At 40.3% G+C, this 239038-nt stretch overlaps 11 protein-coding genes and 2 long non-coding RNA genes across 30 annotated transcripts; 4 read left to right on the top strand and 9 right to left on the bottom strand.

The window, feature by feature from the left end:
- The first annotated feature begins 2545 nt into the window (after positions 1-2545).
- Positions 2546-11678, top strand: si:ch211-167b20.8 (protein phosphatase 1 regulatory subunit 3A). 2 transcript variants are annotated; one of them, XM_057830406.1, is made up of 3 exons: positions 2546-3903; positions 6952-7001; positions 10831-11678. In XM_057830406.1, the coding sequence occupies exons 1-3, from the start codon at positions 3047-3049 to the stop codon at positions 10983-10985; spliced, it is 1062 nt and encodes a 353-aa protein (XP_057686389.1). In that variant the 5' UTR covers positions 2546-3046; the 3' UTR covers positions 10986-11678. The 2 variants fall into 2 exon arrangements, with proteins under 2 accessions (XP_057686389.1, XP_057686390.1); XM_057830407.1 differs by having other exon boundaries at positions 2589-3903; positions 6952-6986.
- Positions 11679-14613: 2935 nt separating this feature from the next.
- On the bottom strand, positions 14614-33223 carry zgc:56699 (uncharacterized protein LOC405758 homolog). Of its 2 annotated transcripts, XM_057830404.1 has the most exons (8): positions 33075-33206; positions 20546-20600; positions 20301-20387; positions 20121-20224; positions 15557-15683; positions 15406-15492; positions 14956-15019; positions 14617-14853 (listed from the first exon to the last, which is right to left on the bottom strand). In XM_057830404.1, exons 3-8 carry the CDS (start codon positions 20380-20382, stop codon positions 14787-14789), a joined length of 531 nt encoding a protein of 176 aa, XP_057686387.1. In that variant the 5' UTR covers positions 20383-20387; positions 20546-20600; positions 33075-33206; the 3' UTR covers positions 14617-14786. The 2 variants fall into 2 exon arrangements, with proteins under 2 accessions (XP_057686388.1, XP_057686387.1); XM_057830405.1 differs by lacking the exon at positions 20546-20600 and having other exon boundaries at positions 14614-14853; positions 33075-33223.
- A 949-nt stretch (positions 33224-34172) lies between these two features.
- On the bottom strand, positions 34173-53055 carry LOC130929827 (uncharacterized). Its single transcript, XM_057857388.1, has 9 exons — positions 52199-53055; positions 50730-50954; positions 50490-50648; positions 46512-46583; positions 42043-43104; positions 41814-41924; positions 40419-40468; positions 36873-37989; positions 34173-36091 (listed from the first exon to the last, which is right to left on the bottom strand). Exons 1-9 carry the CDS (start codon positions 52817-52819, stop codon positions 35957-35959), a joined length of 3552 nt encoding a protein of 1183 aa, XP_057713371.1. The 5' UTR covers positions 52820-53055; the 3' UTR covers positions 34173-35956.
- Positions 53056-63054: 9999 nt separating this feature from the next.
- On the bottom strand, positions 63055-79343 carry LOC130912307 (uncharacterized). Its single transcript, XR_009062591.1, has 3 exons — positions 79093-79343; positions 71986-72052; positions 63055-71903 (listed from the first exon to the last, which is right to left on the bottom strand). It is a non-coding gene; the product is annotated as an uncharacterized LOC130912307 (long non-coding RNA).
- On the top strand, positions 63882-76478 carry LOC130912284 (oxysterol-binding protein-related protein 2-like). Its single transcript, XM_057830260.1, has 14 exons — positions 63882-64001; positions 64222-64361; positions 65700-65814; positions 66042-66117; positions 66423-66557; positions 66860-66957; positions 68679-68861; positions 70149-70256; positions 70339-70428; positions 70499-70625; positions 71609-71713; positions 71784-71907; positions 71990-72080; positions 75252-76478. The coding sequence occupies exons 2-14, from the start codon at positions 64325-64327 to the stop codon at positions 75352-75354; spliced, it is 1392 nt and encodes a 463-aa protein (XP_057686243.1). The 5' UTR covers positions 63882-64001; positions 64222-64324; the 3' UTR covers positions 75355-76478.
- Positions 78639-95727, top strand: adrm1 (ADRM1 26S proteasome ubiquitin receptor). Of its 4 annotated transcripts, none has more exons than XM_057830268.1 (10): positions 78639-78784; positions 79100-79337; positions 81854-81970; positions 82051-82174; positions 92047-92133; positions 92212-92314; positions 92408-92649; positions 93537-93694; positions 93776-93878; positions 95539-95727. In XM_057830268.1, the coding sequence occupies exons 2-10, from the start codon at positions 79128-79130 to the stop codon at positions 95640-95642; spliced, it is 1248 nt and encodes a 415-aa protein (XP_057686251.1). In that variant the 5' UTR covers positions 78639-78784; positions 79100-79127; the 3' UTR covers positions 95643-95727. The 4 variants fall into 4 exon arrangements, with proteins under 4 accessions (XP_057686251.1, XP_057686249.1, XP_057686248.1 ...); XM_057830266.1 differs by having other exon boundaries at positions 78714-78782; positions 92209-92314; XM_057830265.1 differs by lacking the exon at positions 78639-78784 and adding an exon at positions 78800-78955 and having other exon boundaries at positions 92209-92314.
- On the bottom strand, positions 94045-119641 carry cables2a (Cdk5 and Abl enzyme substrate 2a). 2 transcript variants are annotated; one of them, XM_057830244.1, is made up of 9 exons: positions 118868-119641; positions 112078-112170; positions 110978-111055; positions 110731-110827; positions 107191-107359; positions 107029-107126; positions 106842-106948; positions 98414-98618; positions 94045-98341 (listed from the first exon to the last, which is right to left on the bottom strand). In XM_057830244.1, the coding sequence occupies exons 1-9, from the start codon at positions 119419-119421 to the stop codon at positions 98201-98203; spliced, it is 1542 nt and encodes a 513-aa protein (XP_057686227.1). In that variant the 5' UTR covers positions 119422-119641; the 3' UTR covers positions 94045-98200. The 2 variants fall into 2 exon arrangements, with proteins under 2 accessions (XP_057686227.1, XP_057686228.1); XM_057830245.1 differs by lacking the exon at positions 110978-111055 and having other exon boundaries at positions 118868-119638.
- A 2630-nt stretch (positions 119642-122271) lies between these two features.
- LOC130912276 (XK-related protein 7-like) lies at positions 122272-135248 on the bottom strand. Of its 2 annotated transcripts, XM_057830248.1 has the most exons (4): positions 135077-135248; positions 134444-135041; positions 127986-128185; positions 122272-124768 (listed from the first exon to the last, which is right to left on the bottom strand). In XM_057830248.1, exons 1-4 carry the CDS (start codon positions 135192-135194, stop codon positions 123831-123833), a joined length of 1854 nt encoding a protein of 617 aa, XP_057686231.1. In that variant the 5' UTR covers positions 135195-135248; the 3' UTR covers positions 122272-123830. The 2 variants fall into 2 exon arrangements, with proteins under 2 accessions (XP_057686231.1, XP_057686230.1); XM_057830247.1 differs by having other exon boundaries at positions 122274-124768; positions 134444-135248.
- A 1079-nt stretch (positions 135249-136327) lies between these two features.
- Positions 136328-158303, bottom strand: rap1aa (RAP1A, member of RAS oncogene family a). 7 transcript variants are annotated; one of them, XM_057830288.1, is made up of 10 exons: positions 158089-158106; positions 157671-157790; positions 157094-157201; positions 145289-145376; positions 141406-141474; positions 141272-141328; positions 141061-141201; positions 137367-137510; positions 137147-137281; positions 136328-136878 (listed from the first exon to the last, which is right to left on the bottom strand). In XM_057830288.1, the coding sequence occupies exons 4-9, from the start codon at positions 145343-145345 to the stop codon at positions 137195-137197; spliced, it is 555 nt and encodes a 184-aa protein (XP_057686271.1). In that variant the 5' UTR covers positions 145346-145376; positions 157094-157201; positions 157671-157790; positions 158089-158106; the 3' UTR covers positions 136328-136878; positions 137147-137194. The 7 variants fall into 7 exon arrangements, with proteins under 7 accessions (XP_057686271.1, XP_057686268.1, XP_057686272.1 ...); XM_057830285.1 differs by lacking the exons at positions 157671-157790; positions 158089-158106 and adding an exon at positions 158236-158303 and having other exon boundaries at positions 157094-157218; XM_057830289.1 differs by lacking the exons at positions 157671-157790; positions 158089-158106 and adding an exon at positions 158236-158303 and having other exon boundaries at positions 136328-136875; positions 157094-157218.
- Positions 158304-167925: 9622 nt separating this feature from the next.
- On the bottom strand, positions 167926-188482 carry kdm5bb (lysine demethylase 5Bb). Of its 2 annotated transcripts, XM_057830224.1 has the most exons (28): positions 188128-188482; positions 186845-186922; positions 186348-186470; positions 185606-185776; positions 185252-185308; positions 181819-181974; positions 181063-181156; positions 180871-180989; positions 180372-180530; positions 180177-180296; positions 179943-180101; positions 179664-179845; positions 179385-179547; positions 179190-179309; positions 178899-179093; positions 178631-178812; positions 177993-178117; positions 177289-177439; positions 174971-175085; positions 174271-174626; positions 173546-173684; positions 173287-173466; positions 173043-173204; positions 170903-171388; positions 170716-170800; positions 170431-170633; positions 168959-169219; positions 167926-168790 (listed from the first exon to the last, which is right to left on the bottom strand). In XM_057830224.1, exons 1-28 carry the CDS (start codon positions 188278-188280, stop codon positions 168653-168655), a joined length of 4632 nt encoding a protein of 1543 aa, XP_057686207.1. In that variant the 5' UTR covers positions 188281-188482; the 3' UTR covers positions 167926-168652. The 2 variants fall into 2 exon arrangements, with proteins under 2 accessions (XP_057686207.1, XP_057686208.1); XM_057830225.1 differs by lacking the exon at positions 185252-185308 and having other exon boundaries at positions 167928-168790; positions 188128-188480.
- Positions 188483-190374: 1892 nt separating this feature from the next.
- Positions 190375-195634, bottom strand: klhl12 (kelch-like family member 12). 2 transcript variants are annotated; one of them, XM_057830242.1, is made up of 12 exons: positions 195249-195436; positions 194659-194885; positions 194444-194597; positions 194156-194373; positions 193889-194038; positions 193700-193814; positions 193523-193629; positions 193140-193335; positions 192907-193065; positions 192731-192829; positions 192482-192668; positions 190375-191599 (listed from the first exon to the last, which is right to left on the bottom strand). In XM_057830242.1, the coding sequence occupies exons 1-12, from the start codon at positions 195304-195306 to the stop codon at positions 191473-191475; spliced, it is 1797 nt and encodes a 598-aa protein (XP_057686225.1). In that variant the 5' UTR covers positions 195307-195436; the 3' UTR covers positions 190375-191472. The 2 variants fall into 2 exon arrangements, with proteins under 2 accessions (XP_057686225.1, XP_057686226.1); XM_057830243.1 differs by lacking the exon at positions 195249-195436 and adding an exon at positions 195448-195634 and having other exon boundaries at positions 190377-191599.
- A 5371-nt stretch (positions 195635-201005) lies between these two features.
- Positions 201006-203521, bottom strand: LOC130912306 (uncharacterized). Its single transcript, XR_009062590.1, has 3 exons — positions 202582-203521; positions 202466-202516; positions 201006-202068 (listed from the first exon to the last, which is right to left on the bottom strand). It is a non-coding gene; the product is annotated as an uncharacterized LOC130912306 (long non-coding RNA).
- Positions 203522-203531: 10 nt separating this feature from the next.
- On the top strand, positions 203532-216911 carry ptpn1 (protein tyrosine phosphatase non-receptor type 1). 3 transcript variants are annotated; one of them, XM_057830263.1, is made up of 10 exons: positions 203532-203645; positions 203958-204093; positions 205014-205104; positions 205175-205275; positions 209535-209633; positions 209707-209844; positions 209938-210147; positions 210801-210962; positions 211053-211177; positions 214009-216911. In XM_057830263.1, exons 2-10 carry the CDS (start codon positions 204037-204039, stop codon positions 214283-214285), a joined length of 1260 nt encoding a protein of 419 aa, XP_057686246.1. In that variant the 5' UTR covers positions 203532-203645; positions 203958-204036; the 3' UTR covers positions 214286-216911. The 3 variants fall into 3 exon arrangements, with proteins under 3 accessions (XP_057686246.1, XP_057686244.1, XP_057686245.1); XM_057830261.1 differs by having other exon boundaries at positions 209707-210147; XM_057830262.1 differs by lacking the exon at positions 203532-203645 and adding an exon at positions 203652-203834 and having other exon boundaries at positions 209707-210147.
- Positions 216912-239038: the final 22127 nt, after the last annotated feature.

Here is a 239038-nt window from a genome sequence, read left to right as displayed (position 1 = left end):
TGCGCTGTATGTTTACATAAATATATTTTCATGTTAAATGCAGAAAATGCACAAATTGGTGTGTAAAGATTCACCAGAATGCACGAAATTACGTAGTTGATACTGTAAATGTGTCTGTGTGTCCCGGCACTGGTGGCGGGGCCCAAAGTGATATCTTTGCATGGGGACCAAAATGCCTGGCAGCGCCCCTGGGTGTAGGGTCAGCCAGAAAACGGGAACGTTTTGACAATTCGATAAAACCAAGAGTGATGGAAGAAAAATATTTTATTCATAGTAATTGAAATCTCAAAACATGCTGTTTATGAAACATTTATGGAATTTTAATTAAAAAAAAAAAAAGAAACGTGCTCCTGTACGAATGCATTCTTGAAATCTGTTGAGGTACTTCATGGACCATGCAAAACATCTTGGTTGGGATACGGATACTGTGAATGTCATTCTGAATAACACTATGGTTACCAATATTGCAGTGTTTACTTGCTCAAGTCGCGAGAGAGACAAGGAGAACACTAGTGCTATGCTAACGCTCCGAGCCATATCATCATTATCATCATCACATTTGCAATGGCGTCACCACCCCTTTTGCTCCTCCCGCTCTGCTCTATCCAGATTCCAGCCAGCTGTAAAAATCGGACTACTCTCCTTTCATTCAACCAAATTTTCGGGGGGAAAAAAGCAGGAACGAGCCCCTTCACATCCTCAGTAAAAGCAACAGCATTGCAAAGATGGGACAAATAATTTATTAGATTACTGACTACTGGGGGGGGGGGGGGGGGGGGGGCGTTAGAAACGCCATTATCATTATACTCTAACACAGGGGTGCCCAATCCCGGTCCTCGAGAGCCCCTATCCAACTTGTTTTCCATGTCTCCCTCCTCTAACACACCTGAATCAACTAATCAGGACCGTTATCAGGCTGCTGCAGTGCTTGCTAATAAGCTGATCATATGATTCAGGTGTGTTCAAGAAGGGAGAGACGGAAAACAAGCTGGATAGGAGGTCTCAAGGACCGGGATTGGACACCCCTGCTCTAACGCCTGCCCGGTACAGATTGCGAGCAAGGGCACAGGAAAAACACGGAGTGAATTTTCAGTGATGTAGGCATTTTCTATATGAACAAGTGCAATGGACTGGATGACAAACTGATGAGGCTTTCTATACCTCACTTTATGAAGTGAGGGAAAACTGACAGATTTATGATCATATTTAAGTTAATAATGATAGGTTAGGCCAGTGCTTCTCAATTATTTTCTGTTACGCCCCCCCCCAAGCAAGACGTAAATGTTTCGCGCCCCCCAAACTCTCTGCCGCCACTGTAAATAGTATTATTTGTCTATAAAATTATTATTGTAAATACGCATCTGCCTAACATTGTGTCCTTTTTTTCTAATAAAGAAAAAAAGTAACATAGATCAACTTTTAATAAAGTATAACTTTATTAACATTGTTTTGTTTGTAACAGAGAAGACTTGACGTGCATCAATTTGCCTGAATTAAAAAAAAAAAAAAAAACATTCAAACTGTAAAAATACACTCAAGGTACATTTTTGACCATTTGATGCAGAAAAATAAAATGTAATAAAATCCGTAAATCATAACAAATTCAAATTGATTAGAAAGATTCACTCATGAGGACAATATGCCAAACAATTTGACCGAAAAAACAAAAATGAATAAAGGAAAAAAAGAGTGTCCTTGGACAAAAGGACAGTTTTTAATTTTGCTGCTCACAATCAGTATTACCTCCTTTGCAATGGTGTGGAGTCATTTTGCAATGAGCATGCTAACAATGCTCACTGGTTTACTGATATAACACTGACAAAGCAGGACGATTGTTGGCAATATTCGGCACGTTTTCGCTGAAAAACAATCAAGCGGTTTATCAATGAGATTGGGGTCGAATGTCTTTAAGTGGCGTCTAAATTGATTTGGCTTCTGGCAGTCCGCTATAATTATTTTTAGACACAGTAAACTGTTTTTTCTTCATCTCCCATTGTATTAAAAGTCAAAGCTAAAAGGCAAACGGCATGAAAAAAACGCATTCTCGGCGGCCGAGGTAGAACCGTAGGTGAGGGCGGTCGTCGTGACGATCCCAAGCCGAAAATGGCACTTCTCGGGCGGCGACGTGAGAACCGGACAAGACAGTGGGTCGCTGCGTGAGTGAGTCCGGTCGGAAAACGGCGGCGGCGCACTGCTCTTCATATCTGTTTTCTGTGTGCTGAGTGCTCTTCCTTAGTTCAAAAATACTGCACGCACTCTGAAAATGAGAGCGCCACTGCTACCCACTGAGTAGATGTGCAAGTACACTTTATTCCAGTCCGGCAAAAAGAAAAAAGAAAAAAAGCATGTTCCCCGAGGACACATGCGCCCCCAGGGGGGCGCGCCCCACTATTTGAGAAGTACTGGGTTAGGCTATATGATTACTCATTTAAACGAATGGCAATGGCATGTTTTGTAATGTTTTTTTTTTTTTTTTTTCTCAAATAAAACAATAAATTATTTAGGGGGGGCTTGAGAATATTAGGGTGCTAATTTGTCACTTGCCGCCACTGGAATTGGTGTCGACATTACTATTTGGATCGATCTGTTGTCCTTTGTATGCAAACAAACTGCAAAAAGCCCTTCATGTTTACAGGGAAAATACTAGTCAGTGCGTCAGTGTCCTAAACCGTTTTTAATGAGCTGCAATGATATTTGGGGTAATTGATTTATTGCCTCTCGGGAATGCATCCCATAATATCACATCTCAATCGTCGGCGTCTAGCCAGCTCGAACCAAACGCAACCGGGGGTGGGAGAACGAGGTCATACCAACTCCAAGACACATTCGAAGCATGGAGAGCCCGGTAGGTCAGGTCTAATATTAGAGCGGGCAGAGTGTGATGGGGATACACGATCACAAGGGCTGGCAGGACAAGTTTCCCATGCGTGACATTTAACGGCACACGTTAACCGAGGAGATTGCATGACTGCAGGAGCGTAATGCACCGTCAGTGCTGCTTGTTCTCGGGGGCTGTCGTCCGCTCGTTCACCGGCACAGCGCAGAAATGTCTTTCCTAACCATCCCGAGTCAAGAGGGTCTTTTCACGCCCATCAAAATCGGCAGGTCACCTGGCGAGGCGGACGGCCGCTCGGTGGATGACGACGACGACGAGGACGACGAAGATGACGAGGGAAGCGAGAACGTGCGCCTGATCCCGAGATGCTCCCCGGTGCCCAGGAGGCGAGGCGCGTCCATCCACGACGAGACCGCCGAATACATGCGCATCCATGCGGCGCTCTCCCACGGAAAGCGAGTGTCGTTCGCCGACACGACAGGCGGAGACCTAGTGGACGTCCGCGAGTTCGTCGCCTTCGACTCGGACGACGAAGATGACCTGGCAAGGTGGGACGAAGAGCGGGCCAAGTACGGCCAAGCGGAGCGAGAGCCGGTGTTCCACGTGCACCCGGATTTCGTGCCCCCCGGCGGAGGGGCTCTCCTGGAGACCGTGCGCGCACGGAAAGTGTGCGTGGAGCACGTCGGTCCCGTGGAGCAGGAGCCTCTCGCCTTTAGCGGTGTCGTGCGGGTGCTCAATATCTCCTTCCACAAAGCTGTTTACATCCGGTCCACCATGGACAACTGGGAGACATACTTCGACCACCCCGCGGAATACATCCTTGGATCCCACGATGGAGACACGGACAAGTTCTCCTTCAAGCTGTCCTTCGCACCCCCATACGTCACCAACGGCTCCCGCATTGAATTTGTCGTTCGCTATGAAACCACCGACGGGGATCACTGGGACAATAATTCGCATATGAACTACGTGGTGTCTCTGCTTCTGTCCTATGAAGACGAATCGCAGGAGACAGACGGTGGACGGCAACAAGTGAGAGGGATCATGAGACCCCCCAAAGACTACAGGTAAATGGGTTTCATTCCACTATTTTCCACTGTGAAATTACTGACACCTCTTAAATTTGGCTAAAGAAGAAAAATGAAAAGTATTTAACCGAGGCTTGCACTCAGCAAAGAGGACACGAGAGGCAGAAGCTTGTTGATGGCAAACCAGGAAAATCATGTACTAACATGACAATCACGCAAGGGCGTAGGTTTGCATCGGGACGTGAGGGACATAACACTACCAACTTTTCAGGATGCTCAAATTATCCCCACCAACTTTTAAGCAACCTTATTTGCATTATATAATGACTTCAGTTATATAGGTCACTTAGATTTTCTTCCTATGTGTTGTAAGGATAGAATTGATCCTACCATTATTAAGTGAATTACAGTACTTTCACTATGTTCAGACTTACACTGACCCCTTTTCACTCGTTGAATGTGCCAGTCAATTTTTTTCCCACAAACGCACATTTGATTAGCTGATGACTTGAACCCCCCCCCCAAACACACCCACACCCACACACCCATTCACAGCCCGACAGAAATACAACATGCCGCCTTCCCCGCCCCGTTCAAAGACGAGGGATATTAGAAGTTTTTTTTCCACAAGCAGCAGCCACTGTAAGTAATGTAAAAAGACGTCAATGCTGTGGAGGTGGGGAACACTGCTAATTTTGCTAATGCTACAGTGCTTCAGATTTCTTGAAGAGATTTCTTGAAATAAGCTTATTTCCAGCTAGCTGTTTTTCCTTAACAGACTTATTATAAGCAAAAGTTTGTATATGTAACGGGTACACGCAGGTCCGTTGTGGAGCGTGGAAACCTCCCTGCCGATTCCTTCATGTAAGGACGCTAGCGGCTGTGCCGTTGGCTCGAGCTTATTTATTGGTGCAGTGGTTACCGATCTTGCCTGCCGTGTGGAAGCGTCGTGGCGCGCGGGTTCGCGTCCCGGCCTGGTCAGAGGTGAGAGCGGAACGCGGGGCGGCGCTGACACGCCGGTTACATATACTTAATCTTAAAAGAAAAATGTGTTTGTCGGAGATGTTCTTAATTCAAGATTATTGTTCAAAACATTATTTGAAAGAATTTTTTTCCAGATTTATGTGAAAAATGACCAATTTTAGATGTATGGGCTCAATCCGAACAAATAGTAATATTAAAATGGAAGAATCTGACGCATTAATCTGTTAACTAGCCTTTAACACACAAAAAAAGATGGAGAAAATTATTTGACTAGATTTTAAAAAAATATATCAGATTAAGATTTTATAAATTTGCCATGTAAAAGTTAATATAGGTCAATACAGATTTATTTTGCATTCATCATTTAGCCTATCAATTAATTAGGTTCATATTGGTGAGAAATGTAGCCCTGACCCACATTCACCAAATATGTTTGGTCTTATTAATGTCCCGTCCCCAGCAAAAAGTGTACATGCAGGTTTTGCTGTTATATCGTCCCTACCAATATAAAGACCAAACCTACGCCCTTGCAATCACGTGATTTATATCCTGAACCAACAACCTCCGCCTCTGTCGGCAGCAGTTGTAATTATTTTTACCAGGCGACTCAAAACGGCCCATTTATCCCTTAAACATCGTGTTCATGTTTGACCGGCGTCCAGTCATTATGCACTGTTGAGCCCACTCTGCACACAAGGGTTTGTCTGAGTTGTGTAGCCAAATGGCACGCCCCCGAAAATGCCAGTCAACTAGTGGTGAGAGAGGACAGTCAAAACAGGCAAAGGGCAGGTGTCACTTTCAGACCCAGCGTTCCCATTTTGCTAAATTTCACCTCTGACCTTCTCCACTTGCCAGCTGTCTTTCAAGGATATCGATGTGAGGAGAGCATGGAGAACACTGCTCACAAAAAGTATGGAGAGAATCTTCTTGATTCATTCCAATGGTAAAAGTCCTTTGAGTTGTGAGCTGTTCTCAAAGAATGAATTCCACCTATAAGCATGGGCGTAGGTTTGCATAGGGACAGTAGGACAAAACATTACCAACTTTTCAGGATGCTCAAATTGTCCCCAACAACTTTTAAGCAACCTTATTTGAGTTATATAACTTCAGTTATATAGGCCATTTAGATTGTTTCCCCACATGTTTTAATTGTTGTAACTAACACCACCTTTAATTTTTGTATTATTAGAAGTTTTTTTCAGCCAGCAGCAGCCACTGTAAGAAATGTAAAAAGACTTCAATGTTGTGGATGTGGGGAACACACCACTAATTTTGCAACTGAAAGTCCAACCTGCATCAGTTAGCATAAAATTAAACTGTGTGAACTTGCTAACCTGCAAAACTCTGTGTCCTCCTTTATGTGTTTTCCACTGCTGACGTGAAATAAACTGTGGGAAATGTATGTGGTCTTAAAGCAGCCCACAGGAGCTTTCATGTTTTTGTTGAGTTTGGCTGTGCTTGTGGACAAAAGCAGTAGTGTTTTACCTGAATGACAGCTCCTTTATTTATTTTTTGTTATTCCCTGACAAAGAAGATATATTATTATATTTATTTTCTTTAATTAGACAATGTTGATTGGTCTTAAGACAATTGTTTTTTTTTTTTCATTCCTGGTAAGTTAAGAGATGATTAACAAGCTTTTATTTATTGGGTATGTTAATGTTATTTTAGTGATGTTCCAATAATGCAATTTAAATTTGCTCATAAAATCCGGACATTTTTTCTGGCAGTTTTCAAAATGTTTCTTTTCGTCAAGTCAATACAGATTTATTTTGCATTGATAATTACGAATGTCCCACCCCCAGCAAAAAGTCTAGGTGCAGGTTACGCCATATCGTCCCCACCAATGTTGAGCCCAAACCTACGCCCTTGCCTATTAGGGACAAAAGTATTAGATTTTTGTTTTAACCTGTAATTTTAACCCAAATTCCCTACTTTTTTAGTTTATTCATCAACTCAAGTTCTCCGAGCTCCATTCTGCAAAACATACATGGTCAATTTTTCTGTGTTTTTAGGCAAAAGCCAAGAATAAATAACCAAGCAATGTGTATGATCTTGTATTGTAAAGCCCTTGCTGCATTTAATTTCCATTTTATCTTGCAGAACATGCATCGATTTGGACACAGCCAATGATGAAGGTAGAACTGCAAATGGTATTTACAGTGCCATCAGTTGTTTGCCCTCTTCTCAAATGTTAATACATTACATACTCATCAAATGTAAATATCGCACAAAAATAACTCAAGTAATCATACAATGCATGTTTGCAACGATTTCATGTTTTAAGAGAACAAAATCTATTGAAAGCTACCTTTGCCCTGCATGCAAAAGTAATTATCCCAGCTGAAACAACTTGTGAGCTTTTTAAATTCTTTATTCAATGAAATACAGATCTCGACTTGACAAGTACAAATTTTTTATTTTGTATCGTTTTCCAAAGCCATGCATAAATTGACTTGCATGTGAGTTTTTTGGGTGACTGGGTAGCTTAAGGATTCAAGACTGATTAAGAGCAGAATTCATGTTGTTAACATGAACAGAAAGTTGTCCGAGTCCTGAATAAGCAAAGCAGCCACAAACTGTCACAGTTACTATCATGTTTCACTATTGCTATGGTGATCTTTTCCTGAAAAACCATTTCAACGTCACAAGATGCAAAACGTGAATTTTTATCATGTCAATTAATAGACTATTGCTTTTACCAGGAATCATTAAATAAAATGCATTATTATTATTATTTATTATTATTATTATTATCATCCGTACCATCTTCCTCTCAAGGGTTGTAAGGGTGCTGGAGCCTATCCAAGCCAACTACGGGTGTGAGGTGGGGTACACCGTGAACTGGTTGCCTGCCAAATCGCAGGGTACATTTAGACGACCTTTAACACTCACAATCACACCTATGGAGGATGGTGCGTGTCCAATCAGCGTAACATGCATGTTTTAGGGATATGGGAGGAAATCAAAGTACCCTGAGAAAACCCACGCAGGCACAGGAAGAACATGCAAACTCCACACAGGAAGGCCAGAGCCCGGGATAGAAGCCTTGATCCATAAGTGGATTTTAAGGTGGGACCAGGCCCCCCTGGTGGCCGAAAGTGTCATTGCATGTAATTGACTTTCCTATACATATATATACACATATAAAAGTTGTAAAGCAATAAAACTGTATCAAAAATTAATGAAATGAACAAAAAAAATTATATATATATATATATATATATATATATATATATATAATGGGACAAAATTATTTTTCGAGCACCTTAGATATTCATTTGCTTTGCATATAATTTAAAGTATACATAGAGAGAAATTATATTTTTGTTAAATGATTTTTTTTCTTTGATTGAAAATTTTTTTTTTGATTGAAGCAACTTTTTTGGGGATTGAATGATTTAGACACAAATGTCTTAATCATAATATGGCCTAAACACAAAAAGGATTGCTTCACTCAAAGTGTTCAAATGCAAATTTTTCAATCTCAACTATTTCTTCGCATTCAAAAACTTTTTTCTATGATTGAAATTTTCCTTTTTTTGATTGAAGTGGTTTTTCTTTTTGAAAATCTATATTTTTTTAAGCAACTTATTTTTTGATTAAATAATAGAGAAAAATATCCTAGCCAAAATGTGACCCAAACACAAATCAACATTACCTCAATCAAAAAAGTTGTTTCAATTAAAAAAAAAAAAAAAAAAAAAAAAATTTAAAGAAAAACAGCTTTCACATGAAGCAACTTTTTTTTTTGATTGAATAATAAATACACAAATCTACCTCCATATGGCTCCGCCCAGAGGATACAATTTTTGATTGGGGTAACTACAGTGGCACGACACCGGCGGGCGTACCAAATTCAATGGATGACAATCTTGGTGAAAAATATTGCCTAAGTAGCCTGATTTAGAATTCCCCTCAAGAATGATGGGAAACCAATAACGCTCATTGTCCACTTATTATTATCAATATTCTTGTAAATCAATTTTATTGCTGACGGTGCGTTTTGGGGTCATCAACATGTTGTGCCCCCCCTGCCCCAAAAGTCAAACTCCACCTATGCCTTGATCACAGAACTGTGAGGCAGACGGCCAACAATTCTACCACCATGCTGCCTACAGTGCCTTGCAAAAGTATTCGGCCCCCTTGAACCTTGCAACCTTTCGCCACATTTCAGGCTTCAAACATAAGGATATAAAATTTTAATTTTTTGTCAAGAATCAACAACAAGTGGGACACAATCGTGAAGTGGAACAACATTTACTGGATAATTTAAACTTTTTTAACAAATAAAAAACTGAAAAGTGGGGCGTGCAATATTATTCGGCCCCCTTGCGTTAATACTTTGTAGCGCCACCTTTTGCTCCAATTACAGCTGCAAGTCGCTTGGGGTATGTTTCTATCAGTTTTGCCCATCGAGAGACTGACATTCTTGCCCATTCTTCCTTGCAAAACAGCTCGAGCTCAGTGAGGTTGGATGGAGAGTGTTTGTGAACAGCAGTCTTCAGCTCTTTCCACAGATTCTCAATTGGATTCAGGTCTGGACTTTGACTTGGCCATTCTAACACCTGGATACATTTATTTTTGAACCATTCCATTGTAGATTTGGCTTTATGTTTTGGATCATTGTCCTGTTGGAAGATAAATCTCCGTCCCAGTCTCAGGTCTTGTGCAGATACCAACAGGTTTTCTTCCAGAATGTTCCTGTATTTGGCTGCATCCATCTTCCCGTCAATTTTAACCATCTTCCCTGTCCCTGCTGAAGAAAAGCAGGCCAAAACCATGATGCTGCCACCACCACGTTTGACAGTGGGGATGGTGTGTTCAGGGTGATGAGCTGTGTTGCTTTTACGCCAAACATATCGTTTTGCATTGTGGCCAAAAAGTTCAATTTTGGTTTCATCTGACCAGAGCACCTTCTTCCACATGTTTGGTGTGTCTCCCAGGTGGCTTGTGGCAAACTTTAAACGAGACTTTTTATCGATATCTTTGAGAAATGGCTTTCTTCTTGCCACTCTTCCATAAAGGCCAGATTTGTGCAGTGTACGACTAATTGTTGTCCTATGGACAGACTCTCCCACCTCAGCTGTAGAGCTCTGCAGTTCATCCAGAGTGATCATGGGCCTCTTGGCTGCATCTCTGATCAGTTTTCTCCTTGTTTGAGAAGAAAGTTTGGAAGGACGGCCGGGTCTTGGTAGATTTGCAGTGGTCTGATGCTCCTTCCATTTCAATATGATGGCTTGCACAGTGCTCCTTGAGATGTTTAAAGCTTGGGAAATCTTTTTGTATCCAAATCCGGCTTTAAACTTCTCCACAACAGTATCTCGGACCTGCCTGGTGTGTTCCTTGGTTTTCATAATGCTCTCTGCACTTTAAACAGAACCCTGAGACTATCACAGAGCAGGTGCATTTATACGGAGACTTGATTACACACAGGTGGATTCTATTTATCATCATCGGTCATTTAGGACAACATTGGATCATTCAGAGATCCTCACTGAACTTCTGGAGTGAGTTTGCTGCACTGAAAGTAAAGGGGCCGAATAATATTGCACGCCCCACTTTTCAGTTTTTGTTAAAAAAGTTTAAATTATCCAATAAATGTTGTTCCACTTCACGATTGTGTCCCACTTGTTGTTGATTCTTGACAAAAAAATTAAATTTCATATCTTTATGTTTGAAGCCTGAAATGTGGCGAAAGGTTGCCGAATACTTTTGCAAGGCACTGTACATCAAATGTTTTCCTTGATATATCTAGTCGTTGGAAAGAGTATTTTATGATCACTTGTGTCATCTTTACATTTGTTTGATGATATTGAATATGAAAATGTGGACACTATACAGAAGAATTTGAGAAGCGGGCAAATACCTTATCTCATGTCACAGTAAAAGACTGATACATCTGTTAAGTACTAGTTATACACAAAACTGATGTGATCTATAATGTCTGATTGTTTTATTCATTACTTTTCGGTCAAACAGATGAAAGCGAGACCTTCAGGTCAGGAAGTGAGGCTAATGGAGGCCCGTGTTCAGTCCTCACACAGCCAGAGATCTACAGGGAAGGAAAAACAATGTTGGAAGAACTGGACGGGAAGACGCAGATTTTGCAGTTACCGCAAGAAATCCTTAACTAAGAGTTACCGTCCTTCTGCTTTAGTAGGAAAATAGTGCATCGCAGACAGTGTTCAGATTATGTTGAAATGAGCTTTATTTGCACCCACATGTTCAAACAGGCATTCAAGTGTACAGTAGAAGCGGTTTTATTAAGCATCCTGTGCATTATACAGTTGTGTGTAATCTTGAGATACTTGTTTTAACCTGTTGAGTTTGCATCCAATTTACATTCAACTAATTCAAGACTTGGTTTTTAAGGGATTAATAATTTCATATGGAGTAAAAGTGTTTTTGCTGACTGGTTGTTGGGTTAGCAGTTAAAATATGATTACTCCTTGCTTTTGTCAAAGTCAATTAACACCCATCGAATGCTGTACATGAAACTAGGGGTTGTCATCTTCGTAAAAAAATTAGATCTTTCATTTTAACTGAGCCACATGCAATCCTGGTTGCTGTTTAGCACTATTGAACACCAATGTCCAGCTCATTCAACATGATTTCAGTCGGATTTTGGCCAAACAAACATGCGGTCAAATGTGGACTGTTATGGCTGACGCCTCGTGAACACGTTGTAGGAAGATCTCGCGTGTCAATCAGTTTCTGCTTGTTATGTTGCATAGTGTGACACATCCCACGTGTTCTGACAATTTGTTTCTGAATATTGTTCAAGAGTGTAACTTTGTGACCAGGAGCACTGTCTTGCACGCTGTTTTTTTTTTAAATTTATATATTTTTTAAAATATAAAACATGGTAGCATGTATGACACATACGTACACTGCCTTAGGCCATGGACACCCTGACAAAATAAAAAGCAAATCTCATTAACACTTCCTGTTTACAGTACATGTGTTAAAAAATCTGGTCACCTCAAATCATGTTTAGAGGATATATTGTTATCCAGCGTTGTCGATAACAGCGTTGAGTATAACGGCATTTTTAATGGCGTTATTTTTTTTCTGTAGTGAGTAATATAATTACTTTTCCCATTTTTTGCAACGCTGTTACTGTGATTGAAGATGTGAAAGGCTCGTTACTACAATTTGGTTGAATGAAGCGCGAGCTGTCTGATTTTGTCACACATCAGCTGGGAGGGAGCAGAGCGGGAAGGGGCCAGAGGGAAGGGAGTGGTGACGCTGTTACAAACGCGATAATTGGCTAGGTGGGTGGCTTATGCCTTGCTTCTCTGCACGCTCTGACAAACACATCAATAGAGCGATAATGGCGATGGGCCAGGGAATTTCAAAGGTAGCGTTTTCAAACTTGAATTATTTTCAATCTTTGTTAATTTGCAAAATATTTAAGGATAGTGTTCTGCTTATTGTGCAGTAGGCCTGACAGATTTGCACTGGTTAATGGTCAGTTTACATTTGTGTTTTGTTAACAAGCTAATAGATTTCATTCAAATAAATACCAAATGTTCTAAACTACAGTATGTAGAGTTTCTATTCAATTAGTTAATATAAACATCTTTGATGTGAAAGATGTTATAGAATGTGTAATGTAATAATATGTAGATTATTGGCATATGCCGGTATGAGATTGACGGTATAACCTTAAATTAAAATTTAAAAATATATTCTAAATGAAAAATGCAGTCCTTTAGATGGGCGTAAACCCACAGCCACATCTTAAAACTATAATCAGAACAAAAATTGAATCATTTTCAATGAAAAGCACGTATGACTCGTATCATGTTTACATTAGACACGCACTCTCTTTCCCAACACAGACAGCTGCCAGAGAGAAGAAAAAGTTTTATCAGCGCTAAACATTATATTAAACACCCTGGAGTTTACTCTCGTAGCTGGTGGGAAACATTTATGATAGTGTTTACAAACCTTTAATTTTGTATAAATGCGAACTCATATTAGAGTTATTACCTCTTAGGCAGCCACCCTCCGCAAATGTTTTACATATCGGTTGGCCCTCCATTCTTTAAGCCACGGCTGTCTAACTTTTCTGTAGTCGAAGTATTCCCATACCAGCGATTTCGTTTTCTTCGATGGGGGTGGGGGTCAGGTGTTTCATCTCCTCCAGCCGTCGTGTAGCATATCTGATTCACTGACACTGAGCAACAACCGGTGGCGGAGGGTTGAGCCTTGCAGCTGTAAGAAAGGAATTTCTACCTGCATTTAATGCACATAAAAAGTAGCTAATATCTTAGGGGCGGTATGGCAAAAATGTTGAGGTTTTCAAACCGTGACGTTTCCATACCACGAAATACCTTGAAACCGGTTATCGGCACATGCCTAGTGTAGAACAGTGCTTCAATCATTTTCTGTTACACCCCCCCCCCCCCAGGAAGACGGAAATATTTCACACCCTCCTCCAAACTCTCTGCCACCACTGTAGTTGGTACCATTTGTCATTCAAATTATAAGTACACCTCTGCATAACATTGTACCCTTTTTAATATAAAAACGTAATATAGAACAAAGTATTTGTAACAGAAAAGACTTGATGTGCATCATTTTGCATAAATTAAAAAGCCACATGCAAACTGTAGAAATGCTCACAGGGTGCATTTTTGACCTTTTGATACTGAAAAATAATAATAAATTCTAATTGATTAGCAACATTACACAATGAGGACAATATGCCAAACTATTTGACCGAAAAAACAAAAATAGATTAAAAAAAAAAAAAAAAAAAAAAAAAAAAAAAAAAAACGATAGAGGGACAGTTTTTATTTTTGCTGAAGGCAGTATCAACTCCTTTGCTATGCTGTGGGGGTTACTTTGCACCGAGCTTGGAATGCCATCTTATATCATGCTAACAGTGCTCGCTGGTTTACTGATGTAACTCTGTGAAACAAAGCAGAAAATTGTTGACAATATTCGGCATGTTTTCGCTGAAAAATAAAAAAATCAAGTGGCTGATCAATGTGATTGCAGTCTAATGTCTTTAAGTGACGTCTTAATTGATTTGGCTTCCTGCTGTCCACTGCAAACATTTTTAGACACAGTTAACAGACTGGTCTTTTCTTGTCTCCACCTATATTAAAAGTCAAGGCCAAAAAACCAAACGCTACATCCGCTTTGTCGTATTTCCTCGTCTTAGCTTTTCATATATCCAGTGCTCTTTGCTGTGTGCTCGTTTGGTTAAAAAAATACTACTCACTCTGACGGATGTGGATGTGCAATTACACTTCATTCTAGTACTGCAAAAATGTTCTCCGATGTCACATGCGCCAACCCCGGCATTGGTCTGTGCCCCCCTATTTGAAGAGCATGGTGTAAAACATGAAAAGTAACATGTACTTTGCAGATTAACTAGTTACTCTTACAATGAGGTAACTGAGTTACCAACTCAATTACTTTTTGGGAGAAGTAATTTGTAACTACCAATTACTTTTTTAAAGTAAGATTAACAACACTTATCTCACTGCCATGCAGGAGAACAAGTACTTGGGGGGGCATGTTCAAGCAAAGAACCGTCACCATTATGATACAGAGTGCCTCCCTCCCCATGACTGATTGGCAGCTGCTTGTCTTGCCTCCTGAGGACGTCAGCTGTCGGACCGCGCTCCTTGCTGCAGCATGCGATGATTGCCCTGATTTTGTAGTCTTATCACTTGTCAGTTTCAAAACATCACGACTTCACTTCACCACATCTTGTAATCTGACACATCATAGGGAACGACCCAAAACGATCATATAGTCGAAGTAACTTTTATTTATTGGGCCTGAATTACAGTATTTAAGTGTCATGCTAAACATTTGAAGAATAAACTAATTACTAATGATGGTGTAAAACACTAAACAATTTAAAACATGGTCAGAAAATCAGGCAACAATTGAAAACAAAGTTTCTTGAACAGCTACCATGGGAGAGAACTGGGTCCACGCAGGTTTGCTCCTAAACTACTGGGGGCCTCAAATTGTGGTCTGTTGTAGAATGACAAAAAAATAAATTAAAAAAAACATTATTTTTGTAAAAAATTACAAACATGCTAATCTCAAGACTGGTTTAGTTGAGGCTTAACATACCCCTGTTGTGTGAAGGCCCCTAGTTCTGCACTCCAAATAAACGGAACGGCTGCCTTGTCGATCTCTGTATAACAAGCATGATTAACTCATTGACTGCCATTGATGGGGATAGACGTCCAATCCAATTGAACTGGGAGGACCGTCAGCAATCATTTGGTGCCAGTCTCCTAGTTCAAACAGATTGGACGTCTAGCACCGTCAAAGATAATAAAACATGGTCATTCACTGCCATCAAGGCATCTAAAGAATTTGAAATCTTGATTTGAATAGCCGACAATGTAAAAAAAAAAAAATCAAAGCTATGCATTTATTATTATTATAGTAGCAGAAGCTAGATACTACAGAACTTGCACATGGATCCATCTTTCCTGAAGCTAATGGGCTGGCACAAATCAAAATCTAGATGTCAGCCTCTATTGTGCCAATGTTGGAAATTATTTTCAATCTTACCCTTTTCCCAGTCTTCGCTCATGTCTGCATTGAACTGAGCCTGAGACATGACCGGAACATCCCTTTTTCCCCATTTGTCATTTCCATCTGCCAACAGAAGAGCCATCAACTCAAGACTGACATGTTAAGATGGACAAAGCTGGCATCTTACCCTCCTTTGTGAACAGTGCAGTTCTGTTGGGACAGGTTTTAGTGTGTTGGGCCAGCTCGTGCTTTGGGACCAAATGGCAAGCATTGAAGGGGCAAGTTTTCAACTCCTTGGCAAGTTGCGGATGGTTCTGCATCAGGAACAATTAAATGAGTCTTGTACATGTGTACATATTTTACAAGCATCAAAAATGCACATAGGCTCACAGCAGTGTTTTCCTCTCTCACTTGCTCGCTCGGATGCTATCTACAGAGGCAACGCCTGTATGTATAGTCTTTTGTATTGTTGTTGTGTGTTTCCACTCGCGATCGAACACTTAAAGCCAGTTGTGTAGTTGTTTGGATGATGTGTGGACCCAAGCGAACGCATGCTAACCATTTGTGAAAGTAATAACTGTATTAGCAGCTAATCATCGCAGATTTACGTTGTTGCGAACATGTTTGTTACTGAGGACGAAGTCGATTGTTTCATTTCTATTTTTAATTTCATTCTTCAAGTGATAACGTTAGGATCAATGGCAAAATAAAGACAAAAAATTATACCGATGTCCTGCATCATCATTTGGGAGTATACAGCGAGCTAAACTCCCAAATGATCATCCAAACAAAGACACAACTGGCTGTAAGTGTCCGATCGCGAGTGGAAACACACAACAACAATTCAAAAGACAATACATACAGGGCTTGCCTCTGTAGATATTTTACAAGAATCAAAAATGCACGTAGGCTCACAGCTGTTTTCCTTTCTCACTAGCTCACTCACTCGCTCGGATGCTTCGTATCTGCGCTTCTTCTGGCGTGTAAGCACGTTCCTCTTCGCGTGAGTAAGTGGCAGTGCGCCCCCACTTAGAATAGAATAGCCCTTTAATGTCATTATACAGTTGTACAATGAAATTGCGGAGCATCTCTCTTTACAGTGCAGAATAAGTTAAAATTTCAAAAGGGACTTGCAAGTATAAAATTTAAATATTAAAAAATATAAAATGTGTATGATGAGAGGTGTATAATAGAGGGAAAGGATGCTGTGATCAATTATTATTAATTATTATTATTTGTCACCCATACCAGGTATGCCATAAAAATTCAACTGGATTAACCTTGTACTAGTCTATTTCCTGTTTCACAAAGGTAAGCAGCAGGCTGACAAAGCCATGATAGCAATGATTTCATATCCAAGTATGTCGCTCTTCATATAAACGCATATATGTATGTATACAGTGTATCACAAAAGTGAGTACACCCCTTGCATTTCTGCAGATATTTATCTTTACATGGGACAAAATGAGTTTGACACAATGAAAAGTAGTCTGTGTGCAGCGTATATAATAGAATTAATTTATTTCCCCCTCAAAATTACTTAAAATATAGCCATTAATTTCTAAACCCCCGGAAACAAAAGTGAGTACACCACTTAGAAACTACATCCCTAAATGTCCAAATTGAGTAGTGCTAGTCATTTTCCTTCTAAAATGTCATGTGACTCGTTAGTGTTACTAGGTCCAGGTGTGCAAAGGGAGCAGGTGTGTTCAAATTTGTAGTGCAGTTCTCACACTTTCTCATACTGGTCACTGAAAGTTCCAACATAGCACGGCATGGCAAAGAACTAAGGATCTTAAAGGGCAACTGAAGACCTTTCCGGATTTTGGTGTTAATTTTATGAATATAAACTTTGGACAACTTCGTCAAAACAACCATGACATTATCAACACGTAATTGTACTGTATATATGACTAGTTTATGATTTCATGTCATCAAAATTTGCTACATTTATTTCTCCTAAGTCATCGTCATCTGATGTCGCAGACGGAAGAAATTCAGCATCTGGCAGGCCTCATAGGATCTCTTCAGTCGTCATCGCTGGACACCGCATCACTTGGGTCATCATATGACTCGACCCACTCTCTCTTGATTTTGGGAAACTGGGTGGCAACTGACTTGCAACGCTTTTTTCATCGTGTAGAGGGTTTCTGCCACTTAATTTTCTATGTTTGGCTTCCTGGAGAAGGAAAAAAAAAAAAAAAATCACAGCAGCATGAAAATATTGGATGAATCCTAATTTTAATTTAATAATAATTTCTTGGTGATCAAATAATAATGCCCCAGTCATAGCAGCATCTATTTGATGCTATTGTTCCCTTTTCAAATAGGCAGACCTTGATGTTGAAGTATAAAAAACAACGAGCCAAGGACCTATTTGGTGCTGGGGACATTTGAATTTACATAACATCTATTGATATAGTAATAAAATCACATGAGTAGACGACATGTCAGCCAACCTATCTACTTGTGACAGGTCAACAGCAAAAAACAGTCGCACTTCAACAAACAGGCAGTAGGAGTCCCCCTCGTTTATCAAAAAAAAAGCCATTAATGTTCTACTTACGTCTTTGTAAAACCAAGGTTGCATTGTTGTAGGTTTTCAAAGCTGTCGTGGCTGAAATGATGAAAACAATGAGCCGATTGGGGACCTGTATGCATGCTAACAAAAACGGTCCAGACCTTTGCAGGAGAAGTTTTTTTTGGACCACTCCTAGAGTCTCGAGTCTTCCTGTGAGTAATTCATCGCTACACATCGAGATGGCATGACGAATCCCGCGAGTAAAACCCACAAAATGTTTGCAATATATGGCGAGGATAGCGTGGTGCTATATTTCCGTGTTCAGAGTGGTGGCGAGGCTTCCTGGAAGTTACGTCATGAGGTAGGGGTCGGCAGGACGGCGCGTCCCTCGTTGCTATGGTGTTGCTATGGCCATAACTCAAAAACTACGCAGTCAATTATTATTTTTTTAATGTGACTTTTTGAGAGAGCGAATGACGCATTTAATACAATTCAACTGAGTAAAACACTTAAGAGCGAAATCTGAAAAGCTCTTCAGTTGCCCTTTAAAAGACGTATTGTTGCGCTACATCACAGGTGTCAAACCGATTCCAGAAAGGGCCAAGTGGGTGCTGGATTTTGTTCCAACCGATAACGCGCAGAGAGTTTAACCAATGAACTTCCTGCTGAAACAAGCAGCACCTGACAAAGTTTAACTGATTACGCATGTAAAAGATCTAATTGGTGAAAAGGTGACCTCTTCATTGGTTGGAAAGCAAACCTGCACCCACTTGGCCCTTTCTGGAATCTGTTTGACACCTGTGCGCTACATAAGGATGACCAAGGCTACAAGAAGATTGCAAACACCCTGAAACTGAGCTGCAGCACAGTGGCTAGGATCATCCAGCGTTTTAAAAGAGCAGGGTCCACTCAGAAAAGGCCTCGGGTTGGTCGTCCAAAGCTGAGCGCACATGCTGAACGTCGGCTTTCTTTGAAAGATCGCCGCAGGAGTACTGTCAGCATTGCTGCATAGATTGAAGAGGTGGGGGGTTAACCTGTTAGTGCTCAGACCACACGCCACACTCTATATCAAATTGGTGTGCATGGCTGTCACCCTTAGGAGGAAGCCTCTTCTGAAGACGGTACACAAGAAAGCCCGTGAACAGTTTGCTGAAGACATGTCAACAAAGCACATGGATTGTTGGAACCATGCACTATGGTCTGATGAGACGAAGATTAATTTGTTTGGTTCCGGTGGTCTCAAGCATGTGTGGCGGCGACCAGGTGACGAGTACAAAATGTGTGTCATCCCTACAGTCAAGGATGGTGGTCGGAATGTCATGGTCTAGGCAGGGCTGCATGAGTGCTGCAGGTGTTGGAGACTTACATTCCATTGAGGGGAAACATGAACTCCAACATGTACTGTGAAATACTGCAGCAGAGCATGATCCCCCTCCCTCAAGAAACTGGGTCGCAGGGCAGTATTACAGCATGACAATAACCCCAAACACACCTCCAAGATGACCACTGCTTTACTGAAGAGCCTGAGGGTAAACGTAATGGACTGGCCAAGCATCTCTCCAGGCTTGAACCCAATAGAACATCTTTGGGGGATCCTCAAGCGGAAGGTGGAGGTGCGCAAAGTCTCAAATATCTGGCAGCTCTGCAACGTCGTCATGGAGGAGTGGAAGAGCATTCCAGTAGGAACCTGTGAAGCTCTGTTCAACTCTATGCCCAGGAGAGTAAAGGCAGTTTTGGATAATACCACACAAAATACTGACAGTTGACATGTTGAATGTTAATATTGACAACTTTTACTAAGGGATGTACTCACTTTTGTTGCCTGGGGTTTAGGTATTAAAGACTGTATTTTGAGTTATTTTGAGGGAAAAATAAATTAACTATTATATAAGCTGCACACAGACTACTTTTCATTGTGTCAAAGTGTCATTTTGTCAGTGTTGTCCCATGAAAAGATATAAATATCTGCTGAAATACGAGGGGTGTACTCACTTTTGTGATACACTGTATACACACACACACACACACACACACACACACACACACACACACACACACACACACATTATATATTTCCCCAAACGGAGTGGTATTGGCCGATATTGCACAGCCAGGTATCGGTGCCAAAAATTGGTATCGGTGCAACACTACTATTCATTTTGGGTGCAATTCCTCTGTCGAATGGTAGTCAACAAACAAAGCAGTGTTAATCTGTAAAGAGAGACCTTACCTTCTTGCATTTCATAAGGTGGTAAGAGAGGCGACAAACTCTAATCTGGTGGCTCTTGTCAAACGGACACTGGACAAGTTTATCTGGATCACAGTTGTTGATCTCTTGACAATGAGAAAAAGGATATTAAATTACTGCTTGCTTCAAATGACCATGTCAATGTTTCCCTGTGTTACTAACCAGGTTCTTCATCAAATGTTCCCACATCAGTTCCACCCTGACGACAAGATCCAATGCTGCTCCCAAACTTAATTGTAGTCATATTCTCTGGAATAAATTAAATTAGTTCACTTATTTTTCAGTGATTTACTTAAAAGGCACTGTCCATTCCAAGTCAAAATTCATAAAAATTGTATGTCTGGGGGGAAAAAAAAAATAGACCGTTGTTAAAATAAGGGATAGAGCTTAGAGGTGTGTGGTCGCACCTGGTCTTCTATGGCAGGGGTCGGAAAACCTTTTTGACCAAGTGAGCCAAAACACCTAAAATATTTTAAAATATGATTCCATGAGAGCAATATAGTGTATGTCATATATATATATATATATATATATATATACACATACATACGTTCTGTTGCCAGCTTGTCAGTCTGTTTTGTGAGCACTTTTTTTTTTTTTTAATGAATGCATCACGCGGGAGCGAGAGTGACGGCACGCTCGGCTTTTACGAGCAGTCGTAGAGTTGTGATTGAAATAAATCTTCAGATAACGACAACAAAGGCCTGACATTGTTACTTGAGATGTTACAATAGTTGCTCAGTTGCCCACTCACCACTTGGAAAACAACAAATAGAAATATGGGGTACCACGCAGTTCACTTTCTTGGTTTAATTGTCCCCTATGCATGTTTTTTTTAGTATACTCCAGTTCAGGCATGTGCGGTCCATAGGGCGGGCAAGAAAAATGGTAGTAGCGTCGCAGTGTCCAAAAGTAGTAGTGGGGCGTGAAGAGAAAAAAATATATATTAGTGATGCACGATAATACATTTTTCAACCAATACCGATAACTGATCACTTCCTCCTCATTCCTACCGATAACCGATAATGTCAAGCCGATAATTCTATTAAAAGATTTATGTAAAATTTTAAACAAAAGAAAATATTACTATGCAAAAATATAATTTATTGCTCTTTTTTTTCAGCATAAAATATGAACAAGTCGTCAATTCCAACATCTAAATAATGACATTGTCTGACATTGTGTAATGGTAAACTTTTGGCAACAATTACTTACAGAGTAAATACCTAAGTTGCACAAAAATGCCTTTAAAAGTAAGCCATTCCTAACATAACATTAATACACTGCAAAACACACTTCCTTAAAACTAGACAGTTTTAAGTGTAAATCTATTGGAAATAAGTGAAATTATCTGCCAGTGCTTCAGGTGTATTTCTCTCAGATTTCTTGGAAGAAAAATAGCTAGCTGAAAATAATATTAACAGCCTTATTTTAAGCAATACATTATTATACTTAATTCTAAAAAAAACTTGGAAGAAGAAAAGATTTTGAATATTTGTGGCTACAGAATATTTGTTATTTCATTACAACAGGAATGTGCATATTTAAATTAATAATTGTTAATAAGTGCCAATAAGTTTAGATTATCTACTGTGACTGTAATTGAGCAGACAAATAAGTTAAATTAATTTGAAAAGTGATTGCTAATGTTATATGCTTTGTTGCACACTGTGAAAATGATTAACTCAAAAGAGCGAGATGTCATGTACCCAATCTGCAGCGCTTTGTTTACATTTGCGGCACTCACGAGTCGCGACATTCGCTTTACAGCAGCTAAACTGATAAACGGCAGTACTATTTGGATGCAGTTGGCGCTCGCATCTCCGTGCGTATTGTTTTGTGCCTGAGTTTTGTTAAGCCGAAAATAAAGGCAGCATTACAAAGTCATCTGACCGCTCGTCATTTTACATACTGAATGCATTATTGACGGGCTGACTTCGTTTTCTCCATGTTTAAATTATCATCTAACCACTGTGCCGTCATGATAAGCTTGCTTACTGGACATCACTTTTCCAAATGTAGTGGTGAAAATGTGATTGGCATGTTTTTCATGAAGAATGGTGGTCGTATAAACTGCATTATTTTTTTATCCAGGGCTTTGGCTCTTGGGTCATTTCGGTAAAAAAAAAAAAATCGTGTCTCGTCTCGGCGCCGGCTACGTTCGTACCGGATAATCCGCCCGCACCGGCCGGTTTGCCGCGGCGTATTCGGGGCCTGGCTCTGCTCAAACGCCGTGAGGGAACGCTCGAGAAACCGGGGTGTTCGCCGGAGGTCCTGAAGCCGGGGAATCGGGCTCTGCCCGCCCCGCCGATGGCGAGGCGGCGGCGGCCTGCCGGACCGGCCAGAGCGGCGGGCTCCGTCGGAAGACGGCTACTTGCCGACTATCGGTCTCCAGTCGTGCCGGTGTTTAGCCTTAGATGCGAGTTTACCACCCGCCTTGGGCTGCTTTCCCAAACAACCCGACTCTGTATCGTCACAAGCCCCTAGTTTAACTTAGTGTTTACAATAGCTTTAGCATTCCCGCTAGCAGCAGCAGCCTGGTATTCGTTCCAAAAATCTTTGTGATACAGTTTTAAATGGATGCTGGGTTAGTGGTTTTGAATGAGGACGCTTTCTTTCGGCCTCGTGGAACTTCTGCGGTACATGTTTCGCAAATGGCGAGAGCGTCGTTTTTTTAGTAACAGCCGCCATAATATTCAACTATTTCTTGTCGTGTAACTCCGCCTCCTCAACCCCTCCTCCCTCAGGGGCTTCAGAGAGGGGAGGGGTTGAGGAGGCGGCGTGCTGAATTCTTCCGTTGTGCACATTTTGAGGCTAAATCAAGTATATAATTATCGGATTGCATTATCGGTTGAATTTTTTATTATCTGGATTATCTGTGTGACGTCATAATTGCCATTATCGGCCGATAATTATCGGCCACCGATATTATCGTGTATCTTTAATATATATATAATATTTGGTGATAACAGTATTTAAATATATATATATATATATATATATATACAGTATATAATTAAAAAAACATTACATATAGTGTAAATGGCCTCGCTTCCGCTATCCAAACAGCTAAACACGAAAAGGCTCACACTCTGGATGTTTTCTGAAATCCTTTATGTGTCTCTCTTTTCTTTTTTGTGAAATTAAAACAATAAAAAATACATGCAATCAGCATCAATGCTGGAAGTAACAAAAATGTCATCCATATATGCAAATACAATTGGCCTGTATGAAATAGTGCTTAATTAGTAATATAAACACATTCAGTCTCAAATATGCAACCAAAACACAATATGCTGAGTGTAACTCTCAATTTGACCACAAAATACTTATAGACGTTGCTCTAACAAACACAAATGCCACAGAAGTTGTGAGCGTGAAGCTGCCATGTAACACACTGAATCACGTTTGGAGAACTTCCTATAGACCCTACCCACCGACGTCACAAAACCACGTGCTCGCTGTGTGGTTCCGCCCACTTGTCCGTCATTTTGTCTCTGTATTAGCATTGTTTTCAATTGATCGAGGAATTTAAAATGCATTTCATGGAAGACCCGGTGCTTTCTGATGCCGTAAACTCACTGGATGTGTTGCATAAAAGGCGTTATGTGGAAAAGCTTCGTTCTATACAGTCACCAGATCCATATTTGATGCCCAAATCGATGTTTTTCGACCCACTGTCTTCGCCCTGTCTGCCTGACATCTGCTACGCTGATATTTACAATTATCTTGTCCACACATATTTGTCAGCCCCGTAGACGAGGCCAGTTTCTTTCACTTGGTACCAGCTAAATATTATTCAAAAAATAACGATGGTGGAAGAAAGGGAAGTCACAAACATCTTGAATTTGAAACTATGTCGTACTACGTCGTATGTTGTCGGCGATTAGCCTCACAATGATGTTAATTGTGGTTATTTGTCAGCCCCGTAGACGAGGCCAGTTTCTTTCACTTGGTACCAGCTAAATATTATTCAAAAAATAACGATGGTGGAAGAAAGGGAAGTCACAAACATCTTGAATTTGAAACTATGTCGTACTACGTCGTATGTTGTCGGCGATTAGCCTCGCAATGATCTTAATTGTGGTTATTTGTCAGCCCAAAACCCTCTAAGTATATTTTAAATGCATCTTACCGGATATAAAATGACTACTACATAGTCTGTGGTGATTTTTTGGTGCCCAGTTTTCACGTCGAATTGCAGCCGTCCATTTCGCTCTCTTTGGATCCCTCGGAATATGGTAAAACTTCAAGTCTCTCCTTCCATCTTCTCTGTTACTGCAACCAACAGCCACACACGCCTTCACCATTTTGATTATTAATGTTAAGGAGCAGGAAAAACACGCCGTAAATAGGAGAAATGTACGTAGCCGTAACAGGTTAACACTATGTTTTGACGGACAAGTGGGCTGTACCATTCAGGAGAGCGGAGTTGTGACGTCACGTGGGTAGGGTCTATTTGCATTCTTCTTCTACTGTTTTGGTGGAAACAATAATTAAACCGGCCACAAGATGGGGCGCTTTAGCAACTGATAAAGATGGTACAATATAGGAAACATAACATATAGTAATATATCTTTAAATTGCAATGAAATTATTTTTGTAATGTGCCTTCCGCCCATTTCACTGTTTTCTGCGATGTGGTAATTTCACCAAAATCCCAAATCTCACTCACCCTTGCAGGCCATAAAGCTACCTGAAGGTGTTATTTTTACCCTGCAAACCTCCACAATTGAGGTGAGGGACACATTATCATGAAAAGACAAAAACCATCGCCATCGCATTTCAGGGGAGAGAAAAAAAAAAGTAAAAACGTAAAAATAAAGTTATGTTGTGATAAAAAAAAAAAAACAACGTTTAATTGCATAAGCACTTAGGTACTTAGCGCAATTGCAAGATAGCGGTAATTTACATAGGAGTTTAGATTATATGCCAAGGCTAAATTATATCATTAGCCAGCCCTATTGTTTTAGAGGGGCACGTTGAGGTGGCGTGGAGATTGTAAACCCGCTATGGTCGTTTTTGAGCATGTTTAGATGAAAACATAGCGATGAACCTCCCTGTGCCATGCGCAACACTTGGGCTGTCCCAGAAGCACTAAATACGGGCAAAAAGACAGAGGATCAGGGTGGATTCCCCATGTAAGACACCACATAACTATGGCTGTTTTACCCCAAATTGTGGCATTCCGAGGCGAAATATGACATTCAACAAATGGACCTGAATGGGTGCCAATTGTTTGTGCTACTTTTGCGCTAGTTGTTGGGACGCACTCCATTATTAAGTGAGTTGGTACGCTCCATAAACCGCGGGTTTTGAATACGGAAACGCTGCGAGTGACGTCATTACTTGAAATTAATATCTCAAACGATAGCAGCATGAACAAAATTTTTTACAGCACAAACGAGCACAAATGTAGCATAAACTAATGGCACCATTCAGGTCCATTTTTCAATAAATGGGGGGCAGCATGACGTAATCACTCGAAATTAATATCTCAAGATCTCCAAAACGATAGCAGCACAAACAAAGCATAAACCATTGACACCATTTTTAATCAAAATAGGGGGCTGGTTGACCTCAGATTGACCAATAAAATAATTGTAAATATCTAAAAAACAACAGCAGCACAAACAAAACTTTTTACAACACAAACATAGCACAAACAATTGATATCATTATCTAAATTTGCGTCTGATGGAGGGGAAGGGGGGGTCAACTTCACAGAGGTAAACTCCACATAGGACCTGTGCTTTGAACCTTTGATCACAGAACTGTGAGCGGCCATGGGGAAAAAAATATGTTTAGCTTATCTTTACAAGTGTAAAATTCTAATGAGGCTAAAATTTAAATATGTAACGTAAGCATATTGTAAATACACCTATTAGCACAGTAGTTGACCAATCTCAAATATATCATTTTTACTAGTGATGCACGATAATACATTTTTCAACCGATACCGATAACCGATAATTTCCTCCTCATTCCAACCGATAACCGATAATGTCAAGCCGATAATTCTATTAAAAGATTTATGTAAAATTTTAAGGTATACACAAAAGAAAATATTACTGTGCAAAAATATAATTTATTGCTCTTTTTTTCAACATAACATATGAACAAGTCGTCAATTCAAACATCTAAATAATGACAGATTGTCTGACATTGTGTAATGGTAAACCTTTGGCAACAATTACTTACAGAGTAAATACCTAAATTGCACAAAAATGCCTTTAAAAGTAAGCCATTCCTAACATATATAAAATTAATACACTGCAAAACACACCTCCTTAAAACTAGTCAGTTTTAAATGTAAATCTATTGGCAATAAGTGAAATTATCTGCCATCGCTTCAAGTGTATTTCTCTCAGATTTTTCGGAAGAAAAATAGCTAGCTGAAAATAATAACAGCCTTGTTTTAAGCAAAACTTTATTATACTTAATCCTAAAAAAAAAAAAAAAAAAAAAAAAAAAAAAAAAAAAAAAAAAACTTGGAAGAAGGAAAGATTTTGAATAATATTTGTGGCTACAGAATATTGATTTAAGAATTTGATTATCTACTGTGACTGTAATTGAGCAGAGAAATAAGTTAAATAATTTGAAAAGTGATTGCTAATGTTATATGCTTTGTTGCACACTGTGAAAATGATTAACTCAAAAGAGCGAGATGTCATGTACCCATTCTGCAGCGCTTTGTTTACATTTGCGGCTTTTACGACATTTGCTTTACAGCAGCTAAACTGCTACACGGCAGTACTATTTGGAAGGAGTTGGAGCTCGCATCCACGTGCGTGTTGTTTTGTGCCTGAGTTTTGTTAAGCCGAAAATAAAGGCAGCGTTACAAAGTCATCTGACCGCTCGTCATTTTACATACTGAATGCATTATTGACTGGCTGACTTAGTTTTCTCCATGTTTAAATTATCATCTAACCACTGTGCCGTCATGATAAGCTTGCTTACTGGACATCACTTTTTCATGAAGAATGGTGGTCGTATAAACTGCATTTTTTTTAAAATCCAGGGCTTTGGTTCTCGGGTCATTTAGGTAAAAAAAATAAATAATGTGTCTCGTCTCGGCAGCAGCTACGTTCGTACCGGATAATCCGCCCGCCCCGGTGTTGTGCCGAAAAATAGCCGCCCCCCACGTGAAATGTCCCTCCTGACGGGAACGCTTATTTATAACGCTTCATTGAGCGTTTATTTGATTTATTTGTTTATTTATTTTATTATTGAGCGCCCACACGTCACTCGTACAGCTTTTTCTTACCAATCGATGGACTTGGAAACGACTTTTTGTAACGTGAATATATGTATTATTTTACCCTGCTTGAACTAATAAATGTCATACCTGTGTGATTGTCATTGAGATATGGTCGTGAAAACCTGTAGACTAATACATTTCTGTTCAAAGATGGGTTATGTGGCCCAGTCCACGATTTGTCACTAAAATAAAGTACTAGTATTTTGTCTAATTTATTTATTTAAAACTGATTTTACAGTCCTAAATCCATTGCTGTAATGCGTCCATGAAAACATTTGTTGATGTTTTCACCTCAATAAAGCGTTATAAATTAGCGTTCCCGTCAGGTGGGACATTTCACGCGGGGCGGCTATTTTTCGGCACAACACCGGCCGGTTCGCCGCGGCGTATTCGGGTCCTGGCTCTGCTCGCACGCCGTGGGAGAACGCTCGAGAAACCGGGGTGTTCACCGGAGGTCGCGAGGCGGCGGCCTGCCGGACCGGCCAGAGCGGCGGGCTCCGTCGGAAGACGGCTACTTGCCGACTATCAGTCTCCAGTCGTGCCGGTGTTTAGCCTTACATGCGAATTTACCACCCGCCTTGGGCTACATTCCCAAACAGCCCGACTCAGTATCGTCACAAGCCCTGTAGTTTAACTTAGTTAGTGTTTACAATAGCTTTAGCATTCCCGCTAGCAGCAGCCTCGTATTCGTTCCAAAAATCTTTGTGATGCAGTTTTAAATGTCTGCTGGGTTAGTGGTTTTGAATGAGGACGCTTTCTTTCTGCCTCGTGGAACTTCTACGGTACATGTTTCGCAGATGGCGAGAGCGTCGTTTTTTTTTTTTTAGTAACAGCCGCCATAATATTCAACTACTTCTTGTCGTGTAACTCCGCCTCCTCAACCCCTCCTCCCTCAGGGGCTTCAGAGAGGGGAGGGGTTGAGGAGGCGGCGTGCTGAATTCTTCGGTTGCGCACATTTGGAGGCTAAATCAAGTATATAATTATCGGATTGCATTATCGGTTGAATTTTTTTATTATCTGGATTATCTGTGTGACGTCATAATTGCCATTATCGGCCGATAATTATCGGTGACCGATATTATCGTGTATCTTTAATTTTTACATTAAAAAAAAAAAAAAAAAAAAAAAGTATTTGGAAAAAAAAAAAAAAAAAAAAAAAGATTAATTACGAGTAGGTTTGGGCATCGAGCATCGATGGGATCCAGGATAACACTCTGGTTCTACCGGAACCGTTCGAATAGATGAGCTTTGAGCAACAAAAACAAAGTGGCTAATTTAGCTTAGCACAAAAAAAACGTGTTGCTTCGCTTCACATAAATGACAACAAATTAACAGAATAAACACACCGAAATAATATCAGACTCTCTGATAAAACTTGCTTACAGATCTTGTTTTATCCAGGGTTCCCAACGATGTGTAGTGCAGGGGAGGTGTGTAGAGTCTGTACACCTCAAGGATACTTTTCCAACTAAAGTATTAAGTTCTTTTTGCCTGCTGCTTCCATTACGTCACCACTAGGGGAAGCCAACCGCACACAGCAAAACCCCCCCAAAAAACTGTCCGGAGTTACAATAGTGACATCTTGTGGACGGATGAACAATATATCAGTTTAGAAAGAAACTTTAAAAAGTAGTCTACTTAAGATCAAGGGACAGAACATTCCCCGCCTGACATGTCAGCCCTTAACCAACTTGTAGAAATACCACGTAAAACAAACGATGCAATACAATAAATGCCTGCAGCATAAGACACTCTAAAATATAGGCAAAATAATATGTGTAAATGTTTTCTTTGTGAGCTTTTGAAAAATATATTTATGAAAGTGCATTCCTGTGGGAAGAAACTATCAGATATTTATATACAAGTTGAAAATAGCCCTGTAAGAAATTCATAGCAAAGTTAATTGAAAGTTATATAATTCAAAAAATAATTGAGAAGAAATTAATATATCTATACGTCATATAATTATTTATATTAATATTTTTTTTACCCCGCCTATTAAAAGAATCTGAGTCAAGAATCGTTTGGAACAGGAATCGAAAACGTGGAATCGGAACCGTTCAAACGATGCCCAACTCTAATCATGCGATAACTATGGACTGCATGAGAATGACCTTTTAACTAGAGCTGTCCCGACTAGTCGACATAGTCGACGTCATCGATGACGTAAATCCGTCGACGAGCACAACATCCCGTCGACGGTTAATGAAGGGTTAAAAAAAAAATGCGCGGAAAGTTCAGAATGTCGGATGTTCTGTATGCAAGCGGGGAAAGCGGCACAAAGCCAAAAAAGCGCACCAGAGTGTCCAAAACATTGACTTATTTCAAAGAAATAAAGGAGGGTACACTCTTGTGTCCTGTCTCTTCACTGCCAAGCTTGGCTGCACGTCGGCCGTGAATAAACACCTCAAGCGCCGTCACCGTTTGTAAAAAAAAAAAAAAAAAAAAAAAATTTTTCATTTTTTGTACACCAGAGGGTGCTGTCGCTTTACTAAATAATAATGTTTCATTGACAATGGGCCTGTAAGTGTTATTAGTATTGCCAACTGAAAGGTTTATTTCATGTTATGGTTTATTTTATGGTATAGAAAATTATATAACGTTAAAAGGTCATAAATATATACAGTATATACAGTGATTGCACTCAAGGAAGAGATTGTCAATGATAAGGTAATAAATTAAGGTAAAGGCAATTCATATAGGCAATTCATTGATATATAAATAAGGTTTAAAAGGAAAAAGGTGAAAAGTTTTCATTAATTTCTAATTGTGTTGTTTTATTTGTGTGCACCGTAGCTCTTACAGTGTGATTACATCAAGGATGGAATAAAAGTTGTAAACCATCAGTTTAAGAGACCATCTTTTCAATCGGGATGCTACACTAGTTAATTCTATCAGCATTTGAAGTCATTGTTTATTTGTGATTTATTATTATTATTTACGTGTTTATTTGTACTTTAGTAAATAATTTAAGTGTTCCAATATGTTTTTTGTGAATTGATAAGCGTCAACAAAAATTTCATTGCTAAATTAGTAAACAAAAACAAAAAATATTTTTTAAAATTATTAGATTAGTCGACTAATCGTAAAAATAGTCGGCTGACTAATCGGGAGAAAATTAGTCGTTTGGGACAGCCCTACTTTTAACCAATTGATGGCATTAGTATTAATATTTGAAAAAATAGGACAGAAATCAAGGACTGTATATAATCTGTTTTGACCATAGTATGTAGTAAGAACAAAAATGCCGATGACCATACCTGCTATTTCTGTTGAATTATCAAATATAAAACTATTCAGTCTCATTTTTTTCTGTTGACTGTTTATCCTAACAAGTAGAATAAATATTATCAAGCTTCAAAACGTTTCTTTGAGCATGTATAGTTGTCAATGAGACATCAATATTACTAATTTTGACAAAAAATATATTGGTAAATGGTGTTACACTTGTATAGACCCCACTCACATGACGTCACAACCACGCCTCCGCGCCATATTGTCCGTCAGCTCGTCGTGTTTACGCATTACCGCTACGTAAATTCCTCCTATTATGGAGTGTTTTTCTGCTCGTTAACATTAATAATCACAATGGTGAAGGCGTGTGTGGCGGTTGGTTGCAGTAACAGAGAAGATAGACGGAGAGACTTGAAGTTCTACCGTATTCCGAGAGACCCGGAGAGGAGAGCGAGATGGACTGCTGCAATTCGACGAGAAAACTGGGCACCAAACGATCACCACAGACTATGTAGTAGTCATTTTATACCTGGTAAGATGCATTTAATATATATTTAGAGGGTTTTGGACTGACAACCACAATTAAGATAATTGCGAGGCTAATCGCCGACAACATACAGTTTCAAATTCAAGATATTTATTTCTTCCGCCATCATTATTTTTTGAATAATATTTAGATGGTACCAAGTGAAAGAAGCTGGCTTCGTCTACGGATCATCAGTTAAACAGGGGTGTCCAAACTTTTTGCAAAGGGGGCCAGATTTGGTGTGGTAAAAATGTGGGGGCTACCTTGGCTGATTTACGTAGAACAATATATTTAAACAATTTTTAGCAAGCCCTTCTGTGTGTCACATTTGCTTTATTATTATTTTTTAAAATTCGTAATTTCAACAATCTCGCCTTTGTGGCGTTCTCTTTCGACACTCGAGCTGTTGCGAAATACTGCTGCTGTGAAATTAAACTAGCTTCAAGTTGCTATAATTTCTCGCTGCGTATCTTCCTTGTAATGTTGTCGTACATGTCAGCGTGTCTTGTTTGGTAATATCTCGTCACATCTAACTCTTTGAAAACAGCGACTGCCTCTTTGCAAATGAGGCAGACACAGTTGTTTCGTATTGTATTGAAGAAATAGTCCAATATCCACCTATCCTTGAAGCGTCGGCCATCGCAGTCAACTTTTTTTTTTTTTTTTATCGATTGTCGCCATTTTAGAAAATTGAAAGTCAAGAGTCACACGGGGTAATGTTGCTTAGAGTGCTGCTCAAGTGACGTTGAAACAACTTTGTTCTATGGCATGTCAGGCGATGATGGTTGGGTTAACATTGTTTTAAAGTTCATGAACTAATGTTGACAAATATTTGATTTATGATTGATGAATTATGGATGAGCGGTCATTTTGGTCGAAAACATAAGATTGTTTCAGTGTTCCAATATTATTAATGATCGAAATGACGTTTAGGTTTTGTATGGATTTCAACGTTGAAACAACATTAATTTAGGGGGCAAAAGTGATGTTGATTTAACAATACAAGATCGACAGCGGAATGTTGATACAACATCTTTTCAACATCAGTCTGCTCTCTGGGTATCTTGCTCAAAGATACTTTGACGATTTCATCGGGGCGAGAATCTACACCACCACTGAGCCACACCATCCACCATTGGAAGTTTTTTTTTTTTTTTTTTTGTCTTTTAGGGTCCAAAATGTTGATTATAATAGGTCTGATTGGTCAGTGAAGAAAACAACCGTTTGGACATGAAGGTTATGGTGTCCTGAAAAAATGGATCCAACCAGGCCAGTTAGAACATTTTTACCTTTGAAATATAAAAGGCGACATCAAAGGGAGGCAAATTCGAACAAAATAGCCTCGTGCGTTAAAGGAAAAAACGACAAATTTACAACAAAATTACATTAAAGAACCGAAAGTCAAAAAGTACACTCAGCTGTGATTGGACGAATCTACCAGAAACAATAGGTACTGATAAACTAGGAAGTTATTCCGCTTCTGGCGTGAGATTTGAAAATGAGCATGACCAATAACACGAACGTGGCTTCCGATAGAGGGATTGGGGAATTGAGTGGGTAAAACTAACATGAGGACACAATTATGGAGCACAGAGTGGATTTTTCTTTGGCTCAAAATATTTTTCTGTGCTCAAAATCAATTAAGATGCTCGTCCACAATATTTAATTGCTCGTCTAATACATTTTTCTGTGCTCAAAATCTATCATTGCTCGCTCAGAATTGTGGCGCAAGTAGGCGAAGAGCCAGATGTACTCATCAAAAGAGCCAGATATGGCTGGCGAGACGTAAGTTCCCGAGTCCCGACTCCTCCCTTTGGAGCTCCTTAAGAACGTGGCGTCAAGTTTTTTTTTTTTTTTACCCTTGCTGACCTTTAAAAGGTTGTTGTATGGGTCAAGTAATTTATATTATACTTACCGTTTGAGTCAAGGAAGTGGTTCCTGAATAAAGGTCTGCGTTGGGAGAGGATGCAGATCGATTCTGGAAGAATTTGTTGTGTTGCTAATAAAACATGTGCAATTGGCGCATCTTCTTTGATCTCTTTATGTCGTTTTTTGTCAAGAACAGTAAAGGTGCATTACTGCCACCTTCTGGTATGGAGTGTAAAGGTATGCCGAATAAACTATTAATGGGCAGGCGTAACCCCCCTCCCCCAAAAAAATATTATTAATACAATTTTAATTTTAAATGACTCATCTCTATGTAAAATATCGATATGTTATAAACTTAACTATTTTTCAGTTTTTGTACTACCTCCATTCTTGATGTTGTTGAGATCCCATTAACTGTTTTGTCCAAAGTCTGGCCTGGGGGCCAAATGCGGCCCGTGGTCAAATTTCATCCGGCCCCCAGCCTTTGTCATAAAATCAATAACATCTGGCCCGCACACAGACTTAATATATTGTTAAGCAGTACTGCTACCAACATATGAAGTAGCTTACACACTAAATGCTGCTCCTTATTTACCCACTAAAAGGCAGCAGCACTCTAAGCAACACTACCCCATGTGACCCTTTACTTCCAATTTTCTAAAATGGCGACAATCAACAACAACAAAAAGTTGACTGCGACGGCCGATACTTCAAGGATAGGTGGAAATTGGACTATTTCTTCACTAAAATATGCAACTGTGTCTGCCTCATTTGCAAAAAGTCGCTGTTTTTAAAGAGTTCAATGTGAGCTGATATTACCAAACAAGACACGCTGACATGTACGACAAGATTACAGGGTAGATACGCAGCGAGAAATTGAAACAACTTGAAGCTAGTTTAATTTCACAGCAGCAGTATTTCGCAACAGCCCGAGAGTCGAAAGAGAACGCCACAAAGGCTAGTTGTGAGATTGTTGAAATTATTAATAAAAAAAAAAAAGCAAACGTGACACACAGAATGGCTTGCTAAAATTTGACTAAATATATTGTCCTTCGTAAAGGACGTCAGCCAAGGTCGTCCCCCCACATTTTTACCACACCAAATCTGGCCCCCTTTGCAAAAAGTTTGGACACCCCTGGTTTAGTGAGTACATTTTTCTTTATTTAACGTCACACAACAAACTCGTGGAAAGTAAGCTGGTGATTGTCAAGCATATACAATTCAAATATCACATTTGATCAGAAGTTTATTCAACAAAACAAGTCTTCACTTCTCTACGAAAACAAAAATACAAACAAAATCACAGTGTCAATCAGTAGTGCACTTTTTGTATCTCAAGTTAAGATCAAACACCATCAAATTAAAATACTTCACAGGACACTGCTGGTTAAACCTTATTGAAGCATTTGAAGTATCATTTGATGAGTTCACTGTTTTTTGATGAATGTCAGCAGAAAACAAAGAGGTAGATAGAAGCAGAGGAATATTTAAAACTGTAGTGACAATTTAGCAAAGGAATATTGTATTTGCAATTGGAGTGACAACTTCTTCAAATATCTCTGTCAATGTGTTAGGGCCTTTGTCACTCCCTCCTGAGACCTGGCCCACCTCCAGCAGGTGTGCGTTTTTTTATTGGTTGCAGGTTGGACGACAGACAGGTGGAACGGCCACATGTGCTGGCAAAGCCAATCAACCATCCTTAAAAGTCAGTGGGTGTCACCACTTCATCGACAGATCAACTTGTTTGGGTCCACCGTCAGTTGTTTTTCGCATTCGTTTGATACTTCTCTCTGATTACCGGCTCACGATTCGTTTTTGCTCTTGCCCCAGGACCTGTTTTATGTGCGCCCCTTGTCGGATTCCATGCCCGCCTTCTTCCAAGCTTCCTCGTCTCATGCCGGCCCAGCTATCCCGAGCAGAGCGATCTACGCCTGTCTTGTACTCCCTCCTTTGGACACTGACATATATCACTTGTCGCAACCCTAGTTTGTCTGTTCTGGGATCCCCTCCTTCCCACGCACCCCTAACACAATGTCAACATGTTAATCAGCAGCAGCAGTCAATGCAATCTTACCCCTTTTAAATAATTCAAATAAAATTGCTGTATGGCGTCCTCTTGGAGCACGTCAACAATCAAAAGAAAATGATCTCCAGACAAAGAATATGAGGGTCCAAAGGTAGACATTCACTTTATTTTATCAATCATGTTCAAAAAACATGCTTTACTACGCAATGCCTCATTCTTACTTTGTCTTGACCTCAGAATTGATATTGGGTTCATTTGCGCTTGGTTTTGATGGGGAAAAAAAGTTGCATTGATGCACCTTTCTGATTTATATTTTTTTTATTATAGGTATTAAAATGTTGAAATGATTACTTATCAAATCATTCTGACTCATTGGGCCTCAAACAAAAAGTACATCGACAAATTTGTTTTTAAATGAAACGTTCGAATGTTGGACACAAAATTCAAATTCAAGTTCTTAAATCTATGTCTAATTAAATGAACCCGTGAACACATTTATAATCTCCTCAGACCACAATTTGTACAAACTAATCAGTTTTAGAAAAAACATGAAAAACAACTACTCATGAAGCACAACTTATTCAAATTTCCGAAATATACGATAAAAATCATAATGAGCACAATTTCCTCAAATGTAAAATGTCTTCTTTCATTTCTTTGCCCATCTCTTGCAATGTCAAACCACCACTTTTTTCGATACATTACACAGATGTTCTATTATCTTTATACATTAAAATTGTGCGCAAAGACAGCCCATTTCTATGCATTAGGCCATGAATGAGGCCCACTGTCAACGAAACGTAATCAGTAGGAGAAAAAATAATGAATTGCATCATCTAATGCAGTCCACCTTATTCAAAATATTTCAACAACTTTGTGTCCTCTAAGGCTCTAATTGGCCTTCACTCACAGTTAGACTTTGCAGTTTGGCATCTTGTGGCTTTGATTTGGTTGGACGTTTGCCTCTGTGTGGATCGAAACGGACGAGTGAAGCAGAAGGTCAGGGTATTGCTGGAACTGCAGTCATAGTTTCCATCCTGGTAGGAGATTAAAAAAAAAAAAAAACAACTTGACAATATCGTATATTGCATCTTATTTTCTCAAATATTTTTACTTTTTTGAGAGATGAGACCAAGACCATAAAAATGTGATTTAAAAATGAGACATGGTTGAAAAGTTAAAAAGATCTCTCAGTTAAACTCCTTAAATACTAAGCATGTATTATTACAGTTACTCCTGGGGACATATTTTTACATATTTTAATTTTTTGCTGGAGGAATAGTGCAATGATATCTGGAGCTGCTCTTGAGACAATGTCAAGCTGTTAGTTAAGGTGAATGAGCCCATAACACCAGCAGAGAACAGGAAAGGACAATTACTTTTACTCAATTGCCCTGCAGGTAGCGTCTTTTCCTTACTTCCACAAGTTACATGGATGAATAATCAATACTCACTGGAAGCAGACAGAGAGTTGGAGAATTTAAAGCATTTTACACTCAAATAGCTTAAGTGCGTGTACAGATTTAGTGTACTAGGTGCTTTTATAAACAATAGACATATGAGTCACAACACTGCAAAGGTTGCAGACATTACGTCAGAGACCGTCCACTGAGACAAGATCAAAACTTTTGGAAGTCGAGACCTTTAAAATGAGGTCTCAATACCACGAAGCCCGAAGTCTATTAGGCACCAAGCCAAGTTGCTAGATATAAAGGGTGAGTTTTGACAATTTAAATATTGTCTATTTCAGCGCGAGATGAAATCTGTTTTACAGGCACTCAGTAAAGGAGTTGTAGAGTAAGGTTAAAATCAACTCACCTCCGCCATGGAGGATCTCAGGCCATACGTGGCTCTCTTACCCCCATTCGCCCGTTTCTCCTCCATTTGGGCTGGACTGAGATCCTCTCTCTGCCTCATGAATCTGTGGTTGACGATCCCGGTCACACTGTCGCTCCTCGGCAACAAGGATGCAGTAGCCCTCACGGGAATGCGCTCAGGGCTGCTCTTCATCTTCTGGACCGAGCCAGGTACCGGTCTTTCTGCTCGACCGCTCACTCGGCGAAGAAACTCAGTGACCAGACCACCCGCGGATTTGTTGGGGGGCTTGAGACTGTGGTCTGGTCGGTCATTAAGAAGAGGACTAAGATTCTGTCCTGCTGCAGATCTGTGACTCAGTTGGCCAGAGTGGCTTTGATGATTCCACAGCGTTCGACTGCGAGTATTAGACGAGGCACCAGATGCTGATTGACTTCGATACAATTTAGGGGATGAGGTAGAAAGCCTGGACCTCTCTGATCTACTTGTCAGTCTGTCCAGTGAAGTGGAGACACAGCGAGAGCGGGATGACACCAGAGAAGAGTCTGCTGCCCGAGAAGGGCTGTTTCTCACCTGGGGTCCTTCCGTCTGCATGCCGACACTCACCATCAGCGGCCTCAAGTGAGTCTGCGTGCCAGAGCAGGCCATGTCCACCCCCCGGGTCGCTGATCTTGCTCTGTTCACCTTTGCGCCACCATAAGCCACCTGCCTCCAGCTGGCCGCCATCTCCTTCATGTCATCGCTCAGGTTGGCTGAAGAGCCCCCGCAAGGGGTTGAGAAGGAAGTCGGCGGCGTGCACCATGGAGACTGCGTGTCTACAGATTCTCTGTCATTTTCGGGGCTTTGTTTGAGCTGAGCTAGCTGTACTCGACGCTTGGATGGGGGACTGTAGTAAATGCGCAGAGATGATTTGTCTGGTGCAGTGTGGCTTCTCGACATGAACATCTGCTCAAAGTCGAGGTCAGGGAAGCTAAGCGGCATGATGAGATGGTCCCACGTCTTAACAGGCTGCTCTTGGTCCAGCAGAGAGGCTTTCAGGCTTAAATAACACCAGTTTTTCCTCTTGTAAGCGTGTGGAGAAAGCTGCCGCTTAAGTTTCTGCCTTATGGAGCTGTATGTTCTGCAAACACAGCAAGGGCCAGAAGTAAGCCACAACCAGAGAGACCTTAGCCATAATGTGTGAAAATGTGCGGCGTGCTCCAACAACCCCGACACATAACACCATACATGTAAAGATTCTGATCCATATTGTATACATTTTCAGAATAAATATATCAACACTTACTTTACTTAGCCTATCATCACATACACTGATGGATTAGCTTTAGTTTAAAGCAGGGGTGTCCATACTTATTGCAAAGGGGGCCAGATTTGCTGTGGTAAAAATGTGGGGGGCCGACCTTGGCTGACGTCCTTCACGTAGAACATTATTTTTAAGCACATTTTAGCCAGCCATTCTGTGTGTCACATTTGCTTTATTATTTTTTTAAATTAATAATTTCAACAATCTCACAAATAGCCTTTGTGGTGTTCTCTTTCGACTCTCAGGCTCTTGCGAAATACCGCTGCTGTGAAATTAAACTAGCTTCAAGTTGCTTCAATTTCTTGCTGCGTTTCTTCCCTGTAATCTTGTCGTACATGTCAGCGTGTCTTGTTTGGTAATATCGCCTTACATTGAACTCTTTAAAAACAGCGACTGTCTCTTTGCAAATGAGGCAGACACAGTTGTTGCGTATTTTAGTAAAGAAATAGTCCAATATCCACCTAACCTTCAGGCGTCGGCCGTCGTAGTCAACTTTTTTGTTGTTGATTGTCGCCATTTTAGAAAATTGGAAGTAAAGGGTCACACGGGGTAATGTTGCTTAGAGTGCTGCTGCCTTTTAGTGGGTAAATGAGGAGCAGCATGTAGTGTGTAAGCTACTTCATATGCTGGTAGCAGTACTGCTGACCAATTTATTAAGTCTGTGTGCGGGCCAGACCTTATTGATTTTATGACAGAGGCTGGGGGCCGGATGAAATTTGACTACGGGCCGCATTTGGCCCCCAGGCCGGACTTTGGACATGTCTGGTTTAAAGGGAAAGACAAGGTTTTGATCGAGTCTTTCTCAGCATTGTCATGTTTATGTGCTTCTCAGTTCTTTTCTTTCCATTCCAGCACATGATTCAGCTGGATGGGCGAGGCTGTGCCACACACCTGTGGCGCATTTGGAGCACTCGTTATTTAAAGACTGCTGTCACAGTGTATGAGTGTCGGACTATTACTTTCTACTTGCTTGCTTACCGCTGTGTGCATAGTCTGGAGATCACTTGCCTGTTACAGCTGTATCCTTTTGCTATTACGTTGCCGTTAGTAAATTTTTTGTTGGACTTTGCTGCTATTTGATTCAGCTTTTTCTGGCCATTGTCGCCTTCCCCTTAGTTCTCTCGGCGGCTCGGTTCGTGCCCTTTTTGCTTTGCATTTTTCTCTCGTGTGCTTTGGTGTGCTCCCTTTGTTCTCGCTTTTTGTAATAAATACTCCTAATTTCAAAGTCTGTGTTTGGGTCCATATTATACGCCTCCCCGTATCTTAACAAGTATGATCTTTATAATCATAATCTTTAAGAACTTGAAAAGAAAAATATTTCATTTTTATGATGTGTAATTGTGTAGAAAAATGTCAATTAAAAGCCACTATTTCCTGGAAGTAGACAAAATTGCTGTCATTAGACATTTTTAAATGCCAGAACTGTTTTCGCCAGTCAAATACAAGTATTTCACATAGTGGCTCATGACATCAGTTACATTTATAATTTCCTAGTCTACTGCGATGGCAATGTTGTTTGGAAATGAGAGAAAAAAACGTCACACCAGAACAGGGTTATTAACTTTGAAGATATGCACCTATTTTATTTTTGCATCTTCGTAACTGTGTTTTCTGTTGTGCTGTGCACTAAAGTGCCTGCTAACGTACCTTATTGCAAAGAGTGCACAAACATCAGAGTATTTGTCATTGATATGTATCAATGTGTAATAGAAGTATAAAAGTATGATAAACGATTCATCCCCACATTGATTTCTACGTCGCTTTATTCTGATTGACGTGCAGATTCTTTTCACAATGAAGACGTTAAAGCCAATATCAATGTCAAATTTGTTAGCCTGTAGCACGTGGCTTTCCAGCAAATAAGTTGAAAAAGACTCATTGCTTGAACTATCTGAGTTACGAACTTCATCTGACACCTCATCATTTTGCCTTCTCTGGCATTGGACACATCTTGGCTGACAGTCTATAAGTTAGAGCCAGCAAGACCGAGTGTGGGTATAACTGACGGCACATTTGTCCTCAAATGGCGGTGCCGATGAGCTGTCATTTTCTGTGTTAAAACATTATTTTCTCCGTAATCAAAGTTATAAGAAATTTGTGATTTGCATATTTATATTATTTCAGCAAACATTTTCACATGAAGGCTATTTATACCAAACCGTGTCTTTCAGCATTTCAAATGGAACCTTTGAAACCCCTGGAAAAAAAGTTTGAACACTCTTAATTTTAATGTAACAATCACTAACCTGTCGTGATCAGAGTTTCCTCCGTCAGTGACGACACCACAGGCAGCACGCTGGACATGAAAGGGGGAAAAAAAGACATTTTTTAAATCATGCTTTATCCGAGACAAGTGGATTTTCACAAAGCAGGACCGGCCAATACAGTTGAGAGTTCTCCTGCTACGTTGGCTCAGTTTACAGCAGCAAAACATACAGTAATGCAAACAACGAAAGGATTCGTAATTGTTAATGATATCAAATTCACCAAAATTTCAATAGACTTGTGCAACTAATTGAGCCTTTTCAGAGGCCATATCCCAAGGTTTCACATTTTAATTTACAAGTTATATGTTTTAATATGGCAAGTTTCGTGTTTTAATCATGATCATTTTCACATTTTAAAGCGATAAAAGTTAATTGTCACTTTTTAAGCCTCTAAGTTTTATGATAAAGCATGAAAATCACTTTTTAATATTTTAAGTTTCTTGTTTCAATATGAGTTTCATGTATTTATGTGATTGGTTTCACCATTTAACATGATAAAGTTTAACATTTTATTACGATAAGTTTCACGTTAAAGTGTTAAAATGATTGTTTTATTATTATGAATTCCGTGTTGTAATGTGATACGATTCATGTTGACATTTTAAAATGATTTTTTTTAAAAAAAAGCATTTTAACATGTTAATTTGCAATTTAATATGATTGCTTTCACATTAAAATGTGATAAACTGCAAGTTGGAACATACATATTGTCATAATTCTTTAAACCTTTACTTCCACAGGCTGCGCTTGAGTCTCAGATACCGTACAAAACAGATTGCTATACTAAACACAGCACATACACAAGTCATTATCTCGAATGTCCTGCAATGGTGCTCTAACAAATTACCCATCAACCTTTGTGGGTGGAACAGACCAATAAGAGCAGTCTCAATGAGGCAGAGTGTTAATCAATTATACATGACTGAAAAACATACTTACATACGAAGGACATTGAACTTATATACATATTAAGTTAAGTTAAATTTATCACATTAATGGAGGTTCTTTTTTTCTGGTTTGGTTTTTCTCGTTTCTGGGCGCAGGTGAAAAAAGTAAGCCATAAGTGAATTAATCTATTTAATGCCAAATACATCTAGATAGTTGTGCTTGCATCTACTCAAATGTGTTGTTTTCTAGCTTACATTGACACTTGGAAAAGATGTCTCGAGGAGTAGGTTTGAACCTTAGCAGGATGATTTCAGTGTGTTTCCATACAGCAGATTGTATTTGAACCCTTGGCCTGTTTGGCTGCAGCCTGTGTAGGAGATTAGCCCCAATACTTTGGCGCGGGTCTGCTTGAGGCGCAGCCAAGCAGGCACAGAGCCAGTGAGACGGATCACTGGTGGGAAGACCCGCCACATTCCCTGTCCTCACCTCAGCTTCCTTGTTCTGGACACCGAACTGGTCTTCGAGTGCTTCCTCCTGGAGGTCAGCGCCGATGCTTTGTAACAATCCTTGCAACACGGTCACACGTTTGGCCTTTGCCTAAATCAGATAAATTCACAGAATTTATATGTGACACAATGTTTTGACATCCTGGGTTTAGTTTTTGTCAAATGGGGAAGTTTATATTGCAAAAGCTAGCCAAAAAACCTTTGATCACCTCTTTTGATTCTTGTACCGATTCTTGACACCAATGATGGAGGATCCACAGAATTTTGATGGCTACTTGCATTTTAAGGTCCCATTTCAGGGGCAAAGTTTGCGTTATTTGTTTTGCTCGCTCCTCCTCATCAAACTGGAGAACTTGATTACATTCCTGCTTTCTCTCTTCAACGACTAGATTAACGGCACAATCTCCACTAGTAGAGGGGAACAAGTAGGAATCCCAAACGTCCTGCTGAGGGCAATTTTGACCATTCAGACACGCCTCCATCCTCACAATGAAAGCCTGCAGCATGGCCTGCAGAATCTCCAGTGCCTCACTCAAAGGCCCCGGGAAGACTAACGACAGCGGTGAGCTAGGGCCATTTTGGGGTTGAGTTTTCATGAGCTGGATAGCAGAACTCAAAATGCAGGAATGATCCCGGAGAGCAGCAAGAGTTGTGTAATCTGCGGCAGGCATCACTGTCAGGCTGCCGTCGGGTGGCTTGTTGGCAACGCTCTCCAACGGGTCCCACTCTCCCCCAACAGGTCCTTCTCTTGTGATGTGACAGGAAAGGGGCTGCTCTTCAGTCTGTGCTTGGCTCCACACTGATGTTGTTTCAACTGCAGTCTTTTCATCATGTGCAGCACTTGCCATTTTTGAACTCTGACCTCTTTCCTTTCGGTTCTTCCTCAAAGTGGAAGGTGATAGACGTTCATCAAAAACATTCTTCATGTCCTCCTCCTCCGTTGCTCTTCCACCATCTCTCTCTGTTAAGTCGTTCATTTCCGCTCGCAGCCCACGGTTCTCCACCTCCAGCTCGACAATGCGTCGGCTCAGGAGCATGGCTTCCTCTTCCACCAGTTTTAAGTGAACTTTGACCTCCGCCTCCCTGGCATAGGGGGATTTTTGTTTCTCCTCAGGCAACTGGGAGGCGTCCACATCCCCGTAAGCTGAGCGGTACCTGAGCAGCTGCTCGTGCATGACCTCATTCTCTGACACCAACTTTGTGAGCTTCTTGCACATGAGAGCCAATTCTTCTTTGGCAAAGTGGAGCTGGCACCTGACATCGTTGTCATCCTGAAGTGACAAAAGGACCAGTATGAGAACATAGAGTCAAAAGACCAAGGCAAGGCAAAGCAAGGCAAGGCAAATTTATTTATTTAGCACAATTCAACACAAGGCAATTCAAAGTGCTTTACATCACATGAAGATCATAAAAATCACATTAAAATCAATAGATCGTAAAAACAAAGACAATCGAAATAGGAAGTAAAATTAACATAAAAATTGCATTTAATCACGAATAGAATTTAAAGAAATAAAACAAATACTACTACTACTACTGCTAATATTTGAAATCAGCACTGGAGATAAGCACAAGAGGAATAGAAAGCAAATAGATTGAAATATATAGACAGTTATGAATATGCAGTGCTAAACAAAAGCGTTTTTAGCCCTGATTTAAAGGAACTAACAGTTTGAGCATACTTCAGACCTTCAGGTAACTTGTTCCAGAGGTGAGGAGCATAATAACTACCGGTAAATGCTGCCTCACCCTGCTTGGTTCTTGTTCTTCAAACATACAGGAGACCGGTTCCAGAGGACCTTAGGGGTCTAGATGTTTCATACGAATCTAAGAAATCAAGCATTTATTTTGGTCCAAGCCCATTAAGTGTTTTGTAGACGAGCAGTAGTATTTTATTGTCTGTCCTTTGACTCACTGGAAGCCAGTGTAACGATTTCAAAACCAGTGTAATGTGGTCCAGTTTCCTTGTATTTGTGAGGACTCTGGCTGCAGCATTCTGTACTGGCTGCAGCTTCCTGACTGATTTTTTATTAAGACCTGTAAATAAACCGTTGCAATAGTCCAATCTGCTGAAAATTAATGCATGCATAAGTTTTTCCATGTCTTATTGAGTCAGAAGCTATATTTTAAGCAGATTTATTGACGGACTTTAGATGGCTATCAAATTTTAGGTCTGAGTCAATAATTACGCCAAGGTTTCTGACTTGATTTGTAGCTGTAAGTGACATTGTGCTAAGGTGCCTGCTTATCTTTGACCTTTCCTTTTTCAGCCCAAAAAAATGATCACTTCTGTCTTCTCCACATTTAACTGCAGAAAATTCTGGCACATCCATTCATTGATTTAATGAATGCATTTACTCAGGGAGACAAAGGGCCAAACAGAATGGGTAAATGCCGGTCAGGGCTACAATGCTCACGAATATGAACCTAATTAAATGAAAGGCTAAATGATCAATGGAAAATTATTCTATGCATTAATTCTATATTGACTTATACTAACTTTCATACAGTATGCATTGGTTCAGATGATACACCGTTCGATTCAAACCTTTGTTTTCAAAAACTACGAAATAAACATTTTGAAAACTTCCCGAAGAAATGTATGGATTTTATTAGCAAATTTGAATTGCAATATTTGAACATAAATTATATTAGCATACACAATAAATACAAACATATTAATAATCTCTTAACTATCGAAGAATGCAAAAAATAAACATTTGTCTTATGACCACTCAACATTCTGTCTAAATAAAGAAATTAAATATAACTAAAAAATCTTATTAGTCAGGGAATAACAAAAATAAATAAAATTGGACCTTTCCTTCAGATAAAACTCTACTGCTTTTGTCCATAAGCACAGCCATAAAAAAAAAAAAAAAAGAAAGAAAGCTCATTTGAGCTTCAAGACCATATAAATAAAATAAAAATGAAAATTGGGTAGAAGGGGGTAAACCTCGGGTCACTACATTTCTCACAGTTTGATTAACGTACTAACAGTAGATAACACATAAAGGATCCTTCCTACTTGAGTTTTGCATGTTAGCAAATTCACACAGTTTAATGTTATGCTAACTCTGATGTAGGTCGGACTTTCAGTAGTAAAATTAGTGGTGTGTCTCCCACCTCCACTACATTGATGTCATTTTACATTACTTACAGTGGCTGCTGCTGCTGCTGCTGCTAGCCGGGGGGAAAAAAACCTTCTAATATCCTTCCATGTTGTATTTCTGTAGGGGCTGTGAGTGCTTGTTTGTGTGTTTGGTGGAGGTGTGTGTGGGGGGGGTGTCAAGTCAATGTTGCTAATCTTACTTTAAAAAAGTAATTAGTTATAGTTACAAATTACTTCTCCCAAAAAGAAATTGAGTTAGTAACTCAGTTACCTCAATGTAAAAGTAATTAGTTACTCGGTAAAGCAGCTGACGTTACTTTTCATGTTTTACACGTTATTACATGATCCATTCTATAATGTCTTTCACATCAAATGTGCCTCTTGTAATGTTGCTAATGAGCACTTTAGCAGACTAAGACACTCTGGACCACTCCCGCATACTAGTGCATTTATTGCAGCATCGTATGAAGCCATTCGATGGGAATAGCCTTGCCCGACATCATTAACATCATGGAAATGCACCTTACGCCAATTCTTATGAATCAGCGGCTATCCGATATATTTTTATTGCCAGACACGACACCGCCAGACAAGCAGCTTACAGCAGCCTGCAGCCATGCACAAAAACAAGCATCAGTGCCAAAGCAAAACAGACCCAGAATGCAATTCTGCTGTATTTGACACTGATAAGATAAGAAAAATGACATGAGACGAAGACTATTGGGAAAAAATAAATAAATTGTATTCAAACACAATGTTTTCAAGGTTGTATTGCATTCGTAATTACAATGACTTATTTTGCCCAAATAGATAAATTCACATGTACTGTTTATTTGATATATTTTCCCTCTCGCTTTTTTTATTTACTGTAAATGATCAGTTTATTTTGTACTGGTGGTTTTGTGTATAATTTAGTAATCTACTGGTTAACATTAGGCAATAAATATTAGTTCGCCAAAATGTTTCACTTGTATTAAAAGATGGTGGGTGTTGTAAATATGAACTAAGAAAGAATTTGACTTTACCACTTGGTAGAAAAAAACATTTAATGAAGATTTTAAAATGACCAGTCACCTTTAAGAAAATACTTTTACTTGAAAAATTTGTTGACACATTTAAATGAAAAATATTATTATTAAAAATAATAATTAAAATTTTAAAAATATTATTTTGGCCCTTGAAAACTGAGGGCAAATGGAAATTGTTAAACTAAGGGCTGAGGGATAATGGGAAGAAATGGGATTGGCCCTAAACCCGCTATTAATTAATAATATAATTGATTAGCCTTGAGATATAAAAATAAAAAAATCTGTCTCTGAGGATCAATGTGTATACATCCTTTGAGAACATACCTACAAAATTTGAATGAATGAGTAGCATTTCTAGTTTCCGCCCCAAGAAGAAGAAAAAGGACAACAATAACCCTTCCTTCGGGTGGTCTAAAATTTTTACCCGACTCTTAATCATGTTTAAATAACAGAGCTGCCTGTATGTGGCCATACTTTGCCCGCCGCTGTTTTATAACTGTGTTTGAGTTATTTTCACAAGACAAGAACAAAAACAAACCTCAATCTGTTGAGAAAGCCTCCGCTCGGTTTTACCGGCTGTTGATCTGGCACTTCGCTTCTTTATAAAACTCTGCCAAATAAAACAATACGAGATAGTGACTTCAGTGAGATCATTTCATGAATGAATTTAATAAAAATAAGGTACCTTTTTTTTTGTTTCACTTTTAAAACTCTGTAATCCAGGTCACACAAAACCTTTCTTGGTGACGCAATTCCTAGCACATTACCAACACTATAAGCTTTTCTTTTTCTAGCAACATTTCACTATTTTTGCACAGCGGGAACGCCGCTTTGCGATCTACTTTCCCATCATCTTAACTACCAAAGTTTGACTCTGTCGAAATCCAATTCGGCTTACGATGATTGATAAATTGGCCCACTCGCGAAGCTGGAATGTAGCTAGCACCCCACTTTGGTCCTATCAAATGCACGTAAATCTGAACAGTCTTGATAAAACTTTGACATGCACAGCAGGATAAACAAATAAAACCACTTTACTCATCATTAAATTAGGGCTGTCAAAATTATCGCGTTAACGGGCGTTAATTATTTTTTTTAATTAATCACGTTAAAATATTTGACGCAATTAACGCAGATGTCCCGCTCAGACAAATTTAAATGACTGTTCAGTGAAAAGCTCACTTGTTGTTATGGAGTTATGCCGCCCTCTGCTGGCGCTTGGGTGAATGACCATCTCGCATATTGCCTCAAACAGATTATACAATGAGGCCGTTTATGGACATTAAGAGTGAAGAGAATGCCACCGCCCGCCTGGGGGCAGCGCTGTTCCATACTCATGTTATTTCTTCAAAACGTGGGAGAATTAGTAGTTGTGAGACGTTTATGCTGTATTCACAATGCAACGCAAATTCCTATTTGTGCTCCACACATATTTCGGTAAGTTTTTTTTCTTTTAGTGGCAATTATGTGTCTCTTGTTGTATTTTGGGTAAGATATGTACAGATATATTTAATACAGTAAAGGCGAGTGGACACAGGCGTTCTTTGGACCGCGCCGTTTATTGGCAACTCCTTCACAACAAACATACAGTGGGGAGAACAAGTATTTGATACACTGCCAATGGGAAAACCCATTGGCAGTGTATCAAATACTTGCTCTCCCCAATGTAAGTATCGTTTAGTGAAAGCACAACAAAAATAATATTCCTATCTCTCCAAAAAAAAAAAAAAAAAAAAATTTTCAGAAAAAGAAAAGCACTTCAGTCTATAGTAATGAGGCCCTATTCTTAAACAACAATGCAAAATGAACTGGCATTCCATATCAAAATAGCTATGCAAAATACACGTAAAACTTTGGTCACTCTATTTTTATTATTGTTATTTTTATTCTTATTATATTAACTCTACTTTTGATTTTTTTTTTTTTTTTTTTTTTAAACCTGTCCTTTTCAGCTGTTTGACACAGAGAATGGAAGTCTAAGTGCCCGGATTCTGAACAGTTTTAATGTTTCACATTGAGAGTCTGACATACTCCCATTGTGATCATTCAAAATACCTTTTTATTATGACAAAGCAGCGAACAGGAAGGGATTATGGGGGGAAAGAAGAAAAGAAATACAAGAGAAGAAAGAAAAGAAACACATACACAAACAACAACAAGAAATACATTGAACATCTAAATTAGTTACTAATATGCTGGTGCTATCGTCAGCGAGATGTATTTCCGGTTTACACCATGTGGGGGCCTATTGGCCAGTGAAAGAAGAGGATGGGGGTGGGGGTGTCTATAAGACTATAAGCTAAGTGATTGAAAGGGGGTAGAGTGTACACAAATCACAATCGGGGGCGGGGGGCCATGCGCAGCTCTACTTTTGATTGAAAATTTTACAAATTTTATTAAAACCAAAACATGAAGAGAGTTTTAATTAGGGCTGTCAAAATTATCGCGTTAACGCGCGGTAATTAATTTTTTAAATTAATCACGTTAAAATATTTGACGCAATTAACGCACATGTCCCGCTCAGACAGTATTCTGCCTTTTGGTAAGTTTTACAGCAAGGCTTTTTGTGCTGCAGCACAACAGCGAACTCTTGTGGTCGCTTTGCGACATGGTTTTTTTTTCTTCTTGCCAGTTCATATGGCTGCACGACGTCTCGGGCTGAAGCCTACGTTGTAATGTTGTGCTTATATGATCCTTGGACAAGATTTGTCCGTAAGTATGGTTGTTGTAAAGAATGTACATATTATGTTAGTAAGCGAAATGTTCTATTTTTTGTGTGATACGCTTTTTGTTTATGTTTAGTGAACCTGTATAGCGTGCTAAGCTAACGTTGTTGCTAATGCAATGCTTGTGTACTTTTTTTTTTTGTAGTTTTATGACAGTCTAAAGAGGACAATGGTTTGAGGCTATTTTATTAATAAATCAGATGAAAAAGGAAGAAGTCTGATTATTAAGGCGTCGTTCACTAGCTGTCTAGCTTTGGAAAAAGTAGACGCTTCGGAGTGAGGACAGCATAGACAGATTTAAATGACAGTAGAGTGAAATGCCCACTACAGTCCTTATGTACCGTATGTTGAATGTACAGTGGGGAGAACAAGTATTTGATACACAGCCAATGGATTTTCCCATTGGCAGTGTATCAAATACTTGTTCTCCCCACTGTATATATCCATCTTGTGTCTTATCTTTCCATTCCAACAATGTATTTTACAGAATATGTATAATTTACAGAAAAATATGGCATATTTTATAGATGGTTTGAATTGCGATTAATTGCGATTAATTACGATTAATTAATTTTTAAGCTGTAATTAACTCGATTAAAAATTTAAATTGTTTGACAGCCCTAGTTTTAATATAAAATTACTATAACTTGTAACTATAACATTTATCGTTTAAAAACTACAAGTCTTTCTATCCGTGGATCACTTTAACAGAAAGAATGTTAATGCCATTTGTTGATTTATTGTTACAATAAACATATACAGTACTTATGTACAGTATGTTGTATGTATATATCCGTCGTGTGTCTTATCTTTCCATTCCAACAATAATTTACATAAAAACATGGCATATTTTAGAGATGGTTTGAATTGCGATTAATTACGATTAATTAATTTTTAAGCTGTAATTAACTCGATTAAAAATTTTAATCGTTTGACAGCCCTACATTAAATACTATTAATCCTGCTGTCTATAATTACAGTACATGTATTTTAAAATATTTTTATTATGACATTTTATTTTTCTCTTATTCAAAATGACACAGCTGAGTGGTGAGGTGTTTCAGCTGAGCAGAAATAGTGCAAAACATTAGTTCCTTTTAGGACTGTTCATTGTCAGAGTCTCAGACAATGAGTCCAGATGTAGTGTGAGAGTTGCCAATGCTCAAAGTGGGTTTTGGGCTCCTGGATGAGGTAATCTAAGTGGATTTTCCCTGCAAGCAGCTGTCTCAGACTGAGCTCAGGCCAAAGTAGAGAATCCTGGATTAAAGTAGGCACGTGCAACAAGTGAAGAATGCCTGTTGGCCTCAAGGGTAAATACAAGGTGGAAACACAGACACTCCAAGTGTGTAAGCGTTACCTATCAGTAAAAGCAAATTTATTGATGACCGTACTGTAGGTCACATGCTGGCACGCCAAAGCCCGCCTTGCCGGATGCCATAATACATGCTGATCCCGAATTAGCCGGACTTAATAGAAGCAGAAAAGCTAGGGTCTATTTTGGTAATCTCTCGCTTGCACCCTCTACTCCTTTTTCTTCTCAATCAAGGATGTCAGCTGCGCTCAAAGGTCAGACTTCAGCATACCCAGCCGCCACACCCTCCACGGCACCGGGCAGCTGCTGGCCCAACCCCTGCACTTATATCCCGGTGTCCTTCGGATGAGGGAGGGGTGGCTGTCTGCACTTGGCGCAGCTGTGAGGGCTCACCATGGGGTTCTTAGCAGCAGCTCTTTTAGAATTTGACAACATATTTGCACCTAATGCAATACTTTAGTTGTGTAAAACGTCTTACCTCTCTGACTTTCTCCAACTCAGCCTGAAAGACATGCTTGGCCACCTCCAGTTCCTGTGTCCTCTCGCGAAGCATCTCGTTCTCCCATTCCAACTGGCCATTCTTCTTCTGCACAACCTCTAGCTCATTGTACAATCGCAAGGACACGCTCTTTGCAACCTGTGTGAAAAGCCATTATAGCGACATAATCAGGAAATTGTGATCTCAGGGATTCCCTCTCATTTTTACTACGACACTGACTTTAATATCATGTTCAAGATTCCTGACCAGCTCCCCATCCACCTGCCCCGTCTGGGCCACTCTGATGCTGCGCCGCTCAGCCTTACGGAGACGGTACTGGAGGATGCGACAAGTCTTGTTGGCCTGATCCAGTTGCTGGCGCAGATCCTGTAGCTGGCGCGTCTCCTCCTCCTGGAACATGTCGCGCATCTCCAACATCTCGCAGCGCAGCTCCTCCACCTCATCCTGTTTCAATAATATTTTTAACTGAATTTCATGTACCATACATTACAAAGAATCAGTGTTCAAATACCTTTTCAGGAAAAAAAAAACTCATTTCAAGTATGGTTTTAATGTATAATTTGTGGCTTACAATACAGTAAAGATGAGCTTCACCGCAGTCCAATTTTTGCAATTTTTAAAATAAGTGTTATTGACCAGGTATTAACCAAGAGTGTATTTCTATTTTTATCCATTTTAATTACATTAATTTAAATGTTATTAGCATTGTATTGATTTATAAAACGTTGTATGAATAATAATTACTAAAATTTAGAGTTTTTATATGGCCAAAAATAGTCACTTTCCCTTTAAAAGTTAAAGGTGCTGTGAAATGGTGACCATGTCACACACACAAAAAATGAAAACTAAAAAAAAAAAAAATGGCACTCAAATGTGGCTTTTTTTTTTTTTTTTTTTTTTTTTTTTTAAACAATTGTACAATTATTCCATCCAGAGCAATCAATCAGGGAACATCCACCAGTTCTGGTTGTGACATCAAAACTAGAATTGACGTCCTGCTTTCTGGTAAAGCTAGTGCATGTTAACAGAACGGTCATAATGCAAAAAGAGAAAAGACAGCCTATGGATAGCAAGCAAGCAGACAGCAAAAATCTGCAGCTTATTCTGTGTGTGACATCATGTTCTGTTTGGAGATTTTTTTTGTAATGCAAGCCGAAGTCAGCTGAGAAAGAAGGACAAGTTTTGATCTAATTTCATTATTAAGCCTTTGATGATACTTTTTTGGGAGGATTTGTGTCCAGAATATCGTCTGCTATCATTTTAAAGTCACTTGCTGTAGTATTTATTATCCAATGTTTATCATGTCAAATTTTGAAGAGCTATCCACTGTAGTGACAACTGCCTGTGGAAGGGTTAAAAACATTGTCACTTATTGGGAGGCTGGAACCAATGGGATTGGGGTGGGGTTACCACCTACTATTAAATACTGAAAACTTATCAAAAATATTACATGAATAAAACAATAAATATTATATGTACACTTGGGCCTACTACGCTATTGTCATGTTGATTTTTATCATGGTACTTTGGTAGCTTAATTTGGTAGATTGGTGATTTATTATTGTCAGTTGCACTAAAACAGGATCATCAACTGACAACTATCCCTGTTGAAATCAATTTGACGTCTATCGCAGTCAATGGCGGCGAATGAGTTCATGACTATAGTAAATGGAATTAAAGGATCTTACCCTCAAATACTCATTCTCTGACCTTACATCTTCCACCTCCCTGACCAGGTCATCGGTGGTCTCCGCCATGATGAGATCCATAAATGCCCCCGTGGACTTCCACAAAGTGAGTGCTCCTCCGGCAGCATCCAGCGTAGGAGAGTTGGCGGTCCCCGCAGCTTGAACGCGCCCTTTGCCGTCGTCTTTGACTCTACTGACCGGTCCCTTGTAAAATCCCCCGTCAGTCGAGCTTAATTCCTCGTCGCTGACGGGACAGTCGCGCTTGTAGCCCTCCCACGTCCAATCGGATATTTCCGAGCTGCTGTCGGAGGAGGGTTTCCCCGACAAGTAGCCGGAGTCTTTGCTCAGGTCCTCGGAGGTGTTGCTCGCGTCGGAGAGTTTCCTCCCGGCACCGGGGCTTCCTTTTCCACATGGTGTGACGGCGCTGCCTGGACATTTTGTCATTGACTTCACCGAGTCAACATGACTTGCCGATGATCCACTTGGCTCACTACCGCTTAGGCTGTCTTTAGACGTGGACTCTTTCTTCTTTTTCAGGACGGTTACCTGTCGGGACACCTTATTAGTTGTCTTCTGGCTCCGGGGCGCACTCTTTACGCATCTATCTCCTCCTCTGTTCATCGTGTGGCGACAATTTTCCTCTTTTATAATATTATACCAGGAAGAGCAAACAAGTTACGCTTCTTCACTTCGAGTGGCAATGACGTGTTTATTAATGTGAGTGTTGAACTAAGGCACTCTGCATGTGGTCAGTCACAGCTGGCAGTTCACCCTCCACACTCTACACGAACTGGTTCATGACGTTTCCGGTCATAAATTCAAAATAAAAAAAATATTGTCGAATTTTGCGTACAACTCCAGAAATTTTTACAGAGTAATCGCAACTATAAAATATGCATTTTACTTTTTCTTCCCTGTTTTATGGCAGTTTTCCCCCATAGTGACGTTGGGCATATTTTTTGTAACGAGTGCTTTTGTTCCATTAAGCTGTTTGCGGTTTTTCTCGCTTGCTAAATTGGACTACAAACTTGACAGCGTCGTAACTACCCAAATACAGTCATTAAAGTGAAGTCGTTAAGGTTCCGTTAAGGGATTTTTTTTTTCACACAAAAATACACACGGTCCCAGGCTTCAACTGGGACCGTGTGCTTTGGTCAGATGAGACCAAGATTGAGCAAAATTTTTGGCAACAAACACTCTAAGTGGGTCTGGCGTGCCACGAAAGATGCGCATGCTGAAAAGCACCTCATACCCACTGTGAAGTGATGCTGTGGGGCTGTTTCGCTTCCAAAGGCCCTGGGAACCTTGTTAGGGTGCACGGCATCATGAATGCTTTGAAATACCAGGGCATTTTAAATCAAAATCTGTTGCCCTCTGCCCGAAAGCTGAAGATGGGTCGTCACTGGGTCTTTCAGCAAGACAATGACCCTAAACATATGGCCAAATCTACACAGAAATGATTCACCAGACACAAAATAAAGCTCCTCCCATGGTCATCTCAGTCCCTAGACCTTTTTTTTTTTTTGTTGGCAAAAGGAGGTTGCACAAAGTATTAACACCAGGGGTGCTAATAATTGTGACACACATTATTTGATGTAAAATAATTTTTTTCTTTATGTGGGATTTTTTCCCCACTGAATGAATGCACTTGTATTAAAGGTTGGATTCCCCTCTTTTTTCCATTAAGGTCCCATATTATTTAAATTTAAAAAATATATTAGAAGCTAAAAAACACATCTTTTTCAGGGGTGTCAATAATTATGGAGGGCACTGTATATACCTGTCAAATGTACACTTTGAACAGTCCGTTTTTTGTTTTTTGTTTTTTTTTTTGTTTTTTTTTGTGTGTGAAGAAAGCATAGATTGGTAGCAGTTTAACTTCAGTTCAACGCATATAAATATTGAGTATTTCTTTCGAGAGGAAAGGAAATATATTACACATTTTAGCTCGTCTCTCACTATAAGATATCAATCGTATGATGTAACACAGGGGTCCCCAAACTTTTTCCTGTGAGGGCCACATAACTTTTCCCTTCTCTGATAAGGGGCCGAGGTCAGTTTGTAATAGAAAAGGTGTGACGATTGCAGGACTGCCTAAATGTAAAAATTTATCGTTTTTCAGAAAGCCACAATCAAATAATCCTTTCTGGATTCTTCACGGAACAAAAGTAAATAAAATAAGGATATAATATAATATAATAACAACACCATTAATTAAATAGATAATAACCAAATAACCCTCTCTGGGTTCTTCACAGAAAAAAGCCAGGAAATAAATAACACTATTGAGGAGGGGAAAAAAATTAAAAATTTGTTCAGCGGGCCGGACCAAATGTGGATGCGGGCCGAATGGGCCGTAGTTTAGGGACCCCTGATGTAACGTTTCTATTTAAGAAATAACGCATTTTGTAAATGTATCTCACGATGCTGTTGCAATTATGGGCCAAAAGATGGCGGCCTGAGCTAAATAATGTAGTTCTGAACCACTCGGGCCCATATTAAATCATATGTTTTTGGGGGTTTTTTTCTTGGGGGTCAAAAATATTAACTCCCAACGGCATACGTACAGTTCAATACAAAACTTTTTAAAATGTTGTTTAATTCGTAATTTACTTTACAGCCATATGCTTCGTGTTGTGGTTGCACGTTTGCAGCGCGGGGAAACTACAATACCTTTTTTTGGGGGGGGGGGGGTTTACAAACTGCTATTGCTTTACTATTTTTCTTTACTGTATAAACAACAAAGTGTCTTGCAGCGAAACAAGAATAGCAAATCTGCTTAGACGTGATCATGACGTGGGGCATTAAAGGCGTATACTGTACGCTTATTCAAAATATAGGAATACGTTTAAAATTATCGTGCCCACCTTCATTATTTCATTATTTCAAACCCCTAAGACTAACATCTGGTGACGGCCCTGGCCAGTCCATACCAACCACAACGCAACAACATACCAACGTCAGAAACAAAGAGATTTTAATATTTAATTTATCTTGAAATAATCTTCTAATACGATGCCATGAAAAAGTATATGTTCTGTTCTAAAAATTCTCTTTGATATTCAAGATCGGCAAACAAATGTACAGTAAATATGAAAAATGCATATAATGCAGTATGTTTCTCTCTTTTTTTTGTGAGGGAATAGTTTTTTAAGCTACTGAGCCATGTGTAGAAAAAGTTAGTTACCCCTTGTTAAATCATGAATTAACATTTCTTCTTCCACTGACCAAGCCTGATTACCTCTAAACCTGTTCAATCAAAACCGATAACTGAGAATCAACAGCAAAGTAACTAATAGTAACTTTCTAGGAATAAAAAAATTGAGAGGACTATAATTTGCTCTTGTCAAATATAGTTTAAGAGCTCTGTGACGTGTAAAACAGAGCATAACAACACTCACCAAAAGCCTGTGGAACTTGAGTGTCCTCTGCAGTATCTTTGCTGTTCCTAGGACTGCGCTGTTCTGGACAGAGATGTCTGATGTTTCACCAGGTATCTGCTGGAGCCACTTCTCCAGTGTGGGGGACAAGGCCCCCAGTGCTCGTAAGACCACAGGCACTTCTGTTGCTTTCACCTTCCAAGCTCTTGCCAGCTCTTCTTTGAACCATTCTCTAGTTTCTTGTGTTCCTTTTTCCTGATATTGCCATCGTTGGGGACGTCTACATCGATCACAATGGCTGTCCTCTGCTGCTTTTCCATGATCACGATGTCAGGTTGGTTGGCCACAACCATCTTGTCAATCTGTATCCGGAAGTCCCACAGGATCTTAGCCCTCTCATTTTTCATCACCTTGGGAGGTGTCTCCCATTGTTATCTAGGGGTCTACAGTCCATACTCTACACCGAGGTTTTTGTACACCATAACGGCTACTTGGTTATGGCGTGCCATGTATCTATTCCTGTCAGTACCTTTTACCCTGCTATTATGTGTTGGACTGTTTCAAGGGCCTCTTTGCACAGCCTGGATCCTGCCTGGCGTGGTATATCTGGGCCTTTATTGCTCTGGTCCTCAAGGCCTGCTCCTGTGCTGCCATGATTAACGCCCGTCTGTGCTGTCTTTCCAGCCAGCCCTCGTGAACCATTGGTAGGACTTGTTCATAGATCCCACTTCAGTTGTCTGACTGTTCCAGTCTCCAGTGCTTGAGACATTCACTAAGTGCTTCATCGCTTGGGGCCATCTTCATATTTGTGGAGCTTGGATGTTTCGTCTTGGACAGTGGTGCTGATGCTCACTAACCCTCGGCCTCCCTCCTTGTGCTTAGCGTGTAGCCTCTGGTTACTGGAGTTGGGGTGGAACCTTCTGTGCATGGTGAGCAATTTCCGTGTTTCCCATTCTGTAGTCGGTATCCAAATGTAACCGGTCTGAATGGAGCCGCGACGCACGACGCGATCCGTCCCCCTCGTCTAGGTCAGGACTCGTACCTGCATCATATAGCGCGTCCAGCATGGCAGGCGAACGCGCTTACCACCAAGTCAAAAGCCCAGGCTAGCTGTTATAGCTGCCAGCACGCCCTCTTGAAGGCATCGGGAGGGACGTTTCTATGCACCGCACACAACAGCACTGCGTGCACCCGTTACACATATCCAGTCTTATTGATCAATTGGATGAGGGGGTTCAGGCCTATGCAGAACAGCAGTGGGGATAGGGCATATCCTTGGTATATGCGATATCTGATGGAGACTTGCGCAATTGGCTCGAAATTGGCATCAAGTGTGGTCTGCCACAACCTTGTTCAGTTTTTAACGAAGGCTCTTAGTGTGGTGTTGACCTTGTACAGCTTCAGGTATTCCAGGATCCATGTGTGCGGCATAGAATCATAGGCTTTCTGGTAATCAAACCAAGCAGTGCACAGGTTTGTCCGTCTAGTTTTGCAGTCTTGGGCGACAGTTCTGTTAACCAGTAATTGGTGTTTGGCTCCTTTTGTGTTTCTACCAATGCCTTTCTGTGTCTCTGTCATTTACTGGATCCATTTACCCACTTATCTTACCTGCTATGATGCCTGACAGACCGCTTCCATGTTGTAAAAAGATAGGATATCTGCAGATCGTTGGATGGGAGTGGTCCCTTCTGGGGGTCTTTTTGGATCAGGACCATTTGTCCCTTGGTCAACCAATCAGGTCCTATTCTATAGAAGTTGGTTCATTTGTGCTGCTAGGCACTCATGGAGTGAATTTAGCTTCTTTAACCATTAGCTGTGAATCATGTCTGGGCTAGTTCTTCATACCTGAGATTTTTTGTTGGATGTCTGCCACTGTGATGGTTACTGGGCCTTGGTCAGGGAGGTGCTGTGGTCTGCGCTTAGATCTTTTAACCACTGTGCTTCGCTGTTAAGCAGGGGCACTGGAAATCTCTCACAGCAGGGGGTGCTGAGGATATTTTTTTAGTTTTTCCCGTCCCAAAACAGCCGTTTCAGTCCAAATTTGTCATGCTCTTGCGTTTTCTCCATACAAGGCGTGCACAATGGCAGTACACATGCATGCTGGATAGTTTACGTATTACTACTAGGCTACTACAAATATAGCATTCCATTTCAGCTACAGTGTGTGTTGGAGTTTATGTCATGTCTCGGAAGTCATGTTAGTGTTTTGTTTGTTTGTGCAGAATTTCCTGCTTTTATTCTGGTAGTGGCATTCAGCCTGATTTCCAACTTTATTTCCTGCTCTTCCCAATCATAGTCTGCATCTAACCTTGCCCTGTATCGGTTCGTCTTGTACCCTGCCATGTTTCATGTTACCAGCTCATGTAAGCTCTTTCTTGACTAACATTTATGTTTGAATCAAATGTCTTTTTGTTACTTTGTTGACTTTGCTCAGTTTTTTTGGTATCCAGCAAGTGCTGTGATTTTTTGTTGTTTCTTTTTGAACTCGTATGGACTGATTAATAAACCTTTTTGTTTAAACGGAACATTCGAGCATTTGGGTCCTTTAGTGAATCCTTGTGAGTTTATGTATTGGAAATAAAAGCGCTCTTGTATTATGATGTAAATCCCCGCAGCTAGATGGTGCAATGACACATGAAAACATTTGAAAACTAAAAGGGCCAATAAGCCTCTGTTTAACACACCGTTTTCACAACACCAAAAAAAAAATGCACATGAATATCCAACAGCGCTCTGCAAAGCGGAAGCTCAACAGCAACAACAAACAACAATATGGTGACAATGCAAGTATGTCTTACCTTTTAGAAGACACTAAAGGTGGATAGAACAAGCATCGTAATCATCTTGGTATTCGACCTCGAAGTTTTGAAAACTGCTGTTTTTTGAAAGAAATCGCTAATTTGTTTTTGTGCCACGTTAACGCCTGCTCTGTCCACAGTTTATGTTTCCATTCCAATAGCGCCTTATTCAACGTAACTTGGGAGCAAGCAAGGTGTCAGGTGTTGTTATTGACCCCCCCCCCCAAAAAAACCTTTGAAACATATATATTTAATCCCCGAAGTTAAATGCGCTATTGTTTCAATAAGTTTTATTTATTTTTAACCCCAAAAAAGTGGCTGGTGAGAGGGAAGTCTAGGGTTTCCCTGCTAAAGCTGCTGTTGGATGGATGGATGAAAAAAAATATACCAAAACACTTTTTTTTCTCACCAACACCAGTGGGTTCTGCAGCACTCCAGCACCCCACTTCCCACGCCACTGCTGTTATGTGATGCGCTCCCTCTCCCGTCTGCCTTTCCATATGCTCAAGTCTCCAGCCTACAGCCTTGGTGGGTGAGTTCTTGTTATATTGACCTGCCACTGAGAATACACTCTAGCTGGGTTAGTGAAGAACAGCTGGTTTATTATCCTGGCTTGTATATCTCTTGTCTAGCTCCTCATATGTATATAAATATATATACAGTGGGGGCAAATAAGTATTTAGTCAACCACCAATTGTGCAAGTTTTCCTACTTGAAAAGATTAGAGAGGCCTGTAATTGTCAACATGGGTAAACCTCAACCATGAGAGACGGAATGTGGGGAAAAAAAACAGAAAATCACATTGTTTGATTTTTAAAGAATTTATTTCCAAATTAGAGTGGAAAATAAGTATTTGGTCACCTACAAACAAGCAAGTTTTCTGGCTGTCAAAGAGGTTTAACTTCTTCTAACGAGGTCTAACGAGGTCTAACGAGGCTCCACTTGTTACCTGTATTAATGACACCTGTTTTAACTCATTATCGGTATAAAAGACACCTGTCCACAAACTCAGTCAGTCACACTCCAAACTCCACTATGGCCAAGACCAAAGAGCTGTCGAAGGACACCAGAGACAAAATTGTAGACCTGCACCAGGCTGGGAAGACTGAATCTGCAATAGGTAAAACGCTTGGTGTAAAGAAATCAACTGTGGTAGCAATTATTAGAAAATGGAAGACATACAAGACCACTGATAATCTCCCTCGATCTGGGGCTCCATGCAAGATCTCACCCCATAGCGTCAAAATGATAACAAGAACGGTGAGCAAAAATCCCAGAACCACACGGGGGGACCTAGTGAATGACCTATAGAGAGCTGGGACCACAGTAACAAAGGCTACTATCAGCAACACAATGCGCCGCCAGGGACTCAAATCCTGCACTGCCAGACGTGTCCCCCTGCTGAAGAAAGTACACGTCCAGGCCCAACTGCGGTTTGCTAGAGAGCATTTGGATGATCCAGAAGAGGACTGGGAGAATGTGTTATGGTCAGATGAAACCAAAATAGAACTTTTGGGTAGAAACACAGGTTCTCATGTTCGGAGGAGAAAGAATACTGAATTGCATCCGAAGAACACCATACCCACTGTGAAGCATGGGGGTGGAAACATCATACTTTGGGGCTGTTTTTCTGCAAAGGGACCAGGACGACTGATCTGTGTAAAGGAAAGAACGAATGGGGCCATGTATCGAGAGATTTTGAGTGAAAACCTCCTTCCATCAGCAAGGGCATTGAAGATTAGACGTGGCTGGGTCTTTCAGCATGACAATGATCCCAAACACGCTGCCAGGGCAACAAAGGAGTGGCTTCGTAAGAAACATTTCAAGGTCCTGGAGTGGCCTAGCTAGTCTCCAGATCTCAACCCCATAGAAAATCTGTGGAGGGAGTTGAAAGTCCGTGTTGCCCAACAACAGCCCCAAAACATCACTGTTCTAGAGGAGATCTGCATGGAGGAATGGGCCAAAATACCAACAACAGTGTGTGTAAAGCTTGTGAAGAGTTACAGAAAACGTTTGGCCTCCGTTATTGCCAACAAAGGGTACATAACAAAGTATTGAGATGACCTATTGGTACTGACCAAATACTTATTTTCCACCATGATTTGCAAATAAATTCTTTAAAAATCAAACAATGTGATTTTCTGTTGTTTTTTTTTTTTCCCGCATTCCGTCTCTCATGGTTGAGGTTAACCCATGTTGACAATTACAGGCCTCTCCAATATTTTCAAGTGGGAGAACTTGCACAATTATTGGTTGACTAAATACTTATTTGCCCCACTGTATATGTCTTGGACGAGCACTCACTCAGACATTTGATTGTGTTGAACAAACTCTGATAAAAAGCTTAAAAAAATAATGAATTGGTTGAAAAGTGCAACTCCTTGACATTCAGAAACACTAAAAGAAATGAATAAAAAACATTGTGGTGGTCAGTAAATGTTATAGAGCAAGTGCAGGGGAAAAAATTTAGAATCACTCCATTTAGAAGAAACAAAATTGGAATCACTCCATTTTGAATAGAAAATACAGACACACCCTGTCAATTTCCTTTCCTTAATTGGGTCCCTGCCTCAGATTAGATCTGCTCGTTTGTCAGCAGTTGAAAAACAGTGCAGTTATCACACCTTGAGGGGGCTGCTGGACCAAGTGGATTCACAAGAATCATGGCTCCAACAAGAGAGATTTCTGAGACCAAGGAGAGATTATAAAACTTCTTGAACAAGGTAACGCTACACGTATGGTTGCCAAAAATGTGGGCTGTTCACAGTCAGCTGTATTAAAAATCTGGTCCAAGTACAAACAGCATGGCAAGGTTGTTAAAGTTAAGCGTACTGGTAGACCAAGGGAAACATCCAAACGTAATGACAAATCACTAAAGGCCCTATATCTTCAAAACAGAAGATGTAAAACAAGACAAATGAAAAAAATGGGAGGAAGCTGGAGTGAAGGTATGTGACAGAACTGTGCAAAATTGCCTAGAGGAAACGGATTTTCATACAGGAAAGCTAAAAGGAAACCATCATTGACACTTAAACAGAAAAGAACAAGACTCCAATGAGCTAAGGAAAGGCAATCATGGACTGTGAATGACTGTATGAAGGTTATTTTCAGTGATGAGTCAAGATTCTGCATTGGACAAGGTGATGATGCTGGAACTTTTGTTTGGTGCCATTCCAGTGAGATTTACAAAGATGACTGCCTGAAGAAAACACCAAAATTCCCTCAGTCCTTCATGATATGGGGCTGCATATCAGGCAAAGGCACTGGGGAGATGGCTGTGATTAAATCTTGAATAAATGCACAAATTTACATTTAAATTTTAGACAGCTTTCTTATCATTTATTTCAATTCCTTTATTTCAAGTTCTTTATTGTCATTGCAAGCCGAGCAAACAACGAAATTGGAAAGCTACCCTGTGGTACCATAAAACAGAAGACAGTAAAATAACACACAGCTTAAACATACTACTTCATAAAAGAGAATGATAAATTATTGTGCAAAAGTCGCTACATGGCAGCATCATGAACATTTAGTGCAGTTCAGTGTTGAGAACGCAGATGGCCCTGGGAAAAAAACTATGTCCGAGTCTGGTTGTACGTGTTCTCATCGCCCTATATCTCCTGCCAGAGGGCAATAGTTCAAAGAAGTGATGACCAGGGTGGGAAGAGTCTTTAATAATGTTCTTAGCTCTTTTAAGGTGTCGCGCAGCAGCAATGTCCTCCAGTGGTGGCAGAGAGGAGCCAATAATTTTCTCAGCCACTTTCACCACCCTCTGCAGTGATTTTTTTGTCCGCTACCAAGCAGTACGATACCTTGTTGAGATGTACTAGGTGAGGATGGACTCAATAGCTACTCGGTAGAAGGTAATCATCAGTCCCTTGCCGGTGTTGTTCCTCCTGAGGCCCCTCAGAAAGTGGAGTCTCTGGCGAGCTTTCCTCACCATGGCCGAGGAGTTAGCTGACCAGCAGAGGTCTGATGACCTGAAATTCAAAGAAAACTGTTTAGGTCAGTTATTTCTGTAACACATACAAAAACAAATTTTCAATCAAAATTGTATTTTTTCAATTATTTGCAAAATAAAAGTTAACAAAAACAGCTATAACCCCAACCTCAATCTCCTAATTTTTATTTTCCCTCATTTCCTCACATACTAAATGCCAAATCTCAATTTTAACTACTTAAGAACATAGGATGTATATTAAAATTGAAGATAATGTAAATATTTACTTTTTGTTTTTTTTTTTAATATTAAAGATATAACTAACATACATTCAGAAAAATAAGTACGAATTACTTATATTCAATTTCACTCTGCATTACATATTTTAAAGATCGCGCAAACATTGACTTTTTTAAATCATAAGTAAATGAATAAGTAGCCTAACATAAATGAACAAATATAAGTCCAAAGTGCACATTGACAGCTAAGATGTTCTGAACCTCACCATCAGAGCAAATAAAACAAACTATGATAAATAAGCCACCTTAACTCTTTCCTTGCTTTTTTTTTTTTTTTTTTTTTTTTTTTTTTTTTTTTGCTGTTTCAGAAAACATGCACATTTGAACCAATCAGAGCTAACTATCTCTGGTGATCACATGTCTGTATGTCAGCCAATTGAACGGATAAATGAGTCCAGGCATTTTGCTTTGCTGTGTGCATTCGCACATTGACGTGACTCGTCATCGTCAGACTCAGATAACTGCAACAGCTGGGGAAACCTCCATGCCGTGGAATAAAACAAATAATAAATATCGGTGGAAACGGATTATGCTACACAAGCACTTTATTATGCTTGTTGTTAACACTTGTGAATGTAAATGATGTTGGTAGATTGTTTTCTTCTTCTTTTTTTTTTACATAGCGTTTTGACAGTTGCGATCATATTTTCGGAATCAAAGCACCATATACCGGAACAGCGTTCTGGCCTTGAATCTTATACCGGAACTATACGTTCCGACCCTGAATCTGAGTTCCTGACCGTTCCCGCCCACTTTCACCCCTGGTCGCAATTATTGAAAAAAAATAGTCCACAGCAAGGCTCCGACCTGCAAGGATGATCTGGCAACTGCAATCAAAGAGAGTTGGCACCAAATTGATGAAGAATACTGTTTGTCACTCATCAAGTCCATGCGTCAGAGACTGCAAGCTGTCATAAAAGCCAGAGGTGGTGCAACTAAATTCTAGAGATGTGTTTTAATTGTTATTTCTTTGTTTGTTTCTCATAATTCCATATATTTAATGGAGTGATTCTATATTTATTTCCCTGCACTTGCTCTATAAAAGTAATATTTACTGACCACCACAATGTTTTTTATTCATTTCTTTTAGTGTTTCTCAGTGCTAAAGAGTTGCACTTTTTAAATAATTCATGATTTTTTTCAAGCTTTTTATCTGAGTTTGTTCTGCATAATAAAATGTCTGAGTGAGTACTCGTCCGAGACTAGTGATTCCATACTTTTTGCTAAGTGTTGTACTAGTATTATATAAAATGCCCAAACTTTGTTTTGACTGGATGATGCTGACGTCAGTCATAATGTCCTTGCCGCCTACTTCCGCCCATCGGAAAGGCTGAATTGAACTGTCCTCGACTGTTTACGTTTGTAGCTCCCTCATTCGAACCACAGGTATTTTTAAGTAACCTCGATTTGCTTTCACGTGAGAGTAACCCTGCTGGTCTTCACTTATTTGAAAGTGCGCTGCTATCGTTAGCTCATGTCTCGGTGGACGTTTTGAATCAGCACCGTAGCTAAGGGCTAGTTAGCCATTTAAACGTGCTCATTTGCAGGCAGCTGTCACCCGCCCGCTGTAACCAAACCGCCCGGTCGTCCTTCCGTGTTTCTCCAGACGCTGTGTTTCAGGTGTCAGCGATGTTCCGAGGGAGTCCAGGCAGGGGGCTCGCTAGTTACTTTCAACATGACTTGTGACTGACTGTGTCTTCTCGACCACTATGAACAGCGAAGAGGAGTTTTACGACGCCGAGACAGGTGAGGACGGCTGACAAGACAGCTGTCAAGTCGAGTGCGGTCGTTGCATCTTTATCTTTTCATTTCTGGCATTTGGATAACACACAACGTAAATTTTACGCGTAAAATGTACATTTCAATAAAGGGCACACGTTATATATTCTACTTGGGATATACTATATGAATAACACCCTTTTCTTCAAAACTAATAGTCGGCTGCTATTGATAGCGATAGACGTCCAATCAATTTGTACAGATCGCTGCGAGTTCAGTTCAAACAGGTTGGACGGTTGTCGCCGTCAATGGCACTGAAACACGATCATTCACTGCTAGTCCCACGAGTTCAAATGTTTTGGACGTCTATGGCAACACTTTGATGTTATGATTGCAAATTTTCTACTAGAGAACTTGACAACTAATTCCAACAGTCACATGACACTGAACACAACTTGAATTTGAAAAACAGGAACTGAATTGTGTAATAAAATAAAACAGGAACTCGGGAATATTAAATCACATGCAGTTTTTAAATGTAAAAAATAAAACAAATGCAAAAAATATATCATGACACCTTTTATTCATAATACACAATTTTTATAATCTCTGATTTTCATTCAATTTCAATATTTTTGTAATACCTGTGTAATTGAACAATCACAATTTGCGTGATCATCACCAAAACATATTAATTATTCTGTTTTGATTCACTTGTTAGACTGACAAATTGTATGACTTTTACTGTCTTTATTAACTGGTCATTATGCATTTTTCTACTTATACTGATAATTGATCGAAATTTGCATCACCATTACTAAAACACATTTGAAACTTGTTAGCAAATGTTTGTGGATCTATCGCCATTAATTGGTCAAAAATCTTTTTCCTACTTTTAATGCAAGCTGATGCATCACCAACAATGCTTAATTCTGAATGACACTGTCACAGAGCTAATCATTGAACAAGATGTGTCTTAAGCTGTTGCATATTTGGGTATGAGTGTACAGTTTCAATGATTTATTGAACGCTAATATTCTTCTTTGTATTGTTATTATTAACTATGTTGTTGTTCCTGACAATTGTATGTTCCGTACTTCAGCCTAGTTGTTGGCGATAACGATAACAAATGAGCTGGTTTGGCAAGTGACATTCTTTTACTTTCAGGTCTTAATCTCATCTTTTTTTCCCCACTGTAGACCTCAATGGATTTTTCATTCTTTATGAATGGTGGTTTACAAATAAACATGCTCTGCCCTGCCTTGGTTGACAGCAATTACTCTGTATAATGCGCTGTAGTCCTGCAGACATTAGCTAGTGTCTATTGCTTGTTGTGTATAAATGAAAGTAGTCGTCTCCTTTTAGGGCTGGAGTCGGATGATTCCTTGGAGGTCAGTTTCAAGGATGCTCTGGTGTTTGAAAGCAGCAAGCATGTCAACGATGGCTCTGCTGCAAAGTACGATGCGGCCTTTCAGCGGAGGTGAGGAATCCCACATGATAGCCATCTTGTTTCACTCACCTTATGCTCACAGAATCTGTAGTGAGCCTACCCTTACAATTGAATCTCTTCATTACTTTCCTTATGTTTAACGGTTATTCTGTCTGATGATTTGGTATAGTTATTATTTTTCTTTTGATAGAAATGAATGACTTGTCGTGACTTCCACTTTAACAAATTAACTTTGTTGTTGTTTTTTTTTTACCCAGGAAAACCCTGCCTGCCGAAACAATTACCAGACCTAATTTCAGTGTGACAAGCATACTGAGGAAATGTATCGGAATGGTGAGTCATACCAAGCTTTAAAAAGCCAAAAAAATGCTTTAGTTATGGTTTGACATGCATATAATTCTTTTGTTGAAAGTAGCCTTATAAACTGACATCGACAAACATGCATTTATTATTGCACCTTTCATGATTCCTCCTAATTATGTTGCTGCAACTGAACCCTTGGTTCTTCTATATTTGGTTTGGCAATCACGTTTTTAGATCATCAGAAGGCCCAAAATAGCTTAAGCAACATTACACTGGATCAAAAATGCACTTTTTTCCTCCGCTGTAGTGTCAATGTTAATGTTTTGTTGCCGCAGGAGCTGTCCAAAATAGCCATGCCAATTGTGTTTAATGAGCCACTCAGCTTCCTCCAGAGACTCTCGGAGTACATGGAACACACACACCTCATCCACAGAGCCTGCAGTCTGCCTGACTCGATAGATCGCATGCAGGTAAGATCAACTAATGAGTCTGGTGAGTGTTAATAATATTAGCAGTGCTTTTTAAAAAACACAATTATTAGCTCATTGGCTGTCATTGAGTTAAAGAATGTTCCAGTAATAGTTGTAAATATTGTTTCCATTCATTTGAATGTGAAAAGATTTCAGACTCTAGTCTTTGAGTTGCGATTGTGGTCATAGACCAAATTGTACATGGATCACAAGGCACGCCTGTTCATTTTAACTTGTCCGTCAGATGTCAATTCATTCATTTGGAATCTACCTCTTTTCTGTGTTGCATATTATCACAACAGGTTGTTGCTGCTTTTGCTGTTTCAGCTGTAGCATCTCAATCAGAACGGACTGGGAAACCATTTAATCCTTTACTGGGGGAGACTTTTGAGCTCACGAGGTATTGGTGCAGGCTTGTGCATCCACAAAAAAAGTACATTTGGATTAGGGATGGCAATTTTGACTAATTTCCCTGCCGACTAGTCTCAGATTTTATTTGTGACAAGTCTATAAGCAAGAAAACTCGCAATTGGCATCGGCAAATTGATTTTGTTCTGTTTCCAGTTTAATTTTGCTAGCTTCTCAGTTTGCCATGTTGATAATTGCGATGTTTGTTTGTTTGTTTGTTTGTTTGTTTGTTTACTACATATTTTTGTCTTACTACGAAGAAAGAGGAAATGACGATCGGCCCGCCATGATATTTACATCATCAGCTTTTGTGCTGTGACCGGGGAACTAACCAACTGCTTTCATGCATGCTGTGTCCCGGTGTTCTGCCAAAATCTCCTACATCGGTGAAACGTGCTACATTAGTCGAATTTGACACCCAAAGTACAACCGTGCGCTCTAAACCTGTTTTGTTTATATTAGGGCTGTCAAAATTATCGCGTTAACAGGAGTTAATTAATTTTTTAATTAATCACGTTAAAATATTTGACGCAATTAACGCACATGCCCCGCTCAAACAGATTAAAATGACAGCAGTGTAATGTCCGCTTGTTACCTGTTTTTTTGGTGTTTGGCGCCCTCTGCTGGCGCTTGGGTCCAAATGATTTTATGGGTTTAAGCACAATGAGTGAGCATGGTGTAATTATTGACATCAACAATGGGGAGCTACTAGTTTGTTTTTTGATTGAAAATTTTACAAATTTTAATAAAACGAAAACATTAAGAGGGGTTTTCATATAAAATTTCTATAACTTGTACTAACATTTATCTTTTAAGTACTACAAGTCTTTCTATTCATGGATCGCTTTAAGAGAATATTAATAATGTTATTGCCATCTTGTTGATTTATTGTTATAATAAACAAATACAGTACTTATGTACCGTATGTTGAATGTATATATCCGTCTTGTCTTATCTTTTCATTCCAACAATAATTTACAGAAAAATATGGCATATTTTATAGATGGTTTGAATTGCGATTAATTACGATTAATTCATTTTTAAGCTGTAAATGGTGTTATACTTATATAGCGCTTTTCAATTAACTCGATTAAAAATTTTAATCGTTTGACAGCCCTAGTTTATATGCATACAGGCAGAACGTACTAAAAAATGCCTTAAGAAAATACTTAAATGTAGTTATATCAAATAAGGACTGTTTAAATATGCTACGTGACTAATGTGGTCAACTGCTTCAAAACTAACACAAAAAAACAATGGTTAAAAGTATTAGAGGGTAAAACAATCAAAAAGTATCTTTGAGGCAATGAAAAGGTTATAAAAACAAAAACAGTGAGTACTCGCCACTTCTAACCGATGTGCGCATGCCTGCGGATGCTTGCGCAAGCGCGCTGAGCATTGTGTAGGACGTTTCGCCACGTAGTAAGGAATGGCCGAACACCGGACATTATACTAGGACGTGACCCGGCTAATGTCAGTGTCAGTCGACCCGGGAAATTGCTTTTAGACATAAGGGGCACCTGTTTAAATCCCAGGACTTAACCAGAGTTCACAGTATGTCTGAAAGTGGCTCAAGATGCATGACGCTGCGTTTAACCGACTAGTAAAATACGAAATTTTTAATTATGTGTAGGCGGTTAAACGATTAAATAACTAGTCGCGCACATTCCTAATTTGGTTGGTATCTTATTTCATTTTCTTGTTCTAATTAAGGGAGGAAGAAGGCTACAGATTGATCTCAGAGCAGGTGAGCCATCACCCACCTGTCAGTGCCTTCCACGCAGAGTCTCTGAAGCAAGAATTTGCATTCCATGGATCGGTTCACCCCAAACTCAAATTCTGGGGTAAAAGTGTGGAGGCCGAGCCCAAGGGCACCATGACACTGGAGTTACTAAAGTGAGAACTTGTTTGTATTCATTTGGAAAGCTTTTAGAAATGTTTTGGAAAATTTGCATATGAGGATGCTTTGAGTGTTCTTTGCTGTCTTTTGGCCCTGAAGTAAGCATGCTTGAAATTTACGGCATGTTGTCTCGCTTGTCCTCGCCCGACTGAGCTTTTTAGGATTCTTACCAACAAGTCATTATCCCCTTCATGGCCTCACAGACGCTCGGAAATTACAGGATTCTAATAACGGTTCATGTAACACAACTGAAGGGTCGCTACAGCTATCCTCTCATAGTTTTTGTCTTAACTTAAATATTCTCAATAAATAAATCTTGGATTTATTATTGCTAAATTCATATAGTAATTCACGCTGAATTGGTAAATGACAACGGTATTCCACCAGACGCTGCACTTGAGTTTTTTGATCCATTTTTAATGTGTACACAATACTGTAAATTATTATGGCAATATAAAGCTGTATCATAGACTTCATAACCCAGGTAATGAAGTCTATGGCTGTATTTTTCAAATTGTCAAGATAGAAATTGCATTAAAAACAATTATGATTCAGTTCTTGGTTTGGTATGAGAGATCAATAAAAAGATTTGCCAAAATGCGAATTATTGTTTTCCACAGTTGGATTAAACCTAAAGGAAGTATAGCTAAATGGAGGATGATAGAAATCAGAAAATAAGAGGCTGAAATTGCAAGCATTTGGACAATTTCAAGTTAGACAAGATGTCCAAATGAGTATTCGATTGTTGAAAAAATTGTAACTGATAAATTCAATAATCCTTTAGTTAATGAGTACTTCTACAAGTAACCTTCCACATTAATCGATGGAGCGCATGAAAGACATTTGAATTTCAATCCCATTATTCATTAACTACACGTTATTTCAAATTGGTGATTCATTTAGTAGTTTGGCCCAAACACATCTAAAAATTTTCTCATATGTGAGTACACGTAGAGGTTTTGATTAGAGATGAGGCTAATTAGTAAGTTTTTCTAATCTACAACAGAGGTCTGAGAAGAGGCTGAAATTCTGAGGATTACGACAATTTTATGTTAAACAATGACTCAGTAGTTACAAAAAATAGATATCAATTAATTTGGTAATGTATTATCTATCAATTATTTCGCTGCTACTCAAACGTAAAAGTATTCATAACTGTACTATGAAAAAGTGATATCTATTCGGGATCATATTTTATTGGTTGAAGACAACACTTTTGCGGTTTCCCCTCATACTAATCAAATGGTCAAAGCAGTGTTGAAAAGGCTGTGACTTACTTTCAGACATAAAGAATCATACACGTGGACCAACCCAATGTGCTGCATTCATAACGTCATCATAGGAAAGCTTTGGATCGAGCAGTACGGAACGGTGGAGATAGTTAACCACAGGTACAGTGAGAGAGGATTCTTCAGTAAAACTAGAACTATTTTAAAATATCTGGCTATTGATCTTGTTTTTTTGGTAATTCAGCACGGGAGAAAAGTGTGTGTTGAACTTCAAACCGTGCGGAATGTTCGGGAAAGAGATGCACAAAGTGGAGGGTTACATACAAGACAGAAGGTAAGAGGCGCAACTTGACTGTGCCAGAAGTCGTTTATGCCATCTGGTTTGTCTCTGCTCCTTGGGCCAGTAAGAAGAAACGGTGCATGATTTACGGCAAGTGGACCGAGTGCATGTACAGCGTGGAGCCCAGGGTTTATGAAGCATACAAGAAGTCTGACAAAAAAGCGGGAGCAGACGCAAAGAAACAGAAGCAGGTGAACGGCAGATGGAATTGTTTCTGCTAAATGGAAGTCAAAGTGGCTCGGGCCATGCGTGGTGATGTGAAGCTAGTTTTTACAAGATGCCGAGTGTCAGGAACTAGTTTGGCTGCAACACTGGAATCAGTCTAAACCTGTCGCAGATGTACAGGTCAATGTGAATACACAGGGTTGACTTACTGGCCACTATTAGTGGCGATAGAGGTCCAATGTATTCAAATAATAGCAACAGACCCTACCAGTCAAACTGAATTGGCTGTCTGTTTTGTTAATGGCAGTGAAGGAGGGAATGCTAGTACATAACAGGAAATACCAATTGCACACAATACTCAAATATATCGATTGACTGTCATACTGAGAAGCTGAGACCACCTCTATGTACAATCGATCCCTATTTCTGTCTTATACTGTCTCCAGATGCCCAAGGTGTGCACACTTCAGCTAAAGTATGATACATAGCGTCTTAAAATGTAGTTTCCCAACACGAACAACAGGGATGGCATCTGTTTTCAGTCACAATCTGTGGCATCAGAGTTGGACTTCACTTGATCAAAAATATATTAAAAAACTAAACCGTAAGTTAATAGGTCCATACTGAATTTTAGCAGACGAAAGAAGATTGTTCCCATGTTTGACTTGTTTTTTTTCCCAGTCCTACTCTGGATTCTGTGAATTCATTTTTCTTTTCTTTCACAATAACATACAGTGGCATGACTAAGCAGGTAAGATAACGACATTGTATTTGGTATCTGTACTGTGCTGCCGCTGTTATGTCAGAAATGTACTGTATGAGTAGCTCATTGCCAGCACTAACCCATAATGCCTTGCAATGATATGCACTGTTGCTTGAGAAATGTGTATAATGTGTGCAAGTGTATATCTGTGACTCTGCTATTTGTAATAAGTACAGTACTTCTACATAGAGTATGATAGTTTTAGTAACTACGGTATTCTGTTTGGGTGTGTGTGTGTGTGTGCAGGAAAATAACTGTGAAGATGAGAATGCGGTTCAAGAGACTGTGACTGTAATACCAGGAAGTGCCTTACTCTGGAGGATTTCGCCACGTCCCGCTCACTCGGCAAAGGTCGACATCAAACATCCGGTCAAAAACCGGAGATTTAGTGACTCACACCAAGTCTCTTCATCTCGTTCAGATGTACAACTTTTCCAGCTTTGCAGTGACACTCAACGAGCTGGAGCCCGGTATGGAGCGACTCTTGGCGCCAACCGACTGCCGGCAGAGGCCCGACATCCGAGCCATGGAGAGCGGGGACCTAGGTATCGGCAGTCGTCATCATTGGGACGATTGCAACTTTTTTGGGATTTGCTTCTGCCATCCTAACTCGGTGTACTTACGTAGACACGGCAAGTGCGGAGAAGGAACGCCTGGAGGAGAAACAGAGGGCTGCACGCAAAGAGCGATCTAAGGAAGAAGAAGAGTGGTCGACTAGGTATCAAAAATCTCAAGAATGAAGCTTCTTTTATACTCAATGGGAATGGCAGCAATTATTCTTAAGTAGTTTGATATATTTTTAAACATAAAACATTGTCTCAAAAAATAATTTCCTTTGGAATAAAAATATACTGCGAAAGTACACGCAGTATACGAACATGTGATGAAGACTCTTTCAGTCTTCCACTAAAAACCAGGCGTGAAAGTGGCTAGAATTTCTTGCCGGAACCCCTCCAAAATAAAGGTCACCACGGAGCCAGATTTTGTTTTTTTTGGGGGGGGGAGGGGGTCAAACCTCCTAAAACCACTAAAAGGCAAAGAAAACTGCTTTTGGCATTTGTGGTTATAACCAGAGGTGGGTAGTAACGTGTTACATATACTCCGTTACATTTACTTGAGTAACCTTATGAGAAAAATGTACTTCTAAGAGTAGTTTTACTAAGCTATACTTTTTACGTGAGTAGATTTGTGATGAAAAAAAACACTATTCTTACTCTGCTACTTTGGGCTAAAGAAGAGTCCTTACATTTTTCCTCTTTATTTTACATACTAGATTTATTATTTGTTTTGCCAGCAATGCTAAGAGTAAAGACGTGCCTGGTGTATTGCTGGGGTAGCTCTACCGATTTCACCAATGAGACGTCGCAAAAATAATCGCACGACTCCATTATACCAGTCATACCCAAGCTTGCCGTTCTGTCTTCACGTCAGCCTGTTCAATCATGTGGTGCCTTTAAAGCACCGTAAAAAAATGAAGTATTTGATATAGAGCGCTGCCCTCGACATGACTCGAAAGCACAGATTTTCACATCTCTCCCAGTTTTTATTTGGCACCGTTTGACCACGGAAAACCGGAGATACGATCTTTTTAATTTCAAAATAGTAAATATGAAGGAGCGCTTCACCATTCAAACTTGGAACTATTTTCTCCACCAAAAACCAGTCATGCTCTTTGGACAAATAATGCTTCATTTATTAAATGGGTTTTTTTCTCTCTTCGGAATCAATGATTTTTATTTTTTTGTATTTCCTTGGCTTAATGTGGTTATGTAATGGGTTATTATACAGTATCATTATAGCAATAGTCCATATAGATAACTTTGTGCTCAGGAAAAAAAAAAAATACCATTGTTTAAAAAAAAAAAAAAAAAAAAGTAAAGCTACTCTTATTTGAGTAAAATTTTTGGGGCTACTCTACCCACCTCTGCTTATAACGCACAATAAAACACCGCAGGTTATGCACATGCAAGGCATACTATACATGAGAAACTGATTTTCATTCAAAATGGTATTTTTTTTCAATGATGTGCAAAATAAGTTAACAAAAACACAATTACAAATGACTTACATTATGCACAGTGAAATGGAATATATTTAAGATAATGCAAACATTTACTTTTTTTATATTATAAGGAAATACATAAGTAGCCTAACATAGGTAAATGAACAAAAATAAGTTCAAAGTGCACATTAACTATATTGCCAAATGTATCACATTTGAGACAAGCATTTGTGGACCTCATTACAGTACAAAAAAATTGTTTAAAACCTTATTGTGTTCCATCTCACTTTAGTTATATTTGTTTACTACGAGAACTGCATCTAATGTTTCAAGTATCATTTATGATACAAATTGGAGAACATATATACAAATTTTAAAAAATTAAGAATTCTATTATGTTTAAGGGCAACAGCTTTCAAATTTAAAGTATTCTCTTCATTATTTCTGGGGTCAGGCATCATAACATAGAAGATGTTCTGAACCTCCCCATCAGAGAACATAAAATAAGCCTTTTCAACTGTTTCCTTTCTCTACAAGATCTGATCAATTTTCCATTGCATTGCCCATGTTTTTCTCGCATTAATTCAGCAAGCTTATTCTTTTTTTCCCCCTTTTTTTGTCCCAGAAACATGTGCATTTGAACCAATCAGAGTTAACTATCCATGCTGATCAAATGTCCGTATGTCAGCCAATTGAACGGACAACTGGAGTCCAGACAGGGTGGTTTTCATGCGCACATTGACGCGAGTCGACTGTCTCATCGGACTCAGATACGTACACATGCTGGGAAAACTCAGTGGAACAAATAAATAATAAATATTGGTGAAAATGGATAATGCTACACAAGCACTTTATCAGGCTTGTTGTGAACACTTATGTAAATCTGATGTTAGTAGATTGTTTTCTTCTTGGAGATGTGGTGTGGGAACCTGCCAGTTTTCTTTGAACATGGAGGTATGACAGTTGCTGTCATATTTTCGGGATCAAAGCACCGTTCCGCCCCCGAATTTTATAGCTGAACGGCATTCCGAACTGTTCCGGCCCACTTTCACCCCTGCTTATAACCAAGACAAAACCTCGCTCCTCCTTGACATCTAAAGCTTGTCTCTCAGTGAATATGTATCACTTCGACATACTTCACTGGCACCATCTTTTGGAGACTTTCCTAATTAGACAGGGCTTTGGCGACATTTTGTTAGTGTTTTAGAAAGCACACAGAAACTTGCCTGGCACAGCCAGAGTATTCTCCCTTTATTTTTAAACACTGTGAGAAATAGTCTGGGACCCAGCCCATTAACGGCCTCTCGAGCAAGGTACAAAATCAATCGTTTAATTGCGTGACGTGTTCTTAACGAATAACGTCACTCTTGCGCGCCGAAAGTCGTGTCTACAACAACACAGATGGCGAACGGGAGAGCCGAGAATATGTCCGTTCCAATCCGCGATAAAACCAGTTTTAAATGACCAAAAACACATCGAAACAAGAAATTGACAACAGTCAACATGGCTCGCGCTAGCCATGTTGAATAAACTTCTCCATTCTCCGCTCACGCTAATTACTTGTCGCTTTAACAACGTCACGTCTGCCCGTCGCTGATTGGTCCACTCCGCTGTCTATTTGCTCCGCCCTCGGAATTTGATCCGCCGGACGGTCGCCAGACTCAATCGCTGGAACAGCGGTGAGTCTGGTATACCAGGCAACACCGAAACTGCTGATGTTAGTTTTTCAATGACAACTTCCACAGAAAAATGGGAATTGGTGAAACCGTGTTATGTTATTGTTGCTTTCAATGCAAACCTGTTAATAAAGCTAGTATGTGTAGACTGACACATGATACAAAATTCATTCCCAAATTAAAAACAATTTTTTTTGCTTATACCTTTTAGGTGGTTTCGGCTGGGAACCAACCCTCACACTGGTGCTGAAGATTGGCTGTACAAAGGTGGATACTTTGACAGGAACTTTGCTGACTGTCCCAACATTTACTGATAATGGAAGATGTTTTCAATTGATTTCTCTCAGCATCTTAAGATAGGTGTGAAGTATGGGGCGGTTCTGTGGTAGTGTTTGACCTGATCATATCCGTGATGGTGAATACCACCCACGGGAAAGGTTCTAGAAAGTTTACCTATCGTAGAATTTATGCCCATTATTGTTACCGTTGATATCCTCTACTAATCATAGTCCAAATAGAGTAAAAGTTACACTGCTGTCAGGATTTTAAACAACCCATGTGGGCTCTGCAGGGACATATGTCCAGCCCGTTTAAGTTCAAGTGCTAAACGTCAATGTTTCACACCACCAATGTATAAAAAGTTTTGTGAAATATCAGGGTTTATTTAAACAACACACAAGGTTTTTGCGATGTTATTAGAACATAAAATGCTGAGCAACCCGCTCTCAACACTTTTTCTCTACAAGTAGGAAACCTACAAAAGAAAGCTGCTTCCCCCCAATTTGCTTGCACAGCAAAATGTTATTGTTGCAGCATTCTGTTGTCTGTTATAGCTGATGTGTAGGATTTTAGGGTTAAGCCAAAAAGTGTCTCTGGCACTGAGGGGCATTTCATATCAAACTTAAAAGCAAAGGGATCAGGGGCATTTTTAGTTCAACCGAAAGCTGTGACTATGTAATTTATTTTGACTTTTTATCTTTTACAAAAATACCAATAATCCAGATTTATACAGGTATAAATCGTTTTCTTCTGACAACCAAGCTCCTGTGTAAGGAAAAAGGCCTGAATCTATGCAAAACATGAAAAATATAAACATTTAATTCCAACTTGTGATCACAACTGTGGGAGTGTCTATTGTATGCCATGCAAGACACCTATTGGAAAATGTTCATTTTTGTTACAGAGCATTAATATTGCCTAAAACTGCACAGTTCTATGCACGTATTGTTTGGTGAACTATCGATTTCCAAGCACTTTCAACCTCGCAGACACTAAAGGCGCAGGTTCATATGCTTCCTGACTAGGATGTTGATATATTTAAGAGTTTACATACTGTATGTTCAGTGATTATCCCTCTGTCTCAAAACACATCCACACCCAAACCAGGTATACTAAATACATTAAAATATGGACTATGAAAAAGAACAGTTCCTGTCTTCTTTGTTTTATAATATATATATTATATTATAAGCAGTGTTGTCAGTAACGCATTACTGTAATCTGATTACTTTCTTCAGTAACGAGTAATCTAACGCGTTCATTTTTCCAAGTCAGTAATCCGATTAAAGTTAGTTTCCCTAGTGCCTGTGCGTTACTGTTTTGTTTTTCCTGTGCGTTACTGTTTTGTTTTTGCCTCATAATGTATGTAGAATGAAGAATACTGTAGTCATGTACGAAGCGCATTTCTCATCGGGGGGGGGTGTCACGTGTGTTACGATGCTGTTTGAGGCTGTCCGCCACGGCGGTCAATAATATAGCATTCTGACGAGGCAGCGAGGCTAACAGTGAAAGGCAGGATATATACCGCAAATGGATGCCTTCGCTCACTGGAAATACAGTACAGCCATTACTTCACATTTCTGTCCAGTAAAGATGACAAAAATATCTCCGTGCGTTGCAAACCTTGCGCTGGCTGTAAAAGACTGTCGGCCGCTAAAAACTACATTCAATTCAACAAGGAAGCACTTGGAATTACAGGACAACGTGGAATTACAAGACAATGCGACAAAACTCGAAACAAAGTCTGTAACCAGCCTTTATGCACATTTTATTGTCAGTGTTTGTAACTATAGGCGGAGTTTTACTTTTGTGGGGCTGGGGGCAAAGTATGTTGATGACTGAAACAAAAGTCAAAAGTTTGGACACACCTAAACATTTTTACGTTTTATATATTTTCACTACTATTGTCAATCCTCTCTGAATACATCAAAACTATGAACGAACATGTGGAATGGCAAAAAAAAAAGTGAAATAACTGAAAACGGGTTTTATATTGTACATTCTTCAAAGTATCCACCTTTGAGGTGTCGCCAAACTTTTGGCCAATACTGTATATATACATATATATAAAACTGTTCAAGCTCAGTTGTTGTTGGTTGCATTTGAAAGCTTAGGTTTACAGATATTCTAAATACCCCTCTTGCCTCCAACATGTGTAGTTTTGGCTTTGCAAAGCAAAAGCTAGTGTCTTAGGTGCTAGTCACATGATCTGCTCGGAAAATGATTTTGACCCATTATGAAATACGTTGTAGGATTCTTGTTCATTTCATTAATTTTTGTTGTTTGTTTTATTGCTTTACAACTTTTATAGACAATATTTTAACAGCTGGGTCTTTATTTTAAAGGGGAAGTTCAGAAATTTTGACATTAGGCTTTATCTTGGAGTTAGCGGGGGTTTATTTAGTCGTTGGAGTTGATTTGAACACATTCCGTGCAGTTTGTCAGTTATTTGTTAGCTTCAGGGCTCCGGGGTGGCTAGGCTAGCGCGAGTCAATGGTGGTTGAAATCAACTCCATTGACTAATTAGACCCCCGCTAACTCAAAGATTAAGCCTTATGTGAAAAATTCAATTACATGCGATGACATTTTTTTGTTGTCATTTTTATGTTGAGGCAGCAAAAGGATAAAAATTGGTAAAAAAAAAAAAAAAAAAGTAACTGACAAGTTACTTTTAAAGTAACTTACTTTGATAATAAAGTAATCGGTGAAGTAACTAGATTACTTTTTAGCGGTGTAATCAGTAATTACTTTAAGTAATCTGTGACAACACTGATTATAACTACCAGAGCCAAATGAGATACAGTACTTCTATCACTGAAAGTCAACATTGTTAGCAACTCTTTTAAGTTTTCACTTAACCATTTCATGCACGAATGATGGTTTTTTTCCCCCCTTCAATGTTTTATCCCTCATATTATGGCAGGGGTCTCAAACGTGCAGCCTAGTGGCCAATTACAGCCCACGGGACAATAGTTTGCTGCTCTTGTTACCGTAGTTTGTTGCTCTTCTAATCTTGTTACCTCGCGTTGCTTATGTCTTTGGCTGCCATTGATGGCAAAACACGTCCAATGCCTTTTAAAAGTAAAAGGAATTGGACGTCAGTTTTCAATATCAAGTACGCGTGGTCAGTGGTGTAGGATTGGTTTTATAAAATACGTTATTATAAATTCCTACATTTTTTTTTAAGAATATGCAGCTGTCACCTGAACGGAATTTATTTTTAAAATAAAAAGGATTGATGTTTCGGCAGCAGCAGTTATCACTGTGTTCTCTACCAAACCTGAAACGACATATCTCGGCCAATCACAATGAACCACGTGATCATGTACTCCAATAACAGTCGTTGAACTGCAAGGCCCGTGACTCATCGAGACCAATCACGTCTATTCACGTGACCATGTAACCCAATCATCATCCACCTGAAGGACGTCAGCTATTCTTCCGTTTCGATAACACAAGGACTGTGTAAGTAAAAAACCTCTTGCTTTTTTTTTTTTTTAATAACATTTTGTCGTTAGTGTTACAGTAATATATCGCGTACTTCCTTGTCTAAAGTGTAACACGTGTACAATTTGGAAACTTTACAATTTGAAAACCGAGAAAAGGCGTCTGGCTTCAAAGACGCACAGTCACCCTGTGAGTGAAGAGCAGTAGAAAATTAGCTAGACTGTTTAAAACCAAACTAGGCCATACGCGGTACAGACATACAAAATCACATTTTTGTTATTTCAAATGTTGTTTCTCCCTAATAGCTGTGTTTTTGTCCCATGTACCTCGCAGAATTTGTCTTCTCTTGAACATCCTCATCATGGCTTCAGGAGCTTTGTTCCCTAGTATGGTGTCTGGCTCCCGAGGTTCCTCCAGTAAGTACCTGGTGGAGTTTCGGGCTGGCAAGATGACTATGAAAGGCAGCACGGTGACGCCCGACAAGCGTAAAGGTCAAGTCTACATCCAGCAGACGGACGACTCCCTCATCCATTTCTGTTGGAAGGATCGCACAACTGGAAATGTGGACGATGTACGTAGGTGGTATTCATTCAGCGAGAACATGACTTTTCATTTTGACGTCATGATATATAGTAGGAGTGGGAACCTCTTGGTACCTCACGATACGATACGATTTGCGATATAAAGCTCACGATAACGATGATCTGACGATATAGCGATACAATGATTATCAATACAGTGGTACCTCTACATACGAAGTTAATCCGTTCCAGGACCTTGTTTGTAAGTCGAAATGGTCGTATGTCGAGCAGGATTTTCCCATAGGAATACATTATAATTCCATTAATTCGTTCCACAGCCCAAAAACCTTCACTAAATCCTTAAAAAATACTGCTGATAGTATTACAAATGGCAATTACACATAGCAAAACAAATAAATTATAAATCAAAATCGGAATAATAATAATAATAATTCCTGTATTAATGTAACGAATCGGGTTCTAATGTGGTGGACGTTTTTTGCTGACCCTGAACGCACCGCGGGGCTGACGTGCCAGAGACAGACCGGTGAGCTTGAGTTTCACTTTCACTTTGAATGTTTTCTTGAGAACACTGTCAATTGCGGCAGACAGAAGGTGTTTTTGTTTTGAATAAGTTGTGAAATAAATTATAAAAACGCGGCGAAGTTGGCGATTTCTCTGGAGATGTTACCACAATAAGAATTGTCAGCTTAACTTATAAAGACTGGCGAACGATGGTCGGAGGAGGACCGTGGAGATGTATTGTTGAGCCATTTCACGGATGCACACCCTACGCTCATATTTTTCTGTCATTTGCATCTTCATTTAGAAGGTAAGCGTCAACTTTTTCCTTGTTTCACCACCTGTACCAACCTTTTCTGAAACCAGTGTTGATTTGTCACACAAGAAAATCCGCCGTGCATTCGTCTGCGGTGCTGCCATTGTCGTCGTATTTCGAGCATGTCGTCGGATGTAGAAACAAATGGCGAGTCAAATTTTACGTCGGATGTTGAAAAGTCCGTGTGTCGAAGCGATCGTATGTAGAGGTACCACTGTACATTTGTCAGGAAATCATTCTAGGATATTCTACAAAAAACTAATAAACATAATAACAAGCTTCTGCTGTGAATTGGAATGAGTTTATCACGAGTAGACGTCCAATCAATTTGAACTGGGATGTTCATTCACTGCCATCCCTCCCACTTTAAACGGATTGAACGTCTATGGCCGGTAGTGGCAGGCAATGTCAGGCAATGAGGTAATTTTGGGCCATTTAAGGTCATTTACCTGTTCATTTTCAGTGACTTCCTGTTGATTTGGGGGTATTTTATGAGTCTCTTCCTGTTTATTTTGAGTTACACAACAGTAAATGACCTGGGAATCACCCAAATGGATAGGCAGTGACGCAAACTATACAGAAAATGACCTGTAAATGCCTTAAAATGAAGCAAGTGACCTGTAAATGCCCTGAAAATCGGACAGAATGACTGTGAATGCTCTGATTTCGAATGAACGAAGTCAACGAACATTCCCAGTCTAAATGGATTGGGCGTCGAGCACCGTCAATGCAGTCTTAGATTTAACTGAGACACTATTATGGTGGATGATTTTGGTAGCAACTTGTTGGTTCATTTTTATTTATTTTTTTGACATTGACACCTTTTCAAAACGATATCTCAGTTCTTGGCAGGAGCTTATCGATAACCTTTTGGGATACAAAGTATCACAATATATCACCATTTTTGATATTTTGTCACACCCCTAATATATAGTACTTTTAAAAATCAGTTGTCATGTTTCCCTTGCCATTGATGGTGATGGACGGTCAATCCTTTTTTACAGGGCCATTTTATATCTTGATAATTAAAAAATGTACTTTGAAATAATATTATGCGATGATGAGGTATTAATAATATTCATTTGTCTTCTGTACCGCTCACCCTCACGAGGGTGGCAGGGGTGCTGGAGCCTATCCCAGCTAATATCAATAATAATTAATATTGATAATGTTATAAATTGGGCTGATGATTCTGTGTGTGTTTTAGGTCTTGCTCTGATTTGTTGAACACTGCTGTTTTCAATTGTTTTGAATGCATTACTCACCGCTAGGGTTGTTAGTTGGTAGGGGGAGTGGGGCTGTTTGCGCTGACCAAGATGGAATTGATGATGGAATTACCATCATATCTTTCAGTGTCCTTTTAAAACGTTATTAGTTATATCTGGATTGTTTTTGTTTGAAGCCAATTCTCTGTGTGCAGTGTAGCTATAATGGCTGTGTGTTCACCACCTCATATTTAATTTTCATGAGCTGTTAGTTTCATTTATGCACCACATGTTTGTGTCGTACGTTGATTAATCACAGCACGGTTTGTCTCAGTCGGGACATTTAGTGGCTGTTCCATGTTATTATAAGTATCCACATCAGCGCATTGAATACAGATCATTTACAATTTTTTTTAAAAAAAACCATGGAAGGAATTGATCACAGGTCATACTAATGTTTTGGCGATGTTGTATGTTGCGCTACTGTTCATTGTAGCAATGATGCACATGTGATCAAATGCAGGACCTGATAATCTTCCCTGATGACTGCGAGTTCAAACGGGTCAGCCAGTGCACAACCGGCCGTGTCTACGTCCTCAAATTCAAAGCCGGCTCCAAGAGGCTTTTTTTCTGGATGCAGGTATCCTGCCCGCTGATCAGCTTTTCATTCGCACATCATGCTATTTCACACATTTTGCGTACAATTCTGCTTGACTCCAGGAGGCCAAGACCGATAAGGATGAGGAGTATTGTCGCAAAGTTAACGAGTATCTGAACAACCCGCCCATGCCTGGCGCTCTTGGGAGTGGCAGCAGTGGAGGACATGATTTGTCTGCTCTAGGAGGTAATGCACACTCATACACACACAATGCATGGATGCAACGTTTGATAGTCGACTGATTAGATCATGTGGAAATCACTATTTTGGACATTACCGGGAGAAAGAAAAAAATCTGACAAAACTAAAGAGACTTAGGGAACGCTTACATGGTGACTCTCCGAGAAGACGAAAAATGTCATGCAGGCCTGTCTCGATAACAAATTTTATTGTGCGATAATTTATCTCATAAATTATTGAGATATGCGATATTATTGCGCCCCCAATTTAAAAAAAAAAAAAAAACAATTTACAATAACACAGTGAGAATACAGTATATACAGTGGGGAGAACAAGTATTTGATTCACTGCCGATTTTGCTGGTTTTCCCTCTTGTAAAGCATGTAGAGGTCTGTAATTTTTATCATAAGTTCTCCAACTGTGAGGGACGGAATCTAATACAAAAAAACCGAAAATCACGTTGTATGAATTTTAAATAATTTGCATTTAATTGCATGAAATAAGTATTTGATACATCACAAAAATCGAACTTAATATTTGGTACAGAAATCTTTGTTGGCTATTACAGATACCAAACGTTTCCTGTAGTCCTTGACAAGGTTTGCACACACTGCAGCAGGAGTTTTGGCCCACTCCTCCATGCAGATCTTCTCCAGAGCCTTCAGGTTTCGGGGCTGCTGCCGGGCAACACGGACTTTCAGCTCCCTCCATAGATTTTCTATCGGGTTCAGATCTGGTTACTGGCTCGGCCACTCCAGGACCTTAAGATGCTTCTTACGGAGCCACGCTTCAGTTGCCTTGGCTGTGTGCTTTGGGTCGTTGTCATGCTGGAAGACCCAGCCACGACCCATCTTCAGTGCTTTCACTGAAGGAAGGAGGTTGTCAGCCAAGATCTGGCGATACATAGCCCCATCCATCCTCCCCTCAATACGGTGCAGTCGTCCTGTACCCTTTCCTCCTCCATGTTTTACGGTTGGGATGGTATTTTTGGGGTTGTACTCATCCTTCTTTTTCCTCCAAACACGACGAGCCGAGTTTAGACCAAAAAGTTCAATTTTGGTCTCATCCGACCACATGCCCTTCGCCCATTGCTCCTCTGGATCATCCATATGGTCAGTGGCAAACTTCAGACGTGTCTGGACATGCACTGGCTTCAGCAGCGGGACCTTGCGTGCGCTGTAGGATTTTAATCCATGACGGCGTAATGTGTTTCCGATGGTTTTCTTCGAGACTGTGGTTCCAGCTCTCTTCAGGTCATTGACCAGGTCCTGCCATGTAGTTCTGGGCTGATCCCTCACCTTCCTCATGATCAGTGAGGTCTTGCATGGAGCCCCAGAACGAGGCAGATTCACCGTCAATTTGAACTTCTTCCATTTTCTAATAATCGCTCCAACACTTGTTACCTTCTCACCAAGCTGCTTGCTTATTTTCCTGTAGCCCATCCCAGCCTTGTGCAGGTCTATTATTTTATCCCTGATGTCCTTACACAGCTCTTGGCCATTGTGGACAGGTTGAAGTTAGTTTGTTTGAGCATGTGAACAGGTGTCTTTTATACAGGTAACAAGTTCAAACAGGTGCAGTTACTTCCGGTAATGAGTGGAGAACAGGAGGGGTTCTTAAAAAAGAACTAAGAGCCGAAATATTTACTAGTTGGTAATGTATCAAATACTTATTTCATGCAGTTATACAAATTTATTATTTAAAAACTATACAATGTGATTTTCTGGATTTTTGTATTAGATTCCGTCCCTCACAGTTGAAGAGAACTTATAATACAAATTACAGACCTCTACATGGCTTGCAAGTGGGAAAACCAGCAAAATCGGCAGTGTATCAAATACTTGTTCTCCCCACTGTATTAATAGATCACGTACACCCATTTAAACGCGTTAAATATTGACTCTTAAATTCAAAAATACTTTTTAAGAAATCACAACTAAAAACAATAGACCATGCCTCTCAAGTAAAAGACAACAATATTAATACTGCACAGAAACACAGAATAAATTAAATGTGTTTTTCAAGAAAAATAAATAAAATTGCACTTAATAACTTAAGCATTTAGGCAAATGAAAAACGTTTCCCCTCATAGCTTCTGCTATGGTGTTCCATACGGATGCAACGATACAGTTAAGTTACGGTTCGGTATGATTTTCGATACAGGGGACACGATTTTCGATTCGATTCAATACATGTAATGCTCTGAAAAGAGAATAACAATTGTATTTTTTGTTTCGGGTTTTTTTTTTTTTTTTTTTTTTCCATGAACGAGCAAAAATTAAATTGCCGTCATAAAAACGTGCATTTTATTGCATAATATTTATGTGCTTCTTACTGATCTGAAGAAATTTTGTATAAAAGTGCTGAGAACAATCATTACTGTTTTTAAAGTGAGGCGGGGCACACTGTTGATTGCTACAGCTCTCTTAGCAGCTAGGTTTACTACATGAGCAAGACATCCTATTTGTGGTCCGAATCCATCTGTGTCACGTACTGAATTAACAATATTTGCAGCATTATCTATAGTCACTGGTATGGATTGATTTGGCCTTCTTAACTTCCATTCAGTCATGGCGGTTTATAAATCATAGATGTAGTATATGGACTACGTGTCCCATAATCACTCTGGGCTCACGTAGCTAATGGCATGGGACGTAGCACATCTAGTTTGCTATTTCATGATATTTACTGTGTGCGCACATTTAAAAAGTTAGCAAACGCCACAGAAGTCACGTCTGCTCATTACTGCACAACACTAGCATATGACAATTGACTTTCATAAACAGGACGAGTTTGAAGCAGAGCTCTTAATTTGCCACTCAATGTTCATCATGTCCGTTGTCAAAACGAGGTTGTTCGTAGCAGCCAAGTCGGTAACAATGTTTTGGCGGATTTCGTTGTAAATATCCGGTGTTGTGCCGAAAAATAGCCGCCCCGCGTGAAATGTCACCCCTGACTGGAGCTCCCACACGTCAACAGCACCGGCACGCCGGAGATGGTCCACAGTCAATCCGGAGCACTGACGCGGCCGGTATACGTTGAACAATAGGATATAATGGGAACGATTGGCTCCGGCGCTATTTTTTGCCGGACCTGGAACGAAGATGCATTTTGCGCAGTTGGTAACAAGGAATCCGAACTTTTAACAGTATGTCTGCCGCACGCACGCATGTGAGGGGATAAATCGCAGCGGGAAAATTACCGCCTTCATTTTCATTTATCTTGCGATAAATGGAATTATTGCATATTGCGACAGGCTTAATGTCATGTTTGTATCTATATGGTTCTGTCTCCATTCGACCAATGTCGCATTTCCGAATCAATACGATTTAGTATTCATGCCAGGCCGTAAGGGGCAGTGCAGATTTACAAGGCGACAGCAAATGTTGCACTTTGACCCCAACAACCTCCTCAGCCCATAAGACAACATGTCCGCCCACTCCAAGCAATGGTATTTTTCTTTTGCTCCAAAAGGCACAAAAATGGAAACATTCAACATATTTGAATTAAAAATACTATAAAAACAGTAAATTAAAGCTGACGTTCTGCCATATTTGCTGTTTTTAATGTTTAGTAGCACCGCTGATTAAGCCCAATGTGACATGTACGAGTGCTGACGTTATCGGCGCTGGAGCTTTTAATATGCATGCGGAGCAGGCCCTCGTCAAGCCCCCGCAATTGAATCCTTCTACTTTGGAGGCAGGATTCCAAGGGTTGCGTCTTTGCCTTCTGTCTTCGCCGACACCATATCAACGTGAAGCTACTCCGTAACACAGTCATTGCGTCTTGGTGTCGCAGAGTTGCCATGTAAACTGCCCCTTAGGATATCAACAGCAACAATCTTTAGACAATAATCTTAATAATTATAATGGCAATAATAATAAGAATAATAGTAATAATAATTGGTCTTTGCATTTTAGCTAGAAAAAAAACTATTCCCCTAGATAGAATGGACTCAAAATATTATTGAACTATGTAACTATCATTTATACCTAAGCAAAGGCAGTTGTTTGCAAATATCTTGGTTTGATTCATTATAATCATCTGCTTTCAAATAGTACCACAGAAATTAGAGCGTACAGTGGTACCTCTACCTACACATTTAATTAGTTCCGGGACCTGGTTTGTCAGTCAAAATGGTCGTATGTTGAGCGGAATTTTACATTTAGAATACATTAAAATTTGATTAATTCGTTCCAAAAACTTATGTTAAATCCTTAATAAATATTGGTGGTTCAATTACAAATAAGAATTACACATAGCAAAACAAAAAAATTATAAATACAAATCGTAATAATAATAATACAATGAATTGGGTTCTTATGTGGTGGTTGTGTTTTGCATGCTGTTCCTGAACAAACTGTGACTGAGAGAGAGAAAGACATCCGGCAGAGTGTGAAGTTTTTATTTTTTTTTTCATGTTGTTTTTGGTGGTGGACAGTAGCCGTGTTGTGTTGCACAAGTTCTGAAATAAATGATTAAAAACCTGACGAAGTTGGCGACTTCCTTGCCGATGTTACAATAATCGTAGCTTAACTTTTAAAGACCGGCAAACGGAGGTCAAGGGAGGACCGTCAAGATCGTAGACATATTCTGAGCCAGTTCACTGTCGCACACAACACGCTCATATTTTTCTATCATTTCCATCTTTCTTCCAGTGATCAGCGGTAGAGGCGTGCGAAATTTCCGATTCTTAGATTATTCGCGATTCGGCCGTGGAAGATTCGAGAACGATTCACAAACATCCAAATTCCGATGATTTAATCATAGCAGGTAAAGCGGAAATAAAACACAGTCTGCGCTGTCTTCAGGACGCAATGAGGAACGGACCGAGAGTAAATATCATGTTTAACTAATGCCGCTAGATAAAAAAAAAAAAAAAAAAAAACAATACCTGACTGCAGCCGTCACCCGCTACAAACAGCGCCCAGTTGTTAGTTACTACAAACATACGGCAACATACAGCTATGGTAGATATCACATATATCTAGAACTAGATGTGAAATGACAGACGACGGCCATGTTAGATGATATACCTAGAACTAGATGCGAAATGACATTTGACATTTGAAAGGACTTTCCCGCGCTAGTAAACAAGCGCCATCTTAAAGCAGTAGACTTCTCTAGAAGGCTCTGTAGTAGCAAACCTAATTACTTTTTATCTAAAAACAAAAAAACCCAAATCGGCAAAATCTTGACTTGAATCTATCTTTAAATGATGAAACAGTTTAAAACTTTCACGTCGAAAGTAGACAGAAGGGAAATTATGGAATAACGGGAGCAATTTTAAAAACTTTAACGGTTGATTTACAACATTAAATTAATTGAATGTAGTTTAAAGCTGCCCATACAGAATGGGGACTTGAGTATTTTGGACTACTGAAACTCCCACCCCATTTGAGATTGCCGAACTCATCCGGAAATCCAGTCCATCCACCTGCCATCTGGACCCCATGCCCACTAAACTAGTTAAACTCTGCTCACCCTCCCTGGTCCCGCTCATCTCTGCTATCATCCACTCATCCCTCACCTCTGGAATTGTACCCGCTTCTTTTAAAACTGCAGCCGTTACGCCAATCCTCAAGAAACCTGGTGCCGACCACTCCGACTTCAATAACTTCCGCCCCATATCCAACCTCCCTTTCATTTCCAAAAGCCTCGAAAGAACAGTCGCCTCACAACTCCACTCACTTATCCCAGAATAACCTTTATGAACCGTTTCAATCTGGTTTCCGCCCGCTACACAGCACTGAAACAGCACTCGTTAAAATAACCAACAACCTCCTCATGGCAGCTGATTCTGGCCTGCTCTCCATCCTCATCCTCCTAGACCAGGGGTCATGAATTAAAAATCCTCTGGGTCCGAAATTAAAAAATTACAACAATCTCGGGTCCGGAAATATTTTTAATGCTTCTTTTTTTCCAAAAAATACAAACGTATCTTTTCGTGGCCATGCTTATAATTACAACATTAAAAAATGTAAATATAAAAAATGAATTTATAGTAAGTAATAAATAATATTTAATAATAATTAATTAGTAATAAATAATAAAGCGATCATATTGAGCCCTTAATTCTGCTATTTTTTGAGAACAGATGGCAGAGTTCATAGGGAAACTTTGTGAAAAAGCTGCGTGCTTCGTTTCATAGTGCATTTTCAAATGGCTGCTTTTTACAAGCGCTTCCGTTGTTCGGCCATTCCTTACTACGAGGCGAAACGTCTACAAAAGACGGTTGCAAGCATCCGCACGCATGCGCACATCGGTTAGAAGCGGCGAGTACTCACTATTTTTGTTTTTATTTAGTTTTTTAGAACCTTTTCATTGCCAGAAAAATACTTTTTGCATGTATTACCCTCTCATACTTTTAACCATTGTGGCTTTTTGTGTTAGCTTTGAAGCAGTTGACCACATTAGTCACGTAACGTATTTTAACCGTCCTTATTTGGTATAACTGCATTAAAGTATTTTTTTTTAGGCATTTTTTAGTACGTTCTGCCTGTATGCATCCAAACAAAACAAGGTTAGCGCGCACGGTAGTACTTTGGGTGTCAAATTCGACTAATGTAGGACGTTTCGCCAATGTAGCAGATTTTGTCTCTGAATAGATGAGGATAGCGGGCTTGTGCTGCCGCCAGGTAAAATGAACAAAAATGTATTGGTCTACTCCTCCTTAAACACTGTTTTCTGCATCAATTTTGCGTAGTTTTGAGTACGCCATTTGCCGTACCTTTTCGCCCTTTCCTCCAACTTCATTCGGCTCAGTTTTTGGCTGTACATCCGCGGAGTCTGGAAAGCGAGTGTGAGACATGCTGTTCTAAAAGTAACTTTCAAATGCTTCACTCCCATTGGCTGGCTCACGCACGTCACCGCTAAGGTTTTTGTTTGTTGCCCATTCCGCGCTCTGCAAACCCGGAGAAAAAAACGATTTTTGTTGTTGCAACGTGTATTAGTTCGGACAGCTTGAGATCCAGTCCAGACGGCTTGGGGGTCCGGAACCGGACCGAGGTCCGTGGTTCCGTGACCTCTGTCCTAGACCTATCTGCAGCCTTTGATACAATTAGTCACACCACACTCCTCCACCGGCTTTCCACTATTGGCATCACCTGCACCCAGTTGAACTGGTTTCCTTCCTATCTTTCTGAGCGCAGTCAATATATCCAACTAAAGTCATTTAAATCCACACCCTCCCCTGTTACCTCCGGTGTGCCTCAGGGCTCTTTCCTGGGGCCCCTACTCTTCATCATATACCTACTTCCCCTTGGCAATATTTTTCGTAAATTCAACATCCACTTTCATTGCTATGCCGAGGACACCCAACTCTACCTCACTTCTGAACCCTCCTCTCTCCCGCCCTCATCTCTGACTGACTGTATCACTGAAATGAAATTCTGGTTTACCCACAATTTCCTAAAACTTAACAGTAATAAAACTGAGGTGCTCCTCGTTGGCTCTAAATTCACCATCTCGAAAAACCATAACATATCCATTACCATTGAAAACGCCACTGTTTCACCCTCCCCCCAAGTCAAGAGCCTAGGAGTAATCCTCGACAACACACTTTCCTTTCAATTGCACATCAATAACAATACCCGGATTGCCCACTATCACCTACGCACCATCGCCTCCGCCCTTCCCTCACACCACATTCTGCTGCAATCCTGGTTCACAGCCTTGTCACTTCCCGTCTGGACTACTGCAACTCCCTCCTCTTCGGCCTCTCTCGTAAAACTCTCCATAAACTCCAACTGGTCCAGAATTCAGCTGCCTGCATCATAACCCGTACCCCGTCCATCCACCACATCACTCCAGTCCTCCAACAGCTTCACTGGCTCCCGGTCCACTTTCGAATACAGTTCAAAGTTCTCCTCCTCACATTCAGGGCCATCCATGACTTCTCCCCTCCATACCTGTCCGATCTCATTCATGTTACTACTCCCTCCTGTGCCCTTAGATCCTCCTCCTCCATACAACTGTCTGCCCCCCCCCCCCCCCCCCCCGCTCGCCTTAGCACCAAACGCTCGGCTCCCCGACTTTGGAATTCACTCCCACCCGATCTCAGGAACAGAGATTCCCTCACCCTTTTTCAAACAAAACTCAAAACTCACCTGTTTAGACTAGCCTATACACAATAGTCTCTTAGTTCTGGTCTTATTAACTGCACGTATATCTGTTTTAGTATTTTAAATTTCCTTATACGTTATATACTTTCATTTTCTCACTTTTAATATTTTTAAATGATTGAACGGCGACCTTGAGTGCCAGAAAGGCGCCTTTAAATAAAATGTACAGTGGTACCTCTACATACGAAGTTAATCCGTTCCAGGACCTTGTTTGTCAGTCGAAATGGTCGTATGTCGAGCAGGATTTTCCCATAGGAATACATTATAATTCCATTAATTCGTTCCACAGCCCAAAAACCTTCACTAAATCCTTAAAAAATACTGCTGGTACTATTACAAATGGCAATTACACATAGCAAAACAAATAAATTATAAATCAAAATCGGAATAATAATAATAATAATAATAATAATAATTCCTGTATTAATGTAACGAATCGGGTTCTAATGTGGCGGACGTTTTTTGCTGACCCTGAACGCACCGCGGGGCTGACGTGCCAGAGACAGACCGGTGAGCTTGAGTTTCACTTTCACTTTGAATGTTTTCTTGAGAACACCGTCAATTGCGGCAGACAGAAGGTGTTTTTGTTTTGAATAAGGTGTGAAATAAATGATAAAAACGTGGCGAAGTTGGCGATTTCTCTGGAGATGTTACCACAATAAGAATTGTCAGCTTAACTTATAAAGACTGGCGAACGATGGTCGGAGGAGGACCGTGGAGATGTATTGTTGAGCCATTTCACGGATGCCCACCCTACGCTCATATTTTTCTGTCATTTGCATCTTCATTTAGAAGGTAAGCGTCAACTTTTTCCTTGTTTCACCACCTGTACCAACCTTTTCTGAAACCAGTGTTGATTTGTCACACAAGAAAATCCGCCGTGCATTCGTCTGCGGTGCTGCCATTGTCGTCGTATTTCGAGCATGTCGTCGGATGTAGAAACAAATGGCGAGTCAAATTTTACGTCGGATGTCGAAAAGTTCGTGTGTCGAAGCGATCGTATGTAGAGGTACCACTGTTATTATTATTATTATTTTATTTACTGTTTTTAACGGTTAACTTGATACTGAAATAGTAGTTTGTTTAGCCTGAGAGGATTTTTGAACAATTTTGGAACTAGTGTTCAAAAAATTTAAAGCGGGGATGGGGGGGGGGGGGGGGGGGGTTGTGGTGCATCAATAATCGATTTGTCATAGAATCGGAGCCTCTGAATCGTAATCGAATCGTTAGGTGCCCAAAGATTCCCACCTCTAATAAGCGGCACCTTTTTTTCCTTTTTTCACCACCTGCACTAACATTCTTGGAACTCATGTTGAGTTGGCTCACAAGAAAATCCGCCGTGCATCCGTCTGGTGGGAAAACAAAGAAACTGTGGCGCTGTCATAAATCATCATATTTCGAGCATGTCGTCAGATGTCCAGACAAATGACTAGTCAAATTTTACGTCTGATGTCGACATACGAACACCACGACATAAGGTTGAGGTACCACTGTATTTAGTTTTTTTTTTTCCTTTTTTAAGATATGAGTATTTTTAATTCAAAGCATGTTTTAAAAAAAAAAAAATCATTTTTTGATGTTAACCCCTATTTTTTTTAAAATCAATTTAAAATGTATTAATAAACAAATTATTAAATAATAAGAGGGTAAAAATAATCGTGGCAGGCCTAATAGGAACTATTTTGTCTGTTTCAGTTCAATGGCACTTAAACATGATCATTCACTGCTACAATATATATATGCTGTCTTGCACAGGTGAGGGTGGCCTCCAGAGCCTTCTGGGTAACATGAGCCACAACCAGCTCATGCAGCTGATCGGGCCAGCTGGACTCGGTGGTATCGGTAGGCATAAACTCATTTACTCCCTGTCTGGATTTGTTGATATCGGGTGACGGATGGTGCTGTCGGTCCCGCTAGCAGGCGGTTTGGGCGCACTCGCCGGTCCGGGCTTAGCCAACCTCTTGGGGAGCAGCAGCAGCAGTAGCAGCAGCAGCGTTCCTGCTGCCAGTAGCTCGTCCACGAGGTGGCCACAGACACACACTTTACAATACCAATTCAAAATTGTTTTAAGCTGCCAAAAAAAAAAATGTCTTATGAGTCCTCCCTCTCCTTTTAGCCCGTCTACTGTGGTCACGCCCACCTCGACTTCTTCCGCCAGTCGCCTCGGTGCATCCCAGGCGTCCGCCGCGCCCGTCAATACGTCCACCACCTCGGCGGCTTCCCCGCCTGCCAGCACTCCGCCCACTCCCACGCCAGCAGCGGTGGGAGCCGCGGCAAGCACCCCGACGCAGCCCATCCAGCTGAGAGACCTGCAGAGTATCCTGGCAACCATGAACGTGCCCGCTAGCGGCACAGGAGGTGAGGATATGCTCCAATTGAAAAGAAACGAAAGGCTCATTTCAAGCTTTTACCAATTTTCTTTAATGGAAAAATTATGCATGAAAATCAACCTTTTCTGGCCAAGTATGTTGGATAAAAGCAAGGAATTCTTTCTCAGTTTAAACCTGCCCAAGGAACACAAAAAAAAAGACCGTGACACATACAGGGGAAGAACTGATGAGTTGCCATGAGGCAGCCCAATTACTTAGAGCAGTGGTCCCCAACCTTTTTAGCACCACAGGTCGGTGTGATGTAAGCGTTATTTTTCCACGGACCGGCAATGTGTGGCAGAAAAATACAGTAAATATAAGATAACACAACTGGGCTAAAAACGAACGTCAAGTGCAGGGAAAATGTAACTCACCAGACGCTTAATCGACCTTTTTTAACAGTGGCCTTTCCTAAAACATTACAGCAAATATCCTTGGTCCCGGGCATAATGAGTTGTTTTCCAAGCGTGAAAGGTTGCTTGGCTTTAGCATTACGGTTCACCACGAGTTATGATGCTCTCAGTGTATTTGTTTTTGTTGATGTGGACATCGTTACTATTTACATAGACTGACGCTGGGCTGCTACTGAGGTGTGTAAACACCCAAGTAATGGTCACCCTATGTTCACACTGCAGGTCGATTCCGATTTCTTTGCCCTTATGTGCCACTTGATTTATTTCTGTGCTGCGTGAATAGTCCAATTGCGATTTTTTTCGTTTTTTTATAAATTCGTCCTCGGCTCATTTGTATGTGGATAAAAATCTGACGTCTATCCGACACTCCTGCAGTGTGAACGTTACCATTAATCGATGGTGGACGAAGGCGCGGAAAATACCTTTTCCTTCTTGACTAAAAGCCTGTTTTTCCCCCAAACAGTGGATCTGGCCAGCGCCCTGACACCGGAGGTGATGGCACCCATCCTGGCCAATCCAGACGTGCAGCAGAGGCTGATGCCTTTCCTGCCCAGCGGGGAGTCCCTGCTGCAGAGCACCGACGAGCTCCAGAACACGCTCAGCTCACCACAGTTCCAGCAGGCGAGGCTTTTCGTGGATTCGAACTCCTCTCCAGTTCCAGTGAGCTTTTTTAAATATCCACTTGTGCGTCTTTGTTCGCAGGCTATGAGCATGTTCAGCAGCGCTCTAGCGTCAGGGCAGCTGGGACCACTCATGAACCAGTTCGGCTTGCCTACGGAGGCAGTGGATGCTGCAAACAATGGAGGTTGGTAGCTTTGCACACATCTCACTGTACCTTTTTATTTTTCATTTGTTGTTCATTTTGACTTAAGTTCCACCCCCCCCCCCCCCCACACACACACACACTCAAAAAAGTTCTATATCATCACTTTAACCAGTTAATGCAAAAATGATGATCTTTTTTTCCCTCATTTGAAATCCTTGTAGGGCACTCATTTAACTTATTGGCTACCATTGATGGCGCTAGAGATCCAATCCATTTTGACTGGGAGTCGTTCACTCGCCCCTCCCAGTCGGGCAGTGAAAAAATAAGCATTCACAGGCAGTCTTCCCGGTTTAAATGAATTGGATGTCTTCTCGCCATAAAAGGCATGCAATGAGTTGAATACTATGAAAAAATAAATAAACCTAGGTGTGCTGCTTGAGCCGATAAACAGTGTATTTGTATTTATTCATTTTCCTTTAGTTTTTATTAACATTGTATTTATCTATAAATGTATGTGGCGGAAAACACTCAGGTGACTTGAAGTTCCGGTCTGACACCCCCAATATGGCCAAATCTCAGAATTGTCCTATATACATGTGTGATACATCATTGGAAAGCTTAAAATATCATTTTTCTGGGGGGAGAAATTTTTGAACAGGGGGCTATTAAAAAATAAATAAATAAATAACAGCAAAACCCTAACTGGAGGTGAGAGCACGCAAGAGCATTATTAACGACGCCATGATTTTAAAGAGATATTATCGCGTGCCTACATCTTTTCGATCCAAAAACTCCATGTAACCTGTATCACCGAGTGTCGATTTATTTATAAGATTTATAAGATATTTTTGGGGGATTTTATGGGTGAAACATAGTAATATAACAAGGGTCGCGATGAAGAAATCGCAGACATCAAGGAATAATGGAGATTTTCATTTATTTACCCTTTAATTTTTTTTTTTTTAATTTTTCTTAGTTTGGATCGATTATTTATCATCTAACATATTGGGGAAAATGCAACAGTAAGGAAAAAAATACAATTACGCGTCATGAGGTAGATATCCATGACTTTGTTTACAGACGCTAATTTTTTCATTGTGACGTAATTTGTTTAAAAGTTTAAAATATGCGAGTGAATAATTTTTTAAAGTCTTTTTTTTTTTAACTACCGGTAAATATTAGACATTAATGATTCTAAGCTAAAAATGACAGACATTTCCAATAATAAGATTACTTACCTTCTTTTTATGGCTAGGTTGAAACAAAAGCGGTTGCACGACGTCTGTAAACAGGGGTTTCCAGGGTAAAACGGACAAATTAAAAATAGTTCGGGGGCTTATTGCGCCATGAATCTGCTATGGCAGCATATAGACATATTGTCCTATCAAACACAACAGTTCTTTTGGCTTAAAATACAGCAGTTTATTTTAAAGAGGGCTGAAAAATCAGAAACTGCTTTTTCAGCCTTGTCTGTGTTTTCCGCCATGTGCCATATTAAAATACAATAATGATTAATAATTAAAAATGACTGCTAATATTGTTTTTAATTGATTAAAAATAAGTGTCAACTTTGGAATAGCTGTCCACTTTCCCTGAAAAGGTTCAATCATTTCTCGTTTTTGTTAACGATTCATCTTTATCTGTCAAGCAAATACAACGTGACGATTTTTAAGAATTGTTGTTTGCACCTTATGTGCAGACCTGGAGGCTTTCGCAAAGGCAATGGAGACGGACACAAAGTCTGATCAGGACGGCGACTCCAAAGACAAAAAGGATGATGATGAGGACATGAGCTTGGACTAAAAACAGCTGTCAATGATCTGAATGTGTTTATTTAGTTGACAGGTTTGTCTATCACTACGTTTGAATAATAAAGATCTTACAATGACTTCAGTGTTCTTCTTGTTCTGCTTTTTACATTGTACACGCCAGTGTTGTTAATAGCGGCGTTACTTTTTTCATTAATGAGTAATCTACTTTTCTCATCTTTACCGTTACTGAGGATGTAAAGGTGTGCGTTACTATGTGTTACTACGTTGATTGAATGACGTGAGAAAAGTGGGAGAGGTGGATTCGCAGAGAAAGCAGAGTGGGGAGGAGGAAATGGAGTTGTGACGCTGTTGCAAACGCGATGATCATGGTGGCTCCAATAAAACCTGACTAGCCTACAAACTACGCAAACATTATGCTACGATTGATATCACATGTATAGAGAAATAGATGGGAAATGACACTCGTAGTAAAAAGCCGCCATCTTAAAGCAGTAGACGTCTCAGGAAGGCTCTGTTGTAGGGAACCTTCCTAGCGAACCTAAGAAACTTTTTACATAAATTACTTATAAATCGGCAAAATCTTGAATCTTCAAATGATGAAACAGTTTTAACACCTCCACGTGTCGAAAGTAGAAGGGAATTAATGCAATAACTGGAGCAATTTTAACAACTTTAACAGTTGATTCACAACATTAAATAACTTCCAAACATAGCAAAGGTTACTATCTACGGTAGTTATCGCTATATCTGCAGTCCCTCTGTGTCTGGTTAAGTTTAAAGAATTGGGCTAGGGCCAAAAACCCTTTGAACTTCATATAGTGTGACCTGTTTTTTTTTTTTTGAATGAATGAAAAAAAAAAAATTGAAAACACCAGTTACTTTGCCAACTTATCTTACAAATTACTTCTCCCAAAAAGTAATTTAGGAACAATTTTTTAAGAATAACACTGGTACACACAGAGAAGCTTCAAAAGAAACATGAAGTTTGATGAAGTAGTAGTCAGTTTCTGCAACATTTAAATAATATGTAAATTTAATTCTTTCAGTGCTAAAGGTCACCAAAATGGAAGTCAAGTTTTTAATGCAAGCATAGACTATGATGCAAGTTATATTAATTCATAAGAATGGAATTACAGGGTGTAACGTGTAAATCAAATTTTATGACAATACTATCCATTATCAGAACTATATGATAGTTGGCTAATATTGGTGTGCTATGAAAATTTCGCCTACATTAAAAAATACAAAGCAATTTTGACAATTGTGTTGAAACATTTTTGAAATTTGAATGAAAACCTTTTCTAACTAAACTGGATATCTAAAAAATGTTTTTTGCTTTACAATCAATTTGATTGCATTGTTGCTTCAACTATTGATGTACTGTTACACTCCTAATTGACATCAGGTTCAGATCGCTGGATTCCAAATTAAAATACTTTCGGGGAAGTATTTGATAGACCATTGTCCTGAATCAACGTATTGCTTTTTCTTTTGCTGAATGAGGAAGTCAAAGCTGGGAAAACATACTGTTTCTATTATGTAATATTTAAACTTTTTTTTTTTTTTTTTTTTTTTACTGTGGCAGCGAAAACAGGAAAAATCACATGTACCCCAAGTTTTAACCAGCAGATCAAGCAATCAAGAAATACTTAATAAATTGAATAGTGAAGTCAGTAAGCATCCCGCCTAATGCGATCATGTCCATAAATGGAGTTGTTTTTCCACAGAAAACCGCTGACAATTAGTTTTGCCTCAGATAATCATGGACTTTTAACTGCCAATAAGCAAGACTCATGACCTAATCACCAAAAAGACACACCTCCTTATGCATATAAGCAACGCCGAGCTGTCTGTTCAGAATGCATTTCTCTACACAGCTTTTGTTCTGTCATCGAATGCACCCAGAAATTTCTGAAATTAAAAATGCGCAGTAACAATCTCTTGCCTCCAGTCTTTTATTTAGCAATCCAGTCTAGCCGTCTCACCTGAATTGAAAACGAACACGCGGAGGATCTGAAAGACTGCCTCCAACAATAGCAAGCAAATGCAATGCTTTATCTGTGTAACAGGTGAAGTTCAGCAGTGTACAGGTGGAGTAATTTGCACTTCGCGAGAGAAAAAAATTCTCCCCACAAAGCTGCATTCATACATTTATTTACCGTATTCACAAATTTCACAATACAAAACAAACTGTTTCATCAACATTCAAGAACATTTTCAGTAGTTAAGACATTTAGAGAATTCACAGCACCAACATGACAATGAAATACAGTTAAACTCGCTGAAGGCACTTAAAAGTTTGCACATTCACATCTGAAAACACAAACACGCTTTGTGACAGCTAAGATGCCACAAATTCCTGAGAACTAAAACAGTCAGTGAAGCACACACATACAATCCAGTGCACAGTAATAAACATTACACAGAGCTGCCATGAAATACATTGAACACCACACACTTTTCACGAGCTACGGTTCAATGCGGAGTCAAAGGGTTAAAATGAAGTCGGTGTGACAGCGAGCATGACTCACTGATCATCTACTTTTAGATCGTCCACTTTGTCTGCAGCCATCAAAGGCACCGAAACATCTATCCCTGTTGCACGAGTCGTCGGTAGTGTGGCATGACCTTGCTGTCGGGCAGGTAGAGTCCCATCTCCAAGGCGACCATCACGGGGAACTCCAGTGGAAGCAACTCACGCCTGTTGATGCGGAAACGCTCTTCCAGTTTCTGATGGGCAACAACAAGATGACGAGTTCAGAGAAGGTGTGCAATTGGCTTTTTCGCTTGTCACACACGTACGTCGATGAGTTGTTTAACTTCGGGCTTCCTCAGGTCGCTGCTGATCTTGGCGGCCAGCAGCACGCACGTTGCCGCCACCAACTTCCTGTTAGGCTTGTTGAGGCGCCCCCGCAGAACAAGCTTCTCAAAGTAGACAAACGCCATCGCTACGCTGACCGGCTGCAGCCCGCATTCCTCGCTCACTGCGCGCATCTCCCTCTTAAGGCTGGGAGACAGGGAGAAGGAAGGTTTAAAGTGCCTGTGACACGAAAAAACATGTTTATTGCATAATACATCCGGTATTTTATGCTCCTGAATGATATGGACCGCTTGGATGTGTGTGGAAGCGATCGCTAGCTTTAGTTTTTATAATCCAGCGCCATGAAAATGAGTGACTTCCGGCAACAGTCTCGAGTTGAGAAAGAGGGCACTGTGATGTGTACGGAGGAAGGAGTCCTCTTCACTATTCAGCCGTACTGTTGTATGAGAAGGACTAAGGATTCAGCCGATTTTGCGGATTAATACGTTTATTTTTCGCATCACGCCAGCCAAACGGCTGCAGAAAAATCTTGCTGTATGAGGGAGAGGTGTGTGCGCCTTTTTGGAGTTTCAAAAGGTTCCCATTCACCAGTGGATATTGGCCAAAACAAGCCCTACTACTGTGAGACCATGGGACTTACGAGGAAGTGAGTAAACATCGTGTTTTGTACTATGTCAAATACTGGGATCATTTTTATACGGAGGTGGCTTGCATTTTATGGCTGACAACCGGCAGCTTGTCGCATATCTCCCGGCCGGGCGAGCACTATACTCTGCTTTTACACTCTTCGTGTGCCCGTTGTTCTGTCAAATTTTCCACCCGATCAGAAATGGCAACTTTGTGTTAAAAATAGCCGCGAATACAGCAATTACAAAGTAAACACTACAAACTTTCTTTAAATAAAGGACTACTTACGTTTGATCATTAATAGGCATGTAAAAAGCTCTCCTCATGCACATTAGCTGCACAACAACTGCAGCCGCCCTCCTCCGGGGAACGAGCTGTAAATTGCTCCCCGCTGGGCGGTTTGCCAATCGGCGAAGACAATCGACAACCCAGTCGTCACGTCAAATGATCCGGGCTAGTTATGTTTGATTTTCCGCTTCGAAGACTTTGAAACATCACTCGGTTCGGGTTAGCATGTCGGCTAGCTGTCACGCCTCTTGGTTTGTTTACATTCTCCAAAGCCGGGGAAGAGAAATGACATAAGCCCGATTTAGGTGTCATAAAATAACGTTCGGGAGGTGCGACAGTAAAGGTGAAGTCGACAGTTTTGACCATTATGGAGTAATTTTGCCACGTCGTCCTGAATAAGTGCATTTTTATTATTTCATCTTCCATTGAGCACAAGACTGTTATTTGTCATGACCATGCCATTTATTTAGCATTTGCAGACAAATAAAAAGGATATCCTGTAAAAATATTGAAGTAGAGAGACAGAAACAAGGACATTTTGCAGCTGTCTGTCGTTGCGTTTTCCTCGTTTTGAATAATTCCCCCTTGACGGGCTGACTGGTCCTTCTCAAGCCATTTATTTAGCTATTGGGGAAAAATACTTGGATAAAAAGAATATCCTGTAAAAATATTGGAGTAGAGAGACTGAAACAATGACATTTTGCGGCTCTCTTCGTCGCGTTTTCCTCGTTGTGAATAATTCCTCCTCAATGGGCTGCATACTAAAATCAGATGAAATCGTCACTCTGCTGACGTCATCCACCTGCTGGGGACGCTAGAGCCCTATAATGGTAGGCATGGCTAACCGGCAGATTAAAAGACTAATTTCTCGTCATCTACGCTTTGCTAAATTGTTGTATATAGTTGAATCGTCTCAAAATATGACTCTAATTCACATAATAATCCTATTTAAGACTTTTTTTCTCAGGTCGTACGCACTTCAATGCTATATTCTGCGTATAGAAGCGGATGAGATTTGTACAATCGGATTTTTAAAAATAAAAAAATAGCTGGACGAAAGAGGATTTAAGGGGACACATTTGTACCTTCTGCAGTGGGGCAAATATGATTTTTAAAAAGAAAAAAATAGCTGGACGGAAGAGGATTTAAGGCGACACATTTGTACCTTCTGCAGTGGGGCAAATAAGTATTTAGTCAACCACCAACTGTGCAAGTTCTCCTACTTGAAAAGATTAGAGAGGCCTGTAATTGTCAACATGGGTAAACCTCAACCATGAGACAGAATCTGGAAGAAAAAAAAACAGAAAATCACATTATTTGATTTTAAAAGAATTTATTTCCAAATTAGAGTGGAAAATAAGTATTTGGTCACCTACAAACAAGAAAGATTTCTGGCTGTCAAAGAGGTCTAACTTCTTCTAACGAGGTCTAATGAGGCTCCCCTCGTTACCTTTATTAATGGCGCCTGCTTTAACTCATTATCGGTATAAAAGACACCTGTCCACAAACTTAGTCACACTCCAAACTCCACTATGGCCAAGACCAAAGAGCTGCCGAAGAACATCAGAGACAAAATTGTAGACCTGCACCAGGCTGGGAAAACTGAATCTGCAATAGGTAAAACACTTGGTGTAAAGAAATCAACTGTGGGAGCAATTGTTAAAAAATGGGAGACATACAAGACCACTAATAATCTCCCTCGATCTGGGGCTCCATGCAAAATCTCACCCCGTGGCGTCAAAATGATAACAAGAACGGTGAGCAAAAATCCCAGAACCACACGGAGGGACCTAGTGAATGACCTACAGAGAGCTGGGACAACAGTAACAAAGGTTACTATCAGTAACACAATGCGCCGCCAGGCCCAACCACTCAAATCCTGCACTGCCGGACGTGTCGCCCTGCTGAAGCCAGTACACGTCCAGGCCCGTCTGCAGTTCGCTACAGAGCATTTGGATGATCCAGAAGAGGACTAAGAGAATGTGTTACGGTCAATTGAAACCAAATTACTTTTTGGTAGAAACACAGGTTCTCGTGTTTGGAGGAGAAAGAATACTGAATTGCATCCGAAGAACACCATACCCACCTCCGTTATTGCCAACAAAGGGTATATAACAAAGTATTGAGATGAACTTTTGGTATTGACCAAATACTTATTTTCCACCATGTTTTGAAAATAAATTCTTTGAAAATCAAACGATGTGATTTTCTGGGTTTTTTCCCCCACATTCTGTCTCTCATGGTTGAGGTTTACCCATGATGACAATTACAGGCCTCTCCAATATTTTCAAGTGGGAGAACTTGCTCAATTAGTGGTTGACTAAATACTTATTTGCCCCACTGTATATTGAAGGTAAACGAAGCTGGGCAGAATGGGGTTTAAGGGGACAAACAGAATAAGAAAAAACATTTCTCAGGCCAATCATTTTAGCAATTCTTGATTAAATAGCCTCAAATTTTAACAATGTAAAACGTTACAATTATTATTACTAGGGGTGTAACAATACATGTGATATATCGTGATACTTTGTATCTAGGCATGTGCCGGTATGAGATTTTGACGGTACGATAACCGTGAGCAAAAATACCGCGGTTTCACGGTATCACGGTATTGCAATTATAGCTCCAAAATTTTGAGATGTATGGGTTTAAAAAAAAAAAAAAAAAAAAAAAAACTTTTTTCCATTGAACAGGTTTTTTTTTTCCAGAACATATTTGCAAATTGGAACATGAATATAATGTGAAAATAAATTAATGTGAAAATAAATAAATTAACAAAAAATAACAAATATTTTATATAAAATTAAAATAAATAGAACCTAGACTATACCCACAGCCAGAGCTCAGGTTGCTCAATAATAGAGCAAGAACAAAATAATTGCTATAAAAAAGTAAGAACACTTCTAAATAAAATTAAAAATATATACTGTATGACATTTTTTGAGGGGGAGAAGCTGAGGTTTCGCCATTTTCAGCCACTGTGTCAACTCTCATCTACATGTCATGCCTTTGTGTTAAAAAGAACAAAGAATTCATAAGTTAATAAGTTAGTTAAAAATGTATAAGTTAGTTTTATAAGTTAGTTAAAATGTAAATATTGTTGAGGTTTCAAGGTTTCATCTAAAACAAAAAGTGAGGAGTGAGACCTCCTTTCGCAATTAGCGATCTTTGACGCGATCCTTTTTTTTTCTCCCCCCTTCATTCAAGCTTGTTTCTCACTCAGCGGCTGTGAGACATAAAACGTCGACCAAGCTGCTCTCCCAGCTTAGCCTAGGCTAACATTCGTCTTTGTAAGTTTTAGTTAGTTTGTATATTGAATTTGAAAGGAAAATGTATGTTTTGTTTTTGGCGACCTTTTTCATGGTGCTACTGCTATCCTGTTGAACCTACTCACATGTGGAAAAATACAATTGTATAACGTTTTAAATGTATTCATTTGTATATTTCACCACGATTTGAGAGCTCAATAAATTGAAGAAAAGTACGCCTTGTGTTTCGAGGGTTGGTTTTGGGGTTTGCTAGCAGAATAGCGTTACTGACACTCACGGCAACAAACGGGAAGGGACCTCCGTGAAGTTGGCCCCCCATCAGACGCAAATTTATATAAAAATTATGTCGGGAAGGGTGAGCGCTGCCGCACCAAGCCACTTCGGCTGCATTTTGGCACATGAAAAATAGCGAATACCGTACTAAGGTATGACGGAAAATTTTAGTGGTTTTGAAACCGCGACGTTTTCACACCACGGTAAACCGTGAAACCGGTAACCGGCACATGTCTATTTGTATCCCAAAAGGTTATCGATATGCTCCTGCCAAGAATCGAGATGTCATTTTAAAAAGGTGTCACTGTTTAAAAAAAAAAAAATTTAAAAAAGGGAACCAACAAGTTAATTACCATAATCTACCACCATAATAGTGTCTCAGTTAAATATAAGGCTGAATTGATGGTGCTCTACGGCCAATCATTTAGAGTGGGAATGTTGGTTCATTCGAAACCAGAGCATTTGCAGTTATTCTGTCCGATTTTCAGGGCATTTACAGGTCACTTGCTGTTCATTTTAGTGCATTTACAGGTCATTTCCTGTTGAGTTTGAGTCACTGCCTATTCATTTGGGTGATTCCCAGGTCACTTCCTGTTCTGTAACTCAAAATAAACAGGAAGTGACCCATAAAATGCCCCAAAATCAACAGGAAATAACTGAAAATCAACTGGTAAATGGCCTTAAATGGCCCAAAAATACCTCATTGCCTGGCATTGGCTGTCACTGACGGCCATCGACGTTTAATCTGTTTGAAATGGGAGGGATGGCGGTGAATGAACATTCGCTGCCACCTTCCCACTTCAAATGTATTGGATGTTTACAAGTGATAAACTCATTCCAATTCACAGCAGAAACTTGTTTTTTTGTTCATTAGTTGTTTGTAAAATATCCTAGAATGATTTCCTGACCAATGTATCAAAAATCGTTGTATCGCCATATCGTCAGATCATCGTTATCGTGAGCTCTGTATTGCAAATCGTATTGTATCGTGAGGTACCAAGAGGTTCTCACTCTTAATATATTTCATAGTTTTTTCATGTTGAGAAATGCCATTAAGTGTATTGCATGTTTTCAATGCGGAATTTGAAAAAATTTCACCAACGAGCCAACAAATTTAGCCTCGTGCCAAAAATCGAAAGAGGCAAGTACTTGACTACCGACTTGACGAATCATATTACAGGCTGTGCACATATTAACAACTTGTGAAAATGTTCAAAGAGTTTTCCACATCTTTGAATTTCTTTTTCAAATTTTCATGATGAAAACACCTGAAAGTTTCCTTGAGCCAGCTTCAATAATTTTTATTTTTTATTTTTAATTAAGGAATTTACTTTTAAAATGATGTCAATTTTTTGGGCACAACCTGTATGTGATCGCTAACTGTAAGTAGGCCTGTCGCGATAACAAATTTTGGTGGGCGTTAAATTCTCTCATAAATTATTGCGATATGTGATATTATTGCGCTCCCCCCCAAAAAAATGTTTTAAACCAATTTACAATAACACAGTAAGAATACAGTATATATGAATAATTCTAAGTAATATTAAGTACACCCATTTAAACGCAATAAACGTTTACTCTTGAATTCAAAAATACTTTTTAAGAAATCCCAACTAAAAACAATTAACTATGCCTCTTTTAAGTAAAAGACAATATCAATACCGCACAGAAACACAGAATAAATAAAATGTCTGTTTCAAGGAAAGATAAAATTGCACTTCAATAACTTAAGCATTTAGGCACAGAGGTATAAAGTTGTAGTAACACAAACAAATGCACTTCAACAACAACAGAGAACAATAGATTGAGTAGCAGCAACAAAAATGTGGCTCCACTAAGGCTAGGTTAATACTCCGATTTTTTGCCATGTCTGTTTTTTTGGCGTGCCCGTTAAGACTGCCTTTGTCCTTAGAGCCCTTCAAGTATCACGCATACGCCCTAATTCGCAGTCCGAAATGCGCTCAGCAAAGTGACCGCATGCACAGAAGCATAAAAAAAAATTACACATGCTAGCTATTAGAGCTGGGAATCTTTGGGCACCTAACGATTCGATTATGATTACGATTCAGAGGCTCCGATTCAATTAAAAACGATTATTGATGCACCCCTCTCCTTTTTAAATTTTTTTTTTATAAATGTTTTGTACATTAGTTCCAAAATTGTTCAAAAATCCTCTCAGGCTAAACCAAACTACTATTTCAGTATCAAGTTAACATATAACAGTAGACAAATGCACAAAAATATCAGTAAATAAAAAACTCCAGTCCCCATTCTGTATCAGCAGCTTTAAACTACATTCAATTAATTTAATGTTGTGAATCAACTGTTACAGTTGTTAAAATTGCTTCCGTTATTCCATAATCTCCCTTTTGTCTACTTTTGTCAAAGTTTTAAAACTATTTCATCATTTAAAGATAGATTCAAGACAAGATTCTGCCAATTTAGGAGTATTTTAGATAAAAGGTTAATTAGGTTCGCTACAACAGAGCCTTCTAGAGAGGTTTACTGCTTTAAGATGGCGGCTGTTTACTTAAGCCGGAAAGTCTGTCATTTCGCATCTCTGTTCAATAATACATGTTCTAACACTGACGTCGTCTGTTTTTCTGAATCTACTTCTACATACAGTGGGGAGAACAAGTATTTTATACACAGTCAATTGGAAAACCCATTGGCAGTGTATCAAATACTTGTTCTCCCCACTGTATATATGATATCTACTGTAGCCGTATGTTTGTAGCAACTAGCAACTGGGCGTTGTTTGTAGCGGCTGTCAGCCGCAGTCAGGTATGATTGTTTTTTTATTTAGCGGCATGAGTTGAACCTGATATTTACTCTCTGTCCGTTCCTCATTGTGTCCCAAAGACCGCACTGACTGTGTTTTACTTCCGCTTTACCTGGTATAATTCAATAATAGGAATTTGGATATTTGTGAATCGTTCTCGAATCTTCCACGGCCGAATCGCGAATAATCCAAGAATCGGAGATTTCGCGCACCTCTACTAGCTGTATGTCATTCCAGGGTGATCATATTTTGATTTCCAAAAAGAGGACACAAATAACAGACATTAATAATCCCCGTTTAGTCCTTTATTCAAAGTTTATATGGACTGATAGAACGCATACACGCACGCACATAAGCCTTGACTTGTGTGCGTGACATGATGTGGGTGTGTCAATTTGCCCCGTCTTGGCCATGTAAGCAATACCGAAATATTGCTCATTCGGCGCATAGAATTAAAATCGAAAATTGTCAGGCTTATCCTTTTCTTCATTAATTTTTTTGTATATTGCTCATTCGGCGCATAGGATTAAAATCGAAAATTCTCAGGCTTATCCTTTTCTTCATTAATTTTTTTTATGACCGTGTTCAAGCCCGCTTCGAGCATAAAAGCAGAGTTCAAGCTAGAAGCTAATGCACAGCTACATCGCTCCCGTCCAGCCTGCCGCTTTCGCTTTGCTAATGTCATTGCTGCATCAATTCCGATTCGGGAGACTTGAAAGTTCAGACCATCAGCCACATTACGAAAGTGACCCAGATCGGATTTGAAATGGTCCACTTCTATGCGACTTGTCATGTTCAGGCCGTCAAGTTAATGCCTCACTCGAGTCGGGAAAAACATGAAAAAATCAGATTCATGCATTAAAAACCTGTAGTATGAACGCAGCCTTAGGCTAGGTTCAAATGTGTAAAACGAACATACCCAGAAGTCAATAAAACAGAGTGAATCCTCATCACAGCATATTGCGCTATTGGTAACAAAGAAGCCAAACTTTTAACAGCGCGTCCGCAGCACATCTGCTGCATGCGCACGCACGCACGTATGCACGCACGTGAAGCGATAAATCGCAGCGGGAAAATTACCGCCTTCATTTTCATTTACCGTGCGATAAATGGAATTACTGCATATTGCGACAGGCTTGATCTTAACATTCATGGTTTTACGTGTCCTACCTTCTAATCTTACTGAGCGTCAGCAGGATGTGAGGGAACTTCTCTTTGAAGGTCTCATTCATGTCCTTCTTCAGGTCGGACGGTTTCACATACTCGATGACTGTTGTCTGTGGAGAAAAAAAAAAAAATTCACTCAAGCTGTTTAAATTGCTTTGCCTTAGTGTAACCTAAAGAGAGTCGGACCCACCACGTAAGATGCGAATATCAGAACCCGCTTGTGTCTCCCACAGGGCCACTGAGGATCGCTGAGCAGGTTGGGGTCATACTCTGACATTTCTTCCGTATCTGACATGAAAAGCAAGACAATAAACCTCAATCCTTTAGAAATGCAAATGCTCGGTGGTCATACATGGTTCTTGTGCCGGGACGCTATTTAGGCGAGCGGGGGTAAAGGTCCTCGGCCCGTTGCCACGGAAACGCATGGGAGGGGTGTGAGCCGAGCAGTTTTCCGGCGCGCTGCCGCTCCTCTGTCTCACCAAGGCGTTGGTCGGATACAGGAATTGCGCATATGACACCATCTACGCAGGAAGAAGGTTGAAAATGAAATGATCCCAAAATTAACATTCTATCTTTTGACACTTTCATGTCAGCACTCGCAGGCCAATTCCACACTGCAGTTGTTGAGCGTGAAAGTTCGTGCCAATGTTCCCGGCGGAAAAAACTCAGGTGACTTGAAGTTCCGCTCTGAGAACCCCAATTTGGCCAAATTTCAAAATTGTCCGATATGCACGTGTGATACATCATTGGAAAGCTTAAAATCTCAATTTTCTGGGATAAGAAACATTTTGAACAGGAAGATATTTAAAAAGTAAAATACAATTTTAAATAGCAAAACCCTAACTGGAGGTGAGAGCACGCGAGAGCATAATTAAAGACGCCATGATTTTAACGAGATATTATGGCGTACTTAGCTCTTTTCGATCCAAAAACTCCATGTACCATGTATCACCGAGTGTCAAGACACAGCTGTGAATGGCCACAGCTGGATTTGTTTGGGGATTTTATGGGTCAAACATGGTAATATAACAAGGGGTGCGACGCAGAAATCGCAGACATCAGGGGGCAATCGAGATTTTTATTTTCATATGTTTACCCTTTTAAATGTTTTTTTTCCCTCAAATTTTTCTTTGTTTGGCTCGATTATTTATCATCTAAAATACCGGGGGAAATGCGACAGTAATGAAAAAAATACAATTAGGCGATAGTTATGAGGTAGATATCCGTGACTTTTTTACAGACGCCATTTTTTCCATTGTGACGTAATTTGTTTAAAAGTTTAAAATATGCGAGTGAATAATATTTTAGTCGTTTTTTTTTTTTTTTAACTAAATATTAGACATCAAGTAATGATTCTAAGCTAAAAATGATAGACATTTCGAATAATAAATATGATTATTCATTCATTCATTCATTTTCCATGCCGCTTAGTTACCTTCTTTTTATGGCTAGGTTGAAACAAAAGCGATTGTGCGACGTTTGTAAACAGGGGTATCCAGGGTAAAACTGACAAATTAAAAATAGTTCGGGGCTTATTGCGCCATGAATCTCCTATGGCAGCATATAGACATATTGTTCCATCAAACACAACAGTTATTTTGGCTTAAAATACAGTATTTTAAAGAGGGGTGAAAGAGCAGAAACTGCTTTTTCAGCCTTGTCTGCGTTTTCCGCCTCCCATATTTGGGTGTGCTGACAGTAGCAGCCTACTAGAAAGTAAACAGTAAGACTGTTCCTTGACTAGAAGAAGCCACCTTCCAAAAACAGCGCCAAATATTTCAGAGGTCTTTGATTTTCAAAACACAGACTACTGTGTTGTTATTTCATATGCAGCAAATCTGTCAAATGAAAGAAAAGACATGCTTCTTTCACCAGTAAAAAAATGGTTCAATAGTAATAAACATGATAACACTTTCTTTGATGCTGCTATTATTTGCTAAGGAGACACTTCTATTGTCTGAACAGTGGGTTCATTCTAAGAGGTGACTAAAGTAACATTTAGGGATATGTTTACAAGCCTTATCACGTACTCAATGTGTTGAACAAATGCTGTGAGTGTATGAGCGTTGTAATATTTCCACGATCTAACTTATACTTAGGAGTGGGAACCTCAGGGCACCTCACGATACGATACGATTCGCGATACAAGGCTCACGATAACGATTATCTCACGATATCACGATGCAGCGATTTTCGATATATTGGTCAGAAATTGGATACATGACATTCTACGATACAACTGTTGAAACGGGGGGAAAAAAAAGATATTTAAAAATAGAAAAAAATACTGTTTAAGTCATTTATTAAACAGTGACACCTTTTCTGTGCAACATTGCTGTAAAATATAAATCTACTGCAAATTGTGCACCTGCACATATAGAGGAAACAAACCACAACCACTGATATCGCTTGGAAAGATCATGATGAATGGCACCCTTAATTTCTTTAAAGTTTTAAATCTTTTTAAAAAAATAAATATATAAAAAGTGCCATAGGTGTCAGCAGTTGAGCTTGGAGTGGGGCAATGATAAAATTGGTGGGTCTTTTCTTCGTATATGACCTTATTTGCTTGGTTTGAGCACTTCCACTATCTGCTTCAGCATTTAAGATGCCAGACTTGCTCAGTCACAGTCTTCCTCACCTTAAAAACAACAAAATAAAACAAAAAATATTAGCTACTTCATAGCTTTTGAGTTAAAATCCTGATTTTCTTTTTTTGTGTTGGAAGTATCGAATTTAAAAAAAAAATGAATTGAATGTATAGAAATTAAAAATGCAATAATTACCTATTTTTAATATGTAAGCAACATTAATTATCATGCACATCACTTTATATATTTTGGAACCTATTCAAACCATTTTTATAGCTTATTGTATCAAAATGACAGTAATAACAGTTTGTGTAGTAAACTAGATGGAAAGTGGTTCTCAAATAATATCAAATAAATCGGTAAATTCATGTGGGCTTGTTCGATATTCATTTTCATCCAGTTTAGGGTCCTGGTTTATTTTATATCATTCAACACCAAATGTCATCAAAATAATACATGTAAATTAAAAAGTCAATTACATTGCAAAACTTTCTTACCTCAAGTGATGAAAGCTAAGCTCACAAACTCCTGTGTCCACTACGTCACCAGCTACAAGTGAAACTTATTTTTCTAAGACAATTCTTGCATACAGCAAAGTCCTTGTTCACCTTACTTCCTTTCTTGTTGGTGTAAAATCTAAAGTGTGTCCCCATGTGTGATTTGTAGCAATATTTTGCTCATTTTTTCCTCCACCGTTCTCACGGAGCTTTTTTATTTTTTCAACCCACTTGGAGCTACATTTCTTCTTCTCTAGACGACTTGTGCGCACTTTACCCTCACCGCCACTCCCGAGCGCCCCTAGTGGACCGCCAAGGAATTGCTCAACAAACATTGAGCAGTTGACAGCATCCATACTCCATTGTATGGCCAATATGTTAAATAAAAGTATCGATACTTGGCGGGAGCATATCGATAACCGATCGGGTTGCAAAATATCGCGATATATCGCTGTATCGAGATATTGTCACACATACTTGTCACATTTATTGCACAATACTTTTGCTAACTACCACAAAACACGCTCATCAAAGTGCATTCTGTTAAGAGTAAAATGCTTGAACTTCACTGACTGTCGTCCAATCTAATTGAACTGAGAGGGTTGGCAGTGATTTATCATGTTTCAGTATCATTGATGGTGATAGATGTCGTATTTATCTATTTATTAGCTATGTTGTTAGCTGTTTTTTTTGTTTTTTTTGTTTGTTTTTTTTTTAATCAGAATTCTTTGTGGTGTGCCATTCCAAAGATATTCCACTTCAACGACACATCAAGCCATCTCTCAACACGTTCACTTGACTTACTTTGTCGAACGCATCCGGCTCCACGCCTTCCAGCGATGGAAGCAGGTCAGCCACCACTACGGAAGACTGCCTTCTCTGCATTTCCAGCTTGCTGTCGCTGTTTACAGAAATTAACATGTGTCATTGCCTCCCCCTGCGGGCAGCACACGTTTCCCCAGCGCGTGAGCGACGACGAACGGAAACGAGGCAGCGGCGGGCGCGGAAAAATGACGATGGCGGGGGTGGGTCGGTGTTCTTTCCTGTGTACCTGAGCTGAGCAATGTCTCCATAGGGCAGCACTGAGAAAGCAGCGTATAGCGACCGCCTGGCACAAATCAGCATGATCCTGCAGGGCACAGCAAGTACAGGCACACAACAGATGGCCGCGTCAGTCTACGAGCTGCTGTCTGTCGCACTTTGCCAAGTCTATCGCTCGGTCCAGATACACGTGACGAGAGGCGATTACGTGAACAATGATTGACGAGAATCATCGAGGAATGTGCGATATGACTATTAGATCACTAAGACTTGCGGGGATCCATTTCAGTTCCGTTGACGAGAATCCAGCCGAGGATGAAAAAATTTTAGGCCCGATTCAGTTTGCTGCACAGCTTCCATCGAACCAGTCATTGGAACGTCAGGTGTGCCGCGTGCAATTCCTCAGTTTTATTGAATTTAAAAATGTAGGTTAATTTATCGGTCTATTGATTTTTACTGAGACCTAGAACAATGAATCATTTTCCATTCAATGACAGAAGGTCTATTCAACCCCCTAAACAACAAGTTGCCACTTATACAAAAGACAACCAGTTAACATACCCCTGTTGAATTGCAAGCTTTTTGTAATAGAAAATAGTTTGGGAACTTATAAACGACCAACTCCTTGGCTTCCATTGACGACGATAGACGTCCAATCTATTTTCACTGGACGGGATGCAAGCCCCTACCAAATAAAATGAATTTGACATCTATCGCCGTCAATGGCAATGAAACAAGATTATTTGCCAGCACTCCCATTCCAAAGCAGAAATCCTAAACATACCACCATTACAAGCGGCTTTGTTTAGAAAAATGAACTCAACACATCAAAAGCCTACCGCTACAGCGTTTATCTCAAAATTCAAAGTGCCCCTTCAGCCAAAGGAAGTCTGTCAGACGAGAAAATATCACATCAAGTTAATAAAGAGCTTTCTTGATTGTGGCAAAACCTGCCCAGCAGCATTCCCTCAACAATGACCAACAACACAAATACGTCTTAAGGTCACAGATATGCACCGACAAGAAAAACACACAATATGAATAGGAGGTGAAATGGTGTGATGCTTCAACATTCCGGCTCTGTATTGTATGGAAATGTGAGCAACTTACCTGCATCCCCTTGTATCATACTGTCTCATACTCTTGATGAAGTGGACCTTCTTTGGCACCTTAGGTCCAGGAGAACCAGACACGTTCCGCAACCTGTCAGATCATCCACATTGGTTAGACATCAACAGAAGGCAATATAGGATAGTATTCAAGTAGTAGTAGAAGTAAGCCTGTCGCTATATGCAATAATTCCATTTATCGCACGGTAAGTAAAAATGAAGGCGGTAATTTTTCCGCTGCGATTTATCGCCTCGCGTGCACATGCGTGCACATGCGTGCTGTTAAATATTCGGCTTCCTTGTAACCAACTGCGCAAAATGCATCTTCGTTCCGGGTCTGGCAAAAAATAGCGTCGCAGCCAATCCATTCCCATTATATCCTATTGTTCAACGTATACCGGCGTCAGTTTGCCAGATTGACTGCGGACCATCTCCACCATGCCGGAGCCCGCCAGATGGTTTAGGCCACAGGTGTCAAACAGATTCCAGAAAAGGCCAAGTGAGTGCTGGATTTTGTTCCAACCGATACCGTGCAGAGAGTTTAACCAATGAAAATCCTACTGAAACAAGCAGCACCTGACAAAGTTTAACTGATTACACATGTAAAAGATCTGACTGGTGAAAAGGTGCCCTCTTCATTGGTTGGAATGCAAACCTGCACCCACAAACATGTCTCTCATCTATATAGAAATCTATTGATGGATATAGTAGATAATACGTTTTATATAAAAAACAAATGGGAGATTGAGATGAATGTTATAATCAAGGAATCAGAATGGGGAAAAATGTGTACTGGTTGCCATAAAGGTATTAATAGCAACACATGGAAAGAGTTTGATTGGAAGACAAAAACAAGGTTCTTTAGGACTCCCCTGGCTGTCTCTAAATTTGTAAATGACCCAAATGTAACAAAGTGCTGGAGGGACTGTGGGTTGATTGGTGACCATACTCATATATTTTGGGACTGCCCAAAGTTGAATGCTTTTTGGAGGGGTGTGAAGGAAGTAACTGACAGAATCCTGGGTGTTGTCTGGGAATTTACCCCAAAACAGATTATCCTGGATTTAACCCATGAAGAGGTCCACACTAGTGAACAAAAGTATCTCCTACACATACTGTTAATGGTGGCCAGGAAAATGGTGACGATTAAATGAAGAAATCCACAGCCCCCAACGGTGGTGCAGTGGAGACATAAACTGAGGGAGGTGTATGAAATGGCTATAACTGCCAGGCTACAAATGAGGTATTTGAGTTTCCAGAAAAGATGGAGGCCTATTGTAGAATACTTATCTTCTTGAAGAGAAACCCAGAACTTGCGGTTTTTGTGTTAATAATGAGCCGTGTGCAAATGTGTCCGCTTTTCATTTACCAGGTCTGATTTGTTTGTTTGTCCCTATGTATATATACATTCTGTATAATACTAATGACGTTGTCAAGGATTGTTTTGTGTTCTAATGTCTTGAGTGTTAAATAAAAACAAAGTCCCCCCCCCAAAAAAAACCTGCACCCACTTCACTTGGCCCTTTCTGGAATTGGTTTGACACCTGTGGTTTAGGCTATTTTCCATTTTTGCCGGAGACGCATCCGTCAAAATGGGCGGAGCCGGGTCTGGAGTCAACAGCCCAGTTGCTTATTCACGGTTTAACCAACAAACATAGACAAAGAACGCTCCATCATGGAGGTGGAAAGTCACAAAGTGATTTATGATGCAGCAGATCATCATTATAAGGACAACATTATAAAGGAAGCTGTATGATGTCCTATTATTTGTGTTTTTCTGGCAATGATATCAAACACACGACGTGCTGACAACTTTGTTTTTTATTAATACACGGCGCTAAGAACACTTCCTCAACCTGTGGCTCTCGGCAGTCGGCAGGCTGTGTGTGTGTGTGTGTGCGTGTGTGTCTCTCTCTCGCTCTCTCTCTCTCGTCACATGAATAAAACAACATTACCATGGCGTTCAGGGTGCCTCGGAAAACATACAATCAGAATATCACACATGGAACGCCATAGCAGAAGCTATGAGGGGAAAAGTTTTCATTTGCTTAAATGCTTAAGTTATAAAGTGCAATTTAATTTATTTCCTTGAAAAAGACATTTTATTTATTCTGTGTTTCTGTGCGGTATTAATATTGTTGTCTTTTACTTAAAAGAGGTAGGGTCTATTGTTTTTAGTTGTGATTTCTTAAAAAGTATTTTTGAATTTAAGAGTAAACATTTATCACGTTTAAATGGGTGTACTTGATCTATTAATATATACTGTATTCTCACTGTGTTATTGTAATTTTTTTTTTTTAATTAAAAATTGGGGGGGTGAGGGCGCAATAATATCGCATATCGCAATAATTTATGAGATAAATTATCGCACACTAAAATTTGTTATCGCGACAGGCCTAAGTAGAAGTAATAATAAACTTTTATTTCATTGTTTTCAATTTGAAAACATTTCAGGCCCCCAGACTGCGCATTCACACAAAAAATTAAAGTCAATACAAGTTTTTTTTTTTTTTTTTCATCTAGTCGCACACACGCGACCAGTAACATTGCAGGTTTTGTCGTTGTTGATGCTGCTGCTGACAAACTCCTTCAGTTAAATCAATTAGTTGGCAGTTATGTAATGAGCTGGTTGGGCAAGGGAAAATACAACAGGAGAAAAAGAAGGTGGAGGTGAGCGATGTGTGGAGCGGGACACACGGGAGGTGATGAGCAAAGTAATCGCCGTTGTACTGAAAGCTAAAATATAGGTGGGGCGACATGCACGGCCCTCTGCCTGTGCGTCATTGCTAGTCTCTGATTAGCTATGAATTTGGAGGGCATTTTAAAATTTCCGGTCTTTTCTGAGCGCCAACAACTTTTCATACTGCTGCATTTTTATTTACTGTACGTCTGGAAATGATTATTTATGTCTGTCCGAAAATCATGCCCAGAGGTATCATAACATATGTGCTGGTCACACACTGCTATAATGATAAGCTCCTCCATGTTGACAAAGTGTGGATGTCAATTTCCGGGTTGGCCAGTGTCTTCGCAGGTGATTTGTCGATCATTAAATCTGTTGCTGACTGGTTGTAGTGCCAAGTGACAGTGACAGAAATAGAACAAAATTGCCATGTTAACCTAATTTCTAAGTAGTATACTCGTTGATGTCAGAATTCATAGAGAATAAAATATAGATTCAAAAGTTTGTAGTTTTATGCATTTTTTATGAAAGTATTTATTGATTAAACCGTGAAAATTTGAGGAAAACTTAGCATGTTGATTAACAGTGTGCGCCACTGAATCTTCTGCTTGTGTCCCTAAAATTTTAATTCAGGGTCCACTGTTCTCCTAGTAAAAAAACCCTGCATTTGAAAACATATCTGCACGTGACTTTGTTGACATACAGTGGGGCAAATAAGTATTTAGTCAACCACTAATTGTGAAAGTTCTCCCACTTGAAAATATTAGAGAGGCCTGTAATTGTCAACATGGGTAAACATCAACCATGAGGGACAATGTGGAAAAAAAAAAAACAGAAAATCACATTGTTTGATTTTTAAAGAATTTATTTGCAAATCATGGTGGAAAAAAAGTATTTGGTCAATACCAAAAGTTCATTTCAAAACTTTATGTATCCTTTGTTGGCAATAACGGAGGCCAAACGTTTTCTGTAACTCTTCACAAGCTTTTCTCACACTGTGCTGGTATTTTGGCCCATTCCTCCATGCAGATCTCCTCTAGAGCAGTGATGTTTTGGGGCTGTCGTTGGGCAACACGGACTTTCAACTCCCTTGTATGGAGAAAAACACCTGTGACCTTTTTGTGACCCGCACTGGTTCCATCATTATTAAATAGACATATATATAACAAAGTGCCTTTGGGCTATGTATAAAAGTTGGGAGTACAGCGAGTTCACATATATTACAACAACTGCCTTAGACAATGAAGAGCCTTAGAGAGTGCCTTTAGGCTATGTATTAAAGTAAACCAATCATATTTGGACACGAGATTCATACAACAAGTGAACCAATAAGATTACAGGCAGTGTGTCCACCTCTGTTCCCACGTGACATGCGCCAATAAATAGCCGGACATTTTCGGGCCGCGTTAGAGTCTTTAGAGTAGCTAGAGTCGTTGGGGCCAATGATGTTCCTGCGGTTGCCTGGCCTGTATTCCTTTGTAGACTATGCCGGGGGTGTCGACTCTCCGCCCGCTTATCAAACGGTAAGGGTTTTGATTGCTATTCTCAAAGGAATATCTTGTAACAGCAGCGCGGGGATCTAGAAGTGACAATCTATATCTAGCGTTCACAAAAGTGTGTGTAGCGCGGGGATCTTGGAAGTGACAATCTATATCTAGCGTTATTGTTGTGTTTGCTTTGTTCTTTGTTTGTTTTCTTCCTTTTTCTACCAAAGTTTCATTTGCAATTTATAATCAATAAACATTGTCTATTTCGCAAAAGTGTGCCTGTTACTGACTCACTGCGAACCTGAAACGAAATTTCTTTCATAAAAGTGTGGCCCCGAAATTTCGTAAAAATTTCGTAAAACATCCCTCCACAGATTTTCTATGGGGTTGAGATCTGGAGACTGGCTAGGCCACTCCAGGACCTTGAAATGTTTCTTACGAAGCCACTCCTTTGTTGCCCTGGCTGTGTGTTTGGGATCATTGTCATGCTGAAAGACCAAGCCACGTCTCATCTTCAATGCCCTTGCTGATGGAAGGAGATTTTCACTGAAAATCTTTCAATATATGGCCCCATTCATTCTTTCCTTTACACAGTTCAGTCGTCCTGGTCCCTTTGCAGAAAAACAGCCCCAAAGCATGATGTTTCCACCCCCATGCTTCACAGTGGGTATGGTGTTCTTCGGATGCAATTCAGTATTCTTTCTCCTCCAAACACGAGAACCTGTGTTTCTACCAAAAAGTTCTATTTTGGTTTCATCTGACCATAACACATTCTCCCAGTCCTCTTCTGGATCATTCAAATGCTCTCTAGCGAACCGCAGACGAGCCAGGACGTATACTTTCTTCAGCAGGGGGACACGTCTGGCAGTGCAGGATGAGTCCCTGGCGACGCATTGTGTTACTGATAGTAGCCTTTGTTACTCTGGTCCCAGCTCCCTGTAGGTCATTCACTAGGTCCCCCCCGTGTGATTTTTGCTCACCATTCTTGTTATCATTTTGATGCCACGGCGTGAGATCTTGCATGGAGCCCCAGATCGAGGGAGATTATCAGTGGTCTTGTATCGCTTCCATTTTGTGACTGACTGAGTTTGTGGACAGGTGTCTTTTATACCGATAACGAGTTAAAACAGGTGCCATTAATACAGGTAACAAGTGGAGCCTCCTTAGACCGCGTTAGAAGCTAGACCTCTTTGACAGCCAGAAATCTTGCTTGTTTGTAGGTGACCAAATACGTATTTTCCACTCTAATTTGGAAATAAATTCTTTAAAAATCAAACAACGTGATTTTGTTTTTTTCCCCATATTCTGTCGCTCATGGTTGAGCTTTATTTACCCATGTTGACAATTACAGGAATCTCTTATCTTTTCAAGTAGGAGAACTTGCACAATTGGTGGTTGACTAAATACTTATTTGCCCCACTGTAATGGGCTGGTTACTCTAACATGATCTAGGAGCGAGAACCTCTTGGTACCTCACGATACAATACGATTTGTGATACAAAGCTCACGATAACGATGATCTGACGATATAGAGATACAACGATTATCGATACATTGGTCAGGAAATCATTCTAGGATATTCTACAAAAAACTACTAAACAGGAAAAACAAGCTTCTGTTGTGAATTGGAATGAGTTTATCACTAGTAGTCGTCCAATCCATTTGAACTGGGGGGGGGGGGGGGGGGGGGAGTGGCAGCAAATGAACATTCGTTCATTCACTGCCATCCCTCCCACTTCAAACGGATTGAATGTCAATGGCCGTCAGTGGCAGCCAATGCCAGGCAATGAGTAATTTTGGGCCATTTAAGGTCATTTACCTGTTGATTTTCAGTTACTTCCTGTTGATTTTGGGGTATTTTATTGGTCACTTGCTTTTTATTTTGAGTTACAGAACAGGAAGTGACCTGGGAATCACCCAAATGAATAGGCAGTGACTCAAACTCAACAGGAAATGACCTGTAAATGCACTAAAATGAACAGCAAGTGACCTGCAAATGCCCCGAAAATCGGACTGAATGACTGTGAATGCTCTGGTTTTGAATGAACGAACGTTTCCAGTCTAAATGGATTGGGCGTCGAGCACCGCCAATGGCAGCCTTTTTTTTTTTTTTTAATCGACACCTTTTTAAAATCATATCTGGATTCTTGACAGGAGCATATCGATAACCTTTTGGGATACAAAGTATCACGATATATCATCATTTCGATATTTTGTCACACTCCTACTACCGTCGTTATATCGGTCATCGCATATACACAGAAAACCAAGTTTCAGACTTCAAACAAAAGTGTTGACATGATTCACTGGTTGTAAAAATCCACAAGACTTTCAGGAACTTTACTTAAAGAAATGAGAGCATTTTTTTCCCCCTAATTCAATCTTTGGTTAATGATAAATTGATTATTTTTCAAACTGTTTGGAGTACAAAAAGACTGAGGGGGAAAGACAGCAAAAAATTGAAATCGATCCGAGGCTTTAGTGAAGTTGAATCATTATCTTTATATGACGTTTTCTTTACAGTACTTGTATTTTGTAAACCCTGAATATATTTAGCGCCGCAGTCAGAAGGCCACAAGACAGTGGCAGGTACATTTGGCAAAAGTGAGGAAGGCACGAACCTGGGTCGAGAATCCTGAGCCGAGCCGGTGGGTAGAGGGCTCACCGCGGGGGCTGAGCGACCTCGGCAGATGCTAGGCTGTTGGCAAACGGTCAAGGGGGACAGCTGGGTGTCCGGGCTCTCGGCTGTAAAGCCACCCTCCAGGAACACTTCGTTGGCCCCGGAAGACTTGACCGAAGGACTGAAGATCGCGGGGAAACTTGACGAAGAACTACCCGCCGACGGAGCGGACTCCGCCACCTGAGACGCCGGTCTTTGGTTCTCTGTATGCGGAGACCGTGGCGGCTCCTCTGCTGCTTTTCGAGTGTCATTGTCGGGGTTCAAGCTACACAGAGGCCGTCCGTCGAGTGAGATATTGCTGAGAAACAACACCGCCGCCTGTCTCCTTTTGGCGTCCCTGGCTTTCCTTCGCAGTTCTCGGTGTGTTTTGGCCGCTTTACTGCCGACACTGCTGCTGCTGGCGATAGACTGAAGACCGCATAAAGCTGTCGCCATTCTACTTTGTGATGTGTGAATGGCCGCAGCAGTAATGGAAAGGTAAAATAGATATCCCATATATAACGCAAGATGGAATATGCGCGCTTTGAGCCAAAGGGGACGGTCGGTTTCACTTGTCGGCCATTTTGCATCGGTGCCATTCAATGAGCATAAAGCACTTCGAAATAGATAGTGTGTAAGTTGCTCAATTTTCAAATGGCATAGATTTTCATGAACGTCAGCGATGCCGTAATTTAACCGCAGACCTAAAAATATTACAAATATACATAAAATATTTACACATACACACGCACGCATGTAAATGTAGTCAACAATCTACCTGAATCAAAGCCACGTCAGTACATTTAGTTATAAACGAAACCGTTTGTAAATCCGTTAAGAATTCAGCCAGTTAAGAGCGTTTTAGTGACAAATAGCGCCCAATAGACGTCCGCTGTAGTCTCCCGGAGAAGTCCACTGATGCAAGATGGCCGTCAGTTACCTACGCTGCCGACTGCGGGATACCTATGAGGGAGCTGGTTGAAGTGGGCGGAAACAAATGATAGCTCCGCCTTTTTCACGACGCTATTGGCCTGTTGAACCCAAATTCCTCGTAGCTGATTGGATCACACAAATATCCCATGTTAATTGTGAAGCAATAAAGAGGTTAAAAATAATAATTAAAATAATAATAATTAAAAAATAAAAAATAATTTTAAAAAAAGCAATAGAGAGGTGTTTACGTAGATACGACAAGCCTTTTTTTAAACTGCGTGTTTACGGCGACTTCAATCCGTGTGTGGAAGGCAAGAAAACCAAAACAACAAGGATGCCAGATCCCTTTTGTTATACACTGACAGTCACAAACACACAAGTGGGAACAACCTTTCACAGGTATTACTAATATTTGTTCACACTATATTTGAATGCTTCTTATGACAGTGTCGTAAGACACCTGCCAAAAATATGAATCAGTGCTGATGCAGATGTCATTAAATGTCAGTCAGTAAATGATGTCCCTTTTGTTGCAATGTTTACATTGTTTCAAATGTCTTTGGGTTAGAGCAGGGGTCCCCACATTTTTTCTTGTGAGGGCCACATAACTTTTCCCTTCTCTGATGCAGGGCCGGGGTCAGTTTGTAACAGAAAATTGTGACGATTGCAGGAGTGCCTAAAGGTAAAAATTTGTTTTTCAGAAAGCCACAATCAAATAACCCTTTCTGGATTCTTCACAGAACAAAAGTAAATAAAATAAAAATAATAATATAACTAGGGCTGTCAAACGATTAAAATTTTTAATCGAGTTAATCACAGTTTAAAATTAATTAATCGTAATTAATCGCAATTCAAACCATCTATAAAATAGGCCATATTTTTCTGTAAATTATTGTTGGAATGGAAAGATAAGACACAAGACGGATCTATACATTCAACATACTGTACATAATTACTGTATTTGTTTATTATAACAACAAATCAACAAGATGGCATTAACATTATTAACATTCTGTTAAAGCGATCCATGGATAGAAAGACTTGTAGTTCTTAAAAGATAAATGTTAGTACAAATTATAGAAATTTTATATTATAACTAGGGCTGTTAAACGATTAAATTTGTTAATCGAGTTAATTACAGCTTAAAAATTAATTAACCGTAATTAATTGCAATTCAAACCATCTATAAAATATGCCATATTTTTCTGTAAATTATTGTTGGAACGGTAAGATAAGACACAAGATGGATATATACATTCAACATATGGTACATAAGTACTGTATTTGTATTTATTTAATATAACAATACATCAACAAGATGGCATTAACATCATCAACATTCTGTTAAAGCGATCCATGGGTAGAAAGACCTGTAGTTCTTAAAAGATAAATGTTAGTACAAGTTATAGAAATTTTATATTAAAACCCCTCTTAATGTTTTCGTTTTAATAAAATTTGTAAAATTTCAACGCTCATGGGTGCTGAAGCCCATAAAATCAGTCGCACCCAAGCGCCAGCAGAGGGTGACAAAACTCCAAAAAAAACACAAGTAACAAGTGGACATTGCACTGTGCTGTCATTTTAATCTGTTTGAGCGGGGCATGTGCGTTAATTGCGTCAAATATTTTAACGTGATTAATCAAAAAAATTTATTACCGCCCGTTAACGCGATAATTTTGACAGCCTTATATATAATATAATAATAATAAATAATAATAACACTATTAATTAAATAGATAATAACCAAATAACCCTCTCTGAGTTCTTCACAAAAAAAGGCCAGGAAATAAATAGCACTATTGAGAAAAAAAAAAAAAAAAAAAACATTCAAAATGCTCTCTGGTATTTTCAGGGGGCCGGACCAAATGTGGAGGCGGGCCATTTCCGGCCCACGGGCCATAGTTTGGGAACCCCTGGGTTAGCATTTAGGAAGCATGTTTGGGTTAGGAACTTAGTTAGGGTTAGGACACTTAATGACATCTGTCATACGCATTCATTAATTCAGATGTCATGATTACGACAGTCTTATGACACTGTTATGAGAAACATTCAACTATAGAGTTATCAAACTTTTTTTTTATGTTGTATCAAAGATGTTCTGTATTGAAAGCACATGTCTTGGCATTGACAGTAACATAAACATCATTATAATTGGTTGAATCATGTCTTAAAATATGTAGGTTTTATTATATTGGTAACCTAATAGGATGATCAACCAAGTTAACTTATTTACTGCTGCAAAGCTAATTAAAAAAAACACCAATATACAGGTATAAGCAAACATTGACACAACAGGGTGCTTGACAACGGGCTCACCTGTACTTTTCCGCAAAAAAAGTGTCTCTATTTTTTATTCATCAAATAAAATTTGAAGAAACTATTTGCTTGTTCAACCGTTTTAATTCCCTCCAATTTGACTAAGCCTCCATTTAAAGGTGAAATTAAAAAAAAAAAAAAAAAAAAAAAAAGGGAAAAAAAAAACAATCCAAATCAGATGGTGATGCTGATGAGCAGCATTCAATCATGGACCTAGCATTTTTTCAGCAACACAACTGGGAGAAATTGTGTTTTTGGAATATGTAACCTGGCTTGGATGTTGTTTTTGAGATAAGTTTTCTGTCTTTAGGTCCAGCTCTGTGTAAGTGAGTGTTGCGTCTTCTTTGTGATGATAACAGTCTTTACTGTGTTCCTGTGTTCTTTTTGCTGCATTATTATTATTATTATTATTTTGTACCCTTCTTCTGAATAAATCATGAATGATCACACCAAACGCTCCCAGTTCAAATGAATTTGATGTCTATTGCTATCAATAGCAGCGAATGAGCTAACACCTTTGAACAAGATTCGTTTTTGTCAGTGGAAAAGAGGGCCACACTAATTTAAGTAAACACTTTGCTCTTTATTCAAGCAACACACTTTACGTCATGATCTTGTCTTCTCATTTCACGCAATAGTCTGATATGACCAGATTAAGGCTTTTTGATTCTAGCTTTTTCATTTGAGGTACACTTCCTTCTAGGTACACTTCCTTCTGAGTTTATATGACACCACACCACGTGCTTGATGATACATGACCGCGTCGGACAGTTAGCACCATAATCACCATTTAACATCATTTCTTGGGAGGTTCAAGGAGCTGGACGTACTCCCGATTGATTTCTGTGTCTGGACAGCGTTTACAACACTACTGCCTAGCCTCGCTGATAAAATTTGAAATGATTATCAAAGTAAAGTCAGAAAAATAAAAAACCCGGATGAAATATACATGCCTTAACCCTAACTTAAGTACACTCAGCGGAAGTTGCCTGTCTGCAGCTAAAAAATTATTCACGCAACAAAATAATGGATACAGACGGATAAGCACTGACAGCTATAAAATTCTCATTGTTTCATTTACATGGCAAATCCGACCTGTTGGCTTTTCTCTGTCAAGTGAACAGTACACCTCAATGTGCTTCTTTTAACAGATGAAAACTCTGAGCTCTGTTTTCGTCTCTAGAGTGTATGAACTAGTGCATCTAAAATCACTCCTTGCACAACCATGATAAAGAGAGTCTCTAATTCCAGAAATGTTCTAGCTCCTTTCAACAACAACGTAGGAATGTTTTCTGTCTTGCCACAAACAAACACATTTTCTATTGTTTTAACATTCAAATCCGCCCTACAGATTTGACAGCCACGATTCCTTCAACATAAGTGACAACTTTGGAAAATGGCGATGATCACTACTCGTGCAGTGCAGTGCAGTACAGCACAGTGGAAGTGTCTCACCAGTGATGTTTCCGTCATAGCTGCCATCATTCACAATCAGACACGTTGAAGGCGTGCTTTACTATGTTTTAAGCATTCTTTGTTCTTGTTGTTCAACGCCGCTCTCACCTGAGAAATGCACAAGCCCAAATACGCACCACCATTGGCGACGTAGCACTTTGCATTGGCAATACCCACGTGTTTTCCTGATAGTGGAGATGAACAGAGCAGGTCTCGCTACATCACACAGTGGTCTCATACTCCATGACTTCTTTGGGCGTGCCCAAACAGCGGTACTGAATCCGTGGCGCGACCGGAGCAGCGCTTTCCAACACCAGGATGGTTTTACGTAACCTCCGATCGATGTAGTGAGCGTCCCAGGCAGGGTAACTCTTCCTGGGCAGGTCTATTCGGATGACTGGCCCTTCTGTCCTGGGTGTTGGGTGGGGGACGGCCGCCCGAGATCCCCGGGGAGGGCGCACCTGGAACACGTCTCCGTCTACCCCGGAGTCTTTAGTTCTCTGCAAGGTCCTCGGGGGGCTGCTCACCACATCAGGAGGGAGGCTAGACGTTGGGGACAACGGTGCCTCTACAGCCGCCTGCTTCTCCGCCAAGTAGTCCCATCCCGAGATAGGCCCATCAGGGTGCAGTAGGCAGTAATAAACAAACATAAAGAAGGTGCCCAAAGCGTAGCTGCTGGCCACCACGCACACCATGACCACAGCACAAAAGTCTGAGGTGCGGGGGCCGCGGTACACGTACCAGGTGGCTGTAAGGGCCACGTTCTCAATGAACACCGTCAGGCTGTAAGTAAGCAACCTGCAGCGAGTACGACCCTCTCTGACGCTGAACCAGCAGAAAACGTACACAATGCCCACCATCATGTTGTAGATGATCTCCTCCCACTTGGACATGCAGAAGTCTGTCTCGCCTTGAATGATCCAAAAGGTCATGATGCACCAGTGGGCAACAACGAAGATCCCGAAGTACAGCTGGAACACAGAGGCGAAGAGTGCAAAGGCGAGGGCCCGGGCACCGATGGTGAAGAGATGCCACAGGATCTGAACAGTGACCGCCTTGTAGCTCATGGGGAGCTTGTCATCTCTGGAGTCTCTCAAGACTTTCTGATAGGAAGCCACCATCCAGGCAAGGGACATCAGCGAGGCGGACGCCGAAAGGCCTGTGGGAGACCCAGCAAAGTGAGTAAGAACGGACTGGATGGCAAGCACTCGTGGCAATGTTGGAGCACAAAAAGCGAAGCGCCATCTCAGCATGCTGAATTGAATAAATCACGTAGAGCAATACTGTAGGTACAAAGGTATCTCGAAGTTCAAACGCCCCAAAAGTTGGTCAATTTTGCATTGGATATAAAAATGATGCCACAATGTCCTAATTGAAAAAATATACAGTAATTGATCAAGACACCAAACTTAAAAAATGGTTGCTACTATGGCTTGTCAAAGTTGAAATCTTCGAGGTACCCCCAGGCGCAAGAGGTTATGTTATGATCACCCTTTGTTGCTGCTCAGTTAGTTTGTTAGTTGATCAGTATCACGTCAAGACTACTTAACTGATTTCCATGAGACTTTGAGGCGCGGGCCACACAGAACTCATTTATTGTCGGTGTAGATCTGGATAAAGGTGCAGATTAAGGTTTTTTTTTTTAAACAAAAGGGTACCATGGGACTATTCATAACTGCTGTATGATATCATGCATGCACCTGTAGGTAGTTGCCTGCGTACAGTCATGTGAAAAAAAATAGGACACCCCGTTAAATATTCAGTTCTTTATTAAGAAATGTCAACATATCATATAACATGTCTGATCTTGTTTTTCTTTATCCCTGGAAAAGAAAGTGATTTAATTGCAGGCAAAAAAACAAAAAAATAACATTGTTTTACTCATTAAGCCAAACACATCAACAAAAATGCATATTTAACTGAGGAAAAAGTCAGGACACCCTACCACCTAATAGCTGTTGTTTCCACCTTTGGCTGAAATAACTTCAGTGAGACGCTTTTTGTAGCCATCTACCAGTCTTTGACATCGGTCTGAAGAAAGTTTGCCCCACTCCTCAACACAGAATACATTCAACAGTGACTGACTGTTAAAGTGAGTGAAAACACCATGGTGAGATCAAATGAGCTGTCTGAGGCCTTCAGAAAGAAGATTGTAGATGCTTATGAATCTGGTAATGGATTTCAAAAGATCTCAAAAGAATATAAAATCAGCCATTCCACTGTCCGGAAAATAGTCTACAAATGGAGGACATTCAAAACAACTGTCAACATGCCCAGGTCGGGCCGTTCAAGCAAATTCACCCTGAGAGCAGACTACAAGATGCTAAAAGAAGTCTCCAAAAACCCTAAAATGTCATCACAGGACCTACAGCAGGCACTTGAAACTGTTGATGTGAAAGTGCATGCCTCTACAATCAGAAACAGACTTCACAAGTTTAACCTTCATGGGAGGTGTGCAAGGAGGAAACCTTTGCTCTCCAAGAAGAACATGATGGCCAGACTGAAGTTTGCCAGAGTGAATGTAGACAAAGACCAGAACTTCTGGAATAGTGTTCTTTGGACATATTAATTTAAAATTGAATTATTTGTACACCAGAACAGAGGACATATTTGCTTGATATTCAATACAGCCTCATACCAACCTCATACCAACTGTGAAGCATGGAGGTGAAAGGGTCATGGTTTGGGGATGCTTTGCTACAACAGGACCTGGCCAGCTCACCATCATAGATTCCACCATGAATTCTATCATGTATCAGAGGGTGCTTGAGGATTATGTGAGATCATATGTGAAAAAACTTAAAGCTGAAGCAAAACTGGACCCTGCGACATGACTGTGACCCAAAACATACCAGTAAATCCACCAAGAAAAAAATAGAGAGTCCTGGAATGGCAGAGTCAAAGCCCAGATCTTAATCACATTGATATGCTGTGGGGTGACTTGAAACAGGATGTACATGCAAGAACCCCCCCCAAACATCTCACAGATAAAAGTATTCTGCGTTGAGGTGTGGGGCAAACTTTCTTCAGACGGATGTCAAAGGATGGTAGATGGCTACAAAAAGCGTCTGACTGAAGTTATTTTAGTCAAAAGGGCTAACACTAGCTATTATTTGGTAGGGTGTCCTAACTTTTTCCTCAGTTAGAATATGCATTTTTGTTGATATATTTGGTTTAATGAGTAAAACAATATTAACCTTTGTTGTTTACCTGCTATTAAATCAATTTCTTTTCCAGAGATAAGAAAAAACAGATCAGACATTGATATGTGAACATTTCTTAATAAAGAACTGAGTATTTGATGGGTTGGCCTAATTTTTTATGTGACTATCTCCAATGGCCTAAACACAACAAAAGAACTCACATATACATTTGCAACATAAATTGGAATATTTTTTTTCCACTGTGGTCATTTTGGTAGGCCGTGTGCTCACCTCTGTTCCACATTTTCTCCATTTGTGTACAATGGCTCTCACCGTAATCAGCTGGAGTCCTTTGAAATTTGTAATCCCTTTCGGACTGGTATATTTCAATCATTTGATTTCCCATCTGTTGATGAATTTCTTTGGATCATGGCATTTTGTTGCAATGTTTGTTTTTTAGAGCTTTCAAATTACTTCAGTTTGTTAGACTGCTTCTATTTAAGATATTTTATATATACCAGTTTTGGAGTTAATGTGGCTTTTTGTAATCAGTTTAAATCCACTACGCCACCTAAAAACATGGTTTAGATTCCATTTCACACAGCGCCAGGAGGCTTTGCGTATTTTTCCTTAAGATAATAAGTAAAATCACACTATAAAAACTGCATTTTATGTTTACTTTGAGTACATTTTTATGGTATTTACATTTGTTTGTCAATCTTAAACATTAAAGTGGGATTTTAATGGGGTATTTTTTGCACTTTCATGCCCTAAATCCATAGGAATTCATTAACTACTGCTTGTTTTGCACAGAGTACTAGAGAATTCCTCTCTATCATAGAGTTACACCAATACTAATATACATACTTTCGTAAATACTAATGTCATTGAATTTTAAATCAGTAAAACGTTCTGCCTATAATTCATCTCAACTGTAAGCATAAGGCACACTCCCCTCCCGTATTTTATTCACAATGCATTTTGAAATGCATTTAAATGAATTATCCAATTAATCGATTTTAACTTCCTGCCAAATATAAGAATTGGAAGTTAAAAAAAAAAAAAAGTTAAAAACTCATTGAATACCAACTTTTCCAGTTGGAATTGATTTTTGACTTCGATTGCCATCTTTGCAGTGAATGGCCAGTCATTGCAATGCTGTTTTTTTTTTTTTTGCCATCTGAAAAGTGTGGTCTGTGCTCTGTAATTCTACAGTCATGTGGAGGCTCTCACCCTGAAGAGGCAGCACCTGACCGGAGACAATCATGATGGAGAGCTGCAGCACAAGCTGGGGGGCGCTCTTCAGAAAGGACTCTAGCAGGCGTAGAATGCTGATGTCAGCAGTCTCGAACATCATGCGCCAGTAGTAGTGCCGCCGCTCCGGCTCCCTGTGCCAGCGGCTCTGCACTCCCAAATACAGGGCACGCACATACCTGGGGAGACACGGTTGATTTAATGTCATTTAGACTTAAAAGGAGACATTTTGTGGTGTATTTATTTGTTTGCTTTGTCTTTACCTTAAGGCCTAAAATATCACAGTAGGCTGTAAAAGCACTCAATCTCATTTGTAGATTGAATATTAGGCGACCATACAGCTCAGTGCAAATCCCTTGTCGACATGGAGGCTGGAGCCCTACCCCCACCCTTGCTTGGATGCTGACCTTACACAAACATCATTCAGCACAAATGGGTTTGTTCTCTGAATGAGGATGTGACATCTATTTGTATTGAAACCATCACCTTCACACCGTATGCGCATTAGTGTGTATGAGGATGAGCGTGTTTTGCCCTCAGGGAAAAGCAGAAGAAGGATGGGCTTGATGTCACCAAGCTCAGCAAACCACAAGGGAATTTGCGTAACCCTTTGTTGTTCTGTTACACAAATTGCACCTCGGGGGTGAAATGTGTAAAAGGCACACCAACACCAATCCAATCTAGCTGTTGATAAGAACAAACGCATGCGTTTATGTTGAAAAATCCACCAACATTACTCTTCTGTCTTCTCTGTGCAGTGTGTTCATTCACAGCCAAAAACAAGACGCTTTAAGCTTGATATAGCACTGATTTACGCTCACGTGATCATCTTGGAGACATCCCTATTTAAAGGTTATCCATTCATTTGATGTAATCAATCGTTGCATCCAGTGGCGGACTTGGCAATTTTGGGGCCTAAGGTGAACATATCCAGGGGCCCTCTTCATGGGTCAGGGGTTAAAAGGTGAGAAGGGTGTGGAGGAAATATGTTCCGGTACACTAGGGCTGTTCTAAACGACAAATTTTTTCCTGATTAGTCAGCCAACTAGTACTACGATTAGTTGACTAATTTAATTCACAAAACCATTTTGGAACACCTAAATTCTTTATTAAAGTACAAATAATCATGTAAATAACACTAATTAATCACAAATAAACAATGAGGTTAAATGCTGATAGCATTTACTAGTGCAAAAGAATGGAAAGTAAACAGATTCAGAACACTGACTTTGCCTTTCCAACATTATTCAAAACAATTCTTAAAAAAAAAAAAATTCTAGCATTATTATTATAGTATACTATATATAATAGTAGTATAATAATTATAATAATTAATCATTGCCAATCATATTTGTCATAAATAGAGATGTCCCGATCGATCGGGTCCGATCATTTTCAAAGTATCGGAATCGGCAAAAAAATAGCAGCCATGCCTTTTTTTAATATATATATATATTTTAATTAAATCGTTTTCTAATTGTATTTAACATTACAGAAATAATATGTTACACTCATACAGAGTCTTTAGTTTAGGCGTAAGGTAGGGTTATCAAATTTATCCCGAAGACGGCGGTATTTAATTTTTTCATAAATTTATCACGTTAAAACATTTAACGTAATTAATGCATGCGCTGCACGACCCACTCACGCATTGTCGTGCTTAATCTGTAATGGCGCCGTTATATAGAGAGATAAAAGGCAAAGTAAAATGAGTAAAGTGAATTTTGGCAGCCTTCGGAGCTTTTTTTTTAATTGGCTAAAGCATTACAATCCCTCTCCCTATGATTAGACATATCATGGGAAGCAATGTGGGGACGCAAGGTAGCAATTGATCTTTTTCTTAACACCATGTGTTACTTCGCAACGCAGAGAAGATATATCAATTGGTAGCACTACGCACAGTCATGGTTCCACTTCCCATCATGCATTTGGGTTGAATGGCTGCAGTATCATTTACTGAGAGCTCAACAAATACACTAGATGGCAATATTTAGTCACAATATACAAAGTCACGAGTTTTTCTATCCGTGGATCCCTCTCACAGAAAGAATGTTAATAATGTAAATGCCATCTTGAGGATTTATTGTCATAATAAACAAATACAGTACTTATGTACTGTATGTTGAATGTATATATTCATCCGAGTTTTATTCATTTTTTTCTTAATGCATTGCCAAAATGTATATGATCGGGAAAAATTATCGGGAACGACTGGAATTGAATCGGGAGCAAAAAAAAGCAATCGGATCGGGAAATATCGAGATCGGCAGATACTCAAACTAAAACGATCGGGATCGGATTGGGAGCAAAAAAACATGATCGGAACAACTCTAGTCATAAAGAGTGTCATTTGAAAGCTATTCTTAGTGTAAAATCTGTATTCTGTAGTATTTACTCAACATATTATAATATTAATTCTGAAGTATGTGGGATTAACTCCAGAAATCGTTATTTATATGACGAACATGACGTGCTTTTATTTTGAAACGTTCACCGGAGGTACGTTTGCTAAACCGCTAACTGAAAGCTTTACACTGCGTAAAAAAACATTCTTCGTCATTGCTTGTGGTGTCACTAATAGATTTAATTTTTTTTTTGTTAGTAAATGCTGTTAACCAGCTCTTGAGTCCTATTGTATGACTGATTGGAACTGTACTGCATTGTTTCGCCACAGGGTGTGCTGTCATGTATTTTATGTTCGGTGTGAAGAAGAACGTTAAAAGAGGCATTAGCGGCCTGTTCTCAACTTCTCCCTCACTGCACTTTGGCTCTTATGGAAAGCACATTCGCTCATGTGTTCGAAATAAACGATAGCCGACGTGCAAAGTAGCAAGTGAGCCGTAAAAATAGCGAGCTTAGTGGCGTGAAAAACGCGGGAGAGCTAAGTGAAGCTAAGGAACAGCTAAGCGGATCTAAGCGATGCTAAACGGAGCTAAGCGAAGCTAAAGGGCGCCAAATGAAGCTAAGCGACTGATAGTGCGTGTGTGTGCGGGAGAGATAATATAAATGCAGCATTCAAATGGCTTTCTTTTTTGTTTTGCTATTTGTTTGTTTGGTATGCTGACATAATTATACATGACGAATAGTTGGGGGTGCTGCTGGCTCCGGTGGCCCAAGCCTTGCTCGTTAGGGCAAGGGCAGCTGGTTGGGGGGCCCCCTACTGGTTGGGGGCCTAAGGCGATCGCCTACTTCGCCTGAATAGTAGATCCGCCTATGGTTGCATCTCTTATTGAAGTTTGTTGATATTTTTTGCACACCCGTGAAATGTTTGACTTAACAGGTTCACAAACTATTGTGTGTGAATGGAAGCTTTGTCCAACTTTTAAATTCTGTGACATCGTTATTTTGGAATAAGAGTCCTGAAGTTTGTGCATCAGTGATAGATCACTCCTGAGTTAACAGCTGAGGGTGAAACAGGAAGGCCATCCTGTTAATGGGCACACAAGCTGGATTGCAACAAACGCAACCCACACCACTGCTTTAATGGCAGTACCGGTAATTCAGATTTCGAATGTGTTGCTGCATACACACACACACGGATACACACACACTCACACCAACCATCTCCTAAAGGAAATAGGGAATCAATATTGGGCCGTCTCTGCAGATGAAGAGGCAAGTGAGAATCTCATGAGTTGCTTCTGGTCAATCCCAGCAATTGATCTGCATCTTATTTCCTTATGTGATGACACAACGCATCACGGGAAGAACATCCAGCTGGCCCGAACTGTCTAACGGCCCGCCGCCAGCGCATCACACCAATGCCTCCTACGGCCCGCTGGCAAGTCGGGCCTGCCAAAAGCTATAGAGACACCCAGAGTTTGAGTACCGCCTCTGCCTGCTGACTGAGCCACTGACCCACAGACCTGCGATTTTCCTTGCACGTGACCCAGAGTTTGCTTTTCGTCTCGTCGCATCATGCCTAGACAGTCAGCAGGTTTAACTGGGAGATGCTGCAAAACAGTATTTTTTATCACTGTGCTTTAGAAACAAACTAATAGAGTAATACGTGAATGCAAACTCACAGCTGTGCTCCTTTTCATCTGTCTATTGAAAGCCAACTGTTTATTACCACTCATTATTACCATCAATGAGTATGTCTGTCAACCTAAGTACTGTAATTTATAGACTATAAGGCAGACCAGACTAAGCCGCCACCCACCAAATTTGACACGACAACGACATTTGTTCATAGATAAGTCACAGCTGTCCTCACTGTATTATGGGATATTTACACCAAAAGACCAGTAACCAGTAACAATATATTTGACAGCAGCAACATAAGACTGTCAGAAGACCAAATTAACCACCATGAAGCTTTGAACCAATTAGCTGCAAAGCTTCATTGGTTCAAGAAGCTTCATTTGGCCATCACTGCTCCCCTGGGGGGACACTCAACCTCTGCTGCCACCTGCTCTCAACACTGTTGTCATCCAACTTGCCTCCTAGTATGCATTGCAGCGCTACAGATGTAAATAACAATCAAAATTTATGTTCTGTGCTAATTATTTCTTCAGTTACTGTTCCAGTTGTTTCATTAATTGTTAGTTATGGTATTTGGTAACACTTGTTTTGACAGTGGCGCCATAAGACTGTCATAAGACAATCATAATTATGACATGACACAGTCATGAGCATTAATGAATGCTTATAACAGATGTCATTTAGTGTCATTCAACAAACTCTCACTTTTGGATGGGTGTAAAAGATCCGAGCTGGACATAAATGGAATTAGTAACATCATTTTCCGGATGACACTTAATGACATCCGTCAGAAGCATTCAGTAATGACCATGATAGTGTCGTGTCATGTTATAATTATGGCAGTCTTATGACGCCACTGTCAAATAAAGCGTTACCTATTAACACAAATAAATCAACAAATAAACCTCACTGGACTATAAGCCGCAGGATTCAAAATGAGGGGAAAAAAGTAGCGGCTTGTGTCCTATAATTAAGGTACTTTTTTTTATATAGGCATTTTTCTGTTCTTTGGTTGAGTTAATTATGCACACTAAGGACTGATTTACGAGGAAGAATGTCGTACGATTAAATCTTTGGGTCTTCTTAACATAAATTTTATTAAATATCGCAACACATTTTTTAAACACTATACATAAATGCATTACCTTAGTTAGAAATTATTTTTAAGGATTTTTCAAGAAAAACTGGACCTTAGGAGGACTTATCTTCCAACACCTTCGCTAGCCAACTTCTTTCAAGTCAGACAAGGATTTAGTTGGCATTTTGACAGCAGCATGTGTGAGTTTCCAACAAAAGAATGGATTTGATGACTTGATATTGTTCTTTAAATAATCAGCATGCATTTTAAGTTTTTGTCATGTGATCAATACAAGCCTGCTAGTTCAAATGAATTGGTAAACTATCACCGTCAATGGCAGATAATAAGTAAAATACTAAATTAGAAATGCACCAAATGGAATCCAGGTTATCATATAGCATTTGTGTATATTATTGTCTGCTTTTCTGCTCCCTAGTAGGAAAATTGCAGCGATTCATTGCGGCAAAACTATGCAATAGTTGTGCAAGTGCTGGAGTGACACTACCACTGGTAGCAAGAAGACGTCCACAAGTGTCAGTGGTGTCTACAGAAATTTTTCAGTGTTGGCCATATAGTGACAAATTCTTGGGGTGGCACCAAAATGAAATGATTTCAGGATATCATTATACTGTTGTAGTAAACTGAAGAGTAGAAAACTTTTAAGAATATGCTTATGAATATACTTTGGTTCAATGTATTGTATTTAACGTTACCAATAATCTAATGTGCACAGACTAATAACAGTACAGTTAACATTTTTGAGTTCTGCAACAATTAAGTAAATTTGGGGTGAAGTGCATAACTGACCTTACTACAATCGATACTAGACTGCGGGGTGGCCACTAATGTTATAGAGGGCAGTGGCCACCCTCGGTGGGGCTATTGACAGTTCTTTAGTTTTGCTTCACTAGCATGCCAAACTGATTTTAGTGTTCAGTAATGTCAAAAAAATTGTTACTAGTTAAATAATTGAGTTGTCTATCTGGTGAGAACGAAGATTAAACTCTTTAACTGCCAATGTCTGGCTAGACGTCCAATCCATTTTGACTAGGAGTGTTGGCAGCGATCTAGTTAAAATGAATTGACATCCACCGCCGTCAGTGGCACTGAGACATGAGCATTTACAACCAACACTCCCAGTTTAACCCGAAAGTCCCCACGTTTTAGGGGGGAGTTGCTGCCAAATTTGACCCGGGGGTTCTATAATGTTAACTGCATTGGACGTCCGCTGTTGTCATTGGCAGGCAATGAGTTAAGCTGAATGTGGAGTACAAGCTCAAAAGCTGTAGTCAGTGTAGTGTTATCCATGGATGCTTAAATCCGAGCGTGAACATGCACAAAGGGCCGCTCGGGGTGTGTAGTTCGCCGGTCTTACCTCCACACTTGTGCCAGCTGGAGGATGTGAACGACGGCCTGGAAGAGCCAGACGAAAACTCTGCAGCATCCCCGGGCTCCCACCCTGGCGGGGGAACCGGGCAGCATCCCGACCGCGGCGGAGCGGCCAGCGCCCCGCTCGCCATCGCCGCCGTCCTTGGCGTTCAAGTCCCTCCCTTCCGCCCCGGAGGACGCTGCCACCACCGCGGCCGCCGCCGTGCCGCTCTCCGGGCTATCGGAGAAATCGTAGGCAAACCATCGGAAGCTCAACACCTGCACCACCACGGAAGGGACTATGACAAAGACCAGAGTCAGAGCGAAGCACCAGTACTCCCTCCGGAGGTAATAGTCGGCGGCCAGCCACAGGTCTGAGGCCCCGTCCGAGAAGAAGACCAGAAGAGCGCCTAGGGTCCAACAGCAGTCCGCCGGCGAGTAGCGTTGCTCGGCGGGGGGCAGCTGGGGAAGCAGCCGCTCCTGCCTGGAGGGACGCTCTGTCGGGATTTGGCTTCGCGGAGAGACGGCCGCACCGTCAGATTTCGCAGCCATGTTTATCCGAGGGGAGAGTGAACAGGAGATGGGAAAATGATGGAAAGGGGGAGGGGGGGGGGTCGTCGGCCGAGACGGGAGCAGGGGGAGGGAGAGGACGGAACGGAAGGGAGAGATGGAGGGAGGGCCGGGAAGAGAAGAAAGATGAGTAGCCGTCGTTCATCGATCAGCTCCGATGGGGTAATGCTACAAATGATGAAAGACATTTCATGGCCTCGACAATACACACAGGACCGCTCAGACGAGGGGGAGCAGAGCGGGGGTCTATTTAAAACTGAAAGATGGGAAAGGAAAATGGCAACGTCAACCTGCATGTTTTATTTAATTTCATGTTGAGCATTTATTTTTAAAAAATAGTTTGAATTTTAAATATTTCACTGAATGATCACTGCCCCACTCCCGTTCAAATGGATTCGACGTTTGTCGCCGTCAATGGCAGTCAATGAGTAAATCGGTTTCATACGCCTAAAAATTAAATTCAAATTTGTTTTTAAATTGGGGAACGCTGGAATATTAATCTTCATAATAACGTAATGAAACACAACTTTTATTTTCACTTTCACATTCCCCTGTGCGCGCCTTGGCCACCTGGGGGCAATATAAAACCTCAAATAGCATGAAAAACTTTTAATGGGTCAAACTGCCCTGTTTATATGTTGTAGATATGGACTGCACGTTTCAAGATTTTTTCTCTCTATCAATTAGGTTAAGTGACTATTTTTTGACAGTTGAAAAAATAACCTAATTTCTTTTTAAATCTTAACACTTTATAAGGCAAGTGAGTTTTTGTTAAAAATAAATAACCCATGAAGACAACATTGAGTCCTATGTGACCCAAAACAACATTTGTTGCCTATGTGACACAAAATGTGATGTCCACTTATGTATTATTTTTATGTAATTGTTAATATATTTTTGCAATAATTTATTTTTACTAGTTTTTTTTTTAAATGAAAAACAAAATACACACCCGTTCTGGACCCAAAAACTCTAAAGTTGACCCCCACCCTCCAAAAAGTACAGTATTTAAATCATTGCCTGCCATTGACAACAATAGATGTCAATTAATCTAAAATGGAATCCCTGGCTGCGATTTGTCACGTTTCAGTGACACTTACATTAGACACCCAAATCATTTTGACAGGGAAATGTTGGCAACGACTCCCAGTCAGAATGGATTGGATGTCCCGACGCCATCACCGGCAGTCAATGAGTTAAAGGAGTGCTCTGTAAAGGATTAAACGTCTGTTAACATTTGTTTCCCTTTTCAATTTGCATGTATGTCAAATATATTCACCAGACCGTAAGTCATTTTCAAACAAAAGGACACAGAAAAGAATTAAAATGTACTGAAGTTTAATCATTTCATAGAAGCTGAAAAAAATATCTGACATCACAAGAAGCCACATTTGAGGTGGTTTAGTAGAATATCGGTTTATTTTAAAAACACAGCCCCACCCTCCAATCAGTCTATAAAACATTAATATCCTCAGCTTTATTATGCAGGAACAGAAGTTGAATATATTAGGTGGAACATGGAAGGCTCACAGCTCAATATAAAACCAAGTCACTTAGGAAATATGTTATCATAGTAGGAGAGCAAGTCATGAGCAATAATGCATTGTTGTCGTCGTCACTGTTAGTGTAGAAATGCAAGAAGGCCAACGTTCATCTCTAGGAGGACTTAACAGTACACTTAAAATCCCAAACATGGTTCTCTTTTTATCCACATATGAAAAACATGAGCAACCTGTCAAACAACTAAAATAAGACTGACATACTCTATTTTTTCCATTTTTAAATTAAGAACAGGATTTTCAAACATGTGGCGATGCCTGCCATCTTTCAGAGAGGTCATGGAATGTTGGCATGGTCCACTAAGAGACGCTTCTTGACAACATGGAAGACAAAATAAGGATTCACTTAGCCGGTTGCGAGTCACATAGAAAAGCTGAATAAAACATTTGTGAATGGGGAGTTTGTATATAAATCCATTACAAAAATTTCAACATTTTCATAAGATATTGCGCTTTCTGAAATTAGGCTGGGACTTTTGGATTGCTGTCCACCGTGCATAATAGAGTTGACTTAAAAATCCGATGTTCAACGTTCATCCGTGAAACTGCCAGGAATAAACGTCATCTCAACAGCCACTCACCTGGCCTGGAGCCCATGTTTTTGTGGGTGTACATTAGCAAGAGGGCTTCTAGAGCAGTGTGCAGCCCTTCTTCTTTTTTGGCTTCTTTTCCATCGGTGTTTTTCTGTTGATTTGTCGCACCAGATCATAGAAAATCTGCAAGCGTAGGAAGTTAAATAAACTAAAAAATACATTTGGACTGCAGGCCATCTATTGGGACAGGTTTTGTAGGGAAACTTACTTCATTAACGTTAATCTTCGATTTGGCCGACGTCTCTAAAAAGGCACAGTTGCTCCACTGACGGGCCAAGTTCTGACCCTGCTCCTTGCCCACCACGCGCTCGTCCTCCAGGTCACACTTATTCCCCACCAGAATCATGGGGACCTGCTCAAGGAATGGAAAATTCTGCTTTTAGTGGTACATAGAAAAGAGCTTCTATGAATAAGCAAACAACCCCAGCATGGCATCGATCCTCTTGACTGTATTCACACAAAATGAGATCCAGCTGACATTTTCAACTCCGCTATATAGCCCCATTCCTCTCGCGGAGCTTCCAAAATGCAGTTCCAACTAACGGGGGCTGGGGAACCTTATAAGAACAACATCAATGTTATTAAAATTGGGAATTCAAACAAAAAAGGGAAAATATTGCAGCTGAAGGTCTATCCACCTTTTTCAGACTCATTTGGTAACCCTCTACGAAAAAACTATCGATCTAATTCTCCGTAAAAAGAGACAACATAAGGATAATTGTGTTCACAATGTTCCTGAATAACAGGAAAGGAGCCAGAAAGAAGACTGGTGTCATTGCCTCAACACATTCTAAGATGTATTTCATATTTATAACTTGCTAAAGCAGCAATTTATCACCAGGCTATTTAAACTGAAGAAAAAAAGATTGGTACATTGGATAACCTTAAAAACTAGGGATGCACCGAAGCAAAAATTGTTGGGCGAAACTGAAAAATGAAGTTTTAAATGAATTATTGTTTGGCTGGATCATTTTATGTTATTTGCCAATTTATTTTTAGCTCCCTTGTTGCTTCTTAGTACTGTGTTGAAATATTTCAATCAATCAAACCATAATTTATATAGCATTTACACACAGAAAATGCTACATAAAAGGATCTATATCACAAAACAAGTAAAAGCAATACACATGCCGTATGTGTGACCATGTTATATGAACGAATGTTGTTTTCGTGCACGATGACAATAACTAAAATATTTTGTGGAAGAACAATTTTTTCATGACGATGACGAGCTTTGTTGTTGAAGTTTTGTTTTCTTATCTTTGCTACATATGCTATGTTGCTTGAGTCTTTAAAGAAAAAAGCCACAAATCCTCTATTTTTCCCCACCATGCGCGGAGCACCATCAGTGCACACCGAAACAAGTTTATGCATCATTAGATTTTTTTCTTTATCGAACTCAGTGAAGGACTGAAATAAATCATCCCCTCTTGTTGTCCCTTCCACAGTCAAAACTGCAACACTTTCCTCATGTAGTATGTCACCGAAAACATACCTTGCGATCACGCTGAACTGGGATAAATTGCTTACGTCTGTTGACTCATCCAAAGCGAGACAACAACAAAAAAACGTTGCCGCAATTATGTCCTTCACTTGCGTTGCCTCATTTGATTTAACATCATGATGGTACGATTGTGAACAGTTCTTGTCGACAGAGGCATGTCTTTTATCCGTTTAATTATCTTGTCTTTATCCAAAAAGTCACCAAAAACTTCATTGGCAACATCAAGTGTGAATGCTTCTGCATACTCCCCATCTGTGAATGGCCTTCAGTTTCTCACAATTGCTAAACCGCCAGTAAAGCTAGCTGAATTCCAGTCACCTTGTTGGGTCCAAACATGGAGTTGCTGCTGACTAGCTTGCACTCTCGATAGTAGCTCTTGACATGGTTTCTTCCTGTTGTCCCCCGCAGGATATTTTAATGCAAATGTAGTATAGCGGGTGTCAAAGTGCCGCTTTATATTTGACCTTTTCATACTTGCAATTTTACCCTTGCAGATTAGACACACTGCAGAACCCACTCTCTCCACAAAGGCATATTCAGGCATGAAAATGGGTCAGGGGTTAAAAAGGTGAGTAGGGTGTGGAGGAAATATGTTCCGGCGTTCTGCCAAAATGTCCTCCTTCGGCGAAACGTCCTACATGAGGCGAATTTGAAAATTTAAATTTTTCACATAAGGCTTAATATTCGAGTTAGCGGGGGTTTAATTAGTTGAAGGAGTTGATTTCAACCACCATTGATTCGTGCTAGCTTAGCCACTCCGGAGCCCTGAAACTAACGAATAACATGCAAACTGCACAGAAAGTAATCATATTACAGTTACGCATTACTGACAACATTGCTTTTATATTACCGTTAAATACACAAGCTTGAAGCTAACTTAATGGGAGTTGTTTTTTCACCGGAGATTTGGCTAGCTCTGGCATTGTTCAACGCAAGCTGCAATGAGCGGCAGTAACTTTGTCATATCACAAAATATGAAAACGATTGAAACCATTTCTCACCAAATTCAATAGGCTGGCAAGCAAATGCATTCATCAAAAAAAAATTGGGAGTGAGACCTCTCCTCGTCCACCGAACGTGAATTTGTGCTTAGGACAAGATCATCTGTCGCAATTAGCTATCTTTGACGCTCTCTTTTTTCCCCCCCTGCATTCAAACTTGTTTCTCACTCAGCAGCTGTGATTAACCTCAATGAAGTTGTTCTCCTAGCTAAGCCTTGCCTATCATTCGTCTTTGCAAGTTTTTAGTAACTTTGTGTATTGAATTTGAAAGGAAAATGTGTGTTTTGTTTTTGGCGAACTTTTTCATGAAGCTAAACTGTTGAAGCTACTCACACGTGCAAAAATATGATTGTACAACATTTTGAATGTGTTCATTTGGTTCATTTCAGTTACCACGATTTGAGAGCTCAATAAATTGAAGAAAAGTACGCCTTGTGTTTGGAGTGTTTGTTTTTGGGTTTGCTGGAGTAGCGTCACTGACACACGCAGCATCAAACATGGGAAGGGGTAAGCGCTGCCGTGCCAAGCCACTTCTGGTTGCATTTTTGACACATGAAAAATAACGAATACGTACTACTGTATGATGGAAAATTTTTGTGGTTTTTTTAACCGCCACATTTTCATAGCATGGTAAACCGTGAAGGTAACCGGCGCATGCCTACACCTGAACCCCCCCACACCCCCCTCCTCCTCGGATCTACACGATTCACGTAGGTGAGATGTGTAGACTCACTTAGACTTTTTAACTTAAAAATGGCGAATTTCGCCGAAAGGTGAGAGATTTTCATGCCTACATATTCCTCTGTCCATTCCTGCTGAAAAGTAAGATACTCCTCGTGTTTTTTTCTTTTAGCCATCTTCTCAAAAGGGTTTCTAAAATTAGCTGACAACGCAATTAAAACGAGGGAAGTTAACGTCCTGATCTCACGCACATGCGCACATCGGCCGCTATTTTCAACAGCAAAATACAGCAACCCCACTTGAACACTGTCTCTGCCTCATCTGCGTTGCTGCCTATGCGACTGATAGATAGATAGATAAATAGATAAACACAACGACATATATGTTTGCCACTTTCCCACGAAAACTACTGCGAACCGGCTTTCTAGTCGCCGGTGACCGTCGCCGGTGACCGTCGCCGGTTTGCGCATCCACAAAGGAGTAACAAAACTTTTTTTAAAAAAATAATAATTAAAGATTTGTCTGCGAGCCAGATGCAGCCGTCAAAAGAGCCACATCTGGCTCGTGAGCCACAGGTTCCCGACCCCTGCCTTACAGTATCTAGTCCGAGTGTGGTACATAGTACAGAGTGATTCATCGCGACTGAGTGATAACCTTCATACAGACTGGAGGAGTTCATTTCACTCGCTATTTGTGACTTGATGCATCACACTCACATCCTCAGTGTCCTTCACTCGCAGGATTTGCTCCCGTAGGTCCTGCAAGTCATTGAAGGTCGACTGCGCTGTGATGGAGTAGACCAGAGCGAAACCCTGGCCGTTCTTCATGTAAAGGTCCCGCATGGCCGTGAACTGCTCCTACACAGCAAACGCACTCATCAGCACGCACGCTCAGTTTCAATTTGCGGGCGCAACTGATTGTACTTACTGTTCCAGCTGTATCCAAGATCTCCAGCATGCATTGCTGCCCGTCCACTTCCACTTGCTTCGGTACAAAAAAAAAAAAAACATTGTGTCACTATGAGAAAAGCACTGCTATTCTCTCGTAAATCCTGTGCTTACCTTTCTGTATGAGTCTTCTATTGTAGGGTCGTACTTTTCCACAAAAATTCCTTGCACAAACTGGACTGTCTGGAATGATAGAGGTGAGAAATGATGATGTCATTGATGGCAATGGTGAAAAAACTATATTGTATGAGAAAGTATATATGTGTATACAAACACATGAGTACCATATATACGTACTGTATAAACGTATAAAATAGAATATTTTACCTCCACAATGCAATTAAAATGTCACAACACTTTGAGGAGCAGTTTCACTTCTTCGTTTTACGCAATCACAGCAACAACATTGTACGCTCTACCCAGCAAATTTTTAAAAATCAATTTGCAAAGTTCTTTTCCTCTGACCAACACGCATCCTAACGAACTTAATACAGGTAGTCTTCGGATTACAAACGAGTTCCTACGCTGCCGAAGTAACCCGAATTTCCGCGCAAGTCGGAATTAACCATTTAAGTACGCCTAAATACCGCCTAAATCTCAAAATAACTATCCAAAAACATGTATTATACATCACTGTATTGTCCTCGCCAAGACGATGGAGCTAAGTCCTAGCTAGACAGCAAGTTAAAGTGCCTGTGACACGAAAAAGCATGTTTATTTCATAATACACGCGGTATTTTATGCCCCTGAATGATATGGACCGCTTGGATGCGTGTGGAAGCGATCGCTATTTTTATTTGGTTTTTTGAATCCCGCGCCATGAAAATGAGTGACTTCCGGCTTCGGTCTTGCATTGAGGAGGAGGGCGCTGTGACGTGTACGGTAGAAGACGTCCTCTTCACACTACAGTGTACTGTTGTGTATGAGGACGAAGGATTCAGCTGATTTTGCGGATTAATACGTTTATTTTTCGCATCACGCCAGCCAAACGGCTGCAGAAAAATCATTCTGTATGAGGGAGAGGCGTATCCGCCTTTTTGGAGTTTCAAAAGGTTCCCATTCACCGTGGATATTGGCCAAGCCCTACTGCTGTGGGACCATTGGACTTACGAGGAAGTGAGTAAACATCTTGTTTTGTATTATGTCAAATATTAATACAGCTATTACAAAGTAAACACTACAAACTTCTTTTAAATAAAGGACTACTTACGTTTGATCATTGATAGGCATGTAAAAAGCTCTCCTAATGCTCATTAGCAGCAGCACGTTAGCTGCATAACAACTCCAGCCACCCTCCTCCGGGGAATGAACTGTAAATTGCTCTCCGCCGGGCGGTTTGCCGATCCGCGAAGACAATCAACAACCGGGTCGTCATGTCAAATAATCCAGGCTAGTTATGTGTGATTTTCCGCTTCGAAGACTTTGAAACATCACTCGGTTCGGGTTAGCATGTCGGCTAGCTGTCACGCCTTCTGGTTTGTTTACATTCTCCGAAGGGGAAGGGAAATGACATATGTCCGATTTAGGTGTCATAAAATATCGTTCGGGAGGTGCGACAGTAAAGGTGAAGTTGACAGTTTTGACCATTATGGAGTAATTTGCCATGTCGTCCTGAATAAATGCATTTTTATTATTTCATATTCCATTCAGCACAACACTGTTATTTGTCATGACCATGCCATTTATTTAGCAATTGGGGAAAATACTTGGATAAAAAGAATATCCTGTAAAAATATTGAAGTAAAGAGACAGAAACAATGACATTTTGCCGCTCTCTTCGTCGCGTTTTCCTCGTTGTGAATAGTTCCTCCTTGACGGGCTGACTGGTCCTTCTCAAGCCATTTATATAGCTATTGGGGAAAAATACTTGGATACAAAGAATATCCTGTAAAAATATTAGAGTAGAGAGACTGAAACAATGACATTTTGCGGCTCTCTTCGTCGCGTTTTCCTCGTTCTAAATAATTCCCCCTCAGTGGGCTGAAAAGTAAAACCGATGAGCCCAGTCTACTGCTGACGTCATCCACCTGTTGGGGACGCTAAAGCCCTATAATGGTAGGCGTGGCTAACCGGCAGATTAAAAGACTAATTTCTCGTCATCTGTGCTTTGCTAAATTGTTGTATATTGTCGAATCGTCTCAAAATATGATTCTAATTCACATAATGATGCCATTTAAGACTTTTTTTCTCGTGTCGTATGCTCTTTAAGCAGTAATCTTTCCCCTCTCTGTCTCAATTGACTGCTTCGTGGGAGCAAAAGCAGACTTCCTCGTGTGTGTGCGCGCGTGCGCTCTTCTTCGTGTACGCAAACAGTTTCTTCTTCGTGTGTACATGCGCTCTTACTTGTGTGCGGAAGTACTACCTGGTCTATGCTTCCTGTGCCAAAATAAAAGTCAACATTATAGTTAAATACATTTTTCGCCAAAGGGCAGATCAGTCATATTAATAAAATAAGGTAAAAAATAAGATATTGTGAGATACAAGAAGGTACCGTTTATGCTACTAAAAAAAAACAAAAACGACTGGAGACAAAATGGCGGACGAGACTTGGGCATCGTAAAGTCGAAATTACGTAAGTCGGGTACGTCATAACTACCATCATCACTACCTGACTACCTGAAATAAAAATCAAATGTAAAAACAATATGTATTGTTAGAAATATATTTGGAAAAGCTTAAAATGATTTGAGTATCCATCAACGAAGACACCAGTTGCTGCAAGGAAAAAAAAAAAAAAAAAAAAAAAACAGGAAAAATGTCAAAAATATAGAAAGGGAGTCACGCACCCATTCAAATGAATGCAGTCGATACGCATTTGTCCCATGCATAGATATTTAATCCAGTGTTATATTTAAAATAAATAATATAGTTAGGGAGTGTTGCAAAACTTAATACATGTGCTCTGTAAAAACTATTTACAGTGGGGAGAACAAGTATTTGATACACTGCCATTGGCAGTGTATCAAATACTTGTTCTCCCCACTGTATGTGTACTAGGCATGTGCCGGTATGAGATTTTGATGGTATTATACCCTTAAGCAAAAATACCATGGTTTCACGGTATTGCACTTATAGCTCTGAAATGTGTTATTTTGAGATGTAGGGGTTAACAAAAAACAAACAAAACAAAAAAAAAATTCCATTCAACAGGATTTTTTTATTTTTTACTACATATTTGCAGATGTTTACAATGGCGGAAGACTTTACAAAAGTAGGCTAATGGTAGAGAGGAAACTAGTTAGCATGTAAATGTGAAATCATTTTGGAAGAATGTCAGCTGTCCTTCCTCCTCTAAGCCGCGACAGTCTGTTTCTTTTCGGTAGCCGAACTACTCCCATTTTAGCAATTTTCTCTATTTTTGAGCGGGGAAAAAGCTCAGGTGTAGTCTCACTGACAGACACAGGACAGGGCAACAACTAGAAGGGAATTGGTGAGCACTGCCGTTCCAAGCCACGGACTTCTCGCTACATTTTTAGACCTCAAAAATAGCTAATACCATAACTACAGTATGACAGAAAATTTTAGGGGTTTTGAAACCGTGACGTTTTTCATACAATGGTATAAAACCTTAAAACCAGTAACCGGCACATGCCTAATGTGAACGTTGGTGAAGCGACAGCTCAGTCTAAGTGCCGTCATATTGGTTTGTTAGCTTGTTCGCACAACTGCAATTAAAATTTAGAAAGGTGGCCAAACGAATTGGCAATGATTTGTGTTGTATCAATATCTTTAATGATTATGAGGTCGTTTGTTGACCAATATAAATGGGTTCTTCCTCTGGCCAACAGGCATCCTCCCATCAGGGTTTCAGCTCGGAATGAAGCCGGAAGGACGGACCGAGTCTAGTGAATTATAGTAAGATTAAAGCGCTTTGAATACGATTATTATTCAAAAACATTCCTTGGGCTCTATCTCTTACATAAATATTTGTTCAAAAACAAAATGACATCAAGTCCAATCATTAAATAAGATAAATGTGGCGCCATGAATCCCTCACCAGTGCAGATTTTCCCACGCCTCCTGAACCCAGCACCACTAGCTTGTACTCGCGCATGGTGGGCAACTTCAGCAGGCAGCACGAGAGTCTGTGAAAGGACAGAGCCAGTCAGAGGGTGCATGTGTCACATTCAGCTGCAGGAAATACACTTGAGGCCCACGCAACGCAAACTTGTCTTGCGCAAATGAAAATAAAACAGTTTTGAGTCACACTAGTTCCCTAAAAAGTGATTTCCAAACTAACAACAATTTGGTTTATTGCAGCTACATTAGACATTACCCCAAAAGCAGAGTCTGGTCAGTCAGCGGAGCTTGTGAAACAATGAACATCACCGCCTACATCTACTGCTTGAAATCGCATTCTTGACCTACAAAATGAGCTCTTTCCCGCCCACTGCCGTGGGGCTTGTGTCACCATGGTCGTAGGGTGTTGTCGGATAAAATAAAATATTTGATGGGTACTTCCATGGAAACTTGAAAATAGTTTCTGCGAATGAACAACCCTGGTTAAAGACGAGTTGACTCAAGCAATGCGAAAACAATGAGTGAATGTCAGAATGAATGGCAAGAGTCAATCAGAACTGGAAACTTTTTTTTCTCATTAAGAACAGCTTGAAAATTTGAGCAGATTGATCCAATGTACCGCAAGTAGTGCTCGTACCGCACTTCCGTAATCATCGCTCTAATCCTACGTGAAATAACCAGACACTAGACTGACAAAATAAAACTATTATTCACTGGTTTGTCCCAAACTAATTTTACGTATTGTAGCGTCACCGGGGCTGTCATCAATGGGTTAATTTATGCACCAGCACGGGACTGTCGTTGGTGTGCTGGTGCACCGGCGCGACGCTCCGATTGGTGGACTGGATTGCGTCAGTGTACATAGTTGTTGTTTTTTTTTGCATTGGTGAGGTGGCGGGAAGTGAATAAAAAGAGGAAAAAGGCGCTGAGGCTCGTGTGCTGTTTTCGCGACCAAACTTCCGCTAAGCAAACGCTACATTTGGTGTCAGAAGTGGGATTGCAGGATGGCGACCACAATTGAGGAGATTGAAGATTTCATTTCACGCTTGCAAATGGAGCACGGGAGTTTGGCGAATCGGAGCAAACCGAAAGGACAACGCCACCCTGACGGAGCTAGCGAGCGTCGCTCCCCAGAACGACGAGCTGAAGCAAGTAATGAGAGGGGGCGGCTTTACGAGACGGCGTGCACCCCCCTCCCTTATCAGAGCAAGCCAAAGCAACTACGCTACTCTGACGGAGCAAGCGAGCGCCGCGCTCACAATCAGCGAGTGGAGGCGAGCAACGAGGGGGAGGGCTTTGATGGGATGAGGATCGATCCCCGTCCTTGCCATGGGGGGCGCCATTATGCGACATCAAGCATTCCCAAATGCCATGAATATAACATGGGAAGCAGTGTGCAAGCAGCAAGTGGAACTGTGGAGATGCCGAGGCAAAAAGTGATGACCAAACTGCCACGTTACAATGGTGAGGGACCGCTGGAGACTTACCTCATCCAAGTTCAAATGGCGGCACAATTTAATGGCTGGTCAAATGAAGAGACGGCGGTCCAAGTTGCTCTTGCATTGGAAGGAAATGCCCTGCAGATCCTAACTGATCTTCGGCCACAAGAACGGCTTTGTTGGCAAGCACTAGAGGGAGCTCTGCGTCAACGTTTTGGACACCGCAACTACGCTGATGATTCAAGGGACAAGCTGTTCAACCGTCATCGAAAAGGAAACGAGTGCTTGGGCGCTTATGCAGCAGACCTCCAGCTTCATGCAAGACAAGGTTACAGCACTTTCAGTTCCATGGCGCAGGAAGAACTGGCCCTGCAAGCCTTCATTCGGGGTCTTCGTCCACAGCAGCTTCAACAACATGTTCGTTTGTGCGCACCAAAGACATTGGCTAGTGCGCTCGGTGAGGCTGAGCGGGTCGAGCACATACTGTGTGACAGCAGGGCAGACTGTGGGCCAAAGCACAGAGCTCACCGCGTTGATCTAGGAGACTACGAAGATGGCCACGACGACGAAGTGGTTTGCCAAGCCGCCACCGCACCCCAGCACCGGCCGAAGTGGCGTCGCAACAAAGACAAAGAGAAGTGCTTCCGGTGCGGTGAACCCGGGCACGTCGCACGCCATTGTCCAGCTCCGGCACCGAAAACACTCGCTGACCAACAGTTAAACTAAAGAGGGGTGGCACAGCGGGAGAACTGCCACCGATCTCGTCCTCCCACACAGATTTGCTACGACTGGGTCGCCTCGGGCAAGCACATGGATTATACTTGGACTGCTGCATAAATGGGACCCTGTGTAAGGCTTTGGTGGACACAGGGTCCACCATCTCCCTCATCTGCCCTGATACCCTGCCTGGTACCACGGCCCAAAAACCCCAAGGATGGAAACGCACCAAACTGCACATAATGACTGTCACAGGAGAACGAGCCAAGATGTGGGGCGTTAAGACTCTCACTGTGACCGTGGCTGGACAACAGGTGGACCACCAGTTCTGGTTGGCCCAAATACAAGATCCCTGCATCATTGGGCTAGACTTGCTTTCAAAATGGAAAGCAGTAGTGGACGTAGCCAGTACTGCACTAAAATTGGACTCTGAGGTGATTCCCCTGCAAACGGCTGGCGGAAAAGGACTGCGACACACGTCCATGCCATCGGCGATGAGAAGGCACGATGGACCACAAGCCACGAGACCGAATCCACTACCACCATCCGCTGAGACCAAGCAAGCCATCGAGGAGCTGTACCGACGGAGCAGTGATGGTTTAGAAAGCGGCCAGCGTCACCAGTTGAAGGAGCTGTTGGACTGCTTCGCTGACATCTTTGCCGCCAAAGACAAAGACTGCACGCACACCGGCTTGGTTCAGCACGAGATAGATACCGGGGATGCAAGCCCCATTCGCCTTTGGCCTCGGCGCCTTCCCTTCGCCAAGCGTGCTACAGCCGAAAAACAAATTCAAGAGATGTTGGAGGCGGGAGTAATCGAGGCATCGTCCAGCCCATGGGCAGCCCCAGTAGTTCTGGTCAAGAAAAAAGATGGCACTTGGCGATTTTGTGTAGACTATCGGCGGCTCAATAAAGTTACACGCAAGGACTCTTACCCCCTGCCGCGTATCGACGATGCCCTTGACTACGTCGCCGGCTCCTGCTGGTTCAGCTCTCTTGACCTGCGGAGCGGATATTGGCAGGTGGAACTAGCCCCAGAGGCACGACCAAAGACTGCATTCTCCCTGGGACAAGGATTATGGCAGTTCAGAGTTATGCCATTTGGACTTTGCAATGCTCCAGCCACCTTTGAACGTCTGATGGAGAAAGTGCTCATTGACATTCCACGCAGCCGCTGTGTTGTCTACTTGGATGACCTTCTAGTCCATGCAGCTAACTTCCAGAGCGCGCTGAGCCACCTACGGGAGGTGTTCGACGCGATCAGACAAGCTGGGCTTCGTCTCCACCCCAAGAAGTGCAACCTGTTTAGACGAGAGACGTCATTCTTGGGCCACGTCATCAATGCGGCGGGGGTGGCCACCGACCCAGCTAAGACAGCGGCCGTGAAAGACTGGCCGGTGCCGGGGAATGTCAGTGAGCTGCGCAGTTTTTTGGGCCTGGCGTCCTACTACCGTCGATTCATTCGGGACTTCGCCTCCATTGCCAGCCCTCTGCACAAATTGACGCAAAAGGGGCAAGTGTTTCAGTGGACTGAGGACTGTTGCCGGGCCTTCACCAGACTCAAGAGAGCCTTAATTGAAGCTCCAGTGTTGGCCTACCCCGACCTCCAGCGACCATTTATAGTGGACACTGATGCTAGTAACGTTGGCATAGGGGCAGTGTTGTCACAAGAAGGCGAGCACGGTGAGCAAGTCGTCGCCTACTATAGTCGTGCCCTCAGCCGGCCTGAACGAAATTACTGTGTCACACGGAGGGAACTGCTGGCTGTGGTCTTGGCACTGCGCCGGTTCCGGCCATATTTGTATGGGCAAAAATTCCTTCTGCGCACTGACCACGCCTCGCTCACCTGGCTTCTTACTTTCCGGGAGCCCGAAGGACAGCTCGCTCGGTGGATGGAGACGCTGCAGGACTACGACTACGAAATCCATCATCGTCCAGGGCGTCAACACACCAACGCTGATGCCCTGTCACGGCGGCCCTGCAATGACTGCCGACACTGCCAACGCCAGGAGGAACGAGAACCGGTGGCCACAGTGGCAGTGGCACATCGAGAAGCAGCCGCGGCCGAAGAGAATACTCTCGGCCGGGGTGGGGCACACGACCGAGCGACAGCGACGGCTCCCAACATGGTTGAGGTTGACCTGGTGACGTTACGACACGCCCAAGAAGGGGACCCCGTTCTCAGCCGTGTTCGAGGATGGCTGGAGGCCGACCAGCGTCCAGCGTGGGCGGCCATCGCTATGCTCGACCAAGAGACTAAGGCACTCCATTCGCAGTGGGCTGGCCTTGTCATCCGTGACAACCTTCTCTACCGTTGCTGGAAGAATCCTGCTGGCACCCGTGATATCCTCCAACTCCTGGTGCCTCGTAACCTGAGGATGCAAGTCCTCCAGCTCGTCCATGGCTCGGCCGGAACGGGTCACTTCGGCGTCACCAAGACCCTGCTGCGCCTCCGTTCCCGATTCTACTGGCCAGGATGTCGCCTAGATGTTGAACTCCATGTGCACCGCTGTGACACTTGCACAGCACAGAAGGGGCCAGGCCAACGCTCGCATGCCCCCCTGCAACAGTACCAGGTGGGGGCACCCATGGAGCGTGTGGCCGTTGACATCCTGGGCCCCTTTCCAGTCACCGAACGAGGAAATCGATATGTCTTGGTGGCCATGGACTATTTTACCAAATGGCCTGAAGCCTATGCTGTCCCTGACCAGAGCGCCATCACTACCGCCGAACATCTGGTCAATGAGATGTTCTGCAGATTTGGTGCCCCAGAGGAATTGCATAGTGACCAGGGGCGGAACTTCGAGGCTAAGGTCTTCAGTGAGGTCTGCAAGCGACTCGGAATCAAGAAGACCCGTACTACGCCACTGCACCCCCAGAGTGATGGTTTGGTGGAACGTTTTAACCGCACTCTGGCCACTCAACTTGCCATCTTGACCAGCCGTCAGCAACGTGATTGGGACTTACATCTACCTCTGGTCCTATGGGCATATCGCTCGGCGGTTCAGGAGTCCACTAAATGCACTCCCGCGGCTCTCATGTTCGGGCGAGAGCTCCGCACTCCTGTTGACCTGGTGTTTGGATCCCCTCCTGAGCCAGAGGTGGTGGGCGAGGCCGGAATGGATTACTATGGCCATCTGCGAGACAGACTACGAGAGGTTCACGACGTAGCCCGACAGACCCTCGGCCAGGCTGGCGTTCGCCAGAAGAGGGCATATGACGTCCGCTGTAGAGGGGAAGACTTCGCTGTCGGCGCACAGGTTTGGATCTACAGCCCAGAGCGAAAGCGGGGATTGTCCCCAAAACTCATGAGCCACTGGGTGGGACCGTGCACTGTTCTGGAGAAACTGTCGGATGTGGTGTATCGAGTACAGACATTGAGGAGGAACCGGGTGGTCGTCCTCCATCGGGACCGGCTCGCCCCTTATCAACCCCGGGCAACTCCAGAGATGGAGGCCAGTCTGGAGGAACGGGCTGAGAACTCTCGGACATCTCCTACGCCGGCTGGAGTAGAGACGGGGCGTCCTCGGCGGCACCGCAGACTTCCTTTCCGGTTACAGGATTACATTCTGGACGCTACGGTTGCTGGGGACAACTAACCGGCTAGGTGGGGGCTGTGTAGCGTCACCGGGGCTGTCATCAATGGGTTAATTTATGCACCAGCACGGGACTGTCGTTGGTGTGCTGGTGCACCGGCGCGACGCTCCGATTGGTGGACTGGATTGCGTCAGTGTACATAGTTGTTGTTTTTTTTTGCATTGGTGAGGTGGCGGGAAGTGAATAAAAAGAGGAAAAAGGCGCTGAGGCTCGTGTGCTGTTTTCGCGACCAAACTTCCGCTAAGCAAACGCTACAGTATTTTACTTTGGAGCAATGTTACATAATTATAATTTCTTAATGAAAATGTCAATCAGTGAGAGACTTATAATTCAAGCCCATTTGGGAGCTTTTCTTTAACATATTAATCATTATGGGTCTTTGGGACCGTTGTCAAACAATACAAAAAGCACTCTGTCACACTCAGGCAGCATCTGCAATACTAGGAGTGACGTCCAATGCATCGCCAGAGACCCACACGGACAGCGACACGTGCAGCTCCACAATGGGCCATTGTAATCACTCGACTCGTTGGCATGAAAAAACCTGAAAATGGAGATGAGAGGCTGCGGGAGTGATGCTGACATTCAAATGGGCCTGGTCCCATTTTATCGCATCATTTTCACATTGCTGGTAATTTGCCCATGGGATTTTGTCATATTTATTTTTATTGTTGTCGTACACTGATAGTCTTACATTCTCCAGAAAATATAAATGCGGTTGAGTAACTCCCTCTAAGCACCGTTTGTCCAATACTGTATATGAACTTCTGACTCCATTCAATCCAATAGACAATTTTGCTGAGACACCAACATGTACAACAAAGGCAGAGGACCTTGTTACGCCCCTGAGGCGATGATACCGCGGATCAGCCCCTAATTGTCCCTGAACCAACAAACCAAGGGTGTTTTAAATGACCACACACCATAAACACTTATGATGCATAAATAGGACAAACAGTTAATGAAAACTAATTAACTATGTGGTGAGTGTACACACGTAGAGACTACAACCACCATATTGGGAAAGAAATAGCCTCTAACAAACACAATAAAACATCAGTATTTTCAACTTTCCGATATCCGATACAGATATCAAACAGATACTGATGTCTGTGGTCATGGACTTTATTATTGCTAATTGTATTTTGGTGACCCACTGGTTACTTTAATAATAGATGTAACAACTTCCAAGTTTTCCAATAAGCATTCAGTGGAAAAATAAGAGAACAACTCCAACCGAAGTTATGGAAAAAGTGAGTATATGGCAGCACTATATGTGTTGTTGAAATCAAAATAGTGTTAGTTTTAGTTTTTTGGATCAAGTGCCAATAGACCCTACTCACATGACGTCACAACCACGCCTCTGCGCCATATTGTCCGTCAACTCGTCGTGTTGACGCATTACCGCTACGTAAATTCCTCCTATCATGGCGTGTTTTTCTGCTCGTTAACATTAATAATCAAAATGGTGAAGGCGTGTGTGGCGGTTGGTTGCAATAACAGAGAAGATAGACGGAGAGACTTGAAGTTCTACCGTATTCCAAGAGACCCGGAGAGGAGAGCGAGATGGACTGCTGCAATTTGACGAGAAAACTGGGCTCCAAACGATTACCACAGATTATGTAGTAGTCATTTTATATCTGGTAAGATGCATTTAATATATATTTAGAGGGTTTTGGGCTGACAACCACAATTAAGATCATTGTGAGGCTAATCGCCGACAACATACAGTTTCAAATTCAAGATGCTTATTTCTTCCACCTTCACTACATTTTGAATAATATTTAGCTGGTACCAACTGAAAGAAGCTGGCCTCGTCTACGGATCATCAGTTAAACAGGTGTGTCCAAACCTTTTGCAAAGGGGGCCAGATTTGGTGTGGTGAAAATGCGGGGGGCTACCTTGGCTGATTTACATAGAACAATATATTTAAACAAATGTTAGCAAGCCCTTCTGTGTGTCACATTTGCTTTATTATTTTTTTTTAATTCATAATTTCAACAGTCTTGGCTCTAGCGAAACTGCGGTCAAGCCACCCTCCACTCGTTAAAACGAAGTCAAGCTAGCCGCCCCTCATTTTGTACATGTCAGCGTGTCTTGTTATTATCGCGTCACATCGAACTCTTTGAAAATAGCGACTGTCTCTTTGCAAATGAGGCAGACACAGTTGTTGCGTATTTTATTGAAGAAATAGCCCAATATCCACCTATCCTTGAAGCGTCGGCCATTGCAGTCAACTTTTTTTTTTTTTTGTCGCCATTTTAGAAATCACACAGGGTAATGTTGCTTAGAGTGCTGCTCTTAATGTTTTTCAAAGTTTCGTGAGAATAGGCCGCGTTTCTGTGGAAAAGATGGTTGTAGATATCAGGGTAGCAGATGTCAGGCAGAGAGGGCGAAGACAGCGGGTCGAAAAATATTGATTTAGGCATCAAATATGGATCTGGCAAATGGATAGACTGAAGCTTTTCCACATAACGCCTTTTATGCAACGCATCCAATGAGTTTACAGCGTCTGAAAGCACCGGGGCTTCCATGAATTGCACTATAAATTGCACGACAAATTGAAACCATTGAGAATATGGATAAACAATGACGGACAATATGGCGGCCGGATACAACGACACGTCATTCTGTGACGTTGGTGAGTAAGGTCTATAAGGCACTGCCATCTCACATATGTCTCACACAGTGCTTCCGGCTCAAAAAAACCCAAAGGTAAACAGCTTCAGTACAGTGAATGATGTATGTAATGAGTTTATAATTAATTATATTTTAATCATTTATTGTTTATTTAATTTTTGCCCCATGAATGCAAATTGTCTGCTCACATAACAAATCCCAAACATCTTAGTTTGGAGACATCTAATGGTCAATAAGCATTACTGCTGTGCTAAGCTGTGACCAGCCCTGGTAAAAAGGCTTCTTCATTCACTTTGAAGGCAACATGCATATTGGCCCAAAACCGATAATGAAAAATCAATGTCGACATTATCCGATATCATTTTAAAATGCGCCTATTAGTCGATATTATTGGGTAGCCATTAATATCACTACGGGATTACGCAACAAACTCCATTTAATGACTTTTAATGCTGTTTAATGACTTGCATAAACCCTGTGGTCAAATAATGTTCCTCTCTTCCCTAAATTTCTATAATTACAGTAGTTAATAGTTGACTAGATTCTTTATCAGTGTAATATTCATTCATTCCATATATGTTTTAGAATCCAAAATCGGAAAACTGTCAACAACTTATTTCATTTCTTGTTTTCAAATCAAAAATTGGAAAACAAATAACACCCTATTTTTCGCTGTTTTTATTTTGAAATTAAAAATAGAATTTAAGAGAATGAAATCATCATGGTGTTTTTGTTCTACTCGTTTTTTGGTTTGTATCATTTTTTATGTGTTATGACTAGGGGTGTAACGATACACAAAAATCTCTGTTCGATACGTACCTCGGTTTTGAGGTCACGGTTCGGTTCATTTTCGGTACAGTAAGAAAACTAAATATCAATAGCAAAATATAAATGTGCTAGTTGTTTATTACACACCTTTGTGCTTTCAACAATAGGAACATTAGCCTATACAAAGCTAGAATTCTGCTCAAAAAGTAGCGGGTATTTAAAGATAATCCAACAACAATTTGCCTTTCAGAACCCCGCGTATTGGTCAGCTTTCTTTCTGAAAGAAAGAAGAAAAAAAGTCCTGTGCTAAAGAGAAAAGCAATCCCAATGACAAAGATTTTAACATGTATTTTACAAATGAAATGCCTCAATGAATCATTTTTTTCTTCTAATGAACGGTTTTCAAAAGCTTTATTGGTGGATTTTCTCAAGTTAAAGCGCCACAAAGAAATTAATAAATTTAATTGTGTAAGCAGGATCTTTGTATTATTCTTATTATTTAATTACAGGTGTTTTAGCTCATTTCATTTTATTTAAATGGGCTATTATTTATGCTATGTGTTTATATTTTACAAATGTGATGTAGTATTAATTTATATTGTATACTTTATGTTGTATAACTTTAGTTCCTATGTGAATATTAGTTCCTACTTGTTTTGTTGTGGTGGGAGGGTTTTGTATTGAACACGGGGTCGTGTTGGTTATTATTATAGCAGAGAAGACAGCAGTAAATCAACAAAGACAAGTCAACTGTGCCCCGATCTACCACTCAAGAGATCTGATGGACTCAAAAAGTGGGTTACAATTGCAGATTAGTTTGAAAATCGACCGGATTCACCATATTTTTACACGAGTGACTTCCGGTCTGCCCGATCCTAGCTACCGGTAGTAGTATTGACGCAGGAGGGTCGCGTCTCGCGTCAAATAATAAACTCTGCTGTTTTTTTCCGCATGCGTCGTGTTGAGTCGCTTCTGGGACGCGTCTAACACGCGGCTGCACTGCAACTGGTGTGCATTGGCTGATTGACTTTAACGCCCGCGTTTCACTGCGTTCTCGCGACGGCCACGTTGTCGCGCCGTTAACGTTTCTGGGTTATACTGTCCTACCGTGTTGGTCCTCATTATAGTAGAGAAGACGGAGTAAATATAATCTACACAAAGAAACTGTAACCCGATCGACTCACAGCCTCGAAAAGTAAGGGTTACATTATGTCACAAACTTGTTCGGTACGCCTCCGTTCCGAACCGAGCACCACGTACCAAAACGGTTCAATACAAATACATGTACCTTTACACGCTTAACTATTATTATAATTAACTCAGCGCCACTCAATGCGTAGCAAAATACTGGAAAAGTCTGGCTGTAAGAATGAATTTGTTAGTCATTTTTCAGTGAGGCCAGTCTTTAACCGCGCCGATATTGAAACCTGTTCACAGTGATAGTCCGCCATCCTTGAAAAAAACGTTAGGTAATAATAAGAACTGTAAAATGTTCGCTATCGTGCCACTCGATTCACCCATTATGGATTCACCCAGTGGAGACTGGCTGAACTTTCCCGAGAGAAAAAAAAGCCTACAACTTCCAGGTCAAAAAGAGAAATGAAATAAGTTGTTATCCGTTCTCCGATTTTGGATTCTAAAACTGATATGGAATGAACGAATGATACACTGATAATTTTCAAATAATGTTAGACACAGTCTGTGTAAAGGGCTGCTACTTCAAGACATGTTTTCATACACTGTCGAACTGTCCGTGTGCACTGACGTCATCAGTATCTTCACCCGCTTTACTGACAATATTATTGGAGCATTATCGTCACCTACTGTTCCGGAGTATGGAAGTCAGTTGTCACCCAAAACTCACTTTACATTGTTAACGGGGGGAGTGTTGTCAAAATTTCCACTCCAGAAGGAGTTTTCAAATTTTTGCGTTTTGAGCCCTCCAAAACGCCATTGCCGTGAAATCGATAGGGCTCTCTGGAAAAGTTTTTGCGTTGTCACCCCCGTTGCCATATGAAAGGTCCCTTAGTGTGATTACTTTCTTTCCTCTCTGTTATCCCACCAGCCATTGCTGTGAGTAATGCATTCAAAACAATTGGAAATAGTGATCAACAAAACAGAGCAAGACACGTACTAACATACATAAAACACAAACCCAATTACATTATTAACATCAATTGTTACAATAATTAAATTGTGACAGCTTAATATGGTCTTACTAGTGAAAAATCATCAAGATTCACATCTGCGAGTAGATCGGCATCTTGGCACTTGTGGAAAATAAATGCTACTGTCCCGCTTTTCTAAACATGGGATACTTCATTTGTGACAGGTCTGTTTAAAGTAAAAATACAGTGTGAGAAGAGGGATGGTGCCACAATCGTATAATTATTCACCGAATAATTAAAATGCAGTATATTGTGGCATTTATTATCGTGATATAAAATTATCCATATCATGATGGAAGGTTTATTCCCAAGAGTTAGCTTCTGCAGCACCCAGGCATCATTAATGCCAAAAATAAAACCTTCTTTCATTAACATAACCTCCATTTTGAATTGGTGCTACATGTGTACGAATAGAATTGATTACATAAATGCAGGATGAACAGTTTTACATACTGTGTAGACGGCAGCTGCAGATGTCAACTGAACTCCCTCTACATTTGGCAGGTCCTCGGGTGCACAGAGGTGAGCGACAGGTGCTGAGGGTCCGCAGGGGCCACAAAGCTAGAGAGCGGGTGTCCCTTTCAGCAGGAAAAAGGGGACATTCATAAAAACTCAAACACAATGAAAATAATGCTAACAAAATAAACTGATTTCAATTAAATCAAAGTCAAACGCACAGTGGATAAATAACCTGCCTAAATCATTTTAAAATCAAATAATAAACAAAATTCAGGATACCGTAGGGCAAATTGTCCCACGTTTGGCATAAATGGCAGTCAATGAGTTATAGAGTTGTCCAAAATGCACAACTAAAAAAAAGTTTTAAAGTGAAAGAGGTTGTGCTGGAATTAAGACGATCAAGTCGACATTGTATTCCTGCCCGGTCGTTTCTCGAAAAGGAAGGGTGTGGCTATTAGTTTCCCCAAACTTGCCCAACACATTAAAAAAAATCACTAGACGCAAAAAGTCATCGGTTCTTACTTCGACAACAAAAAAAGTGTGTTTTAAACACTATTGTGGCTCTACTTACCAAGAAAAGCGACGTTTCGTGGGTCGCTATTTGTACAGTACAGTACTAGCAGTTCACTAGCGACGAAGGAAGATATGACTAGCGACACAGGATGTGACTCTGCACAACGAACTAATCGTTCTGGTGGAATAAAAAGAAAGCTCATGAGCACAGTTGAATCAAATGACCTCGATGTTCATTTCCAAGAAAGGACCAGCTTCCTAGATCAAGAGTTACACCAGAGAACTTCTCTTTGATGAAGCTACCAAGTAAGCAACAAGCTGTTCAAACGACGATGTGGAGAGAAGGTGGAAAATAGGGCGACAAACACAACGCGGAACCACTTGCCAAACACAATTCGCATCAGAAACTACAGTAGTTAATCATTAGCTTGATGTTAGCAACCCCTCGAGCCTGTATGCTAATATACTTCACCCACAACAATAGCTCCCTCGCGACGGAGCCACAGCTCGCTTTTACATCTCTCCGGAGATTCCGACTCTCATGAACAAACTACCAAATACGAACATCGGACAAGTGCGATGCGGAGCGCAAATTCTGGATAGAAGCTCAGCAAAACACTCACCGTGTTCCGCTGTGTCCGTGACTCCGTGCGTGCGTGCGTGTTAGTGCGTGCGGCGTGCGCCCGAAATCACACTGGGTGAATATACGGAAGGGTCGAACGGGGGCTTTTGATTGGTTCAGGATCCACCAATCACAGCGCACCATGCGGCAGCACTTATTTAAAACTCTGCGTTAACAATCAGGTCTCGCCATTTCGCGCTTCATTTCTTGCGGTGTGAATCAAACAGCGATTTGAAACTTTTTGTGGCATAGAAATTTCCCAGTTTCGGACAAAATATTTAGGAATGAAAAAAAAAGTTTGATTAAAAAGAAAAAAAAAACAATTTCATCAAAATTCAACCCTTTCATGCACTTATTCCCAGATAGCAGACCGACATTGAATAAACGTCAATTTTCAATCAAAATCATCAGTATGGTTGACATCGAAATTTTCGACGTCAAGTGACGTTGAAACAACGTTGTTCTATGGTATGTGGAATGGAATTTAATTGTCATCATCATCGGTATCAGCGACAATCATTGACAATTACAAAATGTGATATGATTTGCCCGAAGGAACCGAAGGAGAAGACAAAGGCGCACGGGATGAAGCATATGCTTATCAGTTTCCCGTCCCCCATACAACCAAAGACGCACATTCAGGCATGGAACATACATCAAAACTGTACAATAACACAATCATCAATCTGGGTTTAGTAACTTAGCGTCCAGTCAAGCAGCTCGATTAATTTCAGGGCGTACAAGGTTACGGCTCTGTCATGTCCGTGACATTTTTGCATCTGTTTGCTGTGGAACATTTTGTTGTGGCTATGTGTGTGGCAAAAGTGATTATGTGCTATCACAGCTGGTGTGAGCAGCGACTCAAAATGCTTTTCTTATAAGTCTCTTAAAAGGATACATTGCTAAGGTGTACATGGTGATCACTGTAAGTTTCATCAGACATGGATGTATGAGGAAAATCAAACAACATGTTGTACATATTTTATCCCAAGATTAATGTCTCCACAACGAAAAACATGCTTATTATTCGTTTTATACAGTATCTTTTCCATATAATCAGTAAACTAGACATTTGAGTCAGGAGCTCGGTAGACACAGCAGATAATTATGTTTTTACAATTTGGGATAAGGAGTTCAATTGTAATACATTCCAGGAGAATGTCGATCATAATTGCAACACCCCTCCCCCCTTAGATGCCCAATTCATTTGTGTCATGTTATATCCGTGCAAATTAAAATCAGAGCCTTTGTTATCTTTAGTAGATAATCCTTAATGTGTCCAAGATTCTTGTAGAGACTCCTGCCGTTGATGTCATCATTAAATTTCAAGTGAGGTCAGTTGGTCAAGACTCGTAATAGCTTTAATCTTCATATCTTGCGTCTTGACAAGGATCCTGCAATCCGAGACCCAGGTGTTGGCTATTTTCCCAACTTTCTTGAGTTGACGTGCTTTTCTTGCAATTTCGGCATTTCGGCGGGTCAAGTCGTCATTAAAAAAATCTTCGACCCTTTCAGGTGGCGGCGCCAGTTAAGCAGGGCAGTCTTGGTCTTGTGGTCTGCCAGCTTCATGAGCACCGACGCCGGTCCTCTCCCCCCAGATGGGAGCAGAAAGCAGCGACGGATGTCCAGGCGTACGGTTGGGTTAACATTGTTTTGTAGTTGATGAACTAATGTTGACAAATAGTTGATTTATGATTGACCAGCAAATATGATTGAAAAATCATTGAATTATGGATGAGCGGGCGTTTCGGTCGAAAACATAACATTGATTCAGCTTTGTTCCAATATTATTAATAATCAAAATGACGTTTAGGTTTTGTAAGGATTTCAACGCTGAAACAACATTAATTGAGGGTGCAAAAGAGATGTTGATTCAACGATATAAGATCGACAGCGGAATGTCGATCCAGCATCTTTTCAATGTCGGTCTGCTATCTGGGAAGTCCTAGTCCAATCATAAATCAACTATTTGTCAACATTAGTTCATCAACTATAAAACAATGTTAACCCAAATATCACCTGACATACCATAGAACAGGGGTCAGCAACCCTGGTCCTCGAGTGCCACTATCCAGCTTTTTTTTCCATGTCTCCCTCCTTTGACACACCTGAATCAAATGATCAGCTCATCAGCAAGCTCTGCAGGAGCGTGATAACGATCAGGATTATTTGATTCAGGTGAGTTAAAGGAGGGAGACATGGAAAACAAGCTGGATAGTGGCACTCGAGAACCAGGGTTGCTGACCCCTGCCATAGAACAACATTGTTTTAACGTCACTTGATGTCAAAAATTTCGATGTCAACCATACTGATGATTTTGATGGAAAATCAACGTTTATTCAATGTAGGTCTGCTATCTGGTTTGTTTTTTCTTTTTGTTACATTCATGGCAGCAATCCTGTCCTATATAAATGTAGGACAGGGGTCTCAAACCTCCAGCCCAGGGGCCAATCGCGACCCACGGTACAATATTTTGACTTGACATCTGGTGATTTATGACAGAGTCGTTATTTCATTGTTTTCCTGCAAGACAGCAGAATGTCAGATTTTCTTGTGAGAGAAATCATCATGGGTCTCAAGAAGGTTAGACTAAAATGAACGAACATGGTTAGTGCAGGTGGTGAAATGGAGAAACAAATCATATGAGTGTGGTGCGAGTGAGTGAACTGGCTAGACAACATGACTCACCGTCTCCTCAACCTACACACCCGCTGTCTCCTCCGATGTCTGTTCCCCAGTAAGTTAAGCTGACAGTAAAAACGCTTTTTGTATTTCTTATATATTCATAATGTATTGATTTTACATGTCTAATTCAATGCATTTCTGAAATTAGACAGAACACAGCTAACCGTATCCTCCTACCTCTACACCTGCCGTCTCCTCCGATCTCCGTTCGCCAATATCTATAAGTTAAGGCAGTGTTTTTCAACCTTTTCTGAGTCAGGGCACATTTTTACATTCGAAAAAAATCTTGCGGCACACCACAAACAATAAATATTCCAAAATTACCTTCTGCACACTATATTTAATTATAAAATAATTTCTCAATATTTATACTTACTCAGTGTGAAACTTGAGCTTATTTAGATGAACACAAAGCCGATATCCTGGCAGGAATTGAAGAAAGACACACACAAAGCACTTCTTCAACAGCTCTCAGCAAGGGCCTTACCGGGGGGCAGTGCCCACCAACGGACACGCTCTGCCCACCCAAAGAAAACTGAATGTAGTACTAACGGCAGTCTGGGCACCGTGTATGGTATCCCATTCATATAGTACTGATGTGTTCTAAGTTTTAACCTTTGAGCTGTTACCTCCTATTTGACCTTAAAAAAAAAATGAAATGTTGGTTTTGTTCCTATGGGCGCTACACACATTTACGCATATTATGATTTTTTTTTTTTTTTTTTTACATTTTATCAAAGTTTTCACCACTGTTCACCTGACTCTAGAGTTTGGTGAGTTTTGAAGCATTCTAAGGGGGTCAAAGTAGGGCTCAAAGTGTCGGCGGGACAAAGAATGACGGCTAGGGGGCCTTTCCATGGTATCAAAGATTGCACCTGTCTTGACCTGCCTGCTGATTTTGGTGCATTTCGAAGCGTTCTAAGGGGGTCAAATTGAGCTCAAAGGGGCTGCGGAGAGAAGAATAACTATAATAATAATAATAAAACCGAGGAACCACAATAGGTTACCTAAAAAAAAACATTGTCACCTGCATGTCCACACTGTTCACGGTTATGGATGTGTTCTAAGTCAAATAAAATCAAATCAACTTTTATTTGTTTAGAGCAAATCACAACAACAGTTATCTCAAGGAGAAAACAAAACATGTTTTGAGGTGCAGTAGCCCTACGTTGGATTTCGACCTACTTGAGCTTTTTTTTTTTTTTTTTTTTTTTTTTAAAAAAGGGAAAAAGTGCTCAGTCAAATCAAATCCACTCCACTCTCTGCCTCTCGACTGAGTACAGACTCCGTATGTTTATCATTGTTTTTAATGCCACATTATAGGGCGCGATCAAGCGAGAACTCACGAAGGGATGAAGATGCTGGACCCCAGTTGTACGTAGCCGATACAGTGGGGAGAACAAGTATTTGATACACTGCCGATTTTGCTGGTTTTCCCACTTGCAAACCATGTAGAGGTCTGTAATTTGGATCATAAGTTCTCTTCAACTGTGAGGGACGGAATCTAATACAAAAATCCAGAAAATCACATTGTATAATTTTTAAATAATACATTTGTATTTCACTGCATGAAATAAGTATTTGATACATTACCAACTAGTACATATTTCGGCTCTTAGTTCTTTTTTAAGAACCCCTCCTATTCTCCACTCATTACCCGAAGTAACTGCACCTGTTTGAACTTGTTACCTGTATAAAAGACACCTGTTCACATGCTCAAACAAACAAACTCTAACCTCTCCACAATGGCCAAGACGAAAGAGCTGTGTAAGGACATCAGGGATAAAATAATAGACCTGCACAAGGCTGGGATGGGCTACAGGAAAATAAGCAAGCAGCTTGGTGAGAAGGAGAACTGTTGGAGCGATTATTAGAAAATGGAAGAAGTTCAAGTTGACGGTCAATCTGGCTCGTTCTGGGGCTCCATGCAAGATCTCACCTCGTGGGGCATCACTGATCATGAGGAAGGTGAGGGATCAGCCCAGAACTACACAGCAGGACCTGGTCAATGACCTGAAGAGAGCTGGAACCACAGTCTAGAAGAAAACCATCAGAAATACATTACGCCGTCATGGATTAAAATCCTACAGCGCACGCAAGGTCCTGCTGCTGAAGCCAGTGCACATCCAGACACGTCTGAAGTTTGCCACTGACCATCTGGATGACCCAGAGGAGCAATGGGAGAAGGTCATGTGGTCGGATGAGACCAAAATTGAACTTTTTGGTCTAAACTCGGCTCGTCGTGTTTGGAGGAAAAAGAAGGATGAGTTCAACCCCAAGAACACCATCAACCGTGAAACATGGAGGAGGAAACATCATATTTTGGGGCTGCTACTCTGCCAAGGGTACAGGACGACTGCACCGTATTGAGGGGAGGATGGATGGGGCTATGTATCGCCGGATCTTGGCTGACAACCTTCCTTCAGTGAGAGCCCTGAAGATGGGTCGTGGCTGGGTCTTCCAGCATGACAACGACCCAAAGCACACAGCCAAGGCAACTAAAGAGTGGCTCCGTAAGAAGCATCTTAAGGTTCTGGAGTGGCCTTGCCAGTCACCATATCTGAACCCGATAGAAAATCTATGGAGGGAGCTGAAAGTCCGTGTTGCCCGGCAGCTGCCCCGAAACCTGAAGGCTCTGGAGAAGATCTGCATGGAGGAGTGGGCCAAAATCCCTGCAGTGTGTACAAACCTTGTCAAGGACTACAGGAAACGTTTGGTATCTGTAATAGCAAACAAAGGTTTCTGTACCAAATATTAAGTTCGATTTTTGTGATGTATCAAATACTTATTTCATGCAATTAAATGCAAATTTATTATTTAAAAAATCATACAACGCGATTTTCTGTTTTTTTTTGTATTAGATTCCGTCCCTCACAGTTGAAGAGAACTTATGATACAAATTACAGAACTCTACATGCTTTGCAAGTGGGAAAACCAGCAAAATCGGCAGTTTATCAAATACTTGTTCTACCCACTGTATGTTTTGTCCTATTTTTGACGTACTGCGGAGCATGCAGTCAACACCGAGCTTAGCGGATCTGTACCACTGGGGCGTCCGGTATAATTTGGCCTTTAATGTCTCTGCCACAGTGTGGGACTTTTTGGATTTAGCAAGAAGTTCAACAACAAGGTAACTTGGCTTTGAGGGCTTTCTCATTTACCTTTGTAGTTTTTCTCAAAAAAGTTGCGTGTTTCCCTGTGTTTTCACAAAATAACCATCTACTTGTTGAGAAGCGATTGATGTTTCGTTTGGAGATGATGTTTAAGCTTGCTTGGCAACATGGCGCTTTTGGATAGCTGCTCGTGTCGCGTTCAAGAACTCGGATTTCTAGCCATCAGCCAACTTGCCGTCCTCGACAGTGTGTTGGAATAAAACACAGGAGGAAGATTGAAGGTTGTCACGCATTGATAAAATGGAAAGGGGACTTTCGTGTATATCGACACTTGACTAGTCAAATCAAATGATGTATTGTGGAACCGGTTGAAAAACACCGAGTTAGGGTAACAATAAAAATGCTTTTTTTAAAATTTTGGTTTTATTTATAACTTATTTTGCTATGTGTAATTGCTATTTGGAATTGTACCTGCAGTATTTATAATGGATTTAGTCTAGGTTTTTGGGCTGTGGAATGAATGAATAGAATTATAACATACGATCATAACATATGATCATTTCAACATACAAACAAGGTGCTGGATCGAATTCAATTTGTTTGTCGAGGTATCACTGTATAAGTGTGGCTCTGCTTGTATTTTGTGTTGAAGAATAAAACCATAGACTTCCTAATGTATTGACATTACACATTTGCCATTCACTGCGTCACACCTTCCCGAAGGGGGCCGTCCCACACTCCGCTTCATTTAAAAAAAAATTTTTTAATTTGTTTTTTATTTTTTTCCAGTCACATGTTAAATCGAGCATCCATTTCTAAGCAGTGGAATCAAACTAGCAAACTATGTGACAATGTATAAAGAACAATACCCCCCAAAACAGAAAATACAAATCAAACCATACATGCAAACACAAAAAAATCATACTTAAACACACAAACAGTACCTTGTTGGTCTTAAGATATACTGTATATTAGCATCCTGTCTCCGCAGTTCAGCAGCAGCAATTAGTCCCACACAGTGCTCCCCAAAAATCAGAATCCAATGCTGTATACATAGAAATATATGAACCTTTGGGTCCAGCGGAAGGAGCAGTCTCATACCGTACCTCACTACCGAAAGGGGATTTTTTTTCCACTCCGCTTCATTTATTAGCAGTCGGTCACATGCAGCGATGTAACGCCGGATTTAGGTTGAAAAAGTATGAAAGCTGTCCTGCATACAAACAGGAAGGATTGATTTGTTTGAGGATTCAAGGTAATTATGATTTTTGTACCATGCATGCATTTTGAAACGTTGCGAAAAAATATCAAAGCGAGAAATTAGCCACGACAGCAATGGCATTATACTTTGCAATATTCCCGTAAAATAAGTGCTAACTGCCCGTTTTTTTTATTTTAACCAAAAATCGAGATCATTTTATGTCCATATCTACAAAGAATTCAGGGATTTAAGCATTTATTCACAGGAATTTTCAACGCAAAGCTCTTTGTTGTACAAAGGGGGCCGCCACAGTTACTTAACTAGGAGCACATTCTACATATTTACGCAAAATAAATGCTAACTGCCCTTTAAAAATTTTTTTTTTTTTTGTTGTTGCTTTTAACCAAGAATCGAGACTGTTTTAAGTCCATATCTATAAAGAATTCAGGGATTTAAGCATTTATTCACAAGAATTTTCCACGGAAAAAGCTTTTTTTAAATATGGCGGTCACTAATTTGTTTACTGACTAGCATCATAGTTCGCGATATTTACGTAAAATAAATGCCAACTGCACGTTTTTTTTCTGCTTTTAACCAAGAATCGAGACTGTTTTACATGTATATCTATAAAGAATACAGGGATTTAAGCATTAATTCACAAGAATTTTCAACGGAAAAAGCTGTTTGTCTGTGTTTCATCTCGGTTAGCTTTGACGGCCACGCTAACAATGCTGGGTGCTACGTCAACCTTGAGGCCCCCGAGGGCACCTGGTCCTACACAAACCCCTATGCCGACGGCAACAAGTAGATCTTCGTCTACTTTGACCCAGTGCACCTTTGGAAGAACATCTACAGCAGCTTCCACAACAACAGCTGTATGGTGCTGCCCAGGTGTCCTGGGGCTGAAGTAAGTGGCCAGCATTAATCACTTTTTAAAAAAGATGAATCAAAATACCTATCTTTCTAAAAACATGTTTTTTTGGAGCCTGAGAGGATGAGGATAGCCCAATTCTCGAGCCTGAAGGTGCTGGCCAGGTGGGAGAACTACAATTCTGTCAAGGCTGGCTACAAGTTGACCCAGAAGGTGCTGGCGCGCTCTTTGAATGAGAAGCACAGCGTCGGGCTCATCATGATGGTCCCAAACTCCAACACGGTCGCCAAGCTGAGGCTCCTCGCCATGACCACGGGCAAGGAGGAACACAGGGACACGGCTGACATCATGGAGATGTTCCAGTGGACAAGGGAGAGCTGAAGACGGGCCGGGCTGTCCTCATCGGCCATCTCTCCCCATGGCCCATATGGCGTCCTTCAGAGTCGCTGTGGGACTCCCTGATGTGCAGGAAGGACAAGAAAGATAGGTTCGTCTCCCTTGTCATGCACCACAGTGACGGCTTAAGGCACCTGCTGGAGTTCCCAGCGGTCCCTCTTCAACTGTTTTAGTGCGAACTTCTCCAAGGATGTGACTTCAGAAGCGAGGAAGAACGAGGTCTTGGAGTGGCCGACCGGCAGGAACAGAGTCGAGGAGGGTAGAAAGGAGACGGCGAGGAAAAGGGACTCGAGGAAGCTGACCAGAAAACGCAAGGCATACAAAGAGGCGATGTAATTGTTGAAAGACGAGGCTCACATCCTAGTAACACTACATCGATTATTTGCACTGCCTGAATTATAGGACTATCTCAAATGCATTTTATATTTATGTTTATTTAGATTTCATACTTGCACGTCACACAGATTTTAACTTATCCTGCACTGTAAAGGGAGATGCTCCACAATTTCACTGTAAAACTATAATGATAACAAAGGGCTATTCTATTCTATAAGTTGTGATTGTATATAGAATTTATTAATAATCCATTTATTCATAATTGATTCTGCATGTTTTGCTCAAGTATTAAGTTTCTGATGTTAAATTGAGATATTAGCTGTTGAAAACTTGCAGTAAATAAAAAGTTGCTATTGTGAGCAAAAACCTGTATGTTGTTAAATATTGCTATTGATCCTGAAAATATAGGTGATTATCTGTGCATTGGGTGATTTTTGTGCATCTAATGTAAAATCTGAGAATTTTATAGCCATTCTAAGTTTTGTTATACTTATATAAAAAAATAATAATTTTTTGATGTCGCTGCTCATGGAGACTCAGGTAGGTGCCTGTTTTGGTTTTAGATCAGTAGCAGCTTTGGTTTTGAAAATATTTGAAGTTTTTGAAAATAGGCCCCCTACGGATCGGCCCTGCGCCCCGTGTCATGTCAATATATTATGAAGTCTATGATAAAACAATATATCATTTTAAATATTTTTTTTTTGAGGGGGGGGGGGGGGCAATAATTTACAGCGCTATAAGTAAAAAAATATTGTAAAAAAAAAATAAAAATAAAAAAACACCATGGGTAACAAAAATATCTACAATTCCAAATCAAATTAAATAAAAATTTTTAAAAAATACAAATTAAAAAAAAATGTAAGGGACTAATAAAGGATTATTTTATAACGACAAGTTTTGTTAGGAATGAAGAGTCAACACTTGATAGATGAATGCCGCCATTACATGGCTTGTGGGATAACCACAGTCACTGGTGCACATTTGTAACAATGGATGTGCATCAGTTTGTTTTGTTCAGGTTAGAAAAAAATATATATATATATATCATGCTTTAGCATGGACATGACTTAAAAAAAAAAAAATCCCATCAGTTTTTGTCACGCTACAACACGTGAAGGTGTGAAAAACAGACTCCATAGAACAAAATGAATTTATTCCACAATATAAACTATGCCAAGTCCACACTGAGTATCCTATACCAAATTACATGCTGCCATTTGTACATGTGAGCAGTCTTTTTCTTTCAACCCGTTAGTGTAGCTGCCAGCCATCCACCTCTGTACATCACCATTGCTACGGCAGCAACAAGTCACCGGAAATCTATTTGCCAATTTGGACAGAAATTATTGCTCAGATAAATAAAACTATTCTACAAAAATGGCAATAATTATGAAAGATGCACATACTAAACACTGGGGTAAAAAGGGGCATGGCGGGAGGATAAAAGTTTGACTCCAATCTCAATAAATCTTATGCATGCAATGAGGCTGGAGAGAAGAGAATATTAACCCCTGATTTAACCTCTACTGGTTGTGTTTGAAGTAAGACTCCTTTGCGCTTATGTAACGGCATCCCATGCAGTACACATCACATCCTGCTCGTTTGTTCCCCCATTGTACCCACCACAAACAATTCAAGGGAAGTAAATATATATATATATAATATGCATGTAAAAATACAAAAAATAACTACACAGTATAGTTCTGGACAACAAGTGAAAGAGAAGATAGCACCATCGTTACAAAAGGTTTGGACAAACGGGGGGTGAAAGTGACGGCGAGACTGTTGGCGCCCAAACAACAACAGACAAATCTCTTCATTTTATCATGTGCGCGTTGCTCAGCGTGCATCGGACACAAATGTAGTCCTCCTTTTCCGCCATCTCTGCTGTGACGCCAACACACATTTGGTGAAACCATTGGTTGCAGCTGCCGTCACACTGAACCCAGTCCACCTGCATCAAGACCGAGAGACAGACATGAGAATATTGCCAGCACATAGTTCTCATACCTCAAGTTTGAAATTGTAAATCAAAGGGGAAAAAATGTCCCAATGGCAGGTTGTATCTTTAAAAACGCATACACCACAATGTTCCATTTATGATGCAAGACTTTGGTCCCACCTCGTCTCCCTCGGGGAGCTGACACCTCTCTGCGGGACACACAGCCATGTCATCATCGGACTCGTCGGACTGTGAGATGTCTGAACGCGGAGAAGACAAGTTTGAGGCTGGTCTCCGCTGTAACTCCTTTTGATTAATCTTCTGTCTTTTGTGAGAGTGCTTTGTTTCCCTCGCCCAGTGTTCCCCATTGAAAGTGTCCCTCTCTAAATGCCTTTTTGCTTTCTTCTCTGAGGCTGTAAGCGCTTCCCTCACTTTAGTATCCTGTAACAGATAAACAGATAATTGGTGGAAAAGGTGAATCATTACTTTAAAAAATAAAAAATTAAACCCTTTAAAAAACAATCATTTAACTTATTGACTGCCATTGCTGGTGCTAGTCATTAGGGTTGGGCATCGTTTGAATTTTAATGGTTCTGGTTCTGATTCCACATATCGATTCCGGTCCCAAAAGATTCTCGATTCAAATTCTTTTAATGGGCAGGGTAAAAAAAAAAAAAATCCATAGATTATATGAATTTCTCGATATTTTTTCTGAATTATAGAACTTTCAATTAACTATGAATTTCTCACATTTAACTTGTATATAAATATTAGTCTTTGAACTTCTATTGATTATAATTTAAAGTAAATGAGGCAAAACTAATGTGCACCAATAATCGATTTATAATCAATTCCTTGCCTTTGAATCATAATCACAATCTAATCTTGAGGTGCCCCAAGATTCCCACCTCAACATTTAATACTGTTAATTTTAACGGAGGTGGCAACGCGCTACGTAAAGTACGAAGCTGCTTATATAGCTACATTAGTCCGATGTAATAATACGATGTATTCTCGTACTATTCCATCCATCCATCACCTACCGCTTAATCCGGGGTTCGGTCGAGGTTGGGGCAGCAGAAGACAGACGTAATTTATTGTTTAACTAACCTGGTTCTGACTGGTTAGAGGACCGGTGCAGAGTGTCAAATACACGTGACTCTGCTATGCACTACTCGGCACCTGTATTCCATGAAGCCGGAGGTATTTAATCATACCGGTCGTGTAGCCACCTTTGCATGATATAGCTGTGTTGCAAATGTTGCACTGAGTTGACTGGTCATTTTTCCTTGTGAAGTTAAAATCAAGTTGCAATGCACAAACACACGCTTCATGTGGCTGCTGCTTCGTGGTGTCCGGCAACTATTTTTTCCGATCAGCGGTCAGGGCATCGAAACATGGAATCAAAATGTTAAAATTCAAACGGTTTCGGGAAAATCCGAGGGTTCGTCCCGGATCCCATCGATGCCCGACCCTACTAGTCGACCAATCCATTTAGACTGGGAAAGGCTGGCGGCGAATAATCGCAAGCAGTCCTCCCAATCTAAATGGATTGGACACTGGCACGGAAATGATAATCTGGGCCTAAAATTGAAACATATACTTAACAAAACATTGATTCATGACATGCCATTTGATGGTTTTTCATGTACCTGGTTGAGGTTTTTTCCCTGAGAGTGAAAGTGAAAGTGTTTATCGCTGTCTAAGGAATCGTCCTGTGCCGGAGACATGCACGAATTTGTGAGCTGGCTCGTGGCTCTGTCCAATAAAAGGCGGTGCAGTGCCTGAACTTCTGGCAGTGACACTTGCAGGAGGAGACCTTCCACCATCAGCTCCTCCAGGTCCTGATTCAACCCTGTCAGACAAACACAACATCAAATGAGATTAAGTATTCCTATCAGAAAACGCCATCTACGCTTGTGAGATGGACAACTGACCCTGCAGCGGAATGCATCTCTGTTCAGTATAGAAGACGGTCTGGGCGTGATTTGTCCTGTTCCACTCTGGAGTCAAACAAGGGGCCTGCGTGAAAACATCCACATCAGTAACTTTGATCACCAAAATTAAGACAAACGGAGCAAAAAAAAAAAAAAAAAAAAGTAGCACAAGGTGACAATAAGTAACCTGAGTGTTGCTGTAGTTGTCGCAAGAGTCTGATGCAAAACGGGTTAGAGTGGGAGGCGTTTCAGCCCCAATTTCCAGTTCTGTCATAAGACAGGACTGAAGAATCTGCTGTGCATTGTGCTGCCAGTTAAGCGTCCTCTCAACTAAGTAGTGCAGCGCGTCGCCTTCTGGCAGTCGAACCCTGATTCGCCTCAGGGACACGAGCAGGGGTTGAACTTTGTTCAGTGGCGGTTTCCTGGATCGCCGACAGCGGGGACAAAGCCAAGGCGATGGATCACCGAGGTCCGATTGGTCCCTGACGCATACGCTGTGGAAGGCATCCCTGCAGAGCTCGCACTGCAACATGGCCCCCATTAGCGCCTTCTGACACACACACACCTTCAGGTCGGTGCAGTCTGCGGTTGGCAGGAGCTTCGACTCATTTGCCACTCTCAGCTGACTGAAGGCCTCCATTTCCCTGGCCCGCAGCGCCTCAAGAGTTGCATTCTAAAAAGACAAAGAAAAATTGGTATTTGCTAATTGTTTAACCCTTTATATGGGACTTGTTGAATTTATTGGCTGCCATTGACAATGCCAGATGTCCAATCTATTTTGACAGGGGGAGGCTGACAGCGATCAATGCATTGGCTGTCTAGAGCCATCAATGGCAGGAAAAGAGATACTATGGAGGGAAAAAAACTATATTTAGAGCTTTGGGGGTGGGGGGATTACCACAATATATTTCGTTATCATTTAATTTTCTTTAAAAAAAATATATATATTGCATTAAATTATCATTAAAAATAAATTTGTGAACATGCGTGAACAATCACAGGTCCTGTCGGCTACACTTGTATGTATGTTAATATTATGGCCTAAAAGAACCAAATGTGATGCCCACATATCTAGGCGCCAGGTCAAATGGGGTTACTTTTTTGTTTTCCCCTAAGAGACCAGTGTGCGTTATGACAAAAGGAATAAGTTACCCAGTCCAGGGGTCAACAATATTTTTAAAACTGTCACTTAACCCAGTAGCAGCCAATAAGTTAAAGGGCATAGCTAGTTATATAGTTTTAGACTTAAAATGATGTTTGTTTTTTTTTAATCCTAAAACAAAAAGTTTAGTGAACTTGAATGTGATTGTATACCCCCCCCCCCCCCCCCACACACACACACACAAGAAAAGCTGTGATTTTGCAGGTTGTGAGATTCCGCCCGGTAGCACTCTACCTACCACTTATCTTACTTTATTTCTATTTTCTAATGTTAATATCTAGTTGTCTAGTCTCTTCATCACTAGTCACCTGGTGTCCCCTTTCCCCCCTCCCCTCTGGGGGGGGCTATTTTTCAGCTGCAGCCTCCTGACTGTCCGGACCCCAAACTGGATGGACGTCCTCGTTGCTACCCCCGTCTCATTTGGCTAGATGGACCTCTTCTTGTTCCTTTACTCCACCGCATTTTTTACGGACTGTAACTTCGCCTGCTAATTCCCATTAGTGGTCCTGGGGCTTCCTGTCCATCCGTACTGGGAGTGGACTTCTCCTGACTGTGGTACTCCCCAAGGTTTCTCGTTTTATCCCGAAGACACTGGAGTTTTTGGAGTTTTTCCTTGCCGACATGGAGGGTCTAAGGATGGGGGGTACCCAGGACTTGAATTTATTTATTCATCTTTGTTGCTTCGTTTGCTGTTTCAGACTGTGTATCATATTGCCTCTGCAAAGCCCTTTGAGACAACCTTTTTGTGATCTAGGGCTATACAAATAAAATGGAATTGAAATTGAATTGAATTGATATTTAAAATATGATAATAATACTACATCTTAATAGTACAGTAAACACCATTGTATAAAGTATAAAGTGATGTAACAGTTCTATGCATGAATCAGCTTCACTTATTTTATCATTAATAATGATATTGACCTTATGTGAAGACGCAGATCACAATTCTCCACAAGAATCAAAGATCTCCAAACTAATTCCATGTTGGTGACCCCTGACCAGGTCTATTTAAGGAAAGCTTTTTTTTTTTTTTTTTTTTTTTTTTAATGTGGCAAACACCACAGCATTTCTTAGTAAGGAGACCACTTTTGGATTACGGCTGACGTGTGTAAAATGAGAAACATCTGCAATTAATGAAGTTTCTTAGATGACAATCACTTACAACGGAGACAGAATCCTTGGCTTCTGAAAGTGCTTTCTCCACATCACTGACAGTGCTGAGCCTCAGAGTTTTCTTTTTGTTATTTTTTGGCGATTCCTTTCCTTTCTTGGCCTTTCTCTTGGGAGAACCTTCTTTTCCAACTTCACATCTTGGACATAGGGTCTGTTATGAACAACGCAATAGTGAGGCCTCCAGTTTTTTTCATAGTCGTAATTACTTAGGGGAAACTGGGTGGGCACTTTACCTCAAGTAAGGAATTGGCCACATCTTTCTGAAGGAAAATTGAAGCGGCCGATTCTTTCCAGTCTTGCACTTCTGCCAATAAAGACTCCAGTTTGTCTAAGGGCTCAAGGTGGACTTGAATGGCTTGTCCTCGTAGCACCATATCCAATAAATTGTCCATCATAAGAATAGAGTCGTTAGCCTGCAAAACAACATAGCTGTGAGTCACTCACGCACCCCTATGTAAAAGCAATTCACACGCAGCTCGAGCGTGTCCCGACCTCAAGCTCATCGGCTTCCTGAAGCCACTCGAGAGCTTTCCTGATGGTGTCTTTCAGGAGGAGGCAGTTCGGGAGGTGGGAGGAGATGCCAGACACTTCCTCTGCAGCTGCACTCAGGGTCTCAATAGAGTGAGGGGGCCTGTTGGGTAAAACAATACACAATGATGCACCGTAATTAATACAACTGTAAGCAATGGCCCCCAAGGTCACGATAAATATGGAGAATTGTCATATTGTTTGTAAATCCACACAGGAAATGTATTTCTTAAAAACAGGTTGAAAGGACTTGGAGTTGTGTACTCAAAATTGCCCTTATATTGTAAACTAGCACTAATTCTGTTAACTTTTTTTCTTCGTGAATAAATTCAAAACTCGAGAGCTAAGCATGGCAACTACGCATGGTCAAGGAATATCACTTTGGAAAAATGTAGTGTTGAAGCTCTAAGTTAAGATGGAGATAGGCACATTCCTAAGAGCCATGCCATTAAAAGCAACTTGTGACAGTAAATGCTGAACAGCACCAGTGGAATGAGGGCGGAACTAAACGTGATGCTCACTTTTTGTCGATCTGGTTGAATATTCTAGCCACGGCTTTTTGCACTAGCTGGAATTAAAATGAAGCAAAATCAGGTGCACTTATGTCATAAATCGTTCAACGGATGTATTTTGCAGCCTTGTGTATAGATGTGAAGCCCATGGTGCGTCATTTGATCTGCTGTCTTCACCTGGCTTTCAGAAGAGTGCTCGCCTTGTCCTCCCAGTGCTCAGAAACTGTCAGGAGCTCTTGAAGTCGGGCCATGGCTTTCTCCACAGATGAGTGCGGCGACAGGCCCACGCCCTGGTCGATGAGCCTCCGCATGGTTTCCAAAGTCAAGGTGGCCGGCTGGGTGCTGGCTTGCTCCACCCCCTCCAGCCAGCGTGCCTGTTCGAGCCGCTCCCTTAAGCGCGGCAGTTCGGGCAGCTCCACGTCAAAATCAAAACTGACATCTAACAGGCTTTGGATCTCGGCCAAGCTCGGAGCCTCTTCCGCCAAAACTTTCTCGCTGTGTTGCTGGAAGTCTTCAATGCGGTTCAAAAGCTCCTTCAAAGAGATGCCATGACGGATTGAGAAGGGTTCAGACTGCCATGACTGACATCCAAAGTTATTATAGTTTTGAGTTTTTCATTATGGTTTACTTTTCATTTTGAAGGTATTACTGTCTCAAATTCTAATGTTTAAAATTTTTTAACAAAAAATATAGATTGTTATTTTTCGAATCATAGTTTTTATTTATTACATTTAAAAAATGCTTCTTCTGTTTCTACTGTTTATCATTTTGTTCACTTTAAAAAAATGCTTCTTCTGTTCTACTGTTTATCATTTTGTTCACTTTTGTTAATGATTATAATCTTGCCGACTTCTAGATCGCTCAAGACAAAACTTACCTTCAACAAGGGGGCTTGAGGCAGGCTACAGGAGAGGTTGTACAGCTGCCTTACAAAGGAACTCAGCTCCTCCACGGTCAACTGGCTGCGGGATTTCCCCATGCCACATTGAAACCTTGGGAAAAGATCGAATCAATCATGTTATCACACTTCACACATCTACAATCTTTGCATTGGATGTATCGAGCACAACCAGTTTTGGAAAAATTCATTCAGTAGGAGAACTACCACTTCGAAGTTTTAAAGGGAACCTTGGACTTAAAGACTTGTAGGCTCTAATAAGCCACAATTGTTCTCTTTTACTAAAATATGTTATTAGAAACATAAAATATTGCCATTGACTTAAAAATCTATAATATTTAATGCATTTTTCGACCTACGGAGGGTGCCCAGTTTTAAGCGCACAATAGACGCTCGGGGAGATGCGTACATACATTGTCACTGTCACTGGATGAATACTACCGAGTTACTGCAATTCCTTCTACACGGTGAGACGTCCAAAACATGCGCTCATCGGTTAAAAGCGGCAAGTACTGACTGTTTGAGTCTTTTATAACCTTTTCATTGCTTCAAAATACTTTTTGCATGTGTTTCCCTCTGATACTTTTAAGCATTCTGTTTTCATGTACCGTTAAAGCAGATTGTTGATCTGTTCACCACATTAGTCACGTAGAATATTTAAACCACCCCTATTTGATATTACTACGTTTAAATATTTCCTTAAGGCATCTTAAGTATGTTCTGTCTGTATGCATCTAAACAAAACAAGCTGAAAGCGTACGGTAGTACTTTGGGTGTCAAAGTCGCCTGTTGTAGGACGTTTCGCTGGTGTAGCACATTTTGGCAGAACATAGGTGTTGTCCTACTTTTGTCTCGTCTCATCCAGTCTTTCCTGTTCATTGTGCTTTTTCTACTCGTTTGGTGAAAGATCGACAGTGCTGTCATGCTTATTTATGTTCCTCACGGGTTTAATTTGAAAAAGCTGAACAGATTAAATGTTAATGTCGTCAGAGTCATACTCCGGAAGCCCAGCAGCATAACCCAGTGATGTTACCGCCCTGCGACGTCAAAAACAATGATGACCTACTAGTTAAAGTAATTTTACAAATTGTATAAAAACAAAAACATCAAGAGGGGTTTTAATATCAATTAAACTCATAATAACATTTATCTTTTAAGAACTAAAAATCTTTCTATCCGTGGATCCCTTTAAGTAATTTCACCTGGTTTCTTGAACCAATTAACTTTCGTAGACACCAGGCAGAAATACACTATGCAGGGGTTGCGCTAGACATTTTCATTGTCTGTCATTTTGACTGACAGGGTCATAAAAATCCGGTCATAGTCTATTTTTACCCGTCACTTAAATTTTTAAAATGATAATGACATATTCAATAGTATTTAGTATTCATTCATTTTTAATTAATATTGTAACGTTTGCTTGGCGGCGAAAAATTAGACACGGAAGTTGTGGTATTTTTCTCCCTTTTTACTCTGCTTACCGCCAACAACTCCGCCCCCAAAGAAAAAGAGGCAACGATATAGACCCCAATCACCAACGTCACACAATGATCTTAATTGTGGTTGTCAGCCCAAAATCTTCTAAATATATATTAAATGCATCTTACCAGATATAAAAAGACTACTACATAGTCTGTGGTGATCGTTTGGTGCCCAGATTTCTTGTCGAATTACAGCAGTCCATCTCGCTCTCATCTTCGGGTCTCTCAGAATACGGTAGAACTTCAAGTCTCTCCGTCTATCTTCTCTGTTACAGCAACCAACCGCCACACACGCCTTCACCATTTTGATTATTAATATTAACGAGCAGAAAAACACGCCGTAATAGGAGGCATGTACGTAGCGGTAATGTGTAAACATGACGAGCTGACACACAATAAGGCGGCTCCGGTCAGAGGGGCGGAGTTGTGACGTCATGTGATTGGGGTCTATACACAGGCGGCAATCTTGTCCATCAATTGGATGACGCGCTGGCACACCGGGTGCACCAATAAGAACCTCGCGTTGATGTGTCAATCACGGTGCCGCCGCCAGACCCCGGTGACGCTACAATATTCTGAGAGAAGAGCCAACGACGTCGTGCATTAAGAGAGACAATAGCTAATCAATATGCTAACTCGCCACCCTGTGGTCTGGGGTGTGAATTGCAACCTGTCAAAATGACGGACGGACTTCAGTTTTTTCCGTCACCGTTTTAAAAAACCGGTCAACGACGGAAAATATCCGGTTAACGTGACCCCTGACACTATGTTCAATTCACGCTTATCTAATATGTGAACCAGTTCAAGAACTTGTACCTGGTCTGTCTTTTTCCGTTTAATAGCTGCTGTGCCACTGAGGAGCATTTCTCTCCATCTTGGGTGACCAAACGCAGTCGACGCAACAGGTCGTTTTCAGGGAAGCGTTTGGCCTCCGACTCAGCAAGAAGAGAGCGAAAAACTGGCAGGCCTGAGGAGAGAGAACAGTGTTGCTTACAGTCCAACCAATCCAATAATCTAACATAAAATCTTGTTAACTCATTCACTGCCAATGACAGGAATAGACATCAAATCCATATGAACTGGTATGGCTATATTTGAATGATGTTTTGGTGCCACTGACAGTGATAGACACCCAATCCATTTTGACTGGACCAGTAAAAAATTGAAAATGGCAGGGTGGGCCGGAAAAAACCATACTACTTATAGCAACGAGAGTAAAGGTAGTTTGTTACTTTCCATCTCTGCAAAATGGATTGGATGTCTAGCACCATGACTAACGGAGAATGAGTTAATTTACACAATACCATTAAAGTTACTCGAATAGTAGGAACCTCGTTGATCGGTTTCCTTAGTTTCAGTGTTGTAAGTGGTATTATGCTAAAGTTGCTGAGAAGTCAATGTAAAAAATGTTCATCTATCACTGTAAAAGGCAGCCTACGAGTTAATGATTATGGGTGATAGTTGAAATTTCATAAAATATGTAGGCCTATTTGATGTTTTCGCTCTACTTGTTTGCTTACTTTTCTTCTTTTCCAGTTTCGCTTCCAGAGTCTCTGACACGCGAGAGGCCCACGCATCATACTGCTCAGCACGCTGCTTCGAGGCATTCATCATGGGTAACAGGTCCTCCAGTTTGTATCTGTAACTACAAGAGGAAAATACACTCACATATTTACATGAAAGTTAAGATTACCACGGGGGATTATTTGTGTTTTAAGTAATATGTAGGAGCTTTGGCCTCATCCTTTTTTTTTTTTAATCCTAAATCTTTCATTAGTTCAAACCTATTTTGTAGCTATTGTAAAAGCCCTTAAAAAGAATAGTGAAAACCTTAAAAATTTTGAAAGTGGCCTTAAAAGACAAATTGCCTCTGACCTAGTTGTGTGACACTATGCTTAACACAATTTAGATTTTTTTTTTTTTGGGGGGGGGGGGGGGGGGTGCAATTCTTATGATTTCAATACTGATGATCTTGCACAGCCCTGGGGTGATCAATTTACAGTATAGCAAGCATGACATCCAACCTTGTTCTCCCCACTGCATTATATGTAATACCAATTCAAAATATGAATGAAATGTTTAGAATTGAAATACGTTCGATAAAATGTTATTGAGAGCTCACCATCATAAAATAACGTGAGCTCTAAGTAGAACTTACTTCAGTGTGTATTCGGCGATTGGGCAAGAACACAGGTCGCTGATGTGATGCAGACAGACCAGCACTCCTGGGCTACAGGGACATGTGATGGCAGAGAGGTAACAGGTCGTCCGGCACTTAGCACACTGTCGCTCGTCATCCTGGAGATGATCGTATTTTGCCTCCCGCCACTGCACTAACCCCTTTACAATGAGAGGACCAAAGCAGTGGTCAGGAGTTATGAGTGAAGGACATCATTACCAGCCTTAACTGTTTATTGTTACTTCACCATTTTGGACACTTTTTCTCTCAGTTCCTGCTCCTCCAGGATCATGACGGCCATGTCCTTGTGGACAGCAGAGGCCAGGACCACATCGAGGGTGTCAGCTTTGGCTGCCATGTTGCACACCATCTCGTCATGGGAGAAGACGTTATATCGGTGAAGCATGCGATAGTGATTGACGCATTGTCTACCTAGAGACATCTGGTTTGAAAGAAAGACGGTAAAAGTTGTCATGCTTTCAAATGAATTGGACATCCATCACCATCAATGAGACTGAAGCCTGATTATTTAACTTACCCAATCAACAGTGCAGAAGTTGACTGCCTCTGCAAAATTGAAGCCTTGATTGAAGCCACTGTGATAAGCTCTGGGAAACGTGACCACAAACTCGCCAGCACATTGATTGGTTCTATAAATCTGAAACGGAACCCAAAAACTGAGGATCAACTTTGGGTAGTTTCTGAGCTATTTTGTAGGTGTTACAAAACCTACCGGGACACCGTGGGCCATGAGGGTATTAGGGTTCATAATAGTGACCAACTGGTGCAGTAGGTCAGGCTGGGATTCAAACAGTTCTGGGGCCAGTTTCTTCATCACCTCCTCTAGCTGCTCTGCAGCAAAGCCGGGAGCTCCATACCATGTTTTGGGTTCCCCCCTTGAAGTGAATAAAATGGACAACAAAATAAGTAAGTAATTGAATTCGCTTTAATGTTTTGATGGAAAGATCTATAAGGTCAGTGACTATCACTCCTTGCATAATTGGCTTCATACCAGTGTAGGTAGTTGATGGAGTAACTCCAGTGGTCCTCGATGTGCCAACAGAAAGAGGAGAAACACATGCCAACATAAAGCCACGGCAAAGTCATTCCGCAGATGTCAGCTGTCACATGTGTGAGGACGGATGGATTCATCATTGCCATGTTGTTGAGGTTCCACCCGCACTTGAGGTACTTCTGCATAGGGGCCAACCAAAAGTGACACTCACCAGTTCAGTTCAGTTAAAAATAACCTTGTTGAGTTTATTGATTTGGATGATTGTGTTGAGTTTACCTCATCAGCAGGAGCGACCTTAAATTTCCCATTAGGAATGGGAAACCCGCTCCCAAACTCCTTTGAAGCAATATCTGCTCCATACTCAACAGTAACATCCTCCTCGATGGCTCCTACCAAGCGCCAGAACTCTTTTTCAACTAGCTCTGTAGGAACCATCTGGAAAACACACCCACAGGTACAATCTGAAAAATTGGAGAATAACACTTTTTGTGTAAATCACATTCTACTTACATGGACTGGCATGTTAAAATAATCTGACTTGAATGCATCTGCCATTTGCCCAAAAGCACGAAGGGAGTAGTCTCTGTAAGCTTGCTCAAAGCCAAATGCTTCATGAGGCTTGCTACATTCCTAAAATAAAAACCAAAATGCTCAGTATATTCTGTTTCTGTGCTTAGTGTCATTGTTTACATCAACGATCTTCACCTGAGCGAGACACTTGGGGCACCTCCAGTCTCCCTTGGGGACGTCATTTAGAGGGGGGATGAGGCAGAATGTATGGTAGCTGTCATCACAACCGTCACATAGCAACAAGCGATCTTCATCTCCCCCACTGCCGCAAACCAGACAGACCACCAGATCCACCTAGAAGGGGTGTCAAAGTCATCTTCCACATCGTTTAAACATATTTTAAATTTTATAACAAAGGGAAATATTCTATATAGTTATCTGTAGTTCTCAAAATTTTATTGAGGACTACAGAAATACTACTTAAAAGTAATTTGAGTGAAGAAACACAAATTTGATGCACACGTTTTAATTGGGGGTGGGGGGGTGGGGGGGGGACACAAAATGACGTGATGGACCAGATCTGGATCAAGGGCTGCAAATTAGACACCTGTATGACCGCAATCTGCAATTCAACACTTTTAAAATGCTTCCCCTTTACATTCAGATATTTGCAAGACTCACTGTTTGTACTTACCGGATTTGGAGGTACAGGTTCAATGTACTTCTTGTAGCGTTGTTTCAATTTATCCTCCTCAATGACTGGTTCCTTGACTTCAACTGGTTCCTGTTTCAATTGAATAGGAATTTCTTTCTCTGAAAGAAAGCCAAGAGTGCCACGTTAGTCCTCATGTTTCAAAGTGAAACGCTGGAGCAGATGCACAAATACCTGGTTCTGGCTTGACGACAAAAGAGCCCATCCTCCTCCTCAGATTTGGCCGATTTTCACCTGGCTCCCCTGGTTCAGTCTTCACACAGACCGACTACAGGAAAAGAGGATAGAGGTAAAGTAAAATTACATGTTCAAATGCCAAAATTACATGATATTGTATTAAAAAAACATCAATGCTGTACACACACTGTAGGTAAACTGTCAGCGGGCCAAGTGATAAAGCCTTGAATTTTTTAAAAAGATGCATCCAGACTGAGACTAACATGTGGGGCCGTATTTGCTCCCCAAAAATGACTGCAGCACGTGACGTCATGTTTTGACCAAACATTATACTTTGTGCGCTTGTGGGCCACTTCACTTTCAAATTAGAAAAAAATATGTGACTTCTAATTTCAATGACTCTACAAAAAGACCAGACCTAAATGTAAAAAAAAAAAATATATATTGAGCATTCTGTGGCAGGTGTGTGCTGACGCCAACTTAACATTAATTTGAATAAGGTTCATTTACGATAGTCTTCACTATAAGAGATTGCGCACTTATTCAACAACAGTATTTGTTCATTTTCACTGCCCTTTGTAGAAAAATTAAAACTACAAAACTTTTTAAATGAGCTGTACAGCTCTCGTACAGATTTTTTTTTAACAATACAAAAACGTGGCTTCTAAACAGGGGTGTGGTGACTATGTTTTTTATTCATGTTGTGTGTGTGCAACAAGTGATAAAATGTGTCATTTTACTGAACATCATCACCTCATATTTCATGCGTTTTCCTCTGCGAGCGTTGGGGCAAGAATCAGGTGTCTGCACGGCTTGCCTTTGAAGTGGCTCCTGCAGTTTTGCCTCCTTGGTGTCAACCTGATCCTTACTTTCTGGACTATCCTCTGAGTTGGCTGGCTTTTGAACACACTAAAGCAAACAACGCACAGGTTGAGACTATAGAAGGAGTAAGCACATGGATTTGGGTTCTTAACTGGACCGAACTCAGTGGCGTAGACAGGAATGAATAGAAAACAGTTTTTACTGCGTGCTCTTTTATTGCAGCTGAAACGCAGTAATTGCAAGGTTAAAGCGGCTAAGTACTTAAAGTTTGTGTCAGAGGTTTACATACTACAGAAGCATAGAGCTGTCAGACCAGGAAAAAAGCTAAATATCAGATAATACAGTGATAAATTCCATGTTTAATATGAGACGTTTAAACGTGGCAAGTTTGACCTCCAATTCAGGTAAAACTAGGGGTGTAAAGAAAATCAGTTTGATATTGTCACTGCAATAAAGCCAAAAATTAAGCTTGAAAAGTGACATTTGTCATTTTCTAGCTGTTGCTGCTAAGGGCTCTAAGTTTACAGTTTTGCTTATTTGTAATTTTATTTTTTATAATTATCTTTTTAATTTCAAACAGAGACTAATATATTTTAAGTAACACCCAAAAGGATCACTTTAAATTATTTACACAAATTCTATTGTTTACATTTTTAAAAATACTTTAAAGGGTACCACAGATAGAAAGACATGTAGTTCTTAAAAGATAAATGTTAGTATGAGTTATAATAATTTGATATTAAATCCCCTCCTAATGTCTTTGTTTTAATAAAATTTGCGTAACTAGTAGGTAGGGTTGCCACTTTTCAGAAATAGAAATAAGGGACGCCCTCCTCGCGCCCAAAGCCGCACAGTAAAAAAAGGGACATCCCCAAAATGCACAAAATGTATCTATTTATTAATATTCCGTATTGGTTCAATACGGAATGAAACTTTTAATTCCCCAATTCGAAACGATTCCTTATTCCAAGTGAACGGTGGCAAGCCTACTAGTACGTCACTATTGTTGTTAACGACGCAATACACTCTGGCGGGCTACAACAGTGTCCAAAAAAACAAAACAAAACAAAAAAAAACGTCTCACTCCTTAGCTACATAAACAAATCGTCGGATATGCCCTTCAAATTTAAACCCAAGCGGAAAAGTAATGAGCAGGATTGTCGATGTGTCACAAAACGAGCAGCAAAAGCAATTAAATCAAGGTCTCTAGCTGGATTCGAACCCGCGTTTCCCGTGTGCCGGAAGAGCACGTACACCACAGGACCATCAATCCGCGTGACATTAGAGTCATCATTTTCCTTATAAAGCAATCGCAGCCCACATGCATTGTCCGTAAAACGCAACTGAAAAGAAAGTGCGGCTGGCTTGACCATGGAATTACAAAAAACGGCTCACCTCAGACAGTACCCAGACAACAATAACATAGGGATTGCGTTAAAGGGTTATTGAACACATAAAAAAACATACGATTGCGAAAAGGGAGACACAAAAAGGGTCTGTGACAGTAGATCGGGAGCAATAATTTAAAAGGAAAAAAAAACGAGGGAAAACCGCAATGAAAGGCAGATAAATTAAAAAAAGACAGCAATGATGCAAATAGCAACAAAGGGATATACAAACTGTCAAATGGCAACAATTCTATTCTCAGCAAGCCGCCTAGGATCGGTTCAAAGGTAATGCTGATGAGCTGGAATTTGATGCAGGTATGACATTGGGAACTCATCCCACAGCTCTGTAACAAAACAATCTGACCAGCAGCAGAATGTGACAAAATCATGCCAGTCGTCATACTAGCTTCGCTTGCTAGCTAGCACAGCTATTCTCCCAGTCTAGCCCAACCGCGTCATCACCCCCAGCGTGCATTGCACCTGTAAAACATGGCGCTCCCCGTAGGTCAAAACATGTACTAAATATTACATATTTTTAAATCAATGGCAATAATATGAGTTTCTAATAACATATTTTAGTAAAAGAGAACAATTGTGACTTATTAGAGCCTACAAGTCTTTAAGTCTGAGGTTCCCTATAAGTATCCCTAGCCCCCCAAGCCTTTTTTGTACCAAAATTAACCAATCCAAGCATTTCAACTGAACCGAACCGAAAATACATCCTAGTACACCACTAACCCACCGGGTACGTTATTGGTAGAGCACTATCTACATTCTTAGGGTATGAAAACAATTGCAACTGAACAGTCACCATCTCGATTACGGCAAATGTCTCCAATAGAAGAGGAGCATCGTTTTGTTGCTATTGAGTGTCAAAAGCACTCTGCCAGAAATCTGAACCACAAGTCAAACTACATGACAATATTTATTTTTATCTTTGTCATTTTCACATTATAACAAGATCATTTTCACATTTTAATTTGATATTTTTCCACATTTTAAAGTTTTAACTGTCATATTTTGAGTGGACTACTAAACATAAGTTGTGTCTTAGTTTTTGTTCCTTATTTAAAAAAGCCTTATATTTTGACACTCATCTACAGTTTTCCACCAGTGATCTGAACAGTTTCTTTTCGCCAAACTAGACAAACTTTGACTTATCACAATATACTATCACCAATTTAAAATATTCGATTTTTCATGTTGCAAAATATGATTTTTCTTCTGGTGTGGCAGCAATACAATTCCATACATACATGAGTGCCATAATAATTGCAAAATTTTTACGGAAAATGAACTTCCAGAGAGCAAGAATTTTACAATGCACAAAATGTCTTCAATCATGTTTTTGACGAGAAAGAAACAACTGTTCAAAAAAACTTATGAGCCCCCCAAGTTTATATAAAAGCCATGGCTATGATGACTATGTAAATTATTGACTACAATATTCTGTATAATTTTATTATCAATAATAAATTGTAAACTGGTGAGAGACTGCAGGATTCAAAGTGACAAATTAGATAAAAGATATTCAGTAGTCAAAAGAGAAAGGTCAAAAGTAGGAAGTGGTTAGCGTGCACCAGAAACAGAAAAGCAACATGCCAATTTGAGATGAGACATTATCAATTTGTCAAGTGCTGGGATCTTTTTGGGCCTTGAGTGTGTAGAAAAGTGCGTCCAAAGCACAATGCTACAGGAAATTATCCAATTTTACTTAATTTGCTTGAAAAATACAAAATTACTGTTAATTACAATGATATCTTTGTTTAAATTGTCTATGCCAGTTGCTAACAATTAACTGGCAGAAGATACTAAATTGGTACTAAAACTGTTTACACGCCTAAATCCATTATTTCCATTATTAATTTAACATTGTTTCTGCAAGCAGTATTTGACAAACAATATAAAATCCAGACAGAGAGAAACATGCTTGTCGTTAATGGTAAAAGTTTTTGTTGACTGCGATGCACACGTACCTTTTGGAGATCAAGATCAGCCTCCAAACCCATCAGTTTGGAAGCTGCCTCTGGTGTCTGAGGTAAAAGAGAGCTGATGTAATTAAACAATTTAGAGCGACCTACACTAAGAGGTCACGAGGTACCAATTCAATGATGAGCTCTCTTGGAATAAACAACTGAATTTTTGAAGAAAAAGTAAACAAACTGATATGATTGGGCGCCATTAGATTGCGTCAAAGGGATAAAAGACAATTATGCATATCCAATTAAAGCTTCTCATTTAGCACTGACTCAAAATGCTAGTTTGCAGTTTTGGTTCCAGTTCTAGAAGCAACAAACAATGTGATCGTGTTGACGCAGGGTGTGACTTACCAGCAGGTTTGCGCCACTTTGAAAGAGGTTGTACGGATAGAGAGTTTTTTCATAATGTGCTCGCAGGTGTGAGCCAACAGCTTTGCCAGGGGCGAAGCCCATCTGCATTGCAATCTTGGTCCATCGTCTTTCCTGACAGACTACTTCGAAGCCGCCTTCTTCAGCTACTAACTGGGATGGGGACATCACAATGATGGCAAGGTCAGTGAGGGAATTACCATAATTTCATTTAACATATGCATAAAAAAATCTTAACGCCCGCTCCCCAAAAAAAAGTCACCAAAATTGATGTCGACACCCTACTTGTGTCCTCTTTAACATCTGCAACTATTAGAAAGACAGCTCCACCATTAGGGATTTTTTTTGCACTTTTTGAGTTTTCCTTTCCTTATTAAGAGACAACATTTTTTCTTTATACTGAGCACCTAAAAAGAAAATATTGCTTTACGTGCATAAAAATTCCAAATATTGTTTCGGTTGTTCTGATATTTTCATAGGTTTAGAATATAACAACAGATTTGTAATATTAGACATTATCTATCAGATTGAGATGAAAGTACACTTTTCTGACAAGTCCTAGGCACCAGTAAACATCTATAAAATGTAACACTTATTTTTGTCTGTTCTTATGTATCATTTGACAGTCCCATCCAGTTTGAGATTAATTTAACAGTTAAAAAAGTATTATAATCATGAATGTACAGTAAAACGATTGTATCTGATGAGGTTATATGACACTAACCTTGTTAAATTGGTATAAATCCAAAATCTTTCTCTCCACATGGGGAATCTTCAGGGAACATCCCTGCAAATCCCAGAATTTGGCAATCTGGTCCAAAAAGTTGAGTTTGACTCTGGTCTGAGCCTGGGAGGACGTAGACAATCATTTGAAACTGTTCAAAAGTACCAGTACATAAAACATGTAGAGAAATATTTAGTTATCTTCCTGCAGAGGCTATTTGTTTAAGTACTGTATAATAATATGTATTTTCTTTATCTCCATTTTGTTACTTTAGCACATAACAGCATGCTATAACCTCAGCCTCTATTTTCAGTCGTCAAGCAAGATTAATAATAAGGTACTTTTGTTTCAAGCCTGCATACACATAGCACTCCACAAGAGAGGACGTGTTTATATATATATATATATATATAAATAATAATAATAATAATAACATAAAAAACACACAAATATCAATGAACATTCTGTGAGCAGATATTAAGCCAATTAACACTCACCTCCAGCTCATTGAGCCTCTGGATCCGAGGAACAAAGTGAAGCCTGTCAACATCGCAAGCAAATGGAGGCTGCCAACCCTAAAGAGCAACAGAACAATATCAGCACACGCAGTCTTTGTCTGGGAGGCCACCTTTCTCAGCTTCTTACTTCAACTGCCAACTCCTTTTAGCCTTACTAGTATGGATTACTGAATTTCTTTACAAATGTTTCGCTCTTGACAACAGCATTTTTTTTTATTTCTAGCTATATCAATTTGACTCTTACAGGCCTTTTCACACTGATCTTGCTTAGTCTTTACCAAACAAACAACAATTTGGAATTGATTTCTTTCCACAGCTGAGCGTCGACAACAACTATGATCGCTCACAAAAGGGGAGGCCCAAGTTTTTGTTACAAGTAAGAAGCATACATCCCCCACTGGCACACAAAATGGCCAGATGGAAGACTCAAGTCAGTCAGTAGGCCAGCTTACCACAAAGCCAACATGGAGGACAACACCCTACAAGACTGGCTCGAGTCGTGTTTGGGCAGTTGCTCATCTTCAGGCAATCATACTTTTACAATAAAATGCAACCATGGTGTCGAGGTTGCGTAACATCATAAATACATACCACTTTTAACTGTTTATTAGTAAGATTATTAATTTGGGGACATGATGCACATGCTCTGATGTACTTGCCCTTTCAATAGAACAACTTTGGGAAGACCATCATTCACAATGGCTTGAACATAACTATATATAAGGTGTTGTGAACATATAATCTGTCAATTGATTGACAAGTGTTGTGTGACACGCTGATCACAACGCGATGCTCTTCAGCAATTAAACCCACCGCTACCTTAAGGCCCAAATGGTAGACTAAAGTCCACGTTAGTATTTTTCTTGCCGTCAAGCGCACAAGGATGTCTTTATTTCTGTCTACCTATATGACGAACACACCGTGCTGCTACATCATGACAGCGTCTGCTAGTTAGCATTAGCCTCTTAGCTTATAGTTGGTCAGAGCACAGAGGCTTTGTTGACACACGGCGAACAACAAGATAACTTCCACTCGGGACACGCTAGTGAAACGTGCCGGGAGTCCGAGGTGGGCGAAAGGGGGCTGCTCCCGACGCCAGTGACGCCAAATAAGAGGCAGCGAGCCGCGGCGGCACAAAGAATGAACCTGGCCCGTCGCTCATCCGCCATGTTGGCGAGTCCCTTTAAATCCCTCGACAAGCGTCTCCATCAAACAAGCATCCGCGTCCAAAGGGGCATTTAAACATCCCCTAACGCACTCACCTGAGGCGGTCGGACTTTGCAAATGCCAGTTTTCTCGGCGATGGGACGGATCTTATTGATGAATGCGTAAGGGTCTGCAAATTCTTCCCAGCTGGGCTCAAACACTGGGCACTCCGGAGGTGGCTTGAACTCGTCCGGTCGAGGCTGGCTCATCGTTTCGGAAAGGACCGGACGGGTCACGGCGAAGGAAAATGGGGATCCGTGGGTGTGCGTGGATGTTTTTATTCCGTACTTCAACGTCAGGCCCGGTGGCAGCAAGTCGACATCCACACGAGATGAGGCAGCTGACACACACAAACGCGCTCACGCGCGTTCACACGCACACACATTCACGCACTGTGAAGAGAACGTTACAAGGCATTGAGTACGTCCGCTCAAAAAACTAGACACTCTTTGTGTTTGACGTTCTCACGTTTTGTGCTTCAAATCAATTAAAATCGATCCACATTGGTCCTTTTACCATTGTTAATCAAGCTGCTGATCATGCTGTAGTGATGATGGTAGGTGACTTTGAAAAAAACAAAACAAAAACATAGACACCGTAATAAAGTCAATATTAACTTCACAGCGTCCCACAAAATCCTGATAACTTTTTAAATATTTTTCTGGATTTTTACACATTTTTTCACTAAAAGACGACCAGATTGTGCACACAATTATTTTTCGTGTGTATATCAGAGAATATAAGTTTGAACACGTAATTTTGATTACTTTACCATTTAAATTGCACGTTCATTCAACCGGTCGTTTAAGTGTAATCACGTTTAAAAACAATACACTCGATGGATAAGAAGCAAACTTTGTGGTTTACAGTATATATTCACTGTATTTTTCTTAAATTGGGTGTAGAAAAAGTTAATTTTGAGAATGGTCACGTTAAGTGGATATAAGCGTTTCAAATTTTTTTTTTCATCTTTTTTTCGTGGACTGTTTCATGTTTACACTTGCGCGGATGAATACGTTCAGGTGATGTCGCTGCCGGACCTTTTTTTTTCTTTATAATTATTTATTTATTAAATAGTCTCTTCCATTGGAAGAAATCCAGCACGTTTCATAACGTCATTCTCACTAAAAGATTCATACACTGACCATGATGCAATGGTTAATTTGGCCAGATGAGTTATGTATTTCAACAGTTCTAATTTGGCCAGTTGTGTTATAGTTTTCAACGGTCTCCCCAGCAAGTCACAGAACTTCTTCCATCACCATCTTCTGTTTCCTGGTCAGTTTTCCAGACAATTTCTTGTGTTGTCATAGTAATCGCCATTGAAAGCATGACCTGGCTGAAGGTAACCCTTCAAGAAAACCATCTGGATCTGAAATCATTTTCAGGTGCAACTGTAACCGGTGTGTCAGCGCCACCCCGCGTTCCGCTCCCACCTCTGACTAGGCTGGGACGCGAACCCGTGCGCCACGACGCTTCCACTCGGCAGGTAGGGACGCTAACAACTGCGCCATAAAGCTCAAGCCAACGGCACAGCTGCCAGCGTCCCAACATGACGGAATCGGCAGGGAGGTTTCCACGCTTCACAACAGACCTGCGTATACCCGTTACACTCACCCCCCGAAACCTTCGCTGCCGATCCGGGTGACGGCACCACTGTAACCGGTGTGTTAGCGCCGCCCCGCGTTCCGCTCCCACCTATAACTAGGCTTGGATGCGAACCCGTGCGCCACGACGCTTCCTCTCGGCAGGTAGGGAACGCTAACAACTGCGCCATAAAGCTCAAGCCAACGGCACAGCTGCCAGCGTCCCAACATGACGGAATCGGCAGGGAGGTTTCCACGCTTCACAACAGACCTGCGCATACCCGTTACACTCACCCCCCGAAACCTTCGCTGCCGATCCGGGTCACGGCACCACTGTAACCGGTGTGTTAGCGCCGCCCCACGTTCCGCTCCCACCTCTGACTAGGCTGGGATGCGAACCCGCGCGCCACGAACCTTCCACTCGGCAGGTTGGGACGCTAACCACTGCGGCATAAAGCTCGAGCCAACGGCACAGCTGTCCGCATCCCCACATGAAGGAATCGGCAGGGAGGTTTCCACGCTCCACAAAGGACCTGCGCGTACCCGTTACACAACCCTGCAACTCTTTGAAAACCCACCAACAGCCCCCCACCCTCCCCAATATACACACCAATTTGAATAAAGACATAACTGGGACCCTTCCATATACACGTCTGTGACTACTGTGTAGTAAACAAAGATGTACTTTTGAGCACAGTTGCGAGTGGCGACACTGAGGAACAGTTATACAGTCAGGATACAATGTTCTTCTTCTGTTTATTCACTTTGCGAGCAAGTGTCAAAGTAATATACTGTAATGTACAAATTGAAATGCTTGAGCAAGAAATAAATGACGTACCTCAAACGGACGTCAAGAAATTATAAAAAAAAAAAAAAAAGAAGGGAAAGAATCTTATCCTAAATGGAACAACTCCAATAATTTTCTAAAACTATTCAAATTTATTTTCCGGTCGTTTTATATAGCCAGTCTGAGTCTAAACGAATTCTTCAAAAGAGAATTGTCAAGCGGAGAAAATGCTGTGAAGTAAATGGCTCATTAAAGTGAGAGGCAACGTGAATGTTCACTAAGCGATGCAAGCTGGATTCATAAGGCGTTAAGCAGCATCTCTTTTCTGATGATGTGTACAAATTAGGGAAATGTACTGCTGGCAAACCAGAAAAAAAGGTTCTTTATCATGCTGTAACGTGATACCTAATGTGAATGTTTTCAGTTCTTACATAATAATGTGATGTTATCACGGTAAAACCTGATTGAGTTTTGAGTTCCGCATTGGGTTAAGAAAAAAGCAATTCCTTCTGGTTGAAGTTACTAGTGAAGCCTCATCTAGGTCTTATTGACTTTTTAAAATACTTGGCCTTATTATTAGTATTATTTTTACTTTACTACAGAAGAGCAGCATAGTTACTTTGCTAGTAACGTTAATTCAGGAGACAGAAAAAGGACTAACCACTACTAACTTAAACTAGAAGGAATTGCTTGTTTTTGTTTTGCCAAATTCTAGCGTTAAACTTATTTCCTGGTGTGGCGGCAATATGCTTCAGTAACAAATATATTGCACTTCGAGGATAAAAATAATCTCACAGATAAACAACAGTAACAAGGAGAGCCATGCAGGTGGTGGTGGGATCCACAGAAGTGGATCGCAGCCAAGCACTACCTCTTAAAATGGCGGAAGGTTGAAGGTCCAGCGAATGAGTGTTTTTAGAAGTTCCCTTGATCAGACCGTTGAACAAATGAACACGCTGTCTTTTAGTGGCATTGCCTCCAAGTCCAGCTGCCTGCTTTTTTCAGTCGGCGTATTAGTATCGCAACAATCACTTTTCTCGTAAAACACATACTCCTGCGTCGCACCGCTGCGTCACCATGGAGGCCACCACCTCCCATGAGTCGATCACCGGATCGTAACATTCAATACTGCTGAGAAGAGAGTTGCCGTCATATCTGTCAAAGTCGAGAGAGAGGGGAATAAATACAAAAAGAGACTTTAAATGGAACATGACAGCAAAAGCACAACTGGAACATACTAGTGAGTTTTCGGACAAAATGGTTTTTACGGTAGTGAATTACTCCCACACTATTAAAGAAGTTAAACTAACATGTTTTAAAGTGCAAATTTTACAGTTTAGCATGATGAATCGAATTTCACATTTTTACCCTGTAAATGACCATCTTTACATATTTTCACATTTTAAATTGTTCCTAAACTTTTTTGCAGTGTCCCCTTTTTAGAGCTGAAATTCTTTCTCAGGCCACCAAGAGTAAACAAAAACCTAAATATCTTTTTCCCTGCAAAAATTTAACGTCTTTAATTCCTGCAGTCATTCCAGTGGCTGGTGTGTGTTTGCTTTGTGCTGAAGATTTTTCTCCTTGTGGATACAACTATGAGACAGCCACTTGAAGTTCATTTTTAATGTCCAGCTTTGACCTGTATTTGGTCTTTCAGCAACTGCAGAAACCCCATGTGGCACAAGCAGGTTGTGGCGATAGACAGCAGTGAGGCCATGTCTCTTCTCTTTTGGTGGTGTCTTTAAATGCTGGGCATCTCCCAGTTTGAAAAACCACAACCTTAGAAGAGCAGTTACTGTTTAAAATTGATCACGTTACAACATGAATCATCATTTTTCTTCCTGTTGTGGCAGCAATCTGTTTCTGTCACATTCTTTAAAAACCATTTGTATCGCGAAAAAAATGGGCTACTGTATCTCTAGTACCATTACATGTGACAATATGTAGAGAATTATCATAATCATGATAGAAGGTTAATTCAAGGTTTGTTGCGTTATGTTCCTAAAGGTTGCTGTTTAAAGGCAGCCCGCTCCTTACCCGGCGATGGCGTAGAGTCTTCCTCTGAGGACCGTCGCTCCGACGTAGCATCGAGGTGTGGTCATGCTAGCCACGGTGGTCCAAAAATCTGTTCTGATGTTATAGACCTCAACAGAGTCTAAGTGCGAAACCCCATCGAAGCCTCCAACCACGTAGATGTGATCGTTGAGCAAAGCAACGCCTGCCCCTGAAAGGCAGAATGTTAACACTCTTCACTTTATCTTAAACCTTATTTTCTGGAACACTGACCAGAGCGCTTGGTAGCCATTGGAGTGACACTCGTCCAGTGGCCTGTGTGGGGGTCATACCGCTCCACAGAATTCAGTATATTCAGTCCATCATAGCCACCTTCATAAAAAATTGAAGCAAAACGTTGATACAGGCTCTGGTGTGTCAATCAAAAAGTGACTGATGTGTGTTCATACCAAGGCAGTATATCAGTCCGCTGGCGACCACTAGACCAGCGCCTTCACGAGCTGTCTGCATATCTCCTAGCATGCTCCACTGGTCAATGTTTGGGTCATATCGCTCCATGCTGGTGTGGCGCCTACTACCATCAAAACCGCCGGCGACGTATATCATGTCTGAGTAAAAAAAATGTTTTTTTTAATTATGCTGGAATTCGATTGAAAAAGGTTTTCTTCTCACAATACCCCACCTCCGAGTGTTGTAGCCCCGGCAAGACCGCGGCGCACATTCATGGTGGCCACAGTGTACCAAACCCCGTCCTCGTCCGCCGTGTAGTCTAGACATTCCACTGAGCTGAGTCTGGAGCGTCCGTCGTACCCTCCAATCACATAAACTCGATCGTGGAGAGACACCGTAGCAACATAACGCCGTTTCCTCGCAATGTTCTGTAAATAGTGTAATAATATTGTAATAGGATCGTTAAACACTCAGCACATGAATCAACAAATGCTTGTCAATGAGTTGACATAAAAAGATCCAAATCATCAGATTTTCATGCTCTCAACGGTAATAAATATTTTTTGATTCTTGTCGTACACCTGGTCTAAAGATTGAAACAATTGTTGCACTTACTGGGAGGAAGGTCCACTCCTGAGTTTTGGGATCATATTTCTCAACAACGTCAATTGGCGATTGCTGGCTGCCGAAGCCGCCGATCACTAAAAGGACTTCTTTGGCACCTGAAAATCAAAAATAAGAATGACTAGCACAGTGCTGATAACTAAGAGAAACGAAGAATAAAACACCAACCTAATCTGGCTTGCGTGCGCGGGCCTTGCATTTCACTCCTCAGCTCTGGTCTCAGGTGAAACTTCTTGGCTTCATCAACAAGGTCTCGACAGGGCAGGCTACTGCGTATGAGGGGCTGAAACAGGTTACGTTGTATGTGATTATGACAGGCACAGGTCAGCACATTGGAGAACCCGTGGTGAGTCTCACCTCGGCATCGATGACATCCGTGATGTAGCGGGGCGTCAGCAATGGCATCCGGACAAACTCCAGCATGTCAGGCAAATAAGGCTCTCTCTCTTTTCGGTTGTGTTTGACCCAGTTGAGCACAGCTTCGAATACAGGCTCTTCTGAATCCACCTACAAAATGGTTTGTTTTGATTGAACAATTTCCTGACATAGAAATCCCTCTCTAGGTTTTAGCTGCTATTCACTACAATTATGGTAATTTTTCCTCTGGTCACCCCATCTTTCTACCTGGATTTCATCACATTTGATGAGCTTTTCAACTTCTGTCTGGCTCAGCAGCATGAACTCTTCATGCTGAACCACCTCGGAGAAATGCTTCTGTGAAAAGAGGTCGGCGGCTTGCATCAGGTCCAGGCAATTGTGTGTTTCGGCAAAGTCGCGGATGCCCAGGCAGTTAGTTGGATCGAGTTGGCTCTCCAAAAAATCACAACATGCTCTTTTCACCCCTGGGGAACAAATATAAGTCATCATGGAGACAGGAACAACTGCCCACAATTCATTTGGAAATGTACACACCTTTAAGTTGAAGCAAGCATGCTGCAGGGAGCAGTTCTTGCACGTTCTCCACTGTAACGAGCACAGTCTCTGTATAGACAAAGTCCAACAAGATCTCCATTGTCGAGGCTGTTAACCCCTGGATGTCCACGAAGGATTTCCCCTTTTCTGCAAGCTAACACACATTTCGAGATTGAAAATGTAACATTTTATTGCACTTTGAATTCTTATTATACCTCACTGGTGAACATTGCACAGAAATAGTCACTGCAGGCCGCTAAGACAATCCGGTGAGCTGGAAAATCTGTATTTTCCACCCTGAGCGTTATATCACAAAGTGTGCTGCTTTTGCGGAGAGAGTTCATTGCATTAAGAATGGATTTGGCGTGGGAATTGGTCATGATGTCCTTGGGGGCCATGCTGTCTAGAGGGTCACTCAGCACCTTCAAACCGCTCCAGGAATCTACATGACAGAGGACAAAATTGAGGTGAGCTTTTTGGAAAAGTAACCTCAAACTACTGTATGTATACAGAACTCGCTCACTGGATGCCATTGATAGCGAAAGGCGTCATTTAAATAGGGAGCTGGTAGTGAACGATCATGACTCAGTGCAATTGACGGCGATAGACGTCCAATCCATTGGGAGAAAAATGTATACTACTGAGTAAGTATTTTGCAAATTGAAAATTGTCACTATTTTTATCTTGGGATGAAATTCTTTGCAGCTGATAAGGTAATAAGAGTTCATTGAGCATTGCCTTTAACATTGGATTTCCTTGGATGTTTTTTTTTTTTTTTTATTGTAACACGGCTCATGCAACTTACCGTTCAATGATTTGAATACTTTTTCCACCACTGTGAGGCAATAACTATAGCCACACATCAGTTAGCAGTGGCAGCTGAAGGCTAACGCCGACGCGACACAACAGCTACAGAAATACAGCCATAGGAAGTCAGTCGGCAGCCAGGAGACAAGACATGAAGCGGCACAAACATGGGAGCTGCTCAAAAACGTTCATAGTACCTGTCGCTGTGTTCAAGCTGCCTCAAAGCGTCAAGCTAAGTTGCTTTGCGAGCTGTTTTGCATCAAAGTCCTCCTTTACCGTTTTTGTTGTTATACAGCTTAGAACAATCAAGTCAGTCCATAATGGATTGCGGTTATAATATGCACAGTACATATCCAAAATATTGGCAACTCTTGTTCTCCGTGTATATTGGCAGGTGGCATCTTAGGTTCAGGATGCATCAGCGCCATCTACATTTTGGAGTGTTGGCCACAGTACGATGGGGGACCAAATAGGACAGAATAAAATTCGGTATATAAAAAATTAGGGCAGTCAAACGATTAAAATTTTTTAATCGAGTTAATCACAGCTTAAAAATTAATTAATCATAATTAATCGCAATTCAAACCATCTCTAACACATGCCATATTTTTCTGTAAATTATTGTTAGAATGGAAAGATAAGACACAAGACAGATATTTACAGTCAACATACTGTCCATAAGTACTGTATTTGTTTATTATAACAATAAATCAACATGATGGCATTAACATTATTAACATTCTGTTAAAGCGATCCATGGATAGAAAGACTTGTAGTTCTTAAAAGATAAATGTTAGTACAAGTTATAGAAATTTTATATTAAAACCCCTCTTAATGTTTTCGTTTTAATAAAGTTTGTAAAATTTTCAATCAAAAAAATAAACTAGTAGCTCGCCATTGTTGATGTCAATAATAATTATGGTGCTGAAACCCATAAAATCAGTTGAACCCAAGCGCCAGCGGCAAAACACCAAAAAAACACAAGTAACAAGTGGAAATGACACTTTGCTGTCATTTTAATCTGTTTGAGCGGGGCATGTGCGTTAAATGCGTCAAATATTTTAACGTGATTAATTTTTAAAAATTAATTGACGCCCGTTAACGCGATAATTTTGACAGCCCTAATATAAATACATTTTTAATGACTCATTGAAGTATTTATTTAATTAAAGTAGGAATTAAATAAATAAAAGCGTCATTAAATGTGTTAATAATTCATCAAAATACCAGCCCATTGAATCTTAAAAGATATATAATTATTTCACTATTTGATCTATGATTTAATGGACACTTAATTAATTAATTTTATCTACCAAACTCACTCATCAAAGTTAGTAGGCGGGACTAACTAATAACACCTGACAGGTTATCGAGCACATCAAGCCAAGAAGGGTCAATTTTAGATCATCGATCGATACAGACCCAGTAAACATAAACCCCTTTCATACACATATCCCAGTAAATTCCCATGTAAGGTGATGCGGGATTGAACACGTTCACAGACGTGTCCCGTGTTGCCGGCTCGGCGCTCTTTGTGGGGGGAGGGCTGCTGGCGCGATTTTGTAACCTGGACATTATGTAATTTTTGGTCGGCATCGGCTGTCACATTTTGTTGATCAGATCGTGTTTTGTTACATAGCCGGTTATGGTAGCGTTCTCGACGTCAAACCTGCAGCCAATTCAAGCTCATCAAGACTGTATTTAAACCAGGCTATCCAAGAGAAGGGTGCCAAGATATTAACTAGCTGGGCGCCATTCCACACCTTGTACTCTCGAATTTCGTGCATTTGCTAGCTTGTTCGTCGGCTGCCCTTGTTTTGAAATCCCCTACGTTGTGCTGTTATTTGGGTGTATTTGTTTTGTTGTCTTATCAGCTCTCTGCCTACTGCTTAGGTTTCTATTATTGATCCCCGTCGACTTACCGTCACTGACCCATTGTCTTATTCCCCATTTTCAGAGATCACAAGTATTTTTATTTGTATTTAATAAACTCTTAAACGCATCCATCCATTGGTTTTTGCTTTAAGGTACAACCTTGTTTCCGCAGTTGCGGACCCTAACATTGACAACAATATAAACCACACATTTCCAAAGATGGACGATGGACTTTCTTCCTCAGCTTTACGATTCAGTAGCAATTTAATTTGGTTATGTTTTCAGTTTAATTTTGCCATTTCCAGTTTGCCATATTGATAATTGTGTTTGTCTACTGCTTTTCGTCTTCCTGCGAAGAAAGACGAAATGACGATCGACCCGCCATGATATTTATGTCATCAGCCATTGTGCTGTGACTCGGGAAACAAATGCATGCTTTCACACACGCCTTGTCTCGAGAAAGTCCCGGATATAATACTACGACGCGACCCGTTAAATGTCTGCTTAATCTCTGTGTCAATCGACCCGGGAAATTGCTTTCACACACAAGGGCCCTTTTTAATCCCGGGATTTTAACAGTGTTCAGGTAGATGTGAAAGTGGCTATATTCTGACACACTAGGTGGTGCTTCCTTTACTCAGGTCAAACAAGTGGAGGATGAGTGACAGCAAGTTTTGCTCATAATTTCATGAAGTGCTGCGACATGTGTCTGTGACATAATTAATAAAATAGTGAAATAATTATATACGTTTATACATCAAAATAGCATTTTTTTAAATTCAGCAATGACACATTTAATGACACTTTTATCTATTTAATTCCCATTGTAATTAATTAATGACACATTTAAGTATTTATTTCAAAATTTCATTTCATTCTGTCCCACTCAGCCCTCCATATATAGAGGCTTCATTTCTTTCTTTCACAGCTTTCTTACATTCTACTGACCAATATGGCGCTGCTTTTTCTATCTTTGATGTCTATTTGGGTGCTTCTCAAGAGAAGAACAGAGAGTTTTATTCAAATTTGTGGCCTCCTTTTTTAATTGAACAGTATAAAATACAAACAATCTAGTTCAACACGTTTTCATGAAATAAAACAAATATTTCTAAAGAGGTATTACAATAAAATATATCGAAATAAAAATGAAAGAAAAAACATTTAAATTACAAAAAAAACATGAAAAAATGTACATACTTTGTAAATGACATATTAATGAATAGTGAAGTAAATAAATATACAAAGACATACACACATTTATTTGTGAAATTTAGAAATTAATTCTCAATTTACACTTTTTTGTTATTACTGCATATTAAGAGACTTGAAATATATTTTAAACTTCAATCAAAATTTTTTTTAAAAAAATGGGATTGAATTTAGTTTAAACATCTAGATTTGCAGATGTAAAAAACTTATATATATATTATCATAAACTTCATAATGATATTGACGGGACACTGGGCGCAGATCCGATTAATAGAGGGCCTATCTCTGGCAAAGCTGACCGAATGAAAACACAGACAAAGAGCTTTTTATGTTTAAAATTATTCTGAATAAATGCGTAAATCCCTCAATTCTTTATAGATATGGAAGTAAATCAGTCTCAATTCTTGGTTAAAAGCAACAACAACAACAAAAAAAAGGGGCAGTTAGCATTTATTTTACGTAAATATTGCGAACTACGACGCCAATGCCGTAGCGGCATTCTCCCATTGATTTTTTTATACAATATTTCAAAATGCATGCATGGTACGAACAAGATAATAATTACCTTAAATCCTCGAACAAATCATTCCTGAGACAATCCTTCCTGTTTGTATGCAGTACAGCTTGTGTACTTTTTCAACCCAAATCCGGCGTTAGATCGCTGCGTGCGTGTTTGAGAATAACTCCTCTTGATGTGGGGAGGCCCCCTACTTGAAGGCAAGGCGCAGTGTATGACGGTTGTGACCTGTCAATATCATTATGAAGTCTATGTGTCATTGTATACATTTTTAAAAATCTTTGCACTCAGTAATAACACTGGTCAACAACAACAACAAAAACATTTTTGCGTTGTTGCAATCACTTGTTATTTCGTGATTTTGGGTTGGTGAATTGAAATCTAACTTTGTTCTTTTTTATCCCCAATGTGAACACCATTTCTTTTCTTTGATTTTTTTTTGTGCGATGCAAAATTATTGCAAAGCGGTATTTATACTAAAGTGCTGGCACTTAATAAATAGCCCCTAAGTAACAATAATAAACAAAAAAATACCTGCTGTTATACAATGCTTGGACAAGTGCAGACACAGGAGACCAGCAAATAGGGACAATGTGACGTGTACTGTGAATATGTAAATATGATATGTTGACAATGATTTAAAAACATTTCTATAACAATGCAAAATGCTACAATTTATGAAGATTGATGACTATATAGTATATACTGTATCACTATATTGCAACTAGGGCTGAACGATATTGGAAAAAACTGACATTGCAATTTTTGGGGGGTTTGCGGTATATTGCGTTATTAAAACAAGAAGAATTTACACCAGACTTGAATAGCTCTGTTTGGGAAGACTTTGGTTGACTGACTATGATCACATTGTATTCATTAGAGATGTCCCGATCCGATCACATGATCGGAAATCGGGCCGGTCGCACCACTTTTCAGAAGATCGGAATCGGGTTTTTAATTTAAAAAATAAATGTATGTTTTTTCGCTTCATGTTTGTACAGCCTTTCACCCTCCCTCCTGAAAAGCAGTATGACCAAACTGTTTTTCTTGGTCACCAGTGCAGCTGGCATTTGGTACTTAAAGTAACGATGATTGACAGGTTTGTAGCTTTTATCTTGCCAGAGATGCCTCAGTAGCTCTACGATCAAAGGTACCAATGTGTTAATCATCGTTAAAGAGGAACTGAAGACCTTTCCGGATTTTGGTGTAATTTTATGAATATAAACTTGGGACAAGTTCGTCAAAACCACCATGACATTATCAACACGTAATTGTAAGGATAATTTTCGTTTTTTTTATTTTTTTTTGCACTCCGTTAATGGTCCCTTCGCAAACCCGGAAGTGTGACGTAGGCAACAGAAGACTACCCACAGCTAACATAGCAGCAACAACGATGTCAGTGATATTTCCACCAAAGGTAACCATTCAGGATCGCTCTTTCGTGACGCTACCGATGGCAAAGGCTCCCAGGAAAGATGAACCACAATTAATCACTACATGTTTGAACCTGAGGCGTCAGATGACAGCGATTTACTTGACACAGCAGATGGCGTCATGACGCCAATTGACAGCTCGACACTTCACGAACGGGAGAGTGAGTGGTAAGTCCAGCATCGTGATTTAGAATGCGATTACATGGTTGTATATTTTTCCATGCTCTACACATAGCTAAAACTGGATATTAGGTAATGGGACAGCTCCTACCGATCTAAATATGATAAAGCTAGCCCAAATGTGGCTAAATGAATGCCCTACACATAGCTAAAACTGGATATTAGGTAATGGGACAGCTCCTACCGATCTAAATTCAATTCAATTTTCAATTCAATTTTATTTGTATAGCCCTCAATCACAACAGAAGTCTCAAAGGGCTTAACAGAGGCAATATGAAATTAGAAATGAAGCAACAAAGATGAATAGATGCAACAAAGATGAATAGATGCAATTCAAGTCCTGGGTATCCCCTATCCTTAAGACCCTCCAAATATGATCAAGCTAGCCCAAATGTGGCTAAATGAATGCTCTACACATAGCTAAAACTGGATATTAGGTAATGGGACAGCTCCTACCGATCTAAATTCAATTCAATTTTCAATTCAATTTTATTTGTATAGCCCTCAATCACAACAGAAGTCTCAAAGGGCTTAACAGAGGCAATATGAAATTAGAAATGAAGCAACAAAGATGAATAGATGCAACAAAGATGAATAGATGCAATTCAAGTCCTGGGTATCCCCTATCCTTAAGACCCTCCAAATATGATCAAGCTAGCCCAAATGTGGCTAAATCAATGCTCTACACGTAGCTAAAACTGGATATTAGGTAATGGGACCGCTCCTACCGATCTAAATATGATCAAGCTAGCCCAAATGTGGCTAAATGAATGCTCTACACATAGCTAAAACTGGATTTTAGGTAATGGGACAGCGCCTACCAATCTAAATATGATAATGCTAGCCCAAATGTGGCTAAATGAATGATATGTTATTGATATTTCAAAATAAATGACAAAACCATTTTATTTTCCAGGTGTTGCTGTAAACCGTCAAGTAATTACCCTTCCAAGAGTATGCCTGTGTCATCAGGAGATCCCAGACGTGAGAGCCAAACTTGCGGAGGCTGAAGCACTGACAGGGGCATGAATTTCATTAAAAAAATAAAACCATAAATTGTTAACAACATTGACACATTTTGTTGACTGTTTAATGTATTCTATTGGTATATAATATATTGTAATTATATTACATTCTGAAAAAATATTCAATAGCCCGCAATAATAAATGATACCAGGTTTATGTTGAATCAGCATGAGCTTTCGTTGTCAGATTGTGACACAACATGTTATACCAAGCACACAACGGCACACATCAAAGAGCATAATTTTAGTAAGCAACACAAAGTTTGGATAGCAACGGACTAGCGCAACATTGAAAAATGATAATGGCAGTGGGAAATATGTATTTACTCTTTTCTGTAGCATGAAGTGTTCTCTATACATAAATCATCGTCATCTGATGTCGCAGACGGAAGAAATTCAGCATCTGGCAGGCCTCATAGGATCTCTTCAGTCGTCATCGCTGGACACCGCATCACTTGGGTCATCATATGACTCGACCCACTCTCTCTTGATTTTGGGAAACTGGGTGGCAACTGACTTGCAACGCTTTTTTCATCGTGTTGAGGGTTTCCGCCACTTAATTTTTTTATGTTTGGCTTCCTGGAGGGGAAAAAAAATCACAGCAGCATGAAAATATTGGATGAATCCTAATTTTAATTTAATAATAATTTCTTGGTGATCAAATAATAATGCCCCAGTCATAGCAGCATCTATTTGATGCTATTGTTCCCTCTTCAAATAGGCAGACCTTGATGTTGAAATATAAAAAAACAATGAGCCAAGGACCTATTTGGTGCTGGGGACATTTGAATTTACATAACACCTATTGATATAGTAATAAAATCACATGAGTAGACGACATGTCAGCCAACCTATCTACTTATGACAGGCCAACAGCAAAAAAAAAAAAAAAAAAAAATGTCGCACTTCAACAAACTGGCAGTAGGAGTCCCCATCGTTTATAAAAAAAAAAAAAAGCCATTAATGTTCTACTTACGTCTTTGGAAAACCAAGGTTGCATTGCTGTAGGTTTTCAAAGCTGTCGTGGCTGAAATGATGAAAACAATGAGCCGATTGGGGACCTGTATGCATGCTAACAAAAACGGTCCAAACCTTTGCAGGAGAAGTTTTTTTTTTGGACCACTCCTAGAGTCTCGAGTCTTCCTGTGAGTAATTCATATCGCTACACATCGAGATGGCATGACGAATCCCGCGAGTAAAACCAAGAAAATGTTTGCAATATATAGCGAGGATAGCGTGGTGCTATATTTCCGTGTTCAGAGTGGTGGCGAGGCTTCCTGGAAGTTACGTCACGAGGTAGGGGTCGGCAGGACGGCGCGTCCCTCGTTGCTACGGTGTTGCTATGGCCATAACTCAAAAACTACGCGGTCAATTATTATTTTTTTTTTTTATGTGACTTTTTGAGAGAGCGAATGACGCATTGAATACAATTCAACTGAGTAAAACACTTAAGAGCGAAATCTGAAAACCTCTTCAGTTCCCCTTTAAGCTTGGTACAAAGTCTGAAGTGTGCTGTGGTAACTCATTCATTGTGAAAGGAAAAGGCTGTTCTCGGCAGCGTGAGCATCAAAGTGGAAAAAAAAAAAAAATACTTTTTTTTCCGTATCAGATTTTCTCTGATACTCTGTATTGGCAGATTCTCAAAATCAGGTGACTTGGACTCGGACTTGAGTGCAAAAATATGCGATCGGGACATTCCTAGTATTCATATAATATGGTTTAATCCAGGCTAAGGGGGTTTATCTGTGAATGATGAAGACTGATAAAAATTGCACATCCTGCGATGGGACTATTGCGCATGCGCACATTGCGATATATTGTGCAGGCCTAATTGCAACTATAATAGTATCAAAAACGCTGATTGCATGAAAAAAAACATGCAGGGGAAAAAATGATGGCATATTTGAAATCAGCGATTGTATGTAAAGAATTAGTTTTTAAAAAACTCATGAAACAGAAAATGAAAATAATAATAATAAATACTGTCGAGTGTAATTGATTTTAGGTAAACTCATAGCTGTAGGTGAAGACTTGACTTCACCACGACGTGCTTGCGTCACGTCTACGATACGTACAGTACGTGCGCGCTCTCTGAGGATCAAGATGTCTTCCGTGCGCGCTCCCGCTGGTGTTTCCACTCAGCAGCCTTAGCAATGGTAAAGTGAACGTTCCCTCCTTTCTAAATTATCCTTCTTGGCATTTACGAGCCCGCCTTATATCCAAGGGGGCGGCGGTGACATTTTATATTTGTATTTACGCGTAATCGTTTCGTTGTTTGTCTGGCGAGGACGGCAGTTAGCAAGTAGCTAAAAAGCTTACAGCACTCCTGGAGGCGCCTGCCCGCGGTTCGTTTCCGCTAACAACAAGCACCAGCAACGGGCCGATTTATTATCTCGTCATCGATATTCCCCGATTGAAAACTAATCAATAGCGGCGGCGTTCTTCTCTTCCATTTGGGACACTTTTAGGAGTCAAAAAGCGTCTCGTTTCAAGCGAGGTGAGTTGTTCGCAGCGGGGGACGAACGATCGACAGCTGGACTGTCAGCAATGGAAGCCGAGTTTCGGGAAATCGATGACAACAGGATTTGGAGCGCCATTTACCAGGTGGGTCAACGGGAGTTTCGGCTGCATAATGATACCTATGCGACTAATTATGATGGAGGTGGAGTAGCCTAAATGTGTACCGTAGGATGATGTCCTACCTGAACTATCTGTTGATAAAACTCTGTAGAAGTGACCGAACGCTTCTTTTAACGACCCTTTGAATCGTTCCCCTCTTACGACGTTTATAAGCAATTCAATAAATAAGAATACAAGGGAAGAATGAAACAAGAACAGCTACAATGCACAAAACGATATTTGGCAGAGGATTTCAACTTCATAGTTTGTTTCAACGATTAATCAATTAACTCGAGTATTCTATTGGAAAATATTTTAATCAAATTTTGTTGCTTCAAGTATTCGTTTAATTAAAGTGGCGTTTTTGACACTGCTCTCTGGTCTGCCTCTTTTCACATGGCTGAAATTGAATCCAACTGCTCCCTGTTAAGACCAACGTAAGCTTTTTTTTTTTTTTTTGAGCTAATGTTTTTTAATGCATTCATAATTCAGTTTATAGGTATATTTAGCTGTTTTTTGTGGGAATATGCGTCTGAACCATTTGTTAAGCGCTTTGTAAAAAAAAAAAAACTTGCATTTTATAGCATTTAAGCAGGTGGACTTTTTCTGTGTAAGTTAGCCAATTGTTCTTTTGTTGTACATAGATCCTGATTAAAAAAAAAAAAAAACCGTTTGAGGCTCAGCTCAGGTATTTTAATTTTTCATGTTCCTTATCCGATTACTCAATTTTTTGAACTAACAAGTCCGTCGATTAATCGACTACTAAAATAATCGATAGCTGCAGCCGTCGTTTCAATCGTGTACACTTCCAATTTACTGTCATAAATTTTTAAGTGTTCTATGCTAAGTGAAGCGTGATTCAAAATTATAACATAATGGCATTGTATATAATTCCTTTTTCTCAGGAGGTCCGTCAACAGTCATGTGAACTGCCCTGCAAGGTGGCCAAACTACAAGAAAACAAGAGTCGGAACCGCTATCGGGATGTGAGCCCATGTAAGCGACCTGCCTTCCATTTATTAAACCACTATTAAAGAGATTAATCAGTTTTACCTTTTCCCCCAAGTTGACCACAGTAGAATATGTCTGCAGCAAAGTGCCAATGACTACATTAATGCCAGCCTAATAACTGTGGAAGAGGCGCAGAGGAACTATATCCTTACTCAGGTAATCATCTTTCTGGAATGATTCTGCATTGTTATTCTACTAACATGTATAATGGAAGAAGACGTGTTAGTTAGTTGTGAAGGTTGTAGTGATATTTGTTTTGTTTTTTAAAAATGTTTAGTCCAGTCCAGCATTTTAGTTTTTATCTTAGTCAAAGACAATATTATTTTAGTAAGCGGACAAAAACTCTTGATGTTTTTAGCCTAGTTTTTCATCAGGACAATGGTTTTAACAATTCGCTGTTTGGTCAGCAAGCAATACACAGAATTTTCATCTTAAGTAAAGTTATTTCAAATACAATTTCCTCTCATCCTTTTGATAAACACAGTTTTACAGATTCCATTTTCAAATTTATTTTTGAACCAAAACAATTTAAACAAAAAGCCCCTAAATGTAAATAAATAGAATACTGATAATCAATATGTAACATGAACATATGGAGCACAGAAGTGCACAGGAAATGTGAATGTTGAAGTAAAGCATAGTATATTAACTATTTTAATTTCCAAAAAAATAATGCGTCAACTTCATATTTGCGGTCATGTATAGCCAGTGTTGGGCATGTTACTTTAAATAAGTAATTAGTTACATTACTCACTACTTCTTCCAAAAAGTAACTGAGTTAGTAACTGAATTACTCTATAGTAAAAGTAACTAGTTACCCGGGAAAGTAACTATTTCCGTTACTTTAAAAAGAACTTTTGTATGTCAAAGAATTTGAAATTTTCTGAGCACTATTCGAGTCAGTGGAATAGAGAAGAACAGACAGGTAGTTAACTTGTTAGGTGCTTCAGCAGATTTGAACTGCTTACCACAGATGTCGACAAAAGCTTTGCCCCGGGACATAAATTACACATTACATGCAGGTTCTTTCCTTTAATTTCGACAAACTTGAAATAGTGTCTATATCTCCACCTCTTAAAGGACAATTTTTCTTCTGAATGCTCTGCCATCCCGACCCTGTGCATCTGTTTTGCGTGTGTGTGTTTGCCGCACGCGCTGTTCCGGGTTGCTTGTGAAATCCCCGGCTCTGATTGGCTTACCAAGACACATGACTCTAACCCTCAGCCAATCACAATCACTTCCATCGCATCTCTCGAGGGGCTGCATTCAGGTAGGCCCGTTTCCCGACAATTCACGTCACCGTCAAAGCGTCTGCCGTCCTCAAGATGGAAGCAGAATTATTGTTGGCTGACAGTGGGAGATGGGAACGAGGCTAGCATCAGGTGTAGCAAACACAGAAACGTTACCAAACTTTGGAAAGCATTGTCTAATTGAATGAGCAGGGACAAACAGCTTGGAGTCAGAAGTACGTGCGCTATTCTTGAACCTGAACTCACCCCAAGTCTCGGATGACAAATCAACAGAGCAGAGTCTCGACTCGACACGGCTGGTAGTTTCTTCAATTTATTGAGAGTAAGTAACGCACCGCTTTTGACCGTCAGTAACTGTTACGGCGTTGTAACAGCGGAAAAAGTAATTAGTTAGATTACCCCATTACTGAAAAATAACGCCGTTACGTAACGGCGTTATTTATAACGGCGTTACTCCCAACACTGTGTATAGCTGTCCGGTATGTGTTTTGTGCATTTTAGATAGTCACAAAAGTTCACTTGCTGCTATGAGATTAGCTCTTTTTTTGTCAGCTTAAAACCAATATGCAATCCATCTGAAACTATAATTGCATGTCTAGTACAACTAGTACCTAGATGCTAAATTACCAACATGCTAAAAAGCTTGCAAAAGTTAGCATTAGTGCTAAGGTGCCGGTTTAGCGTTATTTTTATGAGTTAACCTGACACGCAACACCACGTTGGTCTGCTGAAATGTTGTTAACAACAACAACAACAACTTCATGTTAACGTACCTGCATTTCTTTGTGATGAACATTAATGTGTCTCCTCAGATTTGAAGTATTTTCTCACTTATTTTTTGTCCACGTTGCTTTCTACAACCCAACATCAGGGCAGGGCTGCTCCTGACCAATTTGGTGCCCTAGGCAACACATTTGTTGCCCCCCCCCCCCCCCCCCCTCTTTTACCACATATATTTAAACACTCACACTGAAAAAGCACATTATCTCTTTGTAATTTATTATATAAAAAAGACAACGAACAAGTGCATAAATTAAAAAAAAAATGCTGTCATAACTTTTCAAAAGCACCAATAACAAACACTTCAAAAACAAATGCATTAAATAAATTACAATTGTTATAACAATATGATTAACCCCACCGACACAAACCTATATAAAGACACACAGAGCACTTTGAAATGAAAGTTTTTTTTTTTTTTCCCACCTTGACCTAAAACCTTACTCACCTTGTCTTCACTGATGCAGAAGCATCTATTGCACTTTCATATGACAGTTGTTTTGGAAGGTGCACTTCTTTCCTGGACTTGGTGGGCTTAGACTTAGACTGATTTGGATAAGTTCGCTGTAAAAGATGGCCCAGGATGTACAGAGGTAGAAGGAAAATATTTCAGAAGAGCATCTACAGAGACAATAAAGTGGAATGTTACATTATATTAGTCAAATAGCTGTTGATTGTGAAACCAGCATGACATAACCATAATAGCGCCTAAATTCTTGCAGCCTACTGTACCTGTCTGTTGGATCTGGCCACTATCTTTGATGGGCGTAGTTAAAAGAAAATACATTCTTGAAGCACGGCAACTACACAGGACTATCCAATAATAATGAATTAAATAATATATGATAGCAACAACAAAAAAAAGTTTTTACATGAACGTGATCGCTATTTTAATGAATTAATGACACATTTAATAACAAATGTTTGCATTTAAATCCGTGGCAGTTTTAGTCCCCCATACCTCAGAACTTTGAAATTATTAATTCCATATTTGATGGTGTATTTATTTAATTAACCTTGGCACTTTTAGGCAAGGCAAATTTATTTGAAAAGCACAATTTAACACAAGGTCAAAGTGGTTCACATTACGTGAAAATAATCAAGACAATTTTAGTCTCCCATAAACTTTGTCCAAATTTCTCTAAAATTGGAGGGGGAGTAAATTTAACTGAAACTAACCCACAGCTGGCTGAATACTGAAAATATTTCTAAAACAACAGCCTGGATAATGAAGCTAAATAACCGCTAGCTTGCAGTTGCGATAAGTCTACGTGCTTATGCTGTTGAAAAAAATAATCACAACAAACCTCTGTTTTTCTTCACGTCTTTGCTCTCCTTTCTTTTTCTCCTGACCCGGAGGGCTTTTGTCTTTTCATGAAGTTGACTTGTCACCGTAACGTCGCTCAGTTGCAGAGGCTAAAAATAGCACCTTCAGGTAGCTCGCTCGTCTGCTGGGTGGTGAGTGAGACTAGGTTGTGTGGTGAAATTATCGCATCACAGGAAAAAGTGAAACGGGCAGAAGGCACACTAGAAAAATGATTTAATTATTATTTAAAGACTTATTATGAACGGTTTTGTTGTTCTTTTGTTTTATTGTTTTGTATAATTTTTTGAATACTGCTATCATCAAATATTATTTGGATTACTTTTGGATGCTGGTGCGCCCTTAGGCGGTTGCTTAGATCGCCTAATGGGCGTCACGGGTCTGCATTAGGGTTTGTTCTCCCATTTATGTAGCGAAAATGCTTTCACACGTCAAGTCTCCCTTTGAAGCCTGGCCATTTTACTGTTCCATATGTCATTCAATTATACTTCCAGTCAAATGTCAAGTCAAGTGTTTGTGTATGTGTGAGACACTGTGGGGTTACAAACGGGTGATACGCTGAGCTATGTACAGCAAAGGAAACAGGAAGTGCTATATTATACAATAAAAATTCTCATCCTGTTCTATTTCGTGAACTAAAATGACTATACTTTATCGTGGTCTTAGTTGGGGAAATAATATTTTTGTTTCATATCTATTAGATGACTAAAATGCGTACTGATTTCGAACTAGTTATTGTTTATTAATGTGGGTTTTGTCTCGTCTAGTTTTTGTTCAATGAGAAATGGATCGTATTTCATCTTGTTTTCGTTAACGAAATTAACACTAGGAGAGTGTTGAATGTGCTTACTAGATTGAGGTAATTAAATCCCGGTTTTTACATTTTAGGTGCATGAGTTTCAAACTTTTGAAGTTTGAGTGTATGTGTCTTTGCACTGACTGACTGACACCAAACTTCGTTTCTCGTTGCCATTGATTCCTACCCAGCCAATCAGTTGAATATATGTTTTGATCATGTTTTTTGTACACGTTTGCATGACACCTTATAATGCTGTTATTAGGGACCCCTACCCAACACATGTGGTCACTTCTGGGAGATGGTGTGGGAGCAGCGGTGTTGCGGTGTTGTGATGCTCAACAGAGTAATCGAAAAAGGATCTGTAAGCAGCCGGCTTCGTTGCGCGTGTTCCTCTGATTCCTGCCCCAAAATGATTGATCTGTGTTCTGTTGCAGGTCAAGTGCGCACAATATTGGCCCCACAGAGAAGAGAGGGATGCTATCTTTGAGGACACCAACTTCAAGCTCACCTTTGTTTCTGAAGACATCAAATCGTACTACACAGTTCGTCATCTTGAGCTGGAAAATCTTTCTGTAAGTTCTACGTGGCCAGAAAGTAAGACGTCACATTTGTCCTTTTTGATTTTTGCCAACATTTTTTGCGTTTGTGACATTTCTCCTCGGCAGACACTCGAGACACGTGAAATCTTACATTTTCACTACACCACCTGGCCTGACTTTGGGGTGCCTGAGTCTCCGGCTTCCTTCCTTAATTTCTTGTTCAAAGTTCGGGAGTCGGGTTGTATGAATTCGGACCGGGGGCCAGTAGTGGTGCACTGCAGCGCTGGCATCGGACGCTCTGGAACCTTCTGTTTGGTGGACACCTGCCTATTACTGGTTTGTACTGAGTTAATACAAAAACAAACATTAGTGTTTTGATTAGGGCTGTCACTTTCCTATTTTTTGTGGCTTATTCCAGTGATTACCTTAGTTGAATAATCATATAAAAATGTTTTTTTTAATTGGTTCATTGAAGTTTTATTTATTTATTTTTTTAAATATCTTTATCTTCTCTTTAAACCTGTCCTGTTCAGCTGCGGAGAATGGATGTCTGAGTGCCCTTACTACTATTTATCTACTGAAAGACTCCCTGTTTTATCTAAATATTCCTAGATGTACAAAAATGTTTTGCCTCAATACTCTTAAATGTAGGAAAATAAACACTTGGACAATTATTAAAAATGTATTGCATGTAAGATGAAATATAAATTGTCTCTAAGTCAATCTTTGAAAACACATGATTACTGGTAATTGTATTGTACTTAAAAGTTCAGTACAACCTGAACTTTACTTACCGATTGTACTGTACAGCAAATGATAGAAAAGTTGAAGCAGATTTAGTATCATGCACTATTTGTGAAACACCCCCTCAACACACATTTCTGTGCACCATTATACATTCCTTTTAAAGACAATTATGGTAGTATCAATTTTCCTTACATTCTGTTGGTGAGTCATAAACGCCAGATTTATTTATTTTCTTCCCCCAGATGTCTCTCCGCAAGGACCCATCGTCTGTGCGTATCCGCGATGTTCTACTCGAGATGCGCCGCCATCGCATGGGGTTGATTCAGACGGCTGATCAACTACGCTTCTCCTACCTTGCGGTCATTGAAGGTGCTAAATACCTCAAAGGAGACTTGTCATTGCAGGCAAGGACTTTTCCAATAGTTTTGCAGCGTCATTACGACATCATTTGATGGTATTGTGAATATTCACCTGTATTTTATTTGTCTTAATAGGAGTCATGGAGGGAGTTCTCAAATGAGGAAGATAATCCCCCTGAATTTACTCCTCCCCCTCCACTCCCCCCTCCAAGAGATCCTCAAAATGGCAAAGTTGAGCCATTGTTTTTTCCCGAGTTTCGGTAATCCTTCTCACTAAATTTAAGTGATTAATGATATGAATGCAGATTTGTTCAAGGGGGTAATTGGGCAGCACCAGATGGAAATATTAACCGTAACATTACCATCAAGCCAATCTAAATATTTATGTGTAACAGTTGCTTGGAATGTTTAAAACAACTTGCTGTCAGAGACGATTGATACTATGAACAGGAAGTGACTAGGATCACGAGATGGAACATGACTCATGAGGTTTTAGGACTTTTTAGCTTTTTTTAAGGAACTGCAGCCATATATTCATCAAGGTGCCAGTAACACATTGCTTAGTACCGTGATTTCTCATGTATGTTACAACCCCCATAATCGCTTGTCAAAAGCTGACTTTCTTTTGTACTTGATTTTTTTCATCAGGGAGGACTGGCTGCAAATGATTAAGTTAAGTGCCATTGACAAAGATAGACTTACAATCCAAGGGACTGAACTCTATTTTTCCAGAAGTGGCTGGCAGCGCTTTGCATGACAGCAGTCCATTGGTGTGTGAAATTGAGCTAATATAAGGCACTTTGGGCATGGTAAAGACGTGGAGATAAATACGCTATATAAGTACACTCCACTTACCATTCAAATCATTTGAACTGGGAAGAGGCTTATCATAAGAGTATTATTGAGTTAACAAACCAGATCGTGTTTAGCGCGCCCAGTACAATACACATTTTCTTATTAAGTGCAGCATAGGGTGCAAAAGTTGCTTGTGTGTAGAACGAGTGCGCGGCACTTGTAATTCTTCGTTGCTGAATTCTATGACTGCATGTTACATTTTCTAGAACTCCAAATGTATTTCTGCAACTTTAATTTACTTAAAGTGCCTGTGACACGAAAAAGCATGTTTATTTCATAATACACGCGGTATTTTATGCCCCTGAATGATGTGGGCCGCTTGGATGTGTGTGGAAGCGATCGCTATTTTTATTTAGTTTTTTTAATCCCGCGCCATGAAAATGAGTGACTTCCGGCTTCGGTCTTGCATTGAGGAGGAGGGCGCTGTGACGTGTACGGTAGAAGACGTCCTCTTCACGCTACAGTGTACTGTTGTGTATGAGGACGAAGGATTCAGCTGATTTTGCGGATTAATACGTTTATTTTTCGCATCACGCCAGCCAAACGGCTGCAGAAAAATCATTCTGTATGAGGGAGAGGCGTATGCACCTTTTTGGAGTTTCAAAAGGTTCCCATTCACCGTGGATATTTACTGTGGGACCATTGGACTTATGAGGAAGTGAGTAAACATCTTGTTTTGTATGATGTCAAATACGAATACAGCGATTACAAAGTAAACACTACAAACTTCCTTTAAATGAAGGACTACTTACGTTTGATCAGTGATAGGCATGTAAAAAGCTCTCCTAATGCTAATTAGCAGCAGCACGTTAGCTGCACAACAAATCCAGCCACCCTCCTCCGGGGAACGAACTGTAAATTGCTCTCCGCCGGGCGGTTTGCCGATCCACTAAGACAATCGACAACCGGGTCGTCATGTCAAATAATCCAGGATAGTTATGTGTGATTTTCCACTTCGAAGACTTTGAAACATCACTCGGTTCGGGTTAGCATGTCGGCTAGCTGTCACGGCTTCTGGTTTGTTTACATTTTCCGAAGCCGGGGAAGGGAAATGACATATGTCCGATTTAGGTGTCATAAAATATCGTTCGGGAGGTGCGACAGTAAAGGTGAAGTCGACATTTTTGACCATTATGGAGTAATTTTGCCATGTCGTCCTGAATAAATGCATTTTTATTATTTCATATTCCATTCACCACAAGACTGTTATTTGTCATGAACATGCCATTTATTTAGCAATTGGGGAAAATACTTGGATAAAAAGAATATCCTGTAAAAATAATGAAGTAAAGAGACAGAAAAAATGACATTTTGCCGCTCTCTTCGTCGCGTTTTCCTCGTTGTGAATAGTTCCCCCTCGACGAGCTGACTGGTCCTTCTCAAGCCATTTATATAGCTATTGGGGAAAATACTTGAATAAAAAGAATATCCTGTAAAAATATTGAAGTAAAGAGACAGAAACAATGACATTTTGCGGCTCTCTTCGTTGCGTTTTCCTCGTTGTGAATAGTTCCCCCTCGATGGGCTGACTGGTCCTTCTCAAGCCATTTATATAGCTATTGGGGAAAATACTTGGATAAAAAGAATATCCTGTAAAAATATTGAAGTAAAGAGACAGAAACAATGACATTTTGCGGCTCTCTTCGTCGCGTTTTCCTCGTTCTGAATAATTCCCCCTCAATGGGCTGAATACTAAAACTGATGAGCCCAGTCTACCGCTGACGTCATCCACCTGTTGGGGACGCTAAAGCCCTATAATGGTAGGCGTGGCTAACCGGCAGATTAAAAAACAAATTTCTCGTCATCTGTGCTTTTCTAAATTGTTGTATATAGTCGAATCGTCTCAAAATATGATTCTAATTCACATAATAATGCCATTTAAGACTTTTTTTCTCGTGTCATATGCTCTTTAAGACTTACTGCAAATATGACCCTCTTTGTACAACAGCAAAATTTATTTTCCAAAACTACAAGTTAGTACCTTATTTTTACAGTTTATATACATTCATGGCATAAGATATTAAGCAGCTGAACATGTTCTCATTTACAATTTCGAACTGGAGACAATCTATGCATCTTAGTCATAGGCACTTGGACAGCGGGTATTGGAATCTGGATTCAAACCGGCAAACCTTAAGTCAAACTGTGATGTGTTGCGACATCTTTTGGGATTGCTGTCCTACATGTTTTTGGAGGTACAATGTCTGCTATTCAGCCATATGCTTCCCCTGTGCAGGTCGTCTGAAGACCATGAGCTGCGAAGAAGAACTGCAGTAAACCCGCTACCACCTCCTGGTGGTCACGAGGAACCCCAAGGTTCGACCCCCCAAACTGAAATCAAAACCCATCCTCAGCAGGATGTGGAGCAACATCAAGCAAAGGACACCCCCATTCACCAGTTAGTGGAAACGCCTGCCGAGCCTTACAATTGGTCTCCCCTTTTGGCCAACGTGTGCCTGTGCACGGGGCTGGCGCTCAGTGCTTATGTTTGCTATCGAGCCTTTTACCACTGATTTCTCCAACTCCTCTCCCTCCTTTTCCTTCCTCTGTCCATCCACTGACTAGCTTGGCCAAATGTTAGTCTTGAACACTCAGGGTCTTTTCAAGATATCACGTCCCCGATTACATATGTCATCTTAAACACACAAAGCAGCGCCGTTCCCTCAAAAGCGCTTTCGATATGCCGAGATAAAAGCAAGAGCCTATATTATGGGACCATGCACGTATGTGCTTGTGAATGTGCGGCACTCATTTTAACCAACAAATACGATAACTGAAGTACAAAATCCAACAAATGCAGTAATTGAAGTGCAAAATCCAAATAGAAATGAATGCTGGAATAGTCATTTTACACTTATAAAAAATGATTAGTGTGACTGGACTGAGTTGCTAATCGGACATCAAATATTGCTGAAAATTATCATCTTTATATAAGTGAGTAAAAAAACAAAAAAACGACCCGACCAAACATTTTCGCTGCACATACGCTGTTGAGTAATAGAATATGGTCCTGTACATATAGCCACACAAATGTAGAATTTATGAAAGATGGTACAAAATTCCAGCATTTAGAATGACGAGGAAACAAAGACAGTGTTTGACAAAGGTTAGCACGTCAGGCCTTTTCGCACTTCATTCATCAACACTCATCACGCTGAACTCAGTCGGGCTTGATGCAGCTAATGTTTGTGAAACATTCTGTCCAGTTTCACTTTCAGTCAGTCGATGAGCTCGATGAAAGTTCACTTGGTTAAATGCCAATTAAAAGTCAAAGTCAAAAGTCAAAAATATATTGGACAAAAGTAGACATCATGCTACACCAAAATGAAGCGGGTAAAATGCTTTCAGCGTGCTATCAGTGATTGACCAACAAGTGGGAGATGCCTCCTTTTTACTTCTTGGTTGGCTGCTACACTAGCAGCTTCTAAATATTGGCAGACTTTAACCTGACTGTTGGCAAAACTAAATGCAGTTTGAAAAGGCTTTATGGGTGATTAAAATATCAGCTGTTGATTTGGTCAATGGCATGGCACGGTTGTTGTCTGAGGATAGCCATGATTTGGCTGCCATCTGCATAGCATTTATGCAATAGCTAAGGCTACTAAACATCCTATTGAGAGCATTCTCTTGTTAAAATAAAAAAATAAAAAGTATCAGTAAGGTCACTGGGGAAAAATAGGAATCCTATTTTTACATTTAGTATGGATCCAATACCTTTTTGTCCTCATGCGATTTGAATGAGCAATTTTGTCCTTTCAAGGTGAAATTGGAAGAGCCCTTAAAGACCATGAAGATAGATATGTGCTTTATAATCATAAGCCATTAACCACATGTTCAAAACAAACCTGTCTTAATCCTTTATTTTTTTCCTGTAAACCTTGTATTGTCATCACCTACCTGAATGGTGAAATTAGGATTCAGTGACTCATTGCTAGAAAAAAAAGCTAGACAGGGTCGAGTTAAAACGAGAGTGAGTGAACATGGAAAGGAAGTGCCGCTGTTTTGGTCAACATTTGTGTGAGGTCCGTGAATGTATGGATGCTCGCCTCATTATACATGAGAGGTGAAGTATTAAAAACTAGCGAAGAACTTCAAGTGGACCTTGCATCTTTCGATATATTTTTTTTGTATGCGGCCCTTGAAGGTGAAGCTTCGTACACCGCTGTGCTGTATTTTTCTGCATCACAGCAGTGGTATTCGACTGTCAGTTGGGCGGAATGTGGTTTCAGCGTTTGAGAGTGTAGGAAATTTGTCACCATTTTAAACTTTTTTATGTATGATTCTTTTAAAAAAAAAATTATTTTTTTTTTACAATGAATATTTTCACTTTACAGGGAAAAATGGGAAACAGACTTCATGTTATTTTCTTTCTGCTGCATAGGCATACTCTCAACAATGCAAATATTTCCATTGTAGGGCAGATTAGTAGTTTTTAGATATAATTTTTCCCAGCAATTGAAGGTGACAAGTGCAGGGTACACCCTTGCCCACACCCCTGCCCACGTACGCACAGCTGCAAAAAGTAAAATGGGATAGACTTACCCATTGCCCTAATGAGGACAAACGCTATCAAAAAAAAATCTGTGGACAATGTTTCTAACTAGTGTAGATTCTCCCCCAGTGGTTGGAGAGAAGACATAAACAGAGCCAACTATTTGCCAGCAATATAAACACGTCCTATTCTGTAGCAATTTGTTTTTGAACAGGGAACCAGGTATTAAGAACAAAGCCAACACCAGCACAGGGAGACAACAACAAAACACTAGTATTCTTAGGAGATCGTCGCCCTGAGCTGCAAATGCTGTTTTGAATGATTATATTGAGTTTTAGCATGCTGCTTTTGTAAATCAAGAGGTGAGATATAGAGTGAGTTACTGCTATTAGCATTCAACAAATGAGTCGGTCAGCTGTCAATTTGTTTTTTATTTTTTTTATTTTTCATTTTGAATGTAGATTTGTCCTACTGATGGACAAACTCTGATTATATATATTTCAAATCAGGAGTTGGTGTGCTGACACCATTTTTGCGTTTGATCAAGGGATTCAACATCAGCACCTCAAGTTGTCCTGTTTTCCATGCTGAGCTTAAAAATGTATTTTATTATTTACATGTTTGCCTTTTCAAATAAACAGATATACGACAGATTCCGTGGCTCTGTTTTTAATTGATTTATTTTCTACATGTTGCAAGGAAACCAAAAAATATGAATGAAAAGAAGCAGACAAAATCTTGTGTTTTCTGTCAATTTTTACGGGAAAACTCGTCTGTAATTTTGGGTAGTCTCCACTAACAATCACAGGGTGGCGCTGTTGAGCTTTACACTCAGGTTCAGATCTCTGCCCACGCCTTCCTGTTTCTTTATTGTGTCTGCTGGGTTTGCTCGCTTTGTTTGTTTACAATGCAGTTCAGTTATGAACTTTCTTCTCCTTGCGTAACAAGCACACGTATAGTAGCACAAACCAAAATATCAGCGTTCCTTTTTTAAATACAAAATATGTACTCCCCACTTTACAAAATTTGACATCCCTAAGTGTGACTAGTTAGACCCCTCCACCCTTACTCTTGTGGGGTGCTGAAGATTGGGCAATCTACAACTTCCTGTTTGGGAAATAAGAGGTAGACACTGGTACGTGCTGTACAGGAATGCAATTCAAACATTGTGAGTAATAGCACTCTTAACCACCCCTCTGCTGACGTCAAGCCTGCAAGATTGTACAAGCTGAATTTATCAGCAGTAGGAAAACTACAATCAAGGTGTGACCGAGGGCCGGAAGTCAGCTGAAAGTCACAACGTGCTTCTCACCGTGTTCGACCTTTCCAAAGATTTGGACTTTTCACAAGCTTATTGGGGTCTAGGGTGCAAGAAAAGGACACTCACTGATTGTTTTTGACACACAAAACCCAGAAGTATCCAAAGTGCAGTTAGGGTTATAAATGGGAACAGTGCTGACTCCACAGTCCCCGTCCAGTAAAGGGGGGTCTCTCTCTTCCCTTGCCTTCCCTCTTGCCATGTCTGCACTCCCGATGTCCCGAGCTGTTTAGTTATTAACCTGGAACTTCCCACTTGGTTTTGAAGGAGGGAATGCTACTATAATGAAGGCCTCGGTTCTTTTCATTGGAAGCCGAAGGGATCAGGAAATTCCTGTATGCAACAGGAGCCTTTCCAAGTGTGACTGTGCAAAGTGAGTCACTACGAGTACACGTTACAGTGGAAGTACATTTTTAACAGGAAGCGAGTCCACTGTCATGTGTGGCATGTGTCTTCATGCCCCACGCTGCTTATTTCAACATTTCAGTCAGACAAAAACAGGCAGTGTTGTTGATGAGTTACAACTGACACCCTCTTTTCGGCTTTTTTGTTGCATTTTGCCTCCCTCTTTCAAATCCAAACTACAATTTCTTTATTTCCCTGGAAGCACTTTCTCAAACGTCTCTGGCGTGCATCTGTGTTTCTACCAAAATTCCTCCTTCAAAACTTCAAACTACCTATGAGATTTAAGGACTTTCTTCCTTGCCAGGAAGTGACGGATGCTCACGGATTTGAGAGCAACCCTTGGCTGTCCTGCCACAACTCTAGCTTCTCACGTAGTAAATCAAACAAACACCATACGATCCCATGCAAGCACCCTATGAAGTTAGAATATCAACTGATTGGAATGTCAGTCTGTGTGCTCAACTAATGTTCAACTATAAAATAGGATTCCTTCACCTACAACAACTCATCCAGTCCACACCCAACTAAACACATTCTCTCTGAAACCCCAAAGATAAAACCAATGTGCCTTTTAAAAGCACACATGAGAGAGAAACAAGAAAACAATACAAATGTATGAGTGAGAAGCCATCAATCAACCCACAATCACTTACCTTAATCTGGTGACCTTTTCGGGGTTAGGCCAAACTCTAACCTGTTCGGCTATTTGAGTTCAATATTATCAACGTTAATGCATTTTGACTAAAAACATTCAGACAGTTCTTTATTTTTCCACATGAAATACCTGCTATTAATACAACCATCTTTTATAATTTTTCTAAACCTCTCCTGTTTATTTTAGACACAGTGAATGAGTGAGTGTCTTTAAAAGCTGAACAGTTTTAATGTGCCGCATGGGAGTTTGGTGTACTCCCATTATGATTGTTTATATTCTGGTATTTATTCAGAAATAGGGATAGAGAGAAAAGAGAAAAGAAAATCAGAAGAATTGAAGGAATAGTGATACAGAAAAAAAATCATTAAGTATATACAATGTATCACAAAAGTGAGTACACCCCTCGCATTTCTGCGGGTATATATCTTTTCATGGGACAACACTGACAAAATGACACTTTGACACAGTGAAAATTAGTCTGTGTGCAGCTCATATATTAGTTAATTTATTTTCCCCTCAAAATAACTCAAAATATAGCCATTAATATCTAAACCCCTGGCAAGAAAAGTGAGTACAGCGCATGGGAACTACGTACATCCCTAAATGTCCAAATTGAGTCCTGCTTGGCATTTTCCCTCCAAAATGTCATGTGACTCGTTACAGAAGTGCTGTCAGCATTGCTGCAGAGATTGAAGAGGTGGTGGTGGTGGGGGCGGGGGGGTCAGCCTGTTAGTGCTCAGACCATACGCAGCACTCTACATCAAATTGGTGTGCATGGCTGTCACCCCAGGGGGAAGCCTCTTCTGAAGACGGCACACAAGAAAGCCTGCAAACAGTTCGCTGAAGACATGTCAACAAAGCACATGGATTACTGGACCCATGTCCTATGGTCTGATGAGACGAAGATTGATTAGTTTGATTCCGATGGTCTCAAGCAATGTGCGGTGGCGACCGGGTGAGGAGTACAAAGATAAGTGTGTCATGCCTACAGCCATCAGATAATAATGGCTATATTTTGGTTATTTTGAGGGGAAGATAAATTAACTCTATTACATAAGCTGCACACAGACTACTTTTCATTTTGTCAAAGTGTCATTATGTCACTGTTGTCCCATGAAAAAATGTACTTAAATATCTGCAGAAATGCGAGGGGTGTACTCACTATTGTGATACACTGTATCCTACCTAATACAAGTATTGTTGCTGTTTACTCTTAACAATAGGACACCACGTGGGATGGTGGTGAGGGGAAATGTAGTCACCTCAAGAGACAAAGAGGGAAGATAGGACAGATAAGTATGTGAACGTGTGAGTGCGTAAGCAATGTTTGTAGTATGTAGTGGGGAACGCAGTACAGTGGTACCTCTTATTTAATTCATCCAAGGGCCTGGTTTGTAATTTGAAATAGTCGTATTTCGAGTGGGATTTTCCCATAAGAATACATTATAATTCGATTAATTCATTCAGCAGCCCAAAAACCTATGCTAAATCCTTAATAAGTACTGCAGGTATAATTATTCATAGCAATTACACATAGCAAAACAAATAAATTATAAATACAATTTGGAATAATAATAATACAGATAATAATAATAATTAAATTAATGCAACGAATCGGGTTCTAGTGTGGCAGTTGTGTTTTGGATGCTGCTCCTGAACGCACTGTGTGACTGACGAGAGACTGGTGCAGAAGAGTGAGTTTTACTTTCGCTTTTCATATTCTGCTGTTGTTGGCTTGGGTGGTTGGGATCGGCAAGCCGCGTTGTCTAGGCAGTTTACTCAAACGCACACCGCGCTCATATTTTTCTATCCCTCTTAATTTCAATGGTTTCAAAAAGCTTCACCTTTTTCTTTTTTTCACCACCTCCAACCTTTTTGGAACCCATGTTGATTTCTTTCATAGGAAAATCGCCAAGCGTCCATCTTGCGGGAAAACATTGAAATTGCGACGCTGTCATAAATCGTATTTCAAGCATGTCATATGTTGAGACGACTGGTGAGTCAAATTTTACGTCAGATGTCGAAAGGAACGTATGTCGATGCAATTTTATGTCGTGGTACCACTGTATTAGGACAAGCAGGATGCCGAAAGAACGAGAGGAGGCCAACACAGGCCGGAGGGCGAGGCCGGCATCCCCACTGCAGCCACCCGCTCCAGGTGCCACGCCAAAACTAAAGTGGAAACCACCTACCATCCCATTATTATGGTTGTCAGGCTTCCGACTGGCAAACATTAACCCAACATCATGAAGAAACAAAGCGGAGAGGGTAGTGCTTTGCACGCGTTAAAATGGTAAAACCCAGCCAATCCCTGTCTAACCACCCCCACAGCTCGCTGTCCCAGCCCCCCAAAAGAGTATGATGAGTATGACATATATGGTGCATGAAAAGAAGGTCAGGTGAGGCAGGACAGGCAACAGGCTGGCACCTGACCAGATGCTCCGTCCACTATTCCCAGCCATACCAACCTTGAATGTAGGTGACCAGAGTGTAAATTTTTACAGTGATGGATGAAAAGTGCTTGAGTTAAGAGGCAAGCTCCAGACAGAAGGCCACGAGAGGAGAAATCCTCCCCTTTGAGGATTCCTTCCTAGCACCCCGATAGGGTGCCACGCACTTGTATCCATCTCTGGCAGGAGGCCTGCCCTGAGAACCCCCGGGATCCCCACCGCTGATCTGAGCGGGAAAGGGTCCAGGGGAGCAGACCAGACAGATTGTAGGAGGTAGAGGGAGGGCTAAGGGAGCAGAAGCGCAACCCGCCCCACTCCTGGGCGAAAAAAGGGCACGTCCTGGCACCTCGGACCCACAAACGGCCCTGAGAGCAGGCGGCCCTGGGAGGGCAAACGAACCCACCACCCACACCACAACCAGTATCAAAGCAATGATAGAAACTGTTGAAATATTGCAAAATAAATAATTAAAATCATTGTAACCAAAGATGCTGATCAATAATATATTGAAAGGGAAGTTTGAATTGAGGAAAAAAAGATGAATGCACGTGTTGAGTGTAGTTAAGCAGATAGCAGTTCCTCAAAAGTGTCCAACATTGAAGTTGTTTAGTGACACTGCACTTGAAGTTTACAGAAAAACACTGGCCAGAGCAATTGGTCTGTAGTTATCTTTACTATTTATTTTATCAGTCTTATCTTTTGTAATAGGCACAAGTTGTACTGCCATCATAAAATTGGGTAGAATGCCATGAAACCATAAAAACACAAGGCAAGAAGAGGAATTACCTTCTGACTGGCATGTTTTAAATGCTCAGCTGTAATGTAATAAACACCACAAGCCTTCGTGTTTTCTAGATCATCGTCAGGTGTGCCGTGAGAAATGATCCAATATCGCATTTTTATTTTATTTTTGTTACGTCATGGGGCGGAGTTGCTGTAGGAAGGAGGAGGTAGGAAGTTGCGGTGGTGTGCAGATGAGCGAGGTATTGCTCTTGTTGCGTTCAATAACTGCTGGGATTTCTAGCCATCAGCTACCTTGCTGTCCGCGACAATGTGGACCTTAGCACATGTACTGTACATCATTTGTCCTTACCATTTTATCCATATGTGAAGACCCTGTGTTTTATTGCAACACATTTTCAAGGGCAGCAAGGTGGCTGACGGCTAGACATCTGATCAGTTCTTGAACGTAACACGAGCAGCTATCCTAAACGTCATCCCCAAACGAAACACCTGTCGCTTCAAAACAAATCAATGGACTATTTTGTTCGACTTCGTGAAAACACAGAAAAACAGGCAACTTTTTGGAGAAAAACTACAAAGGGAAATGATAAAGCCCCCAATGCTAGTTACTTTGTTACTGAACTTGTTGCTAAATCCAAAGTCCCACACTGTGGCATAGACCTTAATACTACCTGCCTGCAAAGCAATTGTCAGCGAGCTGCTCGGCCCTGATGCGGTTAAAGACATTGCTAAAGTCCCCCTGTCTGATAATTCTGAGCTTTTCAAGCCTAACTGCTTTAAAAAAATAAAAACAGACTAAGAGCTGTTGATGAAGATTCCTGCCAGGATATCAACTTCGGGTTCATCTAAACAGGCTCAAGTTTCACACTGAGTAAGCATAAAATTTGAGAATCTAGAAAAGTACAGAAAATAATTTTGGAAAATTTTTGGTTTGCAGTGTGCTATGAGATTTTTTCCAATGTAAAAACGTGCCGTGACTCAGAAAAGGTTGAAAAACACTGTTCTGGATCAATATTGGCTTAATGGATTTCAGCCGGTCTTATTACTAAAATCTCACTGAGATCAACATTATCAGGTATGAATGTATCACTCTTAATACACTTGAACAGCTCGTAGTAGTGCTGTCTCCATAATTCTGCAATGTTATTCGGGCTACATACGCCATTGATATTAAATGACAAGGGAGCTTTACAATTATTCAATGCCTTCACCTCCTTCCAAAAGTCACTGTAGGTACGATTACTAAGTTTGCCAGCAATTGAGGCTGGCCTCACCTTGCATTTGTGCGCTTTTTATTCTGCAATAGAGTCCCACATCTAACTCTTCCTGATGCTGCCATTTCTTTGAAGGCCTGCCTAGCTGCTGAGTGAAGTTAAGCTACATGAGAATTCCACCCAGGCTTGGCATGATGAGTATGCCTGATATATTCTTTTGAGTATTGAGATATAGTCTTCGACTTGTGTTCAAATATCTGTTCAATTCTTTCATTTGACAGAAATCTTCAACTGAAAGTGTTATCTTGTATCTCGGGAAGAACGCATAAGTAACACCGCTGGTATCTCAGTGCATCATCTTAACATGTCACTTTGAGATAAGCCTGCTGAAAAGAGCATTTCGTTTTGTCTGTGGATGGAAATGCGTGACTTTCACGTAGCGGTCCAGAGACGCTTGTTAGTTGTTTTCCTCACTCACGGCTCATTTGCGTGTGTCAAGACGTCCGCAAGTAAGCACTTCCTGTTCACCTCTGCTTGCCTGCGCTGAGGACCGACCACCAGGCACAGATATCGGTGCGACAATCTGCGGCTACGTCGCCGCAAATTACACTCCTGCATGTAGGTCAATGCATCAGTAGCTAGAGTTTGAAGCCGGTGCTTCCCCCACTGTGCGCTTCGAGGTTTCCGCATCCTTCCTCTCGTGGATTGCAGCACGGAGTGATGACGCTGGCAAGGGCCGCATGTAAACAAAGCCCATGTCAACACTGTGTTCTTTTAAGTTGTTGCTGATGTATACCAGATCATAACAACGCATGCATTAAAGAAGGCAGGTCACATGCTGCGGATTCCTTTATGAAAACCGCAGGTATAGCAGCTTTAGTCCGTGACTTGTTGACATTCAGCAATGAGGTAAAAGGTGAACGTGGTTGCAAACTTTGTGTGTCTATGTATGAGTGTGTGAGTGAGGGGGACGGGATGCTGTCATCATCATGGAGACTACCTTGTTTTGGAAGTTGACCTCAGTTGGACGTCACTTACTTGTTCCAGATTAAACTTGAGTCTAGAATCTGGGACAAAGTTATACAGGGAGGTAGATAGTAATGTTATCCAGTGATGCCTTGATTTATGAGTTATATTTTCCCCCATTACCATGCTTGTATCTCAAATCAACCTTCCCAATTGAGATGATTTGTTAATTTATCTCTTCTCCCTAAAAAAATATCAAATCCTAAATTTTGTTTTCACTTATTTGCAGCCATGCAGCTGTCAAAGTGCGTGTGGGGGAGCCGTTTGATACTGAACCACAATGAATGCTTGGAAACAATTTTGCTTATGCGAAACCACCAGCAGATGGGAATGATGCTATGTTTTCACTGTAAGATCAGCCAACTTTATGATTTGGTACATATTGAAAGTCTTACAGGAGGAACAGCTACATTTTATAAAACCTACTTATGCTGTACCTTTGATAACTAAAGAACGAAGAAAATGTAGAATCCACCTTCCTTAGAGTGCACGGGGCTGGTTTGTTCTTGTTTTTGATGCAATTAACAAAATTTGCTACTACTCTAGTATTTGTGGACAGATCATAATGCAATTTGGTTGGTATATTCTAGGTACACATCGATCCTTCAAGGCAAAATTAAAAAATGTATTATATTTAATGGTCCCCACTGGGGATTCAAGTGGGGGGGGGGGGGGGGGGTGTGTAAACATTTCCACAAAACGTTATACAGATCAGGAAAATTTAGCTTGAATGCGTTGAATAGAGCTGTTTTAATTTGTTCCAACTGTTTTTTCTAAAGAAGAGTGTCTGTAGTCATTTACAGAACCCAATATTCTGTAGGTCTTGGGTCAACATGCTCTAAAATTTTCTGTGAAAGAGCAAAAGCTAAACATGTTTTATTTTTCCAGTAAGAAATATTTTGTTGTCACTTAAATAGTCGTATCGGAAAATATTGTAGATTGAATCCCTCACTCTGTTTTTGGATAATCATGGTGTTGCCATATCATCAGATAATCGTTATCATGAGCCTTGTATTGGATATCTTGTGATGTACAAGATTTTCCCAGCCTTACACTCATTATTAATATTGTTCTTTTTAAAAACAGACTAATAACACAATTAAATAGATTATGATAGTTTGGCACCCTGCATTACCATATTTTTCGAAGTATAAGTCACAGTTTTTTTCATAGATTGGATGGGGGTGCGACTTATACTCGGGAGCAACTTATGTGTGAAATTATTAACACATTATTACATGATTTCACATATTTGGTGTTTTGGAGTGGCACTGATGGTTTGGTAAACTTGTTAGCATCTTCTTTATGCTATAGTTATAACTATCTGAATAACTCTTAATAGCTATGTTACGTTACCATACCGGCCACGTTCGCATGTCGTTGTTCATGCATCATGTAACATTATCATACTGTACACTTATTCAGCATGTTGTTCTCTATTGTATTTTTATTTTAAATTGGCTTTCAAGATGACATATTTGTTCTATGTGTTGGATTTTACCAAGTAAATTTCCCCAAAAATTCGACTTATGCTCCGGTGCGACTTATGTTTTTTTTCCCCTCTTCATTGCACATTTTTGGGCTGGTGCGACTTATACTCAGGTGCGACTTATAGTCCAAAAACTACGGTAATTCAGTGATTCAACAATTTTCTCATCCAATTTTTGATATCTGGTTCAACATAGGCCAGTAGTAAAACATGGCATACTGTATTATATTGTATATTGTAGTATGCTAAAGTTTAGAGATTTTGTTTTTTCCTCAAACAATTTAGATCACATTCCAGGTGCGTGCGTGCAATGCTTTTGTCTAAATACTCCAAGGATCAAATCTTACACCACACTTTTTTTTTTCTTGGATGGCTTGCTAAATTTATAGTGTTTTAAGAGGGAAGCCCTGCCTTGTTTAGGTGAATGATTGGACATCTGGTCTGTAAACCTTTGGGGTCTGCAAAATTAATTTTCAGTAGATTATGTCACAATTTAAAAAGAAAAATGGATGCTTAGTTTTGAGGACTGGCATGCCTACAAAACATACTGAGCCAGCTACTCCTCCTGCCTTAACTTTAGGCCAAATAAAAGCTCTGATATGATTGCGACATCACATATATCTGAGCTCCCTACACCAGTATAGCAGGGCTCACCGACGCTTGTCACATAGAGCAGAATTCAAACAAATATTTGTAGCTTGGAAGTGCACATCACAGGTAAAAGGTTTCCGATTTGAGGATAAATCTCTGCTTTTGCAACAATTAAATTGCCACCTGGCTCTCCAAAGAACATGGTAGAATGCCTTCTGCAAGTTCATAAAACAGACGATGATTGGTTAAACAAAATCCCACGGACTCTCGAAGACCCTGCCAAGGGTGTTGAGCTGTTGCGCTGTTCCCTGGCCCTGGCCATGACCACACTACATGTCCTGAAATTGAGATCGGACTTCCTGACAGAACCTCTGGGCCAAAACCCCAAATTTAATTTACAAGGGAGGTTGAGGAGTTTAAACCATTAGTAGGTGGAACATACCCGCTAATGCTCCTTCTAAAAAAGGGGACCACCATCCTGGCCTGCCAATCCAGAGGCACAGGACAGCCCCACAATGCTCGAGGTTTTAGGAACTCTAGCCAGATCCCAGCCATCATTAGTTTTCTCCCACCGTGAAGCTTTTTTAACCTCATAGATAGGAGAGCCTGCCTCAGAGTGTCCTCACTCTTCTAAAGAAAGAAAATAAAGAGATAAATTTATTTTCATGGAGTCGGTAACCCTAGGAACAGTTAATGTTTACACTGACTGACGCTGGGCTGCTACTGAGGTGTGCTAACACTCCAGTAATGGCGGCCACCAATAGAGAGCGACGTCCACAAATCTCTTCTCGGATTAGTCTATGGGACGCGTTCAGAGTTTGCCAGGAACGCGCCCTCCTTCAGGGTTTCAGAATCGGCACCTTTCAAACTACATTTCTCGAGCTTCTGGGTTTGTAGAACCAATGCCAAGGCAAAGGGCATCAATCAGAAAATAATTACATAAAATAATTTAAAAAAGAATTATATGCAAGTGTATTTTCCGGGCCTTTTCGGTTTTCAGCCAAGTGTTTCCAATAGTCTGTTTTCAGTTTCGGCCAAGAATTTTGCTTTCAGTACATCCTTTCTTTTGTTTTTTTAATTATGATTTTTTTTGCACCGCTTTTTGCATTGCAAAAACAATTGCAACTCGTAGGTTGATGGAATGAGTCCATGACATGACAGCCATGCGGACTGTAGTAGTTATCATGTGTCGCAGCTGTTACAGAAGTAAATAACATTATTCCGGGAGGTCTCCACCATCTCGTTTTTGTTGCAATTTTGAGCATTTTTATTTTCTTAATCCGATTAAGAATCAGGGAGAAAAATTCTGTGCCTTCTTCCGCCATTGCTGGTTTGTGTCTGTTGTTTTTTTTCAGATATTTGTGTTTTATTAATTAATTAATATTTTATACATGTTTTAGTTCTTATAGATGGGAACTCATTCTGCAGAAGCATATGATAGATATCTGATTTAAATGTGTGTAAGAATGAGCCCAGATCGGATTTGAAAAAAATTGGAATTGGACAGTTCATGCCACATTAAAAAATCTTGATATGTATCGCACATTCAAGAAACATTTGGGACTTGAGGACACTAATTGTTGAAGCTTTATAGGTGGAATTCTTTCCCATTCTTGCGTGGTGTACAGCTTTAGCTGTTCAGCAGCCCGGAGTCTCCATTGTCGTGTTTTATGCTTTATAATGTGCCACACATTTTAAATGGGGGACAGGTCTAGACTGCAGGTAGGCCACTTGCAGAACGTGTTTTGGCATTGTCTTGCTGATATAAGCAGGGGCATTCACTGAAAAGGGCAGCATATGTTTCTCAAAAACAGGGGTCCCCAAACTTTTTCCTGTGAGGGCCACATAACCCTTCTCTTCTCTGATGAGGGGCCGGGGTCAGTTTGTAACAGAAAAAGTGTGACGATTGCAGGAGTGCCTAAATGTAAAAATGTATTGTTTTTCAGAAAGCCACAATCAAATAACCCTTTCTGGATTCTTCACGGAACCAAAGTAAATAAAATAAAAATGATATAATATAATATAGTATAATATAATATAATATAATTAGGGCTGTCAAACGATTAAAATTTTTAAGCGAGTTAATCACAGCTTAAAAATTAATCGTAATTAATCGCAATTCAAACATCTCTAAAATATGCCTTATTTTTCTGTAAATTATTGTTGGAATGGAAAGATAAGACACAAGACGGATATATACATACAACATACTGTACATAAGTACTGTATTTGTTTATTATAACAATAAATCAACAAGATGGCATTAACATTAATATTCTGTCAAAGCAATCCCTGGATAGAAAGACTTGTAGTTCTTAAAAGATAGATTTTAGTACAAATTATAGAAATTTTATGTTAAAACCCCTCTTAATGTTTTCGTTTTAATAAAATTGGTAAAATTTTCAATCAAAAAAATTAACTAGTAGCTCACCATTGTTGATGTCAAGAATTACACAATGCTCATGGTGCATAAAATCAGTCGCACCCAAGCGCCAGCAGAGGGAGACAAAAAACACAAGTAACAAGTGGACATGACACTGCTGTCATTTTAATCTGTTTGAGCGGGGCATATGCGTTAATTGCGTCAAATATTTTAACGTGATTAATGAAAAAAATTAATTACCGCCCGTTAACGCGATAACTTTGACAGCCCTTAATATAATATAATATAATATAATATAATATAATATAATATAATATAATATAATATAATATAATATAATATAATCAGGGGTGCACATAATTTTTTTGCCCAGGTTCTCAGAGGAGGACCTGGAGATGTGACTTGGTCCTCATTGAGCTTGAGAGCCGACCCACCTGATGCGATAAATTTATGACAAGCTTTACTTAGAGCCAATTAACTTTGATTAATTATATTAACAGTTAATGCTTGATTAACATCAACTGGCACAACAAAATTGCCATTACTTTGAAGTGAAATGTAAAGAAATAAACATAAAAGCACCAATTCAAAATAAAGGGCATTATGCGGCTCCCACATTAACTCCAAGCCTTTTTAAAAGTGGGATGTCCTCCTCATAAGACCTCATTGAACGTGCATGTTTAGCTTTGTAAAATGCGAGCAAAAACATGTTTGTCAGTGCATGTCGCTGTTCATTACCTTTATTCCGCCCTATTCCGCCACATGTCCATAGGGCGAGTGGGGTCCTGTTTGACATCGATAGTTTGCTTAATTGCCACATGCTCTCTGTTTTTTTCGTGCTTTTCAAAGTTTGGATGGCTGAAATTCTTTGACCCTACATAAAATGCGTTGCTCTAATCGGCAACATTGGGATTCTCATGGCACATTTTGTACCGCATTTCCGTGCGAGCATCATTCGCTTCTAGCCATGGTACCTCCTGTAGCCACTTTTCAGCAAAAGTCCTTTTTTTCGGTAGCTCCGGTGACGTCTCTGTCGTCTGTCTGTCTTTTGACGGGGGTGGGGGAACACGGAAGTAATTACTCAGTGTGGCCTGCCTCATCGACATTTTGAGAAGTTATTTTCTCGTGTCCGCCGCAAATAGAGTGGTCAGCCATCGGTACGCAAAAGCGTATGGAAGCCGTTGAGGGCCAGCGCGTTTGTCTACGTCCAGTACGCATGTGCGGACCACTTATGTGCACCCCTGAATATAATATAATATAATATAATATAATATAATATAATATAATATAATATAATATAATATAATATAATATAATATAATATAATATAATATAATATAATATCATGTAATATAATATAATATAATAATACTGTATTAATTAAATAGATAATAACCAAATAACCATTGCTCAGTTCTTCACAGAAAAAAGCCAGGACATAAATAACTCTATTGGAAAAAAAAAAAAAAAAAAAAAAAAAAAAAAAAAAAATTTTTTTTTTTTTTTTTTTTTTTTTTTTACAATTTTTTGTTGTTGTTGTTCAGGGGGCCGGACCAAATGTGGCTGCGGGCCGTATCCGGCCCGCGGGCCGTAGTTTGGGGACCCCTGCTCAAAAACCTGTATGTACCTTTCAGCATTAATGATGCCTTCACAGATGTGTAACAGCCCCATATCAGCACAGATGCTGGCTTTGGAACTGAGTTCTGTTAACAACTTGTGTTGTTTTTGTTCTTTAGTCTGGATGACATGGTGTCACAGTTTTCCAGAACTTGAAATTGTGATTTGTCTGACGACAGAACAGTTTTCCACTTTGCCACATTTCATTTTAAATGACCCTACAGCCCATAAAAAACAACTGTTCTTCTGGGTCCTGTTTAAAATGGGCTTCTTCTTTGCACGGGAGTTTCATCCAGCAACGGCGCAGGGCTTGGTGGATTGTGTTCACCAACAATGGTTTCTGGAAGTATTGCTGAGCCCTTTCTCTGATTTATTTTACAGTGGTACTCCGGTTTGTGGTGCAGTGCCATTTAAAGGCCCAAAGATCACAGGCATTCATCAGATGTCTGTAGTAACGCGCTACATCTACTCCGTTTCATTTACTTGAGTAATTTTTTGAGGAAAAAATTACTTTTAAGAGTAGTTTTACTAAGCTGTACTTTTTACTTTTGCCTGAGTAGATTTGTGAAGAAAAAACACTACTATTACTCCACTACTTTGGGCTACACAAGAGTCGTTACATTTTTCCTCTTTATTCGACATATTAGATTTTATTATTTTTTTGCCAGCGACAGACTAGAGACGTGCCTGGTGTATTATCGGGGTAGATCTACTGATTTCATCAATGAGACGTTGCAACAATAATCACATGACTCCATTATACCAATCAGACACAAGCTTGCAGTTCTATCTTCACAACAGCCTGTTCAATCATGTGGTGTCTTTAAAGCATCGCAAAAAATGAAGTATATGATATAGAGTGCTGCCCTCAACATGACTCGAAAGCGTGGATTTTAACCTCTCTCCCAGTTTTTATTTGGCACCGATTGACCACGGACAACCGGAGATATGGTCCTTTTAATTTCAGAAAAGTAATTATAAAGGAACTCTTCACTCATCAAACTCTGAACGATTTTCTCCACCAGAGGGCAGTCATGCTCTTTGGACGAATAACGCTTTATTTATGTAATTTTTTTTTCCTCTCGTCGGAATTATTTGAAAAATTTATTTGGCTTAATGGTGTTATGTAATGGGTTACTTTACAGTGTCATTATAACAATAGTCCATATAGATAACTCTGTGCTCAGAAAAAATTACAATAAAAAAAAAAAATCCAACAAAAATATAAGCAGTTACTCACAATTTTACTCATTACTTGAGTATTATTTTCACCAAATACTTTTTTACTTGTACCTGAGTACATTTTTTGGAGGACTAATTCTACTTTACTTGAGTAATATTATTTTGAAGTAACGCTACTCTTACTTGAGTAAAGTTTTTGGCTACTCTACGCACCTGTGGCATTCATTACGTTTTTTTGGCCTTGCCGCTTACATGCGGTGATTTCTACAGATTCTCTGAGCCTTTTGATGATGTTATGGACCGTAGATGATAAAATCCCTGAATTCCTTGTAAATGTACATTGAGGAGCATTGCCCTTAAACTTCAACTATTTTCTCACCACATGTTCACAAAGGGGTGATCATTGCCCCAATCTTTGATTGTGAATGACGGATTGATTCAAACTTCTTTTATAACCAATCATGGGACCACCCTGTTCCCAATTAGCTTGTTCACCTATGGGAGGTTACAAACAGGTGTTTTATGACCATTCCTCAACATTCTCCATCTTTTTTTGCCACCTTTCCGAGCTCTTTTTGAACTTGTTGCAGCTATCAAATTCCAAGTTAATGATTATTTGCTAAAACCAATAGTTAATCACTGTGAACATTAAATATTTTGGTTTTGTAGTGTATTTGATTGAATACAGGTTGAACGTGATTTGCAAATCACTGTAACACAACATCCCAACTATATTAGAATCGGGGTTTTACTTTAGCGCGACTTATTGTCCGAAAAATACTGTGTGGCTTTATGTTTGCTTTACTAGCATCACAAAAAGGGGTTTGGAATGCAATAATGGCATTTCTCTTCATTTAAATGGGTTGTTTTATTAATAATTATTTGATTTAAAAGCCTGGCGCACTTGAATGTAATTGCAGCAGATCTCCTGATCCTGTCTAACACTTCACACATGGTACATTTTCACTTCCATAATATTCAATGATGGCTTCTTGACAAAATAAAACAGGATGTTTCTTTGTACTTTTGGTCATTTAGGAAAGTTTAATAGGAACACTTTGAGGAACAGAGCAATGATCTGAACTTTCAGTATCTGTCAGGAGGGTTGCATATCGGGATGCATTGAGTTTGAATGACAAATCACCATTTGCAGTTGACTCACACAGTATGTGCTGAGTGTGTATGTTTTCTTCGTCAAAAGAGACCACACCTCACCACAATAGTCACATTTCTAATGATTTTCACGCAAATGTTACTAATGCCTGATGACAATGCATTCACTCGATACGCCGTCTCGCACAACTGTGTACACATTTGAAATAGGTGGTGATGATTTAGATCATTTTGGGCTCCATTTCAATTAGGAGGGCTGGCAGTAAATGATCATATTTCAGTGCAATTGACAACGATAGACATGCAGTCCGTTTTGACAAGAAGTGGGGGTAGTGAATTATCAAGTTTTGATGATGGTAGACGTCTAATCCATTTAAACTGTGAGGGCTAAGGCTGGCAGTGATCACAGTTAAGTTAAAAGTGTGAAGACTGCAAGGAATATCACAAGGAAATAAAGCTAAGCAAGGCGCTTTGATATTAGAGCTAACGTTCATTTTGCAAAGATGGCCTGATGTTACACAAGAAGTGGGCAGAGACACTAGCTGCGTAGTGACCGCAAGTCACTTCTGCTCCTTGCTTTTGTGTTCTCTCAGTCATCTTCGGCCAAATTGCAGAAGTGGCGAAGGATGTTGAAACTTCGGTTCACTTCAAGACAGATCATGTTCAGGGCCGTTTACCGTAGCTCATGCGCTCCAGCTTCCCGTTACGAGCTCAGTTCAGGATGTTCGCAGCTCCTTTTATTTTGCACACACAAACAAGACAAGTCTCCCCAAATATGCTCTGAACACGTTTTAACGCATTTTTCAGGATAGCTCGGGGATTTTTTTGGTCTGAAATGGAGAAGGGTAGTTCCACATTGTTTTTCCTCATAAACTTGTATAAAACTAAATTTGAACTAAAGTTCTCTAAAACGAAGGTTAGGTTGTATGAGTCATCATAGTGTGCATGGATAAAGGTCAGTGTGTAAAGACTTTTCAAAAACAATTTGAGCATTACTCGCTTATAAATTATTTTACTCATATTTGCCTGCTAATTTTACGTATATTTATATATTTCAATTTGCAACCATTATTTATATGTGACTGTAAAATGTGATACTTAATAAATTAACATTTCTGCAATGGCTTTTTCCCCTGCAGGGCAGAATATTTTGTATAATAAAAACATTTCCCTTTTTACTCGGCAACTGTGTCTCATCTTACATTTGACTGTGATGGATTTGCAGCCTATGTTGTTCGAGATGAGGCTCAACAGGCACGCTTACTTTCATTCGCAACACATAGACTGAAAATAACTGTGATTTAGAAACTTTGGATTGTTTGCAAAAAAGTGAAACAGGGTAAGTCTTTTGTGAGACACAAATTGTCCAGTACTGTACTTGATGAACACCTTACTCATACTGTATTACTAATAATAATCCATTAATGTATTTCCTTTCACACACACAAAAAAAAAAACAACAACACCACCAACATCAATTTATGCATCATGGTCACAGAAATAGTACACACAAATTATAGTTTATGATGGCATTCAATAAAAACAATCAATACGAATGTAAAGTGTTAAACTGTGCGTCATGTTTTCATGCTACACTGCCCATTAATATGGCCAAGCATGAGGAGGCATAATGCATGCATAATTTTAAACCCAAATAAGACGGTCACAACTGCTCAGTAAGCTGGAGTGCAAGTTTTAATTTATTAATTTTTTTACAGAGGATAAAGAATATATGAGTATGGCTATATTGTACGTCTATATGTGTTGAAGGTGTTTTCCATTTGGTGGAACCCACGGCTTAGTTTGACAAGCTCGAAGCCTCATTTTGAAGAATTCTTTCAATAGCTTGTCAAACTGAAGCTTATGGTTTACTACTAGTCTGACCATTTGTCGTTTTGTCACTTGGTCTTTTGGTCAGGGTCTGTTAGCTGGTTAGTCAGTCTGTCTATCTGTTAGTCACTCACTTGGTAGGTCCATTGGTTTACCTGTCTCTCTCATTCCTTTGGCTGATCGGTCACTCGTTTTTTCTGTTAGGTTGTCCGTTTTTCTTGTCAGTAGTACTTTTTAATTATTACGGTACTTAAATATTAGTATTATGGATATAAATCACCAATTTAATGATGAGATGATAAGATATCAAATCTTTGGACTGCCATACGATATTTGCGGATATTATAAAGTTTGCCTTTGAACGATTTCACCCTTTAAAGAAACACGTGGTAGCTTTGACGTCAGATGGGGTAGTGTTTTGCCTTAAGGAAGACTGCGTTTCCCACGATGACCCGCACAGTGTTGTAAAATCATCAATCAATCAAAAATCAATCTCCCGGTCGCCTGCAGATGGATTAAACAACATTTCTGTTTACAGCAGCTGTGTGAAGGATGAATAGTAATAGGTTAATGAATCCAGTTGTGGCTAAATAATAGCGTATGATGGTTAGCAACCAAGTGGCTTAGTGTGCTCCCCCCAACCCAAACCAAACTCTAATAAGTTCGGTTGAAGGGGGGGGCCGTCATGCCAGCGAGTGAAAGCCAGGCCAATGTTTATTCTGCATATCCTGGTAGCCTGTCTTTTTATTCCTCTCCAGACAATTTTTTTTGTCTCTTGTTACTGTGCCATCTTTGCCGAATTCGTGCGAAAGCGTTCGCATCGACTTCTGTCTTTATAATGAATGGGGAAAGGGGGAAGTGACGTACGCCATAAAGCAGTCGGAACATTTGTATTTTTTTGTTTGGCAGTGTTCCTGCCACCCTCCTCAAAGTTCATTAGTGCCGGTGAAAGCAATACAGACCCCCTCAAGATATAAAAGCGGTGTCATTCAACTAGTTGTCAGTCGACATATCACAAATGTTCTGAAAATATTTTATAAAGTTTGAAAAGTTACCTAGTGTTGCTTTAAAGAGCAAGTGACTATTTTGATCATTAAAAAAATGTGACTTATATATTATCAATTATTATAATATTTAAAATATATTTGTTTATTTCTTGTATTGAATAATATTATAATATAAAATATAAATAAATGTATATATAAAATGTTAATTACAAACAATATTATTAAAATCAAAATGAGAAAACAGAAATTCACTCTGGTTATGGATACCCCAAAAAGTTTTTTTTTTTTTTTTTTTTTTAAATTTTTAAATTTCTTAAGTTCACAAATGAATTTGAAAAAAAAATATATATATATATGTATATATATATATATATATATATATATATATATATATATATATATATATATATATATATATATATATATATATATATGGCGGAAAACACTCAGGTGACTTGAAGTTCCGCTCTGAGACCCCCAATTTGGCCAAATTTCAAAATTGTCCGAAATGCATGTGTGATCATCATTGGAAAGCTTAAAATCTCAATTTTCTAGGGAAAGTAAAATTTTGAACAGGAAGGCTTTTTTTTTTTTTTTTTTTTAATGTTTTTTAAACAGCAAAACCCTATCTGGAGGTGAGAGCACGCGAGAGCAGAATTACAGACGCCATGACTTTAATGAGATATTATCGTGTTCTTACTTTGTTTAGATCCAAAAACTCCATGTAGCATGTATCACTGAGTGTCAAGACACAGCTGTGAATGGCCACCGCTGGATTTTTGGGGGATTTTATGGGTGAAACATGGTAATATAACAAGGGTCGCGATGCAGAAATTGCAGACATCAAGGAGTGGTCGAGATTTTCTTTTTCATATACTTACCCTTTTAAAGTTTTTTTTCAATCATTCTTTGTCTGGTTCGATTATTTATCATCTAACATATCGGAGAAAATGCGACAGTAACAAAAAAAAAAAATACAATTAAGCGATAGTTATGAGGTAGATATCCCAGACTTTTTTACAGACACCATTTTTTTCATTGTGATGTCATTTGTTTAAAAGTTAAACATTTGCGAGTGAATAATTTTTTTAAAGTCGTTATTTTTTTTAAACGAAATCAATTAATGATTCTAAGCTAAAAATGATAGACATTTTGAATAATAAATATAATTAATTACCTTCGTTTACTGGCTGGGTTGAAACAAAAGCGGTTGTGCGATGTCTGTAAACGGGGGTTTTCAGGGTAAAACGGACAAACTAAAAATATTTCGGGGGCTTAATACCCTATGAATCTGCTACGCCAGCATATAGACATATTGTTCTATTAAACACAACAGTTGTTTTGGCTTAAAATACAGCAGTTTCTTTTAAAGAGGAGTGCAAGAAACTGCTTTTTCAGTCTTGTCTGTGTTTTCCGCCTTATATATAAGAAATATTGTTCTCAACAAAACAACATACCAAATAGATGATGATGATCAACGATGGTTTGCGTTTCAGTCAATTCGATTGGATCGTTTTGCTAAACCAATCAATGTATCGATTCCATATGATTTTTGTTGTATGCTGGTCGACCTACCATACGTTTGACAGTCATTTAACTGTCTGAGGAGCAACATGCTCATACAACATCGCTCAAAAAAAAAAACCTCTCAAGAGCGTCAGGTGTGTTTTTTTGTGTGTGTTTGCTCTGCATTGTCAGAAGATTTTTTGGAGGGCGGGGGGCAGTTGGCTTGTGATGGGCCGTGATGCAACACCGAGGTTACGGACAAACACTGCCCACTGACGGTAAAATGAGGAGAGGAGGCTGGGCTAAACTTTGAAGCAAGGAGGTCATCCTGTGTGGGAATTTCCCTGTCTCCTGTCAGCATTTGAGCACGAAGCGAGGAAAAGACAGCAAGGGGATCCGAGGGAGCGCGAGTGGGGGTCGTCGCACTGATGAAAAAAAGAAAAATTCCATAAATTTTTGAATTGGGGCCAAACACTCGTAGCGCAGCGATATGCACTCTTAAAAGCCGGCTTTAATTGCAAGCTTTGTTTAGTTTGCTTCCTGACCCTAATTATTGTGTTGCTAATTGAAGAGTACAGACAATGAAAGACACATGCACGAGTACAACACCTACAGAAATAAAAGCACCATTGAGTGAGTGTGCCAAACACTATGCATTAATATTCCCCAAAAACATTAGCTTAGCACTTGAAAAATGAAGAGACCACTGCAAGTGATGTTTCTCGATATTATAGGGACATTGGTGCCTTGATATATGATACATTCATTCCGTGATCATGCTCGTAAGTCAAAACACGTATAGAATTTCCCATTCCATTTTCCATGGAAGATCATTTGAGATACATGCGTTTGAGTTATGAGTGCAATCATCTCATCTCAAGGCACTACTGCACCGACACGGATTTATATGAAAGTCATTCCACTGAAAGCAAACACTTGGGTTAAAATTTGTAAAATGAGATTTCGGCAGTTGTGCTTTTGACGAGCTTCCAAAACTGCATAGATGTTTGAAATCGGAGTTACAGTAGTTGACTGTTTTTGTCCTTCAAATTTGAATGAATTCAAGTAACTTAAAAGAGAAAATGGCTCAACAAAGTTTACAGAATTCTTAAAATATGCACAGGGAGACAGTATGCAGTTCATTAGTGTGCACTTTCAGTACTGGTGTCTGACATTATCAGTGTAAACTCAATAAAATATTTGTCAAACTTTAGGGAAAAATATATATATATTGTCAACGAATTACTCCACTGTTTAAGTCTGAATGGAAGTGTTGAAATCGTCGGATATCTGCCAATTTTATGTAATCCGATCAAGAATGGGCAACATTGGCATATTTTTGAGCTGTATATCTCCATGCTTTTAATGGGTCTTTTTTGTATAACTTGAATGTTTCATCACCGACTGGTTTGGCACTTTAATTTTGTTGTACATGTAACAATGACAATATTCTATTCTATTCTATTCTATTCTATTCTATTCTATTCTATTCTATTCTATTCTATTCTATTCTATTCTATTGTATTCTATTCTATTCTATTCTGTATTTTAAAGAACATATAAACACAGCTTTAGGCTGCCGACCTTGGAGTGAAAGTTTTTGAGGTGAGCGTTTATTTGTAAATCAAATACAAATTGTCGTATCTAATTTTTACAATGTGGGAAGTGTCAGGTCACAATGACATTCTTATTGGAGGTTTATCCGCGCTTCATCAAGAATTTTGTGGTTACAAAGACGTACCCTAGAAAAATTCTTGAATAATCCTGGACAAACCAGCGATATATCTGTTTTATGTCTAATTTGATAGTTAATTTATTTCAGCTGGGACTGTCATTAAACATCATGAATCCTCTTTTATGAAGGATTGTGAACTCACTCACTGAGTGCACGGCCACCATATGGCACTTTTATCTGTGGTTTGCATTCGCAATTCAAAGGCTTTCATACCTTGGTGACCAAAATGGACAGTTAACATCCTTCTGAGCTATCAAGACAAGTATTGTTACTTTTTTGTTTCCACACCCTCACTTAGATTCGATCACGTCAGCAGCAACTCCTGCTGTGAACGCCGTACAACAAATGCTCCTCTCAACGTGGGTGGGGAATATATTGCCCAACAACTCCGAGCTGGCCTGTTCACTACCGACTTAGGAAATCTCACAATACACGAAGGAACAAGCAACGCTTGATTTCTTCGGAGATTCGACCGCGGCCGGTCTTTCCAAGCTTGAAAGCGGCCTCTC

Source organism: Corythoichthys intestinalis, chromosome 2 (assembly GCF_030265065.1).
Source record: "Corythoichthys intestinalis isolate RoL2023-P3 chromosome 2, ASM3026506v1, whole genome shotgun sequence".
Lineage (NCBI taxonomy): Eukaryota > Metazoa > Chordata > Actinopteri > Syngnathiformes > Syngnathidae > Corythoichthys > Corythoichthys intestinalis.
The sequence above is the reverse complement of the archived record's forward strand: the minus strand, read 5'-3'. Positions and strand labels throughout refer to the sequence as shown.

Excerpts from the sequence above, each read along its gene's own strand:
- si:ch211-167b20.8 (XM_057830406.1), top strand. The coding sequence starts at position 3,047 with ATGTCTTTCCTAACCATCCCGAGTCAAGAGGGTCTTTTCACGCCCATC. Across the intron at positions 3,904-6,951 it reads AGACCCCCCAAAGACTACAG|AACATGCATCGATTTGGACA; the intron begins GTAAATGGGTTT and ends TTTATCTTGCAG. Across the intron at positions 7,002-10,830 it reads TGAAGGTAGAACTGCAAATG|ATGAAAGCGAGACCTTCAGG; the intron begins GTATTTACAGTG and ends TCGGTCAAACAG.
- zgc:56699 (XM_057830405.1), bottom strand. The coding sequence starts at position 20,382 with ATGACTACAATTAAGTTTGGGAGCAGCATTGGATCTTGTCGTCAGGGT. Across the intron at positions 20,225-20,300 it reads AACATTTGATGAAGAACCTG|AGATCAACAACTGTGATCCA; the intron begins GTTAGTAACACA and ends CTCATTGTCAAG. Across the intron at positions 15,020-15,405 it reads GAGCGAAGACTGGGAAAAGG|AGATCGACAAGGCAGCCGTT; the intron begins GTAAGATTGAAA and ends CTTGTTATACAG.
- LOC130929827 (XM_057857388.1), bottom strand. The coding sequence starts at position 52,819 with ATGAACAGAGGAGGAGATAGATGCGTAAAGAGTGCGCCCCGGAGCCAG. Across the intron at positions 41,925-42,042 it reads CGGTACAAGAATCAAAAGAG|GCAAAGGCCAAACGTGTGAC; the intron begins GTGATCAAAGGT and ends TATCTGATTTAG. Across the intron at positions 40,469-41,813 it reads TCCAGAACAAGGAAGCTGAG|CGTGCTGCCTGTGGTGTCGT; the intron begins GTGAGGACAGGG and ends TTTCATGTCCAG.
- LOC130912284 (XM_057830260.1), top strand. The coding sequence starts at position 64,325 with ATGAACAGCGAAGAGGAGTTTTACGACGCCGAGACAG. Across the intron at positions 64,362-65,699 it reads GTTTTACGACGCCGAGACAG|GGCTGGAGTCGGATGATTCC; the intron begins GTGAGGACGGCT and ends GTCTCCTTTTAG. Across the intron at positions 70,429-70,498 it reads GGTTACATACAAGACAGAAG|TAAGAAGAAACGGTGCATGA; the intron begins GTAAGAGGCGCA and ends TCCTTGGGCCAG.
- adrm1 (XM_057830266.1), top strand. The coding sequence starts at position 79,128 with ATGGCTTCAGGAGCTTTGTTCCCTAGTATGGTGTCTGGCTCCCGAGGT. Across the intron at positions 79,338-81,853 it reads CAACTGGAAATGTGGACGAT|GACCTGATAATCTTCCCTGA; the intron begins GTACGTAGGTGG and ends GATCAAATGCAG. Across the intron at positions 93,695-93,775 it reads GCTCACCACAGTTCCAGCAG|GCTATGAGCATGTTCAGCAG; the intron begins GCGAGGCTTTTC and ends CTTTGTTCGCAG.
- cables2a (XM_057830244.1), bottom strand. The coding sequence starts at position 119,421 with ATGGGATATCTATTTTACCTTTCCATTACTGCTGCGGCCATTCACACA. Across the intron at positions 98,619-106,841 it reads ACGCTCAGTAAGATTAGAAG|CCTTAAGAGGGAGATGCGCG; the intron begins GTAGGACACGTA and ends CCTGTCTCCCAG. Across the intron at positions 98,342-98,413 it reads AAGTTAAACAACTCATCGAC|AAACTGGAAGAGCGTTTCCG; the intron begins GTACGTGTGTGA and ends GTTGCCCATCAG.
- LOC130912276 (XM_057830248.1), bottom strand. The coding sequence starts at position 135,194 with ATGTCTTTCATCATTTGTAGCATTACCCCATCGGAGCTGATCGATGAA. Across the intron at positions 135,042-135,076 it reads TTCCGTTCCGTCCTCTCCCT|CTCCCCCTTTCCATCATTTT; the intron begins CCCCCTGCTCCC and ends CGACCCCCCCCC. Across the intron at positions 128,186-134,443 it reads CAGCTGGCACAAGTGTGGAG|GTATGTGCGTGCCCTGTATT; the intron begins GTAAGACCGGCG and ends GTGTCTCCCCAG.
- rap1aa (XM_057830285.1), bottom strand. The coding sequence starts at position 145,345 with ATGCGCGAGTACAAGCTAGTGGTGCTGGGTTCAGGAGGCGTGGGAAAA. Across the intron at positions 137,511-141,060 it reads GAGTGAAGGACACTGAGGAT|GTCCCCATGATTCTGGTGGG; the intron begins GTGAGTGTGATG and ends TTCCTTGAGCAG. Across the intron at positions 137,282-137,366 it reads CGAAGATTAACGTTAATGAA|ATTTTCTATGATCTGGTGCG; the intron begins GTAAGTTTCCCT and ends CTACGCTTGCAG.
- kdm5bb (XM_057830224.1), bottom strand. The coding sequence starts at position 188,280 with ATGAGCCAGCCTCGACCGGACGAGTTCAAGCCACCTCCGGAGTGCCCA. Across the intron at positions 175,086-177,288 it reads AACGGAAAAAGACAGACCAG|GTTTCAATGTGGCATGGGGA; the intron begins GTACAAGTTCTT and ends TCTTTTCCCAAG. Across the intron at positions 173,685-174,270 it reads AGCACTCTTCTGAAAGCCAG|GCCCCCTCACTCTATTGAGA; the intron begins GTGAAGACAGCA and ends TTTACCCAACAG.
- klhl12 (XM_057830242.1), bottom strand. The coding sequence starts at position 195,306 with ATGTGTGGCTATAGTTATTGCCTCACAGTGGTGGAAAAAGTATTCAAA. Across the intron at positions 194,886-195,248 it reads AGTATTCAAATCATTGAACG|ATTCCTGGAGCGGTTTGAAG; the intron begins GTAAGTTGCATG and ends TCTGTCATGTAG. Across the intron at positions 194,374-194,443 it reads ATGCTTGCTTCAACTTAAAG|GGGTGAAAAGAGCATGTTGT; the intron begins GTGTGTACATTT and ends TTTGTTCCCCAG.
- ptpn1 (XM_057830261.1), top strand. The coding sequence starts at position 204,037 with ATGGAAGCCGAGTTTCGGGAAATCGATGACAACAGGATTTGGAGCGCC. Across the intron at positions 204,094-205,013 it reads TTTGGAGCGCCATTTACCAG|GAGGTCCGTCAACAGTCATG; the intron begins GTGGGTCAACGG and ends CCTTTTTCTCAG. Across the intron at positions 205,105-205,174 it reads CTATCGGGATGTGAGCCCAT|TTGACCACAGTAGAATATGT; the intron begins GTAAGCGACCTG and ends TTTTCCCCCAAG.